Source organism: Schistocerca piceifrons, chromosome 8, assembly GCF_021461385.2.
Source record: "Schistocerca piceifrons isolate TAMUIC-IGC-003096 chromosome 8, iqSchPice1.1, whole genome shotgun sequence".
Lineage (NCBI taxonomy): Eukaryota > Metazoa > Arthropoda > Insecta > Orthoptera > Acrididae > Schistocerca > Schistocerca piceifrons.
The window spans coordinates 81,394,442-81,682,799 of NC_060145.1; the positions used below are offsets into that span (position 1 = coordinate 81,394,442).

Below are 288,358 nucleotides of genomic sequence, written 5' to 3' on the forward strand. Positions count from 1 at the left end.
GTCTGTAGATTGTGCAGTGTGTTATTTTTGACAGTTTACAATTAGCAAGAGTGTGTATTGAGCCTTTTACGTGAGTTATGTAGCAGTAGTTTGCAGGCCTGCATGATGTGGGGGATGTCAGAGCGTGTGTTCTGTGATGGATATAATCGATCCCTTAATAAATTGCTCCCAAGTAAATAAAGTACACTACTTCCTCTCTCCATCAGCCTAGTGTGGGCTGAGTCCCTTTACCGGCAGCCCCTAGGAAGAGGTTGCGTCCTGGAAGATAAAGTTAGTGGTGGTGGTGAGCTTCGTATACAACAATTTTCTTACATTGATAGCGAAAGCACAAGTGAGCTTTCTTTACTGCCAGAATTCAAACTTGGCGCCGGTTCCTAGGAGGAGGTGGCTGTCGGGGGGATGACGCTAGTGGAAGTGTCCTTTGTTTCCCACAATTTTCTTACATAGAGTCAGGTGTCTATTGGTGCAGCATTCTAGGGCTGGGGGTTCATCTACATCTACATTTATACTCCGCAAGGCACCCAACAGTGTGAGGTGGAGGGCACTTTACGTGCCACTGTCATTACCTCCCTGTTCCAGTCGCGTATGGTTCGCGGGAAGAATGACTGCCGGAAAGCCCCCGTGCGCGCTCGAATCTCTCTAATTTTACATTCGTGATCTCCTCGTGAGGTATAAGTAGGGGGAAGCAATATATTCGATACCTCGTCCAGAATCGTACTCTCTCGAAACCTGGACGGCAAGCTACACCGCGATGCAGAGTGCCTCTCTTGCAGAGTCTGCCACTTGAGTTTGCTAAACATCTTCGTAACGCTATCACGCTTACCAAATAACCCTGTGACGAAACGCGCCGCTCTTCTTTGGATCTTCTCTATCTCCTCTGTCAACCCGACCTGGTACCCCACACTGATGAGCAATACTCAAGTATAGGTCAAACGAGTGTTTTGTAAGCCACCTCCTTTGTTGATGGACTACATTTTCTAAGGACTCTCCCAATGAATCTCAACCTGGCACCCGCCATACCAACAATTAATTTTATATGATCATTCCAATTCAAATCATTCCGCACGCATTCTCCCAGATATTTTACAGAAGTAACTGCTACCAGTGTTTGTTCTGCTATCATATAATCATACAATAAAGGATCCTTCTTTCTATGTATTCGCAATACATTACGTTTGTTCATGTTAATGGTCAGTTGCCACTCCCTGCACCAAGTGCCAATCCGCTGCAGATCTGCCTGCATTTCGCTGCAATTTTCTAATGCTGCAACTTCTCTGTATTGTACAGCATCATCCGCGAGAAGCCGCATGGAACGTCCAACACTATCTACTAGGTCATTTATATACATTATGAAAAGCAATGGTCCCATAACACTCCCCTGTGTCACGCCAGAGGTTACTTTAACGTCTGTAGACGTCTCTTCATTGACAGCAACATGCTGTGTTCTGTTTGCTAAAAACTCTTCAATCCAGCCACACAGCTGGTCTGATATTCCATAGGCTCTTACTTTGTTTATCAGGCGACAGTGCGGAACTGTATCGAACGCCTTTCATAAGTCAAGGAAAATGGCATCTACCTGGGAGCCTGTATCTAATATTTTCTGGGTCTCATGAACAAATAAAGCGAGTTCGGTCTCACACGATCGCTGTTTCCGGAATCCATGTTGATTGCTACAGAGTAAATTCTGGGTTTCCAGAAATGACATGATACGCGACCAAAAAACATGTTCTAAAATTCTACAACAGATCAATGTCAGAGATATAGGTCGATAGTTTTGCGCATTTGCGCGACGATCCTTCTTGAAGACTGGGACTACCTGTGATCTTTCCCAATCATTTGGAACCTTCCGTTCCTCTAGAGACTTCCGGTACACGGCTGTTAGAAGGGGGTCTTGACTGAATGCCGTGCTGATAGTGGGAAAATGTGGAACTTCTAATCTGATCATTCAATATTGAAATTGTAAATTGGATTATTGAATATGGCTAAAATTAAAATGTAATTAATTAGTTAGGTGCGTGATGTGAGTGTTAGCATATTTAAAGAAGGCTATGTCCAGCGCGTGTATGGAGGTGGAGGCCGAGGTGTGTGATGTAAGCGGTTGGACACCCGCGGGCTGGTGGCACGGCTCATGTCCGGTTATGATGCATGCGCGAGAAAGAGCAGACGATCTTTCATCATCCGACGTCGCGATGGCTTCCTCTGGTGTTGACGATATGAACTAAACCACTTGAGCTCTGGAGCTCGTGATGGATACATCGGGTGCAGCCATCTTGAATAACTGTACTTGCATCATGATCTGACATCAGGAGAATGCCCTCTGGTGGCACCAATATGAACTAAGCCAGTTGGAGTCCAGACCCAGGGGTGAACACATCTGCTTGGAATTGGTTACATAATAAAGACAAATCCATTTTTCCCGCCATTTTCCTAGGTGTGACACATTATCATGTTGGAATTTGAGCTTCGCGCGATTTTTATTGGGGAGGGGGCTTGGTTAGTGGAGGTAGGCCAAGTGTTCAATCTTACACCACGTGGTGGATACATTGGGTGCAGATATCTTGATTGACATCACACTCGCCATCTTGGATGACATCACAGTGGCGCTCTCTGGTAGCGACAATATGAAATAAGCCAGATGGAGTCCAGACCCAGTGGCGAACACACATGCTTCAATCTGGTTAAATAATGAAGACAAGTCCTTTTTTCCCGCAATTTTTCTTGGTGTGACGCATTATCCTGTTGGAATTTGAACTTCCCGCCAATTTTCTGGGCGATGGGGGCGTGGTACTTTCCTGTCAAAATTCAAACTTCCCGCCAAAATCTGCAGTATGGATGACGTCGTAGTTGCCATCTTGGATGACGTCATCGCCGCCATCTTAGATGACGATACTTTGGGGCAGTACACCCCTTGTCCCAATATTGCCGAGTGAGCGTGTCGTTATGCCGGAGTAGCACGTCAACCATGGGCGCTCGCTGAAAACTCATGGACTTGGTTGAATGAGGAGCGTCACAAAAATCCACCCGTCTGTGTGGCTGCTGAGAGACCGTATCAGCAGTTCCCAGAACTGCAGGTAACGGCCTCAAGGTTGTGTCCCACCTACCACACAAGTGGGGACTGGAGGTCTTCAAGAATCCTCTGGAAATGTCTGTGGACCTTCGCCCGTCGGTAAAATCCACCCGAGTGTGGCCAACCAACAACTGGAGCGACACAAACTGTAGCACGTCGAACATTGTTCTGGCTTCCTCAGACGCTAACAGAGAGAGTGGGGCACCGACAGTGGTGCGCCCAAAGTTTACATTGGACACAGAGTCGCTTCATATTGTCTTTTCAGTCAAGTTCAGGTTCTGCAGACAGCATCACAAGGAATGTATCTATGTGCGGAGACTTCCAAGAGGACTATCGTTTACAGATTGCATTCATCATTGTCATACCTGGCGTTGAGGTTTGAGGTGCCATTGGGTGTACAGCAGGATGACCTCTGGTTCACATCTGGCCAGTGATTTGGACATTATGTGTTACTTTTCGTTTTAAGGCCGTTGGCTATGCCCTATCTTCGAGACATTACCTTTCAATGACATAACACAAGCTCACGTGCTACCTGTGCTGCCTTGACCTACCTCGATTCCGACGGTGCTCGTGTACTGCACTGGCCATTACTTTCTCCAGATCTCTCATCTAGTCATGAGCTCTGGGAGCTTAGCACACCACCAGTCACCAACCACTGCGATTGATGAGCTCTGGCAGTAAGGCAGTACAAAATGGCATACCTGTATTCATTACTCAAGCTTGGTTGGACTCGATGCCCAGTTGTTGTTACTACCAGAGGTGGTAGCTCTGTGTACTAAATTTCACACTGTATACCCACAAATCACCTCCAAATTTCATATGTGTTCTTTCCACTACTCTGTATACACACAATAAGTAAAATTTGTTGCGTTCCCTAGTATTGCGAACTTAATGGCCAGCCGTGTACTTAAGGTTTTCATGCCGGAACACGAAGCTCCATACATTTACATTCTGCCTTTTCCCATTGAAACATAGTGTACTTTATTATCACTGCAGTCGCTTTCACTCAGACTACTAAATGCGAACTTTCGTCACCATACAGGTTTCATTTTATAGATAAGAAGCATTGCCACTGATCTGAAAATTATAGTTCGTTCATTTACTTACGACGTTTCCTTGGCTGTTGCTATTTCCATTTATCTGCATGCACACATTTCTCAAGAATTCTCACTTCTGGCATTGTTTTTCTTGTCCATTTCCTTTTACTAGTTTAAGAAACACTACAAATGTATACTTTTTAAGTTTTGCCTTTACTTTACACTGCGTGTTCATTTCATTGATGCTCATGTCGTTCTCTTTCTCTCTGGTACTTTAGCGTTCGAAGTGCTAATAATTTTTCAGTTCATTTTAGTACTCGTTTTCTTTGTAAAATCTGTCTGCATTGGCGTCTAAGAGAGTAGAGCCTGGGTGTGGTATGAAGCCAGACGGGATGCAGAAAATGTCCTGAGTGCAAGGGGGGAGGTATAGAAAGTATGTGGTACATAATACAGGTAAATGACATAGTGTGCGAGGAGGGGAGCAGCAAGGAGGGAGACATCATTATGACGTTATAAAAATGAGGGAGTTAAGAAAGATAGAGGGGGAGATAGGGTAAAGTGTGTGAGAGAAAGAGAAATCTTATTTTATAGTTGATGGTTCATTTCTTGTCTGCTCTCAGTAGGGGGTAGAGGGACTCAAGACGTATCTGACATCATTAAATCATTCCTTGTCCTTCAATATCTACATTAGCGTTTTCCGTTGTTGACCTCACAGACAGCGCGGTTATATGCCACAAAACTTCCACAACCAGAAAATGGCATTTCGGAAACCATTTTTCGCTGTAGTGTTTAGGACTGAATCAATTTTGCTCGCTCCATGAATTATCGGTTTTCCGAGCGTCATTTGTGACGTAAGAGCTGTGTCTGTAAATCAGCTGTTATGAATTTATCAATGTGGTCAAGTCAAACTGCCAGGCAGAGTAAAACTGAATGCCGGATCGGGACTCGAACCCGAGACCTTTGCCTTTCGCGGACTGTTGCGGTACAGACTGAGCTATCCAAGCGCGACTCACGACCCTCCCCCACAGCTTTTATTCCGGCTATCTCGGTCCGCCACAAAGTTTTAATCTGCTAGGAAGCTTCGAATTGGCACACATTCCGCTGCAGAGTGTAAATTCATTTTGGATGAATGACTTTATTAACTGTTTCCTTGTGGATGTCAGTGAACTCGCAAGATGAAAGAGGAGGAGATTGCACAAGAAAAGACATGTGTAAAAATCTTATTCAGACCAATTAATGCATTCGAAATTTTTTTTATTGTTTATGTTTAGGCCCTACTGGACCACGCGATGTTCAGCTAATTGCATTTCTACGGTTTTGTTTCAGCTTTTCTTAGTATTCATTTTACTTTCATTTTCTCAGAGTGGGATGTATTGTGCCCATTAGACCAAACTTTTCCTTCTTGTTAGGTGTTTCTGCCTGCCCAACTGTCCAGTCGTGAAGTTTCTGCCAAGAAGTATTCTGTCTGGTATACCAAGGTGTGTAATTCCTACTCCCTTCAAGCCTTCTTTCACTGCACTGGTCAATTTCATTGTTTTAGCTTTATTGCTGGTTTCGCAGAGTTCCACAAAGTGCGTAGTTACTTTAGTTGGTTCCATTATTTAAATATGCTGGTAGACTTCTAACTTGCGTTATTTTTTGTGCCCAAAAAAATACTGGTATACTTTTCAATGTTTTTATTTGCTCTTTGTACGTTACTTGTCCACAAGGGGGGACCATGACGTCTGAGCACTGATTTACTTCAAACTTTGTACACTTTTGGTAGTCCATCAGAACAACACAATGTGGAAGTAATAAGGCGTATTACTTAGGCTATTTCGTGAAAATTTCAAGAGAAGTTTCATGCGTTGAATACATAGCGGTGCGTTGCGAGCCTGATCATGAGATGGTGGCAGTAACGTGATCAGCGTTCAAGCTCTGTAATCGCAGGATCGAGTTACCTCATCCTTTTTTATTATTTAGATTTTTCAATACTGGTCGTATTATTTCGTTCGTATTACACTTGAAAGATTGCATTCTGGAGAGATACGTGTATTTTCATAAACATTTATTGAATTTCCAAGTTTTTGCCTGTCTACTAATTTTTATTATTACAGCAAATATTATGCGACTTTTATTTCTAGAGGCAAGTTAAAAACTTTATCAAGTACTTTCAAACTTGTTCGTATTTCATTTACAACGAACAAGGAATTGCTTCCCGTGAAGATACTATAAAGTACACTCGATTGTACATCGCCAATTTTCGACACCGATATTTACGAAATGTTACGTTGCGCGTCGTTTGCAGTCAGATTGTCGGAAGGAAGAGAATTTTTCCAAAATGCGAGCCTTGTTTTTCCTTAGAACCTCTGAAGATTCCTTGTGAGAGAGGGAAAATTGCATTCATTCGATGTAATAGATGCCGTTTCAATTTGTTTTCCATGACTGTATGAAAAATGTAAGTCCGCAACTTATAACGTCGAAAGCACAACCGATGAGTAATCTACATTACCCTCATATTCAGACACATCTTTAACTCATTGTGTTATTGCATAAAGTAATTTACACTTTATTTATCGACGTTTGACTTGGGCTTTCCAAGCGTGTCCCTCGTCCTTGAAAACAGTGATTACAGACCGAAGCGTTTAGGTGTAAAACAGATCTCGATACCTTGCTCGATTTCAGGTATAAGGGATGTCAGAAATCACTACAGGCATACATTTTCAGGAAAACCTTATGCGTTTGGTCAATTACTTGTCGATCGTTATAAATATAATATTTTCTGTGATAATAAAAATTAGCAGTCAACCAAATAACATTGGAAATTCAATAAAAGTTCATGTAAATACACGTGTCTTTTCATTATATTACCTTTCAAATGTAATATGCGTGAAACAACAAGACTATAGCTAACAAAATGTAAATTTAAAAAAAAAATCCAGCGATACACCGATTACGGAGCTTGAACACCAACGACATGACCGCCGGCAGCTCATGCACAGGATCGCAACGCACCGTTTTATTTATTTATTTATGTATTTATTTTACCTGGCAAGATTAGGGCTTTCAGGCCCTCTCTTACACCTAACCAGGCATACTCAGATTGAACGAATTTTCGTTTGTACAGAACATTAAGGACATATGACGTGTTATACAGTATTAATGTTAAAGAAAAAAATAGAGATTATAACAGTAGTACAATGATAATTATAACAATTGAAAAATAATTATAACAATCAAGAATAATAATAATAATAGTAATGACTATGTACATGAAAGTAAACATATTTTTCTTTTATGCATGTCAGTGCTATTGCTAGTTGGGAATTTTCTCGTTATGTTCTTGCAGCTTGTGAGTTATTCTCATCGAACAGAGACATAAGGCGATAGAATTGGGTGACAGAGATACAGAAGAGGTAGCTAGGTTAGGGGAAGAGAAATAGAATAGTAAAATTCGAAGCTATGATGGAGAGGAGAAAGAAAGAGATGAGAGGGGCACAACAATGGTGGCTATACCGTCCCTAATATGTAACGCTTGAGTTCCCTCTTGAATGTTGAGTGGTTCTGGATAAGACGCAGATCACAGGGGAGCGCGTTCCATACTCGTATGGCTGAGATGGAGAATGACACGGAGAAATATTTTGTGTTATGTAAAGGTACAGCCAAGATGCTAGACGTATCCAATCTGGTATTGCGGTTGAGGAATGATGATAGGTGTTTAATGTGAGAAGGTAAGGATTGGGGGCACCAGTGGCTAAGAAATCGATGACGTAAGCACATCGTGTGGAGATCGCGTGACTTTTACATCATTGACGCGTAGAAAATCTCTTGCTGTTTTTTCCAAATCGCCTTACTACTTGACATTGTGTTGTCCTATGACTACTAATAGTGTACAAAGTGTGAAGCAAACGTCGTGAGCCGGCCGGTGTGGTCGAGCGGTTCTCAGTTCCTTTTCAGCTGCGCTCGCGAATGGCCGCTGTTAACTGTTGCGCTGCACTTCAATGTTCACATCGCTGTACTTGTGCTTCGCCGAGTGCCGTCCGTCCGTTAATCTCCGTGTTCGTACCTATTCCTTGTGATCTGATCGCTCTTTCTGGTCTTGCTGCTGCTACTTGGAATTTCGGTTGTTTAACCGAAATTGCTTCGCTGGATTAACCATGGCAACAAACCTCAGGAAAAATACTCTGGTATTTGCTTTTGACAAGGAATCCCGTCATGTTCAGCCGACATACCTGGAAATAGATGACTGGATTACACAGGTAATTGGTCTAAATTCTGAAACCGTCGATACCTGGCAACTGGATCAGGAAAAATACTGTGTTTTTGTCAAGTTAATCAGTGCTTCGACTGTTGATAAAGTGTTACGAAATTGGGGCTATGAAGTAGATTTTGTGCATAGATATGGTTATAAAAGGAAGGTTTCCATCTATAGAGCGGACATTCAATACAAAACCGTTCGTGTCTTGAATCTTCCCATTGAAACTACGGAGACGTTAAATCAATTGCAAATGAAAGATGGTCGCCTCGCTTTAAACTGCATTGTTTTAACGGGGTCCGCTGTGCAGAGATGGACGTTAAGACGAATATTCCGTCTCACATAACTGTTTGTGGGTATAAGGCACAAATTGTTTATACAGGTCAGGAAGCTACATGTCATATATGTAACGAAACCGGACACTTCAGACAGGTTTGTCCGCGGCGAACTGTTGTTCTTAAAAGTAATTTGATACAGCGTCAGAAGCTTACCTTAAATGATATGTTACCAAAGAATAGCCCGGATCATCTGGATGAGGATGTTAACGCAGCGGGCCAAGCTGATGTCTCCCTTCACGATAACAGTCAATTTCCCCCGTTAACAACAAAAGGAAACCCTGTTGCCACTACTCGTGAAACTGAAATGCAACCGATAAAACGACCTCTGGAGATAACTGATAGTTGTTCAGAGGACGAGCTGTCTTGTCCCACTCCCTCACTTCGCAAGCAAAAACAGTGCGATGAGGAGGCAGAGGAACCTGAAGGCAAAATGCGAATGGAAACTAACGAACAGAAAGATAATACACATACGGTGCCAGAAAATGAAAGGAGTGTAAGCAGCATTAATTTGCAAGAAACAGCAGGTGCAGTAGCCGATTGCAAAGATCAGAATCTATCTGTTAGTAAACAAATTCAGGGAGAGGTTGCAAAACTGCAGTCTCCATTTGTTTCCCTCGATCAGGAAGTGAGTGAAATTAATAAAGAACGAGGAAGTGGTGGCCAAACTGAAATCACGGTCAACACCTCAGGGCAGGCGCCGGCAACCGAAATTGCGAAAGCGTCTGCTGCTGCTCCAGATAAGCCGCGAAGTAAAATACCGACGCAACCAAATGAGAATGTAGCTCGTAACCAAGGGAAGGAAAAATCCAGTAGGGGCGACCCAAGCCCAAAGAATGTTCGGTCCGAAACGGTCCTACACGAACCACTGGAGGAAAAATCAGAAAGTTTACCAGGAAATCAGTCTGCTTGCGGTACAAGAGAAAACATCAGCAGTAGAAAGAAACGGGACAGTAACTAATAAACTGACTGAAGTGTTATTCCATGAGCAGCCTTCCGAGAAAACTGTTACAGCTTAACTGGACACTGAACCACAGGAAACTAAATTAGTTCATCAAAACAACTACATAGTGACAGAACAATGACGCAATCTTATTCTGTCACCACTATAAACATAAAAATCACGACAGGTTTGAAATTACGAGCCCTTAAGGAATTTTTGTACGAATCCGCGACTGATATTGCCCTGTTGCAAGAAGTTCTAATTTCGGATTTGGTAATTCCCTGTTTTGTCAGTTACATAAATGTGTCTCCCGAAACAAGTGTTGGAACAGCTATTTTGGTGAGGGCAGGGATTACAGTAAGCGAGGTGGAACGACTGGAATCCGGAAGGGGAATAGGACTAAATATCTATGATGTGACTATCATCAACTTGTACGCCCCTTCAGGAAGTTCTCATCGAGCTGACAGGGCACGTTTCTTCAAAGATGATCTGATATACTTGTTAAGGAAATCGCCAAGACATTACTTGTGTTTTAATTGTGTTTTAAATCAAAAAGATCAGTTACGTAATTTTAATTTCTGAAGTGAACTAAACCAACTACTTACTGGTTTAGAATTAAAGGATATATGGAAATCAAATACCCGTCCACAGTTGAGTTCACTTATGTCACGGCAACATCACGTAGTAGGATTGATAGACTACATATTTCTAAAAATCTTGAAACTTCCGTGACAAAAGTAGAAACCATTCCTACGTACTTTTCAGACCATTCAAGTGCCTTAGCTTGCATAAATCTAACAAGACAGCCGGTTCGCCGATTCAAGAATCAGTGGAATTTGAACACTTCCTTGTTAGTAAATCATGATTTAGAAGATCTGATTAAAGAAACATGGGCAATATGCCTGCGTGCCCGTCGTAGATATGCCACTGCTATTGACTGGTGGGTTCAAATGGCAAAGCCAAAGTTGAGGAAAGTTCTTATTCAATACACTGCCCAGAGCGCACGGGAAATGAAATGCACTATAGAGTATTACTATTCCGTTTTGAGAGATCTATATGATCAAGTCTCAGCAGGTTCCTCACTTCGGATAGCAGACACCAAAAAAGTCAAAGCCAAGTTACTTAATAACAAGAGAAGTCAAATGGAAGGGTTGAAAATAAAATCGAAGGCAGATTCGGTGTCAGAAGATGAAACTACTTCCCTATATCATTTAGTGAAGCATACGAAAAACGGGAGAAGGACTTTTATTGATGAAATTCGAACAAAACACGGTACGATTCTCAGAACCCAGCAGGATACCATGGACGAGATTTATCGCTATTATTGCGAGCTATATTCTGTACATCAAAGTAGTGATGCTTCCTTGGAAGAATTCCTTGACATCCTAGCCCCACAGCTGATAGAAGATGGCAACGAAAATTTTCTCGAGGTTGTCAGTGAAGAAGACGTGTATGAGACTCTGTGCGCCTCACCACCAAAAAAATCCCCAGGACCGGATGGTCTGCCAGCAGAGTTTTACATCCGTTACTGGCCAATACTAGGTGAGAAAATCACGGACATTATAAATCAGGTTATTCAGGGTAAAATGATTCCGGCTGAGTTTAAGGAGAGTAAAATTGTTCTGGTGCCAAAAAATAATGGAAACAAAGATTTAAATAATTTTCGTCCAATTTCACTGCTGAATTCTGATTATAAACTAATAGCTAGAATAATAAACAAGAGAATTTCATGCCATACAGATAAAATTATTAGTCAACATCAGAACTACGTGCAAGGCAGAACCATTTTTTAAAATCTAGCGGAATTCAGGGATATCATTGCAATAACTTCTGTAACAAACATAAAGTGTACTTTATTGTTTTTAGATTTTTATAAAGCGTTCGATGTAGTAAATCATGAATATCTTCTACAGACATTGAAGAAAATAGGTTTCAACGATAGGATCATACAGTTGATTAAGAACATAGCAACTGGAATAAATGCTAAAATAGCGGTGAATTGTCAACAATCCAGGCCGATGCAAATACAACGAGATGTTCCTCAAGGAAGTCCTCTGTCCATGTCGCTCTTCGCCTTTTCGGTGGAACCTTTCCTCCGACATGTCCATGCTAGATTAAAAGGCTTAACATTATCAGGAAATAAAACAGTTATAAGAGCCTATGCTGACTATATAGAGGTCATTATAAGGAATAATGACCAGGTAACCACGCTAGCAACAGTGATTGATTCGTACTGTAGAGCATCTGGAGCCAAAGCAAACGAAAAAAAAGTAAGATCTTAAATCTCAGAGGTTTTGATAATATCAACGTCGAGTGGGCAAAATTAGTCCGACAACATAAAACACTTGGGATCACCCTAACAGCATGACCTATGAAAATGAAGGCTTTAAATTGGAAAGTTGCAGCAGATAAAGTGCAAGGAGCCATTGTAGAGAATTTAAATCGATATATGAACCAAGTTCAAAGAACACAGTATATCAACTCATGTATCCTTGCTAAGGCTTATTATACTGCCCAGCTGTTTCCAATACCGAGAATGATAGCGAGGAGAATAATGTCCAAAATCACCAACTTTTTGTGGAGAGGTGAAGTGTTCAGAGTACCTGCAAAAACAGCCACTTTAGATCCTAAAAATGGTGGACAAGGATTAATTGATATAACGGATAAAGCCTCTGCTCTTTTTATCAAAAGGCAAGTTAATTTAATAAGAGACTCGCGAGAGAGCATAACCAGCCAACTTTTCGAGATCATTAAACCTCCAAGCCTGCTTCCCCCGATTGACGTGCAGAATATCAACAGTCGCTTACAGCATGTGAGGATTTTCTATGCTGAGTTTAGTTATGTCAGTGTCGAACTCAGGCAGTCCCGACATTTAACATCGAGAGCCACAATGCGGGAACGAAAGAAAAGCGAAGGAAGGAACAAAATTGAACAACAGTTTCCAAACATTGAGTGGACTGAGATTTGGAAAAACATTAGTTCTAATGTGCTCACGTCTAATATAAAAACGTCATGGTACAAGACAGTTAACAACATAGTTAGCACCAGTGAAAGACTGCACGCAATCGGACTCTGTGAAACAAATTTATGTCAACAATGCCATCTAGTTGACACAATAATTCATAGATATATAATCATCTTGTGGTGCAGTTCTTCTTGTTGTCTCCGTGCTTGCTAAGAAAATGGCGGAGTTTTCGCTGCCATTACGTGTTGTTACAACACACGTGTTGAGTAATCGAAACACTGCATTGCCACGCGAACACAGGCAAAGAAGTAAGCCTATTTACTTCGCCAACAAAACAGGAAAACGTACCACAACTTCAAATTATGACATGTTGTATATTGTGTAGCATACCAGCTAACAAAACAAGAGGACAAGAACATAATGTAAGTTAAAAATAAAAATAGAACCCACTGATGATAGCTGAAATATGTATGGGTGAAACAAAAGAAAAAAGGTGTCTTCCATAAGGCGGAACTTCTCATCCCATATTCATAGATATACTTGCAGTGATCACATGAATAGTTGGAAGTGGATCCGGGAGCAAATAGCTCTGATTACAAGAACATCACCTGAGTATATACCGCTGTCACTGATACACAAGCCTGAAGCACGCTATTTCCCAGAAGCAAAAAATAACGCTGTGTACTGGTTGCTGGGAAATTTTGTTAACTACGTCCTTAACAAATTAGAATCCGATAGCATCATAGAGTTCAAGGTACACATGCTGTGTGAATTCCACAAAATTAGAAGGTATTCGAATCACAAGAAAAAGTTCGGTAATATGTTAAAAATTGTATTTGAAAGAATGGGCATTGGTTAATATAAAAAAGAAGACTGTGTTGACAGTGATGTATTGTAGTTACCTTAAGGACATTAATTAAGATTTTAAAGTATATTTATGATGCGTGCTTTTTCTATTTCGGAGAGTAGTTTTGAAATTTATAAGTTAATGTACAGAACTTATGTGACATTGAGATTGTGTGTCTAATAGTGTCAAAACACAAAGCATTACAAGTGCATTATTGGCTTATATTATAAATTTGGAAATAGTTTTTATAGAAATGTCCTTATCAATTAGTTAAAACCATAAGATTCTATCTGATAAATGTAATATTTAATGGCTGGCACATTGCCCTGTTCATTTTTGCTCTGTGATGTGTAAGTCAGTTTCGCAGTGAAAGACTGATTATATAGATCTGATCACTTCAGATACTTAACATTCAATTACACTTCAGATACTTAACATTCAATTAATGCCCAGAAATTGTAGTTGGAAGGCTAGTCAACTTTATTATATATCTCCGCCATTCTCAAGTATTTCAGAAATTGTCTAATATGATTATTAAATTGTTTTATATTTTTTAAAAAAGGCGGTTCTAGGCGCTTCGGTCTGGAACCGCGCGACCGCTACGGTCGCAGGTTCGAATTCTGCCTCTGGCATGGATGTCTGTGATGTCCTTAGGTTAGTTAGGTTTAAGTAGTCTAAGTTCTAGGGGACTGATGACCTCAGATGTTAAGTCCCATAGTGCTCAGAGCCATTTGAACCATTTTTGAGCCAAATGTCGTGACTCCCCTTGTCAGCGTAATTTCGACCAAACATTCCTGGTTATTTCCTGTTCTCTCTTTTGGATTTCTGAAGTGTCACTTTTTCTGTTTAAAAAGATTGTTTCGGCACCATGAAGACACTGTAAGTTGTTGACTGTAGTGTATTGCCTCAGTTTGGTGTGTTCTGAGATGCTTTTTCGCTGTTACAGATGTCTTTTGGAAGCCTAAAATATGTTTCTATTTTATGACAACGAACTTCGTAACAAATGTTTTCCACGTCAGTCTCCTGAATGCTTTAATTTAAATATTTGAACTGAGAAAGTCTCTCGACTTTCCTGTATTTAGTTTTCAGAATTTTGGATGCCAGGTAGTTGCTAGATATATCTTGTTTTCTTTTTTTTCGATTTGTAGTTGGTACCCTACTCTTCTTGCTGTTTCATTAGGAATTTCTATTCGTTTTTGCGCTCTTTCAGTATCCAGACGTCGATCGCCAGGTCGTTTGCAAAAGCTTAGCAGTCTATCGTAATCTTGGTTCTTCCTAATTTGCTGGGTTCGCAATTTTAAGCTCTGATTTCAGTTTCTCCGCTCCTGGACTAGCGTTTCTAAGACAAAGGTGAAAAGTGATGGAAAGAATCCATCGCCTTGTCGCACTCCTGGTTTAATTTCATAATGTTCAGAAATTTCTTCTCTGAATTTTACTTTAGATTTTGTACCATTTAGTGTTTCGCTAATAATTGCAATGGCACCGAAAGATCCAGACCTGGTTTTTTCAGAATTTGGAAGATAGATCTGCGGCCCAATGAGCCATAAGCTTCATTAAAATTTACAAAGAAATATACTGCTTTATCATTATAAATTTATCGATGCCTGAGAAGTAGTTTTAGAAATACAGGGTGTTTCAAAAATGACCGGTATATTTGAAACAGCAATAAAAACTAAACGAGCAGCGATAGAAATACACTGTTTGTTGCAATATGCTTGGGACAACAGTACATTTTCAGGCAGACAAACTTTCGAAATTACAGTAGTTACAATTTTCAACAACAGATGGCACTGCAAGTGATGTGAACGATATAGAAGACAACGCAGTCTGTGGGTGCGCCATTCTGTACGTCGTCTTTCTGCTGTAAGCGTGTGCTGTTCACAACGTGCAAGTGTGCTGTAGACAACATGGTTTATTCCTTAGAACAGAGGATTTTTCTGGTGTTGGAATTCCACCGCCTAGAACACAGTGTTGTTGCAACAAGACGAAGTTTTCAACGGAGGTTTAATGTAACCAAAGGACCGAAAAGCGATACAATAAAGGATCTGTTTGAAAAATTTCAACGGACTGGGAACGTGACGGATGAACGTGCTGGAAAGGTAGGGCGACCGCGTACGGCAACCACAGAGGGCAACGCGCAGCTAGTGCAGCAGGTGATCCAACAGCGGCCTCGGGTTTCCGTTCGCCGTGTTGCAGTTGCGGTCCAAATGACGCCAACGTCCACGTATCGTCTCATGCGCCAGAGTTTACACCTCTATCCATACAAAATTCAAACGCGGCAACCCCTCAGCGCCGTTACCATTGCTGCACGAGAGACATTCGCTAACGATATAGTGCACAGGATTGATGACGGTGATATGCATGTGGGCAGCATTTGGTTTACTGACGAAGCTTATTTTTACCTGGACGGCTTCGTCAATAAACAGAACTGGCGCATATGGGGAACCGAAAAGCCCCATGTTGCAGTCCCATCGTCCCTGCATCCTCAAAAAGTACTGGTCTGGGCCGCCATTTCTTCCAAAGGAATCATTGGCCCGTTTTTCAGATCCGAAACGATTACTGCATCACGCTATCTGGACATTCTTCGTGAATTTGTGGCGGTACAAACTGCCTTAGACGACACTGCAAACACCTCGTGGTTTATGCAAGATGGTGCCCGGCCACATCGCACGGCCGACGTCTTTAATTTCCTGAATGAATATTTCGATGATCGTGTGATTGCTTTGGGCTATCCGAAACATACAGGAGGCGGCGTGGATTGGCCTCCCTATTCGCCAGACATGAACCCCTGTGACTTCTTTCTGTGGGGACACTTGAAAGACCAGGTGTACCGCCAGAATCCAGAAACAATTGAACAGCTGAAGCAGTACATCTCATCTGCATGTGAAGCCATTCCGCCAGACACGTTGTCAAAGGTTTCGGGTAATTTCATTCAGAGACTACGCCATATTATTGCTACGCATGGTGGATATGTGGAAAATATCGTACTATAGAGTTTCCCAGACCGCACTGTTGTTGAAAATTGTAACTACTGTAATTTCGAAAGTTTGTCTGCCTGAAAATGTGGAAAATATCGTACTATAGAGTTTCCCAGACCGCAGCGCCATCTGTTGTTGAAAATTGTAACTACTGTAATTTCGAAAGTTTGTCTGCCTGAAAATGTACTGTTGTCCCAAGCATATTGCAACAAACGGTGTATTTCTATCGCTGCTCGTTTAGTTTTTATTGCCGTTTCAAATATACCGGTCATTTTTGAAACACCCTGTATATATTTTTTTTTTGGGCAAGATTTACTTCATCTGACACCAGCTTGATATTCACCAATTTTGGATTCAAGTTGTTGTTATGGTCGGTCCAGGAGACACAGAAATAGAATATTATAAGGGGCGTTCAAAAAGAAACGAGCTGGAGGCATAATTACAGAAAGCAGTACCTGTATGTTAGAAGTATTGACCCTGGCTGTTGAGACACTTATCCCACTGTGACGCAAGGCAGTGAATGGTTGTCTCTCAAAATTCCCGGGACTGCGATGTTAACCAGTTCCTCACATACAGCTAGACGTCATCGACCGTGGTGAATCGTTTGCCCCTCAGAGCCTTTTTAAGGGGACCAAAAATAGCGTAATCACAGGGGGAGAGGTCCGGACTGTATGGAGGGTGGCCGAGAATCTCCCATTTAAATTTCTGGGGGAGTGCCGCGACTGGGTTGGCCGTAAGAAGCTTTGCATTGTCGTGGAACAGAATGTGCCTACGGGTGAGATTGCCTGGTCGTTTTGATTTGATCGCTTGGCGAAGGGTGGTCAAGATCTGCGAGTAACACTGGGCATTCACTGTTGTCCTGTGTTGCAGGAAGTGAATCAGAAGGGGGCCATCTTGGTCAAAGAAGAACGTCAGATTAACACTTCATGCACTTGTGTGGACTGTGACGTCCAGCTGTACGTGAGGAACTGGTTAGCCAGCAGCCAGGGTCAATACTTCTAACATACAGGTACAGGTTTCTGTAATTACGCCTCTGGCTCGTTTCTTTTTGAACGCCCCTTATACATAAGACAGGAATAAGGGAACCCCTCTTTAATCCTTAACATCAGTTCTCTCTATCTTCTTATGTAGTAGAAATATCTGTGCAGTTTCCCAGTCATCCACTATCTATACGTTTTGTATGATCAATATAAATTTCTTTTAAAGTTTTTGCGCCAACTGATTTCAGGAGCTCTTCAACAGTTCAATCCTACCTAGTTGCTTTGTTAATTTTTCTGGCAATTTTCCCTTCATTTGATGGTTGTGAAACTGGATTACTTTTATTTAATATCTGCTAAGTTCTCTCCAGTTTCCTTGGTTGGTACGTGCCAAGTGTCCATTTAGCTTTGTATTAAAAGTTTTATTATATCCATCTAAAAGAAGAATGGCGTGGAAAAATAGAATTAATGTATGTTTCTTCACTATCCATTGATTGTAGACGAGTGTCTTTGCTACTGAAAGATGTGTGGGTGTAGTGGTTTACAAGTTAGCCAGTTGGGTAGAATAAAGAGTTGTTGCCAAAAAGTTCGATTCTTCTAATTCTGCAGATACATCAGCATTTATGTATCACTTCCCGTCTAATCCTGACAATCCAATTGACGACTCGCAATTCTTTTTGGAAGTTGAAATCTGGGAGCCCCCCCCTCCCTCCCCGGCTCTTAGGGAAAGGAAAAAAATATTGTTTAGGATGTTTACTTTCAAGAACACTGAGTTTTTTTATCTAAAAGTCAGTATTACGTAGGTTTTTAACAGGGTCGGGAATGGAACTTTTTTGTGGCTACTTACAAGTCGTCATTCGCCTTCCAAAATATTAAAAACATATCCCCAGATATGCCCCCCACACTCACATACATACACATGCAATCACATGGGCGCCCTTCGTGCGACTATGAATGAAATTGGCAATTCATGTGGTTATGATATGCAACCAGCCGCTTTTTGTATCTGATACGATTTATTGTACTGTTAACTAGTTTTAGAGTCACTGCAGGTTCGTCATCATATAAAGCTGTTCCAGTTATATTATTCTCTGGACCAGTGGTGCTCAGCCTTTTTAAGCTTGAGATCTACTGACCTAAAGCGTAGAGGTTTGCCGCGCGGGATTTGCCGAGCGGTCTGGGCGCTGGAGTCATGGACTGTGCGGCTGTTCAAGGCGGAGGTTCGAGTCCTCCCTCGGGCATGTGTGTGTGTGTGTGTGTGTGTGTGTGTGTGTGTGTGTGTGTGTGTGTCCTTACCATAATTAAGGTTAAGTAGTGTGTAAGCTTGGGGACTTATGACCTTAGCAGTTACGTCCCATTAAGATTTCACACACATTTGAACATTTCTTTGTAAAGGTTTAAGCACAATAATTTGTCAGAGCCAACCTTACAAAGTCTGAAAGATGAGGATCAGTCAGTTTAGTTCTACTCTAACATTGCACGATGTTCCTCGTTGAAATCGCTACCTCACATGAATAAGTAGATCCAAAAACTAATAAAAAACTCAACTGCAAAAGTTTATCTTCGTTGTATAATGTCTTCAAGAGATGTCATTTTGAACCCAAGTCATTTCCTCTTGAGGTTCATGCCAACAACATGAGAAAAGAGTGCTTATTTTACTAGAAATATCTCCCACATTTACTTTTTGGAAAGAGTGAGCTATGAAAGCCAGAAAGGTTCCATTTTCTTGAAACATGAAACTCGGTTTTCGAATTCACTCTTCAGTGCTGTCAGGTTGGCCACATACGTCTTTGCAGCTTCTTGAACCAATGTTGTCTGCTGATCCGACAGTTCTAACTCTCTTTGAGCAAAGAGTTTCAGATTTAATTTCTGTAACTGAGCTGTGCGAAAGTCAAATTTAACACTTTATAGAAGGCACAAAAGTTATGGCAGTTTGGTTTTCTCCTAGAAGATCTTTGCGTAATACGTTTAGTTTAAGTGTCATATCGGTTACAAATGACAGATGCAACAACCAACTCAAATCGTATAGTTGTAATCTTCCTCTCTTGACAATACGAACAGCACTCTCAGTTGCGATAACGAGAAATATTCAACTATCATTATGTCCATCATGCACATTGTTGTTTTCTGGAAGCTCAAAAACAATAGTTTCTTTTGCCTGCTGGAGACGAAGCTTGTTTCGCCGCCACGTTCCAATTTGCGAATAGCGACCTAGGAAAGACTGTTGTTGCTTGGTATGGGCGTTAAAGGCAGTGAAATGCAGATGGAGACGAAAGAGGCGAACACAGTGTTGTCAGATTTATTGTACCGCTCACAAATACCGTGCGAAACACTTCTTGTCAAGAAAACGGTATTTAAACAGATTTAGGACACAGGTTTTGAAATATCGACTCATAAGGCCACGGCGATCGACTAGTCGATTACGATCGATGAGTTGAGCACTCTTACTCTAGAAACCTGTGTAGCTGGACGCTAGGGACCGCACCCTCCCCCTCTCCCCTCCCCATAAACACACACAAAATATTTCGGTTCACTTGGTTTTACAGTGCAAATCGTATCAAATTCAAAAAGCGAGAGGTGTACATAACGTACATGAACCGCCAATCTATACCGGAGTATTTACATGACCAACCAGGAGCGAAACTGGGAAATATGTTACGGAAAGATACTGTGATACCCATGAAAACGCAGAAAGTGCTGATGCGCCGCTGGCAAGGTTCAAGGCAGTCTGCGCAGCGTGAACCGAGCGACCTTGGTCGAGCAGCTGGGCCCATGCCATGCGTGTCTGTGGGGCCGGGGAATGGACAGGGTGGGGGAGGGGGGGACCTCCCTACGCTTTCATTGTGCTAGCCGGCGCCGGCCGTTAAGGCTGGCTCGGAGCGCAACGGAAACCGATAGTGTGAACAGCAGGTCCGCATTCTTAGCTTCGCCGAGTCTTGGATTCTGCAGTCCGGTACAACACAGTTTATTTTTATTGATGATGATGTTTGATTTGTGGGGCGCTCAACTGCGCGGCCATCAGCGCCCGTACAAATTCCCAGGGTGTACACAGTCCAATTGAGCCCTGTTCATGAATGAAGAGGACAACACAAACACCCAGTCCCCGAGCAGAGAAAAATCTCCAACCCAGAATCGAACCCGGAACCCCGTGATCCAGAGGTAGCAGCGCTCGCCACTAGACCACGAGCTACGGACGTCGATTTTTATTCCTTACCTGTTTTCTGAACTGCAACGTCATTCTCCGTGCTGTACTCACTTCTCTGAACTTGTGCCTTTTTCTGGCGTGAAGTAGGTCTGCGAGATCGACTGCCATGTTCTTTACAACTTAAAAATGGTGCACTCATAACTAGTCTGTATATGAAGTACATAAACAATATAGTACATTTCTTCGCAGCTAAGTTGAACGGCAATAAATAATTAACAACAGAAAAATATTACTGAAAGAAACTAAAATGCCAACCTGTACATGTTGGTAAAAAGCTTAGCTTACAACTCTTTCGGCCTCTGACACACCCATTATAAAAGAATCCAACGAAAGAGGCTCAATACACCTCTTTATTCACACAATAATTATTTTTAATTTGCTGCTACATTCTCCACAGTTGAATACAGGCCACATCTGGACTTTTTCATCCATTTCAGCCTTCTGGATTAATTATCCATGCTGCTTCTGTATGTTCTTTACTACAGTGTGCCAACTTTCCAGAACTGTGTCGTCTTTATCTTCCCTTCCCTCTTTGAATTCAGTAACGGTCTTTCAAATGGTTCAAATGGCTCTGAGCACTATGGGACCCAACTGCTGTGGTCATCAGTCCCCTAGAACTTAGAACTAATTAAACCTAACTAACCTAAGGACATCACACACATCCATGCCCGAGGCAGGATTCGAACCTGCGACCGTAGCAGCAGCGCGGCTCCGGACTGGAGCGCCTAGAACCGCACGACACCGCGGCCGGCAACGGTCTTTCTACCATGCATTCGCGGGTTACATGTACCGCCAACCTCATTCATTTGCTTTGCAGTCATAATTAGTCTGCCATTCCACTGTTCCCTGATCGACTTGTTTGTTTTTTCTGGACCTACTACTAATTCCAAACACGTATCTCCCCATTGTTCTATTAGTAAACCTGAGTTTTTCGATGGTTTTCACATTAAAACCATGTGTATCGCTGGTAAATTTGGTGATTCACATTGAGTGTAAACCTCACTTTTCAGATAAGTGGGAATATTAACTTTGAAAACCTGACTTACAACTGTTTAATCACGAATACTCCATGGCATATTTACTCTTTTGCTCTCGTTCTTTTCAGCTGCCTTAAATATAAACACTCAACAGGCTGAATTATTTTCTTACTCATTTGAACTTTTCTTTCCGACAGGCTGATTACACATTATTCTAGTCACATTCGAATTAATTTACTGGCTTACTTACCAACTACGTCTTTTTAACTTCTTCCATGCACTGCACTAGGAACCAACAGCACAATGTCAGCAGCAAAACTACTTCGTATACTTCCGATTAAAAATATCCCTTCTCGGTTCTGAAACCTGTCTTTAAGTCTGCCGAGAGTAATTTCAGTGGTGTGGCATCTCCTTGTCCGAATGCTCTTTTAGTTCTGAATATCCCACTTCACTAACGATGTTGCTTTGATACATATATTGTTCGGTACTAACCAATGTTGAATCATTTTCATGTTTCTCAAGGGCTGTTGGTTTCTGTTTTGCTGAAACAGAGTCAAAAGCGTCCTCAGAATCTGTGTATACCATACAACTTGATTCATGCACAGTCCCTCACTTTGTAATTTAGTTCGTGTCTTGCAAATGGTCAATTGTGCTCTAAACACCTCCGAAAGAAGTTCAATCCTTGGCTTGATACCAATAATTTTATTCTTAGAAGTTGCTGATAATTTCAGTGAATATCTTTTCCATTACGAAGAGCAGCTGTTGGGTCTGCAAAATTCTTTTTTTTGCCAGCTGAAGCGAAAACAATTACACCATAGTTCACTTTTGAGACACTGTCTTCCTCCACAGACTTTTCTACTTTTGCATCTACGCTCTACATTCATACCCTGCAAACCACTGTTGCGTGCTTGGCAGCAAGTGCTTCCCAAGTAGTGTTTCTTGCCGTACCATTAACGAATGGAAAACAGAAAGAATGAGTGCTTAAATATCGCTCAGATCTGTGTAAATGGTCAAATCTTCTCTTCGCAGTCCCTATGGTAGCACTACGTAATAGTCTATAGCATATTCGTCACTTCAGTCTGGTTCTTGAAACTTCACGAAATAGTTGGAGCCTGATAGGTTCAGTGTTTTCAGTTCCTCCGAGACGATCTCCCGCGGGTCAGACAAACCTGTGACCAAGGGTACTGCCCGTCTTCGTATGTGTTCAGTATTCCCTGTTAGTCGTATTTGGTGTCGACACCTGAGCAATGTTTCAGACAAAACAAGAATTTCGTAAGCAATCGCCTTTGAAGATTGGCGGCAGTAAAGTTGTGAGGGCGGGTCGTCAGTCGTGCCTGGTTAGTTCAGTCTGTTGAGCAATTGCCCACCCCTTCGAGTCCCAGTCAGGTACAAAGTTTGAATCTGCCAGGGAGTTTCACCTTTGAAGACTGATGATATTTCTTCAGTATCTTACGCCGAAAAAAAAACCTTTGTGTTTATCGTTATAATTAATGTGGCACAAGGAGAAACACGACACTTCATCATGAGTCTCGTTAAATGATTTAGAATGCAGGATAACATTCGAACGAATAGCGGCAGGCAACACCGCACGATAGGCACACACGTCATCACTACGCTCCTGCGCATGCGCGACTTGCAGGTGCATTCACCTTGCAACAGAAGACAAGACAGCACGCGTCCGATTGCAGACTGCTTCAAGCGCGTAATTTGCATGTACAGGATAACAGCATGGTTGAAATAAAAAGACTGCGACATACAGGTATCTTCACCCGGTTCTCAGTTCTCACATATACGTTGCATACCTTGAATGCACGACACTTGCGTCTTCCACTTTGGTGTTAAGGGTATACGGAACGCCCTATGCTTACAATGTTAAATTGAGCTAAAAGTTAGGAACATTTTCTCATTTGTTATTTGGACGATACTCTTGATTTTTTCACAGAACGCAGAGATATGTTCTGCTTTTATGCTGAATTATTAATTTTGAAAAAATAATGTATAGTTTTTAAGATATTTTATTTTTTGTAAATGTTAAAAAAGTTATACATTTTAACAAGTATTTTAAAATTTACATCCATTAATACAAAATAATTCCACATATCTTTTAATTAAGATATATTAGAAGGTCTTAAGGAACAACTACAGAAAATTTCATCTTTCTACTATAAATAGGCTCTGAGAAAATGTACCTTATACACAAGAAAACTAAAGTTGCGGGAAATTAGCTTCAAAGTTTTTACTTCGGGACAAGCCTGTTCCATAGCTTGTATCATCAGAATCGTCCAACAGCTTCCTCTTGATGGCTCTGCTATGCTGTCTAGCCATATTTGAATATACTTTTATGGCATTATCTGAAGATCTCAGCCGTTCCTTGTCCAAACAAAGCATAGCTGCGGCAGTTCGTAGTCCTACACAGAGCCCCAACTTCTGCAGAATTTGCACTTTGTTATGATGAAACAGCATCATAAACGCCAAAGTGAAGTGTGTTTATACCCACAAACACAGATTTAGGTAGTCTATTTCATATCACATGGTTCACACACTCATTTGGATTTTGAGTCCGGCCATGAAGACATTTCTTTAGTAGACTAATATCTGCGAGGTCTCGGAATATTGGTTTTATTTCATCCATTATGGCAAGTGGCAGGTGATGAGGGTGATTGTATTGTTTCTTAAGTTACATTGCCTCTGTTGTACTTGCACCAACTATCGTCTCATTTTGGACATAGCCCATGTTGGGGATTCTCATTGTTTGAAGCTGTATGAAAAAACAGAGCCCAGACTGCTCTTCTCATTAATTCTGCATCTGCTGTATTCTGTCTTATTGCTAGACCATAGCACTTCTGAGTATGATCTATTGTAGCATCTGTCAGTCTATTTTTCCCATCGCTCAATTTCTTGCCTTTCATGCTAGCCTTGAGCCGTCGAAGTCTTGATCCCATCCTTTTCTGAACATGGCCAACACACCCCAGTTTGGAAATTTTCACATCGTTACCATAGGGTCTCAGTTCCTCAATTTCTCTGAAAGCCTTTGAGTCACCATCTCCAAGATAATTTGTGTGTTTAACGTTGTATCATTTTACTGAGCGTTGATAAATACTTCTTACAGCAGCAACTTCCATACCACCACCTCACCCATAGTAATTTGCCATGCACTCCTCTTCATGTTTATTTTTCATTTTCTCCTTGCATCTGCAATGCTTGGAAAGTATTGCCACATCAACTACCTTACCAGTGTCCACACTTGCAGCTGTTACTACACCATTCAGAGATGTGTGGCCTCTCTTCTGGCAGCTTCCATCAAAAGCTATGGACAAGTCTCTGCTTTTATTATTTTCAACAACTGCTTCCTCAACAGCATCTTTCATGTTTTCCTGTGCCACATCTTCTACAGCAGAGCCTATCGCAATTATGTGTTTGTTAAATTTTGAAGGTGGAGGACGGAGGTCCATCACACCACACAACATGGCACCTGCAGCCCTGACCTTTCCTATACACCGTAATCCATAAACCAGTCTAATGTTTATATCGTATAGTTTACCTGTATCTGCAGTAACATGTGAGGAATTGAAAAAAGTAACACTGTGTTTGCAACAACTGCACATCAACTCTAATTCACAAGCAAGCCCTACATGTACGTTTGTTTTCCATGAAACACCACATTTTCCACATTGTTTGCAGCACACATTGTTCTCCAAAACGTCTGATAATAAAGAGACGTTAATTACCTCATATTTTGTAGTCCCAGCATTTAGTTTCTTGTATTCTTCTTCAATTCCAGCTAGTTTTCTTCTTGAAGCACTTTCCGGTGTAGTGGCAGCAGCATCACTCTATGTATCACTACCAGTGTTGAGGTTAGTCGCTACTGGGACATCAGATACTGATGAAGATGAATCAGACGAATTTTTAGTACACTTTACTTCCTTGCGCCAATGTACACGCTTTCTAAATACCTTCAGACTAGGTCTTGGCATGTTGAAGGAAAGAAAACTCAATGACTTCTCCACATACGACTTTCACAACAATGACAAAGGAAACAATGCAAATGGTGCAGAATCTTTTGTCAACTGCCTAGCAGTGTAGCCAACAGAAAAGCTAACTCTCTTGTGCTCAATTATATCTCTGGCAAGGCTGTCTATATCAGGTAAATTTCGCGTCTCATATACAAGGTGCGGAACATCGTGTGTCGAAATTATTTTAAAAAATTATTTAAAATAGTTCTATTCACGTCATCCAAATATTTTATACATGGTATTAAACGGGAGAGTCTTAATTTTTCGAAACTGCGTTTACCCAAAAATCGATTTTTTCATCGAAAAACTCATTCCGTATACCCTTAACTCGACTACTTGCTTCTCTGTTCTGTGTACCCGACATAAAAGCTGAACTTCCCGTCAACGTCGAGGTCATTAGAAACTGATCACCTGTTTGGAACAGGGTCGAAAGAAAACACCGCCCCAGCATTTTAAAGAGATTCCTAAGCAGTAAGGAGAGTTGGACTCTTGCTCGTCCAGAACAGAAACTCGTGTCTCAACAAATTCAGCAACTGTTTGCCTCTATGATGGTAGTGCAACAGGCGCCAGGAAAACAGGTCTCAGTTTACTGTGTTCAGCAATTCCGTAGCTTGGGACCAAGAAGTAAGTCCACCACATGGCTAAACTTAAATTATGGTAATTGACCTGAAAGAGTGAATAATACACACGCAAAAAAAAAAAAAAAAAGTTTTGCATCGCCTCCGTTCCGAGAGTTCCAGAACCTGTACAGAAAATTGGAATAGCGATCAACATAAACATCATTTCCGTCCGTTTCATTGCTCATGAAAACCACAATTTGCATGTTGTACCACCATACAGCGAGACCTTCAGAGGTGGTGGTGCAGATTGCTGTACACATCGGACCTCTAATACCTTGCATTGATGCATGCCTGTATTCGTCGTGGCATACTATCCACAAGTTCATCAAGGCACTGTTGGTCCAGACAGTCCCACTCCTCAACGGCGACTCGGCGTAGATCCCTCAGAGTGGTTGGTGGGTCACGTCGTCCATAATCAGCACTTTTCAATCTATCCCAGGCATTGTCGATAGGGTTCATGTCTGGAGAACATGCTGGCCACTCGAGCGATGTCGTTATCCTGACGAAAGTAATTCACATGGCGTGCACGATGGGGGTGCGAATTGTCGTCCATGAAGACTAATGCCTCACCAATATGCTGCTGATATGGTTGCACTATCGGTCGGCGGATGGCATTCACTCTTCGTACTGCCGTTACGGCGCCTTCCATGACCACCAGCGGCGTACGTCGGCCACACATAATTGCCACCCCAAAACAGCAGGGAATCTCCACCTTGCTGCACTCGCTGGACAGTGTGTGTAAGGCGTTCAGCCTGACCGGGTTGCCTCCAAACACGTCTCAGACGATTGTCTGGTTGAAGGCATATGCAGCACTCATCAGTAAAGAGAACGTGATGCCAATCCTGAGCGGTCCATTCGGCATGTTGCTGGGACCATCTGTACCGCGCTGCATGATGTCGTGGTTGCAAAGACGGGTGCAAAGACGGACCCCACCGTGGACGTCGGGAGTGAAGTTGCGCATCATACAGCCTATTACGCACAGTTTGAGTCGTAACACGACGTCCTGTGGCAGCACGAAAAGCATTATTGGACATGGTGGCGTTGCTGTCAGGGTTCCTCCGAGCAATAATCCGTAGGTAGCAGTCATCCATTGCAGTAGTAGCCCTTGGGCAGCCTGAGCGAGGCATGTCATCGACAGCTCCTGGTTCAAATGGCTCTGAGCGCTATGGGACTCAACAGCTGAGGTCATCAGTCCCCTAGAACTTAGAACTACTTAAACATAACTAACCTAAGGACATCACACACATCCATGCCCGAGGCAGGATTCGAACCTGCGACCGTAGCAGCACCGCGGTTCCGGACTGAAGCGTCTAGAACCGCTCGGCCACCTCAGCCGGCGACAATTCCTGTCTCTCTGTATCTCCTCCATGTCCGAACAACATCGCTTTGGTTCACTCCGAGACGCCTGGACACTGCCCTTGTTGAGAGCCCTTCCTGGCACAAAGTAACAATGTGGACTCGATCGAACCGCGCTATTGACAGGTCTAGGCATCGTTGAACTAAAGACAACACGAGCCGTGTACCTCATTCCTGGTGGAATGACTGGAACTGATCGCCTGTCGGACCCCCTCCGTCAAATAGGCGCTGCTCATGCATGGTTGTTTACATCTTTGGGCGGGTTTAGTGACATCTCTGAACAGTGAAAGGGACTGTGTCTGTAATACGATATCCACAGTCAACATCTATCTTCAGGAGTTCTGGGAACTGGGGTGATGCAAAACTCTTTTTGAGGTGTGATTATGGGTCAAGGATTTCTTGCTGATTAGACTACCTAGTCCCATGTTTTCCAACTTGTTTCCCTTCCCTAAGCGATCGAAATCTGCTGGGCCGGTCACGGAGCGTCTGAAAAAGTGTCCAGGTATGTTAGAAAACTATCAAAACTGTTTTTAAAACTATCAAAACGAATGCTCCTTATCGGATACCCTTCATTAATTAAAATTGGTTAAAATTTCTATACTTTTAGCCTACAGTCATCAGAACGATGTCATCCATCCTTCTCCTTCTGATTTTGTTGATTTCTCAAGTAGTAGGATGTGCAAATGGTTGTAACCACTCACACCATTCATTGCAAATAAAGTGATCAGATTTTTAAAATAGCAAAAAGTCTGCAGTGTCCATTTATCAGCAGTGAATAGCCAATGCCTAATGACTGGGAATTCCTACTAGAAAATCCTTTCCGTTCTTGTAATAGATTAGATACCTATTTGACTTTAGTATATGATGTAACGTTAATTATCTTTTTCCTCGATTCTTTTTTTCTTCAGTGCCCCATATAATGAAGTAGGCTTTATGTTTTGTAAATGTGATTCATTTACTATGCAGAACGTCCAAAATATCATAAATAAACACCCTTTGCATCATAACTTTTTATTACCGACTCCTGTTTTCAGTCTGCGCTGCAGAATATCTTCCGTTGCAATTTGTCAACTATGGTGTAAAACTCCACCACTATTTTCTTGACGTTCATTCTTTCAAGTATAGTTGTTTATTTTTTAAACATCTTGATTAATGGAGAATGAAGATTATTTGGACGACACGAAGTCATTCAGTGTTAATGATCAGGCATTTAAACGTTGTGCATAGGCAATGATTATGTCATCATCCAACTAATTCGTCTTTCACACAAGGGGATGGTCTGCAGAATGAAACATTCACAATGGAAACAGCCCAACATATGAGACTAGAAGTCATTTCTCCGCGATATCCCTATTGCAAGGTGTGCAGGAGAACGTCTGTGAAGTTTAGACAGCAATAGAGAGGTTCTTGCGGAAGTAAAGATGTGAAGGCGGAGGTCGTGAATCGTACCTTGGTAGCACAGTCACTAAGAGCATTGCCCACGGAAAGCAAGGGTCAGGGTTTGGGTCCCAGGCTGGCAAACAGTTTTAATACACCAGAAAGTTTTCGAAACAGCGCACAGCAAAAGATTCATTCTAGGGTGGAGTTTCTTTGTCACTGTGTTATACTTCCACGAATTATTCTTGCTGGTCTCTCTTTATATCAGGTAAAACCTCTGTCTTCTCATAACAAAACCGGCAAACAACTAACGCAGAATATATTCGCATTCAAATGACTGGAACTGTTCACAGATTTTATCACTGGACTCGCGACCAACGGTGCTTACGGACTGTGCGGGTCGGGAGCCGTACTTGGTGTCAAGTAGTGCCGTTTGTATGAAACTGTGTGAAACTGGTACACTGGCTAAACTCGTAGCGTAAACAGTGAGTGCAATTGCTTCAACTTCTGTCGCTGATGACTATCACCATGCAGGACTGTGGCTTTCTGTTTGGATGCTTGTCAACTCGTCCGGCTGTTACACAGCGGTCCTGATTAATGATTCATTTTACACGACATGCAATTTGTTTCTATAACGGTTTTTATGAACTGGAGCGGTACCTTATGAAATACCTTTCGACTTTACGTCACCTTGGCTATTTGCGTGTTTAGCCGAGTTAGCAAACGCTGACGTGGCGCTCTACAAGTTTTGTGACGTCACTTACAGATATTTCTCGTTGAGAAGCCATTTCGTCACGTGAAACACGAAACAAGTTCTGCGATATTTCGACAACGTGCCACGAGAAGTGGAACCAATAGCAAGCAAGAACGTTCTCTATCTCACAAGCAGAAAGCAAGACGCCGTACTGTATTTGTTGTTAGCTGAATCTTCCATCGGTTCTTGGTAGAACAAAATTATAATATATGAAAAGCAGTAGTTTTATTTTGTTCTACAGTTTTTACTGTTATTGTGTTAACCGGTTTTCACTTACAAGGCCATCTTCAATAAATGTCTGAAGATGTCCTTGCAAGTCGAAAACCGGTTAACACAATAAAAGTAACACTGTAGAATAGAACTCGTGGTCTTGCGGTAGCGTTCTCGCTTCTTGCGGGGTCCCGGGTTCGATTCCCGGCGGGGTCTGGGATTTTTCTCTACCTCTTGATGATTGGGTGTTGTGTGTTCATCATCATTTCATCATCATTAACGCGCAAAATCGCCGAAGTGGCGTCAACTAAAAAGAACTTGCAATACGGCGGCCGGACTTCCACGCATGGGGCCTCCCGGCCAACAATGCCATACGATTATTTCATTTCAGTGGTTTTCATTTATTATTTAGTATATTTGTCGTGTTTAGAAGCCCATATTCGATGAGTTTTATGTTGTACGTTACAGCCTATAAACATTTGCTGTTTCTAAGCACCACCACGATTCTCGAGAACGAGTCGTTACCGGTACATCGATTGTAATAGAACAATGGGAAACGCCATAATGGTGGTTAAAGTATTTTCATATTCAGTTGTTTTCGCATTTATAACTCGCATGTAATGAAATTAAGCTGGTCTGAGTAAACGACTCATTTAAGATTCACGAAAACTTGTTCTCATGAGGATTTGCTGTATAATTATAACACTACCATAACAAGATCAAAGAACACACAACGATGCTGATAAAAGTTGCTTCAAGATAACGGAATTGGTTAAGCCACTGCGTTACAGAACCGAGCATAAATACGATGAGGGATCGTCCAATATTTTTTTTCCATCTTCATGTTTTCCGAACGGTTGTGAAACTTTCATATGAAATTAATTTAAATAATTTCAGATATATTCGAGGTATTGTAAGTGCGCTGACATCAGCTTGTGCCATGTGGCGTCGGTGGTCAAGTGAAGCGCGGCATCCCGTCAGTGCGCATGTCAAAGTCAGCTGTATGGTTGCTGCTCAGTTCTCTCTCACGAGTCCGAGTGGGCTCTGATGGAAACCTTTGTACCAGATATAAACCCTGGCTAGTAACACTATCTCTGCCTTATGACTACTGAAACTGTCATTCGTTAGCGATGTCTTCACAGACCCGTTTCCGACAAAGTGAATCACTAAACTAAGCATAATATACCCACGCAGTGTGTGTCGTGGACTTGGCTGGCGAGATGTGTGTTGGCAATAAGCATCGCGTGCTGAAGTGCAACTCAGCTGCTGACAAAGAGAAACTATCAGCAAATGGCTCCACTTTTAGAGTGCAGTTGGTCACAGCGGGCTATCTTGTTCTGGCCACAATGTGGCCACACAAATCTGTGGCGATGTGTTGGCTGTAAGAAACATAATGAAGCGGCTGCATTGAGTTGGACCGCCGGCCTTTTCATAGCGACAAAAAAACTAGTTTGCCCAACATATTCTGCTGCCGGTGCTGGCCATTCCGACGCACAGGAAAGGAGCCGCAATGGGTTTAACAACACGCTTCCTCATTTGTGTGAGGAAGTGGGCACATTTGATCATGTCTTTTCGTGAGCTTGCAATGACCATCCCAACAGGCCATCTGTTAAGCTTTAAGTATTATTTACGTGATACGTAGCTACATGTCTGGATTCGCAGCTCGTCGGGTGGTAATATTCTGGTGAATGCCTATCTTTGCAGAACACACTCATTAGTACTTTTATTCGTACCTCAAGCATGTACCGAAGCAACTGCGTCTTTCTCAATGGGTGCTCTGTATTTAATGATCCAAATGCATTCCAAGGGGAATAGGGAAACATAAAATAAGGCACAACTAATTATTTGCTTTTTAAATAACTTTTTACCTTTCGTTAACGAATACAGTGTTTCTGGGGCAATCGTCACCTCACTTTTTTGCTGGGGTTGGGGGTGACTGTTACAGCATGTCGTCTTTAATCTGTTTTTTTTTTGTGTGTGAAAAAATGTGGCCTGCCTTTCATTTAATATCCGCAAAGAAATTTATGAATAGTATGAAAACGGAAAAATCTGAGACAGTTACATTTAACGGTCACTAACTCAGAAAGAATCGTCGGTTAAATAACTGCGCGATTCCTTCGACAGAACGAATGAATTACACTCTCATTTAACGATTGAGACGTCAAAGAAAAACTGCCAATAGAAGGTTTCTTTATACAATGTAGAACTTTCTATGACTATAACTATATATGTTTAGTTTTAAGCGATGTCAATCTATGTTTTGAGCTTACCAACCACTCATTTCTGGATTAAAGTCTTAAGTCATTCAATACAGAGGATGTGATTGATACCAGCACAAGGTGCATTAAAAAAATTAGAGAAATTACAAAAAGCTAAGCCATAAAGAACTCGACAGTAAACTTGGCGCTATATTAGCTTCGCTATTAGCTATAATTTATCGAACACTCAGAAAACATTCGACACTTAAGTATGCCCATCGTTCCCTGCGAACTGAGCATGTTTCCATTATCATTTGAGATGTTTAATAAGATAGTTACGGCTCCAAGGTGAGAAATTTTCTTGAGGGTATTTTTTGTTCTGTCGTTGCAACAACAAAAGATTTTTCTCACCAGGCGCGTTTCGCTTTATTGAAGTACAGCATCATCAGGGTGTGTAATTCAGTTATTTACATTTTGATTTGCTTTTAGATCGAAAAACAGTTCGTTAAGAAAAAGTTGGTTTGTACTTACGGTGATTTTCGGTTATGTTAGACACGCAGAAAAACATCGAAGTGCTAGCAGGTGGCATTTCCCGACGTAAGCGAGAAATCAACCGAAAATCACCTTAGCTACAAATCAGCTTATTCTTGACGAACTGATTTTCGATCTAAAAGCAAATCAAAATGTAAATAACTTAATTATAGACCACTGATGATGCTTTACTTCAATAACGCGAAACGAGTCTAGCGAAAAAACATCACGCCTTTTTGTAGTTGCAACGATAGAACAAAAATACACTCAAGAATTATGAAGCTACTACGGAAGCTATGGCCACACAACTGAGAAATTTTACCTAGCTACCTCTTATACTGGCAGACAGTCGTTGAGCTATTTTAATTCTGTCATAAATGTCATACGAGAATAACACATCTAATGCAATTTTCTGTGAAGATTTTAAACTATGAAGATTAAGCAGGTACATCGTACTCCGAGTCCAGTTCTTTCCTAGCGAAGTCAATCTAAATGTGTAGAAAGGAAGGACAGAGGACTTTACTACTAGGAAATTTCCAAATATGTATCCACACCATTCTTTTTTGTGTTAGTAGTTGGAAGTACAAATTTCCCGGTTGAATGAAAGAAATGGGCGTATGGCATCGTTAGCCGGGAGGCCCCATTCGGGGAAGTTCGGCCGCCAAGTGCAAGTCTACTTTCATTCGACGCCACATTGGCCGACTTGCGCGCCGGTCATGAGGATGAAATGACGATGCCCAGGTATTCATTTTGCTAATTTCCTGTTAGAAACGGAAACAAAAAACGAACTATGTAGTGTAAGATCGAAAAAATTCATTTACATGTATTTGTGAGAAAATGAAACAGTCACACGAAGAAATATACATGATGAACAATGTATAACTGCATTAGGGCCTACCCAAATTTTTTGGGAACGTCTTAGTGGCAAAGCCTCTTCATAGCTTTAGAGACGGTTACTGTTTTCGCCTACACCAGTGTGCGCTTTGCAGTTGAAAGCTGTTGAAAACGCTGCCAGGTGTTAGCGATTTCCTGAAGCTGACTCACTGTAGGAGTGTCTCAATAGTAAAGAATAAATATATTCACACTTCGTGCATGATGCGGCATTTTTTCGCGTATCTCATTGTTTTATGATGTTAAATCTCCTGAACTGTGTGTTACACCATGATATAATTTTATAAGAGCATTTAGCGGCATATGTGAATACTGTCGCCGAAATTTTTTAGAAATACAATATTAGAGAAGTAATAGGTACGTGGTTCTTGCCCCAACAGCGGTCGTTGCCTGACAGTAATGGATATGTGTTCCAATTGGTTGAAATCGGTCCGACCGGGGTGGCCGTGCGGTTCTAGGCGCGACAGTCTGGAACCGCGTGACCGCTACGGTCGCAGGTTCGAATCCTGCCTCGGGCATGGATGTGTGTGATTTCCTTAGGTTAGTTAGGTTTAAGTAGTCCTAAGTTCTAGGGGACTGATGACCTCAGAAATTAAGTCCCATAGTGCTCAGAGCCATTTGAACCATTTTTTGAGCAAACACAAACACACAAATTTTTATCACTGTATGGATATAATGAAGTACTGCAAAGGGAAAGAAGATTCAAGTTGGCCATCTCGTCGACGTCTAGGTTAGTGATTTTGTAGAAAGCTTAATTCAAGAAGTCTGGACGAGGATTTGGACCACCTTTCTCCTCCAGCGCCCCTCAACCACTGCATCACCTTACTCAGATGTTCTCAGAATAATATCTCTTTCGGAGAGACGTTATATGCATTTTACTGTCGATTACAGGAAAAAATCTGAGCCAAGAGTGCAAGCAAAAGCAGGCAGCTGAGGAAAAAAATCATTGCAGTTGGAAACTGTCTTGGGAGCTGTGGTCTCCTCTTAGGTGTCTTAACAACACTTCCATATGCTATAACGAGACAGTCAATCTCATACTCGTGGGAACTGAAAAAGCAACCCTGATTAGCACGGAAGCTGCAGTATGGTGGCAGCGGAAGCACGCCCTTACTACGATGTAGGTGATGGTCTTTTTTTTACATCTATGCCCTGAAAAGCACTATGAAGCGCATTGCAGAGGGTACGTCCCATAGTATCAGTTATAAGGGTTACATAGAGAGCGACAAGAATGTTTCAATGCTCTGTGCGTGCTGCGATTAAACTAATCTTGTCCTCACGATTCCTATGGGAGTGATGTGTAGGAGGTTGTAGTATATTCGCAGATTCATCATTTAAGGCTGGTTCTTTGAAAGAGAAGCAATGTTTGGGAAGGGAGTGAGACAGGGTTGTAGAATACCCCCAATGTTATTCAATCCATACATTGAGCAAGCAATAAAGGAAACAAAAGAAAAACTGAGTAGGAATTAAAATCCATGGAGAAGAAATAAAAAATTTGAGGTTTGCCGATGACATTGTAATTCTGTCAGAGACAGCAAAGGACCTGGAAGGGCAATTGAAAGGAATGGACAGTGTCTTCAAAAGAGCCTGTAAGATGAACATCAACAAAAGCAAAACGAGGATAATGGAATGTAGTCTAATTAAATCAGGTGATGCTGAGGGAATTAGATTAGGAAATGACACACTTTAAGTAGTAGATGAATTTTGCTATTTGGGGAGCAAAATAACTGATAAGGGACGGAGTAGGGAGGATATAAAATGTAGACTGGCAATGGCAAGAAAAGCGCTTCTGAAGAAGAGAAACTTGTTAACATTGAGTATAGATTTGTCAGGTCTTTTCTGAAAGTACTTGTAGGGAGTGTAGTCATGTATGGATGTGAAACGTGGACGATAAATCGTCTAGACAAGAAGATAGTAGAAGCTTTCGAAATGTGGTGCTACAGAAGAACGCTGAAGATTAGAGGTGTAGTTCACGTAACTAACGAGGAGGTATCGAGTAGAATTGGGGACAAGAGGCATTTGTGGCACAACTTGTCTAGAAGAGATCGGCTGGTAGGGCATGTTCTGAGGCATCAAGGGATCACCAATTTAATGTTGGAGGGTAGCGTGGAGGGTATAAATCGTAGAGGGAGACCAAGAGGTGAATACACTAAGCAGATTCAGAAGGATTTAGGGCGCAGTAGTTACTTGGAAATGAAGAAGCTTGCACAGGATAGAGTAGCATGGAGAGCTGCATCAAACCAGTCTCTGGACTGAAGACCACAAAAACAACAATAATCAAGACCTGACTGTATGTTCACCCGAAGTTGCGTCTCCATCTAATGATGGTTCCGCACGCAAGATAACTTGCTGCGTCCTCCCTACCAAAAATCCTCAATCCAATCAAAAAATTCGCTTGATACTCCACACGATCATCCTATTGGTAAAGAGTATAGCTGTGCAACTGAGTAAAATGCTTTTCGGAAATCGAGACATACTGCGTCGAGCTAACTTCCTTGATCCATGGTTTTCAGTACGTCATAAGAAAGTGCGAGTTGGTTTTCATATGATCGATGTTTTCGAATTCCGTGCTGGTTGGCATGGAAGAAGCCCATTCTGTTCCAGATACCTCATTATATTTGAGCTCAGAAACATTCTAAGATTCTACAATAAATGGCTGTCAAGCATATTAGAATTAGTTTTGTGGATTACTTTTGCTGCCCTCCTTATAGCTGAGTGTGACCTGCGCTTTTTTTCCGACTACTGGCCATGGTTTCTTGTTCGCGGGATCTACGAAAGATTATGATTAACAGAAGGGCTAACTCATACGCAAATTGGAAATTCCATCAGGCCCTGCAGCTTTGTCCAATTTCAACGATTACAGTCATTTTTCTCATCACTACTTAATATGTATTTCACTCATATTTTCAGTCTTACGGGAATTAAATTTGGGCAATAGTACTGTGTTTTCCTTTACAAAGCAACATTTGAAAACAGAGTTAAGCATTTCTACTTTTGCTTTGCTACTCTCAGTTTAAGCCCTGTCTCATCCATGAGTGACCTAACACTAACTTTGGTGGCGCTAACAGCCTTTAAATACGACCAGAATTTCTTTGGTTTTGTGGAAGAGCTTTTGACAATATTCCTTTTATGGCAGTCATTTAAGGCTTCAAGTGTTGCTCTCTTGAGAGCCTGACGCGTTTCATTCAGCACCTCTCCGTCTGTAGCCCTACACTTTGTTTTATACCTTTAATGCGGTTGTCTGTTTCTTCAGAGGTTTCTTTACAGTGACTGTAAATCACGATGGGTTCCTCCCATCAACAACTGCTCTACTGGGTACATATCTGTTCAGTCTATGCTCAACTACTGCATATAAATGGATAACTATTGATGTGAGTTTGTAAGTTTTGGGGTATGTCATGTCATAAAAACAGAATTTTATAGGTAACACAAAAATCTCATTATATCCCTCAAAATTGATATATAACCCCTCGATATATGAATATGATCTCTGTATACCAGATTCCAGAGGTGAGGGGAAAGTGAACCCTCCTTCCTTCCTTCCTTCCTTCCTCCCCCCCCCCCCCCCCCCCCTCCCCAATGAGCACTCCTCTGCAACTCTAGTTGACAACAGAGACGTGGAAATAGATTTTAAGTAACGCGTTTACAGAGAGAAGGAAGCGCTTCAAACTAGTTCGCTGCCAGTCTACTGGTACTTTTGGTGGTTAAATTACCATTTTGTTAACATAGCAGTTGATTTGCTTAAAATAAAATGAGCTGTATATTAACGACCAACTGCAGCCGCAACTGATCACTGTGACTGACTCATGACTAATTTTTCTCCACATCTCCAGATGATGAGCAAAGGTTTCATTTGTGAAACATTTGTAGTTTGTAGGATGAAGATTCACATGGGAGAAATAATGTACTTACTGGTCAAGGCATCGTATGTGCATCAACAACTCAAAAGACTAGACACTTCAGCTTAGTGAAATAGGAAAAGACATCTTTCGAATGCTTGAAGCATCCTTTGAATGCTTGCAGCAAAGATGTGCCAGTGCTTAACAGTTGCTTGTACATGGAAGAAACAGTACTTTGATTTGGTGCTGAAAATAGAACAAACGCATAAATATATTAAGTAAGCAATGGGTAAAACTTCTGGACGATGTCCCTGGGGCCAAGAAGAGAAGGCAGTCCATATGTCACCCTAAATCCTTCTGCTTCAATTTAACAGCTCAGTTAATGTAACATCGGCATGTTGCTGTTTGTCAAAATATCTATATCCTAATCGCAACCTGAATGAAAAGGTTCTCGTTAGCAGACATGCGCAAGAACGATTGAGGTTTTTACGAGACATTTAGACTTAGAGGGTTTTGTTTACAAAGCACAATTTCGGTTTATACATGAAAGAGGCAACGGCAGTTGCCTCCTCTGCGGACTGCGTTTAACGTTAACTGTCAACTTGTTCTGCGAAATAGTTCTGTTTACGGAGCTTCCTTATAGTAGTCGTGAAGTGCATGTTCGTTAAAATACTGTACTGTCGTAAAATTCGCTAAGGAAAATATATTCCCTATTGGTCAATATTTACAGTCTATCTTCGTTTGCAACAGTAAAACAATAGGTAGTTGAAAAGCTAATTCAGATAATGGATATCTCATAACAGCAACCACTGTCGAATACGCCGAGAAGTTGCAGAAACGGGTTCGGACTGTCAACGATTAAGCGTGTACGAGACAGCCGACAACAGCCATATCCGGGAGAAAGAGGATGATACGTTTTACACATAAGTAAGGAAAAGCTTGATGAAAGTGAAAATGACTAAAAGCGACTGTGAATCAGCCACGTTTATGCTGTTTTAAAAGGAATCCAATCGATTTTGTGCGTCAGTTTGTCATTGCGAATATGATCGTTTAACACCAAACACCAGGAACGAGACGCCAAGCAGACGTGTTGGAAGTTGGTGGGCATGTGCCAATAAAGGTGAAGTTGATCACATATGTTAGACTATTGTTGGAATTTTCTGAAATACAAAGAGGGTTCGTCTTATCGTCTACCTTTCATAGGGTGGAAGAGATAACAGCCCAATACTATGAAGACTTTCTCGACCAATGCCATGGGAAAAAAGTAGCCCGAAACTGCTAAAACAAAACAAAAAAAAATTGTCTTCATCAGAACGATACATCGTCCACAAAGGTACTTTTGGAACGAAGAAACTGAGGGAATTTAATTCGGGAGTGGAATCTTCGAAAAACAGTATTTCTTCGCTAGCTGGGGTAATAATGTCACTACCCTCGAGATCCTTACTCCTAAATAGGAATGGGTGCACAATGCATAATCATGTTAATACTAGTGCTTGTGGAAGTCAAGTTGTCTTCAGTCCGAAGCTTTGTTGGAATACCGTAGTGCTTTCCTAGGTATGGTCCAACTAGAGGTGGTATTTCCTTGTCTTCATCCAATTTGATTTACCAAGCCAGTTATACTGTCCTACCGTTTCAAAGTATGCTCAAAGTTTGAACAGAGGTGCAACTTGGAACTGTCACATTACCAAATCATTGCCAGAGGTGGAAAAACTGATATACGTCAGAATATAAGTCTTACAACCAAATAAGGATTGAATTGCAGAACTTTATAGAGTCATAGTCTGACACTTGACTACTTTTTACAGAAACATGATAATTATGTATAGTGCGTCAAACAACAAAGAAGAACAATGTGACTCATGTGTCATGTACCCGACCGAAGCAATGATTAGCGCGAAGCAATGATTAGCGCACTGTCTTCTTATCGCGTACACCGTTCCGCTAGAGAATAATAATTGCTTGCGAATGTGCGATTTACATACGGTTTCGTTCCCCGCGGTGTTCGCGAATGAACTCAAAATTAGTGTAAATGGTTTCGAGAACTTTTACAAAATACAAACCTTTAAGGGGATATGCAGAGAATCTTGTTTGCTTCATTTGCACGGAATACGTGGTGAAGGATGAAATGGACGTGAAGGGGGGAGGGATCGGCGAGTGGATGATGGGAAACGATGGAGAGGGTGGAGAGAGGGGGGGGGGGTGAAACCTTGAACAATAGTTAACGCTCCGTCTTCGAGCCTGAGCAATCTAAAAGTTCATCTTTAATTACAAGCTAATGCATTGATTCCATATTGTGAAACCCTCTACTCATCCCAAACTTGTTGGTGGTTTAAACACATAAACTGTCATTTAACCACATTGTCCTGGCCGAAACTGGTCTTTGGAATCTATCAACGCAGTTTCAAGACCTTTGCTGTATTATGTGGACATGGACCAAGGGCGCTTATACGACTGTGTGGGGCGCAAGGGCCGGGAGAGGGGGGGGGGGGGGGGGCAGTGACATTGCGCTCTCTCTCGGTAAATACGGAGGCATCATTGCACGAGTCACGTCAGCTCAGAAGTACCATCACGACAGCCGCTGACCTCCTGCAACGGGATTATTTGCCTCTTGCAGAATTTCTCTGTTGCTAGACAACAATGTGCCCCAACTTTTACCTAGTTTCCTCTGTTATGACGATTTGACCTATGAGTTATCTGTAATACTTGAACCATCTTACATTATGCTCGTTTTTTCTTGAGGACTGTCGTATTTCTGGTCACCTACTATCTCTGATAACATGTTACGTCAATGCATTGGATTTAGTTGAAATGGAGAGCAGGATCTGCCATCACATTCCTGATACGAACTGGCCCTTTTTTTCTTTACTAATTAAACAACTTTCAACAAATCCACTTACCGATGGCATCCTTTCTTTGCGACATAAGAAACGAGGTGCCGGTCAAAATTTTTATACTGATGACTGAAGTTTCTCCACGACTCGCCTGACAAATTCATACGACTGATGTACTTATGCGTGTATCATCTAATCAATGATACGGCGTTTCCTATTTTCGCATGTGTGGGTAACATAAGGAGCAAAAACGGCAGTTCCATACTTCCTAACAATTTGACTATTTTACCACCTTCCGTTAAAAGCAATTACTCAGCTGCAAATGTTTTCCAGCTGGATTGTTATAAACGATGAAATTCAAACTTTTTCAGAAGCGTACACAACAAAAACAGAACGAGCGCCAATAGCGAAGATACATATGGAATTTTTGTCTACGCCATTCACGAAAGACTGATTGTCGCCTCCGTCACCGAAATGTGCGCTTAATGTATTGAATAAGAAGTACTGAATAAGATGCCAACAGCTTCAGAAATAACTACACTAATCACATAGGTTTCTTATACAGCTGAGCAGAATTAATGACCTCTTGCGTCATTTATTCGACTTTACACAACGAAAAATTTAAAATACTTTTATGAAGCAAATGCCTACACCGGCAAACTACAAGACGTTAAGTTTATATTGTTTCATACCAATTGATTCTCGCTAAATTAAAACATTGAGTTTCCTTCCGTTTATACAAAACTAAGTTGTCATATCTGGCCCAATATGTTCCATTAGAATCCGTAAAGCATCCAAATTAAGTACCTAAGTTACACATGATCTTCATACTTCTTGGTGGGGAACTATTTGTCACAGATCAACAGGAAAGCAGAAAAATATCCGGTACGTAGCCAAACCCTCAACGAAAGACCCAAGAGCAAACCCAACTGCGCAGCAGCAGAATATGGCGCGTGCTCACTGAAGGCTGTCGCTTGCGCGCATGTTACACGAGTGTGTTTTCCTTTATTTCGAACCATTCACAGCTTTTGCCCGTAAACTATAGTCTGAGGCCAAGTGGTGAGTACGAAAATGACTACTGTTACGTTCCCGTAACTTCCTTCCCCTCAAGTAAAATGGCACCATTTTTTGTCGCATGAAGTCACCTTCCACAATGCTTTGAGATACGAAAACTTACCTGCGATTGATATCCAGATTTAACAGGTTATCAGGCTGTGCAATCATTTGCATGTAGTGCTGTCGAGAAATGCTCCAGCGTCGTGAGTAGATGTATTTCAGCTTTTAAAATTGATGTAGAATAGGTAGTCTCAGCTTTATGTACGATTAATGTTGCTTACGAATTTCAGTAACATCTTTTTTTACAGTTTCATTCAACATAAAATGGCGAGATTCCGATTTAATTCTTTTACCCAGAACATAGTGTACGCATGACTAAACAGTTGACGACAACGAGTTCAAATAAACAAAGAGTTCGAATGCCAAGCTCTAAGCTATATCTTGTCACTTTCGTAACATACCACTATCTGAGTAACGTCAAAAAATTGACACTTCCGCCTACACACTTACCTTCAAAAGAAAACGGAAGACATTAGCATACGCTTAAAAGGAATTTCCACAAGGAGAGTTTAAAGGAGGCTATTTATTTTTGGAATAAGGTGCCGCTGCAGCTTCGTTTTTGTTTCTCAGCACTGATTATACCTGCTCACTTATTTCTTTCTTTTTAAAATCACAACGTGTCAAATACCCTGTAATAAAAATATAACACGTCATACAACTCACAAATTCTATGCAACAGCTGTGACTGTACGTACGAATATACGTACATTCCCGTCACTATATTCCTCTATTGTATATCACAAGGCGGCCAATATCACGCTGTGTTGCATGGAACTCCATCTTATATCGTAGCACACCCAGGAGAACACTACACTGGATATTCCACGAGCTGCTGCAAAGCAGAACTAGATAGCAGCAACCTCGCGACTGTCTTAACTGCGTGCGCGCATGAATACACAGATAACTCGCAACGTAGTACCAGCAGAAATTCACTAAATAGGTGCTAAATAGCAATTTACACGTAGGAATGTTGTCAGCACATATGTGTTTGCGCTGTAATAATTGCACAGCGACTTGTAACAATACGTTGGATGTACGAAAACATCCACGCGATTCCACGCAACCCATTTACATCACCGAATTAAATCCTATCCTTTTTCTCTGTACTATTGAAATTAAATACTTAAACGTTTCAAATACGACGCGTACTAACATGTAGACAATACCGTTCCAAATGAACACGAGTATTGAGATAGCTTAACGTACGTGCCAGTGCGTCCGTCCAACTCCAAGAACTAATGTAGAGAGAATCGATGGCTCTCACTGGCAGATTTCAGGCGCGTACTCACAGACTGCCACCTGGTGGTAATATGAACAACTAGAATTCCCTGGGCCTTAACTCTGGCTTGTGCTGGGCGATTCAGTCTTGTTTTGCAGATGAAGGAGCGGACAAGAAAATGTATCGTCAAGATCGAATGGAATTTGAATTATGTTTTGAGAGACACTGTTAAAAGACAGATACAGTCGTCTTAATTGTATGAAAGGTAAGTTTACAGGGACAGAAGAATACTGAATGGTTTTCGTTGATGTGTGAACGACTTGAAAAGCTCGTCAAATGCCAGAATGCAACGTCGCCATTTCTACCATGGAACATGAAGCAGATGAGTGCAGATGAGCGATCAGTTTTATGTTTGGACAGAATGCAACAGTTAGGGCGTGTGCTTCGGGATTCAAGAACGAAAACTGCACGTGAAGGCTGCATGTTTCTTGAAAGGCGCAAGCGAAATACTCGAATTTCGTGTGAGCCGAAAACAATTAACTAATAGGTCTCCAAGCAGTTAAGTCCGAAAATGGCACACTATAGAACGGAGTGAAAGAAGAGATGTTTCATGGTGCCTTGTGCTGAAGATACAAACTTGGTAGACTTGGATAGTGGCGCTGTTGGACATGAAGCCTGAACTTTCCAGGATTTGGAACCGCGTCAATGTGGGGAAGTGAGGAGCTGACTAAAACACAAAATAAGAGGAAAAATCGACAGTATCAATCACTTGTGTTGTGTGTGCCCAGACTTTTTTGTGAAGGTAAAAGGAATACTCCGCTGATCTGGAAAGAGTTTCAGCACTGTTGGAAAATTGTTGCAGAGCACGACGAACTCTATACGCAGTAGCTGTGTTTCAAAAAATACTGTAATCGCCCATTCCATTAATGCGTATAGACATTAATGAGAATATGTGGAGCAGTGTTGTTGAACATCGTTTTGTGGAAGAGAGCGTATTTCTGGAAAATGCTCCAATTTTACTAGAATAATAAGGTACATGGAGTTGCATTAAAAGTGGTCATGAGTTAGCGTAGGTATTAACCGTTGCAGTGTGAAGCAAACTACACATATAGTACAATGTTGATAGTGTCTGATATTTTGGAACTGCAATAAAATTAATCGTTGCAGATGACTGACAAGATTGTCTTTTGACAAATACACCAATGGACTTCGTGAGAAATAGTGAAAACTTTTTCGCAAACTGTGTATGGCATTATTCTGAAAAAAAAAAAAGGAACTTCGCCCAATCTTGGTTATTGCCGCGTTTTCTAAGAGAAGCCGTTGCATGCGGCGTGTTCCGAAATGTCAGCATTTAGGCCTATTTTTCAAGTGGTGAACGGTATATCAGTGTTTTTTTTTTGTCTTGCCATAACAGATACGACAGTTTTTCTGGAGAGAGGGTGCATTTTAATTCTTTTTTTTACTATTGCTTGCAAACAATGTGTATTACGTGTTCACTCGTGAACGGCATCCACACTGTTGTTGTCATTTATCTAGGCCAACATAGTTCACACGTGAAAAACAGTGGATAGCTCTCATCTGTTATTTTGTTTATTACGTTTTCCATAACTCATCGAAGTTACCACAAACGGCACACATGGTGGTTTTGTTTCCAGTTTGCGAGTGGCATTCACGACATAAATGTGACTATCTCACTAGGGTATAATGAAGGCCTTAATTATGACATTTTGAAGGCTGTTTTGTGCTTGATATGTACTGTTAAAAGTGGATTTTAGTAAGACCTTTATATTAAGATTCAAGGTTTTGTTTCACACTAAATACACTGAAGAACACTTAGTTATTTTCATTTTGTAGTTTACATAAATGTTTCACGAGGTGTAAGTTATTCTACTGACTCAAGAAATGTGTTGCTGTATTTGTACTTCTTTTATGCCATTATTAGATGTTATAGACAAACACTGTTGAAAATCAATCGTGAGAGAATGTTTTCCGTGAAGAATGTATGGAATCTTATGCCTAGAAGTGTGAAAAACATGTTTGTAGTTACTTCATGTACTGATTTCCAGCCTAGTTTCCATTAATGTTGCATGAGATGTAGCACATTCACATGCTGAGTAAGTGATGAAAACTGCTGCCTGCTTCTCACTTAAAAATCACACATACAAAGTACTGGATGAGCTCACAAAACTCAGTGTATTGTGATGCCCATTCATTGTCACCTGTAAACTCTCACAAAGTGAAAATCTTGTTCAGCAAATTTCTTAAACAACACAAAATTGTGATCACACATTTAGCAATGAAATTGTAAATTTTATTTAGTGGTTCTGTTAGGACTCTATATCTCATTAGTTGAAACCTCATTAGGTGTGCTGCTAAGTTATTTAACTGTTGTCAAATGAGGCATTCATTGTTTTTGAGAGTAGAGCTTTACTATTTTATTCATATTTGTGGCAGGAGGGAGAGTTCTTTAACAGCACAAAATGAATTAAATATGAAATCATTCATCAGAAACAAACTTAGCCAGAACATTGTCTTTGATAACATAGTAAAGGCTAAACAGCTACATACCCACCTTGCATTCTGTCTTACATGTTTTGATTTGCATTTTGCACTGCTACTGCATTATAAGTGTTGTATACTGTATTGTTTATATGTATTTGATATAACCTTTGTGATACAAAATTGATGCTTACACTATCCAATTACTGATTTTGTTTTGCTCTTTCAGGCACTGAATAATCATCATAAAAGGGCATGATGGCTGAAAATAAGCAAACTTGGGATGCAGGTAAGCTGGCATTTCATTCTCCATGCAGCAGCAGTATTAATTACTGTAAAGTAAGATGCCAGTATATAAGTTGTTTGCATACTGATATATTTAAGTTACGTTACAGTTGTTGGAAGAAGAGTTGTTTCATGATCTTCAGTACTGTGTGTGGGCACAGAAACTGTAGTGGTGTTTGAAACTTGCAGGAAAAAGTACTTTACAATTTGTTTACCTTGAAAAGACAAGTTAAACTGCTTTGCAGAAGTAGCTCAGTCACATGCAGAAAGGTGAATGTACCCAAGTGGAACTTCCCCTTTTTTTGGGGGGGGGGGGAGTGGTGGGAGATGTTTGATATTCATAAAATAAAGATATCATCACCCTCATATCTTGCTTTGAATAGTACATGCATTACATGATACGGTTCTTACTGGTGTTATGCAAATATCGTTTCCTCTTCTTCGAACTGACTCACTGGTACATTTATAGGGGATTTACAATTTAACGCTGAATCTTGCACCTTGAGACCATTTGATACATGTTTTTATACATATTCTGACAACTATCCAGTGATCCAAAAATTATTTTTAGTGGCAAAATAAGAAGTCGGAACTTGGTAAGACATATGATAAGTTGTGGAATACTTCAGTTGTCTGCTGTAGAAATGGGATTGTAGAAAATATTGATGTAACTGATGTAAATTTGAAGCAAAAATGCAATTTGTCCAGGATGAATGCAAACAATTACCAAATGATTTCTAGGAGCAATGTACTTACATATCCACCAGATCATACTTGATTAGAGCAAGAAGTGTACATTCAGGAATATTTATGTTGCTAGACACGATTCTCAGGAACGTGACATGTTCCAAAGGATGCTTTTGCTTCCGATCTTTTGCCTTAACCCTTAGCCACACTTAATTCTTCCATAATTAATTCGAGGCCAACAGATTTTCATGTGCATCCTATTCCATCCCCCTCTATTTTTAATAACAGATTTTGATCAGTACAGTTCATAAGCCTCTGTGGAAATCCTAATCCCTCAGATTGGACCCGCTGTTGGAAAGAAGTAGGATAATGCCTACCCAATAGTGACTGGTGCACTGTTTTGCCATTATATGAGGATATTTTTTTTTTTTCTGTAGCATCATAGTGTGTAGGAAGACTTTGCTCAAGATACTCTTTCATGCCATGTTCTTTATTTTGCCATAATTTTCATCCTCTTATGTTGCTTTTTTTGTAACTTGCACTCTTGATTATAGAATTTTAACAGAAACATTAACTAAAAATCAAATTTCATGTGATGTCCTCAATAATAAGATGATGGGAGATGGCACATGGACTGACTTGTTTAATAGGCTTTTTGCTGACCATGTTGTTGAGTCCCCCCCTTTCCCCCATTATTATGACCACCATGGTTTTTTGTTGATCCTTTATCTATGCTGCCGCTAGCTAAATTGTACCATAATTTCTTGAACAAAGTCTGCTCCCTCCCCCCCCCCCCCCCTCTCTCTCTCTCTCTCTCTCTCTCTCTCTCTCTCTCTCTCTCTCTCTCTCTCTCTAGTTCATTTAAGCTTACTGTTATTCTGTGCTGACTAAATAGCTTTTCAAATCCTGCATGTTCATACCACTTTGGACATAGTTGCACATGATGCAACTGACTGGCTGCCTGTCTTTGAGATACCTTCACAACATATTTTCATTTTTAAAAAAAATTTACCTTCATTCAAAATTGTAGGGGCTGGATGTTGGCCATTTTCACAGACGGGTAGATAATGCTGCATTTAGCATATCACAGTGTTAACAGTTTATTGAGGGGAGAACACAGAAGAAATTTAAATAATTTTGATGAAGGAAATTGCGATATGGCTGAAGGTGAAGCAACAATAGGCGTAAAAATTAATTCACGTGATAAAAGATGTGGTTTTGCTGAAAATTGTGGCAGTAACTTCCAGTTGAAAATCTGTGGTAAGCATGGCCAGGGTAAAGATAACCAGTCACTGTTAAGTGAAGGCATAGAGTGGTGGAAATAAATGTTAACAAAAACTACAATATTATAATTTATCTTGGAGACTTCCATTCTATTTCTTCTCCAGATAATTGTGTGTGTGTGTGTGTGTGTGTGTGTGTGTGTGTGTGTGTGTGTGTACATAGTCCTAATCAGTTTAGAGGTGTGGTGTTACAGTTGAGCCGAATATGATGTGTACGATACTGAAATATTAATAGGCACAGATGTATTTTTAAGTGAATATTTCCTAGGAAATGAAGTCATTTCATGTGAATATGTGTGTCTTACCTCCCCCCCCCCCCAGCTCAGCTTATATGAGCAACCCATTTAAAAATTTAATGTTTTAGGTGGAGGTAAGGATCTCAGTACTGAAGAATGCAGTCAGCAAGAAGCAAAGTTTAGACAGATGCAGGAGTATATACCGTTTCTTGAAACAATGATATCAAAATTAGAGCGTACACGTGATAAGTCTCGAGAGGCACAGCTTTCAAAAATGAAAAGCTTGCATGCCGTCCTCACAAATTCTAAGAAAATGTAAGTATAGTTATTTTATCACTGTTAATTACTTCAATATACTGCCATGATGGGGTATTTTAGTACTCATTGCCTGTTTTATCTACATAGTTCAAATTGGAATCAATACTTCTAATATCTGCCAGAATGCAGTCAGAATAATATTAATTAAAATTAAACTAAATATTATGGAGAAGAGAGCTGAACTGAATAATGTTAACTTGTTGAGACTTAGCTAAATTGTTGTGAAGGGGACGAAGCAAAGGCCTTTGCTTCGTAAAAGTAAGCAAAAAACACAGTCACATTATTATAATTCCAAACAATTTTGTCCAGTCAGTCTTTACACCAGACTACAAAATATAGTGCAACAAAAGGAAAAAGTACCCTAATAGTTATAATTTCAGTCATTGTTGTGTCTTCAAGCTGTGGAAACCAGAATTTTGATTATCATATCCTGAAATGAGGGACATCTTACCGAGCAACCTTCCCACCCCTCCTAAAATGGTGTTCTGTTGTTGCAACCATTGCAAACTTTTTATATTGGTATCACTACCAACCAGCTGTCCACCAGGATGAATGGCCACTGCTAAACTGGCCAAGGGCAAAGTGTACCACTCTGTGGCACAACATGCAGCTGAACATAACATGCTTGATTTTAATGGCTGCTTCACAACCTGGGCCACGTAGACCCTTCCCTCCACCACCAGCTTTTCTGAACTGTACAGGTGGCAGTTACCCTTACAATGCATTCTCCACTCCCGACCTTATCCTGGCCTCAACCTACAGTAACTTGTTGTTCCACACCCTCCACCCAACAGTTTTCTCCCTCTCTGCCCTACACTACCTCCCAGTTCATGTCCTTCACCCTCATTGTTGCTCTCTCTCTGTCAATACACCCATGTCTTTCACCCATCTCTGTCCTCTCCTTTTCCATCCCCCCCCCCCCCCCCCCCTCCTTCCTCCAAAGCCTCCCGATGCTGCACCTGGCAACTGTGTCCTGCTGCCTTCTAGTCCCTGCATGCTCCACCAGACAGCCCTTTTCCGTCCCCCCTCATACTTTTCTCTACCTCCCCCTTCCCTGCTCCACTACTGTTTGCTTCTTTCGTTCAGTGAAAGAATTGTAGTCCTGCCAGAGCAGTCGGGATAACAATCCTGTGCTTAAGGAGTGCACGCGGGTGCGTGCGTGCTTGTTGCTTTCATTTCTGAAGAAGGCTATGGCTGAAAGCTTTGTGTGTAACAGTCTCTCTCCATTTAATTTTTCAAGAATAGATTACAATAATTGAAAAAATAGTAAATTTAATGAAATCTAGTGAGACTTAAACCAATGTAAAATATGTTGCAGTAACTATAGAGAAGCAGCTGGGCCTGCTCCATGCTCTGAATTAACTTGATTTTAATGGTTATTTGTAGGCTGAAGATTGAGACACTGATGAAGTGTGAGGAAGTTCTGAAGAAGCTGAGGGAGAAGGTTGACAAGGTATTTATATTTAATTTTCTCTCTCTCGGGTGAATTATTAGTGATAGTTTCTTGATAATTCGTTTGTTTTTAAGGTTCCAGGTATACAGGAGAGCCTCAGTGCAGGAACTAAGCAAGAAAATGCTACTGTTGGTGGCGAATTAACCAAAAGTGCAAGTACAAGGGATAAGAGGTAAAGTTTTTAATGCAATTGATTCATATTATAAGTAACTTGGTTAATGATGGAATATGGTTGTTCAGCTTGTCATGAATGAATAAGTATGAGGGTTGAATGAAAAGTAATGCCTCCACCTTCGTTAATTGGGTTTGGATGGGAATATTTTAATAAATCAAAAGCAGAAATAATCCTTAGAATGCGATCTTTAATTACCAATCTTCACTTTTTCACATAATCACCAGCCAATTGGATACATTTCTGCCAATGATGAACAAATTTTCTGAAGCCGTCATGGAAGAAGCCGACACACATCTTTCTGCAACCACAGTCTCACAGTTCTCTCAACGTCTGCATCAGAAGCATAATGATGTCCCCGCAGATCGTCTTTCATTATTGGGAACAGATGGAAGTCAGACGGTGCTAAATCTGTACTGTATGGAAGATGCCTTACAGTGGTGAGATTCAGTCTCTGACGTTCTGCTGTGGTGGCGTGGCACATGAAGTGTGTGGTTTGGCATTGTCATGTTGCATAGAAACATGTGACCCAACATTCTTGTGAAATGACGATTGTGCTTGCAGTTTCTCTCTGAGTGATACGACGATTGTCCTGAATCAATCTGTCAACATTTTGCTTTGGAAACTCGGTGGTTGCTGTCACAGGACGTCCAACTCTGTTTGTCATGCAGGTCAGATGTTCCCACCTCAACGTCTTTAAACTTAACTGGCCCAACGACGCATAGTACTCGTGTCAACACAATCACCATAAACTGCTTTCATTCTCTGATGGATCTTCTTTGGGGTGACACTTTCTGCTGTCAAGAATTCAATGACTGCATGTTGCTTAAATCACATCAACAAACTGTCTGCACAGAGTTGCATACTTGACACTGTAACAGCACAACCGTTCAATGCTAAAGCTTCCTGCCAACTGGAGCTGTAGAGAAGAGGCTATGGAACAAGATGCTACCAACTGTTGAAGAGTTACGAAGGTGGAGGCATTACTTTCCAGTCAACCCTCGTGTTTAGGAACATTGGTCTTCCCCTTTGTTTTATTTATTAATATTGTTTTGATACCTGTGGTCTTGAATGCAATTCATGTTAAAATTAGGGCTTAAATGAAATATGTGTAGCCAACATTTCAGTGCAAAGATCTTCATACTCTCTCTCGGTGAGAAGAGTTTGCCAGTACCCTCACAAGTTAAGCAACCAACTTTCTGCATTACGAACTTGCAGACTGAGATTTTTGAGTTGGCCACCAGTGAAACGATGTGTATAGTGTAGCAGTAAGTGGAAGGATGATGATGATGATTCCTGGCATTTGATACCAAAATACCTTGCTAACCATTAAAATTGCAAATCCATGAAGATGGCAAGCACCAGATGTTAAAATGGCATGAAGTGTTTTGCATATTGGGGTACGAAAATGGTTAGCATTCTAGTGGAACTGTACAACGTAAGCAGGTAGGAGTGAAATTATCTGCATTTTGTATATGAGGAAATATTACACAGAGCCTTTCTCATTCTGAAATTATTGATGTTATTTGTGAGACAGTCACGTTATGCTTTGTGTTAGAAGGGAGCAACATCTGCAGGCCTTGAGTGTCAGAATTAAACAGCAGCAGGATGACAGCCTATGGAGACTGTAGTTTATTGTGCAGCGATAAGATTGCATGCTTTGGTTGCGGTGGAATAACCATCATTCGAGAATGGGATCAGTGGGTTCAAGAGGGCCATCTCAACACCAAGGAGGATTTTGATTGCCGCAATTGAGTAGTACTGTAGAGGACATTTACGCATTGCTTGCTTGTCCGTGAAGAATTGTAACATATGTCACATACCTTGAGTCAGAAAATGGATTTGTTTGCCACTGACAAGTATCCACATGGATAGTGCAATTATGTCCATAGTGCCACAGACTCAAAATGGTGACCAGGATTGCAGCAACAGAGAGGGGTGCACTGACATTGGTGGAGTCGACGAAACTGTTCACAGGAGTGATGGCACATCGTCTCTTTAAGTGAATCCCAATTCTGGGTACAGCATCTTGATGAATATACTGTGACTTTTGCCAGAGAGCCTTTGTCATTGTGAAAAGGTCTGAGCATCTGATGTGATGATATGGGATGCTATAGGGTACACAACATGATCACCTCTATAGTCAGATCGAAATTACTTGATGGTTGATGTCACTTGCCACTACAGTGTTGCCACATCCACTGCCGACTACCACTTGTTTATAGACAACATACAAACACAGCGGATCACTTCACAAATAACATTAATGTGTAACACAGAGTGGTGATGGAAGTGGCAGCTGCGAAGTATGATGGGAGATGATCTGTCAGCAATTGATTTTATGTGACCAACATCTGAACTGCAGCAGATGATGGGTTTGTAACCCTGAATTTAAACACATGTTCTAACCGAACCACAACCTTGTGATGTGCAGTATATCAGAGGAAACAACAATCAACAGTCTGTGCCAGGACTAAAATCATGATCACCTTGTTCAAGGCATTTAATGCTAACCACCATGAGCAAACTTGAAACAGAAAAAAAAAGAAAAAAGAAAAAAAAAATTGATTTCAGCGCTAAAAGCAAACTTTAATTTCTTACTGTCATTGGTTACCGTGAAACTAACCTTACACTCGCTACAAGGGCTGATGCATTACCAACCAGTGAGAAATCCTGGTTGGTACTTGGGTTGGAGGTTATAGTTGACACAAGCATATTCCAAATAGATGATAGAAAGAAAAATAAGAGCAAATAAAAATGTTGGTATGACAAGATAATGATGCAGCGAAGTATTAGAGAAAAACAAATTTAAATGAGTTAACTGAATAAAAATAATAAAGTCCTTGGATTAGATTTAGAAAAATAAAAAATTTCATTGCAGTTGACAAGATTTGAACATGTGATCTTCTACACATCAGATTAGTACGATACCCACTCTGCTACCCCACTACATTGGGAAAAGTTGATGGATTTATGACTCTGATGACCCAGTAGCAATTAATAATTGCAGTGTTCAAAAATCCTGCTTCACACAATTTCATGCAGATTTTATCTAATGAAGCCAATCCCAGTGATTATAACAGCTGTATACATGACACTGAATTGTATCTTGTGCCAAAGGATCCAGTACTGTGTAGTTAGTGTTGTCTGAAACGTGTGTATTTCATTAGCATCCTTGTGATTTTGGCGTGGTTATCACTTGTGATGAAATATGAACTAAATAGGCCAGACCCAGGATTTGGGATCCAAACATATCAAGAAGGCAAACTGTACAATGAACTGGAAATGAATTGACTGTTGTGACAGTTTGGCAGTGGCGTGAAGTGTCAGCTGTCACGTAATTTTAATCAGACTATAGTTTCCATAGTTGGTAATTTGAATAGCAGCTGTTACCTTATTCATTTGTTCGGGCTGGTGGGAATACCCTTTCTTTGAGGTCTCCATTGGGTTATCTTTCTAAAAGACCATTTGAGACTACATGTTGCATGTGCTGTTTTATCTTGATATAGAGGGTGTTCACATTATTGCTCTGGGCAGCACGTTCTCCAGTTCTCTTACCTATTGAAAACATCTGGTTCTGGTCTGCCGAGACACTGGTGCACTACCACTTGCCTACCACTGTGATTGATGATGGAAGCGGCCAACTTGTACAAACACCTGGGATGTGAAATAGAACGATCAGTCGTGGTTAAAGCAGGTGGTAGACTTTGGTTTAGTGGCAGAATACTGGGGAAATGCAGTCAGTTTACCATTGAGGCTGCTTATGAATCTTTCTTGTGACTGGTTCTAGAATATTGCTCAAGTGCCTGAGACCTGTACCAAATAGGATTAACAGGGGATATTGAACACGTACAGAGAAGGTCAGCACAAATGGTCACAAGTTTGTTTGATCCGTGGGAGAGTGTTGCAGAGATACCGAAGGAACTGAACTGGAATTGTCATTAAGGTTGATGTAAGCTATCCCGAGAAAGTCTGTTAACAAAGTATCAAGAACTGTCTTTAAGTGATGACTCTAGGAATATGCTACAACCCCCCTATGTATCGCTCACATAGGGATTGAGAGGACAAGATTAGAATAATTACTGCACACACAGAGGCAATCTTCCCATGCTCCATACATGATCAGAATGGGAAGAGACCCTAATGCACTTCATGATGATTTACAGAGTGTAGATGTAGATGATGAACTCTGGTATAGAATTGAAACAGTGTGGATTTGTGTGTTTGCCATCCCAATTCAGTTTGATTATGCAGTTGCAGCCATTGTTGCTGTCAGAGGCTATAGCTCTGTACTAAATTTCATATACTGTATACCCCCAAATCACTTACATACTTAATCACTGAATGTTGTTGCAGTAAGTAAAATTTTGTTACTTGCTATCCTTTCCCCATTTCTAAATTTTAGTGGACAGCGCTGTAGAAACTACTTTTGAGAAAACTGGGCAAGGAGGAAATATCTCAGCCAGTTATAGACATGACATTTGTATCAGTGAAATTAAATTTTTGTTGTGCTGATACATGTTGCACAATAATGTAAATTAAATTCAAATAGTGTTTGTTTATAAAAAGTTTCCAAGGAAATTGGTGGGTCAACTTAAACATGCCCACACTTCTCTCGATGACCATTGATGTGAAGGACAACGCAAAACTGGAACCACAGTCAAGAGCACTGAGGTAGTGCGTGTGTTGTTGGATGATCTTCAATTAAGGGTGTTTGAATCCTTTCATGGGCATGTTAGGAGAAACGAGTATGGCACATTTCGCAGTGAGAGTTAACAGTGAGAAACTCTGCACAAGATTGATGCAGATTTTATTCCATTTTAATGAAAAGAAAGTATGAGCACTAGTTTTCAGCAGTGTTAATACCTTTTTCCAAAGAATTCAGTGGATTTTGTTCCCAGTTTGCTGCTGGGGATGGAACATGGTAGCACCGTTTCACACTGGAAACAACAAGTAAAATGATAACTGGGTGATACTGTGTAAGTCATCTGCACTTTTTGGAAGAGAAAATGAACTGCAAGAGAAAGAAAATCCCTTTCTCACCAGGTTAAGACATTTATCAACAAAGGTGATTTGACAGTGATAAACCTTTGTGATTTAAAGTAAGAGTTGTTGGAACACTACACTGTTCACTAGATTTGGCACTCTCTTACTTTCAACAATTTGCGAACCTAAACAAATTTGACAAACTGCCTATTGGCTTCTGTCTCGGGTTCTTCGGCCGACGTTCATCTAATGATTTTTCTGACGTTTCGCCAGCACGAGTGGCTGGCATTGTCAAAGCTTCACCCTCCATTGCCGGTGGTGAGCTGGAGGCGAGCTCGCGGCCGCAGACTATATGTACCTGGCGCGCCAACGTCCGAGGGCTTCTCCATGGTCATTTCCGGTGCGGTTCTCCTCTTGCTACCTGCGACGGTCGTTCGCTGCAGTACGGGAAGCCAGGATCCGTTTACCTGAAGGCTTTCCTCTTTCTTGTTGAAACTGTTCGCGTGTTTTTGGATTTCTACAGCTTCTCTGAACAAGCGCGTGTGACAGTGCTTCTCTACAGCCAGAACTTCCATGTCGGCGAATTTTATTACGTGGTAGGTCTCATTCAGTGCGTGCTCTGCCACGGCCGATTTCTCCACCTGCCCCAACCTGCAATGTCGCTTATGCACTTTGATCCTGGTGTTAATTGATCGTCCAGTCATTCTGACATAAACTTTTCCGCATGTGCATGGTATACGGTATATTCCCGACATTGCAAGTGGGTCTCTTTTCTCCTTCACCGATCTAAGACACTCTTTGATCTTCCTTGTCGATTTGAAAATCGTCTTTACGCCGTGTTTGCGCAATATACGGCCGATTCTGTCTGTCACTCTGGGAATGTAAACAAATTTGTTGCTGAGTGAGTTATGGCTGCCATACATTGGTGCTTTGCAATCTTTAACGAGTTGAAAGAAAGAAAAGAAAGTTCTTTCATGCAAGGATGAGTTTTTCTCCTTGTTGTGTTCTTACTTCTGTCTTAGTTTGGCAGGTTGACATTGGGGCTTATTTTTTTTTTTTTTGGGGGGGGGGGGGGGGGGTTGAAATTTTAACTGGTCAGATGCAAGTAATCATTATAGTTTCATTGACTTCATTATGCTGTGCATCTCCAAAATGAGCAGACATTGTTGCTTATGTCCTCATACAGGAATATAAATGTTTCACTGTTACAGTAGTGGAAAATTTTTGCTTTACCTGCATAAACATATAAGCCAAAAGTACTTCCTGATGAATTTGTCGAATACTGAGAACAAATACTGCCACTGTAGATTGTACTACACCAGACTACACTAAACTTTATTCTATTTAAATTTTGGTTATAACATTAATTTTGGAGATAATACACCAAACAAACTAGACATACAGAATTGCATAGGTTTTAAATAACATCTGCTACTAATGAACTTTTTCTTGATAGGATGTTGAACTCTAATATACCTTCTTCGTTCCTTATGGGGAAGCCATAGGACAAAAAGTGACAAAGACACACTGTCAAAACAGAGAGAGACATTAGTCAATTTAGTAACACTGAAATATTGTTATACACTTGTATTTTTTTTTTTAAAAAAAGGGGGGGGGGCAGAAAATCGCAGGTGGTCCAGATGAATGAGACTTAGATTGGTGGTGTGGGTATTATCTTGCGGCCAGTGACAGATGAGTTAGTCAAAAACCTTCGTTTCAAATGATTGGTTGACTCTTTGTTTTCACAGTATGCCATTTCTTGTTTTTGTTAAGCAAAACTGGTGTAAAAATGTGTCCCATTTTCTACTTCTGTTCATGCCTCTGACATTTCATCTTTTGTGTTCTGATTGACGTGTGGATTAGAACTGTATCAGAAGTGTAGACCTGTAAATCAGGATAGTTTGAATATAGGGTACGGAGTTTTAAATTTTTTTCACATTGTGTCCACAGTCGATTGGTACATTATGTTGACTGTTGATACAGGCTTGTTGGATGATTGATTAAGAGATGGAAGTGATCTCAGTTTTTCAGATGCAGCAACATATCTTCAGCGGTTGTCACTTCAGAATAGAAGCTTCTGCTTATATTCAGTAATTTCTTGCATGGAGCGTCTCTCAGATTGCCAGCCTAAAATTTTAGATTTTTACTAAAGTGTGAGCAAGAAGTACAGTGCATGCTATTAATTGTGTGTTGATGGGCACGTGGAATATGCTGCAGGTGACTTCATGTCCACAATCGCAGTTACATCCATCCGCCACTACCCCTGGAAACATTCAGGTAGCTTTTCAGCAAGCTGGAATAGAGGATGTGGTCACACTTTAAAATAAAAAATTCTTTATTAGCTTTCCATTCTACTTTGTCTATTTTTGAATGCTGGGTGCCACAAGTTACAAAGCACTTCATCTGTTTTGTACTTTTTTTAATTTTGTAGTTGTTGGAACACTAATTTCATTAATTAAATTATTCAAAATTAAAAATGGGTCGTATTGTCCAATAGTATAATATTAAACATTTATTTACCTTCACATATTCTTCTTTCAGTGCCTTATAAATCACTTGACTCGTTTCTGGAATTACGTTGTTTAATGTGCAGTGTAATATTAGAGTGCTGTGTTGTGAACTAGACTAGCTCTCTCATGTATCAAGAAATCACAGTGTCACAGTTTGCCTGTCCTCTGCACATATAACAGTTATCAAGAGTGTTCTGTTTTATAATATGAGAAGCCCCTTTACTGAGCAAATGCTGAAATACACTGGCATCCATTTGTAAGTAACTTGTGTATTAAGACTTGACCTCCTCCATTTTCAGCTGTTGTAACAAATTTTACTGAATGCTTCTATCATCTCGACGTAATACCTAGGGCTTCATCCAAGTATGTTTCCTTTTTTTTTCTGCCACATTTCTTCCAATTACATAACAGTGTAACACCCCTGTTTAGCTCCATGTCAAAGATCTTTGATGAATATTTGATCATATTTCTTTGTCAGTGTAATATGATAGTGTAATACTGGCCTTATGGATATTTGTTGTTGTAATATTTGAGAGGATTCAATCTACAGTGCACATTTGTTTTGTTTGTCAACCAGATGTTGCTCACTTGTGCCTTGGTAAAATCTGTCTTTAATTTCAGAATTTGGGGCTTAGAGCTTGTATATTTTCATGGATGTTCAGGACATAGAGACCGTATATCTTCATGGAGATTTTTATCAGGTGTTACGGGATGCAGATTTCTGTCTTCAGTCATTGGATGTAATTGCAGCTGTATAATGCAGTATGAGACAACAAATGCATTTATAGATTTTTTGAGAATTTTTCTGTTGAGTTATGACTATCAGAGAAGGTGAAGTCCTCCTTTGAATTATTTTTGGATTCAGTTTTTCACTAAACCCGAGTGCCTTTACCTTTCACAGGCACTTGAAGACATTGTTTGTATTTGGTGTCTATTTTGAAAGTCTGGCATGCGCAGTTGACAATTTTCAATTGTCCCATGTGTTGTTTGAACAATTTTACTCTTAAAGACAAGCAGTTTCATTTAAATGTTGATGTGTATAATTTATTGAGTTTACCAGTGAGGCCCTATTCCAGCATAGGCTGTTTATCTTTGGAAGTTAGGGCAGTATGTGAATGTATATATTTAGTGGGTACTGATGGAAAAAAGAAAACATAAAATTCTTTATAATGTGTACTGGCTACTGGAACTGCAGCACTTCAAAACATCAACTTATACAATGATGGATGACAACCGCAGTGCAGATTAAGCTGTAGTTCAGGTAACATTTACGTAATAGATACAAGAAATAAGTTGATGTTCTGGTACCTGCAGTTTGTTATAAATTGACAAATAAATGTGCATAGCATTCTGAATTATGATTTTCTGTCTGAAGAAACGTACGTACAAGTACTGTTTAATTCCCTCATTTGATACGGTTACTTTCAGTATAGAACCATCTTCCAAATATGGATTAATTGATTGAATGTGCTGTTTGATTTCAGTGAGGCAGTGGTGAGTTCAACTACACCACAACCGTCAGCATATGTTGCACCATTGAAGAAAGCTGTTGCTCGTGTTAGTGATGATTCACCAAGTCGCATGTCACCTGTGCCTACTGTCACCAGCAGTCAGAGTGATAACTGTGTTTCATCTACAGAAACCAGACTCCCAGAAGACATACTTGCTCAAAGCAGAGAGAAGCTAACAAAAATTATAGATATTTCAAGTGATAATTCATCAGACATAGAATGGATTTATGACAGGCGCAAAGATGTCCTGAGCGGAAAGGAAAAAGCATTGAAGAATGCCTCGGTTTCAAAGTTACTGTCGTATGACATTGCTTCAGCTATGGACTGGGTATGTGAAACTGACAAATCTTCAGTAAATAAAAACACACCTTTATCCCAGTCATTGAGCATTACTTATAATATCTCCAAATACAGTGATAGGGCAAGTAAAAGTACACATGAACTGCAGACCAGTAAGCACTTCTGGGATTCACATAGTGAGAACAAATTAAGTACAGTAGAAGAGTCAAGAGATGCAGCATCATGTACAGAAGAAAGGGAAAATAATTCATCATCAGCATATAATTATGAAGGGCAGTCTCTTCTGAGTGAAGATGAGAACACAGCTTCAAAGAAAGATGAAGGTGTTACTTCAAGATCATTACGTGCAAAACTTGAAGAAGAAATACATAAAGTTCATAGAGTGGGAGTGAGCACAGGTGGTGCGTTGAGGGGATTGATAAATAAAGATGACAGAAAAATTTCACCTGTGAAGACTAAACCTGAAAAATTGAATATTGATACATTGTCTCCTGCTCGATCTTTATTAGAGAAGGTAGATAAGACGAGTTCCTGTTCGAAGGTACCTGATCACAGTGCTGTTGAGGAAAAAACACCTTTATTTTCACGAAGTCCCAGCAGGTTGGACAAATGGAAAGGATCTTCAGATCCCAGGAAGCGACAAAGCATTGAACAACCAAGTGTTGCAAATACACCTGATAGTGATGCTGTAAAACAAGTGGAGCCAAAGTCAAATGAAAATAGTGACCCACGTCTGAAACTAGGGAGTGGATATGCTGTGAAGAATTTTCAGACTACGCCACAGCCAAATCAGAGTGATAACAAAGGTAAATCGCACAGTTTGCTGTCGTCATTGAGTTCAGAGGATTTGCAAAGGATAGTGCATGAAAATCTTCAAAGCCTTCCTTCCCCTCCACCAAATACAAAAGAAATTTTGGAAACTGTTAAAGCAGCAAGTCCAATGACTAACAAGTCTGTGAACATAACACATACTAATGTTTGCTCACCTGCACATACCCCAGAAAGTTCTCAGCTTGCATATCCAGGGGGCTTTCGGCCCCAAGGTACTGCATTCGGTCAGCAGCAAATACAAGGAAGTGGGACTTACGGGTACGAGAACTCTTTAGAGCAGCCTAACTCTACCAACAGGCCAGCACTTCTTCCAACACCAGGTATACTTCCAAAACCAGGTATTCCTCCAACATTTGTTGGCACTCAAAGCCATCCAGATGTGATGTATGGTGCTGCAAGACAGAGAGATGTAGATGGTCTCAAAATCACACAGCATGGACATCAGGGTGGCGTGGTAGACCCAAGACTTAATGTTCACAGATCAGGAGTTGTTGAGCAAAGAGTTAGTAAAGACCCCAGACTGAACACCACAGACTATTCTCAGAGTAGTCCAGTAGAGCAGTGGCCAGGTTCACCATGTTACGGAATCCTGTCTCGTCCTGTGTCTGACGTTTCAGTGGTGGAGTACAACAGAGAGTCTGGACCAGTGCACCATTCAGGCAGGCAAGTGGACCACAGAAGTAGAGACAGATGCACAGCACCTGTTCAGCAGTTTTCTCCACATGTTTCTCCTGCTCACATGTGGCCAAATCAGCAGCAGGCTGTGATGCAGCATCAACCATATGGTGGAAGAAGTGATGCATCATACTTACAACAGCATGCCCATCAGTCACAAATGGGACATCCAACTGCCAGTGCTAACCAAAATATGCCTTCTTCTTTTTATGCCAGTAGAGCTTACAGGGCTCAAGGTGAACCTTCCCCTAGTCTTTTGGGCCCAGGACCAATGTTGGGGAGAAGGGCTCCAATCCTATCAGAGAGAGATCCAAGGAGACGAAGCATAGAGGACACTGATGCAGCCAGAAGTTCTCGACTCATTGAAAGGAGACCAAGGACTCCTGACCCAAGGCACTCTAGAAGCCGTGACAGACGTTCAAGAAGCCGTGACAGGCGGCGTGATGTGAGCAGTGACAGGCGGCGTGATGTGAGCAGTGACAGGCGGCGTGATGTGAGCAGTGACAGGCGGCGTGATGCAAGCAGGGACAGGCGCCGTGATGTTAGCTGTGACAGGTGGCGTGATGGAAGTAATGACAGGAAGCGTGAGAGTAGTGATAGGAGGCATGGTGACAGTAGTGACAGGAGACGGGATGAAAGGCATTCGGAGTCTTTGAGTAAGAGCGAGAGGGACTCACAGAGGGGCAAAACTGGAGCAAAAGAAATCATTTCACCACTCAATAGCTTGTACGATGATTCTTCTGTTCCCAAAACAGGTAAAGGGTATGGTTTTCAGCATTTCAGAATACCAAAAATCAAACGTGATCCACCTCATCTACATAGGTCAAGGTCACCAGTTCCTGTTACAAAGTCTGAGGAGGAAAGGAGTTCTGTTAGAACAAAGGTTGATGAAACATCTGCTGATGAAAAGCCGTTGAGACCCACTGTAGTAGATCCAGTGGAAAGTACGGAAAAAGGAGCTGCTGAAAATTCAGTGAAAGCGGAATCTATTGACATTACTGAGACATGTCCAAAGAAAACTGAAGAATTAACACAGGAACTTATCGAAAGTTTCATTCGTAGATCTTTTGAATGTGGTGAAGGGAAAAAGTTATTGGATAATGCCATTTTCTTGGAAAATTTGAATGAGAAGCTGAAAGCTAAGAAGTTACAGAAAATAAAGCGTATCTTGGAGTCTGATTCTGATGACAGTGATTCTGATAGCAGTGGAAAAAGCAAGAAGAACACAAAAGCTAAACAAAACAAAAAGAAAGATTCTGATGAAGATGATGGTGGTGATGATGTAAAGGAGGATAAAAAAAAGACAAGACGACGACGGGTTATTGTCTCTGACGAATCGGATGAGGATAATGATGATGTGGGTGACAATAAGACCACAGTGAAGCAACATGAGAAAAGTGAAGTAAATGAAGACGACACAGAGGATGAGAAGCCACTTTCTGAGTTATCAAAAGTAAAAAATGCTGAGGAGGAGAAAAGGAAACCAAAGTCAGCAATGATTAGTCCTAAAACAAAGGCTAAAACTAAGAAGAAAGTTACTATAGATGTAAAAGAATCAGATAAAAACAGAGATAAGCAAAATGTTGAAGAACAAAAGAGTTCCGAAAATGAAAGTGGTTGTGATGGAAAGAGTACAGAGAAGAAAGGCAGAGGTGTAAAACAAATGAAAAAACATAGACGTCGTTCTCCATTAGAGCTTCTGCAGGAAGACATAAGAGAAATGTTTATCAGTGAAGGAGTAGTGACAGCAACAGGTTACAGAATGTGCAGACTTTTAAAAGAAGTTAAGCCTGGTATGTCTATAGAGGAGGTATCAAAAACTGAAGCAAAGCGTATGCAAGAAGAAGCAGAAATGGAATGTGAGAATTTCTCAAAAACAAGGAGACAGAGAGGCAGACGCAAAACTATAACAGACTTTTCAGATGATGGTTATGATGAGGATGAAGAAGATGATGATTATGAATATAATTCCAAAGAATTTAAAGCAAAACCTGGACGAAAGAAGAAGTATGACCATCAGAAGCACCAGTATGAACAGTCAAAAAATCAACTGAAAGTAGTACTTCAGAAGACTTGTGCACCAAAAATGGATTTGAAAGATGTTAAATCAGAAGATGAAGAAAATCTCTCACAAACTGTATCTCTCACGGCAGAGGAGTGCAGAAGGCTAGCTAGAAGTGTGTGGAGATGGGCTAGCACACAAATTCCATCCAGAGAAGATGAAGAGATTGATGTTAGTGAAAGAAAGAGTACTGTATCTGCTAAAGCTTCTGATCATCAATCTGCATACGAGTATGTTGAAACACAGGACCCATTCTGTTTCAAGAGGACAAGCTGCAAGAGAAGAACAAAGCCTCGAACTATAAAGATTGAGGATGTCATCAAAAAGCTAACAGAAAACGCTTTTGGTGAAACATGTAAAGAGCAGGATGTTGCTGAACCCTGTGCTAGTAGTGGAGCTGCACAAAGTATTGATGACGTTGAGAATGAAACTACAAATGATACTTCTTTGAAGAACACAAAGTTACTGGAGAGACAAGAGACTGAACAATTTGGTAACAAAAAGCCAGTTACTCCCAGGAAATCAAAAAAAAAGAAAGCGAGTGCTTGGCAGTTGGGTATAATTAAGAAGAAGTCTGTACATAAATGCAAGTTTGACAGATCTGATTTGTCAAAGAGCCCAGCATCTTTTTCAGTTGATGACAGTGATCTAGAGTCAAAATTGGGTGATGACTTAATTGCTGATAAAGAGAAAACTGATACTATTAGGCAGGGATGCTCAGAGGAAAATGGTAAGATTAAGACTCCACGGGAAAATCTTTTGGACATTTCTAATGAGAAGAGCAAGTTTGAGTGTGTTCAGATGAAAAACGAGTGTCTGTCTGATGACATTAAGACAAGCGACCTTGAAGTATCCAAACGAGACGAGGAGAATGTAGGGCCCGAGCTAAAATTAGATTCCCTTAAGAGCAAAGGAAACAAATCTGAAACAAAACAAGTGGACATTTCGCAAGAGGCTTATAATAGTCACAGAGAACATGCAGTGGATAAAATGTACGCATTTGATGGAAGCCCAAAATATCCCTGCAAGCTTTGCTCATATTTTGGGAGAGGCATTACTAATCATTATAAAACACAACACCCAAACAGTGAAGTATATATATCTAGGCTGAATCTTGCTGAAGCAGCTATTGCAGTATCTTCTTCACAAAAGACTGAGTTTGATGATTGTGCTACTCAAACTAGTGGTGACAGAAGCAGAAAACAATCTTTATTTAAGTGTCGAATGTGTGATCTGATAACAAATAAGGTAAACACTTTCTATGATCATCTTACCACTCATACTGGAGAATATCGGTATCAGTGTGATGTATGTCAATTTACTGCAGCCTCAAGACCAAATTTTAAGTCACATTTTCTCACTCACCACCCAGGCTTTGATATAAAGACTAACATCTTGCATACTGTAAATAATACTGAGCGCATTGTATTTGGATATATATGTACAGCCTGTAATTTTGTGCAGATCGAAAAGAAAAATGTAGAGAAACATGTAGAGATGGTACACTCAGATTCTGATTTTAGTGATTCACAGTTACCAAAAGTGCTGCTTATTAATATGTCAAAACATAGTACTGACGTTCCTGACACCGATGGTGATCAAGAGGAGTCAAGTTTAAGTCCTACAAAACAGGAGATTGATGAATACCCAAACAGCAAGTTAGAAAATGTGGATTGTGAAGTATCTGGTGACCTGTGCAAAATTGCACCTAAAGGTGTGAAAACAAATATCAGTGATGATAAATGTGATGAAAACAATAGTAATGCTTTGTCACATGTATCGGAATCAGCAATAGATGATTTTACAAATGCTAATGTCAATTCTGAAGTTGGTGTAAATAATGAACCTGAAGAAACAGCTGCTGCTGTGTCAAACAGTGATGCTGTAATAGCTAAAAATGCTGAAAGCAGTGAAGCAAATAAACTGCCAGGTGTTGATCATAAAGAAACTTGTGATGATGTACCAGAAGAAAACCATAAGGAAGAGACTGTCAGTACTGAAGATAGTAATTCCACCAGATCTCGTGTTACAAATTTGGAGGAACCTAAAGTGGTTCAGTGTGAAGCAGTGGTCGATACTCGTGTACAAATAAAAGACAGTGATCATATTAGAAATGAGACTAATACTACCATTTGTGAAGTTGCAAGTGTAAAGGAGGCCACACCTGTTCAGATTGAAAATACAAATAATGCTTATGAAGAAGAGAGCATTAAAACTGCTACAAGTGAAATGCAGATTATGGATAAAACTACAGCTGCTGATCAGAATACAATGGTGAATAATTCTTCTGCAAAAGAGTGCACTGAAGTTAGCAAAGATGAAGTTCCAAATTTGGAGAGTGTTGCACCAACACATAATGAAACAGAAAGTGGCCCTGTACAAGAAAGCAGTACTAATGAGGGTGGTACTGATGATGACCATGATGATAGTACACCTCCACTTGAGAATGCTGTATCCATACACGAGGAAATGAATGCCATTTTGAAGATTCAAAATAATTTGAATCCACCTAGAACTGCTTCAGGTTCCGAAGAGAATGAGAAGTCTTCATTTATTGGTGTTGTAGACGAGACAGAAGAAAATAGAAAACGAAGAATAAGTGCATTTGTTCCATCGGATACAACTGATCAACATGAAGAAATGCTACATAATGAAAGATACAAGACAATGGAGGCTATAACTCAGAGCTTAAAATTCAAACCGGTGATTAAATCGAGCATTGATGTTTTAATAGAATCCATTGATATTCGTAAAAAGCAGGAAGAGTCCACAAATACCATATCAGAGCCAGAGTGTCTCTCCGAAAATTCCACTGCACAGAACAACCCAGATGTTGTAAAGAGTAATGGTGAGGGTGACGAATCAACTCTGATTGATGAGAGGCGTGCCCTTGAGGCGGCCCAAGCTGTCAAGTGCTCGGATGTTGATTGCACAGAATCTAACAGGGTAGTACCTCAGAAATCGAAGGATGATCCTTATAGTGAGCAAGAAATTCTTGATGATGACGTAATTAAACATTCAGATAGTTCATTATTTGATAAAATTTTCTCACCAGCTCTTAATAAAATCCAGAAGAAAGAATTGAAGAAGCAGTCAACAGTGAAGGTGGGTGTTACAAGTTCTAACTATACAAGTTCACCAGCTGAGGGAGATGCTGTAGAAATTGAGCTGCTTAGTGAGGATAAAATTAGAAATCTCTCTGAAAGCTCTTTCGAAGGTGATCATGAAAGTTCTCTTCCACTGATTGTACAGAGATTGGCCAAACACATCTCTGACCCAAGTGCTCTCGTCATAGGCGATGACGAAAATGATATAGATAGTGAATATGGAGTGAGTGAAATGAGAGAATTTGAAGATGCTGCTATGATGAGTCAAAATGAGAGCACTGCTGATTCATCAGATGCAGATTCGGTAAATTATGATGAACTGTACGATGCAGCAGCTGCATATGAAAAGAGGATAATGGGTCTGAGTGGTTCTCACATTTCAGATTCAGTATTACCCTCAAATGGAAAAAAGTGTAAATATTCATACAGTAGGGCATCACCAGTTAAACCGGAATCTGGACATGTGGCTTCTGGAAAACAGGATTCTTCAAAGTTTGTATGTTCACCACCACCAGCTATTGCAATAAGGAAGGATAAAAAAATATTTTCAGCAAACACTTTTGGAACTCCTGACATAAGAGTAGGGTCATTTAGTGCACGTCTGTATGGATCCTCGAAAGTTCTCTTTTCCTGCTTGATTCAGGGTTGTATTTTTCAGAGTACACACGTGTCAAATTTCTCTGAACATTTGAGAACAAACCATAAAAGTTCTTATTGGGATGGCTTTTGCCAGACATGCAAATTTAACATTAAAGGGGAAGGGGCACGAAATTCACATGTAGCTCACATAGTTGCATTTAATCACCTTCTTGATGAGCACGTGTTAACAGATAGGTGCTTTTTGAATGATTCAGGTGGAAAGAAAACCTTATTATTGGATAATCTACAGCATACAGGCAAGTCTGATGGAGCAGTGGACAGTGAAGTTAGTGAATCGGATGAAGGAAGTTCTGGCCTGGGTGAAAATACTGCCAGTTCAGAAACTGGTGTGTTGAGCAGTGACACAAAGGAAGATGGTGCCAGGCATTCATCATCTGAAGAAAACATCAAAGTTGGAAGCCTTTCTGGTAACATACTGAGAACATCCGACGGAAAGACTCCTGTGGCTGAAGGGAGACAGGTTGCAGAGGCATATTCAGTAGAGAAAGATAACTCATTAAAATCATCAGCGGAAGGGGCTGTGGAATCAGACACATCAGAAAGTACAGATACCACCGACAGTACATCTAGGAAAGACACACAAGTTTGTAATCAGCCAAAGATTTATTTGCGAACTAGAAGGCTCAGTGGAGATAAACTTTCGGGTCATAAAGATGGTCCAGATGTCCAGTCATCTCTTTGTGGTAAGAATCTTTTTTTCTGTTGATTGTTTTATGAACATATATAAGAAGCATTGGAAATAGAATCTGTGACTTTTTGTTTTGTTATTAGATACTGAAAATCTCATGGCTGGAGAGAATGACAGCAGTGGTGCGGATGATGTGTCATTTATAAAAATTACAACTGTTGTGAGTCTCAACCCTAATGCAGAAAATTCCGTGAGTATTATTTTCTTTTAACAGATGATACAATTTTTTAAAGATACATACAAAAATTATTGAATATATTTATCAATATTATTGAACATAATAGAGGGAAACATTCCACGTAGGAAAAATATATCTAAAAACAAAGATGATGAGACTTACCAAACAAAAGCGCTGGCAGGTCGATAGACACACAAACATACACACAAAATTCTAGCTTTCGCAACCATCGCCTGCTTCGTCAGGAAAGAGGGAAGGAGAGGGAAAGACGAAAGAATGTGGGTTTTAAGGGAGAGGGTAAGGAGTCATTCCAATCCCGGGAGCGGAAAGACTTACCTTAGGGGGAAAAAAGGACGGGTATACACTCGCACACACACACATATCCATCCACGTTGAATATATGTAAATGAGCACTCAAGAAATGTATGTAATGGGAAGAGACATCCAAAGCGAAATGTTTGATACTGCTTACAGTCGAGATCACAGTAGTGATAATTGTGCGATTCCCTCCCAAACAGTACATTTAATTTCAGCAAAGGTTCTGAGACCAGTTCATTCTTCCCAGCCCCACTAAATGTTGCAAAAATGTTGCAAGCTTACTAAATGTTATTTTCCAATTCTTTTGTAAATGTCAATGTGCCATATGATATGAGAGATGTTGTCTCTATCAATAACTATGAAATATGTCTATGAAATGAAATGTGTCTATGAAATGAAATATGTCTATGAAATATCAATAACTATGAAATATGTCTGCTTGTGTCTGTATATATATATATATATATATATATATATATGTGTGTGTGTGTGTGTGTGTGTGTGTGTGTGTGTGTGTGTGTGTGTGTGTGTGTGTGTGTGTGGGCGCGCGCGCGCGCGCGCGCGCGCGCGCGAGTGTATACCCGTCCTTTTTTCCCCCTAAGGTAAGTCTTTCCGCTCCCGGGATTGGAATGACTCCTTACCCTCTCCCTTAAAACCCACTTCCTTTCGTCTTTCCCTCTCCTTCCCTCTTTCCTGATGAGGCAACAGTTTGTTGCGAAAGCTTGAATTTTGTGTGTATGTTTGTGTTTGTTTGTCTATCGACGTGCCAGCACTTTCGTTTGGTAAGTCACATCTTTGTTTTTAGATATATTTTTCCCATGTGGAATGTTTCCCTCTATTAATTCAATAACTATGAAAGAATACTTGAGGGAGAAAAAATATTCTTCTAATAAAGTGTTCATATAGAGACAGCCACAATTCTACTGTAACGTAACTGATTCTCTCTGTTTCATGATGTCCCACAGTACACTGTTAATGAAAATAAGTAAAATAGGATGTATGTGTTGGGACAGCAGGAAAATAACATTAAGTTCACGTTAAATTAGTTGTTAACAGGTGAACTTAAAATTTCAAGAAATTTGTATTGCATAATTACATATAGGTATAAAAATACAGCACAGTTACCAATTGATAGCAGACGTAGGCAGTAACAGAATTGTTAAAATGTTCTTGAAAGTTAGTGATTGTTTGGATATGAGATGTCAGCTGACAAGGGCTTTGATAATGGTTAATACTGTATCTAGAACTCCAGAGGAATGAGAGCTGTTTTGAAGTGTTCTAGCAGATCAACATTGTGTGCTGGACTGATATATGATCCTGGAACCTTGTCTTTCGTGGTCAGTCCTCTTACTGAGTTGTAGAGGGATTACTCGTGTTCAGCTCACTGCTTCACCTCTTCCATTACCACTTTCTGAGGCTAGGAATATATTTATTGATAATATTCCATCTTCAGTCACAGTATTTTTGTTTTGTAATTACTGTCCAACACATTTTGGAGTTAAAACTCCATTTTTGACAACTGTGTAGGCTTCATGAATGTTAAAACTGCTTCAGTTTTTCTCCTAACAGTATTGGCAGCTGAGCAACACAGTTTAGTGAAAAACCTGTCTCAAGTGGGATTAATGAGAGAAATGCTGGAAAAGTGAGAGAAATAAAGTATTGTAACATACTACCTGCATTTGACCACATAATATTGTCTTCTGCGTTGGTGAAAAACTTACACATTTAGGCTGACATTTTGAATGATTTAATATACTTGATAGTACTGCAAGGCTCAGATGACACTTATATCGCATTTGTTACAGTGACGTGGCAGATAAGTTTCATATTATTTACATTTGCCTGGATTGACAAAATAAAATAAAAAATTAAAACATCAGAAGAGTGTCAGCTAACAATTTTAGTTTTACATTCTCAACACGAGATTGATATGCTTCTTATCATACATTGACTAAACATAGTTGTTACAATTTACTGTATACTTGTTTAGATTGTAACATAGTAATAACTTCATATTATGCTAGTTACGCGTACAAATGAAATGAAAGTACCTGCAAAATGACAGTGAGTACGATCTGGGGGTCAGTGGGGAAGGGGAGGAAGGGTTGTGTGTGTGTGTGTGTGTGTGTGTGTGTGTGTGTGTGTGTGTGTGTGTGTGGTGCTGGTATTATCACTACCCTGTTAATTACTCCATGTAAATGTAAATTAACACAAAGTTTAATACTAACCAAGTCACTTTAAAAGGAAGGTCAGCGTTGGCCCTTAAAAATATTACGGCCAACGCTGACCTTCCTTTGTTAGCATTATGTACACGATGTATAAAAGGGCAGTGCATTGGCGGAGCTGTCATTTGGACTCGGAAGATTCATGTGAAAAGGTTTCTGATGTGATTATGGCTGCATGAAGGGAATTAATAGACTTTGAATGTGGTATGGTAGTGAGAGCTAGATGCGTGGAACATTCTATTTCAGAAATCTTTAGGGAATGCGATATTTGAGATCCACAGTGTCAAGAGCATGCTGAGAATGTCATATTTCAGGCGTTATCACTCACTGTGGACAGTGCAGTAGCCGAAAGCTTTCACTTAACGAGCAAGAACAGTGGCATGCGTAGAGTTGTCAGTACTAAGAGATAAGTGACACTGCGTGCAATAACCACAGAAATCAACTTGGGATGTATGTTGAATGTATCCGTTAGGACAGTCCTGCGAAATTTTGCCTCTCCTGGGCTTGTGATCATGTTGGTTGGACTGGAAAACTGTGGCGTGGTCTGATGAGTCCCAATTTCAGTTCTGATGCTTGGGTTAGTGTGTGGCACAGGCCTCACGAAGCCACGGACCCAGGTTGTGATCTATGCTCCGTGCAAGCTTGAGGTAGCTCTATAACAGTGTGGACTGTGTTTACATGGAATGGACTGACTCCTCTGGTCCAGTGGAACTGATCATTGACTGGAAATGGTATGTTTGAATATTGGAAATCGTTTGCAGCTGTTCATGGACTTAACATTCCCAAACAACGATGGGATTTTTTTGGGTGACATTACACCATTTCATTGGGCCATAGCTGTTCGTGATTGGTTTGAGGAATATTCTGGACAGTTAGAGAGAATGATTTGGTCACCCATATCGCCTGACATGAATCCCATCGAACATTTATTGGACATAATGAAGAGGTTAGTTCATACACAAAATCCTGCACTGACAACACTTTCTGCAATAATTGTGGCTGTAGAGGCAGTATGGCTCAGTATTTCTGCAGCGACCTTGCAATGACTTGTTGCCTCCATTTTCATGTTGAATTGCTGTTCTACACCAGGCAAAAGGCCTGACATGATGTTAGGAGGTATCCCATGACTTTTTGTCACCTCAGTGTAATGCCCAGTAAGCCTAAATAGCCCCTAAAAATGTAGTTGTATCTCCAAAACATGAAGGCTAGTAATTAGAAAATAAAAATATTCTGACTGAAGACAGAATTTTCCTTATATTCCAGACTTCACAGAACTCTACTGCATACAAAATTCCTGCCATGTCAGCTATATTATTTAGTAATGTAAGTAATGAACAAATAGCAGGCGATTTCTGTGCAGTATAAGGTATGTTTCACCAATGAATGCATCTTCTTGTTTAAAGAGAGAGGTTGTCACTAAGTGAGAAATAAGAGATGAAATGTTTAGGTGCTTGGGGCAAGTGTTGAAACCTCAGTTACGGTACGGGTCATGATGCCGTGACAGTGCGGGTGATATGTGTATAATATACAGGGTGTAATTGCTAACTGTTTACAATGTACCACAGTTGTGTAGGGGAAGTACAAACGAACAGAGCAGTTCGGTATGAAACTGGAAAACAACCTCAGATTGGTCTGCAAAAGGCCACTTAAGATGCAGCATGTGCACATCACACGAGATTTTGAATATCTTTTTCTCTTACACTGCCAGTTTAATCAGTCATATTTTTGAAATTGTTTTATTTAGTTAACATTAACAGTTCAACAAGAAAACAGGCTTTTGTAAACATTACGCAAAAACTAATTACATTTACAATTCAGTCTAAATTTAATTTTAAGCACAGAAGTTTCAGTAAGAAGGCCAGGGAAACCAAATGATTTGTAGTGTTAAGTCACAAAGTTTGAGGTAAAATTTACACAAAAAATAAATGTTATCATTTGTAAGTTTGAGGATGATTTCAGTGAGTAAAAGAAATGGTCTTCAGTGAAGATTGACTAAGCTGGTGCGTAAGAGGTGAGAGGATGTTTAAAATTGTCCATGGTGCTCGTATGCTGTAGCTTAGGTGGCTTTTGCAGACCAATTTGAGGTTGTTCCCTGATTCGACAGTCCATAAATGCCCCGTCTGAAATTTTTCATCTCAGCTTCATGTGTATCGCTGTTATTCATAGCAAACAGTTATCAATTACACTCTGTACAATTTCTCAGCTGTAAGCAATATGTATAGAAATTGCCTTGGGGCAAAACAATTCTGGATCTCTTGGTGAGGAGTGAAATAGAGATACCTAAATGGCTCAAAAATAACTACAGCATTGATTCCATAGAAAAAAACAAATGTGTTGCTGTGGAGTGGATATGTTTGAGTTGCCCTTGTGGATATGTACACTATGTGATCAAAAGTATCAGGACACCTGGCTGAAAATGACTTAAAAGTTCATGGCACCCTCCATCGGTAATGCTGGAATTCGATATGCTGTTGGCCCACCCTTAGCCTTGATGACAACTACCACTCTCGCAGGCATACATTCAGTCAGGTGCTGGAAGGTTTCTTGGGGAATGGCAACCCATTCTTGACAGAGCCCTACACTGAGGAGAGGCTATATCGATGTCTGTCCGTGAGGCCTGGCATGAAGTCGGCGCTCCAAAACATCCCAGAGGTTTTCCATAGGATTCAGGTCAGGACTGTTTGCAGGCCAGTCCATTACAGGGATGTTATTGTCGTGTAACCACTCTGCCAAAGGCCGTACATTATGAACAGGTGCTCGACCATGTTGAAAGATACAATCGCCCTCCCCAAATTGCTCTTCAACAGTGGGAAGCAAGGTGGTGCTTCAAACATCAGTGTAGGCTTGTGCTGTGATAGTCCACACAAAAGAACAAGGGGTGCAAGCCCCCCCCATGAAAAAAATGACCACAGAATAACACCAATGCCTCCGAATTTTACTGTTGGCACTACGCATGCTGGCAGATGACGTTCACCGGGCATTCGCCATACCCACACCCTGCCGTCGGATCACCACATTGTGTACTGTTATTCGTCACTCCACACAACGTTTTTCCACTGTTCAGTCGTCCAATGTTTACACTCCTTACACCGAGCGAGTCATCATTTGGCATTTACCAGCATGATGTGTGGCTTATGGGCAGCCGCTGGATCATGAAATCCAAGTTTTCTCACATCCCGCCTAACTGTCAGAGTACTTGCAGTGGATCCTGATGCAGTTTGGAATTCCTGTGTGATGGTCTGGATGTATGTCTGCCTATTACACATTATGACCCTCTTCAACTGTCGGTCTGTCAGTCAACAGACGAGGTCGGCCTGTATGCTTTTGTGCTGTATGTGTCCCTTCACGTTTCCACTTCACTATCAAATTGGGAACAGTGGATCTAGGGATGTTTAGCAGTGTGGAAATCTCGCATACAAATGTATGACACAAGTGACACCCAATCACCTGACCATGCTCGAAGTCTTTGAGTTCCGCAGAGCACCCCATTCTGCTCTCTCATGATGTCTAATGACTACTGAGGTCGCTGATATGGGGTACTTGTCAGTAGGTAGCAGCACAATGCACCTAACATATGTTTTTGGGGGTGACTGGATACTTTTGATCTCATAGTGTATGTAAGAACATTCATTAAAATAGAACAAAGAGTGGTAGCTCACTAGCTAGTGATGATGTCTTTTATGGTTTGTCATGGCATTTCTATGCATTGCTGTCAGCAGCAGGAGCAGCAGCCTTTTGACATCCACTGCCAGAGAAAGTACTCTTCTACACCCTCCTAGCTACATGGTAATTGTCAGGATGCATCTTTTAGTTGAGCATTGAGTGCCCCTGAGTTTTCAAGACATGTTTACACTATTTTACTTGTAAATCATTTTAGTCATATTGTAAAATTGATTTTAAAGACTGCTTTGAGACTTGCTAGAATTCCTATATATGTTATTTAAATTTGTGTACTACAGGAGCAGAATAGACATCGTTTGTGCCTATCCCATTTACTCTCCCCTGCACCAGTTCCAAAGATCTGAACTGAAGGCTCTCTTTAGGACTGCTGAAGATACGTTTGTGATATGGGATCTACTTACCTGTTTCCTTTCGATTCCGAGTTTCTCATGTTCGTGATTCAGTCAAGTATAAGTTGTAGGATTGATGTTTATGTTCTGCAGCATATTAACATAAGTTGAGTCAATATCTTGTCTTTCATGAATGCCAGATGAAGTGGTAATTCAGGCTCTTTGTTCTCTTCTGTAATTATGTCCTCAACTTTTAAGTGGTCCAGCACTCAATATGTTGTTCTACGTGGTTGGACCTGGATAGATATGCACATAAAAGTGCTCGCTTCCAGGATGAGGAGGCATGCCGGCCTTGGTTCGTATCCATCTGATGTACTGATGACGATGGCCAGTGTGCCACTTGGCTGTTTTCATGCGTGGCATATAGGATGCAGTTTTAGGAGGTTTCCTAGCTCCCACTAGAGGAATACCAGGCAGGTACCCATGTCCTGCTATGCAAACATTTAGAAAACTCTTCTCATAACTTGCTCATAGGATCTATTCAAGATGCCAGCAGATGGGGTACCCTGATTCTGTGTGGGGAGGGGGAGGGTGTGAGTACGAGACTGGTGACCTAAGATGTTTAGCTTCTCTACGCAGTCTATGTGGTTGGTGATAATTTTACAGAATGTCTTGAACACTGTAGAAATGGCTTATAGGTCTACAGTTCTCTGCCCCCCTCCTCCCCTTTTCTACCAGCCTTCCACCCCCATCCCCCCTGAAGTCGTTCTTTATTGTGAAAGATAATTATTACACCATTAGTCCAGTTTTGGGGAAATGTCTCCATTCACAGACACTGTGTAAATGATTTTGGAAGTTTGTGTGGTTTTATGTTGCCTCTAACTTTTCTTATTACTGCTCAAATAGCTTCATTTCAGGCACTTCAGTCCTATCTTGAATACCTTTACACACTTCATCAGGTATTACACCTGGAGAGTCGTTATTTTTTTATTCATCTTTTGAACTAGTCAAACAGTTGTCTTGAAATGCTTCTAAAATTTTCTCCCTGTTATTATCTGTGCCAACTGCCATTCTAACTGGTATCTGCCTAATGAAAATTTCCTGTTTCTTCTTGTCTTTCTTTCATTGTTTTCAATTGTTCCTCTTATCAAATATTCATTGTACCATCTTACATCCTTCCTAATACATTTTTGTGTACTTTAGTGTAATTCAGCAATATTATATTAAGTGTAGTTGCTAATCATCACATAGCGGAGATGCTGTGTTGTAGACGAGCACAACAAAAAGACTGTCGGAAAGAGTGCTTTTGGCCATTGAAGCCTTCTTCGAAATCTCTCTCTCACGCACACGCACACGCACACGCACACGCACACTCGTGCAAACACAACTCATACACATACATGACCACAGTCTCTGGCAGCTGAAGCCAGCAACTCAGCATCTCTGTTATATGGTGGGAACATGACCATCCCAAAATGTATTTTCCTGTGCTTGGCAGGAGCAGTTAATAAATGGCTAAAAATATGCCAAGCTGTCGCAAAATAAATTATTATATAGAAGATGCGTAGAAATATTCAAAATTTCCAGTAAAAACATCATAAAAAGCTGTAGCCCATTATCACTTTATTCACCAAGGACCACAGTTAACATCTATGTTCTCTTCTGTTCTTCTTTCTTTTTTTCAGGGGTGTTTTCATATTTGTAGATCATCGGCTCGATGACGATCGATTTGGCTTTAGGAAAGATAAAGGCAGTTCTGACACTGCGATTGATAATGGAATCAAAACTGAAGAGAAACCAAGACATGTTCATAGGATTTGTTGATCTGGAAAAAGCAATTGACAATGTAAAATTGTACAAGATGGTTGAAATTCAGAGAAAATAGGGGTAAGCTATAGGGAAAGATGGGGTAATATACAATATGTACAAGAACCAAGAGGGAACAAGAAGACTGGAAGACCAAGAACAAAAGTGCTTGGATTAAAAAGGGTGTGAAGACAGGGATGTAGTCTTTTGGCACTGGTGTTAAACTAATATATTGAAGAAGCAGTGATGAAAATAAAAGAAAAGATCAAGAATGGAAGAAAAATTTAGGTTGTAAGGATATCAGTGATAAGATTCACTGATGGCATTGCTATCCTGTGTGAAAGCAAAGAAGAATAACAGGATGTGTTAAATGGAATGAAAATTCTAATGAGGACAGAATTCGATTTGAAAGTAAATCGAAACAAGTCAAAAGTATTGAAATGTAACAGAAATGAGAACAACAAGAAACTTGAACACAAGAATTCCTGATCGTGAAGTAGACGTGATTAAGGAATTCTGCTACCTAGGCAGCAAAATAACTGATGATGGATGGAGCAAAGAGGACATAAAAAGCATATTAGCACTGGCAAAAAGGCACTCCTGTCCAAGAGATGTCTACTAGTATTTAACATAGGTCTTAATTTGAGGAAGAAATTTCTGAGCATGTAAGTTTGGAGTACGGCATTGTATGATAGTGAAACGTGGGAAAACTGGAACAGAAGAGAGTCAAAGTATTTGAGATGTGGTGCTGCAGAAGAATGTTGAAAATTAGGTGGACTGATAAGGTGAGGAAAGAGGAAGTTCTCCGTAGAATTGGCAAGGAAAGGAATATATGGAAAACACTGACAAGAAGAAGAGACAGGATGATAGATCTGTTACAATATCAGGAAATAACCTCCACAGTACTGGAGGGAGCAGTGGAGGGTAAAATCTGTAGAGGAAGACAGTGATGGGAGTACATCCAGAAAATAATTGAGGACATAGATTGTAATTGTTACTCTGAGATGAAAAGGTTGGCACAAGAGAATAATTTGTGGTGGGCCATGTCAAATCAGTCAGAAGACTGATGGTTAAAAAAAATCGTCACAGAAGCCTTTCATTTACATTTTGTTGGAATATCAGCAGGTATTTTCACAGAATTCTGTATGATTTGAAATTCTGGTGTAAAAATAATGAAAATTCCTGGTTGGAGCAGTACCTAAAATAAGGGAAAGGCAACTACCCACTTGTAGCAGATTGATGCATGACACAGTAATGTTTACTCTCTCTCTCATGGCCATGGCAAGAGTATTTAGCAGTGTGTTATTCTCAATGTTCCATTCATATTTACAATTTTAGCATTTGACGAATGTAAGGACTTATGAGTGTGCAAAGCTGGTTTAGGAAGAGACTTGGACATTTTCCTACTCTCGAGGTATGAAGTAAGGAGATTGGCCAGTCAGTTATCTGAGTATGCTTGACCAGTTAATGGAAATAAAAGCTTTACTTACATAGTTTTTGAGTGTCAGAAAAAGAAGACAACTGAACCAAAATTTGGAATTCAGTACTAATGCTTTACAGAAAAGGCAGTTCATGGAATTCAATCAGTTTGAATGTATTTGTGAGTTAAATACTATCAAAAAGAAAGTTTTATTTTTGTAATAACGATTGAAGTGTTTCAGGAATTCCTTTCAGTTAATTTCTCTATTGTGAAATAATGCTGAACGATTGATAGTCACAATTAACATAACTTTTTGTTGTCACTTGAAGGAATTCCTTTATGTAATGCTATCTGTTGTTTTAGTGTGTTGTTCTGCTTATGTATAGTAGCTAAATTTTCAGGTTGGAGGCATTGAAGACTTGGATATTATAGAAAATGATAGCACAGTAGATGAAGACAGTGCAGATACTACCTCCTGTGCAATCACTGATGCATCACCACCAACTCAGGAATCTCTGCATCCTGATTGCGTGGTCCCAAAAGAACCACAGGTGCTTAATGCAGTGCTGCTGACTCCAGGAATAGCTGTATCTTCTGGCCAGTCACCCAGGATGCAACTGGTGCAAAGGATGAAGCTGACAACAGCAAGTGATGTGTCTGTTGCCTCAAATCTGAGACCGAAAGGTGCAGTGCAGTTGCAGCAGCCCATCGTGTGGTCTGGTGCAGCAGGCACAGCGCTGACACCAGCACGAGTGGTTAGAATTGCTCCCAAAGTATCTCCTGCAGTTACCAAAGTCAAGTGAGTCTTCCTTTTTAGTCACTTTGATATATTTTGTGTGTGTGTGTGTGTGTGTGTGTGTGTGTGTGTGTGTGTGTGTAGAAATGTAGCACATGTCAGCAAACACATAGGTGTTACCTTTGCTCCCATGTGCTTGTGTGGAATATGAGAGGCAGATAATTTTAGTTAAATGTTTCCTGAAGTGTTAGCAGAATACTCAGTACTGTATCTTTGTATTAACAGGATCATTGTTCTGAATGTTTTCGTTGCAGTTAGTGTGTTACACGGTACATTAATTCATTAAGTACCATTATTGTTTCCCCCTTTCTTATTCCATGTGGATATGGCATGCAGGGAGAGTGCCTGGCGGTAAGCTTGCATATGGGTTTAAATTTCTCTTTACCTTCATGGTCCTTCTGCAAAATACATTTAGGGGAAGTTTATGTTGCTTAATATTTCTTGAATATGTGCTTCTGGAACTTTATCAGAGAACTTTTCTGCAGTTTGTAACATCTTTCTTGTGGCTTATGCCACTGGAGTTAGATGAGCATCTTCGTGATTTTCTTGTGCTTGCTAAATGTTTTAGGCACAGTCAACCTTCAGGCATCAGTTTTCTGTTGATCTTCCTGCATTTTTTTGTGTTGTCACTTGCTGTGTACAACAGCATCATCTTCGAATAGCTTCACTGGAAAGTAATGGCCCTATACCTCTCCCTTTTTGTATGCATGACTAATTAAATTTTTAACAGTTTCTCCTTATTAAAACTTATCTCATAAGTTTTATCTTGTAGAATGTATATCTTCTAGGACCACTGCCTGCTGCCTTCTGGATCTCATTGACAAACAGTGCAACCAGAGTTTCATAAGTTTGCTGTTTATGGAATGCTTCTTGATTCATACAGAGATATTCTCAATGAACTGTCTTGAAAACTGGAATGACCTGTGACTTCTTCCAGTCTCATGGAATGCTTTGTTGTTCCAGTGACTTAAAGTAAACTGTTGCAGTAAGGAGAGCAAGTTAACTTCATGAAATCATACAGGTATACCTTCACGTATAGTGACATCCCTTTGATTCCATAACTTTCTTTTCGATGCCCACTTATCTCAGTGTCCACCAATTCAGCATTTGGTGACAGGTGAAAGGAAAGGCCATAGTACAATCTTTCTCAGCAAAACAGTCAAGCATTTTGGCATTCTCTCCATTATTCGTAATGATCTCTAAGTGATTGGATAGATAATTTTATCCCTTTCATTTAATTTACATTAATGCCAAAATATCTACCATTCAGCAGGTGTGTGGGATTTTACTTTTGGTTTCATTGAATGCTGCTTTCCTACAGCTTTTGTTTGTGAACAAGGCTTTGGTCTCATGTAAAACTGTATGAAGCTCTCTTTGTTTTTGCCACAACTTGATGGCATGATAATTGAACCATTGTGGTGCACCTCAATCTCAATCAGTTGTACTAAGCATGTGCTGTTGAAAGGAGTATTGGACAATTCTCTTGATTTTATGCTTTGATACTCCACATTTTTGGATCCAGAGATGATTCTTTCATATTGTCCTTGGAGGTAATCTGTTACTTGCTGCACATAGGTAGCAGAAATACTTCTCTACCTTACTAAAAACTCCAATTAAAATTTTGAGGTCCTGCTACTTACAAAAATTTCATGCTCGGAAAACCTGTTATTGATGCTATTATTTAAAATGTTACTTTCACATTTCATTTGACATGTGTTAAAGGGTAATATGCATTAAAAAGAACCAAGTCTCAAGGTTTATTTTTCGTATATAGTCCTGTGATAGATTAAAAATTTAATGGTAATAATGAGAGAGAAAACAATTACCCTAAAAAAGAAAAGTGAGAGTTGAATTCTTGAGCAATTTCATATGCAACAGGCTTTTGTATGGAAAAGTCTGAAGCTTTCTGTCATGCAGAGAGATATGTTGCAATTGATGCAGTATCAGCTTTTTTCTTCTCTCTGTGCTTTGCCAGTAAATTGCCTCAAGTTCTCAGAGCAAATCCCGGAAACCTATGTTGAATGTTGCTTCATCATGAGATTCATCTGTAAGAAAGGTGAGCTTAAGAAGAATAAAACATACCTAAACTTTAATCACAGTTGCAGCATCTGTAGCAACAATATTAGTGACAAAAATTGTAGCAGACCACAGCTTATCTGATTATGAATTCCTTGAGACTGTTCTCACTCAGATATTTTAACCCCCCAACTCAGAATCATTGAATTCTTCCTCTTGTGCTTCCAAAATTTCTTACTCACTTATTAAATATGACATACTTGCAGCAGAACAACAAAAACCTGCAAAACCTGATGAATATATGCATGTAGTTCATGACAAATTTGAGCATTCGATGGCTCAGGCAGTCGTTACAGCAGCCCTTAGGTTTACTATTGCTTCTTTTGAAGTAATTGTAGAAATTGATAACGGAAGGCAGCACATGTCCAGGGATGTGTAGCAAGATGTCTGTACATTTTTCTTGTACAAAACCAGTCCGGTTTTTGAGTTACATACCTGGGTACGGCTTTTGAATACAGTGTTTTGGCCTTGGTCACCAGAGTGTAAACACATATAATACTTAATACCCTAAAAGCCTTGTTGCTATTTCCAGTGCTCTACATTCAAAGAAAAGAAAGTTTGGGTATGTTTTCACTATAAGATGTAAGACGCTGGTGTCAAGAGTAGTTTCTTTAATTACTGATGGTAATTGTGGTTAAAATAATTTGTGCACTATCAAGAGTCCACGTCCCTGGCACCTGTTCTAATTATGTGAGTCATGCACCCTGTATTCAGTACTGTACATTAATTTGACATTCTCAAGAAATTTACACATGGCAATGTCAGAGCTTTCTCAGAAGTGTTTGCCAGTGCAGCTTACCATGTCTGATCCGTACATTAACTTGAATTAGTTCACATTTAGAATATCTTCACTTGAGAGTAATATATATTATCACTGAGTTAATACATCACTGACCACTGGTGCCCTGCCTATCCTAGCAATTTCAGTTTCCTGTTGGGACCTAAGATGCTGCTGCAATTTAATTTTGGATTCAGCCAGATTTCTTTTCCTGCTTCTACAAGATCTTACCATGGACGTTACCGAAGTTAAGTAATAGTACATCCCCCATATCCCATGTTCAGGAATGGCTGAGGTGTGTGCTTTTTTTATTATTATTACACTACTGGCCATTAAAATTGCTACACCACGAAGATGACGTGCTACAGACGCGAAATTTAAACGACAGGAAGAAGATGCTGTGATATGCAAATGATTAGCTTTTCAGAGCATTCACACAAGGTTGTCGCCACCTACAACGTGCTGACATGAGGAAAGTATCCAACCGATTTCTCATACAAAAAACAGCAGTTGACCGGCGTTGCCTGGTGAAACGTTGTGATGCCTCGTGTAAGGAGGAGAAATGCGTACCATCACGTTTCCGACTTTAATAAGGGTCGGATTGTAGCCTATCGCGATTGAGGTTTATCATAGCGCGACATTGCTGCTCACGTTTGGCGAGATCCAATGACTGTTAGCAGAATATGGAATCGGTGGGTTCAGGAGGGTAATACGGAACGCCGTACTGGATCCCAACGGCCTCGTATGACTAGCAGTCGAGATGACAGGCATCTTATCCGCATGGCTGTAACGGATCGTGCAGCCACGTCTCGATCCCTGAGTCAACAGATGGGGACGTCCGCAAGACGATAACCATCTGCATGAACAGTTCAAGGGCGTTTGCAGCAGCATGGATATCAGCTCGGAGACCATGGCTGCGGTAACCTTTGCGCTGCATTACAGACAGGAGCGCCTGCGATGGTGTTCTCAACGACGAACCTGGGTGCGCGAATGGCAAAACGTCATTTTTTCGGATGAATCCAGGTTCTGTTTACAGCATCATGATGTTCGCACCAGGTTTGGCGACACCGTGGTGAACGCACATTGAAAGCGTGTAATCGTCATTGCCATACTGGTGTATCACCCGGCATAATGGTATGGGGTGCCATTGGTTACACGTCTCGGTCACCTCTTGTTTGCATTGACGGCACTTTGAACAGTGAACATTACATTTCAGATGTGTTACGACCCGTGTCTCTACCCTTCATTCGATCCCTGCGAAACCCTACATTTCAGCAGGATAATGCACGACCGCATGTTGCAGGTCCTGTACGGGCCTTTCTGAATACAGAAAATGTTCGACTGCTGCCCTGGCCAGCACATTTTCCAGATCTCTCAGCAGTTGAAAACGTCTGGTCAATGGTGACCGAGCAACTGGCTCGTCACAATACTCCAGTCACTACTCTTGATGAACTGTGGTATCGTGTTGAAGCTGCATGGGCAACTGTACCTGTACACGCCATCCAAGCTCTGTTTGGCTCAATGCCCAGGCGTATCAAGGCCGTTATTACGGCCAGAGGTGGTTGTTCTGGGTACTGATTTCTCAGGATCTATGGACCCAAATTGCGTGAAAATGTAATCACATGTCAGTTATAGTATAATATATTTGTCGAATGAACACCCGTTTATCATCTGCATTTCTTCTTGGTGTAGCAATTTTAATGGCCAGTAGTGTATATATATATTTTTTAATGATATCAATATAATAGAGGGAAACATTCCACGTGGGAAAAATTATATATAAAAAAAGATGAGGTGACTTACCAAACGAAAGTGCTGGCAGGTCGACCTGCCAGCGCTTTCGTTCGGTAAGTCACCTCATCTTTTTTTATATATATATTTTTTTAAGTCGTCAGTCTTCTGTCTCGTTTGATGTGACCCACCATTAATTCCTCTCCTGTGCCAGTCTCTTCATCTCAGAGCAGCACTTGCAACCTACATGCTCAATTATTTGCTGGAAGTATTCTGATCTCTGTCGTTCCTCATATTAAGGCCTATGTTTGATACTAGTAGAATTATCTTGGTCAGGAACGCCCTTTTTGCCAGTGTTAGTCTGCTTTTGATGCCCTCCTTGCTTTGTCCATCATTGGTTATTTTGGTGCCTTGGTAGCAGAATTCCTTAATTTCATGTACTTCATGACGATCAATCTCGCTGTTCTCATTTCTGCTACTTCTCATTACTGTCGTCTTTCTTCGATTTATTCTCACAAGGGAACCTTCCCATCGCACCCCCCTCAGATTTAGTTGTAAGTTGGGACAGTGGATAGACCTTGAAAAACTGAACACAGATCAATCGAGAAAACAGAAGCTGTGTGGAACTACAAAAAAATAAGGAAAATGTACAAACTGAGTAGTCCATGCGCAATATAGGCAACATCAAGGCTGAGGTGAGCTCAGGAGCGCCTTGGTCCTGTGGTTAGCGTGAGCAGGTGCGGAACGAGAGGTCCTTGGTTCAAATCTTCACTCCAGTGAAAAGTTTAATTTTTTATTTTCAGTTTATGTGACAAACTCTTATGTTTTCATCACTTTTTTGGGAGTGATTATCACATCCACAAGAAAACCGAAATCGGGTAAGGTAGAAGAATCTTTTTACCCGTTCACCAAGTGAACAAGTTAGTTGGGTCGACAACATATTCCTGTCATGTGACGCACATGCCGTCACCAGTGTCATATAGAATATATCAGACGCGTTTTCCTGTGGAGAAATCGGTTGACCTATGACCTTGCGATCAAATGTTTTCGGTTCCCATTGGAGAGGCACGTCCTTTCGTCTACTAATCGCACGGTTTACTGGTGTGGTCGAAAAACACAGACACTAAACTTACTACAGTAAACAGAAACGTCAATGAACGAACGGACAGATCATAACTTTGCGAAAATAAAGAAATTAAACTTTTCACTGGAGGGAAGACTTGAACCAAGGACCTGTCGTTCCGCAGCCACTCACGCTAACCACGGGACCACGGAGCTCCTGAGCTCACCTTACCCTTGATGTTGCATATCTTACGCATGGACTACTCCGTTTGTATATTTTGCTTATTTTTTCATAGTTCCACAGAACTTCTTCCTGTTTTCTCGATTGATCTGTGTTCAGTTTTTCAAGGCCTATCCAGTGTGCCAACTTATATCTAAATCTGAGGGGGGTGCGATGGGGAGGTTCCCTTGTCAGTCCATCTTCTGTATTAGTCTTTATTCCATTCAGCAAATCGAGTAATTCTTCTTTACTTTTCACTTAGGGTAGGAATGTCATTAGCAAATTGTATCATCATATCCTTTCACCTTGAGTTTTGATCCTTCTCCTGAACCTTTTATTTTGTTTCCACCCATTTTAATCAGAGCACTTCGTTCTTGGTTGTCCATTCTTATAGTTCCTTCTTGGCTCTTGTACGTATCGTGTATTAACTGTCTCTCCTTACAGCTTACCCATATTTATCTCAGAATTTTTGAACATCTTGCCCCAATTTTACATTGTCAGATGCTTTTCCCATGTCGACAAATCATATGAACATGTCCGTTTAGGCTTGCTTCCGTTATCAACGTCGGAATTGCCTCTCTGGTGCCTTTACTTTTCCTAAAGCCAAACTGATCGTCATCTAACACTTCCTCAGTTTTCTTCCCCATTCTTCTGTACTTATTCTTGACAGCAACTTGGATATGTGAGCTGTTAAGCTGACTGTGCGATAATTCTCACACATGTCATCTCTTACAGTCTTTGAAATTGTGTGGATGATATTTTTCCGAAAGTCAGATGGTATGTTGCCAGACATAAACATTCGATGCACAAACTTGAACAGTTGTTTTGTTACCACTTTCCCCAATGACTTTAGAAATTATGATGGAATGTTATCTGTCCCTTCTGCTTTATTTTATCTTAAGTCCTCCAAAGCTTTCGTAAATTCTGATTCTAATACTCGATACCATATGTCTTCTAAATTGACTCCTGTTTCTTCTTGTATCACATCAGACAAATCTTCACCCTCATAGAGGCCTTCAGTGTACTATTTCCACTTATTTGCTCTCTCCTCTGCATTTAACAGTGGAATTCTCATTGCACTCTTAATGTTACCTCCCTTGCTTTTAGTTTCACCGAAGGGTGTTTTGACTTTCGTGTATGCTTAGTCAGTCCTTCTGACAATCGTTTCTTTTTTGATTTCTTCACATTTTTCTTGCAGCCATTTTGTGTTAGCTTCCCAACACTTACTGTTTGTCATTTTTCAGTGACTTGTATTTCTGTTTTCCCGAGTTTCCTGGAACATTTTTGTGCTTCATTCTATTATCCATCAACTGAAGTATTTCTTCTGCTACCCCAGTCTCTTCACAGTTACCTTCTTTCTACCTATGTTTTTTTTTCCAACTTATGTGATTGCCATTTTTAGAGATGTCCAGTCCTCTTCAACTGTCTACTGAGCGATTACTTATTTCTGTATCTATAGCCTCAGAGAACTTAGTGTATCTCGCCATTCTTAGATAATTCTGTATGCCATTTCTTTGCATATTGATTCTTCCTGACTATTCTCTTAAACATAAGTCTACTCTTCATCACTACTAAATTGTGATTTGAGTATATATCTGCTGCTGGGTACGTCTTAAAATCTAGTATCTGATTTCTGAATCTCTGTCTGACCATGATGTGGTCTACCTGAAATCTTCCTGTATTACCTGGCCTTTTCCAAGTATTCCTCCTCCTCTTGTGATTCTTGAACAGAGTATTTGCTATTACTAGCTGAAATTTATTGCAGAACTGAATTAGTCCTTCTCCTCTCTCATTCCTTGTCCCAAGCCCATATTCTCCTGTAACTATTTCTTCTGGTCCTTCCCCTAAAACTGCATTCCAGTCCTCGATGACTATTGGATTTTCATCTCCCTTTTTGTACTTTATTACCCTTTCAATATCCTGTTACACTTTTTTTTTTCTCTCTTCACCTTCAGCTTGCAACGTCGGCATTTATACCTGAACTATTGTTGTTGGTGTTGGTTTGCTGTAAGTTCTGGTTATAACAACCCTATCTCAGAACTGTTCACACTAACACTCTCTGCCCAACCTCCTATTCACAACTGAATCCTACTCCGATTATACTGTGATATTACTCTATAGTCATCTGACCAGAAATCCTTATTATTAGAGATGGTTAATGTTAATAAAAACTGCCCAGTCAGTTGCCTTGAAATATGATACCATAGGCTACAATAGTTGAACTGAGAAGGACTTTAGCATTTCAGTTTTAATGTCAGTGGATATTATTCTTACAGTGAAGACTGTAGCATTCGGTTTCATCACCTGATCCTGAATGTGATATGCCCAATAAAACTTTTCATTTGTATTATTTGATCAGCCAAGGATAAAAACACTCATCCAGGTGACTGGTTTAAGCCCTCTAATGAATACCAAACATAGGATTTCTATTGGTTCTGATAGCAGTGCTGCAAATTACAAATGGCTTCCACCGCGCAACTGAAGCCAGGTGTCTTCAATTCAGCTAGCTATCTAAAGGAACTGAGGATGACATTTGACCTTACGTGTCAAGTGTCATTCAGTCCGACATGAGCTATGTCTGACAGCAGACTAAACCAAGAGGGCTCATCGGCTACTGACAGAGCTGCTTTCACATCTTGCATGAACCCCATTCCACCCAGCAGACAAACAGACTGCATTCTGGCCTTATATCCAGACATGCCAGATATTCCCTATAGGGCTCCAACACCCACATAACATTAGAGTTCTCTGTGACAAACATACTCACCTCTGTGCTTTTCTGGATCTTTCCTGATTATCAGCTCCAGTCCCAACAGACGAAGTGTCCCATGCTGCCACAGGTGTGCTCTCAGCAGTGAGCTGTATCTTGTACCTGTTATTAAGACACAGAGGGATGGATGAGTGGCCTTTACCCCCATCTACTGGTCTAGAAATTGATGAATCTGCTGTTGTTTGCCATCCGTCCCAAAGTGAGGTTGGACAGGTCAGGTCATGATTGTTGAAAGGTGCAACTTTGGGGCTCCCATGCAATGCCATAGGCACCAGAGATGCCTCAGCTTTCAGCAAAGGGGACTGTATACGATGTGGAAGTAGATGTTAACTCAAAATATTGGAAGCTGACAACTGCAGTAACAAGATAGCAAACTACAAAACTGGAGGGGCTGCAGAAGTTTTAAAGGTCCACTTCAAAAATTATGAACATTAAAGAATGAAAACAAGAAAATGAAAACTAGACCTGGTGTCTTTCAGACAGTAATACAACAGTAATTAAACTTTTCTATGGAAACCAAAATGCAAGCTACTGAATAATGTGTGCTCACTAGAGGAAATTTTCTTTTATATTCATTACTCTGTATTTTCTGTCTCCTTTTATTTTCATGCGGCTTTTCATTTTTGCTTGATTTCACAAATTTAGGAATGTTCTCCCAAAAATCAGCATTATAATCTTTTGGTTCTACAATTTTATGTGATGATAAAATTATCCTATTGGTAACTGATTTGTATTTTGTTTTGTTCCCATTATTTGGCCGTATCAAGCACAGTATAATGTAAACAAGTGTAGTGAACAGTGGATCAGTCTTTATTTGCTTCCTTGTGTTTCCTATTTCTGAATACCTTAACACTCTCTCTCTCTCTCTCTCTCTCTCTCTCTCTCTCTCTCTCTCTCTCCAGTGACGATGTCAGTTTCATGTTTGTTTCTTTGCAGTCAGCCAACAGTACAGCACATTATTCCAAAAAGCAGAACTGAAACTTGTTCTCCAAATTTACAAGCTGGAAAAAGCAGCTCCTCAAAGCCAAACAGCACAAGTGGCGAAGCTAGTCCCAACAATGAATGGTTACCCTCTCACAAAAACTTTAAAGTGCGTCACCAGATGCTGACAGTAGACAGTCTCCGCAATTTGTATAAATGTATGGATAAGAACTGTTACTATACTGAGAATGGTGGTCGCAATTTCCTAAATCATTTAAGGAGTCAGCATTTCAACAAAAAAGGTTCAGACTGGAATCGTTGCTCTTATTGTCCTTTCCGAGGTGATGGCACAGCACATGATCTCATACAACACATCACAAGAAAACATGGCCATTGTCAGTATCAGTGTGCATATTGTTTCTTTCGAGGAATGGCATGCAGCTATGTTGTGTTACACCAGGTAAGTTTGATGTAATGTATGTATTCAGATTTTGCAATTTATGTGTTATGCATGGACTTTCCTTTCCCTGTATGTGGTTATTGTAGTAGCACTGTGACACCAACTGAAACAGCTGCCCTCATCTCCCTTCCTCCTTCTTTAAATAATGTAATCATTATTTCCTCTTTTATCCAGATTTGCTAGTGAAATTCTTCCTCCTTATTTGCAAGCAAAGCTGGCTTTGTGTTCATTAAGATAAACCTTTTTCCGTGTGTTTATCCAAATTAATGTATTTTGTGCGGCAGGCTTTTTTGGATTTTAGGAGAGGTTGAAACCTAAGCAAGTCAGCAGGCTTTCATGGTTGTTGTTATTGAAAGTAGCCTCATAGGTTGCTAGGCCACGTTGTGTTTCTTCTATGCAATTGCCATTCTTATACCTTTACTGGGATCTCTTCAGGGTCATCATGTATTCACTGTTAGCTGAAATTAGATGTTCAGGTAACCTGAACACCACAAGATCCTGAAGAAGACCCCAGCAGTGGGGTTGAAATGTCAATCACGTAGAAGAAACACAATGCAGCCTATCAGCGTAGAAGATTATACCTTCAATGTTGAAACCTGATGCAATTTTAACATCTCCAAAAAAAAATGCCTAATGGAAAGTTCATTTTTTACTGCATCCCTTTGTGAATTAATAATTAGTTTGTGGAACATGTACATAATGTATACCCATCTAATGTGGTGCAGACCAGTTCATATGGAGACATTATGAATGTAAGCAATGAGATTTTATAACATCTCCCAGCGGTGTCCCATATATACTCCGTAGGATTGAGGCGTGGTAAGAATATCTTACGGACTGGTCCTCTTTTGACTTTTTTCTGCCTCGGAGTGCTGTTGAATACAAAACATTTTAATCCAGTTATCCGTATTGTTCATAGCCAAGCACACAGTTATCTAATCTTGTAATCACAAGGTTACTGGTTCGGTTCTCATTAGAGCCAGATTTTCTTTTATCTCTATTTAATTTAAATGTTTGCTATAAAATGTAAATGGTAATTAAAAATACAGAATCTTAATTTTTAATAAAAATAACATGTTTTTTAGTAACTATTTGCATGAAAAAGCAAATAATATTGTGTTGTAAAAAATTTCAATTTTATCATTTGTTTTTCTTGTCGCTTACATTCTACTCTGTGTGTTTAGCCTGTCAGATGGAATTTGAAGAGTCATGTTTTTTTGAGGATCGATTATGGCTCTACAGTGTTATGTTTATTGTGAACGCAATGCAGCCAAAGGAATAGTGAGGGAAATATGGGTTCTGAGAGAACTGATGCTGTTCAGAATTTTCGTTTTATCATTAGCTTTTGCAATGGTGTAGCCTTAATCCAGTGAAAGTATTATTTACAAACATTCCAAAGAAGAATAATTATCATGTCAGATGTGAAATCTGTTGATGAACCTGACACCTTAATTGAGAAGAGGCAGTTGAAGAAAGCTGTGCAAGGACATTTAAAAAGTGTCTTTAAAAAAAGCCATTGTGTGTTATGTGGTGGTTCTTAAAAATACTACAGTCTTATCAGAGAACTAACAATTTCTGGTGGCAGATCTGCAACAATATATCGTACAGAATTTGGTTGAAATATCTTTTATGTTTGATGAAGAATTGATTGAGTCATAAAATTGACAAGACTTTTTAAGAGGATTCTGATTATGAGCCAGAGGACATAAGGTCAAAAGATCTGGATAACATTTCAAAGTTGTTAGTATCATCAGATCTCATCCAAAATGGAATTTGAAAACCTTCACATGCAGAAGGATGATACCATTTATAAGGTATGAAGGAATTGACGGAATGGGAGAAATGTATTAAAAGTGGAGGAACTGCTTGGGCTCATGGATGTAAAATGATTTTTATAGGAACTTGGCAATTGTTTCAATAAGTGATAAGAAACTGCAAGAATGGGCTTTAGCTGCTGTAAGTCAATATGGAAAACTTATTTTCAAACTTGCATTCCATGGGTTGAGAAACTCGAACTCAAACATCAAATATGTCTGTGAAAAGTAACAAAACATGCGTATGAAAAGGAAAGTGCTATAGTAGTGGAATTTTCATTTCAGCAAAAAACTTTTTGCACACAGGGTCATTGTCTGATATTAAATTTTAATCCTATTTCTATTACTAACACAGATTCAACAAGTGTTAAAAAATCCTACATTGTTAAAATTCTTAATTTATATTAGAGAATAAGTAAACATGGTAAATTTTAAAATTATTTGCTAAGATGCCAATACCAGTCTGTTATCAACAGAACTCCCCCAAAGCAAGGGTCAAGAACTATTTACTATTTTTCTTCAGAGGCAAAATATAAACAATACAACTCACATTTATATACAGCACAACATAGTATTGACTTTGTCTTAAAAATTGTTGTGTGTAGTTTCTGTGCTTTCCAGCACCAACCGATTCATTAGGAATTAGAGTTCAGAGATAAAGGGAAAAATCTGTGAAAATATACAAGAATGCCAGTGTCGCGTCATCAACATAGGGAAGGTGGAAACTAATTTTTATATAAATTGTTTAATTACAATCATAAAATCATAGAGAGACAGGCAAAATTTCTTGTGCTTGTTGATTCTTAGTGATGGCAAACCAAATTGAAAATATATGATAACTTGTTTTTTTAATGACTGGGGTTATAAACATGTAAAATTAAATTTAGTCCTCCTAAATGTTGAATAACATTGGGGATAGGCTACAACCCTGTCTCACTTCCTTGTCAACCACTGCTTCCCTTCATGTCCCTTGACTCTTATAAATGCAGTCTGGTTTCTGAACAAATTGCAAATTTAATGTCAGCAAGTCCATTCTGAAAGTATTTGTATGGAGTGTAGTCATGTATGGAAGTGGAACATGGACAATAAACAGTTTAGACAGGAAGAGAATAGAACCTTCTGAAATGTGGTGCTACAGACAAATGCTGAAGATTAGATGGGTAGGTCATGTAACGAATGAGGAGATACTGAATAGAATGGGGGAGGGAGGGGGGTAGAGATTTGTGGTACAACCTGACTACAAGAATAGTCCAGTTGATGGGGCACATTCTGAGCCATCGAGGGGTCACCAGTTTAGTATTGGAGGGAAGTGAGGGTGGAAAAATCGTAGAGGGAAATCAAGAGATTAATACAGTAAGCAGATTCAGAAGGATGTTGGTTGCAGTAGTCAGTCGGAGATGGAAGAGGCTTGCTCAGGATAGACTAGCATGGAGAGCTGCATCAAACCAGTCTTTGGACTGAAGACGATGACAACAACAACAACAACAAATAATGCATAGCTTTAGTCCAGCCCTGTGGAGTATATTTTTATAAAGAGCTCAAGAATGTTATAAAATGGCTTCAAAATGATGTGTATTTAATTGAACATAAAAATGTAAAATTGATTCACAAAGGTTTTTAAAATTTAGTTTGTGTGATTCACGGTGTGGAAACATCAGTATTTTTGAATATGACGAAATACCCATGGTATGCATCAAATCTCTATGTTGACAGAGAAGTATTTATGAATGGTAATAAAGTATGCTTCTTCAGAGACATTTTAAAAGAACCTTATCCTTGTTAAAACAAAACAAAACAGTGCATTTTTGTAGTGTGCTAATCTTCCTTTTACCATGTTTGTCCCCAGCCTGGGGATAATTACTCCCTGAGGGATAAAATGGAACTTTCTGAAGGTTACAACAAGTGTTCAATTGTTTTTTCTGTCTTGAAACTAAATTATTTTTCAAAGATCACTATTTTGCAAGACTGTAATTAAATAAATTACAAATAATTACTTGGTGAGATGGGACAGTTGGATAATGGAGAGTACAAATTGGTTTACTCATGCAGGAAGAAGAGTTCTATATTGCGGTACTTATGATAGGAAAGTGGCTGATGAAAAAGTATTGAAAGTAGAATACATAGATAAAAGACTGAAGACAGATGATGATGATGATGATGATGATGATGATGATGATATTAAGAGGTGAGAAGAAGAACATTGTTTTAATACAATCGTGCCAACAAGTCAGTGCACTGATGAGGAAGTAGAGGAATATTATGAAAAGATAGGATCAATTATGAATAAAGAAAAAGAAACCCCTGCTTCGTTGTAATGGGGGATTTGAAGAGGGGGAAAACGGAGGGAATGGTTGGAAGATTTGGATTGGGAAATACGAATGACAGGAGTGAAACGCTGGTTAATTTTGACATAGAAAATTCTCTCGTGATTCGAAACCCATTGTTAGAAAGCCACCGGAGACAGAGACATGGGTATCTAGGTTGAATGATGACAGATACAAAATTGATTATATCGTAATTCAGAATATACAAAAACTGCCTATACATGGAAAAATCCTGGAGATACTAGTAGGTATCAGATATATTATGTAATGGTAAGACAGAGATTTAGGAACCAAGTTTTAAGTTGTAAGACATTTCCAGGGGCAGATGTGGACTCTGACCACAATCTATTGGTTATGAACTGTAGGTTAAAACTGAAGAAACTGCAAAAAGGTGGCAATTTAAGGAGATGGGACCAGGATAAACTGAAAGAACCAGAGGTTGTACAGAGTTTCAGGGAGAGCTTAAGGGAACAATTGACAGGAATGGGGGAAAGAAATACAGTAGAAGAAGAATGGGTAGCTCTGAGGGACGAAGTAGTGAAGGCAGCAGAGGATCAAGTAGGTAAAAAGACAAGGGCTAGTAGAAACCCTTGGGTAACAGAAGAAATATTGAACTTAATTGATGAAAGGAGAAAATATAAAAATGCAGGAAATGAAACTGGCAAAAAGGAATACAAACGTCTGAAAAATGAGATCGACAGGAAGTGCAGAATGGCTAAGCAGGGATGGCTAGAGGACAAATGTAAGGATGTAGAGGCTTATCTCACGAGGGGTAAGATAGATACTGCCTACAGGAAAATTAAAGAGGCCTTTGGAGAAAAGAGAACCACTTGTATGAATATCAAGAGCTCAGATGGAAACCCAGTTCTAAGCAAAGAAGGGAAAGCAGAAAGGTGGAAGGAGTATATAGAGGGTCTATACAAGGGCGATGTACTTGAGGACAATATTATGGAAATGGAAGAGGATGTAGATGAAGATGAAGTGGGAGATATGATACTGCGTGAAGAGTTTGACAGCACTGAAAGATCTGAGTCGAAACAAGGCCCAGGGAGTAGACAACATTCCATTAGAACTACTGACGGCCTTGGGAGAGCCAGTCCTGACAAAACTCTACCATCTGGTGAGCAAGACGTATGAGACAGGCGAAATACCCTCAGATTTCAAGAATAATATAATAATTCCAATCCCAAAGAAAGCCGGTGTTGACATGTGAAAATTACCGAACTATCAGTTTAATAAGTTGCAGCTGCGAAATACTAACGCGAATTATTTACAGATGAATGGAAAAACTTGTAGAAGCCGACCTCGGGGAAGATCAGTTTGGATTCTGTAGGAATGTTGGAACACGTGAGGCAATACTGACGTTACGACTTTTCTTAGAAGAAAGATTAAGGAAAGGTAAACCTACATTTCTAGCATTTGTAGACTTAGAGAAAGCTTTTGACAATGTTGACTGGAATACTTTCTTTCAAATTCTGAAGGTGGCAGGGGTAAAATACAGGGAGTGAAAGACTATTTGCAATTTGTACGGAAACCAGATGGCAGTTATAAGAGTCAAGGGACGTGAAAGGGAAGCAGTGGTTGGGAAGGGAGTGAGACAAGGTTGTAGCCTCTCCCCGATGTTATTTAATCCGTATATTGAGCAAGCAGTAAAGGAAACAAAAGAAAAATTGGGAGTAGGTATTAAAATCCATGGAGCAGAAATAAAAACTTTGAGGTTCGCCGATGACATTGTAATTCTATCAGAGACAGCAAAGCACTTGGAAGAGCAGTTGAACGGAATGGACAGTGTCTTGAAAGGAGGATATAAGATGAACATCAACAAAAGCAAAACGAGGATAGTGGAATGTAGTCAAATTAAATCGGGTGATGCTGAGGGAATTAGATTAGGAAATGAGACACTTAAAATAGTAAAGGAGTTTTGCTATTTAGGGAGTAAAATAACGGATGATGGTCGAAGTGGGAAGGATATAAAATGTAGACTGGCAATGGCAACGAAAGCGTTTCTGAAGAAGAAAAATTTGTTAACATCGAGTATAGATTTAAGTGTCAGGAAGTCGTTTCTGAAAGTATTTGTATGGAGTGTAGCCATGTATGGAAGTGAAACATGGACAATAAATAGCTTAGACAAGAAGAGAATAGAAGCTTTCAAAATGTGGTGCTACAGAAGAATGCTGAAGATTAGATGGGTAGATCACATAACTAACAGGAGGTATTGAATAGAATTGGGGAGAAGAGGAGTATGTGGCACAACTTGACAAAAAGAAGGGACCGGTTAGTAGGACATGTTCTGAGGCATCAGGGGATCATAAATTTAGCATTGGAGGGCAGCGAGGAGGGTAAAAATTGTAGAGGGAGACCAAGAGATGAATACACTAAGCAGATTCAGAAGGATGTAGGTTGCAGTAAGTACTGGGAGATGAAGAATCTTGCACTGGATAGAGTAGCATGGAGAGCTGCATCAAACCAGTCTCAGGACTGAAGACCACAACAACAACAACAACAACAACAACAACAGCCTAAGAATGCCAGAGGGTACCCTGGGGCATGCCAGAGCATACCCTGGAGATTCGGACCACAACTTGGTGGTGGTGGACTTGCAGATAAGGTTGAAGAAAGCGAGAGGAAGAAAACAGAGAGACATTTTACCTACAGAGACTAAAGGAAGAAGATAAGGATGCTGATTTAGAAAACACGTTTGTGGGATAGATGGCCCAATGAAGAGAGTGCAAATGAGAAATGGAAGAGGAGGAGACAAAACCTTAAGGAATCTACAGAAGTAGAAGGGGGGGGGGGGGGGATGAGGAAGTTCAAAAGAATAAGGAATGAATGGGTAACAGAGGCAATGTTGGGTAAGGTTGAAAAAAGAAGAAATTGGGAGACAGTAGGAAATGAAGAAGGAAAAACAATGTACAGAAAGCTGAATAATGAATTAAGGTGAGAAACAGATCTGGCAATAAAGGCATGGATGTAAGAGAGATGTAAAGAAATAGAGAAATACGAAAAGGAAGAAAAATAGGGAATAATGTATAGATCAGCTGCTGATCTAGTATTTGAAGTAAAGAAAAACAGGACAAGTATGAGAATAGAACGAAGTGATGGTACTATGGTTCATAAACCAGAAGTGTTGGGAAGGTGGCAAGAATATGTAGAGTGGCTGTATGAGGCTGATGAAAAGCCAAATGATAGTGAATTAGAAGAGGTGATGAAAGTTAGTGAAGAGGACAAGGGATGCTGTATCTGGGAAGTAGAAGTAGAAAGGGCATTGAGAGAGATAAAGTATCATAAAAGAAGTGGAATTGATGGATTACCAGCAGAGTTATGTGAAAGCCTTCAGAGTAGTGGTGTGAAAGAGTACACACATCTACGTAATAAGATACTCTATACGAAAAAGGTAGATGGCTGGATGACTTTCTCTTGGCAGTATTGATACTGATTGAGGAGGAATGCCAAGAACGTGAAGATTTTAGAACCGTAAGTTAGATTTTGCATGCAGTAAAAGTTTTGTTAAGGGTGAAAGATAGAAGACTTCACGAGACACTGGAAAAAAATATTGCAGAGGAACAGTATAGATTTAGAAGAGGGAAAGTTACAAGAGATATAATTGGACTGCTGAGAATTATAGGTGAGAGAGAGATTGAAAGAGGAAGAGGAGTTTATATTGTTTTCATAGACTCTGAGAAAGCCTTTGATAGGTTACAGTGGAATAAATTAATCGACATTCTAAGTAAGAATGATGTCGACTATAGGGATAGAAGACTGATTAAAAGTCTACACCTACAACAGAAAATACAAGTACAGATTGCGAATGAGTGACACAAGAATTCGGAATGAGAATTAATAAGAAAAAGACAAAATATGTGGTGATAATTGTAAGAAAACTAAGAACAACTGTAAAGTTAGGACAGGAACTTTATTTTACAGGTCCATCTTGATCACATAAATTTTTACATTTCACTATGACCGGATTCGGTTACTGCCATGTTCAGATCATAAAATCTTCTGATGTATCAATGTCAAACTAAACATGTAGGTACAAAGTAAGTGCTTACTATGTGCTTACTACGTACCTAAATGTTTAGTTTGATATTGATACCACATCAGAATATTTTATGATCTGAAGATGGCAGTAGCTGAAATCGGTCATAGTGAAATATAAAAATTTATGTGATCAAGACATACTTGTAAAATAAAGTGCCAAATATATGATCAGGAGTTGAAAACTCTTATAGCGATTGCCAAGGAGACATTCAATAAGAGGCGGCGGCATCTGTGGCGTGCATGGACAGGGACCTGAGGAAGATACTGGTGAAGTGCTTCACATGGAGCATTGTATTATATGGAGCTGAGACATGGACACTGAGGAAAGAGGAAGAAAGAAGAATAGAAGCATTTGAGATGTGGATTTGGAGGAGGATGGAAGGGATAAAATGGTTAGACGAAGTGAAAAATGAGATGTTGGGAGGAGTGAGGGAAGAGAGAGAGATTTTAAAGGTAACCAGGAAGAGGGAAAACAATTGACGTGGACACTGGATGAGAAAAGATTGTTTACTGATGGATGCTAGCCAGGTGGGCTGATCTCCCTTGGTTCCAGTTTGATGTTTTTAGGAGTTTTCTTGTGCTATTCTCTTGCAAAGAATTCCGGAGTGATGAGTAGTGGTGATAGGCCATCACTCACACTTAGACCTGCTTTAATTTTAACATCTCAGATATTTCTCCTCTGAATGTTATCCTGGATTTGGTGTTTTTCTCAGTTAATTGAACCATGTTTATTAATTTGGGATGAAGTCCGAAAGTCCTTAATATATTCAAATTGAAGACCCATGAGTACTGTTGTAATGCTGTAGTGTGAGTGCATGTAATCAAATGGTGCGTAATACAAGTATGTCCACAGTTGGCCAAAAGGTCACATGGCAACCTGGCCGTGTGCTCAGCAGCCCAATATAAGACCGGAGCGCCAGACCCTCGGCCTCGCTTATTGCATGTTCACCTACGAGACTGTATGCTGATGTGTTCTGTAGTTATGAGACTTCGTAGTGTTCCTTACTTTGCTCATTGTTATTTTGGATATATCCCTGTGGAAGCAGAATAAAACTTGATTGTTGTTACTTATGATGCTGTCTTTGTACAATGTGGTAACAGATACAATCATAGGCTTTTTTAAAAGGTATGAAAAGGTTACGACTTGTTTTTATTTTCTGTTATAGATATCAGTTGATAATTTTAAGGTGATTACTTGTTGTGAGCAGCTGCTCCAAAGTCTAAATCCTCTTTGTTAGTCTCCTAGTTCCTGTTCAAGTTGATCTTTAAAGCAATTGTACAGAATTCTTGACAAGACTTCAAATGTGCAATCCGAAGGAGAAATTCCTCTGTAGTTATCTGGATTTGTTTTTCTCCTTTTCCGTGTGATGGATATATTATCATCATTGTCCATTGTTTGGGTAGTTCTTCTTTGTCCCAGGTTTTCACGATGCTGTGGTATAATGATATCTTTGCTGGTTCTGCTGCATGTTTCCAGAGTCCTGCAAATGTTTAACCTTTTCCATGTGCTTTGTAGTTCTTGAGCTCTCTCAAAGCATTGTTAGACTTCATGGATTGTTGGTGGGCTTGCATTTTCTGCTGGTGTTTTTAATAGGGATTTTGTGTTTATTTCAAATAGCTCTGGGAGATCCTCACAGTTTAGTAGTGTGTGAAATGTTTCTGCTAAAATTTCTGTATTTACTCTGTTGGTATGGACCATCCTACTGTCTTTGTCTTTTAGTGTTGGAGGATCGTATTTTTAAAGTTGTCTGGGAAATATATGTACTAATTTGTTTATTTGTAATGTCTAGTGATGAAAAAAATTATTTAATTTCCATATGAAATTTTGATTTATATGAATGTTTTGTTTTTTTTGTGGGATTTGTAATTAAAATGAAAAGATGTTTATATTAAAATATGATTTAATATTTTTTAATTAACATTTCAATTTGATGATAAATATTGAATTCAAATAAAGGTATAAAAAAGTCCAAATCTATCAAGAATCGAACCAGTGACCTCATGCTACATATAAGGTTAAGAGCGATCAAAATGTTTAGTACTTAACAGGGCCCGGAAAAATTCAAAGTTTCCTCCTCCTCCCCTTACCCCTCTCCCTTCCTCCCCCCCCCCCAGGTGGTTTTAAATCGTATAATAATAATAATAATAATAATAATAATAATAATAATAATAATAATAATAATAATAATAATATTTCTGACATAACTGATACACGGTATTTAAATTGGAAAAATGTTTATGTTGAAGGCACACATTTCTGAGCCTTTAGCTAAATAGTAACATCAACACAAATAAATGCTTCCTAAAAGTCTCTTCCAAAACTGATTAGTTATAGAAATAAAGTTTACTGGCATGAGAAGAGCTATTTTAGAACACTATAATAAACAACACAGTCTGACAAAAGTCAATAATTGGAAAACAAATAATCAAGTCCCTTGTTGGATGATATAACTTGTAGAACAAAAGTTAAAGTTCTGCCAAGCCACTAGGAGCATGCTCTTCATGAACGCTAAGTCTGTGCTGAGTACAAGTAATGGAAAAGTTAATTTTCATAGCTACAGTTGGCAGAATGAGGACAGTGCAGACACACTGAACTGGCAGAGTCTGTTCGCTGGGGAGTGTGACATCTTGGTTGAGGAGTGGCGGTAGATTGCAGACTGGATGGCAACAGCAGTAGCAGCTCTTGTAAAGTTCATGTTTAGGGCTGGCAATGTCACTGACTTGTGCTTCGGCACAAGCTTAAATTGACGTGCGGAATATTACATCTTTTCGATTGAGAGCTTGGCTACGGCTGGGTTGCAGAAGCAGAACATGGTCTTGATTGGTGCACACCAATGATAGCTGGATGTGACAGTTGAGATTTTGGCACAGCCACTGGCATCGCCCTCTGGTGGTCGACTAACTGATTTACTAGCTGACTTCTTGGCCCTGCAGCATTTAAAGTGGAGCAAGTGGAGTCGCAGGCATTTAAATTGTGCGGCTGGCAGACATTTGGCCACTGGCGCTCCGTGGTAGGCAAGTGACATTAGTTATGAAGAAAATCAATGATTACAAGTTTTTAAAGTCTCCATGTGAAACCTTTCAGTGTAGTTTTTCTCAAAACATTCTTTCACACACAGAGCAGTGCTGAAGGAAAACGCCACCACCCCTGGGGAACTGTAGATAGTTACGGGGATGCGTGTGATGGCACAGAAGGCTTAGCATTGTTTGTTAATGTGAGAGAATGGCAGATGCATCATGCTCCATTTCACCTCTTGTTAACATAACCTACATAAGAACACTTCAACCACATGTTTGAACAGTGCCTTGTTATCCATCAGAATGCATCGTTTCATGTTGTTTTTGGTGTATTGGCCTGTACCAACATTTAAACAGTGAATATCTAACTCCACAATCAACTGATTTCAGTGTCTGTGGCCATTACAAAGTAATCAAGTTATACAAATAACATATTTTTATATGTTCAAAATCCAAATAACATAGATGTTGGTGTGACAGTGTCATTCGAATGCTGCCTCGTGAGCATAGATATGGGTAAACTATTGCATACAGAAGTACAGTGTTTGCTGTTGAATGAATTTTCAATTACGTGAAAGTAGGGGGTACATTTCTGTACAGTCGTCATCATCTTGAACAGTACACAGCCCCAGGCTGGGTCTGTTTGGAATATAAGCCTTGCCATCAAGCCCTGTTTTCCCACCATCTTCATGTGTTCAGTCTGGTCCAGTCCTTACCTCTCTTTTCAACACACTCCTCCACACCTGTCAGCCACCTATCCTTTTGTTTTCCTCTCAGTTGTTTCCTTCTCATCTCCAGTTCATGTATCTTTGTGAGAATCCTCGTTTTCCATCCTCTTTAAGTGCCCATACCATCTTTGCCATGAAGTTTCTATCTTCTTTCACTATTTCTCCTACCCTTTCATTCCTCTTCATCTCTCCTTGTTTCTCCTACCCTACTTCTGAGGAACTTCATTTCACATGCCTGTAATCGGCGTGCATCACTTTTCTTCATTAACCATGTTTCTGAAGTTTAGGTCAGTATTGGGATGTAGTAACTTTTGTGTATTACTACTTCGATTTTTTGTTGGATGTCTTTATTCCAAACCAGGCTCCCAACACTTTCAGGAACGCTTCTGCCTGTCCGCCACGTTCCCTGATTCTTTTCTCATTTCTTCCATTTTCCTCTATCACAGTTCCCAAGTACTTATCACTTTTCACCTTCATAAATTGTTCATGTTTAATCCTTATTTCTCTGGTAGGTCTGTCTTTGTGTCTAGTTGTAACCAGGATCTCACATTTACTTGCATTCAGTTTCATTCCATACTGTCTCACAGTTTCTTCCCAAGGATCCAGCCTTTCCTGAATGTCATCGTCCTTGTTTCCCCAGATCATCAAGTTATCAGCTAACACCTCTTGTTTCATTTTGTCTTCTCAAGTTTTTTTTCTGACACCTTAGTCTTAACTCAATTCCACAGTTAAGAGGGGAAGTGACTGTGCACTGCCCTGTTTTGCTCCAGTTGTTCACTGGAATCAGTACGTCCTTTCATTTCCCTCTTTCACCCAACTCAGACTTCCACAGTATCTCTCCTTCACTCTGCTTGTTGTCTCCTTTTCCACTCCTTTCTTTTCTAGTGCTTCCCAGATCTTTCTTCTACTGATGCTATCAAGTGCCTTTTCTATATTGAGAAAGGCTGTCAACAGGTCTTCATCAAATTCATAGTGATGCTCATGGAGCTGCCTCAATGCAAATATGAGGTCAACAGTAGACATTCCAGGTTTGAAGCCGTGCTGTTCATCTCTCAATTTGTTCTTGACACTTGCTTGGATTCAGCTTTCCAGGATCTTTCCATATACCTTGGCACAGTGTGGTATCAGTGTGACTCCCCTGTAGTTTCTACATTCCTTCCTACTCCCTTCTTAAATATAGGAACAATTAGTGTCCTCCTCCAATCTTCTGGAGTCTTCTCATTCCACATCATCATTGCCACTGTTTCTCAACCTCTCCTGCTGCCTTCACCGTTTCAACACTTATTTCATCCATACCAGTCCTCCTTTCATTTGTCCTATGCCTTTTCATTTCTTTCCATGTCAGCTCCTTTTCCTCATACAGTTTACGTATAGCTCCTTCAGTCTATTATCTTCATCTCCAAGTCTGTTCAGATTTAGCAAGTGCTCAGAGTACTCCTTCCACACTAACTTCAGTGTCTCTTTGTTATTAACCTCTTTCCCATTTCTATTCGTCATTGTCGCAGCCTCTGTCAAACCTCTCCTCTAACTTTTGACCATTCTATATAGTAATTTCCTACTTCCTCTGTCATCTTCCTCCATCATCTTTGTCCATTCTTCCATCCACTTTCTTCTCGCCCCCCAAGTCACTGTCTTATGCCTCTTCCTTCTTTTTCTTATACTCTTCACTTGCTAACTCGTTCCTTTTTTCGGAACTACAGTCTGAAGCCCTTGTTCTTCTTTCTGACTACCTCCGTGACTCTTTCATTCCACCATGGTGTCTCCTTCCACCGTTCTGTGTCACTTGCCCTACCACATACAGCTACTGTGGCTTGTACCATAACACTTTATATTGTCCCCATTCCTCTTCTCCTGTTTCTGGTTCACCCTTTGGTAACCTTTCCCTTATAATCTTCTAGTATTATTTCTTGACTTCCTTCTCTTTCAGTTTCCATACTATAATTCTCTATTACTTGTTGTTTGTGTTCTTTCATTTCTTCATGATTCTCGTGCTCATCACCAGTACCTGATGGTCACGATTCAATGCCTCATATGGTAGTACCCTTATAGCCATTACAGTCCTCTTTGTTTCTCAAGAGTAGAGCATGTAATCCACCAAAGATTTCTGTGCCAGATTCCTGCTGTTCCACATTACTTTGTGGCGCTCTCTCTCTTCTGCAACCAGGAGCTACCTATCATTAAATCATTTTTCTTTTGAATTCAAGCAATCTCTTTCCTTCTTCAGTTCTACTGCCCCATCCTTCTGCTCTCAGTACATTTTCATACCCTTGCCTTTCATTCCCTGCTTGTGAATTGCAGTCTCCCATGATTAATATGCACTGCCCACTTGGGGGTGGGGGTGGGGGTGGGGGGGATGCACCTGAACCACCCCCATACTTCCTTTGTCATTATTCTTATCTTCATTATCTTGTCACTTTTCCTCTATACCTCTGGTTTTAGACCATATCTCACAACTACTCCCACTCCCTTTTGTTTTCCCTCTTCATTTCCATGCCTGTACAACATGTAACCTTTCCTCAGTTCCCTACTGCCTTCTTCAGATATCTAGTTTTCTCTTTTCCATCATATCCACTGTCAGTGTTACAAAGTTAAAAGTTCCAAAAATGTAATCCATTTGCCTTGATGGGTCGTTGTCTTATATATTCATCCTTTGTGAGGCTAATTCCATTTAACTGATTGTTGATTCACTGTTGGCTAGCCTAGATCCATCATAGCTTCACAAGAGCCCTGTTAGCTGCCAATTTTAGTAGTTTCTGCACAGTAACTGGGGTAATTTGGATTTTACTTGTATTTTTATTTTACGTGTGAGTAGGTCTTGCATTCTGAGGTTTCTGTACAAACTTAATTATACAGGGTGGAGTAGAGGAAACACATGTTTTTCACTATTGAATGACTGGGACAAGGTTTGATAAAAATAATAAAAACAAGTCTTTAGTGATAGATTTTTTAATGCAGTTTGAAACATACATACTTTAATTAGGTTCGAAAAATAATGTCTTGGAGATGGCGTCCTTCTTGTTGGATACAAATATGGATCCTCTCCCGAAAGTTACGCATGGCTCTCTCCAACATTTCATTCGGCACGGCTTCAATTTCCTGACGAATGGAATTCTTCAGGTCATCGATTGTGTGATGCTTGTTCATGTAGCCTTTTGATTTTAAATATCCCCACAAAAAGAAGTCACAGATCGACAAATCAGGTGAGCGAGGGGGCCAGTAAACATCACCATATCTCAAAATAACGTGTCCTGGGAACATTTGTCAAACCACTTCCATGGATGCTCTGGCGGTGTGAGCTGTGGTACCATCCTGCTGAAACCATATTTCTCTCATGTTCACTTGATGCCTTTCAAGTTCTGGACAAAGAAAGTTGTTTAACATTTTAACATAGCGTGCTGATGTCACAGTAGCTGCAGTTCCTTCCTCTTCAAAAAAATAGGGACCAACAATCCCCATCTTTGAAATGCAACACCACACTGTTACTTTTAAACTGTGGAGAGGTCTTTGGTGTAATTCATGTGGGTTCTCCAGCGCCCAATACCAACAATTTTGAACATTGACATAACTGTCTACATGAAAATGTGCTTCATCACTCACGAAGTCTGTAGCATCTGCAGCTTCCTTAAAAATTTCATCCATTACGCCACAACACTCTCTGCGCTGCACAAAATCCCCTTCACTATAGTTCAATTCTTTTATCTTGGCGGCTCGCGCATGCTCGCCCAGACGCTGGAGATTGCTGCGTTGCCAGTTGCACACGACGCACGCGCCAATAGAAGCAGCGCCATAGTATAGCATAGTTCGCAAGCGTACGTGTAGGGGGGAGCGCGCAGTTCGTGAAGTAAAGCCACCACGGCCGCATTATCCCTTTCGCTGCTACAAAGACGTGCTCCCTGCATTCCGCGCTGTGGGCGATTTTGTCACTGCACTGCTCGCCTGTGCAGACACATTGTGTTCCGACTGCTTTGACACTCTTTATCATTCGATTCCACAAAAACTATTTGGCTCAAAAATGAGATGTTTACCTATCTTCTTGACTGATACCTTCCCCCCATAAATGACTTAATTTTGTTTCGATGTTCAACGCAGTTATTACGCAGCATTAAATATAGTAAACCTTTGGACGAAATTTTGAAGAGTTTGCAGAGGTAAAAGTCCATAGAGTATACTTTCCGTATGGTCGATTTTAGTTGCCACAATGTTGAGAATGAAATTTGGACAAGATACCTATATATTTCATTTAATTTAAGTACCATATAAGAGTCATATGTAATATTGAGAAATATTCCACCTTTCGCGACTGTAACAAAAGTTTTACTTACACTGGGCACGTTTGGCTTTATTTTAAAGCACTTCAATCAATCAAAAGGAAGTAGACAAAATACATTAAACAAAACTGTGGACTCACAAAAACATTAGGACTTGAATATACCGTCTGTCAGTGAAGTGCTCAGAGCTATGTCAAATATAATTTTGTGTGTGGCACACACAGACAGCATTTATTTGCTAAAACACTGATGAGCCAACACAAACGTTGAATATTGTGCTACCGCAGCACAAAACTACGAAAGGTGACTTGGCAATGGAGGACACAAAATACAGTCCTCTTATGATGCTTCAAAAGAGAGAAACGCGTCTGCTCTAAATAAGCCGCTTATTACAGTTGCAGAAGAGGGATATATTTCAATACCATTGATAAAACTGCGACTGTGGAACAAAAACAAGAAATAGAACATGAATACCATTGTGTATGTGCCATACCTTTCACCGATGGAAGTGCTTTAAAATAAAGCCAAACGCGCCGTGTGTATATAAAACTTTTATTACAGTCGCGAAAGACGGAATATTTCTCAATATTACATACGACACCTATGTGGTAGTTAAATTAAATGAGATATTGTTATACAGTAAATATTATATGAAATTTAGGTATCTTGTCCACATTTCATTCTCAACATTATGGCAACTAAAATCGACCATACGGAAAGTATACGCTATGGACTTTTACCTCTGCAAACTCTTCAAAATTTCGTGCAATGGTTTACTACATTTAATGCTGCACATCAAAACAAAATTAAGTCATTTATGGGGGGAAGGTATCAGGCAAGAAGACGTGTAAAAATCAAATTTTTTGCCAAATAGTTTTTGTGAAATCGAATGATAAGTGTGTCAAAGCAGTGGGAACACCATGTGTCTGCACAGGCGAGAAGTGCAGTGATAACAAAATCGCGCACAGCGCGGAATGCGGGGAGCACGTGTGTGCAGCAGCGAAAAAGTTAATGAAGAGGCAAAGCACTAGAAATTTCATTCAAACGAATAAAATTCGTGAAGTAAGGCACTCCAATATTGTTTTTAAACAAATAAAATAATAAACACCGCACAAGGTTTGAACTCATTACCTTTCACTTGGCAGCTCAACACCTTAACCGTTCCGCTACCTCTGTTCATCGAACAGTGTATCTCCATAAGGACTCTAACACCTCACGCAACTACTTATAAACACAGTTGGTATGACTATGAATTACTCACGCTTCGTCGAAGTACAATAGGAAATAAACAATTACCGCTGTTCTTTATTGCGAAAAAGCAGTTCGTGAGATTGAAACAAACACCTTTCCTTGCTATCGCCTGATTAGGAGTCTTATTGCTTGTTTGGTTTAATTAATTCAAAAATTGGCTCTGAGCACTATGGAACTAAACATCGGTGGTCATCAGTCCCCTAGAACTTAGAACTAATTAAACCTAACTAACCTAAGGACATCACACACATCCATGTCTGAGGCAGGATTCGAACCTGCGACCGTAGCAGTCGCGCGGTTCCGGACTGAGCGCTTAGAACCACTAGACCACCGCGGCCGGCGTTTAATTAATTAATAGAATATGAAGCAATTGGTATAAAGAATGCTTTTTCCAAACTTTCTGTAAAAGAAAGTCTGCTATCAAGACATTGCTTTTGTTCTATTACTTTATTTATGACTGAACGTTTCTAAAACTGAAGACACTCGTCCGTGCTCTGCACTGCTGTCGAGATCTGGCAACGTCGTTCTCTGTTCATTGGCTGACTGTGTTTTGTGACGTCAGATGCGCAGAACGAACCTAAACTCGGCCGCCAAGATATATGACGCGCACTTTAAGCTGCTGGACGATCATTATCTTGTACAGGTGAAACTTAAGATCATCATGTAAGATGCTGTGAGGCGAACGACGTGACATACCCAGCACTACAGCCTGTCATCTAGCCAGTTGTGTCGGACTAGCAACAACTGCCGTTCCTACTCTTGTCTACATTTTCCGGAGTAAGAACTGATAGGGGAAGATCAGGTGGTTTCTTTTTCATCACAGATCCAGTACTTCTAAATGCTTCAGCCCATTGGAGTACATTATTTCGATCAGGCACTGCACCTCAACGTCCAACTCTAAAATTTTTCGGAAGAGATGTTGACTATGGAATCATTGTTTCTAAAGTACTGCTAGACAACAAACACACGATGCTCTACTCTCAAACTCTCCATAGCGACTGAAACTGCATTGTATGGGCAGTCTGCCAACATTCATTCATGGTCAATACCCCCCTCTCATCGCTGTGTTCTAGCGGTTCAAAAAACATGCGTTTCCTCTGCTCCACCCTGTATATGTAGATAGTCTGCCTGTTACTGAGAAAAAAGGATCTTAGTAAGTGGACAGTCGGATAGCTAATGACAAATTTTTTGCATGTGATGTAATTACAAATTTAAAAAAAAAATTTAGAATTTTTTCCTTTACTTGTACTGTGAAACCTTGCTTCTTGCAAAATTTCGTGATTCTAGTTCAATGGGAAACACCCAATAGATCTTGGATGAGTGAGTTAGTGAATAGCAAAAATGCTGTATAAATGACCATATTTTTTTGAATGCATAAGTTAGAAGCTTAATTTTTTTGCACCACCAATGGACTGCAGTTCGAAGAAATTATCTTTACATAGGTTCTTACATTGTTTATTATCTTCTCTCTGAAGATGTAACTGATACTTTTTTCCGTTCCTGGCATTCCATCACAACCACCATCATCATCATACCTACTTTTTTGTTACATTATTTTTCATAAATTACATACTTAGTTTATGTGTAGCATTAGTACAGCATTACTGCTCGAATGTGAACTCTATTGCCTTTTTTTTGAGCACTTTTCCTTTGTCAAAATAATTCCTTAATTTTGTCTACTATTATTTTTGCTGTTAACATAACAGTAATCAACTGCTTTTATTTTAACATACAAATACACTATGTAATTAACAGTATCCGGACACCCCAAAAACATGTTTTCCACATTATGGGCATTGTGCTGCCACCTACTGCCAGGTACTCCATATCAGTGACCTCAGTAATCATTAGACATCATGAGAAAGCAGAATGGGGCACTCCGCGGAACACATGGACTTCGAGTGTGGTCAGGTGATTGGGTGTCACTTGTGTCATACGCCCGTACACGAGATTTCCACACTCCTAAACATCCCTAGGTCCACTGTTTTCGATGTGACAGTGAAGTGGAAACGTGAAGTGACACATATAAGCACAAAAGCATCGAGGCCGTCCTCATCTGTTGACTGACAGAGACCGCTGACAGTTGAAGTGGATCGTAATGTGTAATAGGCAGACATCTATCCAGACCATCACACAGGAATTCCAAACTGCATCAAGGTCCACTGCAAGTACTATGACAGTTAGGCTGGAGGTGCGAAAACTTGGATTTCATGGTCAAGCAGCTGGTCATAAGCCACACATCATGCTGTTAAATGCCAAACGATGCCTCACGTGGTGTAAGGAGCGTAAACATTGGACTATTGAACAGTGGAAAAACGTTGTGTGGAGTGACAAATCACGGAACACAATGTGGCGATCTGCTGGCAGGGTGTGGGTATGGCGAATGCCCAGTGAACCTTATCTGGCAAGGTGTATAGTGCCATCAGTAAATTTTGGAGGTGGTGGTGTTATGGTGTGGTCCTGTTTTTCATGGAGGGGGCTTGCACCCCTGGTTGTTTTTGTGTGGCAATATCACAGCACAGGCCTACATTGATGTTTTAAGCACCTTATTGCTTTCCACTGTTGAAGAGCAGTTTGGGAATGGCAATTGCATCTTTCAACACAATCGAGCATCTGTTCATAATGCACAACCTGTGGTGGAGTGGTTAAATGACACTAACATCCCTGTAATGGAATGGCTTGCACAGTCCTGACCTGAATTTAGTAGAACACCTTTTGGGATGTTTTGAAATGCCGACTTTGTGCCAGGCGTCACCAACAGACATCGATACCTCTCCTCAGTGCAGCACTTGGTGAAGAATGGGCTGCCATTCCCCAAGAAACCTTCCAGCACCTGATTGAACATATACCTTGAACTTGTAACTCATTTCCAGCCAGGTGTCCGGATACTTTGGATAACATAGTGTAAGTTATGGAAGAGGAGTTTTGTGATACTTTGAAAAGCTTTCTATCTTAAATAATTAAAGAGTAATTTTCAGCAAATGCTTTTCACATTTATTTATAAAGTGTCTTCTGTGGTCAGTCTGGAAATATGGATATGTAATGTGTTTATAAATGGTGGTATTTATAAATTAAAAACAGCATTTCCTTATAAAATTGGCATCCAATTTACCCAAGGTGGTTTTTTCTCTCTCGTTTACCTATTTTGCAAACCACTGTTGTTAATAGAGGTTAAGGATGAAAGAAAATTGGTTGCACATCCACTTTTAGAAGTTTTTCACTTTTTTAACCCAGTTTTTCTTATATTGCTTTGGCATTTTTTCCAATTTACTTTACTTTTGGAAAACTTCACAAGATAAGTTGTACTGTAGTTACTTGTGTTCACCACTCAGCTTAGTGTTTATGGTTGTTCATTTGTTTTCTGTGTAGGTTGTGAGAGTAACCAGTCAGTTAATGTAATTTTCTCTTTTCAAGCAAATCCCAATGCACTTTCCCTCTGATGCCAACTCATGTTACATAAGAGTTTCTAGTCAGACCTTTTGTGAACAATAGGAATGATGCCATATATTCAGTTGCAAGGGCATATTTTGAAAATATTATCGCAAAAATGCAGATTACGGGAGGATAGAACTAAAACTGTGGAAAGTCCAGGAAAGAATAACAACAATGTTGTTGCTACTCACCATTCAGAGAAGACACTTGAGTTGCAGACAGGCACAACAAAAAGACTGCTATACATTTTGACTTTTGTCCTAAAGCCCTTCTTTTGAAACAGAAAACAGACACAATCAAACTATGGAAACTCCAGGTAGGAATATCATTAATGTAGGAAAAGCTATTAAGACGAGACGGTTAGCTGCCGACAGGCACAATTCAAAGACACTTACACTTAACGCTTTCGGCCGCAGCCTTCATCAGAAAAAGAGAAACACACACCATTGATTCCCACAAGCGAGTACACATGACACACACATGACCGCCAACTCCAACTCTGGCTTGATCTGCCGGAGTTGGCAGTCATCTGTGCATGAGTTGAACTTGCTTGTGTGAATGAATGGTGTGTGTGTTTCTCTTTTTCTGATGAAGTTTGTGGCTGAAAGCTTATGTGTATGTGTCTTTTAATTGTGGTTGTCTGCAACTTAAAATGTGATCTTTATGGTAAGTAGCAATCTTTTCCTATATTGTAGAAAACACCCACACACCCACACAAGCACAACTTCCACACACATGACTACTGTGGCTGCCCACAGTGACCAGATATAGTGGTAATGTGTGTGTGAGCTGTGTTTGTGTAAATGCATGCACTTTTTCTACTTCAGAAGAAGGCTTTCTGGCTGAGAGATAAAATGTATAGCAGTCCTTAGTCAGGCTACGTTGCGACATGTGAGATAAAACTGTAAGACACATTACGCAATTGATGCAATGCTTTAGACATAAAGATTCTAGACATAGCTACCCTCTCCTGATTTGATGCAAAGAACATGTATTCTGATATACCTATAACAGAAACAATAAACATCATAGAAGAAAGTCTCAAAAGACACAGTAAGCATCCAAGAAATTCTCAAGCTGTTGGATATAATAACAGAACAGGACTATTTCCAGTTCATTAATGAAATCTACTTACAAAGTGAAAAATTACCACTTGGTTCCTGGTTCCTCAGTATCTGGAACTGCAGCAAGTGTATATATGAACCATGTAGAATTTGTCATACTTAAAACATTTGTACCAAATACGCATGATATCCTGTTCTGGGTTAGATATTTGAATGAAACCCTGTGCCTTGTAGATGAACCAAGGAGTAAATTAGATCAATTACGTGCAGGTGTAAATTTGTTGAACATAAAATAAATTTTACAATAGGAAAAAAGCTAGCTAGATCAATATGTTTCTTGGGCACTACCATAAAGATTCAGAACAACCAGCACATATTAAACAATTATTGAAAACCCACAACAGCAGATATGTTGTTGTTGTTGTTGTTGTTGTTGTTGTGGTCTTCAGTCCTGAGGCTGGTTTGATGCAGCTCTCCATGCTACCCTATCCTGTGCAAGCTTCTTCATTTCCCAGTACTTAATGCAACCTACATCCTTCTGAATCTGCTTAGTGTATTCATCTCTTGGTCTCCCTATACAATTTTTACCCTCCACGCTGCTCTCCAGTGCTAAATTTGTGATCCCTTGATGCCTCAGAACATGTCCTACTAACCGGTCCCTTCTTTTTGTCAAGTTGTGCCACATACTCCTCTTCTCCCCAATTCTTTTCAATACTTCATCATTAGTTATGTGATCTACCCATCTAATCTTCGGCATTCTTCTGTAGCACCACATTTCGAAAGCTTCTATTCTCTTCTTGTCCAAACTATTTATCGTCCATGTTTCACTTCCATACATGGCTACACTCCATACAAATACTTTCAGAAATGACTTCCTGACACTTACATCTATACTCGATGTTAACAAATTTCTCTTCTTCAGAAACGCTTTCTTTGCCATTGCCAGTCTACGTTTTATATCTTCTCTACTTCGACCATCGTCAGTTATTTTGCTCCCCAAATAGCAAAACTCCTTTACTACTTTAAGTGTCTCATTTCCTAATTTAATTCCCTCAGCATCACCCGACTTAATTCGACTACATTCCATTATCCTCGTTTTGCTTTTGTTGATGTTCATCTTATATCCTTTCAAGACACTGTCCATTCCGTTCAACTGCTCTTCCAAGTGCTTTGCTGTCTCTGATAGAATTACAATGTCATCGGCGAACCTCAAAGTTTTTATTTCTTCTCCATGGATCTTCCCCGAGGTCAGCTTCTACCAGTTTTTCCATTTGTCTGTAAAGAATTCGCGTTACTATTTTGCAGCTGTGACTTATTAAACTGATAGTTCGGTAATTTTTGAATCTGTAAACACCTGCTTTCTTTGGGATTGTAATTATTATATTCTTCTTGAAGTCTGAGGGTATTTTGCCTGTCTCGTACATCTTGCTTACCAGATGGTAGAGTTTTGTCAGGACTGGCTCTCCCAAGGCTGCCAGTAGTTCTAATGGAATGTTGTCTACTTCCGGGGCCTTGTTTCTACTCAGGTCTTTCAGTGCTCTGTCAAACTCTTTACGTAGTATCGTATCTCCCATTTCATCTTCATCTACATCCTCTTCCATTTCCATAATATTGTCCTCAAGAACATCGCCCTTGTATAGACCCTCTACATACTCCTTCCACCTTTCTGCTTTCCCTTCTTTGCTTAGAACTGGGCTTCCATCTGAGCTCTTGATATTCATACAAGTGGTTCTCTTTTCTCCAAAGGTCTCTTTAATTTTCCTGTTGGCAGTATCTGTCTTACACCTAGTGAGATACGCCTCTACATTACATTTGTCCTCTAGCTATCCCTGCTTAGCCATTTTGCACTTCCTGTCGATCTCATTTTTGAGATGTCTGTATTCCTTTTTGCCTGCTTCATTTACTGCATTTTTATATTTTCTCCTTTCATCAATTAAGTTAAATATTTCTTCTGTTACCCAAGGATTTCTACTAGCCCTCATCTTTTTACCTACTTGATCCTCTGCTACCTTCACTACTTCATCTCTTAAAGCTACCCATTCTTCTTCTACTGTATTTCTTTCCCCCATTCTTATCAATTGTTCCCTTATGCTCTCCATGAAACTCTGTACAACCTCTGGTTCTTTCAGTTTATCCAGGTCCCATCTCCTTAAATTGCCACCTTTTTGCAGTTTCTTCAGTTTTAATCTACAGTTCATAACCAATAGATTGTGGTCAGAGTTCACATCTGCCCCTGGAAATTTCTTACAATTTAAACCCTGGTTCCTAAATCTGTCTTGCCATTATATAATCTATCTGATACCTTCTAGTATCTCCAGGATTCTTCCATGTATACAGCCTTCTTTCATGATTCTTGAACCAAGTGTTAGCTATGATTAAGTTATGCTCTGTGCAAAACTCTACCAGGCGGCTTCCTCTTTCATTTCTTAGCCCCATGACTATTAAATTTTCGTCTCCCTTCACTACCTGAATAATTTCTTTTATCTCATCATACATTTCTTCATCACCTGCAGAGCTAGTTGGCATATAAACTTGTACTACTGTTGTAGGCGTGGGCTTCGTATCTATCTTGGCCACAATAATGCGTTCACTATGCTGTTTGTAGTAGCTTACCCGCACTCCTATTTTTTTATTCATTATTAAACCTACTCTTGCATTACCCCTATTTGATTTTGTGTTTATAACCCTGTATTCACCTGACCAAAAGTCTTGTTCCTCCTGCCACCGAACTTCACTAATTCCCACTATATCTAACTTTAACCTATCCATTTCCCTTTTTAAATTTTCTAATCTACCTGCCCGGTTAAGGGATCTGACATTCCACACTCCGATCCGTAGAACGCCAGTTTTCTTTTTCCTGATAACGACGTCCTCCTGAGTAGTCCCTGCCTGGAGATCCAAATGGGGGACTATTTTACCTCTGGAATATTTTACCCAAGAGGACGCCATCATCATTTATCCATACAGTAAAGCTGCATGCCCTCGGGAAAAATTACGGCCGTAGTTTCCCCTTGCTTTCAGCCGTTCGCAGTACCAGCACAGCAAGGCCGTTTTGGTTAATGTTGCAAGGCCAGGTCAGTCAATAATCCAGACTGTTGCCCCTGCAACTACGGAAAAGGCTGCTGCCCCTCTTCAGGAACCACACGTTTGTCTGGCCTCTCAACAGATACCCCTCCGTTGTGGTTGCATCTACAGTACGGCCATCTGTATCGCTGAGGAGCAGATATGAGTACACACAAACTAACATGAACAAGCAGCATTTATATACAGGGTGACACACGGGAGATGGACAGTTTTTAATTAAATAATACTCAGCCAACTTTAAAATTAATGCAAGTATATTTACACAAAATCAAAGCTCATTATTTGCCATTTTAGTTAACAAAGTTATTTGTGAAAAATAATGTCATGAAGGTGATGTCCATCATTTTGAATTCAGGACTCAAGTCTCTTCTCAGAATCCTTCATCACACGGACTAAAATCTCTGCAGGGATGGTAGCAAATTCTTGAATGATTGCATTCTTCAAGTCGTCCAAATTTTGTGGTTTGTGGCTATAGACACAGTTCTTAAGGTCCCCCACAGAAAAAAGTCACATGCTGACAAGTCGGGAGACCTGGGAGGCCATGGAACATTGCCAAAAACGTGAGATATCCAGCCAGGAAACATGCGCCTAAGAACTGTCATTGAAGTGTTTGCGGTGGGTGATGTTGCCCCATCCTGCTGGAACCAAACGCGTTTTAAAGGGATTCGTCGTCTTCTTAGTTCTGGTTTCAAGAATGCTTCAAGCATACGAATGTAACAAACCGAATTAAAAGTAACTGTGGCCCTGTTCTCTTCAAAAAAATAAGGTCCAATAATGCCAACAGAGCCAAGAGCACACCAGACTGTTACTTCTTCTGAGTGTAGAGGACACTGGTGGATAAGGTGTGGATGCTCTGGAGCCCAGTAACGTAGGTTTTGCTTATTCATGGTCCCCTTTAAATGAAAATGAGCTTCATTGCTCATCAATGAAATTTCATTTTCATTCAATCCCAAAATCACTTGCATTCTGTAAGCGAAGTCTTCTCATACAGCAAAATCAGTTTCCTTAAGTTGTTGGACAATGAGCATTTTGTAGGGATGGAATTTTAATTCTTGATGCAGAATTCGTCTAACCGATTCATGATTGATTCGTAACTCACTAGCATGACGTATAGCTGACCGTCCTGGGCTTCTGACTGCCACTTGCCTTACCCTTTCAACATTTTATGGTGTCGTTACTCTGCCTCTCGGGCCAGGATGCTTCTTATCCAGTATGTTTCCAGTTGATCTGAAGTTTTCCACCCATCTGAGGATTGTGTTATGGCTCGGAACAGCTCCATGTCGACCGACATTAAACCGCGCAAGAAACAATTGCTGCGTAGCAACAATAGACTCACCACTTTTCGCGAAACTGTCATAGACACTCACTCTACGTTGCAAGTCCCACTGCTCCATAGTGACTGAATAAATGAAATGGCGTCTTGTGTGCATCAGAACTATCCCCACCACGACCACCTCCCACCACCGCGCCCTCAGTACTACGCAGTTCAAAACCACCCTTCTCCCGTGTGCCACCCTGTACGTACTGCACAAACTCCCCAAAAGCAATAGAAAAAAATGCATCCAGATCAGAAATCAGAAATACACCAACTAATGTAATATGCAATTCCAACGTTGTAATACCCCCCCCTTCTCCCCTCTCCCGCTCTCCCTGCTGCCCAAATCCGGTGACATCTTTCTTGAACATCTAACACTTTTCATTAATTTAAACATGTGGGTGTGATTACAGAAGGTAAGGGCAATCACAGCTTGGCAACAGTCACAACCTACGCAGAAAATAAATGAGTAAACATTAACACTGCACTGAGTGCTGAACAAGTGAGAGTACAGTACTACTTGTCTTGTGAAGTTTTATAACAGTGTGGTGTAGTAGGAAAAACACTGATGATGCGGCATAAGAAAAAATGGGTTAAAAAAAGATGAAAAATTGGCATGTGAATGTGCAGCCAATTTTCCTTTGACCTCAAGCTGTGGTAATAACAAAGAAAAAAAGGGGTTATTTGCAGAATAAGTAAACAAGAAGAGAAAACACCAGAGTAAATTGTACACCAGTTTTGAATCAAAATACCAAAATGTGTAGATATATTGTGTATGCATATTTTTAGAATAACACAGACCAGAGCACATTTAAAGAAAAGCACCTGGTGAAGAACACTCTTCAATTATTTAACAGAAAAACATTAATATATATTGATTATAACAGCTGCTGTGGAAAATGGCCATGCAAACAAACATATATATTATCTTTTCTTTCAGAACACAGGCCACATTAACAAGCCAGTGAAGGTTCTGCTCTGTACTGATATAAAAGTCAATCCTCCAACAGAAAGTGAACTCGAGCCTCTTGTATCTGTTGTACATCCGTATATTTGTGATCAAGGTAGGTAATTGCAGTATGGGTAAAATAAGTTGTTGACATAAACAGAAAGCGAAATTCAGATATACGTATCTTTGTAAAGTGTTTTGCCATTTGTTGTAATAGTAACGATAGGTTATGTACCCAAAGATTTCTATACAAAAGGAAAGTTTCTGTTGGGTTGTAAAGATTGCATAGGGAGATAATGTAATAAGTTTGCTTGTAAGGTAAAGAAATACTTACGTTGAAGTGCACTAAAACATCACCAGAAATGGTGGGGGAAAGTCTCCATGTGAGTAACTAGTGAATTATTGTGATGTATAACCTATAATATACATTGATGAAAAACTCAGCCCAGCGGCCGAACAGTGCCCAGTTGCATGCAGCCGAGTGGAAGGGCTTAAATATTAAGACATCTGCAGTATCTCAGTGCTTTCCAGAGGGTGATGAGTGTGACATTTTTTGCAATTTTAATACTGCTACCCAGCTGGAAACCAGAGAACTTTAGCTTTTCATCAGTAGTATATGCTAGGAAAGTCTACATTCACTTCTGACTCGCAAGAAAAAAATAATTGCAGCCGAAGTGGAAAATTGCTCAGTCCTTTAACAAATTGGTGACTTGGTATTGTGATCATATGTCACAAGTAGTACTTCCATTCTTCAAACAAGACATATTTCAAAATGGTGACTGAGTGTAAGAAACACGATAAATTTCAGTGATGTGGTTGTATGCAGACATTTTCAGTGTTTCCACTTTGAATTGTAATTTTTACCAAACATCCCAATACTTGAATCTTGTGTTGAAGTGTGAAAATTGATTGTATACTGTAAGACAGTGTTACAGTGGACATTGAAGAATGAGAATAGTGCTCTACAATGTTGAAGCAATCTTTTTTTTTTCCTGTATAGTGAACTAACATATTAGGGCTTATTTGTTATTTATCAAGTACCATGAGACATGCAAGATGAAGCTACTTGGTTATGAAATGAGTAATGTACAGAATTGTGATTAGAAAAATTGTTGACAAAAGAACTTGGGGTGTGCGTACTGTAAGACCTTCGGTACACACACCATCAGATTATTTGAGTTGTCGCTCTAGCGAAGTAGGCGAGTGTCAGCAATATGTCTCGTGGTCTTATCGTGGCGTGTTTGTCTTCTGCCGTTAGGTCAGACAATAGAAATGCCAGTTGCATGCTTAGAGTAGCAGATTGATGGTGACAAACTTTAAACAGAACTTGATTAATTTTCACACACATTTATTAAAATAATAACAATCATAAACCTTACTTAACTTGATTCTGGATGCTATTTACAATTGACAGTCTGAAGTTCCTTTGGTCTTGGTATGTTAATCTTATTCTCACATACCTCTAGTGTGCCTATACATTTCTCTTCGTGGCTATGTACAGGAATATGATAATCTTACTAGCACAGATTGAAACTTGACTACAGACTAATGCAGACTAACTAGTCGGAGGTCTGTACACTCGCTATAATACCGCGAGCGTTCAGGTATCACTGCACAAGTGTGATCCGCGAGGAGAAAAGGTTCTACGTTAGCAGCAATCTCATTGGCTGCGTTACGTATTAATAGGCGGATCAGCGGAAGCAGAATTTGGTCCGTCTCTAAGACAGCGCCATCTCGTAGTACAGAGACGGACGAGCGCTGCGCCTGCGCTGTTGTGCTTAGTGGGGCGCGCTCTATTGGGAAAGTTGTGTACGCGCTGACTGCGGAACTATGTATACAACAGAACTAAAGAATTAACGAAACACGAAAAAATTCAGTGTGTGTACACAAATAAATAACATGTTGCAGAAAAAAGTTTTCAATTACTGAAAAATCATCCTGTAAAGAATAGGAGTGTACTGCAAGGAAATCTTTCAACCTGTATTTGAAGACTTTGGTTTAACACTCAATTTTTTTTTTCCAAACAGTGGAAAATCCAAGATGGAATGATAACAGCATTATGAAAAGGGATAGATCGCTACTCACCATATAGTGGAGATGTTGTGCCACAGACAGGCACAGCAATAAGACCACTGAACTTGAGCTTTCAGCCAAAAGTCACAGAGGCCGAATTGCAAGCAGTCTGGTCTCGGTGGCGAGAGACAGTGGTCATGTATGTGCAGGTTGTTCTTGCATGAATATGCATATGTTGTCTATTTTACAAGAAGGCCTTTTGATTGAAAGCTCACATGTTTAGCAGTCTTATTGTTGCACCTGTCTGCGGCATGTCATCTCCACTTTATGGTATCAGTCTGTCTTTTTCATAATATTGTCAATTTTTTTCAGCTTTTCTGGAACCCTATTGAAAATAAAACCTGCTGAATATTGCACACTTTTCTGCACAATGCTTACAGAAGTGTTATCCAAGCATATTTGCAGGGATTGCAGAGTTAAATTTCACACACACCTGACCAACAGCCTGCATGGAATTTGCTAACTGACACATCTGATCTGTCTGACTTCCCATTTCTGGACTAAGAATATTTCTGGTGAATGCAATGAGTTGCCCCAAAATGTGAATTCATAGGAGATAATAGTGTGAAAGTAAAAAAGTAAGTTTTTTGTTAAAATATCAGATTTTCAAACTACATTTATTATGGTACATTACCTTGATGGTTCATTATGTCTCCATGGACCTTGAGCCTAGGCAGCATTGACTTTCTGTTTCACAAAATTTACATATTTCCATTGCTATTGTCTCTCGTTTGCCTTATAAAGAGCATGTTTTGAAAGGGGCTTCTTTCTATCGGCCTTTGTTAATTTACAATCTAATTGACAAAGAACTAAGCAAGAAATGATTTAAGTGATTGACTTAAACAGGCTCACCTATATTGCACTCCGGGACATTAAAATTACCTGTAACAGCCATGTTTGAGGTAAATTGCATGGCTCTTGAGGTTAGCTCCAGAACACCTTAGACTTTGCTCTGGGCAGCTCTCATGTATTCAGGGCCTGTTCTACATCTACATCTACATCTACATCTACATAAGTACTCTGCAAGCCACTGTGTGGTACAAAGCGGATGGTACCTTGTACCACTACTAGTCAGTGCTGCAGGCTCTGGGCCAGCACAGCTCCTCAACGCTGTTTGTAGTGTTCGTCATCACAAGTCACAGCTGTAATCGAGGCTCTGGTTGCCTGCTAGTGTGTGTTAACAGCTGTCATGTCTTCATTGACAAAGGGTTTGTTAGAGATGGAGCACAAGCTCATATTGGGGAAGGGTGGGGAAGTAAATTAGGCTGTGTTCTCCATGAAGGAGCCTTTCTGGCATTTGCCTGAAGTGATTTAGGCAAACCATGGTAAACCTAAGTTTGCATGGCCCACCTTCTTCCCAAATGAGAGCCCACCATCACGTCACTTCATCGCCTCTCTTGGTTTGTGTAAAAAGAACTAAAATTATTATTCTCCTTTGTTTCAGGATCTTGTGGCGAAAGGTTCTATAATCCAAAAGATTTTCTGTTGCACTTACAATGGCAGCACAATCAAGTATCCACCTTGACTTGCCATATATGCAAAGCACCCTGTCTGAAAGCTGCACGCCTTGTATCTGTAAGTATGAAAGGATATAGAATTCTCCACACTTACGTAGCTGACGAAGTTTCTTCCACTTACTGCTTTTCTTTGTGTGTTTTTTGAGTTAATTTGTGCTTAATTTCCTTCATTGTCATCTGTTTTAATAGTATCACAGGATTTCCTCTGTATGGTTAAAGAAGTTACTGAGTCATTAGAGTCGTGATAGTCCTGAGAGTATTTTTCAGAATGGTTGGTTGCACTTTCATCACTATGAACAATGGTACATGAAAAATCAGAAAACATCTAAAATTTATGCATAAAAGAGTGTTATTTTGAGTAGTCTCCAGTGTGACTCTTAAGTGACCAACAGAAATGTGGAAAAACGATGTTAACTGTTCCAAACAATATTGGTGACTGTAAATAAGTATCGCAGAAAAGCAAGATAACAATTAACACTCTTAAGGGGCTAAAGCAAAAAATGATTTATAGAAAAAAAATAAAAATATCAGCATTGGACTGATCTGATCAATCTGAAAATATATTAGTCAGACTATATTACAAGGAAAAAATGAGCAGGATTCATCATACAGTTTAATTGCAGTAAATGTAGTGGCGAGTGAGAGATCTTGACAAGAAGAGGACAGCATGGAATAAACTAAGTATAAAGAAACACAGCAATTTGCAGTTGCAGCTTTGAGCTAGTGTAGTCAGCAAGATTATGGGACACTCATTTTTGGTACTACAGTTTCTAATATTAACTCTTGTCTATTGAAAGCAGTTTGCAGCTGATAATGGGTGATGACCCGATTGTCTTGGAAGATAAAGATAACTTGCTCAGTGAGGGACTGAAAGTGTGTGCCAGGTTGAGGTTGAAAGTGAAATGTTACCTCTTGTGGACTATACACCCACCAACTTCTTCACTACATTTTGAACTTGGCAAAGGCTCTACTGTATTTCTACCTACACTAGTCACCCTTGTGAGTGAGAATATGGTGGAGAGTGACATGGCCATAGTGTAATGTTAGTTTCCTGAATCAATCTTTCACTCTCCAGTGAAGTGTACGCTGATGTGAAAGTTTCTGAGAAATACATAGTTTATAAATGAAGGTACCAACTCGCCAAATAGTAGTGGTATTAGTCATTGACAGGCTAATAAATAAAATTGAAAACTTTGCTAGCTTCCCTTCCCCTCTCACTACTGGGAGGAGAAGGGTTGGGGTAGGATGGTTGGTGGCTTAGAGGCAGGCAGCAGGGTTATGAACTAGAAAGGCAAGAGTGAGAGGCAGTAGGTGCACAGAATAGGAATGTGGTGCAGGGACACAGGTACCAGTGAGTTCATCCAGTGCACGATGATGATGATGATGATGATGATATGGAGGAGTGGATTGGGAGGCCATGACAGGACAGAAGACTGGGGAAGGCGATGTAGGTGCAGACCGAGTGAGTGTAGGTCCTGCGACAGGGTGGAGGTGAATGAGGGGCACAGGGACTAGCGAAAATATCCCAGGATTATGGGAGTGAAGTATGTGTTGCTAGGACAGATTGCTTCTATGTGGTTCAGAAAAACTATTGTTGTGTGGATGGTGGTGGGGGCGGGATCCAGATGGCACCCATTGAAATCAAGCATGTTGTGCTCAGCAGCATGTACCACTGTTCAGTGGTCAAATCTCTTCTTGGTCCCAGTTTGACAGTGGCCATTTGTTTGAATGGTGGTCATTCCCATATAAAAAGTTTTGCAGAAATTGCAGCCGAGCAGGTGTAAGACATGGCTGCTTTCATAGACCCTGCCTATGATGGTATAGGATAATCTTGACTGGACTGGAATAAGGTGCACTGGGTAGATGAATCAGACAAGTCTTGCACCCAGGTCTTCCACAGAGAAATGTCCCATGTGGCAAGGGATTGGAAGTGAATGTGGCACAGGGATGGACCAGGATGTTGTGTAGGTTTGATGGAGGTAGTGGAATATCACTTTATAGGGATGTGAAAGATTGTGGAAAACATGTTCCTCACCTCTGGGCACATTGATAGTCCATGTAGGATATGGTGGCTGACATGCAGTGACCATTTTTTGTCCAAGGTGCTGATTGAGTCCCTTTGTTCGGAAGTGGAGGACAACATTATTTGCCCTCTTTCGGCCGGTCATCGATGACAGCATTGAGGCGCATGACCTGCAATCTTTCTTAAACATTTTTAGAGAAACTGTTCGGTAAAAAAAAAAATAATTTTTACTTTATTTACAGCTTTATATGGCAGTTTCATGATGATGCTGGTGGTGGTGGTGGTGGTGATGAGGGTCAGATGCGCAAAAGTATGCGGAAGTGTACCACATGACTCTCAGCCAATCGTGCGCCAGTGACATTATTATCTTCATTCTGTGCGGGTCGTGCTGTATTCGGAAGTTCTGACTGTTCATTTGAATCATTGTGTTCCGTGCTGAGTGCTGACTGCCTTCATAGTGTTCATTATGAGTGACGGTAAGCAGTCATGCCAAGTGCTACACAAACAAGCAAGAGGAAGTGTTCCATGTGTACCAATACTTCAAGAGACAATCTTCCGCTGAATACACGCTGGCACAAGGCGCGGGTCGCGCCGTTGCCAAATGCCAGGAGCAGACAGCTGAAGCCTTTGGTATTGGTTTGAGGACCGTTCAGAGAATATCCAGCGAAGCTAAGACGTCTATCCAAGCCTGTGGGTCAGCTGTTTTCAAATCATCAGGGAAGCAACACAACCACAAAAAAGAAATGGGTGAGCTAGATGATTTTGCGAAAAACGTTTGCGGCGCATAGTGTTCAGCGTGTATGCTGAAAGCGAGTATCCAACAACAGAGAAACTAGTTTCGCATATGAAAGAAGCTGAAAATTTTAATGGAAGCAAATGGTCCATGTTGAGGACACTGAAAGAAATGGGGTTCAGATATCAGAAAACGAACGATGGTAGGAAATCATTAATGGGACGAATCGATATTGCGGCTGCAAGGACTGTGTTTTTAAGAACAATGCAGGAGATCAGAGAAGCTGGAACATTTCAAATTTATTACTTAGATGAAACTTTTCGTTAATCAGAACCATGCAAGGGCTATGTGCTGGAAAATGAGCGATGAGTACGGTGGATTAAAAGTTGCTGTTGGTAAGGGTAACAGAATTATAGTGCTTCATGTTGGATCAGCAGATACTGGCTTTTTTCCCCAGGGTAAGCTGATTTTTAAGGCGTCTAAAGCTAAGAATTCTGAAGATTACCACTGTGAAATGACGTACAGCGTCTTCAAAAAGTGGTTTACCCAACAATTAGTGCCACACATTCCTGTGTCTTCAGTTATAGCCATGGACAATGCCAGCATCCACTCAATTAAAGTGGCCGTGGGGTTCTAGGCGTTATAGTCTGGAGCCGAGCGACCGCTCCGGTCGCAGGTTCGAATCCTGCCTCGGGCATGGATGTGTGTGATGTCCTTAGGTTAGTTAGGTTTAATTGGTTCTAAGTTCTAGGCGACTGATGACCTCAGAAGTTAAGTCGCATAGTGCTCAGAGCCATTTGAACCATTCAATTCGAGTGAACAAAGCTCCAAATGCGAACTCCAAAAAGGCAGACATTATTGCATGGCTGTCATCTAACAGAATACCTTATAACTTGTTGCATACCAGAGCAGAATTTGCTATTTCTTGTCAATCAACACAAGCCTGCATACAGAGTTTGAGACGCAAAGCAGTATGGACACCGTATCATTAGATTACCCCCGTACCATCGCCATTACAACCCATTTGAGCTGGTATGGTCTCAGATGAAAGCATAAATTGCAGAAAAGAACAATACATTAAAAATTGCAGATATTGAGAGACTTATACATGAGGCCATAGACAGCATCTCAACATCTGAATGGGCAGCTTGTGTAAGACAAGCAGAAAAACTGCAAGATGAAGATTACGGCAGGGAAATTGGTAGGGACACGGTTTGTGGAACCATTTGTCATAAATCTTGCTGAATCTGATTCATCTACATTGGACAGTGAAGATGATTGAGTGGATTTCTTGCTGTGAAGTATGTAAGTAGGAATTACTGCTAATTATGACTTTGCGTGACTCTGCCTGCAGCAGCATAAACAATTATACGTAGCTGAAGTTCCATCTTTGACCTCGTGACGATGCAGTTTTCTTCATAAAACATATTACGTTCAATTAAGTACACATACTATAAATACCGTAGCAGGTTGCACAATGAAAGAAAATTAGCTTTAAGTAACACATTAAACAATCTGTTTCTGATATCCTTATGGTTACAAATTATTAAAACTTGAAAATGCTTTAAGTGTATTCGATCACTTCACTTGCCTAATGTAAGCAATGCAAAAGTTCGTTTAATGAAACAAATCCTTGTCGTTCGAAAGATGGAACATTAAACACTGACAGTATTTAAAATAGAATGAAGCTACATCATTATTACTGACAAAATGGTGTGTGTATTGCCTTGAGACTGAAGCTCTTCTGTCTGTGTTTGCTTTACAAATAAACTGTACTTTTGTAAGGGATCCGCCTTGAGCAAAACACAATTGTTTCTTTTTGTGCCATCACTCAGAGACGTTTCATTGAGGTTTCAGCACCATCACTGGGCTTTAATTTCCTTTCTGTTATACAATAGGAAGAATATACGTTACTACTTACTTGTAGATAAATTGAAGTTTTTACAAATCTGAAAACAGTATAAAGTTTTGCATATATACCTTGTTACCACATGCAGTGGTTTTCTTGGTTTTTTATGTTTTTCTTTACAGCTGTTTTACTTTCATAGTCTTTCGTCTTCAACCATATAGAGTTTAATGTAGAGAAATTATTTATCTCAATATTTTATATGATTGGGAATGTTGTGATTGAGTTCAATATTAATTCATTCTATGTGGAAGGTTGCATATGTGCGCGTGTGTAAGGATTCTCGTTACTAAGGATGCAGTTCTTAAAGTTCACTGTGGAACGATGTTTATGCTAGCGTGCCATCAGCTGACTCAGTGCACGAACAGACGGAAGGAAATCGGTAGTGTCGCAACTTATCTTCCCTCTATCTATGTGTGCAGAACGTGACCCTCACCTGCCTTTGTAGCTGCTCTCCACTCTTAACATATTGAATTTTTATTTAAACTTGGGTGGAGGTCTGTGTCATCAATCTAGAGAAAATTGATCTGATGCAGTACATTCATGTGTGGTCACGCGCACCAGCTGTAAAGCCAGAGTGAGAGTTCTGCAGGATTCCTCATATTTCACAAACAGTTTGAGATACTGAAATGAGATTTTGACAAATGATAGCAAAAAAGAGGAGAGTATTTTGTCATATAGTTATTATGCAAAACTTCATTATCTGCCATGTTATTCCACTAAATGCAAACTTTTTTGATGAAAGAATGTAATTTTTAAGGGCCATTGATAGTTGGTGAAACTAGAAATGCTATGGATTTTGGAACAACATAAGTGAAGACATTACATGTTTGTTTTTGTTCTGAGCATATGCTTTTTCATAAGCTACAGACCTTACTTTTCCACAGTCGCGTGCACATTATGTTAATGAGGTGATACTGTGTAGCCTACACTGTGTTTCGGCAAAAGAAGCAAATTTTAACATGCCAACGAGAGAAATGTGTAGGTGGTACTCAAAAATTGTCACTCATGATGATTCTCTTGAAGTGGTTAACAAGCCAAGTGAAAATAAATTGCTGCCTTTGTTCCATTTTCAGCAGAGTTCCTTTTAGATACTAACCAAAGCGGAGGTGAGAGATCTTTTTGAATGGTCACCATGTAAGTGTGGGCGTGGAGGGGCTCCACTTAATATTTACAAAAAATGTGAGCATAGGCTTCAGTGTAGAACGGCACTTCACATCCAGCACTCGGCATTTCCCCTACAGTACCTGCCCTTAACTCCCACCACTAGTGCTCTCCCCGAGCGTGTCCTGCCGACTGCGCATCTACCAGCCATGTTATTTTGTGCGGACTGTAATAGAAGTCTTGGCGAAGGATATGATTCAGTGTTTACAGTCTTGGATGATATTTGGTGATGAGAAGTGTGTTTCTTTGTGGCTGGTTCTTGGGACAAGTAGGAGGGAGATACCAGCTGCCCAAGTTTTGGAGTTCCATCATGAGGTTTGCCTGTACAGAGGAGCTCATTTGGTGAGGGTATTGCCATTGGGAGATAAGGGTCAGTTTGGGGGTTAAACAGGCAAAGTTTTGATCTGTCGTGGAAAGAGTGAAAGATTGTCAGGATTCGTCCCTTTTTTTTTACATTTATGCTAAGTAGAAATGTTTATACAATAACAATATGTGCTTTTTTATGTCTTGACTATGATATTCAATCCTTCCATATGTCTGTTGGGAGAATGGCATTTGTTGGTGGTGGCGCAAGGATTTAGTGAATGCGTGCAACACTGTATCCAGAAGTAATGTTTGGGAGGCACTGAGAAAGGAAGGGGTAGGGAAGCAGACTGTACTGAGGATAATAGAGTTATGCCAGGGAGGTGTAAATTGTGTGAAAGTGGGCTGGGGGAGATCAGTACAGCTGAAACAGAAAAATAGCCTTACACAAGGAAGTGTACTATCTCTGTTGCTTTCCAGAACGTTGATGGTGATGGATGACATAATGACACAAGTAGCAAGAGACGGTATAGCAGAAATGTTATTTCTGATGAGTTGATAGTGTGGAGGAATGACAATGAGGAAGTACAGAAGCAGTTAGATTTTTGAGAAGTTGTGCAAGAGTGTGCTTAAAATTTAATGAAAAAAGTATGGACTGGTGGTCACAACAAGGAAAAAAGGATAAAGTAAGCATGACACTGAGTCGGGAGCAACTGAAAATAGCAGAAACCTTAAAGTATCTTGAGAGCATAATACAGGAAAATGGAAGGGATGGCTAAGAGATAAATGAACAAACAAGGCAAGCTGATAAATTTATGAGGAATGTGAGAGATATGGAACTCAGAAGTATCCCAGGAAAATGCTGAAATATTAAATGTATTATTTACCAATCCTTTTGCATGCTGCAGAAATCTGGGTCATGAATCAAAGGTAAAAAAGTAAGGTGTCAGCAAGTGAAATGAAATTTTCGAGAAGTCAGGTAGGTGTAAGGTCAAATGGAAAAGATGGGAAATGAGTGTGAGGGAGATAACATGCGAGGAAACCCTGCAATATAAGATTGAGGTGAAAAGATTAAAATGGTGTGGGTATGTAAGGAAAATGGATGATGTGCGGGAGGGGGGGGTTCCTTGTAAGATAGAATAGAAGAAGATGGAAAGCAAGAGCCCAAGGGACTTTTTTATAAAAATGTGTGGAAGAAAGCATTTGGGAGATAGGAGAAGACTATACTGGTCACAGAGGGATAATGGTAAGACTGGAGAAGATGGAGAGGCTTGTGCTCCTATCAGACTTTCCCAGTGGTGGGACTCTGTACAAGATGACGACAATGACGACGACGACGACTACTACTACTACTACTACTACTACTACTACTGCTCTAAATTATAAACATTGCTTTTTTTACCTAACCCAGTTTAGTATGTACACTTGCTTTTTATTTTTGTTAAAAATTAAGTGTTTACTTAAAAATGTGGATTCTTATCATAAAACAAAATATTTATTAATTGCAGAATTAACCATTTATTAATTTCCATTTGTTTCCCAGCACTATAAATTCCATTCGATTTCATTGTATCAATGCCGGCATTGTCCACATGGGGCAGAGACAGAAGAAGAAATTCAGCAGCATCTCTGCAATATGCACCATAATTTACCAGCGCTTGCAGTGCTGCGTCATTATGAACCCACTAAGGTATGTTCAACATGAGTTGTATTATGTGGTAATTAACTGTCAGTTTTTATATTCTTTTTATTTTCATATCATCATAATGAAGACAAAGGATATTCTTTAGCTGATGAAGGACGATTATTATTTAGAATTATTTTTATAATACTATCTTTGGGCAAAGATTTTAGTACCAAAGAGGGAGTGTTGTGTGAGGTATATTGCCAGATAAAAATTAGTACACCTGGAAAGACAATGTTGATTTTGATTCGATGAAAGCATATGCCATCTGAGGATAGTAGATGTACTGATAATGGCTTCAGCATCATCTGCCAACAGATAGCACCATCTGTGTCTACCCTATAATAGGGAACTCTCACAGCCGGAAAGCTCATTGTGATGCAAATGTGTGAAGCAAGCAGGCAACCATGCCACAGACACACTCATGCTTCCTACAGCTTACTGAGCCCAGGCTTTATGGTCTGAGGTGTGAAAAGCTATAACTCTTGTTCACCTTTGGTGTTTCTGGAGGGGGTGCTAACCAGTTTTTGGTATGTTCAAAATGTTGTTAGACCCATTTTTTTGCTGTTCTTGCAATATGAAGGTGACATATTGCTCCAACAGGATAATACTTGCCCACACACTGCCCGTGAAACTCAGCCGGCTCCGAAAGACTTGCAGCAACTTCCCTGGCCAGCACGGTCTCCGGACTTGTCTCTAGTTGAGCGTATGTTGGATATGAGGAGACGAGAAATGACTCGTGTGACTTGTCAACCGACAACACTTTAACCAACAACTCTTACAGAACTATGTGAACAGGTTGAGTAGGCATGGCATAATGTATCCCGGGACAGTATTCACCATCTGTATGATCGACTGGATGCCAGAGTCAGTGGCTGCATTGCTGCCTGTGAAGCCTACACCATGTACTAATAAGGGTGTTTCAGCAGAACAACTTGTGCTATTGATCTGTAAATGTAATCGGTTCGTGTACTCCATACACACTGTTGCAAAAATAAAATGTGAGTGAACTGGAAACCTCTAAAAGGGTGTATCAGTTTTTTTTGGCGACTTATTTGCAGTGGTTTTTTAATAAATTTGAGACAGAGGAATTGAACAATACATGAAAAAAATGTGAAACACAGGTGAATATTGTGTATTATAGCAGTGATACAACATTGGGTATATTTCTATAATTGATGTGAGTGTAAGAGTGTGTTTTTAATGTTGAGTTATGTATCTTATTTTATTAGATCTCTGTCTTGTGGTTGTAGAGTGTTCTACTCTGAAATGTATAAGTGCTCCTACTGACAAGGGAACTTCCCCATTGCACCCCCCTCAGATTTAGTTATAAGTTGGCACAGTGGATAGGCCTTGAAAAACTGAACACAGATCAATCGAGAAAACCGGAAGTAGTTGTGTGGAACTATGAAAAAAATTAGTAAAATATACAAACTGAGTAGTCCAAGCGAAGACGGGCAACATCAAGGACGGTGGGTGTTATGGAGCGCCGTGGTCCCCTGGTTAGCGAGAGCAGCTACCAAACGAGAGGTCCTAGGTTCGAGTCTTCCCTCGAGTGAAAAGTTTAAGTTTTTATTTTCAGTTTATGTGACAAACTCTTATGTTTTCATCATTTTTTTTGGAGTGATTATCACATCCACAAGAAAACCTAAATCGGGCAAGGTAGAAGAATCTTTTTACCCATTCCCCAAGTGTACAAGTTAGGTGGGTCGACAACACATTCCTGTCATGTGACGCACATGCCATAACCAGTGTCGTATAGAATATATCATATGTTTTCCTGTGGAGGAATCGGTTGAACTATGACCTTGCAATCAAATGTTTTCAGTTCCCATTGGAGAGGCACGTCCTTTCGTCTACTAATCGCACGGTTTTGCGGTGCGGTCGCAAAACACAGATACTAAACTTCTTACAGTGAACAGAGACGTCAATGAACGAACGGACAGATCATACCTTTGCGAAAATAAAGAAAGTAAAATTTTCACTCTAGGCAAGACTTGAACCAAGGACCTCTCGCTCCGCAGCTACTCACGCTAACCACGGGACCACGGCGCTCCTTATGCCTCATACTCCTTGATGTTGCATATGTTGCGCATGGACTACTCAGTTTGTATATTTTACTAATTTTTTTTCATAGTTCCACACAACTTCTTCCTGTTTTCTCGATTGATCTGTGTTCAGTTTTTCAAGGCCTATCCACTGTGCCAACTTATAACTAAATCTGAGGGGGGTGCGATGGGGAGGTTCCCTTGTGAGTAGATCCATTACATCCTTCTCACTGTGTGTCTGTTTCTGCGATCCAGCCATTCAGAATAAAGATATTGTAATTTTCAGTATCCTTCAGAGTGTATCAAAAGAAGAACGTATTTAGTTTCGAATTGTAACTTTTCACTAATGACTTACAATTTCCAAAAGCATGAGTGAAATGTGGCGACGGTATATGTGTTTGATGTAATGAAATGGTGGGCCATTTTCAGAGGAATCTGATTTTTGGTTTGAAGTCTTTAAAGTGCTTTGCCTGTGAGATTCTCAGAAATAGACTGCTAATGGCTGTGAAACCTTGGATAATATGGAAGATTTATTAATTGTCATGCTTCCAATATCTGACTTGAAACTTTGATGATTGTGTCAGGGCAAGTGGCAGGCTGAAGGTGCAAAATGTAGAACTGATTTATAACAAGGAATAAAATTAGCTCCAAATTTTGCAAGTTGCCTTTGTCAGTTGAGTAATATGTTGTGCTAAAAAGTCTCATTTATTGAATGAAATTGTTATTGAGTTACTGTGTATTCACGTGTTGATGAACTATGGAGTGTGGTTCCTAATATTAATTTTTACTGTAAGTCCATTGAATTTAACAAAGAAATGTTTTGATGATTTGTCGAGCACAACATCTGATACATTTATTCATTGTACTTTGTTGCAGCAATCCGCACCTGGTGGTGATGTTAACCGGCTAAAGATTGTGAATTTGGAACAGTCTGTATCAGGTGATGTTATAAGCAGACCTTCAGAGTCAGCTCCTGTTGCTGGAGGAGTGGTGACAAGCATTCAGTCTGAAATGTGTGCCCAGGAAGATGATGCTGGTACAAATCAAGCTCCACAGGTTTTATTTAGTCAAATGACTGAAAATGAGATAATTGATGCTGTACAGAATGCTTCATTTGAAATTGTAGAAAATCAAGAAACAGAAGCAGCTCAAGAGAGTGAAGTAGCTGACATTCCAGAAAAAGGTGCATTACCAGGAATTGCCCCTGTGCAATTACCAAAAGACTCATCTGCGCTGCAAGAAACAAATATAAAAGGAGAGGTTTCCGACAGTTCTCCTTGTAAGGAACAAGCTGTGGAGAATAATGATGACGATTATGATCATGATGATGGTGTGGATGAGGATGATGATGTTCAGGTACTTTATTATCAGCTTGCTACGAAGGGTAAACAATGTAGTCATGTGGCTTGCAAAGGTAGCTGTAAACTTAGAAAGTCACACCCAGGAAAAGAATCTCCAGTTAATAAGTTGAAGAACTCTGTGAATGAATTAATAAAAGAAACAGACAGCCAAAATTCATCTGATTCAGTAATCTTATTGACAAAGTCATGCCCAGAAGCTACAGCAAAAGAAAGTGAACTTGCACAGGAACACACAAACTGTGAAGCATTTCTTGGGTCCACACCAAACAAATTTACTACTAAAATTTCCATTCAGAATGCAGAGAGTGGATCTAACATTGATTCTGAGTCTGAAACAAATTCTTGCGCAGAGTCTGTGAACACTACCTATGGTGCAGTTAAACCACAAACAATCCAGGCCTCTGAGGGATCTGCCATGACAGAGGACAGTGTAATACAAGGAGACCAGCGGAAGCAGTTTATGGCCTCGGGTCTTACAGGAGAGGACTTGTATTTGTGTGGCAATGCACGCTGTGAATACCGGGCAGCAACAGCATCTCAGTTACGGGAGCATTTGTGTGTGTGTGATTTGTCACGTGAAGGTGTTCTCAGGTGTCCCCATTGCTCTCGCCCTTTCAAAGCTTTCAACACATTGGTCGACCATCTAAGAATCCATGGTGTACCACGATACTCATGTGCTCTGTGTACATACCGTGCTACGGCTCCAACAGCTGTTGCCAAGCACCTCAAACATCAACATAAAGTGTCCTGTACAGAAACAGTACCAGTTGACCGTTTTCTCAATAACCATGAGACGGATATGTTTGTAGTCTGTCCAAAGGTAATATTCAGTTCTTTTCGGAAAATAACTAATAGTTTTACTTTAATCTACTACCACGATACTTAGGAATGCCTTGTAAAGTTGAGTTTGTTGCTTAGTACTGTAAATAAATTATTTCCTTTGTTTTACTTTTAACAAAAAATTTTCAGGGCAATTACATCTTTCACCTGTGTGTTTGTCTGTAGTACTGAATGGCAGTCAGCTCGTGGTGCTCTGGTGATGTTAGGTGGGTTTCAAAACAGTGGACTGGTCAACACATCATCTCTCTTATTACTGGATACGTCCCAGCAGGCAGTAGTGGTTAGTGCGATAGTGGAACGTTACCGTGGGGTTGGTGGCCAAATCACGTAGATTGTGAGAATGGGTGAGAATGGTAGAAACCTTTAGAAAAAACTGTCACCTATAAATTTTCCTGCACACAAATGAAGCAAATGGCTGCTGAAATGGTACACAAAGTGGAAAAGCTCTGTGGAATGTCCTCCATCCAGTTGAATAAGGCTTTCTCAGAGTTTCTGATCACTGACTGACTTCAGTTTTTTGTAGCTTCAAGTGAGAGTTCCATTGATTCATCTTACTTTTAAAAACATCAACTTGGGGAGCTAAGGTTAGGTGGAATGTGTTGTGCTAATCCCTAACCCATTCAATAATGTATTAGTTATTCTGGCAGCCACGTTATCTGGATTTGGGCTTTCACTATGTATGTGAAGATAAAAATTTTAGAATAATACCAAGGAAGCTGTAGGCCATGTAGAAGCTGCCCACAACTGATAATCACTTTCAATTTGGTAATGGGCTGCTAAGAAAGAAGAAGGGGGGGGGGGGGGGGACAAGAAGTCATTACCATTGCAGACTTCGAGAAAGCTTGTAGTTGTGTACAGGTATCTTCAAAGATGAAGATATTAAGGAATTCAGGCTCCATTCCAAATTAATAAAAATGGTAAAATTAACACTTCACAAACACCAAATCTAAAGTAATGCTCAGAGGAGAAATATCTAATCTGTTTATGATTGAAACAGGGTAAGACATGGAGATTGTTTATTGCCATTACTTTTCAACTGTGGTGTGGAGTACATGATGAGGGAATGGTACGAGGAAAATCCTAAAAATGTAAGAATTGAAACCTAGGAAGATCAAATAAACTTAAATTGTTTGTAATTCACAGATGACTTAGCATTACTAGCAAAATAATGTTCGAGACGCTAGAAAACAGATAACAGACCTACAAAATATAGCACAAAAAATAGGGCTCCAGATGATTATTCAAAAAGACTGAGATAACAGTAGCAGATCATCTAGTAATCAACCACATAGCAGTAAATAACAGGAAATTAAAAGCAGTGGAACAGTTTAAATACCTGGGAGAAATTATAACACACAATTTGGATGTGAAACCTGTATGGCAAGAAAGAACTAATAAAATTAATAAAGCTCAAAAATTAATATGGTCTACATACAATAAAAAAGTCTCTCAATCAAAACGAAATCAAAACAATGTAAGTTGATGGTTCAATGAGAGGTTACATACCAAAATGAAACTTTTCAAATTCACTTAGAGAAACATAATGGACCAAATCCTAAAAGTAGAGAGAAGAATAACTAAAACAAACATAAATAAGAAACATCAAAGAAATGTACAGTGGTGGTTAGTGCCAAATGAAGTGGTACTTAGCAAACTGGAGCCCATTACAGGTACTATAGGACATTCCCCCCACCTACATTATTGAGGACACCAGAAACCAGATTACCAAGAAAAATTATAGAGAAACTTTGGAACCTGATGCAACAGGTAAGATGGGTATAGGAAATCAGGGAAGATATGGAAGAACTAGAATTAACCCTGAACAATTTGCAAAACAGAAAATTTAAAGACACTGAAAAACATAAAAATAATATGTCAACCAAAAAGAGAGACATGACCTACAATAAAAAGGGTATTCCTGTAGCAATAACAGAAAACCCCAGAACAGTGGATGAAAAAGTACTAGGTAATTCGAAAAGAATACTTACTGAAGATGACCAGAAAATGATTGACTAAAGTGCTCCAGTGAGGCTGTAAAAGCAACAGCAGCAGCAGCAGCAGAAGAAGAAGAAGAAGAAGCAGGTATTGTAAATAACAGAAAGAGGAGCAATAACATACCATGGCTGCATACATTATCCATTCATTTTCAGTGACAGTTAAAAAACTTGAACAGAGGGTCAGTTCGCCCCCCCCCCCCCCCCCCCCCACCCCCCCCCCCCCCATGACATGGGAAGGTGACGGCAAGTATACTAGCAAAATTGTATTAGCTAGAAAACCACAAGTCTGCTTCAAAATTTCAACCTTGATCACTAGTAAAAGATACTACACAGGTTACATAATCATTCAGTAGACAGATAAAGAAATTAGACAAAGAATGTCATTTTATTGTGTTGCTTTGATGATAATAGATCAGTAACTATCCTCCTCAAATTCTTAAGGTGATTTGAGTAAAAGTACACTTAGAGGTGTGGTAGGAACTAGGCAGGAACATGAGAGCAACTTGTGACTTATCTTCAGTTTATAATCCATTTAGGTCCTTCAGTTTTTTTTTGGAGATTTCACTCTTTTACCTCACCCCATTTGAAGCATCTATACAACAGGCTTCCTATGTATACAGGATTGGGTAGGAATATTTTTTGTAATGAAAAACATAGGAATCTATCTCAAGGAACTTCAGTCCGAAACAGCTACACAAAGGATACCTTTGTGACCATTTCTTAATTTTTATGTTATTTTTCCTTTCTATGGTTATTTATTTTTGGCTGACATACCACTGATATCCTGCCAGGCTGAAAGTGTTGGCGTTAAAAAAAGTTTTTGCCAGGTGGGTTCCCATGATGTTGACAGTGGCTCACAAAGAAACAAGAAAAACGATATGCAGCACACTTTTGAAACAGTACGCGAATGGTGGAGATGAATTTCTTGGAAAAATTGTGACAAGTGATGAAACATGGCTCTATCATTTTTCACCAGAGACGAAGAGGCAACCAGTGGAGTGGCATCATGCAAATTCACCCAAGGAAAAAAAAAAAAAAAATAAAAACCCCACCTTCCGCTGGAAAAGTTATGGCTACGGTGTTTTTAGCTTCGGAAGGACTCTTGCTTGTGGGCATCATTCCAAGTGGAACCACCATACATTCTGATGCATATGTGATGACACTGAAGAAACTTCAAGCTCGACTGAGTCGTGTTCGACCACATTGGCAAAAGCAGATTGTTTTGCTGTTGCACGACAATGCACGGCCACATGTCAGTCAGAAAACCATGGATGCGATCACAAAACTAGGATGGACAACACTGAAACACCCGCCTTACGGTCCTGACCTGGCTCCATGTGACTATCATCTCTTTGGGAAACTGAAAGACTCTCTTCGTGGTACAAGGTTTGAAGATGATGACTCCCTTGGGCACCCTGCCAAACAGTGGCTCCAACAGGTTGGTCCAGAAGTTTACCGTGCGGCTATATAGGCACTGGTTCCAAGATGGCGTAAGGCAGTTGAGAGGGATAGAAATTATGTGGAGAAATGAAAATATTGTTCCTAAAAGATGTATCTACACACTGTAAAACTTTCAAACGTGTAGAATAAAAGATGTAATAGAATGGCTGTCACTCAAAAGCTCAGTTGTAAGTAACTGTCTTTGCTATTTCAGTCAGTAGCATACTCTCATGGTAAAGTGTTACAGATGACACTTTTTATTTGTGAATGATTTTGCAATCATTTGTTCGTCCTCCAACATCATTAGAACAATGAAAATGATTCGTCACTTACAGCTGGTCATGAGGTATAGAGTTGACAGCAACCACTGACTTTAGATTTATGACACACAGAAGACAGTTCGTCTTAATTTTGACACATGAGGCTTCTATTAAAGTGAACTTTATTTCCACACCTGAAAGATCTGAAGATTAGGGCACTCAAAGCTTTATACTTTAGTTGCCTTCATCACAGGCCCTGGGAAGCGTACAGTGAACATCTGCTGGAAGAACTGTATGTATCCTGCCATGACTAAAATGCATTGTATAAGGGTTTTATTATGTATAAAGATTTTGGAAATGCTCTTAAACATGAGGGGATTAAGCTGGAAACATGAGCTTTAAAGACCAATCCTCGATATTAAATATGGTGAGCCACTGCTCAACATACAATTGCTTGACAAAATCTCTGGCAATCCGTATTGAAGCTTGCCAATCAATAGAACAAAATTTTGTGAATTGTTTGTGTGCAGTGAGTCTATTTGGGAGTCAGTCATGGCAATACCCAGTGACAATGTGGGAGGTTCGAATTGGTTTTTACTGAGGGATAGAGTTTCCTTTCCACCCTGGATACCCCAGAGGGCCGGTACCATGATCTAGACACTACTCAATTCTATATTCTTTGTAACTGAACCAGATTAATACGATGACACACAAATTTCACCCTGTGTGGAATTAAAACTTAATTCTACCATGCTCAGTGTCTTTTGGTCTGTTGGGTAGTCTGTTGGCATTGTTTTACTGGCTGCTTTTCAATATGTCAAGTGCCTTTTTCCAATTCTATAACACAGATTTTCTGTTGTATCTTCAGTGTTTAAGCCATGTAAAAGTCAAGATGATCTAACAATTTTCTTCTCTGTGTAGAAGCACAGTAATGTGATACAAAAATAGTTACACAATAAATTATAAACAGAAAAAAAGCTTTCACTCAGTTACAGAAATACGGACATCTCCATGTCACTTGGTGCTTATGGCATTGTTAACAACACGATTTACTCAGCTGCTCTTCATATTAATCCCATTGTAGAGTGACCTACATTGTTAAGTACCAAAGCACATTCTCATATCAAACTGGAGAAAGAGTTGCATTATATTAGTTTATGTAAAGGGTAAAATTAACAAAGGTAGGCGTGTCTTAACAAAATACAGCATACAAAGGAAGTCCATAAGTTGAAACAAGTTCCAGCTTTATGTTGACACAAGAGAGTTGGGATTTGGGAGAAGTAGGCAAATATAAAAAGGTGGAGGGGGAGAGGGGTCATTTCACCTAAATACCCTCCCCACCCAACCTCTCCCTTTCCAGTCAGTCTTCTGAGTCATCCAATATTGCCTTTCATGATTTCCTCTCCTGTTTGTCTTCACATTTCATAGTAGCATGCACACCCAGTTTTATTCTCAGTTATTGGTTGTATATATTCCAGTCTGTCTACCCTGTAATTGTTGCTCTCTATTGCTCCCTCTAATACCATGGGAGTTACTGTCTGATATTTTTAACACATCCTGTCATCTTACTTATAATTATTATTTTTTTTCTATTCTGTGGACAGAATATTTTTTTCCATGTATTCCTTTCTTTGCCTGTTCTATATAGAACCCTTTCACTTCTTGTCAATACATGTAATTTTCAGCATCCTCCTGTAACATCGCATTTCAAATACTTCAATTCTCTTTCCCACAGCCTAAGATTCACTTCCATACACTACTGTACTTCAGACATGCATTCTCAGAAATATATAATTTTGATTAACACCTACATTTGATGTTAAGCACACACATTTTTGCAAGGAATGCCCTCTTTGCATGTACCAGTCTGCTTCTTATATCTACCTTGCATTGTCTGTTGTGCATTATTTTTCCTCTAGGGTTGCAGATTTCCTTATTGATTTCTGATAATATGATTGCATCTTCAGACCATTGAGTGGCCCCTGTAGCAATCTGTGGAGACGGTGAGTGGAGTCAAACATATGCTAGAAGACATATTCATCGACCATTGAACAGTTGACGAATGTGCCTGCTGGCATGTGTTTGGTTCTGCTTGTCATCTCCACAGATCACCAGAGGAGACACTTTGTGGGATTACTGTGAATAAATATTATGTGATCAAGACCGACTACTTTATTAGAATTTCTTCACTCTGTCTGCTGTACGATCCTTAATTTTGATGTTAATTTTTTTTGCCAATCTCATTTCTGCTGCTGCTCAATATTTTAGTCTTTGTTTAATTTACTATCAATCCATATTCTGTGCTTAGTAGATTGTCCATTCCAGTCAACGGACTGTAAATCTTCCTCACTTTTACAGAGGATAGGTGTGCCATCAGCCGATTTTATTGTTGTGTTCCTTTCTCCCTGAACTTAAATCTTGCTGATTCTTAGGAATACAGATTGAATCCGAACACTTTGTTCTTTTTCTTCCATTCTTGTAGCTGTCTCATGGTTCTTGTACATTTGTATTCGATGGTAGGCAATGAAAACCTTGTAACTCCATCTGTCTATGAAACCCCATAATTCCAGGAACTGGTAACAGCATTATCAAAGAGAGAATTGAAAGTTCATGGATTTCTCTAATCTGTCAATACCTAAACGTTCCACAGGTTGCAGCTGTATGTGTATTACTTTATATTATTTTTTAAGCAAGTGTTTTTGCTTCTCCGGAAAAATGTAATAAAATAGAATTAAGAGACTTTCATTGCCTACCAGCGATACTACTTGTCTTTCTCAATAGCTGGTATCCTCTTCTTCTTCTTTCTTTCTAAGGAACTCTTACATCTTGCACAATTTTGTGTTGTTTAATGTTTTTTATTGGTTGACAAATTCCATGAAAGTGTTGTGAAATTTCTTAAATCTTGCCTCCAGTATCAAGTGCAACAGGACTGCCTCATCTTTTCTAAAACCCAGGCTGTTTGTCATCCGACAGGTCCTCATTCCCTACTACTCCAATTCTTCTTGTACATGTTATTCTGAATAACATCTCAGATGCATGAACTGTAAAGCTGATTGTGTGAGAGTTATCACATTTATCTGCCGTTGTTATCTTTTGGAAGGTGTTCATATTATTCCAAACTTCTGATTGTATGTGTCCATTCTCACAGATCCACACATTAACTTGTATAATTTCTTGATTGCCATTTTCTCCATTAATTTTATAAATTCTGAAGGAATGTTACATCTCACTTTTTGCCTTGTTTGATCACAGGTCTTCTAAAGGCATTGATTAGCTTTCATTGTGATGAAAATGATCAAAAGACTGAATTGTTTGTATTAATTCATTCTTCCCCTACTTTCATATTCATAAGGAATCCTACACCCCCGCCCCCTGAAACCACTTTCTTATGCTGTTGATATTACTCTGTATTCCTCTGGCAAGACATGTTTTATGCTCTTTCCACATCCGTAATGTGGCTGATTTTATCCTATGCAATTTTTTAAGGAGTGTCCAGGTTCCTTACTTCACTCAGACTCCTTATATTCCATGCTCCGACTTGTATAATGTTATGTGTTTGTTCACTTTTCAATAATTTTTCTTGTGTTCACCTTTCCACGTGGTAGTCACCTCTCAAAGATCGAATTAGGAGACCAAAATAGAATATTTTACCACTGGAAAAATTGTCATCAAACTTTTTTAGTTAGAGGCTACATTTCCTTTGTGTAAAGTAATGGTTTCAATTGCCTGCTGCATCCTCAAACTGTTAGTTGTTACTGTTTCTTCAGCCTAGGAGAGCTTTGCCACCCAAAGGGCAAGATAATAACCGACCCTGTACTCTATCCTCAACCCCGTTTTTGACAAAGCCATTAGCAGGAGGAGGGGGGACTTCTTGTACTAGATAGATTCGGCTGCTGTAGCTGATTATTTTTATTAAGAATATTTGCATGGCAAAGATCAAAATGGGAACCCAGGGAATGTGGATTAATAGTAAAACATGCAGTATCCAAACCGAGGGTACTCAGAATGTAACATTCCTGTATTTGATTTTCCTTTATTTGTAAAATTTGCTTTTGTCTTCAATTGTGTGTTCCTCTAAGAGTTGATGTTGTTGTTTCTCACAATTTTAAGAAATATGTAGTAGTTTTCTCTGATATCTAGGTATGCTTACATAACAGTTACTAAACATGTCATACATTTTCCAGACAAATAGTTCGAAAGGACTTCTGGCAAATACTTAGACTAAAATGCAAAATAAATAGTGAAGTCTTGCTTTTCAGGGAAAAGGGAGACCAAAACGTAACCCAACTGGCCGTGTGGTCAAAACCATTTACCGACCGGAGGAGATACATCTACTGCCAATGAGTGCAATTCTGAAAGATCCTATAGAGTGTTCAGTTTGCTCTTTCAAAACGAAAGTGCGTAGCAACATGAAGCGACATTTAGGCCTGCATTTGGATCCAGATGTTGACCCTGCAGACATTCCCACAGTGGAGGTTGTAAATCCTGTTCCATGCCTTGAACGGAATGAAAAAATGTTTGACAAAATGACTAATCTGGCTGCCAGTTCTAATATTGGTGTTCCAAAGCCAACCACCTCAGGGACCAGTAGCAGTTCTGGCACTGCAGTGACTGCTGGTAGGTTTTATTTTCTTCACTTCAGCCATTGTCATTACAATATGGATAATTGTCTGAAGAGCAGTGTGAATATAAAATCTTATTGGTGATACTTTCCTCACTAAAATTTTTTACAAGATACTAGTTATTTAAGATCTGGGTTTGGGTTAAACAATTCTGATAAGAGTTGTGAAACTGTCTTGGAAAGAAGGAAAATAATTATTCTTTGGTTTTCAATAAATATCTATAGTATTCATTAGCTGTGGAGAAATGTATATTGAATCTATGAAGCACATTTAAACAATTTGCGAGGAGTAAGGGACAACTAGGAAATATTTGGAATAAGTTTTACAATCTCCTTGTATCAGTAGAGGTGCAAGATAAACAATAACAATATAATTTAGTTGAACTGCCAGCAGTGTGTGTTGTAATGGATTGACTTGTTTGTAGGTGCAGCTAATGAAGAGGGACAGTTGCAACAGCAACAATACGTTGTACCACAATATGTGGAAGAGCACAGAAGATATGTTTGTAGTGCAGCAGGTTGCAGCTATCTTACCTGTAGCGAGGCAATGTTGAGGCATCACCTCCGTGCATTACACCTGGATGAAGTAGTCTATCGCTGTCCTCATTGTCCGCCTTCTGCGCCTGAAGTTCCTCTTGAAAGGCTGGGTGCTCATTTACGTATGCATGGCGACCGCCTTTATGGTTGTGCTCACTGTCCATACTTTCACTTCCAGCGACATATAGTAGAGAGACACCTTGTTGACCGGCACCCAGAAAAGAGAGCTTTTGTTGTTGTGATAAGAGAGAGTGAGGCCGCCCAAGCCCAGACCTCAACAGAATCAACAACTACGGGTGAGTATTACTTGTTATCCAGTCACTTGTTTCCATGCTTGAAGTTATTTGAAAAATTGCTTTTTCATTTACTTGGGATGGCATAAAACTACAACCAAATAAAAAGACAAAAAATGTAAACCTACCAGAAGAGGGAGGTAGGGGCGGCCTTGGTATGTTGCTAGACACATGCATAAGGTGTAAGATTTGGTAGCCTTTGATATATACCATGTGATCCAGTTCGCCAGATTACTAGGATTAGCTTTTTGTCATTCTCTACAAGGGATATTTTGTAAATGAACCCACACATTTGCAACAGAGAGCATGGATGGCACAACAATAGTGAAAATTAACTATGGGGCAGTTGAAGGCTGGAGGAAGAAGCAGTGGTTTCTTTTCATGTGTAGTGTCCTCTGTTTGTAAGTAATGTGAGCTTATAGTGGAACTTGTACACTTTGCATACGCTAAAGAATTGTTAAGGATTGAAAGTTGTGCATTAAAATTGAAATTTTGTAGTAAAAATCTGGCAGGCACTCACAATGCTTTTAAATTATGTTATCAGTGAGTAAACCATGCACTGTATCTGTTTCTTCTTATTATTTGCACGGTGGTTGTACAGTTACGACGAGGAAGGCTGAAAATGTCAATGTGTTAATAGAGTTTATTAATGTAATGGAAGGAAACATTCCACGTGGGAAAAATTATATATAAAAACAAAGATGAGGTGACTTACCGAACAAAAGCGCTGGCAGGTCGATAGATACACAAACAAACACACACAAATATGTCTGCTTGTGTCTGTATGTGTGGATGGATATGTGCGTGTGTGCTAGTGTGTACCTATCCTTTTTTCCCCCTAAGGTAAGTCTTTCCGCTCCCGCGAATGGAATGACTCCTTACCCTCTCCCTTAAAACCCACTTCCTTTCGTCTTCCCCTCTCCTTCCCTCTTTCCTGATGAGGCAACAGTTTGTTGCGAAAGCTTGAGTTGTGTGTATGTTTGTGTATTTATCGACCTGCCAGCGCTTTTGTTCGGTAAGTCACCTCATCTTTGTTTTTATATATATTAATAGAGTTTAAAACTTTATGACAGACAACCTTGAAGAAGATTGTAGTGTGGAAACCGATGAAATTTGAAAAATCACAGGGATACCACCAATCCAGTATCCAAAATTCTGAAAAATTGTTTAAACTAAGGGAAAAGTTTGTACAGAATGGAAGCTCTCATTTTTTGACTGCTGAAGAGAAACAGAAATATCTGGACTTGCAGCCTTACAGAACTTGTAATTTGAAGCATTCTTACACCATATTCTTTCAGTTGTTGAATTGTATACTAGACTTTAAGCCAGAGTTAAAACCACAGTCCGACTACTTAGAGGCACACTTTCCCTGTGACAAAAATGGGCAAAGATCAAACAAGTGATCATCTTCACTAACGATCACGAATTGATTGTCATGACAGATAGGAGTTCCATAAGGAACATGTGTCACACAAGTTTATTATTGTGAATTCATGCAGTTACTCTGTAGAAAAATGCACAGTTGCTAACCAGTACATTGCAGATTTGAAAATTTTGAAACGAATAAGCTGTGCAAAAGCTATTGGGAAATGTTTTGTGGTCCTCGTGATATGGACAAAGGTCCACCAAAATTTCAATTTATCCTCAGATTTGAAACAACTAAAACTTTGAAAAAAATTCTTTTTATGGTAGGACTTTCTGCTGATCTTACCCTCCATTCCATAGATGAAGAATCATGGTTTCTTGAATGGAATCTTAAAACTTCACAGGTGTTTTAACTCTGTTGTTGATAAACAAAATGATAGTTCAAGGATTGAAAAATAATTAAAGGTGATTGCTAACAAAGTATCAAGAAAAGAATAGGAATATCTTCCTTACCAGCAACCTGTTGAATACTTATAAAAAATTCTGCTGAATACATCTGAAAAAACTCAGTGAACATCCAATTAAATGAATATCAAAATGTTTGCAAGAAAGACAGATCCTGCATAGGATAAATATTAAAATTGAAGTCTAAAATTCACTGCAGTTTACTGAATTAAAAATATGTGTTGGTTTCAAAGAGATAATTGACTCTTTTGATGAGAAGCCATAAATAAAGAAACTCAAGAATTTAGTCATCTAAACTGGTAGAACTAATCTGTGAAATACTTAGACAATTTTTGACAAACAAACCCATCACCTGGGATTCTGGGTGACTTTTCCGAACTTAATCCCTTTTGCTAAACCTCACCAGTCTTCTCCTTCACTCCTCTTTGTTTCCCTTCAACTCTTCTGCCAGAAGAAGGAGCCACTGGCTCAGAAAATTTGCATACGTAATTCCTTTTATATGTGTGTTCTCCTGCTGCCACTTGGTGAGTGGATTTTGTATCGTTCCAATTGCATTATGTTTTCAAAAATTGATTCTTTTGGAAAATAAATAGACTTCGTCATGGAAAGTTACAAGAATATCACTAATGAGACTAAAGCTGGGCAGAAGAAATTAATGTATCAAAGTAAAATGTGTATCAAAAGGAAAAGACAGATTGCGGCTTACGGTACAGAAGACAAGTCGAGCTGCAAACAGGCCCAATTAAGATGCTCACATACAACTTTCGGCCACAGCCTTCGTCAGTAAAACGCGCGCGCGCACCCACACACACACACACACACACACACACACACACACACACACACACACACACACACACACACACACACACACACACACAAAAAGCAAGCATATGTCAAGTGCACACGACTGCAACTCCAGCATCTCATCCGCAATGCAATCATGAGGGATGCAAGCAGCAATCTGGAGGGGGTAGGGAAGGAGAAGATGAAGGGGAATGGGAATGGGAAGGGATAGTAGTGTATGGGTGGGGGAGAGACGAACGCTGTCTGATGGAGTGTGCAGTGACTAGACTGCCAACAGGTGTAGCGTCAGTGGATCTGTTCGCAGAAGGCTGCAAATAAACAGGGTGGTAGATGAGGATAGGGAGGAGATGATAGCACAGACGGGGTGGAAACTATTGGGTGGAGGATGTGGAGGCTGTACATTACTATAGGTTCAGGCTGGCATAACTATGGGAGCAGAGAATGTGTTGTAAGGATAATGCCCATCTCACAGTTAAGAAAAGCTGGTGGTTGAGGGAAGGATCCAGATGGCTCAGATAGTGAAGCAGCCATTGAAATCAAGTATGTTATGTTCAGCTGCACGTTGTATACAGGGTGGTCTACTTTGCTCTTGACCACAGTTTGGCGGTGGCCAATCATTCTGGTGGACAGTTGGTTGGTAGTCATACAAGTGTAAAAAGCTGTGCAATGATTGCAGCAGAGCTGGTAAATGACATGGCTGCTTTCACACTGGCACCTGGGAAGGTAGGGTAAACCTGTGACAGGACTGGAATAGGAACTGCTGGGTGGGTGGATTGGTCAGGTTTTGCACCTGGGTCTTCCACAAAGATCACTGTAGCAAGGGGTTGGGATTGGGAGTGGCGTAGGAATGGACTAAGATGTTGTGGAGGATGGGTAGGTGACAGAACACCACTTTAGGAGGGGTGGGAGTGTCTCGGATTGGATGCCCCACATTTCAGGACCCCTGGCGAAGGATAGGGTTCAGTTGTACCAGTCTGGGGTGGTACTGGGTGGCAAAGGGGACACTCCTTTGTGGCTAGTCTTTGGGGGTGGTGGGTGGATTGGGATGTGATGGGAAATGGCATGGGAGGTATGTTTGCAGACTAGGTTTGGGGGTAGTGCCTGCCTGTGAAGGCCTTTGGAAGACCATCAGCATACTGAGCAAAGGAGTTTTAGTCACTGCAGCACCTGGAGGGGCATTCCAGACACCACCTCTGTGGATGATTTCCCACTGCCACCTCAGGGCACCGCTATCTAACCCCTATCGTACCCACAGTCATCCTTCTTGTCCACCCCTCATAGCAGGTAATCCCTGCCTAATTGATCTTTTCAGCTTGCTGCATCCCCCAAAACTCCCTACCAACCCTCCATGAAATCCAGAACTAAAACATTCCCCTGACATTGTTGTGAACCTTTCCACCAAAACCCTCAGCTCCACAGAAGTTTCAGTCCTATCCAAAGGGCTCACCTTTAGCCCTACATCCAAATTTAACCATGCTGGATTTGTCAAAGACCTATTTCCTCCTCCCAATCGCTGCCATGTGAGCACTTCTTCGCCACCAATCCCTCCCACCAAAATCACCCTACTTCCAACATTGAACCATGCCTCTTACAGTTCATATCACGATCCAACCATAATCCCCCCCCTCCCCCCTATGTAACCACCTGCTGGTCACCTTCCAGGGATTCTTTACCTCCAACTTAGCCTCGCCATCACTCCCCAGGCCCCTTCCTCAGAACACCAACGTTTCAGTAGAAGAAGGAACAGCCACACTCAACCTCAGAACATATCCTGACCTAATTGTCCTACCTTCAGACAAAGGTTTCACCACTGTTACAAATTACTGTGACTCTCTGGCAGAAGGTCTCTGCCAATTATCGGACTCCTCCACCTATAAACTCTGCCATAGTGATCCCATCCCAGAAGTCATACACAAACTCCAATCCCTGCTTAAAACCTTAGGCCCTTCCCGGAACATCTCCACTGAATCTGTTCCTCTCGTCCCCCCTGTGACACCCAGCACCCCACCTTCTACATGCTCCCAAAAATCCACAAACCCAGCAATCCTGGATGTCCCATTGTGGCTGGTTATTGTGTCCCCACTGAAAGAATTTCGGCACTGAGTGACCAATGCCTCTAATCAATTGCCTGTAATCTAGCCTCCCATATCAAACACATCAACCACTTCCTTCACCGACCCTCCACCATCCCCACCCCTGTACCTCCTGAATCCCTACTTATCATATTGATGCCACCCCTCTTTACACCAACATCCCTCATGCCCATGATCTTACTGCTCTTGAACACTACCTTTCCTAGTGTGCTGCAGACTCCAGACACACTACTTCAATCCTCATACACTTTACTAACCTTATCCTAACCCACAAGTACTTCTCATTTGAAGGGAAGGTATATAAACAAATCTGTGGCACAGCCATGGACACCTGTATGGCACCCTCCTATGCCAATCTTTTTATGGCTATCTACAGGAGACCTTCCTAGCCTCTGAAAACACCAAATACCTAGTCTGCTTCAGGTTCATTGATGATATTTTCATGATCTGGTCCCAGGGCCAAGACACCCTATCTTCATTCCATGACAAGTTCAACACCCTCTCTCCAATCTGTTTCACATGGTTCTCCTCATGCCATCTTCTTAGATGCTGACCTCCTCCTCTCGGATGGTTCCATCTGCACTATGTCCACATTAAACCCACCAACCACCAACAGTACCTGAATTTAGACAGCTGTCATCCCTTTCACGCCAAAAGATCAGTCCCATGTACCCTGGATACCCGGGGCAGCATATCTGCAGTGACAAAAACTCCACTGTTCAGTACGCTGAGGGTCTCACCAAGGCCTTCACAGACCGGCACTATCCTCCAAACCTAGTCCGCAAACAGATCTCCCGTGCCAGTTCCCCTCCCACCATCTTCAAAAATCAGTCACAAAGAAGTGTCCCCTTCGTCACCCAGTACCACCGTGGACTGGAACAGCTGAACCACATCTTTTGCCAGTGCGTTGATTACCTACAATCTTGCCCTGAAATGAGACATCCTACCTGAGATACTCCCCACCCCTTCTCAAGTGGTGTTTGGTCGCCCACCCAACCTCCACAACATCCTAGGTGCAAAACCTGCCCAGTCCACCCACCCAGCACTTCTTATTCCAGTCATGCCACAGGTTTGTCCTACCCCATCATGGGACAGGACACCTGTGAAAGCAGCCATGTCATTTACCAGCTCTGTTGCAATCATTGCCTGGTTTTATTTATTGGTATAACTACCAACCAACTGTCCACCAGAATGAATGGCCAAAGCCAAACTGTGGTCAAGGGCAAAGTAGGCCACTCTTTGGCAAAACATGCAGCGGAACATAACACATTTAGTTTCGATAGCTACTTCACTACCCTAGCCATCTGGATCCTTTGCTCAACCACCAGCTTTTCTGAACTGTGAGATGGGAGTTAACCTTTACAACACATTCTCTGCTCCCATAGTTATCCCACCCTGAACCTACAGTAATGTACGCCCCTCACATCCTCCACCCAACAGTTTCCACCTCGACTGTCCTATCATCTCCTCCCTATTCCCATCATTCACCCTGATTATTTGCAGCCAGTCTTTCCCTGCATATCCGTCAGTCTTTCCCTGCTCTTCTCCTTTCTCGTTTCTTTTTGCCCACCTCCCTGCTCCACAATCTCCTGATGCTGCGCCTGCTGGCAGTCGAGTCACTGCACACTCCACCAGACAGCGTCTGTCTCTCTCCCCCCCCATACACTACTATCCTTTCCCCTTCCCCACCTCCTCCAGATTGTTACTTGCATCCCACGTGATATTGCATTCCAGCCCGAGATGCTGGACTGATGACGGTTGTGGCCGAAAGCTATATGTGAGTGTCTTTTAATTGTGCCTGGTTGCAACTTGACGTGTCTATGGAAAGTAAAATGTCTGGTATTTTCTGTTGATACTGTTCTGTATGAAAATGTAACAGACATAGAAATGAAATCTTCTTGGAGCAGGTAGCCAATAGAAATCCTTAAGTCCCCACAAATAAACATAAAATTTTTACTAATTATAAAAAAGAACCTAAATTTTAATAATAGGATAAATTGGTTGGTTGGTTTCATGGAGCACTTGCATGATAAATCTTAACAATGTGGAGTGAGTCATGTTACAGTCAAATAACATTCATTTGTAAATATGGCTGGATGCTCACTTTTTTATTTATTTATTTTTAAGTATACAGATGAGAGTTTTTAATTCCTCACCACCATCTTACAAATTACAATAAATAAAATTCTTCTGTGAAATATAGGGGTTGTCAAGGAGAAACTTTATCCATTTGTTTTTAGAGATCATACCTTGCTGTCTGATAGACATTTTATATTATAGAGTAAGTAATCAAACTTTGGTTGCAGCATTGTGCATTCCTTTTTATGCTAAAGACAACAGTAATGTGGAGTTCTATCATTTTTTGCTTCGCTGTTGTAATTATGTATGTCATTTCCCTTCAAACTGCAGAGGATTATTTACAACAGATGTCATGAGGGAATAAATATGTTGTGAAGCAGTAGTCAAAAAACCTAACTACTTCAGCACTGTGAGGAAAAAATAGATTCCTGCTTACTGTAAACATGACATGCTAATTTGCAGACAGGTACAATTAAAAGACACATTATTTTTAGTATTTTATCCCTCCTCAGCAACCCTAGTTGTACATATGTCGAAAAAATCAGCAATCAGTTGCATAAAAGAAATTTAATTTCATAACCAGTTTTGGGCACTTAGTGCCCTTCTTCAGAAGGGTTATACCTATTGCATTATTTGTGTCAATACTAAGATGCATACAGCAAAATGGAGTTCATAGTGCCTAGAACCACGGGATTGCGGCTGTGGTTCTAGGCACTACGAAACACAGGACCACGGCATTTTGCTGTATGCATCCTATTGTTTACACTCACAGATAATACAGCAGCTATAACCATCTAAAGAAGGGTGCTAAGTACCCTCCAAAAAATTTCTTTCATGCAATTGGTTGCTGATTACTTTGATACATGCTTACACATTAGCTTTTAGCCACAGCCTTCATCACAGAAACACACACACACACACACACACACACACACACACACACACACACTCACACACACACACACACACACACACACTCACCAGAATGACATTCTGATCCGAGCTATCCGAGCTGCCCCAGTGGTGGTCGTGTGCGCTTGAGATGTGCTTGCTTGGGTGAATGAATTACTTTATTTCTCTTCTTAAACAGATGTCTACAAGATGATTTTGGGTAAGTGCAACATATTATTCTTACAGCTCATTTTTGAGCAATGAAGACTGTCGTAAAGATATGTTACCCCAAAATTCTGTACGACATTATTGAATGGAAATATACAAAATACGTCAACTTAACTGATCTGTCTCTCCCATAGATTTGCAGTGATTCTAAGTGTAAATGAGGCTGAAACAAGTTGCTTTAGGAGTTCCAAAACATGTTTTTTCCAGTTTAAATTTCATCAATATGGAAACGTAAAAATTTTGACGTTTCCACCATATTTATTATTTCCTCACCAAGTGTTACATTTATCATTGCTGCAGAACCCCTAAATGGGACTTGCTCTCTCTTTTCTAAATTGAATGTGAGACCATTCGCAGAGAACCAGTCAGTGATACTTTCAACAAGATTGTTTACCACTTCCGTAATGTAGTTGTATGTATGCTTGGACTGATGGCAATACTAATGTCATCTGTGAAAAGAACTAACCTCTTCTTGTTGTGTATTAGACAGAAGATAGTGTACGTATGTGGGGAACAATAGCAGACATAAGATAGTCTTGGGGAATCTCGTGGGATTTTGCCGCAGCCAGAAGAATCTCCCTTGATTGTGTTGATTGCACAACTAAGTACAACTTTTTGCATTCTTTGAGGTAGGTATGATATAATTCATTGATTGGCAATACCGTCAGTTGCAGAAAATCTCAATTTATCTAGGAGAATAATTATAGTTCTCACAGTCAAATACCGTAGATCACAGAAGATACCAGCCTGTGCTATTTTGTTATTTAATGCTTGTAAAATTTCGTGAGTGAAAGTGTAAATGGTATTTTCAATTGGGCAACTCCTCTGAAATTCAAACTGTGACTTGCTAAAGTTGTTATTGTTCCTCAAATAGAATACTATTCTGAAACACACCATTTTCTCAAAAATTTTGGAAAATGTTGCAAGTGAAACAGGCCGGTAGTTACTGGCATTTCTCATACCACTTTTCTTACAGAGGGGTTTAACAATGGCATATTTCAGTCCCTCCGGGAAAATGCCTATAGTTAAACGCGTTACATGTTTCAGGTAATACAGGGCTTATTATGAGGGCATGCTGAAAAATAATGCCTCTAAATTTTTTGTGCAAAAATTCTTAAAGCTTTTTAAATAGAACGAACTTCATCAAGTTTCTAGATCTTTGTTCTTTGTGCCAACGTATTTATTTCTCAACATAGCCTCTCAGGTGATGAACACATTTCTCCTAGTGAGAGACCATTTTGTTGATACCAGTACTTTAGAATGTTTGACTGTGTTGACACAGCCATGGCCACGGCCACAGCCACAGCCACAGCCACAACCTCACCACTGGTTGCAGCACTTTTATCACTATAAAAGTGTATCCTCACAGGTGTTCTTCAAGCTTTGGAAACAGTTGGAAATTGGATGGGGCCAAGTAAGGACTGTATGTCAGATGATCAATGTTGGTGAAGCCAAGATATCTGATTGTTGCATATGTCACAGTGGTTGTGTGTGGTCTGTCTGGTACGCTGAAGGTGAGGGTGTTCTATGTATGGACAAACTTTGTGGCAGTTAGAAATTCAAGTACAGCCTGCCTTTTCTCATGCACCAATATAGTTATGTTAAACTCTGTCAGGTTACATGCTATAGTTCGGAATCCTCTAGTGGCAGAGGGATGCAACTTTCGTCAGTGAAGCGGGAAACTTGACAGAGTAATATGCCTGACATGTAGTACCTCGGGAAATATTGAGAACAGAATAAAAAATTTGCAGGCATTACCTTTCAGCATACCCTCAATTATGGGAACAAATTTCAAGTACCCTGTTGGAAACAACATAAGATGCAGATGAAATTTTATTTTTGTGAGATGACATACTGCAGTTCTCTTAATTTCACAAGGAGAAGTTGGTGATACATTCATATGATTGAATTTTATGAGAACTGCGTTTTCATTGTACTGCTGTGATTTTTCTCATGAAATTTTTGTACCTATATTTTCTACTACATGTACGAATTGATTATTAAACATATCTGCTACCGGCGACCTTTCATTTTCAGCCCTTCCATTTAATTAATAGTGATGTTATCTTGTTCTGTTATCTGATGTCCTGTTTTTTTGTTTCACTCCATTCCATATAGCCTTAAGTCTGTTGCCAGAGTTCCTGATTTCTGTTTAATGTTTCTTGATTTTTTTTTAATAACTTCGTAGCTTAAAGTAGTTCCTGTAATGTGCAACAGCTGTAGGATCTTTACTTGTTCTTGTAAACTGATGCATCTCTAGTGGTCCACGGTATTTCACAATGTTATTTAATGTCCTTTCTATTTTCAAAAAAATTTAATGTCAGTGTTTAGTTTTCTACAAATTTCATGCCAGGTCATCTCTTGTAAACTACCCTTCAAACCATTTGTCCTGGAGTCATTAGTTACTATTCCTGATTTCCACTGAGTAGTATTTACTTTGTATGGCAGTACCTTATTTATCCTAACTGTGCATCATGATCAGAGAAAGCATTTGGTACTGGATGCAGAGTTATTTTCTTGCTTTGAGCTTCATCAAAGAAAACCTTATCTGTTGGGGTCCTACTGTCTTTATCCAACCATGTTGGAAAGTTAATTACTGAGATCAAATTGTAGGATCCAAATAAGGTTTCAGGATTATTTATCCTATCAGAATCCTATAGAAATGCTACATGGAAATCACCATAGACTATTAACTAGTTGCTGCTGCCTGACAAATAGCATAGTTAGAACGCCATATTCCTCATAAACCATTCAAAATTTCCCAGTGGGAATCTATGTACAGTTACAATTAAAAATGATGTATTTTTCAATATTAATTCAGAAACACACACTTGAATGTGCTGGTCACTAAAAAATTACTTGTCTCATTGTTTTCGAACTTGCGTTCTGTCTGAATGTAGGCGACATCTTATCCTTTTTCCATATTAGTTCTGCATGAATAAGATGCTAGAACTTAATCTGTTGTATCTTAACTTTTCTAACTTTGTGGTTATGTGATACTCCGACAGACCCAAGTTTATCAGTCTTTTCAGAGCTCTCTAAATTTTCCAAACAGACAAGAAGCTCTTCTGCATTATTACTCAACTTTCTTGATATTTTGTGGGAAAAAAACATAATCTTACCTTTCTGTGTGTTCTTAACCATTTTGTGGGGTTCTTCTGTTATTTTCTTTCTTAGCTGGGTACCTGAATCCTCATTGTAACCTGAAAAGGTACACCTCTGATGACTTCAGGTCATTTTCCTTTCTTTTTTTTTCTCAACAAGCTCAGCCAAACTATCTTTGCTTCAAGAGTGGTCTGTGTCTAGTATATTCCTGTCTCCCAATTGTAGCAACAGGCACTGCACTCATATGAGATCCATTTCAGCAAGCAGCAGCTTCCTCAACTCACATGGTTCACAGTACTGTTAACTTAGGGCTCGTCAGGATGCTGTAGGACCTCCACAAAACTCATACTTACATTTGTAGTTGCTGTTCGTATTTCATTCAGGTCACCCATAATGCTGTAATTTCCCTGCTCCGCATACTAGGATAACCTGATCATCTTTCATGGTGTATACGACCCGGGACAACCGGGAAAAACCCGGGAATTTTTTCATCCGGGAGAAAACCGGGAAAAACCGGGAATTTTTCGGAATTCCGGGAATTTTTCATTGTTTTAGCTTTCTGTTAAATTTTTGTAATTTTGACTGCAGAATTGATTCTCTAGCAAAGAATGTTATTGTATCCTGGCTACTGGAGAAATGCAGCAATAAAATATAAACAAGAGGGAAAAAAATAAAACTTTAGTGGCAAAGGAAATGTGCAATTTAGGACAATAAACACAGTGCACGCACAAGCGTTTGCAGATAGCAAAAATATGTCAAAGGCCGTAGGGCGCAGACTGTAATTCTTCGTAACAATAAACTGCTTGCTATGAGCATGACGTAACAACTGTTCACATTAGGTTTGTTTGACCAGTTGCCAGCGGTCTGTTGCGCATGCGCATTTGACTCGCGTATAAGCAGTACCTTCTCCCGCTTCCCGCTACTTGAAGTTTGGCTGTTAGCTGTATCGGTAGTAGCAGCAGCAAGCAGCCAGATGCAAACGAGAAAAATTTTTCTCGCACGCCCTAGCTGCCAGATTCGCGCGTGCACAGAGTTGTCAAGAGTTGTAGTGGGGAGGGGGTTAGTCCTATGTGACCCGTGTTTACATTAAGTGATTTAGATGCTTCTCTTCGTGTACAGCTCCCACGTCAAATGAAAACAAAACGGATTTCTGTGGTCGGGAGCTACCAAGTGAATTAAAATACATTCACATAATCACGGAGGGCAAAAATATAATATTAATTTTAGTTTCTGATTTTATTTTCTTTCCAAGTTAGTAGCAGTCAAGCATTAATCGCCTTGCAGAAGAATGAAGTTATTTTTGCAAGTTTGCTAAAGAAATTCCGCTGAGGCAATCATTTTATTTGAAACGAAGTGTTTCATTCTACAGTATTTGCTAGTTCCAACTGTTTGCTGAATTTCAAGTGCACGTTATCATCTTCTGCCATGTATGGCATTACGCCATAATAAAGAACCAAACATGAGATCGTAGAGTACTGGTACTCCAAGAAAATTTACATTCCAAAAACCGCACTGAAAAGCTCAATATCAGATGGGACCTACTTCATTGTGAATCTGGAAAAAGCCAATTTGCACTTCAAGCCGAATTATGCGTTTTAGTATGGTTTACGAAATTTCGATGCTCGTTGGAGTATCCTCTGATGCCCTGTTTCTTTTATGGTGCAATGTAAGCTCTCTTAGTGCTTTATACACACGAACATGCGGGCTTCCTACACCACTGCAGTCGCACACGCACAATAATGCGTTTTCTGGAGCTCTCTGGCAACTGGTAAATCGAACCTATTTCTAACAGTATTGCGAACGGTGGTTAGAAAAGTGTTACTTTCAAAGGAAATTTCTTTTCACGCACGATGAATTATGTTACGTGTGAGAAAGTGGGATGGATATCTAAATTGCAGAGCGTTCGAAACTGAACAGTTTGAGGACCAGCCACTTACAAGATTTTCGAGTCCAGGCATTTATGTCATAATTTTAAATTTACTGGCACATTTGTGTGATGTATCTTAAAGTATAACACACGCAAAAAAAGATCAATATTACATGTGAAAGTTTAACTTCTATTGTAGCGTGTTAATCTTAGAGACCAATATTATATGTGAAAGCTTAGCTTTTCTTGTAGATATACGGTACTGTGTACATTAATGTAAACCGTTAACTTTATCTCTTGTGTGCTCGCACTATGTAACCAGTAATCTTGCTATTGGCTGACTATAACACGTGTCCTATGCTATGAATAGCTGCTGTCATCGGCTGGCGAGATCTCGTGGCTTGAGATATGACTCACTTACAAAAGGACATCGCAACCTCGGTTGCAACGTTCCGGAAACTAACGCGCTTTGTTTGGTGCAATTCGAATTTATACTTTCGTAATACGAAAATATGCAGCGTATATGTTGCTGCAAATCAAAGGTCTTTCCAAAACTTCTCTCCTTTTTTTTTTTCTGGGAAGTTCTACGCGATTATATAAAACGTTAACCATTCAAAGGATTGATAAGTTTTACAGTTCCGAGGGAAAAATCTACGGAAAACCTACTGTCGCTTAGCACAGAAAAAGTGTATTTTCGGTATTTTTTAAACGGGATATCCGGGAATAATCGGGGAATTTTTTTCCTTGTCCCCGTATACACGCTGTCTTTGTCAAAATTTTTACCCAAGTCTTCTCTCACCTGGCTAAGGCCTGCACTTAGCTTTACACTACTTGTGACCTGGTGTTCTGTTCCTAATTTCTCCTGTACCATCTGATCTACACCCCTGTCATGGCTACTACCTAGCACGGAGACTATTTTCTTCCTGAATGAAACTTTCACTCTGCACTGGAGTGTGCCCTGATATGAAACTTGGGATGCAGTTTTAATCTGTCAGTTTCTTTTCTTCCTACTCTCATTTGATAATGACAGATACTTATTTGCTTTGCTAGGAGTCTGCTGCACCTTACTGTGACATACAGCTGGATAAGGCTCTTCCCTACCTACTTTAGGTAATTAGTCAAACTTATTAATTACTGAGTTCAAATGTAGATAAAGACAGTGAAGAGCTCTTCCCCTTTCATCCATTACTTTTTAATTTACCGAGTTCCTTCAACCTTTCTAGTTCAGAGATCATTTCACATAATCTAATACAGCCTGAAAGGTACAAGTCTTTGCCTCCTGCCCATCGATTCTCTTGCCTTTTTTGCAGAGCGTACATTTCCATGGGATAGTATTGCTGAGTTTCCCCATTTGATTCCCCCCTACAGTTGCCCCAGTGGAATTCCAACCGACAGGCTACATATACCCCTCCCTCTCTGATTGTCTTGTAGCAACATTCACACTCATCATGGATTGCGACATGAATTAAATGCTTAAAAATATAATTAAATCACCTAACCCACTTTTCGATTCACGAATTTTCATTATTTACGAGCCACAAAAATTAGGTCCACAGATTAGCACTTAAGGTGTATCAAATAATGTAAAAGTTAGAAAGTTTAGTTAGGAGAGAAAATTCATGAAAATGGGTTAATTGCAATAACAAAAATGGTACTTTGAGAAATGCATTGACACCACATTATAACTCAGTTAATGAAACCAGACTGCCTCTATGCAAGAGTGTTTTTAGAGCTGATTTATAGGTCAGATAAACGAGAAATATTGGCAGGAAAGAATTATGATGAACATTTTACATTCAGTAAGAAGCACACAAGTCTGAAAATTACTAAGCAGTGATGAAATATATCAAAACATAGAACAAAAAGAAGGAAAGGAAAATAAGTTTATTATATTTTGTACATTTGTTCATAGTACCTGACAATATACTAACAAAACAGATCCTCAAGTATCTCAGATAATAAATTAAACACCAGAGCCAAGAAGTTAAAAAATTATGAAAAAATATGGATGTCAAAGAAGGAAAGTGTTAAAATTAGAAGGCAGGAGAGGTAAGAAAATCGGTTTGAAGTGATAGGGGGTGGGTAGAGGGGATCCTCGGTGAAAAGATCAGAAAATATTGTAGGGAAAGCAAACAGCAAATGACAAATAATTGATATTGTAATGAAAAGGAAAAAAACACTGTATTATGTATTTCTCTTTCACCTTGTTGTGGTGCCCCGTGACCCAGAATGCTGACTGAATTTCCTGTTGAATCCTTGTGGTATAACCCCATTTCTCTCTCCCTCTGTCTCTCAACCTTCTTATATATTGTATGAAATCCCATTATTTACACTTGTAAAGGGACTTTGCATTCTTTTTTTAAAAAAAAAAAAATAGGGGAATATAAATTGTGGGAAATTAGTGACATTATAGAAGTCTTCTTCCTAGTGTTTACATTTTGAATCAATGCACACCATCTGTTTCCCATAGATGTAGGCCTCTTGATCTAAGGCTTGCATTTACAGTGTCCTACCACTGTAATTCAGATGTTCCAAGCTGTATATGGCCTTCAATAGTGAGATGATGGGCTGAGCTGATTGAATGTGAGTGGTGTCCATGCAATGTGTTCATACCAATTAGATCTCCATTCTCATTGAGAACCACTCCAGCTAGTTGTCAAATTGTTGTATTGCTGATATGGTCAAGCAGAGAAATGCCTAATTATATTCTCAGTAGCTGCATTTCCATGACATTCAGTGAGCTCTTACTACTTCCAGTTGTGGACCAACACTGTGTACCATATAATGCAACAGGCCTCACTGCTGTGTGGTAAATCTTTTAGGCAGATGGGCATCTTCTTGTCACAAAGAACACCAGTGATGCCCCTGAAGCACATTCTCATTCACATAACCATGACTCTGTAGTCAAGAACCTTTTTGAGAGGGGCTCTGTTAATTTTTATAGTCTGTGTTGACGGGATCGTTTCGAGGTACTCAGTCTTGTGGATGTTTGTATGGAGGCCAAATCTGTGCAAACAATCATACCATGTTTGGACATTAGTTTCAAGATCCTTCCTGCTATCTGTATCAAACATCACTTTATCAGCATACAGCATTGTTCATTGTACACATTTCTGTAGGTTGTGCGTTATGATATCCATTATGCTAGCAAGGAACGGTGGACACAGAACTGAGTCTTGATGTACTCAAACTGTCAACAGGGAGGCTGTCAGTCAATCCTGCAGATTAACACACTGTTGTGCTGGCGTTGTTGTGCAGCAGCTTTACCCGGTTTATGTAAACGTCTGGAACCTGGAGATCACAAAGAGGATACCGATTCATCTGATTCCTTCTCCATGTCAAGAAAGGCGAGATTTAGTTATCTTCTGTTCTCACAAAATTTCTCCTCCGTCAGCTGGTGTGCAGCAAAACCCCTTCACAAACCCACACTGGTTTGTTGAGAATTGGACTGTGTTCCTCAGTCTTTTTTCAAGGAAATGTTCGATTATCTTCATATTGTGGGAGAGGAGCCAGATTGGACAGAAGTTGGTACATTCACCCTTGCCTTCAAAAGTGATATGTGATACTAGATGACCAGTATTGGCGGGTATGTGGCCTCCATAAATGATGGAGTTCCACAATTCTGCCAACCATGTGATCACTTTGTCATTAAATTCCTCAGTCCTGCTTATGTCTGCAGGAAAGTTGTATGATCCTAGGGCTTTTCCATTTTGCGTGTTACAAATGACAGCTTTGACTTCATATGTTGTGATACATAGAACTGGCTCAGTCATGACATTACCCTTTGGTGCTGGTGGACGGAGGAATTTAGTATTTTGTATTTCACTGAAATACTCTCTCTCCAGTGTCCCAGAATCCTCTTTCTTTAAAGCCACCAACCATTGTTATCTTCACACACCTGTAATGTTCTATATCTTGAACAGCTGTACACCATACTCTGGCCAGATGGTAGATTATTTTGTTCCCTTCGTTAGTTGATAGCTGGTTATAGAAATGTTGGTGGTTTTTTTTCCCCCAACTACTTGTTTCACCACCTCATTGATGGATTTGTGCAGGTTATCAAGAAGCTTGTAACTATTTGAAAGCTTTTTTGTGTCTTCATGCACTTTTTGTTTTACTTTCTGTCCACAATAATGTCTGCGTATCAACTCTGCACATCAAGCTACATCAAGCTTAGCTTCAGCTGTAAGAGTTAAGCAGTTGTTAAACAGTGACCCAAGTGTGATCAGTATGAGTATTTGCCCTTCTAGAATGCAGATGCAGTGGGTCTTCCACCACCAATGCTGTCCCAAAGTGCACCTTGTCCACCACAGTTGCCATTGAGGTCTTCACCTCAACCCTGGCAAGGGACCCTATGACGAGGTGCTACCATCCGGAGGCAGATGGGCCCTGCATTTTTTAAATGAAGTTTATACTCCTCCATTTCCTCATTTGTCATCAATTGCGAGATGATGCCGTGGTTTTGCAGCTGGTGTTGTGAAGTTTTGTACAATATAAAAAGATCAATAAGCAATTTTATTAATTGTACTGACATTAAGTTTGAAACCCTTCCATTTCATAAACACAGTGGTAGATCATACTGTTTCACCTAACATTCCAGGATTTTTCTTCTGGTTTTGTGGTTTAAAAAAATTAGCAGAAGTCTGAAAGCAATTAAGACATAGACAGATGCTGTGTGACAAGAAGTAAATCTGACTTCAGATTTGTGAAACTTGCTACATTGTTTGCAAAAAATGAATGTTTAAAGGAAATATGCAAAATATGGGATAGTAGTTGGCAAGAGTGGTTATGACTGATAACATAAGATGGCAGACCCAATGAAAGGGTTGTTCCATAAATGTCATCATGACACTACTTAGTGGGGACGTTCCCAACGTAACCAACACCTTGGAAATCCAGGATGTATTCCAACAGCTCACCAAAGTGTGTGACAGTTAAAAAAAACTGTATTTAAGTACTGTTGCTTCTCATTTCATTCATAGCTAACCCAACTATCTCTGAAATCGGTGCATATTTTGAACTAAATCATATGGCTCACACACCACTTCATTATTTCTACCTACAAATCAAAGCCAACAATTTCCTTGTAGCTCATACATTTTTTGCGACAGGTGCCGCACATATTTGAAACTATTTAATATCTTATCCAGAAGAGACACTACCATAGTTCTTGTTGGTCTTTGCCATCAACTTTCCAACTGTTCTGACAAAAACTGTAGTTTAGTTGTTCAATAACATAACTGTGAATAATACTACACACAATACAGTTTTGTTAAGATTGGCAGTGTTAGAAGTCAAAGCACTAATCGCACAAATTTTCCTGACTTTAACAACTTATTTAACTTCAGAACTAGGGAGTCCAGGGTTCAAGAAAGTTAACTGCATAATGTTCGTGCTATCGACGGCTGAGAAGAATGGACACAACAAGAATGTGGCTTCAAGTTGTGAAGTAATATACAGCAAAATAGTACATGTGACTTTAAAAACATTGTTAATGTAATTGAGTCAACGTTGTGTTACTTACTTTCATCATGACATAAGTTTCTCTGTGTATTCAGTTAGAACATAGGTAATGGTAAGGTTTACTCATCTTTTTTCTCTCTCTCTCAGTTAGAAGTCTGTATGCTTGTTTCATAAAACTTTATCTTTGGCACTGATTCTACAAATAAAAAATGGGCAGGAACATAAATGTCAAAGGAAAAATTTGTGTGATATGTGCTCCATTGCTAAATTTGCTCCTGAAACCACTATGAACAAGCACAAGTCTATTTGATGAGATAGTGTCTGTTTACATGAATCTTGGGTGGACAGTAATCGTACATTTAGTTTATAACAGCAGGATGAACATGTTATGGGTGTCAGTGCAGTGTCCCTGCCTGGCGAATGGAAAGTTCTTATGCTCCTCAAGTATTTGGCTCACCAAGCTTAAATATTTGGGTGCTCAGTCAAAATTTTTCTGTTGGTACCACATCTTTCCCATTTCAGTCTTGTCACCTGCTTAGTGTGTTGAGAGACCATCAGAATTAGATTCTTTCCCCATTTGTTTGGAAGAGCTTTGGTGCTGTAAGCACACTCTTCTCCAGTAAGTAGAAACGTCCTGTAAGGTTGTGTATCACATCCCAGTCGAAATCGTCATAGTGAAATTTGTATGCTTCAGATCTTGTACTATTTTTTACCAGGACCACAAAGAGAAGATATACCAACAAAAAGTTTCTCTTTTCGATTTAAAGAAAGAAAGAAAGAAAGAAAGCTCTTATAGATATGCCAACATGTTGGCAGCATCCAGACTACTTTGCTCACCATATGTTTAAAATTTCCTGTCCTAGCTGTCTAGTCACACGGTTGTATGATCCTTATTACATCCCTACCCTCACTGTGAATTGTCTGTTCCTTCTTGCACTCTGTCACTCAGTGAAGGTCTTTGCTTCACAACTGAGACAACTATGAAACAAAACAACACAGTTATAGGTAACTAGAAAATACAAAGAAAGAAAATTGGAGAGTTTGCATTACAGACAGCGGAACAGGCCATAACAAGGCTGACAGTGAAGTCTACTGGGAAAGCAATATTACTCAGATGGCCAGTTGAACAGAACTGGGGCAGCTGCGGGGTGAAAGAGAGCAAGGGGAAGGAGTGTTTCTACACGCTCCACCTCACCCCTAGTAGCCATTCATCTGAGCTGCTTACAGCAAACACTGCTTGAAAAGCAATGCCTTACCAACATCATTATGCTGTTCTTTCGTTTTCTCTCCACGAACATGCTTCTTACAGTAAATGGCAGGAAATTTTAATTGTGATAATGCAGAAGTTAGTGCAAACTAATATTGTGAACGTAGAAAATTTGAAGCAGCTTTTAAAAACTGAAGTCATAAATAGTGGGAAGACTTGCATTCTGGGAACATAAAAGTGGGATTACAATGTAGTATAATTTTGGATTGTTTTTACTTAGAAAATAATGTGTGTGTGTGTGTGTGTGTGTGTGTGTGTGTGTGTGTGTGTGTGGGCGCGCATGCGTAAAAATCTTAATGCAAGTAGTGATTTCTGTGAAGTATCACAAATGGATGATTGTGACAAATATTACTGTGCACAGATCAAAGCTTTTGACAACAAAGGTTTTCTGTATCTGGTATCTAAAGGGAAGGAAAGACAGAAAAATGGCTGAGGAGATGGTACTGTCAATATAGCGTAGAATGAAATACTCAGTGTTTAAGGAGACACAAGGAACTTAACAGTTGACCATGTCTCCTATTTTGGTAGTGAAAATGTTCGAAAAACCCTTTTTGTGTATCAATTTCAGTACCACTTTTGTGGACTGAGAATGACTTTTTGCTGATTTATTGTGCATGTTAAAGCAGTTACAAAATGCTTTCTACATTTACTGGTAGGTTGTCTGCATTCAGTGGTAGTCCTGAGACTAGATTTTGTGAATGACAAATTTATATTGGTGGCCAAACTTTCAAAACATGTTCCAAGTGAATGCTGTTTAACTACATAACTGAAATATGTTAAGTCGCAGGCAGGCACAATGAAAAGAGTGCTACACATTTAAGCTTTTAATCAAAAGTCCTTTTTCTGAGATGTACACAACTCACACAAATATGACCACTGTGTTTGCCCGCTGTGACTGAACTGCAGACAGCAACTGCACTTGACAGTAGTAGCTATCTGGTGTAAGTGGTGGGGGTAGTGACTAGGTATAGGGTTGGGAAAGGGGGGGGGGGGTGGCGGGGTAGGGAAGGGTGAAGGTGTAATGCTACTTGGGAGCCTGTAGGAATGTGATGGGAATGGGATGGATCTGTTAGCAGAGCGTGTGCACTTGGGAAAGTGACAGACACAACACAGAAAAGAGGAGAAGGGAAAGGATGGACACTGAGTAAAGCAAAGCATTAGAGAATAGTAACAAAGGGAAACAGTACTATGTTGTGGGATGTAAGAAAAACTGTTAGGCAAAATCAAACACTTGACAGAACAGAATAAAAAATTTTTCTGTCATTGTTAAAAAGCACTTTCTCCTCCTCTTTGAAATTTTTTTGGAATGCCATTAAAAAAGTGTCATCATTAGTCTGCCCCCTCATATACTGATTGTTCTTATTTGTTTTTTAATTATAAATTATTTTTTAAATACTAATATGTGTATCGTCTTCATTTTTTCCAGGTACAGCTGATGCACTGTTCTCACCACCACATGCACTATGGGTGTGTGGTCTTTGTGATGCCCAGTGCCAGTCAAGAGTAGATGTCCTGGACCATGTATTGGCAGCACATGGCATCAAGAGTCAGTACAAGTGCAGTCTTTGTGCATTCCGTACTTCTTCCAAAACTAACTTCGAGCCACATTTTGTGTCACGGCATCCTGGTGAAAGACCATACATTATGGATGTCTACCGACGTGTTGAAATGGGGGGAGGTGGTGTCGTGGCTCCTGCTGTTTCCACGGAACCAACTTTTGATACTAGACCGTTGTGGAGTCGCAACTCGGCAGGTGTCCGACATATCCGGGGAATACTCATAGAAGAAGAATCTCAAATTAAAGAAAATATTACAGAAATTACCGACACTGCCAGAAAAGTGACGGTATGTTATTTCAATGTCTGAATTGTATTACTTAAGCTTATATACATAAAAATAAGGAAACTAAGAAATTTGTGTGAATATAACAGGAGGAAAGTAAGTGCAGGGGATATACATATTTATTTCATTGGTGAATGATAAAATTTTGACATTTATCCTTCAACTGTTTTGCATCTTAATATTTACTTAACATATGGCAGCTAATTTAAACATAAAAGAAAGTTGAGACAGTCATTCTCTTATAGAACTATAGATTGGATAACCTTAGATAACAGGTAAGAAGAAACATGAGTGTTAGGAAATACATAGTTCAGAAGACATGGGAGGCCAAGACAGAAGGTAAATGAGCAATGAAACATCAGTGGTTGAGATCGGAAACTCTATAAATTCCAAGTTATGGAGAAGACCGTTAACTTGTATATGGAAGGCACACTAAAAATGGAAGCACAACAAAGCAGGCAATACTAGGAAAACGCAAAGTGAAAGACACAGAAACTAGCGAAAACAAGAAAAAGAAGTTGTGAAATGTTTGAGAGAAATGAAAATGAGAATATCAATAAACTGAGATAAGCAGGGATTAGAACAAATCTCCATCTGCACAACAGTGAGGTGGAGGTGCAAGGAGGAAGAACCCAAATGCGTGTATACATCTACATCTACATGATAACTGTGCAATTAGCAATTAAGTGCCTGACAGAAGAGTAATAGAACCACCTTCAAGCTACTTCTTTACTGTTCCACTCTCAAACAGTGCATAGGAAAAAAGAACACTTAAATCTTTCCGTGTGAGCTCTGATTTCTCTTGTTGTATTATGATGATCATTTCTCCTTAAGTAGATGGGCACCAACAAATATTTTCACATGCTGAGGAGAAAGCTGGCTACTGAAATTTCATGAGAAAGTCCTGCCACAGTGAAAACACCTTTGTTTTATAGGCTGACACATTAATTCATGTATCATAAATGTGGCACACTCTCCACTATTTAGCTATAATACAAAATGAGCTGCCCTTTTTTGAACTTTCTTGGTTACAATCCTATCTGATACAGGTCCCACACCACACAGCAGTACTGCAGCAGAGGATGGTAAAGTGTAGCGTAAGCAGTCTCTTTAGTACACCCGTTATATTTTCTAAACGTTTGCCAATAAATTGCAGTCATGGGTTTGCTTTCCCCACAACATTACCTGTGTGATCGTTCCCATTTAAGTTATTCGTAGTTGTAGACCCTAAGTATTTAGTAGAGTTCACAGACTTTAAATTTGTGTGCTTTAGCGTGTAACCAGAATTTAGTGAATTTGTTCTAGTACTTGTGTGGATGACTTCGCACTAGAGACACTTCCAACTATTTGCACCTTACAGGTATCTTGTCTAAATCATTTTGCAGTTCATTTTGATCATCTGATGACTTTACAAGACAGCAGATGACAGCGTCATCTGCAAACAATCAAAGAGGGCCGCTCAGATTGTCTCCTAAATCATTTGTGTAGATGTACTCAACACACAAATCATAGGTGGATAAAACCAAATATTTGTGTACATCTGCTTAACCTGTTGAATAAGATCTGACCTGAATACCGTAGCTAACCGGCGGCTGTATCATGCTGATAGAGGCCTCTGTATCATTGTTTTGTGCAAATATTACTTGTGGTTGGGGTGATTAGTGGCTAGGATGATCATGATATTGGGCATGATCTCTGAAAATTATTGACCTAGCAGAGAATTTTGTGGCATGTTTCAGCCCAGAATAATATTACGTAACAAGATGTAATCCGTATTGTATTTACAGTAGTAAATAGTTCTGGACAGTGGAAAATCACTGCCAGGATAACCAGCATTTCATACTTGAGGTCCCCGTTGTCATGTCATACTTCAATTTTGTGGGTGATTTTTCTAGTATGGGCTTCAAACAGTGTAGTTTCATCCTACATTTTGAAATCTTTTACTGAAAGCTGCTTTTTTTTTTATCACCTTTAGTTTGTGCCTGTCTACTGCAGCTTTGTATGGAAAAGTTAACTCTGTCTGTTCTCAAACAATTTATGTTCCAGTTTAGAAACTGTAATTTGTACAGAAAGCCTAGTGCTATTTGAATGATTTGCTGTAATTAATGAACTCCCAATATAGAATAAACAAAAATGAAAAATGGCAATCACTTGCTATTTGCTGATTGCTATGTGTTGCACAATACCTAATGTCACATATTCTTAGTTAACTTTAGAGCTACTGCCGTCTTTTTCCACATTATGTATATATGTACATGAGCGTGCATGCACACACACACACACACACACACACACACACACACACACACACACACACACAGCTGGAGTGACCCGTTCATAGTTTTCGACGAATTCTATTATGAATGAGAGAATATCTGGTGATTCAGAACAATTAATGGTATATACTGGCAAGGAAAAGCAGCTGTTAGATACTTCATTAGAAATTGTAATTGATTTGCTATAAACTGTTTGTAGATGACACACTAAATTTTACACAGTCAAATAACCAGAAAAAACCAGTACTTTAAAAACACGCTGCTTGCATATTATTTAAATGACTATACTGATAATTTTCAAGAAAAAGTTATCAGTTTGCTGTAAAGATAGATATTTATTTTTCAATGAGCACTGATACTTTTTATGCAGTTGAGGATGAAATTTTGTGATTTTTTACTAATGAACAGTTGCTTTGATCTTCTCTAATCAGAAGGAGCAGGTAACTATACTGTAATTAGTACTTGCTTCTTCTTGATCTGTTGGTGAAACCTCTCAGAAATAAATAACTGGCTACGGTAGAGATAGTGTAAGATCAAATCAATAAAAATGAGGTCTTCAGTCAGGATGTAATTGGGCATTTAGAGGGGGACATTCGGTAATAGACAGAGCACTGATATGTGAACATCAGCTATACGGAGTACAGATTTTTATAATGGGAATACAAGCATTCAGTAGATGTGACGTTCACATAGTTCATGACTCTGAGCTGCAATATTTTAAGACATATACATAATCACATCCCACCTCTAATTTTTTTGTCATAACATGAACTTCACATTTTCACCAGCTAAATAAATCTAATCTGTTGAGAAGCAATTGATTTACCATTTATTATGACTTTGCTGTTGCTCTCATACCCCATTATCAGATTTCTCCGTGTGTTCCCTGCAGGGTGTGATTAGTGATTGTGATAATGGAGTATGTCTGATACAATTCACTCACTGTTTGTAAAGCCTTTCTGGTAAACTGAAATTCTCCTGCATTTTATTTAACAGGTGTAATTGGAAATATACTTTGGCATAAATGGTTTGAAAATGCTCATTATAGTGAAATTATTTTCAGTTGCAAGTAAAGAAGGAAAATGCAGACAGTGCCCTCCAACGTACACCCACATCTGGAAGCAGTCAAATTAAGAAGGAAATAAAATCTGAAATAAAACAGGATATGCAGGAGGAATCCACAAATAAGCAATCTGAAGATAATGATAGAGAGCTAGTGGGAGCATTTGGCCCCTATGGCAAACCAGCTGCAGGCAACTTATATGTTTGTACATTGTGTGAAAGATACAAAACGAAGTTCCGGGGTGATATGAGAGATCACTTATACAGAGAGCTGAATTATTCCAAGTGAGTACTTATGTATTGTTCTTTTCCAGTTGTGGAAATGTCATTGTTTTTGCAAATGAAAATCATAAATACTGTAAAATTAATGCTTGATGTAGGTTCTAATATTGTATGTTTTCTATTTTTTAAACAAAGAGGACACTGTTAATATTACCTATTTCACAGCTACTGTAGTAAGATTTAAGTAGTGTAGTACAGCTACATGCTCGGTTAAGAGAAATGTTAAGCGCTAAACACCAGGGTTATCAACTGTGTTAGGGTTGATAACAGGATAGAAACAAGTAGAAAAGGTTTTCAAGCTTACCTGTCAAAAAAGGAGATGAGAGAGAAAATTCAGGTGGGGTAAGCAACAGAAATGCCACATCTGAAGTTAACAAAGTGGTAAATGGAGAGAGATGCATGAAGTGATTGAAGATTTGGATTAACGAACAGGAAAGAAATGTGGTTCAGAAATTAGGAAAGAAAGACATGGCAGATATTAAAATAGGATATAAAAGAGATGAGAATGATGTTTAGGAAAAAGTTAAAAATATTGTATATTGCACAGTGTAACAATAATGGATTTACGTATAGCTTTCAAATGAGATATTATGGTCTTCAACTCTCTCTCTCTCTCTCTCTCTCTCTCTCTCTCTCTCCCCCCCCCGCCCCCCGCCTCTCTCTCTCTCTCTCTCTCTCTCTCTCTCTCTCTCTCTCTCATTCAACAACATGAAAATTGACATGAAGACCATCAGCCTTCATTGTTCTCCTATTTATGGAAAATACAGTGACTGCGGCTGGTAGATAATTACTTGGTGTACTACTGTAAGTACATAATTACAAAACTGTTGGCAAAATACAGAAATTATATTTGAATTAGGGCCAAAACCATGTTGGACAGAGTGAAGCAGTCGTCTGAGAAAACCAAACTTTCAATAGTTCCACAAAGCAGTTCAGTGATAAGAATACAAGATTCTCATGTAACAAGTCAAACTGAAGCCAGTTACTTGGATGTGCGATTATACCATAAATTGAGCTTCGCATCTCGTCAAACTACTCTAAACAGATATTTACCAAGTATACAGGGTGTTACAAAAAGGTACGGCCAAACTTTCAGGAAACATTCCTCACACACAAATAAAGAAAAGATGTTATGTGGACATGTGTCCAGAAACGCTTAATTTCCATGTTAGAGTCCATTTTAGTTTTGTCTGTATGTACTGTACTTCCTCGATTCACCACCAGTTGGCCCAATTGAAGGAAGGTAATGATGACTTCGGTGCTTGCGTTGACATGCGACTCATTGCTCTACAGTACTAGCATCAAGCACATCAGTACGTAGCACCAACAGGTTAGTATTCATCACGAACATGGTTTTGCAGTCAGTGCAATGTTTACAAATGTGGAGTTGGCAGATGCCCATTTGGTATTTGGATTAGCATGGGGCGATAGCCATGGCGCGGTACGTTTGTGTCGAGACAGATTTCGAGAACAAAGGTGTCCCGACAGGAAGACGTTCAAAGCAATTGATCGGCATCTTAGGGAGCACGGAACATTCCGGCCTATGACTCGCGACTGGGGAAGACCTAGAACGACGAGGACACTTGCAATGGACGAGGCAATTCTTCGTACAGTTGACGATAACCCTAACGTCAGCGTCAGAGAAGTTTCTGCTGCACAAGATAACGTTGACCATGTCACTGTATGGAGAGTGCTACGGGAGAACCAGTTGTTTCCGTACCATGTACAGCATGTGCAGGCACTATCAGCAGCTGATTGGCCACCACAGGTACACTTCTGCAAATGGTTCATCCAACAATGTGTCAATCCTCATTTCAGTGCATATGTGCTCTTTACGGATAAGGCTTCATTCCAACGTGATCAAATTGTAAATTTTCACAATCAACATGTGTGGGCTGACGAGAATCCGCACGCAATTGTGCAATCACGTCATCAACACAGATTTTCTGTGAACGTTTGGGCAGGCATTGTTGGTGATTTCTTGATTGGGCCCCATGTTCTTCCACCTACGCTCAATGGAGCACGTTATCATGATTTCATGCGGGATACTCTACCTGTGCTGCTAGAACATGTGCCTTCACAAGTACGACACAACATGTGGTTCGTGCACGATGGAGCTTCTGCACATTTCAGTCTAAGTGTTCGTACGCTTCTCAACAACAGATTCGGTGACCGATGGATTGGTAGAGGCGGACCAATTCCATGGCCTCCACGCTCTCCTGACCTCAACCCTCTTGACTTTCATTTATGGGGGCATTTGAAAGCTCTTGTCTACACAACCCCGTTACCAAATGCAGAGACTCTTCGTGCTCATATTATGGACGGCTGTGATGCAATACGCCATTCTACAGGGCTGCATCAGAGCATCAGGGATTCCGTGCGACGGAGGGTGGATGCATGTATCCTCGCTAACTGAGGACATTTTGAACATTTCCTGTAACAAAGCGTTTGAAGTCACGCTGGTACGTTCTGTTGCTGTGTGTCTCCATTCCATGATTGATGTGATTTGAAGAGAAGTAATAAAATGAGCTCTAACATGGAAAGTAAGCGTTTCCGGACACGTGTCCACATAACATATTTTCTTTCTGTGTGAGGAATGTTTCCTGAAAGTTTGGCCATGCCTTTTTGTAATACCCTGTATATGAGGGAGGATTGGAAAGCAATGCAGAGTAATTTTTTTCTTTCCTGGTATTGCAGCTGGAATTTTGTAATTTCACGACGATCAAATTTGTGCAACAGTGGGTGTTTTGTTTTCATGTGCAGCTCTAGCAAGAGAAGCCTGAACTACAAAACAAACTTGACGCACATGTTAGTGCTGTCAACTTATGAAGAGCAGTGAAGTGTAGTTTGATATTTATGGGCCAAAAGGACATAAACAGTGTGAAATTCACAGGCGCATGTGTGGTGTGTATGGGGACAACTGTAGTGGATTGTAGCAATGTTTCCAGTTGGTGTGCATTCTTACAAGAGGGCTATGTGAATGTTAGTGATCGGCCACACTGCGGGCACCTGGTAACAACTCCAACACCACAGGAAGTCGGGTGACTTTGTAGAAAAGTGATTCTTTTTGTTTTGTTACCTGTTAAACTTTCTATTAAACAAAATTATTGTAAATTACTTTCCGATCTTCCCTCGTATATCAGGCCTGTAAATATCTGGCAAAGACTCTTCAACTGTCCCCAGGTGTTAAAAAGGAATCATAGAACTTTGTTATTGATAATTACTCTTAATTTTTTTTGTTAACTCCAGTTAATTCTGAAAGTACATTATAAGACCTTTGTCATATCTGTGTAGATGTGGGAGCATGTGAAAACATTTGGTTGAGTTTCCTGTAATTGCGTTCACAGGTGGGTATGCACACATTGTCGACTGATGTCTTGCAGTCGCAGTCATCTTCAGAAGCATTCGGCAAAAGTTCATGATAAGAACCACAAACCTGAAGCCATAGCTGCACTTCCACCAGACAAAGAAATCGAAGAATGGGTGAGTTGTTCTATATACGATCATCACTAGATATTATTTTAAAATCTTGCATTATCCGTACTGAAGAGCAAATATTGATGATGCACAAATATCAGAAGTTTTAGGTACCATTTAGCATAATAAGAAAATGTCACACTTTGGTTTGTTGCTTAAACCATGTAAGGTCTCCCTTTGGAATTTTAGATATATTGGTGTTTATTTAGTTGTTTGGCGATCAGACTTTTAAGGTGATGACGTAGTACATATTATGTCAGACACAGAAATAAACGGTCGATGTACTGTTTGTGATGTGTGTGTAATGAATGGCCACCCATTGGTGATTAGGCATGATCAGGATCTGTTATAAAAGATGACATGATGTATATGAACTTGTATAGTTTGCCAACAACGAATCTTACTAACCCTACCTTCCATGCCCACACTCTTGTAACACACACTTGTAATTTATCATTCCAGAGAAGTCACCACTTAACCCATCTTTATTCTTTTATCGGTACTAGTTTTAGCTTTTTAGTACAGATTCCTAAAGTTCCTTAAGTCTCGTAAATAGTAACCAGTAACTTCAGTTACATTTGCACTAGAAAGGCTGACACTTATTCATTCTGCTGAACTTTTATAGGCCTACATATAATTGTTCATCAATAGCTGCTCAGCTTCTTAGTACAATTCTTCCTCTCAACACCATCTTTAACTTTTAGTGCCACTGATCCCCCATCTTTATGATCCAACCAACACCTTTAGCTCCATACACCTACTTACTCGCATGCCCACTTGTTACGTACTGGAAAAATGCTGGTGCGATTCGACAGTGCTCCTGCCACAGAAAAAAGGTGTGTAGCATAACAAAGGTTGCAGAGTGTACGAGGTGCATTTAAATTCTAAGGCCTCCAGTTTTTTTTTCTAATTAACTACTCACCTGAAATCGATGGAACTGGCGTTACTTCTCGATGTAATCGCCCTGCAGACGTACACATTTTTCACAACGCTGACGCCATGATTCCATGGCAGCGGCGAAGGCTTCTTTAGGAGTCTGTTTTGACCACTGGAAAATCACTGAGGCAATAGCAGCACGGCTGGTGAATGTGCGGCCACGGAGAGTGTCTTTCATTGTTGGAAAAAGCCAAAAGTCAGTAGGAGCCAGGTCAGGTGAGTAGGGAGCATGAGGAATCACTTCAAAGTTGTTATCACGAAGAAACTGTTGCGTAACGTTAGCTCGATGTGCGGGTGCGTTGTCTTGGTGAAACAACACATGCGCAGCCCTTCCCGGACGTTTTTGTTGCAGTGCAGGAAGGAATTTGTTCTTCAAAACATTTTCGTAGGATGCACCTGTTACCGTAGTCCCCTTTGGAACGCAATGGGTAAGGATTACGCCCTCGCTGTCCCAGAACATGGACACCATCATTTTTTCAGCACTGGCGGTTACCCGAAATTTTTTGGTGGCGGTGAATCTGTGTACTTCCATTGAGCTGACTGGCGCTTTTTGTTTCTGGATTGAAAAATGGCATCCACGTCTCATCCATTGTCTCAACCGCCGAAAAGAAAGTCCCATTCATGCTGTCGTTGTGCGTCAACATTGCTTGGCAACATGCCACATGGGCAGCCATGTGGTCATCCGTCAGCATTCGTGGCACCCACCTGGATGACACTTTTCGCATTTTCAGGTCGTCATGCAGGATTGTGTGCACAGAACCCACAGAAATGCCAACTCTGGAGGCGATCTGTTCAACAGTCATTCGGCGATCCCCCAAAACAATTCTCTCCACTTACTCGATCATGTCGTCAGACCGGCTTGTGCGAGCCCGAGGTTGTTTCGGTTTGTTGTCACACGATGTTCTGCCTTCATTAAACTGTCGCACCCACGAACGCACTTTCGACACATCCATAACTGCGTCCTTCAACTGTCGATGAATTTCAATTGGTTTCACACCACGCAAATTCAGAAAATGAATGACTGCACGCTGTTCAAGTGAGGAAAATGTCGCCATTTTAAGTATTTAAAACAGTTCTCATTCTCGCCGCTGGCGGTAAAATTCCATCTGCCGTACGGTGCTGCCACCTCTGGGACGTATTGACAATGAACGCGGCCTCATGCGCATGTTTCTATCTCTTTCCAGTCCGGAGAAAAAAAAAAATCGGAGGCCTTAGAACTTGAATGCACCTCGTAAGACTTGCCACCAAGTGCATGCTAACCAAAGAGTGTGAGTGTAGTAGACATTATTTGCACATGGATGAGGAACTGAGAATGACTGTGCTCGCTAGTAGTATGAGATAAATACATCCTTTGTGCTCAGAGATATGTGTTTACAGAAAACAGTTGCGAAATACATGGCTAGACTTCACAGCTACACAGAAACTAAAAAAAATGACTTCAAGTTTCAGAATATTGTAGTAAAAGTCTAGTGCATGAGTATACTTGGGATTTTATTATTGGTGATTTTCAAAATTTTGTAAATCATTATTTTAAGCTTTAAAAGCAGTCTTCATATGTCTGTGTATAATGTCATTCATTATAGGATGTATTTCAGTGAGACAAAAATTTTATTTTTTGGAAGAGAACTAGATAAAAAAAAGATTGCTATGTTTGTATTTGGTATCCATACATGTATGAGAACTTGCATTGCAAACTTGTTCAGGTACAACAAGAGTTTGTAAGATGACAGAATTTAATGCTGTTTCCTCCTGTGTTTCACAAAATTGTCACATTTCAAGCAGAGCAAGAGCCTTTTGTAGTGGCTAGTTCATAGTTGCTCGTATATCCCTTGCACTAGCACTGTGTGTGTCGGATGTCACTTGATTGTTTGAGCAATGTTGATACCATAGCGTGTGCACCAGAGTATCAGGAAATCTTGAGCATATTCGAACACTAGTATTGTTTGCTCAGCCATGCCCTTGCCTTCTAAGTTCTTCAAAATAAATGTGCACGTGACCTAATAGTCAAAGCTTCATTTGTAAATGTAATACGACCCTTATATACTCTATTAAATGACATAAATATGTTGGCGTCCACTGCAATAGTTTAATCTGTGAATGTAAGCCAACCTTTTATTTTTTAAATGACAAATTTGGGAAAAAACCTTTGCATCTTTGCTAATTGGTTCAGTTCAAATTGGTATTGTATATATCATTTTAGCCTTTCTCTTTACTCACAAATTCTCTGTACCTGCCACACTGGCCATCACTGTCATCATTACTCTCATTCTCGTCAACCACAAAATGTCCAACTATCTTGCATAATTGTAATATCTACTTGAAGCAGAAGAATACTAGAGTTGTAGCAAATACTGACACACAAAGCAGAATGGAGGAGGCTTTACTTCCTGGTGTCATTATTGTTGATAAATAGGTAAATCATACTCACTGGTCTAGTGACACACTAATCTGCATTCTATTCAGTTTTGTCTATTCTCCGGCGAGTTGAATTTACTCTTGTGTGAAGGTTTAAATATTTGAGACATTGGGCAATTGTAGTTTTCCGCATGTTATATAGTTTAGTCATTTCATATTGTTGCCCAGCTATTGCAGTATCAGGAAGGTCACCAGGTCTTTTAAAATGGATTTCTCAGGATGACATGAACAAACAAGTTACAAGCTGTTTCTGTTACTTCTAAAGTCTTGTTTATACCAGAGGGAACAAAAATAAACATGATTGACCTGGCATTAACAGTTATTTGTACTTATTCTAAATCTATTTACATAGCTATGTGGGAACACTGTGGACATTGCATTTTTCCTCCCGACTCCAATCAAATCATCATCTTATAGATTTCAGCTGGTGTGATACTAGTTACTTGTAAAACATTGAAAACTTGTAGGACTACTGGTTTTGGGTGAGCATACTGTTAGAGATGAAGCAAGTTCTGTGTTACTGGCTTACGGAAATAAAGAGCTATTTTTTTCTTTTTTTCCCACCCTTATAGGTTAACTGCCTTAGTTGATGTAAGGAAAGACTGAAAAGTGTGGAGCTCAAGTGAGCACCTGTGAAGCCAAAGAGAATGTGACTGAATGCTGTTCATTCACCCTCATCGTCTGTTTATACCTGAGAGAAAGTTCTATTTGCTGATGCTTGTTCACTTGTTTGATTTTGTTCTTCCTGTGCAAACGATACTTAACGAGATTGTGTTCACCCATTAGTGCAATTCAGAATGTTAATTTTATTGAAAGAATGTTACAAAAGTAGAATTAATAATTGACTGTACATCTGAATAAATTGTGTGTGTGTGTGTGTGTGTGTGTGTGTGTGTGTGTGTGTGTGTGTGTGTGTGTGTGGAGAGAGAGAGAGAGAGAGAGAGAGAGAGAGAGAGAGAGAGAGAGAATTATACTGTATTATACTTTCTACTTCTGCTATTAAATGGATAAAATTCTTAATTTTCTCAAATAACAGTATATGTTAATCATTACATTAATAATAAACTCTATTGACTGTGTACGCGCAGGTGGAAAAGGTACTGACAACACAGTATTCACTAATGAAGCAGCAGATAATAGAATCCCAAACTAGTCAGCCATTGAGGAAGCCTCTTCCAGTGGGAATAAAGAGGAGCCATTCAGAAACTCAGTTGCAAGAAGTACATGTAGGTGGAACTGGCAGTCCAGGTAGCAGTGGAAAGGAAGAACAAGATGCTGCTTCTGCTACTACATCTCAGCCGACAAAGCGGGCAGCTGCCTTGCTGGCTAGGGCATTGTCGCAGACGTCGATGCTTGATTTGTCAGAGCCCTTGCCTCCTGGTTCACCAGTATCATCTTCTAAGGGGTCAGATATTGAAGATCCTGGTCTAGAAAAGAAGCAGGACTTTACTTCATCACCAGAACATAAGAAGAGTAAGTATGCGTATATGCGTACAAACCTTGAACCTTACGCTTGCGGTTCTGTGGAGAACACACAGTGAAATTAAGTTACCATTCGTGTAATGACAACAAGCAAGTCTGTTCCATAAATGTAGAGATCAGCTGTTGAAGAAATCTTCACGGGCTTCCATCTGTGTGGCTGCATTGAAATTCCACAATGTTTTAATGAGTGTCACTCGTCTTCTTTTCAAGATGATGAGAGTGGCACTCATTGAAATGTCGCAGAATTATGATGCAGCCACTGGAGTGGAATCCTAAGAAGATTTTATCAGCGGTATATGACAGAAAGCCCACAGCCATACAGTGTCTGATCATAATGAAGTCAAGTCAGATCTATATTGGTTTTACTGTATTTGTAGTTGAGTCAACATTTCTGAGAAGCAGTCAATATTTTGAATAAATGGCAGCGGTTGCATGACAAAATGTCAGTTGAATCAAATCTGAATAAATTTTAGTAGAAACCCAGGAGACAGAAGACAGTATCATTGAGGAATGATCATCAAATTTAATTTACTTATTCAGCTGATTACCAACCTAGCCAGATGTTGACCATCAGCGTCCCTATCCTACATCTAAGGGGCACCTTATATTTTGTGGGGTCTGTGTATACATACTGTAAGACAAATTTGACAGAACATTGAAAGATCCAAGCCATAACAAGGCAATTGGAATAGACAACATTCCCTCAGAATTACTGATACAACAAAGGACTTCTAGATTTTAAAATTAAATAATATGAAAGAAATATTGACAGATAAACAAATCTTTATTTTGTGAAAGCTGCGAGAATTTTATGTAGAAGTATTAGTTAACCCTTTTAGTGCCAAATACGATCTGATCGTGATCCAGATTTTCGGCGAAAAATGCCAGTAACGATCTGATCATGATGCCTTTCTCATTCGCTAGGAAATACTAACAACTTTGCCTTCAAGCGCGGAAAAAATGAATGAGAAAGGCATCACGATCAGATCGTTACAGGTTTTTTTCGCCGAAAATCTGGATCACGATCAGATCGTATTTGGCACTAAAAGGGTTAAGGAAGCTGCTAATGCATGCTGCTGTATGATGTACAGCTCAGCTCACATCAGCATGCATAAACAAACTTGTCCTCTGCAAGCAGTCTTTGCAGTCACATCAGTCAGTTCAAATGTCCACCATTCACAGCAGAGAGATTTTCCAAGCGAACAATCAAATTTACATACACGTTGTGCAGTGCCTCAGTGAAAATGGATTCAATTACCACATGGATCGACAATTCGAGCTCGTCCAGTGTGGTGGGGTAGTTCAAGTAGACAATGTTTTTCAATGTGCTTCACAAAAAATAGTCACAAGAAGGCAGATCAAGTGAATTTGGAGGCCAATCAATGCCTTCATCCGTAAATTTAAAATAATCCAGTGCAACGTTTCTATTCCGGAAGTATTCAGCAACAAAGTGGAAAACCTCATTGTGATTGGGCCACATTGTGCATGAACCACATGGTGCCTGGTTGAATTTCCAAAACTTCTTGTGTGGTGACAGATGTTCCAACATAGCAGTTTAATGTTAGCTAATTATTGATCATAAAATGAAAAAAGGCTGATAATGTCACTGCTGCATACTGCAGCGCAAACAGTAACTTTTGGGGATTGCAGTGGTTTCCCTTCACACACACACATGCGGATTTTCGGAACCTGAAAATTACAAATCCATTCAGTTGGAAATGTGCTTGACCTGTGAACCTGAAGCAGCCAATATTAAATCATTCATTATCAGCCATTGTGAGACTCTGGTTCGCAAAATTAGGCCTTTGTCATGTATTGGGTGCAAGTACAACCCAGTGACTTTAGATTTTGAATGGGAACAAGTAGACTGTTTCTCAGCATTGTAAGCATGCTGGAACACTTTAAACCAGTCTCTGCTGACATTTGTTAGGCAGATTTTGCTGAATAAGTCCAGAAACTGTGGCAACATAATCAGGAGTAACTACCGCTTGCCTGGGGCCAACATTACTCACTATATTATCAGCCATGCTACATGGCTCTTCGAATTCAGTGAAGAGCTTGTGGATAGTTTTCACATTGGGTCTTTCTGGAATATTAAATCATGTTTGAATACTGTACCTTGTTGCCATAATACTGTGTTATAACCTGTAATATTCTAATACCACAAGCATACATTGTTCGGTGGAATACACGATTTCAACCTCTTCCATCGACCAAGCATTGTAACTACTACTTTGAAACTTCCATGTGTAATTCTAACAACTTTCACAAAACACGTACTGTTTGTTGTATTCTTCTATCAACCTTCGTTTTCTTGTTAGTTAACTTTAAATTCAGTGTCCTATGTTGGACACCCTGTACTATGACAAAATTACTGCACGTATGGCGGAGGCAAAAAATTCAGACTTCATGAAGAATGTAATACTTAAAATTACAAAGAATTCAGGTGTCAAGTGTGAATATTACTGAATGATTGGTTCAATGGCACACAGTACTAACACAGATTATTTACAAAAGAATGGAAATACTGCTAGAAGTCGACGTTGGGTAGAGCAGGTTGGGTTTCAGAGAAATGTAGGAAAATGTAAGGCAATACTGATCCTGTGATGTAGCTTACAGCATTAGTAGATTTAAGGAAAGCTTATAAGAATGTTGACTGTACTCCACTCCTTGAAATCCGTAAGGTATCAGGGGATAAAATTTAAGGAGCAAAAGCTTATCTACAACCTATACAAAAACCATACTGCAATTATAGCTGTTGAAGAACGTGAAAGGGAAGCAGTATTTTGGATGGACTGAGGCACATTTGTGGCCTCTCCCCCAATATTATTCAGTTTGTAGACTGAGCATGCGCTGAAGAAAACCAAAGAGAAATTTGGATAGGGAAGTGAAGTTCAGGAGCAAGAACTAATAACTTTGTTTGCCTATGGCATTACAATTCTGTCAGAGACTGCAGGACCTCGGGTGGATAATTTCTTGAAGAACATGCAAGATGAATATCAGCAAAAGTAAAACAAGGGTAATTGAATGTAGTCACATCAGATCAGGAGATACTGAGGGACTTATATTGGGAAATGAGACACTAATAGTAGTAGATTAGTATTACTATTTTGGCAGCAAAACAACTGACAGTGGCTGAAATAGGGAGGATATAACATGTAGACCTGCACTTGGAAGAAAAGCAGTTCTGAAAAAGAGAAATTTTTTGACACTGAACATAAACTTAAGTATTACGAAACCTTTCCTGAAAGTATTTGACAGGAGTGTAGACTTGTAAGTAAGTGAAATGTGGATGGTCAACAATTCAGGCAAGAAGAGAATAAAAGCTTATGAAAAATGGTGCTACAGAAAAATTATGGAAATTGGGTTGATAGATTGGATAACTATTAAGTAGATACTGATTTGAATTGGGAGGAAAGTGTGTAGAATGCTGCACCAATCCAGTGTGTGCATTAAAGGCCATAACATATACATACTTTTAGATGATAAAGTTAATATGTAAAAGTACATAAACAATTTATTCCTGAATAACTACAATTCAAAATAGATTTCTAAGACAAGTAGGAAAGACAGAAAAAAAGAGGAGGACTGGGGGTGGGGGATGAAACACTGTGTTGAGATTTTGGGTAACAATATTGAGGCACTGCTTATGGAGTATAGGATTCAGTCAGAAGGAAAGGCACACTTACAGCTATGTAGGTGTTTAATGCTGCCTTTGAAATTAATCAGTAGTACAGTGCTTGAAATATTAAAGGACGTGCCATAAGTAATTTGGGTGGATTCCAGAAGTGTCATTATGCCAAACAGAACATGGTCATCACATGTACAGACTGTCATCTGCAGAAAGTGGTAATGTGATCATAGTGGTACATTTGTAATGAACCTGTCACTGGAATTTAGGGCTGGGAATTGTTGTTGGGCTTGGATGCTTCTGTAATACATCCCAATTACCAAAACTGAATAAAACTGGGCCCTGTGCCATATTCATCTAGAGGTCTCTGAAGGGAAAAAAAAAGATTTCTGTGAGTTTGTAACATATGAAGAAATGCATGTTTCTTCTAGCATGCAAATACATTACCTTCTCTCCAGTTCATTCAACATTCTACCAAGTTCTCTGAGTAACTGAAAGGAATTCCTTTATCGTTTTGTATGATGTGCAGAAGAAATATGTGCAGGTGTGAAGTGATGAATTGTTGAACTATGTTTTCATGCAATTTATTTAAGGTTCATTGTAAATACTGGTCTGTTAGCTGTCATAAACTGCTTGAGTATCAACTTTATAGCTGCTCTTAAACATTTTGGTCTGCCACTCATATACATCTAAAATGTATTAATGTACAGATGGTAGTTAAAATGAGGTGGTATGGAAGATAGCCACTTATATATGACAAAATAACAATGACCCTAATACATACCCTGGTACTGTGTTCTCCTATTGCATCTTTTGCATTTCTTCCAATACGTACTGTTCAGAATATATAATGCTATTGTATAGGTAAGAAATCTACTCACCAGGCAGTGGCAGGAGAACATGCATGTAAAATGGTATTGAAATTTGCAAGCTTTCAGAGCCAGTGACTCTTTGTGGCAGAAGGGTTGAAGAGGAAGGAGAGGGGTGAAGGAAAAGAATTAAAGGACTGTTATGTTTCGGATATTGGGAGAGTGTGGAAAAGTTGTCCAGAATCATGGGTCAGGGGAGACTTACCAGCCATTCTGATTGTCATTACACAAGGTAATACTGAAACAATTTGTGATCTGTCACAGAGAATCCAGGTCCACTCCATACTTGAGTGGTCAGTATGGCTGACTGCCATATTAAGCCCCAGTTTTGACTGCTGGTTCGTCGAGGGATTTTTCCGTGGTGGAAGGGCATGGACCTGGATGCACTCAGCTTCATGAGGTCAATTGAGGAACTAATTGAATAAGAAGTAGAAGGTCTAGGTCCTGAAAAGTGACAGTGGCTGGGACAGCGGTGTGTTGGCCCCACATCCCTCCGCATCAGATTCAGTGATGCCATTGACGGAGGATGTCACAGCAGTCGGTCCATACTGAAGGGCCCAGTAAGGCCTGTGACTGAGTTTATATTACAGAGAATTTGAAGATTTTTCTGTATGCAAGTTGTTGAAATAGACCTTGTTTTAAGCTTTGCAGGCATCAAGAAAGATCACCCGAGTTTCCTCTTGTCAGTTCATGGTGTCTGTCACTTTGATATCTTCACCCAAAGCCGCAAACTGCGTTCCCTGGTGACCAGCATGTTTATGCTCCCATTCGTGTGTCTGGAATTGTTAAAGACCGTTTTAATGAACACAGGATGTTTTCCTTCTGATGTGGCCCTTCAGACCTCAAATCTTCGTACGATGTAGCTGTTGTGGAATATTTTGCATAAACTGTGGCACATTTGATTTCCTCCAATGACACTTTCTTCGTCTGTGAACTTTTTCCAGGAACACTGGTTGCATTCCCCCTGGCTGTACCGTATGATTTGTATATGTTTGTCACACATTTGACAAAGCTGTATTTCATGTGAAAGAGGAGCCATCAGCCTACTAATCAAGATTTTGTCTGTATTTCACAGGTACTTGTATTGTGTAGGCCAACATTGCTCATCTACAAAGTGCTGTGTGTAAATTTAATGAGATTTATCTACTTTCATTTTGATATTCCAAATTCTGCATAATTTAGGTGCCAGTGAAGTTAAGTGATTAGTATAATAATTTTTTTCTTTCTTTTATTAAAAAAATAAGCTAATATTATTTAAATTCTTCTTAATCAACATTTAATTATCATTTGAGCTGTAGATCTTTTGCCGTTATACTTTGTAATATATTCAGAAAAGTGGTTTAGCTTAGTTTCCAAGTTAGGCGCCCAGAGCATTCTAAAAGAACATGTATTTGTCCATTAAACCAAGTATGTTGGTAAACCTTTTACTTTTTTCTCCTTTTAACCACTCAGCAAATATGATAATATCTGTCATTAGATGCAGGCATGGTTACTTTGTTGCAAATGCTATTTTACTGATACTGCAGTATATGTACCAGAATTTTGCCTAGAGTTGTATGAATCTTGTAGCAGGCCTCATACATGTAACTTCCATGTTAAGTCAATTGTTTTTTCCAATGGATAAAAATATTCCCCTGGATAAAAATATTCCATGTTTGTAAAGTTTCCAGTTCAGAGTTAAAAATAACTTACATAAAAGATATTACATTAATTCTGCGTGTATGTAGCATGGGTCCAAAATATTGTTTGCAAAAGGATCAGAGAAATGAATACTTTTGGTTGGCATACAGTATAGATGTTAGTTATTAATTCTCAGCTGGCTCTTAGTTTCTTTCCATACTGAAAATGTTTGTTCTCATTCAAAGTAGTTGTCACTTTACATTGTTAAATGAGTTCGTACTGTTTCCTCTGTTCGTATGTAAGGCTATGTTCTCTATACATAAATTATGAAACTTATTTGAAATAAGTCTAAATTTTCCTTTTTGATTTTACAGAAACCACATCAAAGGAACCAAAAATAACATGCATGGATTGCGGTACAAAGTGTGTTAATGTGCGCGGACTGAAATTGCACATTAGAATGAACCACATGTGTACAGCAAAGTAAGTGTAATTCCCACAAACTATTTTTTAGAAAAAGGTGAATAAATTTGATAGGCAGATGGTGTTGTATGAGGGTGTTTGAAAAGTTCTCAGAATGGAATAGAAAAAAAGTACTTACATAGCAGAAACTTTTTTAATTTTTCACTGTAGTCTCCTTGTAGATTAATGCACTTGGTCCAACGATGTTCCAGTGCCTTGATCCTATCTCGAAAATGAGTTTCCTCCTAGTTGCCAACTCCGGCTATCAGTTCTTTGTTCGAAGTGAATCTTAATCCACCAAGAAAAATTTTCAGTTTTGGGAAGAGATGGAAGTCTGATGGAGTCATATCAGGTGAATAAGGCGGGTGTGGCAAGAGTCGCGGCACCCGTCTTGCAGATAATGTTTTCATTTCTAATTCTTCAGTTTTAAAATGTGATATATCCATTCAGATGACATCTGGCAAGCGTGAGCAATTTTACGCACTTTCAATTGGTGATCCTCCATGACCATTTTGTGCATTTTTGCAATGATTTCTGGAGTAATGACACATCTTGGCCAACCAATCATCATCCAAGTTCTCCAGACGAAATTTAAATTCATTTGTCCACTTGGGACCAGTTGAAGGAGCAGAGTCCCTAGTGTATTCTGGAAACGAAGTGTTCGTTCTTCGTTACTCTCTTGAGTAAAAGAGTACCTTCAAGATAGTGATAATGTACTTAGGAAACAACAAGTTATTTAAAAATAAGGATGATGTCATAGTGTTGTGTTCGAATGTTCATTTTAGAGAGCAAAATAGTAATATGGAAGATGATTCTACTGACTGTTTTGTAATAGGGGAGAAGACTGAGGTGGGTAATTTGATTAACTGAACAATATAGACACTGTTCTGACAAGCTTGATAATAGTAAAAAGGAGGAGGTTGCCAAGAGATTAAGAGTGCCACAGAGTGAGGTGGCTTTGTGGGTAAGAGAAGTCTCCGTTGCAGGAGTGGGGAGTGCAAAGTTTCTTTCTCTGGATGAGAACTAGACACACACACACACACACACACACACACACACACACACACACACACACACACACACACAGAGAGAGAGAGAGAGAGAGAGAGAGAGAGAGAGAGAGAGAGAGCTGTGTTATTATTGGCTCTATGAGAAAGAACCTGGAATGCCTGATCATCTTGACTGACTTAAGGCAGAATTCACAGAACTGTTCAGTAACTGCCAGATAACCTCTTTTCACCCTTTCCAACTTGATCCATGTGGAGGTAGTAATACAAACAGATTTTCAGTGAATTTAAAAACAATATGTTTGTATACTTTGATTTTGAGAAAGCCTGGCAGAGAAACATTCCGAATCATGTGAGACTCCTTTGTCAGCCTAAAAAGACAAGGAAAGGAACTTTCTTAAGATTGATGAAAGGAGAACGTAAACAGTGTAAATAATTTTCCCAGCAAAACTTTTCATTATTATGTGTACTTAAAGGTCATCAGATGAATACTGTCAAAGATGATGGCATACTGGTGAAGCCCTTTAGAAAATATTACAGCGAAAAGCAATATGGAAAACACAATAAGTAACAATCATTATTCAGAGTACAAATCCACTAGAATATAAGTTACCATTCTCAGGGCAGCCACAATAATCATTAACAAATGTCAAAATTATCTACTGAATTAAATGTCTGGAGATGCACAGTTGATGCAAAAAAACTGCTAAATAAAAATTTAAAGTTACATCAAAGGAAATTGCAACAATATTATGAACAAGATAGAGTGCTACTTACCTTTAGGATTACCCACTGAGTTGCAGTTAGGCACAATGAAGAGGCTGTTACACACTGAGGTTACATCCACACAAGCAGGCACACCTCACACACACATGTGACCACTATCTGTAGCTGCCGACCCTGCAACAGTCATGCTGAATGAAAGCAGCAGTCCATAGTGGGACAGGGAAGGGAGAGTGATAGCAGGGTACGGGCGGGAGGAGAGAAGACTGCTGTATGGCGGAGCATGGTAGGACTAGAAGGTGGCAGGACAAGGCTGCCAGCCCAGCATCTTTTTCCACCTTCGCTGCTCATCTCCTTTTCTGATCTTTCTGGCCCCTTCCTGACACTGCTCCTGGCAGCCTTGTCCTGCCACCTTGTAGTAACTGTAGACTATGATCCTCTCCCCCCACTCCCTGTAATTGGATATCCCTCCCCCTCCCCTTTCCCTTCCCCACTGAGCATTCCTGCTTTCATTCAGCATGACAGCTGCAGTCTGGCAGGTAATGGTAATGTGTGCATGAGGGGGCCTGCTTGTGTCAATCTTGTTTTTTCCTTTCTTTTCTGAAGAAGGGTTTGGCCAAAAGCTGTGTGTGCAAAAGGCTTTTTGTTGTGCCTGTCTGCAACTCGGTGTATGTCCTTTACAGTGAGTAGCAGGCCATGTCCACTTCTTCCTTCTTATGAAGCCATACGTCATCAAGGGTACATCTTGTGGGGGAGTTGGAACATTGCAGATGTTCCGTGTCCAGGACTTCACCACAGTGGCACTTGTTGCCTGCTTCGTCTTGGAGACCCATTTAGTCATATTTGTTTTGACCTACCTCAAAATGTGTTTCCCCTGATTATACAAAAGTGATACCACTGATTCAAACAATACTACTAGAATTAGAAATTGTACAGATCTATTCCGTAAATCCAATTTTCATTGTTTATATTCACAGGTGGCTGTGTGGACATTGTCGCCAAGGAGGGTCTACTGAAATGGCTATAAAGCAGCACTGTCGTGTAAGACACCGTGGTCTGCCAGAGTTGGTGAAATATAATGAAGAAGCTGCATCACTGAAACTGGACGACGAATTCTGGGAAACTAATTATGGTCTTCCACCAAAAACGACGACGACTGCTTCTGCTTCTTCTCCTTCTCCATTGGCACATCAGCCAGAATCTCTTGTAAGAACAATTTATTTTGTTTTTGGCTGTATGTTAATCCCCTCTCACCATTTTCCTCTCCTTGTCATTTCCCCCTCATCCTCCCTTCGCCCTCCCCACCCACTTCCCTACCCCATCCCACTCTGCCTTACTCTCACCCCCTCTGCCTGACACTCTCCACTGATCCCTGTCAAGCTCTCCGTCAGACCCGTATCACACTATTCACCCGAAGCCACCCCCCCCCCCCCTCCAATCCTTGGCCAGTTGTACCTCACTCCACACGCCCTTGGCTAGATGCCCCCCACCCCACATGCATTCTTTGGAAGTGCCCCCCCCCCCCCCCACATGACTTTCACCAGACTTGGCCCCACTCACCATGCCACACTCTAAATTTAAAGCCCCCCCCCCCCCCCCCTCAACAACATTGACAAGGGGTCCCTGATGCCCATGTGCCCTTGACCTGATGCCCTCCCCACATATCCTCAACCAGATGCCCCCTCCCATACTTTTGACCCCCTACACTCCCTAATCCGACACCACCTGCCCTGCCCTGTCGCCCAGCACCCAATAAGTCCCCTCACCAAACATATCCCTCACACCCAATACATGAAGCCCTCTTCCCCCCCCCCCCCCCCCACTCCTGACACTCCCCTCTGCTCCCCACTCTCCACTCCTGACACTCCCTTCTGCTCCCCACTCTCCACTCCTGACACTCCCCTCTGCTCCCCACTCTCCACTCCTGACACTCCCCTCTGCTCCCCACTCTCCACTCCTGACATCACTTCCACCCCCCCACCCCCCATGCCTCCCACTTGACCCCCTCAAGCCTGACCCCCTGCCCCCCTCCCATTGCCCCCACGCCCCACTCCCACATTCTCTTCCAATTGCCTGTACCTACTTTCACACTCCTCCAGCCCTTTCACTCTGCTCCGGCCCCCTTCCACACCCCTCCACCATCTCTCCCACAATATCCTGGGCCTCTCCTCACACCTTTAACTCTACCCCTCATCCGTCAGTCCTCCCAGATCTTCCTACTCTCCCTCTTCATCACTCTACCTCTCCTTCCTCTCACCATCTCCCCTCACTCTCTATCCCATGCAGCCGTCTCACTCCAAGCACCCGCCTCCCCCTAACCCACGCAGTTGCCTCATCCCAGCCCCCGCAGCACTTTCCCGTTTCCTGTTCCCGATCAATCCCCCGTCTCACTGCCCCTCTTTGGTAGTTACAGCTTACTATGTTGACCAATTCAGTATTACTACTTGCACATGTTTTCCTCCCCCACCTCCCCCACTCCCACCTCCTACAAGTTTTCCCTTACATGTGTTAACACCGTTGACTAATTCTGTGTTGATTTTTTTGCAGTCGGAGGAAGGCGATAGTCAGACAGAACTCCCAGAATTGCTGACTGCAGAGGAGGCACGCCGCTGCTCACATTGCTCCTATAGCTGCCGTAGCCCCAGTGACCTTCGGAAACATGAGATGCGGCACTGGGTGCAAAAGCCTTTCAAATGTGGCTACTGTAGTTTTGAAGCTATAAGAGAATATGAAGTGAAAAAGCACTCTGAGAAAGTACACCCACAGCAGCCTGTAAGTATCAAACAGAAGGAAGTGCCTCTCCAGCCTGACATCAAACCTTTGCGGATTAAACGTCATCACGCTGGTAATGCTGTGTCTAGTTCAAATACAGAGTTAGAGGTAGAAGATAGTGAAGAGCAAACTCCACAGGTAGCCTCAAGTGCCGAAAGTGATTCTGAAAAATCACCAGCTCAGGAAAGTGTAAGTGACGTATCTTCAGTGCAGAAAAAGACAAAAATATTCCGCTGTTTCTATTGTCCTCGCCGTGCGACTTCACTTGCAGTTATACATGAGCATTGGCAGAAGACTCATAAAACCAAGGCGGTGTGTGCTAATGGTGTAACAAGACTGGGATTACCTTTCAGCTATAAAGAAATGGCAGTTGATGATGTACTGAAAGGGAGCAAAAAATTGCACATGAATCGTACAGCATTTGTGTGTGTTTACTGTAAACGAAAAGGTTCTCGATCCATTCTGTTAAAACATCATGAAGAAAGCCATCCAAATAAAGAATTCAGTATTGTTGAAGCAACAGCACACCATTACGAATGTTCAAAGTGCAGTTTCGTGGCACTTGCGCTACATGTGTTGAGAAGACACTTTGAAACGGAACATCGTGACAGTGAATTTAGATATATTGTGAAGCCATCGAAACAAGCTGGTGATGAAAGCGATAATGTAATTGTAAGAACAGAGACTGCTGCTGTGAAACGTCCTAGTACCAGTAGTACATTGTTTGATGCTGGTAATTATGTATGTCTGTTGTGTTGTGCAAGGACTGATTCAGAGGAGCAATTTCATAGTGACCATCATAGTATGCACCATCCAAATGTAGAACCAAAATACTGTTTCGAAACAGCGGGTCACGAAGCTAAGCGCACAAAGTTTGAATGTCCAAGATGCTGTTTCATTTCTGACAATTATGAGGTTCTGAAAGAACACCTTGAGCGACATATAAAGCCTTTCAAATGTGGTTATTGTGCACAGCAATATGACTTGGAGAGTAAGGTTGTTAGACATTGCCAGTTTTCTCATGTTGATTGTGATGTTAGGGTTATTCACATAAGGGAATCAGAAGTGGAAAATTTGAAGAAATTAGTTATACAAAGGAATGTGGCGGATGATGAAAGTTTGTGTACTTCTGTGCCAGTGTCAGAAAAGAAAGGTATGCAGAATGTTCCACATAGAATTCGAAATGTTGCTCGTAAATCGACAGCATTATCTTCAGTTTCTGCTAGACTATTAATAAAATCATTGTCAGCCAACAGGTCTGAAGAGGACTCTGCAGAACCTTCTGAAAGTGATGACTCTAGTACAGAAAGCCCGTACTCATTTTATGGACGATCACCATCACCCATTGATGAAAATAGGTTGCTGGCATTTGCAAATTATGGTGGTTCAGTGATAAGAATGAGTCTGAGTACATTTAGCAAACTTTACAATATTTACCCCAAAGTGAAGGTACGAGATTTGAAGCATCAGAAATTGGCACCCATTTGACAAAATGTTAAGGGTGTAAAAGGTGTCGTACCTTGCACTAGCAGTTCCTCTGTTTTTGCTGTTGATCATGATTATTGGTATTAAATAATATGTTCAGCAGAACACTTTCTTCAAATAAGATTGAACTTCATTGCTTCAGTACTGATTGTGGGCATTTAAAAAATGTACAGTGCAGTGTAAAATATGGAAACAAAGCAAAATGTAAAGTAAAGCTGTAGCCCATCAAACTGCAGCATGGTTACTGTGTTCTGTATGTCTTGTAATTAGGAGTAATTATTGTAAAACTAAGAAATGGAATTCCTTTTAACTGTGATCATTTAAAAATAGGAAATATTTTTTTATTAGTTGATAATACTTCAAAAATGTTTTGTAATACCAATATTTCGCATAAATACTGTGTTTTTGATAGATATTACTTGTTAATATAATAAATACATCTACCGTGCCTGCAGATAAAATGCTTGTTCATTGTCAGTTATATTATAGTCCTTCGGTTTCCATGTTGTAAATATGTAGCCAGTGTATTATAGTTCAAGCTACATTGATAGTGCTATGTAGATACGAAAATAAGTTAGCGGTTCACAGTTTGCAAATTATTGCAAAGCAATTCCTTATACAGTATTTACTGTAAACTGTATCACTGTTACTACAGGATCTAAATTTTTTTGTATGTTGAAGTTCATTAAATGCGTTTACAGTGTAGCTTGTGCTCATTTGACACAAGTGATAGTAGTTCTGTGTAAAGCTTGAAAAAATAATACCCATAATGAATTATTAGATTACTGCTTACATTTCTGTGACTGAAAAATAAAAATTTGCAAGTTTTGGAGAACTGCCTCATCATGTAGACAACTAATTTATTAGTGTTATCTTTAACATTTCCCACTTTTGAGTCTCTTCAGATGTGTTACATGTAAAGAAATGATGTGGGCTGATTATGCTACAAATGCCTGTATTCATCATCCCTAGCTCTGAAGATATTACTTAAGCATGTTCTTGTTTTTGTTATGGGCAACACAACCCATGGAATGGCAGTTGGTTTTTGTTCAGAGCAACTATCTATTTAAACCTGGCTTGCACAGCTAGTAAACACAAATATTTCAAAATTAAATCTTGAAATACTCAAACACAACACAATGAAGTGACAGAACACAATAATGGCACCAAAGCTGCTGAAGTTATGTCTTTGTTGTAAAAACCCAAAGCACATACCCTGTTTTCCTGAAGACTCATGACATGTGCAGGTACTGATCTGTGGAGCCCAGATTTAAAGATAAAATGAGGTATGAAGTTCGCAAAGGGAAGAAGACTCTTGAAACACAAACCTCATCATGGCAACAAGAGAAAATCATGACAATAAATAATAGTGGAAACATTAGAAGAAATCTGAGAATATATGAAAAAGGATAATAGGAAAGTTCATTCGAGGAGAGGACTATCCAGAGCTGGCAGTGGGCAAAGAACATCAGAAAATATAATGCAGTAATCAGCATAGGAAATGGAATGTCCTACAAAGTCACTTGAGGGGAAGCTTTTGTTTAAGGCAACTGAGAAATTGGGGGATGAAGCAAAGATAAGGCTAAACACAGAAGGAAAGGTAAAAATGATCGGAAACAGAAACCTAAGATAACAGGTAGCAGCAAAGCTTGTTAGAGAGGATAGCTACCTTATATTCCCTTACTGAAGCCAAGAAATCAGTTGTTGTTGTTGTTGTTGTTGTCCAAAATTGGTTTAGTCTATCCTGTGCAAGCCTCATCATCTGCAATCTGAATTGCAATTTGAATCTCTTTCTGTAGTCAAACTTTGGTATCCCTCCACAGTTTTAACAGCCCTCTCCCCTTCCTTGCGTTGCAACTCTCACTTTGGGCCACTCCATTTATCACACACAAACTTCTTTAACAACCAAATAACAAATTAACCCATGAAGCAAGGGAAAGTACAGGTTGGAATACAAGCAATATTATAAAAAGGACAGATTATGACTCACCATAAAGACGACATGGTGAGTTGCATACAGACACAACTGAAAGACTTACACATTGAGCTTCCAGCCAAAGCCATACATTCACACAAGTAGGCACACGTCATGCATAAATGACTGCTATCTCGTCAGTTGAGCTCATGATTCACACACAAACAGTTTTGAAGGAATGTTCATCAGTCTCAATGAAACCTATTTTGAGATCTTTGCACTGGAACGAGCTGATTACCATATATTTCATGGAAATAAAGTTCCACACAGGCACGAAATGGTGGAAACCACAAGTTCAGGATCCTTTGCACTAACACACAGTAAATAAATGGTGCTGCAGAGTTCACTTCTAGAGGCAGCTGAATAGGAGCAAAATGAGGTTGAGAAATCTGCTGGGCAGCCTTTTATTTAGGCCTGCTATGATACTTGGGACTGACTTGACTAGTGGCCATGTTTGTGCTATAGGTGCCCCATTGGGTGTGTGACGTTTCACATATTGATGTGTTCGCATCATTTGTTTGCATGTCTAATGGGGTTAATAAATGCTTCACCCCTTGAACTAACACATCGGGCTGCTACCTACCTACCTGCCTGGCTGTTGTGCGTAGTACATTTCAGAAGCGGCCAGGAATTAGGCGATGTCATAACAGGAGAATCCTGGGAAACATCTGAGCCCTGTTGGAGATTAACAGTTCTCTGTATATGCCCGGAAACATTTGAGTGGAGGTATCCCTGTGGGATGTGGAGGTTCTGCTGATGCAGCTGTCAGTGTGTCTAGATTGACATCAATGGTTGTCACACAGCTCGCTTGAAGGTGTTTGCAGTGATGGAACACTCGTTCGACCTATACTTGATTATTGCTCATCAGTGTGGGATCCGTACCAGATCGGGTTGACGGAGGAGATAGAGAAGATCCAAAGAAGAGCGGTGCGTTTCGTCACAGGGTTATTTGGTAACCGTGATAGTGTTACGGAGATGTTTAACAAACTCAAGTGGCAGACTCCGCAAGAGAGGCGCTCTGCATCACGGTGTAGCTTGCTCGCCAGGTTTCGAGAGGGTCCGTTTCTGGATGAGGTATCGAGTATATTGCTTCCCCCTACTTGTACCTCCCGAGGAGATCACGAATGTAAAATTAGAGAGATTAGAACGCGCACGGAGGCTTTGAGACAGTTGTTCTTCCCGCGAACCATACGCGACTGGAACAGGAAAGGGAGGTAATGACAGTGGTGTAAAGTGCTCTCTGCCACACACCGTTGGGTGGCTTGCGGAATATAAATGTAGATGTAAATGTAGACTCTCAGAACAAGAAGGCTGCTGTCCAGTGTGCCAGGGTTGGTTGCAGTTTCGGTATAGCATTCCAGATAATGTAGTTGTTAACATGACATGATGCCCCTGTTCTGCCACGTGGAACAGCATGGCTGCATTTTCTTCATGTTCTGGGGGACAGACACAACATCCAGAGCATTCTGTGGAGGCAAGCATGTAGAGGCTCCGGCGAGCCTTAACCATTGGTGGGGATAAACCTGCAAAAAACAAGAAAGATGTTCAGTGCTATAGCAGATCTAGCAGAACTTGAAGCTTCTTACATTTTACGTTAAAGGCAAATAGACTGCCCTGCCAGCACATTTGAGATTGGATGGAAAGAGGGTGTAGTTAGATCGTGAGCACTATTTTAGGTGCAAAACCTTTTGGAATCGGTCACTGGGAGCTGGGGACTATTGTCAGTCACCAGTGCGTGGGATGCACACTGTTGTGAAGATCCATTCCATAGTTCCGACTGTGGCAACCATTGTTGTCAGCTGGAGGCAGATGATGTACGAGAAAGCTACTGGACCCCATGTTAGTGCCCTGTCCCATAGCTATGTTGGTGCTGGCCTTGATGAGAATGTCTGGAGAGGGATAGTTATTATGCCTAGCAAATGGCACACTGTCGCACCTTCCACACAACACTGTCATCCACATAAGACAAGTAGACGTAGCAGTGTGCCAGCTGATACATCCCAGAAATCCCACTGTTTGATTGATGCAAGAACTCAAGCACCCAGTTTTGCAGAGAAGATGATGCTACCACCCGGCACTGTTCCTCATTGTCTATGAGTAACACCACACCTTGCTGGAACTGAAGTTGATGCTGCTGATGGCAGAAAAGGGTGAGGAGTTGAAGACTTGGTGGATCTGTACCAGATGGTATATGCGGCCAACCTGAATGGACATTACAGGACCTGTTCAAGAAGCGGGTTGCTCCTAGACACTGTAACAATGTCCTGAAAATTTATAGAAGAGTCTGAGTGAGTGCTACAGTTGGTTGTCTAACTGAAAGCAAACTGTTCCGTGTTAGTTGAACTAGTGTATTACATTGCCGAGCCAAAGTGCAGTAACATACGGAATATTGGAAATTCACCGAATGAGAGCCCTTTGATGAAGGGGATTCATTGCACCACACTCTGGCAATTTAAGCTTGTGTCCAAAGAGTGACATGAGCAGTTTGTGGCTGGTGATAAGATGAAATTTGTAACAATTAAAAAAAAATGAAATTTATGGACACCAAAAACAATGGCCAACGGTGCTTCCTTGTTGATCTGAGAGTAATGCTCTTGGCTCTAGAAAGTGTCTGTATAGTAAATGTAGTTAGCCTCTCTGTTCCATCCTCTAGCTTGAGGAAGAACAGCCCCAACATCGAGCGGGGACTGATCTGTGGCTAACATTGACAGCAGACGGGGCTAACAACTAACAAGACAGGACAAGGAGGTGATTGATTTGGTGATTTAACTTCTGAAAGCCCTGAATATTCTCATCAGACAATTGAGAAGGTTTAGTGGTCAGGCAATAGAGACTGAGGCCTAGACCATGCATAGTAGTTTGCTTTTTCTAGAAATACTAGAAGGTTGTTAATGGATTTAGGCACAGATGTATTCCAAATAGCCTCTATATATTTTATGATGGTCTGAAGGCCCTTTGCACTTAGGATGTAACTTAAATAAGTGACCGAAGGCCAAAAGAAGGCATGAGGACTGCAAAAACTAACCAGTGTGTGTGCAAATGTTCGTCCATTGTATGACAAGTGACTTGAAAATCATAAAGGTAATTGACCAATGCAAGTTAATGACAGTAGACAATTGGTTGGTTGGTATGGGGGAGGGGACCAAACAGTGAGGTCATGGGTCACATTGGTTTATGGAAGGAAGTCGGCCATGCCCTTTCAAAGGAATCATCCCAGCATTTGCCTGAAGCAATTTAGGGAAGTTACAAAAACTTAAATTGGGTTGGCCTGACGTGGGTTTGAACCATTATCCTTCCAAACACGAGTCCAGTAGACTGTTGCAGAAATCTCTGTAAAATGGCAAGGGCTCTAACTGCACGAAAAAGCAACCTGTTATATTGATACCGTCTGAAGGCATGTTTAAGACTAATGGCTTCCCACAGGTCTTCATCAAGAGGCAACTGAAAATATGCCACTGCAAGGTTGATTTTGGAGACTATTTTACCTCATGAGAGCTTAGATGAGAATTCAGCTGAACACGGCAAGGGATAAGAATCGACATTGGCCTTAGGTTTAATAATTTGCTTAAAGTCTACACACATTCAGAGACAGCCCTTAGGCTTCCTAATGACCACAAATCGTGAAGCCCACTGACTGTATAAGACTAAGGACAAAATTGTTGTTCCAGTCAGTCCAGTTTGATCTTAACTTCATCCATAATGGTCAATAGATACAAGCGAACTTTGCAAAATCTTGGACTAGCTGTCAGTTTTAAGACTGTGTGGGCCTGAAAGTTCAGCTTTCCCCAAAACAGGTTCAAACAGTGGTACAAATGGCATTTGAAGCAAGTCAATGGCAACACGGGTTACCAATGAGCTGAGGGTTTGAACTGTATGATGTAATGAAAATCCAAAAACGGAGTGTCCATTGAGGCCAAATATACTCTTTACTGACAAATCTGCCTTAGCAAAAAGTTATTATGTTTTCGAGACATGGCTATATGCGACTTGTATGTGACCTACAAGAAGCACCTCATGATAACTGTGCCCATAAAGACTGGTACACAGCTATCAAAAAAGGAGTGATTTTGACTAACTTTTGAATCAAGGAATATGAGCAAGGATTCGTAGACAGAAAAAATGCCTATTGGTGATCTGGGCATTTAATGTCATTTGCCTGAATATTTATCACAAGGTGGTTTTTTTTTTTTTTTTTTTTATATATAATTTCCAGTCATCTTGACCTTCATCAATGGCTGAAATGCTCCATTGGGTGGTAGTGCTCATTGCTGCTGCTGCTGTTGCAGTTTTAGCTGTGGTTATTTTGTACTAGAGAAGTGTTTGAGTAATTCCCAATGCTAACATTGTTGCTGGATTGATTGTTGTAGTTTTTCACAGTTGTTGCTGTTCCCATGACTGAGACAAGTGCCTGATCGAGTTGTGACAGCTGTTGTTGCCACAACTCGAAAAATCTGTCACATTGGTAGTTTGAGGTATAGCAAAATTACAAACTCATCACCAGTGCTGTAATTCTCACTTTGGGCAAAACATTTATTAACATAACAACTTCTGCAATAAGCAAATAACAAATTAGCCCATGAATCAAGGGGGAATAAAAGTTCTTGAAGGAATATTCATCAGTCATAATAGAAGTTATTCTGAGATTGCTCCAGAGTAGGATGATTAGATTCTAATGCAAATAGGCAGTTAACACACATTTCGTAAGTAAAGTTCTAAATGTGCCAGAGGTGGTGGAAACCACAAGTTCAGGATCCATTGCACTAACACATGGTAAACTATGGGTAGTGCGGAGTCGACTTGTAGAGGTGATTGAGCAACAGGCTGAGACAGCCACTAGGCAGCCTTTTATTTGGCCTACTATGGATACCTGTGCAAAGGACATGTATGATGACACACATATTCATATATTTGCATCACTCATTTGCAACTCTGGTGGGTGTACTATCCCCTCTCCACATCGATCCAGTATCAAATGAACTATTCCCACATCCCTTGGCATGTGTTGTATGAACCCTTACCTTACATGTGTGGTCACACACACACACACACACACACACACACACACACACACACACACACACACACACACACACACACACATTGGGATGCAAGCAGCAATCTGGAACGGGTGGGGAAGGGATAGTAGTGTACAGGTGGGTGCTCAAATCTTTTCCTACTTGTTAATACTCCTACCTGGAGTTTCCATTGTTTAGTTTAAATTTGTATTTGTTCTAATCTTGTACAGACACAATATAAGAAACAACACCAACCAAGATTTATTCTGCTTCCACATGGAGAGATTCACTATAACACCGAATGAACTAGACAATAGTGCAAAGTCTCATAACTATAGCACACATCAATAGACAGTCTCGTAGGTGAGCATTTAGTAAGCAAGTAAATAGAATTGAGGCTGCGGACTTAGATGCTGGACTTGTAATGTACTGTTGTAATAGCACAGTGATTTCTGCATCGTCTGTCCAGGTTGCGAAGCTACCTCTCTAGGCCAGCCCTGGGGGCACTTAACATCATGCGGTTTAATTTTGCACTCTCATACTATGGGGTTACAACACTCCTTCCCCATTGGGGAAAAGTGTTCACTGTGGAGATGTCCATGTCTTCATTAGTAGGTGATGACTGCTGGAGCAGGTGTTATGCTGACACTGGAGAATGTGGTCCAAAATGACGCAGGTAGACAGGCATCCACTTCCCTATGAGAGGTTATTAGGGAACACTGGTGGTGATGATGTCATATCCATATCCAGTTAGGCACTAGGCAATGGAGGCAGCAGAGAAGATGGTGGTGTCCCAGCACTGACTACTTAAACCAGTGCTGGTGACACCCAGAGCAAAGATGGTGCCAGAGCCAGAGGAGGCTTGGACCATGCCACATGGGCCGATGCAGCTGATACAGGTCGCCATGGTGGTGGAGAGACTTCTGGTGCAAGGTCAGTCACATGGGGATGAAGTTGGTGTAGTGTTGTGACACCAAGTCATCAGAGATGCGCACGACACAGAGGCAGAAACCTCAGCAGCGGTGGGTGACTGTTGTTATCCACAAAAGGTGCCCAGATGGCGGAACCTGGATGGAATCACTGCAAGGCGGCTGCTGGTAGGTAGCCGGACGTTGGCCAGAGCAGATGGAGCAGAGTACGGGCCTGGCGACTGTGGAGCAGCTCTGCCAGGCTAAGGTCACTGACTGGAGTGTACCTATATTAATTGAGGAGTCTATCGAGGGAGTTACTTGGGAGAAGATTGAGAGATATATTTTTTAACTTGGGTTTTGACTGTCTGGATCAGCTGCTTTGCCTCTTCATTGGACTGGGGTTAGACAGTAACATGCTGGATGCCATTGTTAGTACAAAAATCTTCAAAATCTTGAGACACAAACTGTGGGCCATTGTCCATCATGAACATATACAGTAATTGTTCTACGGAAAGAGAGGGCTGTCACCATAGGGGCCGTGGACATGGATGGGCAGTGAAACACATAAGGAAATTTTGAGAAAGCCTTGACTGTCACAAGCCAAAAGGAGTTAAAGGAATTGACCTGCAAAATCACCATGAATATGCTCCCAGAGGTGCTGGGGGCGGGCCATAGGGAAAGAGAGGCCCATGGTGCTACTTGATGGGTGGCACACTGCAGCAGGCTGTCACAACGTGCATGATCTCATTGTCAACACAGCCAAAACACGTGGTGGAGGGTCAGCACCTTTGTATGAGAAACACCCCAGTGGTTGAGGTGGAGAAGGTGCATGATGTCCTGCCGCAATGTGGGTGGGATCAAAGTCGTGAATGCTGACTCTTCAGTAGCCAGTAGTAATGTACCATCTAAAATAATTTACTAAATTACACATCACACTAGACACTGTAGCTTTTTACTTATATATTTACTGAGTGCTTGGAACTGGGTAAATTTAGGTTGTACCAGAAGAAAATCAGGTGATGAGAAGAAGTAAAAACAAACAGTGTTAATTCAGCAATGCAGATTTATTCTCAAATATCAAGATATTTGTATCAATCTGGAGTTGTTCAATTGAAACCAATGTCTCCAGAAGTTCTCTTCATGGCCAACACAATTAAAGAATAATCACAAGCCTAAGAGTTAGTGATAAGTTTCAAAGACAGCTGAAATCCTAACTACAAATCACAGAAGTAATAAAACTGTGGCACCGATGGGGTCGACACCAGCATCGATATGCATTCGTCTTTGGACTCTGAGCATTATCTTTGGGCTGTTCCGCCATGTTCAGTTCCTTGTGAGCCTTGCATGTGTTTAGGTGAATAAATGAACTACTGCTAAATGGGTGTTGTCGACCTCCGCATTGGTTATTTTCGGGTGTATTACATCGACACAGCATTTGAACAATGACTTCGGCCAGTGCCTAATGTCGGATTTCGTGATCGACATGCATCATGTTGTAGGCGATGTACACCCGCCAGGACTACAACACGATGCCTCTCACTTGATGGTTCCGTCGATTTTGCCAGACGTTTTCGAGCCTGCAACAATAAGTGAGGTTAGGAATGTGCATGACTCCGGCTATCAAACATCTTTGTTCCCCCACATGTGCCCTCCCTCATCAACTGTGCAGTTACCTCTTACGGATCTCTGTGCAGTGCAGGACCAATGCCAATTTCTGCAAATGCTTCGTCGGACAACCTACTACCGCCAGGACAACGATTTGCCGTGCTGAAATCTGTGCAGTACCATGCGGATACCTGCCACGTGGCCGAACTGCTTCGTTCACAGGTCAACCTCCTCAGCATCCAACCACGCCCGCGCCTGCCCCAGTTCAGCATCAGCACACACCTTCCTAATTCGATACCTCGGCCTGCAACAGGAACATTAACTTGTTATCTGTTCCTGACCTCCACCTCCGGCCCGCTGCTACGCCTCAGTGTTTTGTGCCATGACTTTCACCTTATCCGCACACCGTTTTGAGTGGAGTGATTATGAACAGTGAACATTCACACATTCTGTCCCACGTTCGACATCATTTCCCACACTGTGCTTCTGGACAGCCCGCACCTTCGCAGCCTCCCTGCAACACAGGTGGCCCCGGCTCTGATCATACGTCGAGCTTTCCATGGACTAACACGCATTCTCAAACTTTGAACTTTTTATCACCTGTTGCCCCCGTGCCGGCTCCAGTCGAGCTTCCACTACCGTTCTCGGCACATCTCGGTGCCTCATCTGCGTCGGTCTTCCGCGACGCATCAATCCGAACACACCCGCAATTTGTTGAGCTTCCACAACCGCAATCAACACATTACGGTGTCTCACCCGCGTTGCGACGGATCGCGCTCAATCACAAGGTGTCACCTTCACGCTGCCACCCGAAAAGCCATCGTTGCCACATCCCCTGGAGCAACAACAGCTCAATTCAGGCAGTACCCCGACGAACTTAACTCAACCTGTTCTTCCGAACATTCTACAACGCTTACCAACACTGCCGCCGTTTAATCCCGAGAGAGCTACAACCTGGTTCAAAACTGTGGATAAAGTGTTCGGCCATTACAAACTCGATGAGTCAACCAGGTTTCTGTGCCTAACCACCCACCTGCACCACCAGGAGGACTTGGTTGCTGACATGGTCGATGCCCCGGACTCATCTACCCGGTACACGCTAGCCAAAAAGACAGTTCTATGTCAGTTTGCACGCTCAACTGAGGCAGCAATACGGCAAGTGCTCCACATCGAGCAACTAGGCAACAACAAACCTTCCCAGCTCTGGAGATGGCTATGTGCCCTGGTCAGCGCCGATCTATTCTCTGACACAGCTCTCCTCACCATCTGGTCAGATAAACTATCTCCTCACATCTGCTTTGCTCTGGCTCAATGGTCTCCTGAACCTGTCGAGTAAAGAATGACAATTGCTGACAAGCTACACGATGCATCACTGCTCTGTTTCGCCAGCCATTGCCTACCTGACAAGCCTCAGGTTTAGGCTCATTGCCCTGTGGCCAGACGCGGTCGGGGCTGTACTGTGCTGACCATTCTGCTCGCTCTGGGAAGCAGTAAAGAAGCAACTGGGATGTCACCGGCTCCGCCCACGGTCATGCCCCCTCCTGCAACCGAACCTGTGGCGGTTACTGAACCTCGGCCACTGCCACTGACAACGAACTTTCCGCAGGAAATGCAACCACACTACCCATACTGTTACTTCCACAAATGGTTTGGTGAGGCGGCATGGAACTGCAGACTACCATGCTACTTCCCAAACGCCAATCCCATGTAGGTCCGGGTGCCGCCTCCTGCGCACAACATGACAGGCACCCCCCAGTGCTCCGTTCTGTCCGGAAACGACCGGATAATCACAGACGACTTTACATTAAAGACATTTCATCAGGATACCTTTTCCTAATGGACACAGGTGCCAATGTTCCGCTGCTGCCTACGTCCTTAGTGTAGACGAACATCCGCCCTCATCATACTTTGCTGCAAGCCATGAATTCAACTAAACTACAATGCTCGGGTTCAACTTCCCATGTCGTCTCACTCTCTGCAAACTGCAAAGTCGAGTGGACTTTTTTAGTGTGCGAAATTGAAGAACCTATACTAGGCATTGACTTCTTGCAACACCACAAACTTTCACCGGACCTAGTGCGAAACAGTGTGTTTCATCGTCTGTCCAAGACTCACTTCCCCACTTCCCCTGTGCTCCGTCAAGCAAACACCCCCCCCCCCCCCCGCCCGTGGCACATCTGTCTGGGCTCATCTCATCCGTACATGCTTGTCTCTGTCGACGATGTTACAAGAAACCACACACAAGTGCCTTGTCGAGCTTGAACACGTCGCTCACCTACGCAAGGAAAGCTAAGAGCTCTCCCTCCGGCTCCACGAAACACAGCTCCAGCTCTCCGATGCAGAAAAGGAATTACGGACACTACAGCAAGGACAAAGCAAGGTCAGTTAGTGCCCCGAATCTGCTTGCAGTCCCAGCAATCGAGCCTCCGTGTGTTTACCTCCCGCTACCCCTCACAACTGTGCTATCAAGACTGCCATAACATGGGCCATAACAGTTCTGCAAGGCCACACCCTCCTAACACGGCAGCATTTGACACTCAGCCAGACACAAGTGCGCATGCGCGACGAACATCACGTGTTCCCGAACTGACGGCTCCGACCCCGCCCCTCGCAGACAGCACCTCAAACTATGCAACTTCGGCTCCTACATGCCACTGTGCAACCGCCACTGACAACACAAACAGTGCACTTGTGCCAAGCGTTTCACCCGCGACCGCACTGCCACAGGCTGCGCCCTCGGACGATGGACTCACTAACGGCTCACGAGCTCTACCGAGCTCACCCAACCACGGTGCCACTGCTTCGGGCCGGCGGCCATCTTCTCACGTTGACTCCTGGGACACTTTGCCGCCTCGGCTCCTGTCGGATCCGCTGAGTGGCTCCGAACACCACGACCACGCCGCGCCTGCCCCGCCCGCCACACTTTGTAAATAAACCTCCTCCCGTTCCGCCAGCAACATTTCCGTCGTCACCAATGGCGTGGTTCACAAGCTTTGCCTCACACCAGGTCCCCCGATCTCCTGTAAACCACATCGACTTCGTCCCGAGCCCCTCTCCGACCTTAAAAATCAGATTTTTGAACTACTAAGCTCTGGCGTCATTGAACTCTCTGCCAGTAGCTGGTCTATGCCCATACATATGACACCCAAGAAAGACGGGTCCTGGCACATGTGCGGAGACTACTCTGTCATTGATTACAAATGGGCCTACCACCAGATCCCCATGGCACCTGAAGACATCGAGAAGACAGCAATCACCACCCCAATCGGGTTATTTCAGTTCAATTCATGCCCTTCGGTCTGAAAAACGCCACCCAGACCTGGCAGTGCTTCATCAACGAAGTGCTATTCGACCTAAAATTCTGCTTTGCATATCTTGTTGACATTCTTGTGTTCAGCTCCTCCGTCGAGGACAACATTCGACATGTGCAAACGGTTATGAACATTCTCGCAGCAGCAGGCATCGAGACCAACCAGGACAAATTGCAGCTACATCAACCCGCTGTGCAAATGGTTATGAACACTCTCGTGGCAGCAGGCATTGAGACCAACCAGGACAAATTGCAGCTACACCAACCCGCTGTGCAAATGGTTATGAACACTCTCGTGGCAGCAGGCATTGAGACCAACCAGGACAAATTGCAGCTACACCAACCCGCTGTCACTTTTCTTGGTTTTCGGGTCTCTGCTGACGGCACTTTACCGCCCCCTGAGAAAGTACAACAATACTAAACCTACCCAGATCTTTGTCATTCAAAGAGCTCCGGCACTTTCTGGGGACGGTTAATTATTGTCGTCGACACCTACCTCTGGCTGCGGAGATTCAGACTCCTCTGATGGATGCCTTGGCAGGCACAAACACTTCTGGATCTTGGCCCGTTCCATGGACCCCTGCTATGGCTGACTCTTTCACTGCCCTCAAAAATCTTCTTGCCGAGGCCTGCACCATCACGCATCCTCATCCCAATGCGCAGCTTTTCATCACCACAGACGCAAGCGATACTGCCGTCGGCACTGTCCTCAGCCAGACAATTGACGGCCAAACTTCGCCCCTGCAGTTCTTCTCGCGCAAGCTCACCAATGCGCAACGGGAATATTCCGTGTTTGACAAGGAGTTGCTCGTGGTCTACGAAGCGATCAAGCACTTTAAGACTGACGTTGAGGGACGTCCTTTTTATGTATTAACGGACCACAAGCCCCTGGCTGCGGCCATTACAAACCCGCCAGCTGACCTGCCTCCTTGCCGCTTCAGATACATGGACTTCATATCTCAGTTCACCACTGATGTCAGACACATAAAGGGTGCTGACAATATAGTTGCTGATTTCCTTCCATGAGTCGATGCTGTCCATTCCTGTTAGACCTCTCTGAACTGCCTAACCTCCAACCCACCGACGGGGAAACACAAAACCTGATTTCAGACTCTACTTCTTCACTACACTTCATCCGCACCACCTTCCCTGGCATGTCTGGTGAGATCTGATGCGATGACAGTACGGGCACATTACGCCCCCTCAACCCAATCATGCTCCATCAAGCTATCTTCAACGCATTGCATAATTTAGCCCATCCCGGTGTTTGTGCATCCACCCACCTCGTAGTGGAGTGCTTTGTGTGGAGAAATGTCAACAAGGACTGCCAGCAATGGGTACGCTCCTGCGTCGCGTGCCAATGCTGCAAAGTACACAAGCACACTTCACCCCCCCTCGGCTCCCATTCGATCCCTCCTGGGCATTTCCAGCATATTCATATTGACATTGTTGGCCCTCTCTCCCCCTCTAACGGCTTTCGTTATGTTCTCTCGTCTATCGACCGAACAACTCGCTGGGTCGAGGCTATCCCCCTTCCCAATATTAGGGCAGAAACTATTGCTGGAGCTTTCGTCTAGTCATGGGTATCACATTTCGGATGTCCAGCTATCATCACGACTGACCAGGGCAGACAATTTGAGGAGGCCCTGTTCAACGGGATTTGTAACATTTGCGGCATCCGGCACATCCATACCACAGTATATCATCTGCAATGTAATGGGCTAGTTGAGTGCTGGCACCGCACTCTCAAGGCGGCTCTTTGATGCCACGACTCTCTTTGGACGGAGGCCCTTCCCCTTGTGCTACTCGGCATTCGTACGATCCATAAGGAAGACCTTAAAGGCATGATAGCCGAGTTTGTATATGGCCAGAACATTGTTCTCCCTGGTGAACTTGTGAACCCTTCCCCTTTTCTCCCTCGGTCTGACTTACCTTCCTTCATGGACCGCCTCAGATGCCACTTCATCAACCTCCATATCCCTCCGCCCACCAGCCATCCCCGTCCTAAGGTCCACGTCCCAAAATCTCTGGACAATTGCGAGTACGTCATGCTCAGAGATGACACTGCCTGTGCTCTCCTCCAACCTCCATATACCGGCCCGTACCGAGTTCTCTGGTGCTCAGCCAACACCTATGACATCCAGATGAAAGAATCAGTTGTTACAGTCTCTCTCAACAGACTTAAGCCTGCTCATGTCGAGCCTTCTTCTACCCCCCTTCAGGCCACGACCACGCCACTCACGGTTGTGGCTCACGACACTCCAACCACTACCTCCGGACTTACACACTCGATCAAGTGACTTCTAGCTCCAATCGTCGAGCTCTCCTGCGACCTCGCCCTCTACTCCAGTCTCACGCACTCCATTGAGTGACCACATGTTCCCCACGCCGAGCTTACCTACGATCACACCCTCGCCGCCAGGTCCTTCGCCGGTCCCTTCAACCTCTCCACCGTCGCCTGCCTCGCCCTGTCGAGGTTTCACAACCCCCCCCCCCCCCCCCAATCTTGAACATGCCCTCGCTCGAGGTGTTTGTGCCTGTTCGTCCAGACATAATCCATGACATCTCAATAATTCTGCGCGATGATACACTGTTCGTCGTGTGTTCCTTTTCATCCAATGGTCATGACGTAACCTCCACCATTCCCTGCCACCTGGTGAAATGTGTTCCCCTCCCACCCGACGTCGACCTGAATATGCTTCGTGTATTTGCCACGCCCACCGGAGACATCGCCATCACCGTTTCGTTCCACACGCAAACTGCCGGCCTACCTGTCGTCACACGACCAGCATGCCCGGGGTACGACGCCCAGCTCTCTTCAACGACTTCCAGGTTCGGTGGTCAAACATTCCTTCATGACATCTACCCACACAGCTCCCTGATGACGCTGTCGAGTGGACCGTGGTCCGGCTTCCGCAGACCACTCCTGCTGACGCCTTTGTCACCCCCCCCCCCCCCCCCCCCCGCGCCTCTCAAGAGTACTCCGTACTGTGGGGAGGGGGGGGGCTATGTGACGCCGATGATGTCGACACCAGCATTGATATGCATTCGTCTTTGGACTCTGGCCATCGTCTTTGGACTATGAGCAATGTCTTTGGGCTGTTCTGCCATGTTCAGTTCTTTGTGAGCCTTGCATGTGTTTAGGTGAATAAATGAACTACTGCTAAATGGGTGTTGTTTGGTGTAACCAACCCGAACTGTCCCCTCAAAACTATTACTTTCAGTCCAAAATAAATCAAGTAGGGGAGGCAGCAGCCATTTGAATCAAAAAGTGATGAATGGTATGAAGTTCAGCTGACTGTCAAAGATACACTGATTGACAGTAGACCACATTTTGAACATACATTTCTAGGGCAAAATAATTGAAGTAGTCAGCAGCACATGTTGTGAACCTTACAAATGTGGAGGTAGTTCTACAATGTGATGGTGTTTGTATCTTCCATACTTAATTCTTTTAGTGTGCTCAACAATAGTCTACCATACTTTGCAATATCATTCTTTCAAACTGCCAGTACTGTTCTCTCAAATTACATTAATTTGATAAGTGACAGCTGCAGGAATAAAAATTTGGGAAAAATATCACTCTCATGTTGTGTACAAAGTTTTTGATCTAATGCAATATTAAAATTTAAAAAATGTATGTAGCCTTTAAAGCATTTTATTATTTCAATATGAAACCCCTTCAAGTGTTGTTTTGTGTGACCACTGCTATAGTTTATTGACCTATATGTATACTACTTTTTCCCTGCAGTACGCTGTCTGGTTTTTATTTTTTTGTAATGCAACTTCCCATTTGCTAGCCTAATAAAATGATTCAGCAGCCCTCTGTAATGAATGAGGTGTTGAGCTCAGAAAGAGTATAAGGTGTTAATGCCATAGTTAGTTAGTTAGTTGGTTGCATGTTCCATTAATCAATCGCACAGTACGGTAGCCTTTATGATGTGGAATGTGTCAAGTGCACAAGAAATGCACATATGAAACAAAATTTTTTAATGTATACAGGGTGGTCCATTGATAGTGACCAGGCCAAATATCTCACGAAATAAGCATCAAACAAAAAAACTACAAAGAACAAAACTCGTCTACCTTGAAGGGCGAAACCAGATGGCGCTACGGTTGGCCCGCTAAATGGCACTGCCATAGGTCAAACGGATATCAACTGCGTTTTTTAAAAAAAATAGGAACCCCCATTTTTTATTACATAGTCATGTAGTACGTAAAGAAATATGAATGTTTTAGCTGGACCACTTTTTCGCTTTGTGATAGATGGAGCTGTAATAGTCACAAACATATAAGTACGTGGTATCATGTAACATTCCGCCAGTGCAGACGGTATTTGCGTCGTGATACATTACCCGTGTCTACCAATTGTGGAAATGGTCGATATCGTGTTGATGTATGGCTATTGTGATCAAAATGCCCAACGGGCATCTGCTATGTATGCTGCTCGGTATCGTGGACGACATCATCCAAGTGTCTGGACTGTTCACCGGATAGTTACGTTATTTAAGGAGACAGGAAATGTTCAGCCACATGTGAAGCATCAACCATGACCTGCAACAAATGATGATGCCCAAGTAGGTGTTTTAGCTGCTGTCATGGCTAATCCGCACATCAGTAGCAGATGAATTGATCGAGAATCGAGAATGTCAAAAACGTCGGTGTTGAGAATGCTACATCAACATCGATTTCACCCGTACCATATTTCCATGCACCAGGAATTGCATGGCAACAACTTTGAACATCGTGTACAGTTCTGCCACTGGGCACAAGTAAATTACGGAACGATGACAAATTTTTTGCACTCATTCTAATTAGCGACGAAGCATCATTCACCAACAGCGGTTACGTAAACCAGCATAATATGCACTATTGGGCAATGGAAAATCCATGATGGCTGCAACAAGTGGAACATCAGCGACCTTGGTGGGCTAATGTATGGTGCAGCATTATGGGAGGAAGGATAATTGGCCCCCATTTAATTGATGCCAATCTAAATGGTGCAATGTATGCTGATTTCCTACGTAATGTTTTACCGATGTTACTACAAGGTGTTTCACTGCATGACAGAATGACGATGTACATCCAACATGATGGACGTCCGGCACATAGCTCGCGTGCAGCTGAAGCGGTATTGAATAGCATATTTCATGACAGGTGGATAGGTCGTCGAAGCACCATACCATGGCCCACATGGTCACCAGATCTGACGTCCCCGGATTTCTTTATGTGGGGAAAGTTGAAGGATATTTGCTATTGTGATCCATCAACAAAGCCTGACAACATGCATCAGCGCATCGTCAATGCATGTGCGAACATTACGGAAGGCGAACTACTCTCTGTTGAGAGGAATGTCATTACACGTATTGCCAAATGCAATGAGGTTGATGGACATCATTTTGAGCATTTATTACATTAATGTGGTATTTACAGGTAATCATGCTGTAACAGTATGTGTTCTCAGAAATGATAAATTCACAGAGGTACGTGTATCACATTGGAACAACTGAAATAAAATGTTCAAACGGACCTACGTTCTGTTTTTTAATTTAAAAAATCTACCTGTTACCAACTGTTCATCTATAATTGTGAGCCATATGTTTGTGACTATTACAGCGCCATCTATCACAAAGCGAAAAAAGTGGTCCAACTAAAACATTCGTATTTCTTTACATACTACACGAATATGTAATAAAAAATGGGGGTTCCTACTTTAAAAAAATGCAGTTGATATCTGTTTGCCCTATGGCAGCGCCATCTAGCGGGCCAACCATAGTGCCATGTGGTTTCCCCTTCACGCTAGACAAGTTTCATTTTTTGTAGTTTTTTCGTTTGACGCTTATTTTCTTAGATATTTGGCCCGGTCGTGATCAATGGACCACCCTGTATATATATTACAATACAGAGTTAAAGATTAATATTTCTATTATTTACCCCATTCCCGTAAATGGCACAAAATGCATATACTATATTGGTAGATTTATTTATTCCTATTCAAGAATTCATCTGTGGTATAGAAGGAGTTGTCAAGGAGATATGATTTCAGTTTATTTATTAAGCTATTACTGCTGTCAGTCAGACACCATATTTCATCTGGTAATTTGTCAAAAATTTTTGTATCAGCATATTTTACCCCTTTCTGTGCCAAACATAGGTTGAACAAAGGATAGTGTAAGTCTCTCTTTTTTCTGGTATTATAATCATGAATGTCACTGTTGTTTTTAAACTGGTCCATGTTGTTGAGAACAAATTTCATTAGTGAATAGATGTATTGTGAGGCTGTTGTAAGAATTCCCAATCTTTTAAAAAGATGCCTACAAGATGTGCGACTATAAACCACACATATTATTCTAACCACTTTCTTTTGAGCAATGAATACTTTTTGTCTAAATGTTGAGTTACCCCAAAATATTATTCCGTATGACATCAGAGAGTGAAGGTATGCAAAGTATGTTAGCTTACTGATTTCTATATCCTCAAAATTGGCAATTATTCTGATCGCAAAAGTTGCTGAACCTAGTTGCTTTAGGAGATCCAAAATATGAATTTTCCAATTAAGATTCTCACCATATGTACACCCAAAAACTTAGTATGCTCTACTCTGTCTACTGACTTCTGTTGATGTGTTATATTTATTGAAGGAACTGTACTTTTTGCAGCAGAAAAGTGGATGTACTGTGTTTTTTCAAAGCTTAGAGCAAGCCCATTTGCAGAAAACAAATTAATGACTTTTCCAAAGACCTTATTTATATCATTTTCAATTGGACTTTCTTTTACTGGATTAATAATGATGCTTGTATCATCAGCAAACATGTTTCAGATAGGAAGGGAGGTCATTCGCATATATCAAGAACTGAAGGGACCTATGATTGAACCCTGTGGAACACCTAACGTAATTTCACCCCAGTTAGATGAAGTGGCAAACTTATTTAAATCACTTGACCCATATAAGGAAACTTTTTGATTCCTTTTCTGTAGGTATGACTTAAACCACTCATACGCTATTCCATTTATACCATAGACTTGTAATTTCTGTAACATAGTGTCATGGTTCACACAGTCAAAAGCTTTGGACAAGTCACAGAAAATTCCTGTTGGTGACATTTTACTATTTAAAGACTCTATTATGTGGACAGTGAAGTTGTATATTGCTGTCTCAGTGGAACAGCATTTTTGAAATCTGAACTGTGATGTACTAAGTATCCCATTACTGTTGAAATGGCTAACCACTCTTGAGTACATTGCTTTCTCAAAGATTTTTGAGAATGCTGTAAGCAAGGATACTGGCCAATAATTATTGACATCTGTGGTGTCCCCCTTTTTGTAGAGAGGCCTGACAATGGCATATTTTTACCTGTCTGGGAAAATACCTTGAGTTAGTGATGCATTACATATGTGACTCAGAACATCAGCTGTAATTGCTCCACATTGTTTTAATACCTTATTAGAGATGACATCTACTCCAACAGAAGATTTATTTTTCAGAGATTTAATAATGTTACTTATTTCACAAGAGGTTATTAGGTAAAACTTAATCTGACTAAATTTTTTCAAAACAGACTCTTCCATGTACTGCCTAGCTTTTTGTTTTGAACTGTTATCACAAATTTTTTCTCCTACACGTAAGAAATGATTGTTAAATACATTAGCTACTTGTGTACTGTTGGTTAGGATGGTCTCGTTCCCTTTAACAGTAATACTACCTACCCCAGTGGTTAATTTTCCTGTCTCCCTTCTAACAACATTCCATATTGATTTGATTTTATTGCCAGAGTTGTTAATTTCTTCTCTAACATACAAATTCTTGATTTCATAACAACTTTTCTCAGTATGTTACAATAATTTTTATAGTGTAAAACTACTTCTGGGTCTTTACTAGTTCTTGCTGTCTCATACAGTTTTCTTTTTCTTTCTGAAGACACTTTAATACCTGTAGTAATCCAAGGTTTCTTTGGAAAGTGTGGTGTTACACTAAGTAATTTTCTTTCGGAAACAATGTTCAAAGAGGGATATAAATTTATCAGTAAATAATTTGCACTTATCATTAGCATTTTGCTCATTATATACATCTCCCCAATTAACATTTCTTAAGCTTTCTCTGAAGTGCTGTATAGATACCAGGTTGAGCGACCTCACACTTTTACTTAATAGTTTCTGAACTGTACACCCTGTTAGGTTTTGTAAGTTAATCAGTTGTGCATCATGGTCTGACAATCCATTTACCACAGGGAAAGCACATGTTTGTTTTACATCCTCTTTCTGTACAAATACATTATCTATTAGCGTGCTACAGTCCTGAGCTATATGTATAGGGAAACTGATCACTGATTCTAAGTTATATGTTGTTAATAACACTTATAGTTCACTTCTACTATCAGAATTACTTAGAAAGTTTACATTGAAATCACTACAGATTAATAACTTCTTCTTTTTGTCTGACAGACAGCATAAAAGGGAGTCAAACTTTTTTATGAACAGCTCCCAGTCTCCTAATGGGGACCTGTAGACTGTTGCTAATATCAATACTACATTATCTAGGTGAAGTTCACATGCACAAACCTCAAAGTGCTGATCAACACAAAATTTGCTCGCTTCTACAGTTTTGCATTTATACCCTCGTTTTATGAAAATGGCAACTCCTCCTTTATCCATCCTAGATCTACAAGTGTAAGATGCTAAATTATACCCACTTATACTGGCACTATCCACGCCCACAGTTACTTGGTGTACAGACAGACAGAGTATATCAATCTCATTCTTATTTTTGAGATCATCTAAACATACTGATAGCTCATCTACTTGATATTTTATTTCGCTGATATTTTGATGAAGTATGTTGATATTGCCCTTAGCTTTACCCCAATTAACTGTACATGAAGTTTCTTTAATTCTATTTATCTTGATTGTCATCTGTCTGGACTTTGGCTGTAACCTAAAAAACCTGTCTGGCTGGACCCATTAACCATAGGGATCACCCCTTGTGTGACTGTAGACCCCCTTACAGTTTCTGCTAATAGAGAAGCTAACTTACTTTTCCCCATCCTATTAAGGTGCAGGCCGTGTGTAATATATCCCCACTTACCAATAGCATTTACTGGGACAACACTTATGTGAGACTTTGCTGGTGTCTGGAGCATCCTGTTCAGCTCAGTGTTAACATGCCTTACAGCAGTGTTTACCCAGGGCTGATGATGGTGCTGAAAGACCTCCACATACCACACACTTGTGTGCTCAATTTCTGCTCCTTTTATCCAGGTCACTCCTAATACTGTATCTTGGATTCATAGCCACGCTGTTTCCTGCTCCCCCAACTATAATTACCTGATTTTCCTTCTCAAAGTCCTTGCATAGCTGACCTAAGTTTTCTGTCACCTGGCTAAGGCTAGCACTTGGTTTCACTAAACTTGTGACCTGGTACCCTGCATCTAATTTCTCCTGAAGCTGCTGGCCCACACGCTTCCCATGACTGCTGCCTATAAGCAGAATTCTTCTTTTCCTATTCTGGTTTGATGCCGACCTGTCTTTTTTCTTTAGGCTAATATTCTGCTTCAACCTACTTTCAACTACATCTGGAGTAAGTTTTTCCAGAACGGAAAGAAAGATGGAAAAGTATAGTGTGAAAGAGTTACGTGAAATGATATATATTTTATCATCTTCATAATTTATATGTTGATTTTTTTAATGGAACTACCACTCTGTGTTATCTGAATGACCTTTCAGTGTATAGAATGTACTGCTTAACAGGTATCTTTTGAAATGAGATTGTTTTAGTAGTCTCTTTAGTTCTCTTAAGGAATTTAATGTGCAGTTTTATATCTTGGTAGAAAATGTTGGTTTGAGTTTTATGTTTATTCTGCCTTGGCAGATGTAAGTTCAGTCTAGCTCTTGTTCTATGGTCATGGACAGAGCTGTTTGTGCAGCACCTAATTACCAATGTTATTTTTGATGTGTACAACTGATGGGTAAATGAAGTCATATAGTGTAGTTAAAATCCCCAATATTTTTAACGATTCTTTACCATGAACTTGACTGCTATTTTTGGTTATTATTCTTATAGTCCATTTTTGTAGTGTGAAAACTACATACATATTTTGAGCATTTGTTCTCCAGGAAAGCATGCCATAGCTAAATATTGAGCTTATATATGTAACTAAAAGACACTGGTGGTTACCCACTCATGACAGGACTCTTAAGGGTTCAGAATGGGGCTAATTTCAGTGCCTGTAAGGTTTTTAGTGCTGGGTGAAGGGGACACTTCAGTCATTTCACACTGTAGAAGAGTACTTGAAGATATAACACCCATGTACCTGTAACATTCAGATACCAGTATGTTCTTAGATTCTTATTTGTGTCCATGTCTGTTTATTGCTTTAAACATATTTATTTTTTATAAAAGATTAATTTTCTAAAATATTTATTTTTCTGCTTTAGAACTATTTACAAAATACCATAAAATTTACGTAATACTCTAGAATGTAACCACAAAAAACTTGTGAAGCTGTGATGTTGCATATCCTCTGATGTATTTGCAACATGGATCTTTGAAAAAATCTGCCGTGTGGGCAGAACAAGCCATGTCTATCCGCTGTGGTACAGACAACTTCACCTGTGCTTCACATTTCTGTGAAAGGAGAAGTCACGCATGGAGATAGTAATTGCTCAACTGTTGTTCATAATCCAAACTGAACCTGTGTTATGTATTGGCATGTTTATGAAAGTTGATATCAGTAACAATTATGTACATCACAGGGAAAGGAAACAGTAGGAACCTGACAGAAATATAAAGAAGTAACACAGCAAACAACAATAACTACCTCACGCAGTACTGTTCTACAACAACAATAAATGAGGATCTCAAGTCTTGTGCAAAAAGGTGGAAATACAGAGTGATAGCAGTGCCCCAAGTGATTTCAAGATGAACTAAAGAAAAAGAAAACATTGTAGGGTGCATCCCATGTAGTGTACATAGCTTTTTTGTGCTTTTAATTTTACCAACACAAATCTTCTGAACCTCCAAAGTTATGTGTTTGGCTATCATCAAATAAAAAATTGAAATGTAGCTATAACATACTGCAATACAGCAGCGACTTTAACTCCCCTTTATCACAGTATGAGGTATTTTTTTGAGCATATATCATATTGATTATGCAAATAGATGGAAAAAATTCACAAGACTGAATGAAAAGATATTTCATCGTAAGAAGAGGCAAGTTAACTTTGAATGATTCATTAATTTACTAAAAGTAAATTTTGATTTATTTATATTTTTCTTGTCTCGCGCAAGTTCAGTTGACAGGATGTAAAACACCAATCTATCTTCCTTCTTGCCTGTTCAAACTACAGATAATACATTATTGCATTTTTGTTTAATCATGAGTGACAGGCCTACCTTCAGACAAACATTAAGTTCCCTTGCTTGAAACATTATCTCTCCCACGTGCCTACTGTTAACAGTTTGTGAAATTATTGAGTATCTGTCACCAAGTGTAAAAACGTCATCTACCATAGTTTTACAACAATAACTTTCATATAAATGGCTGATTTTTATTCCCATTGACCTTCATTACACTAGTAATTAAGAAAAATTTCAGGATACACCTACAGCAATATTACCCTTCAAATAACTTTCATTTCAGTGATTAGAATTACTGCACTACCACACACAAAAATGGGGTACTATCTATTCCATAGTTAGTAGTACATCATCAGTACATGTGGACAAAGCATGTAGGCATACTTGTTATCTAAAGTTTGTCATAACTGCAGGATATTTTAAGACACTTGCATTGTTAACCACTGACTTAATGTGTTCCTACATATTAAAAGACATGTATATGATTCAGCAGAAAAGTAGACACAACATCAAGATTAAGAGGAAAGTGTCTCAGACAGGAAATGGGGATAAAAGCAATTAACTGAAAACAAAAATTAACTAATTTTTTGTTTGTTTTTGAAGCACGCAGTAAAATTTATCTCTGAGCTGTCAAACAAGTTTACTTTTTATTCCATTTCTCCTTAACCACATTTTTCTTTTATTACAGATGGTGTGTTTCCAGTCTCTGACATACTTGTAAATAAAAAATGGTACAAATTTTCTCAGTATTTCTGTTCAGAGAAGTGGGCTTTACAAAATTACAGTGAAGAGAATATATTTTTCAATTTCTCCTGTTGTCCTCATTTAACTAAAGATACATGCAACTGACAGTGAACATTTTTTAAAAAGGACACTAGGCTGTCACTTGCATACAATAATTGTTTGTTTATGATATAAAATACCCTGGAACTTGTAAATATATGATACTTCATGCGGATATTGGTGAAAACAGTCATTTTACAGTCATCACAGTTGGTTTCATGCATCCCATTTTTCACAGAATATAGCCATCTGTGTATGCTGAAGCTTGTCTGTCATTCCCTATATAAGCCTCTTCACCATCAATACCACCGCCACCAGCTGATTGTCAGCAAGAATACTGTATAAAACGTTTTCATCAATGTTGCAATCGTCTTTTGTGGAGTCAAGAAAGCTGTCATAATGAGATCCAGGTAATTGCCTTAAATTGCTTTATGGCATGTATCTATCATGCTCACAATAATTCCCATTGAATGTTACTGATTATAACTGTTTTCACTGCTGATATGAACTGAAAGCAGGTTGTATTGGTGTTTGAAACACCTAGTTGCCTCACACAACAACAAAAAAATGTCCAGTGGGTCTGCATTGAAGGCCCTCATTCTTAAAAAAACCTTTTTTCCCTTTTTCTTTTAATTTGTTCCAAATCAACATCAGTGATCTTACTGTAGTTTGCCACCCACTTTTGAAACAGCATTTTTGTCTTACTTGTCCTTGTTCCTAGCTAGAACAATTACCAATTTTCTATTTCTTAATAGATTGTACCACATTTCAGTATGTGGTGACTCTGCAGAGGGGGCACACTTATAAGATTCGCCATATTGTGGATAACAATGGGAGCTCTTTAGTTGAATATGCAGTCTATCTTTTCAACAAATTCTGCAGTATGTATTTCCTCTGCAGGTAAAATAAATGCTACACAGGTCTCAATAATTGAGTAATTGTATGACTAAGCTGGGCTGCAGCTACCTTGATTTTAGTAAAAGAATCCTTGAGTCAAAATTACTTCACTGCACTTTTGGCAAAGTCTTAAAATCTTCTATTGATCTGAAAGAAAAGCCCTCTGAATAAATTCAAAATTTGCCTCTTTTTTTTTTTAACCCAGATTGTATTTTATTTCCTAATAGAGCATTTTTAGTATTCTCTAATAAATCACTGCAATAGGTTTATTACTAACTAAAATTGAAATGGACTGGATTCAGTTGATTTCTCACTGCGCAGTTCTGTCACTGCTATCTGGTTGGTTGCACCGTGACCACAAAGTGTACAAACTATCTTTAGCCCCATTTCTTGCAGTTGTATTGTAACGTAGGTAATGAGCTTTTCAAGTAGTACTTGAAACCGAGTTGTGAATGAAGTAATATGCAACCACAAGCTTCCAGTTTTTGTGTGTGCCTCAGACCATGAATACTAGTGCATTGCCTGCATATGCAGTTGACGTTCCTAAATAACCTAACTCCCGAAACCCTGTGATTTATTGATTACTTGGATCATAATACAAACCTCTCACCAAAGACGGTTTGTCAGACAACAAAGCATAATATTTATTATTGTTGCACATTGCTGTGACTTCTGCTTTTATTACATCCATCATTGCAGGATTCAATCCTGGATCAAAAGGTACAGCAGATAACAGAGATTTCTGATGTCTTACAGAAGGTAGGGTAAAAGAGAGTGACAAGTATCTCTATGGGAGAGGGGTTTGATTGTATAAGGACAGCTCAATGCTCTCGTCCTCAGATGTCCATTGCCTAGCATTTGCTGGTGACTAAGTGTTACTTAACTGGCCGTTTATGAAATCTCTGGCTGCAGAATTTAAATTGTTTTCTATGAAGAGAAAGTATTGCAATCACACAAATATTTGAGTGTTTTAGTTCATTTCTTGCCGTGATGTAGGTTTGTTTTAAGTTTTGCTAGCCTTGTTAAAGTATTCTTGTTAATCTTATACATTTCCTGGGACTTAGGTCTGCTTTTGAAACTCCAATACCCAAAACTCCAATTCCCTCATTAAAAGACGTTTCAGGTAAGCATGCACAATCACCATCTGCAGATTCATTTTGAGAGGGAACAAAAAATTTATGATATGTATCAGTCAAAGAATTACACTGTTCAGCACAATTAGTGCTTGGTAATTCAATATACCATTTTCACTTCTGGTATGAACACTTGCTGTAGTACAGCTAGTGCTTGGTAAGTCATTAACACCAGTTTTGCCTGATTTGCTTCTGATGTTACCAGCTACATAACGAACAGTTGTCAGTTGTTTTGGAAACACACCCCTGTTTAGCCTATGCCTAATTTTATTCATAAAGTCTTCTTCAGAAAAATGGCCTACACAAACAAAAGCACTAGCACAGCTCACATCAGGTAACCATTCACAACACTTTTCCACTTCAGAAACAACTCTTTAGGTTGTTTAGGAAACTTGTAGAAATGCCCATTGTTAATTTTCTCCATTGCACCTACATAATATCAAGACAAACAAATGGGGAATTCACAGGAGTATTTCAGCTTCAATTTATTGTGTGGAATATTCCAAAAAACACAAAATTCTGCATTACATCCCCTCCCCCATTTATGACACATCAGTCATATTTGAATAAAGAAAATGAAACCACACGGCTTAATTCATGATAGAAGATAATAAACTTCATATATATGTAATTAAAATACTGTAAATCAGATACCTTACCTTTTTTTCAGCAGTAATTCTCTCCAGTTCCACTGTAAAGCTTATGAAATTTAAGTGTACAATCCTTTTATAATGGGAAGATGTAACAAAATATTATTCACAGTATGCAGATGTAAAATGTGAAAGACTATAAAAATGAACAAAACTGCAGATTTCAGTACAGAACAATACAGGTGAATCAGCTGCCATTGGATCCCATTGGATAGGTCTCACTGGGCCTTGAATCAGCCAATTAGGTGGCTTCTAGTGCCATTGTGAGTACTGTTATGGAACTGAAGTTGCCTGCAACCCAATTCAAATGACTACCAGCCAGAAGCTTCAGACTTGTGCTGACTATTACTGTTCCAGGACTATGGAGTTGACTGACCAGCTTACAGTTAACATGCTGCACTGATGATCATTGTAAGCAAGGTCTGTAGAACAAAATATTAAGCAGCATTGTACGGCTTAAGTTCAATGAGATTAATTCGAATGAATACTGAGATGTGAGCTTTACTTTCAGCCCATTATACATATGCAATAAGTGGCCAAACATGTGGGATTGGAGAGAATACTTTTTAGGAAGAGGCAGGCATGGGTTATATAAAAACTGGTTGCTCATATTTCTCATTCCTATACCACTTTGTGGCTAACATGTATTAAACTCCATTTATGCATAATGGATGTTGAGTGTGTGTTGAGATCGACAATGATGTGAAAATTTTTTAATTACGGCACAGGGTACTGAAATTCAATAACATATTTGGCTGAGGGGATTTTTAAATAAGTTGCGACAAATACTGTGAAACTATAATTCTGTTATTCAGATAATGCAGACACCACACAACATCACTTCACTACACAACAACAACAACAACCAGTCAATGAGATGCAGAGACTATAATAGTGAATGCAGCATAGCCAAACCGAACATTCCTGATGGTTAGTTAAAGTAGGAAAGACCCACCATGAATTGACAAAGCTGCTCCAAAACCAAAGAGAACTTCTCTGCAGATTTAAATGCAGCAATTAAACATAGCCAATCACAGCCTAATCAGCAAACAAAAATTGAATAGGGCAAAATTAGTGTAAGGAAAGTCATGCCCATAGCATTCAACAAATCAAGAAGTAAAATTCAATCTACCGATCTGACGCAAATTCCTAAGAAATTTTGGTCTTATGTTAAATGAGTAAATGGATTAAAGCCATTTATTTCACACACTCTGTGATCATAATGCCATTGAAACAGAAGATGATAGAGAGAAGGACAAACATGTTTAATACTTTTTACCAAACAAAATAAAATAAAAAATATTTCACTGAGGATGAGTGTACTGCAGTTCCACCTTTAAATCATAGCACGACTGTCACAATGATATACTGAAATAAGAAATCATGGATAGAAAACCACAAAATAGAGGAAAGTTGACTGGACTTATGGATTACATAATACACCTTGTGATGAAGCAAGCTGTGATATCTATACGTTCCCTCTCGTTTTGTCATCTGCTTCCTTAAATTCATTTTTTCACTTTTAACTAATTTTCATGTAGCACCTCTGGTGTGAAGTGCCATGTCTTTGAACTGATGTTCTTTGACTTTACATTTAGTTCACTTTGTCTGTGTCTCACTGCGTGCCATGTGTGACAGCTTCTCTTGTATTCATTTTGTTCAGTGTTAAAATAAATATTTATTAGACTGCAAAAGTGAGTTATTACGGTTCTGCACCATGTAATAACCCAAAATCATTAACATACGTGAGTATAATCTGCATCTTCATAAAAGAAAAAGGCTGGCCCTCAGTTTTAAAGAATATAACACCAGATCTAATTTTGTGCTTAGTTTTATGTGTGTAACTGCTTTTCTAATTTATTTCGACTATTCCTAGTATATACTTTTGTTATAGGGTGAAATCAGTAATTTTTTTTTGTAATTTAAATTCGATTGTTGATGCATAGACAAATATAAATCCTGTAACAATTGTAAACATTTGGAGAAACAACTAATAGTATTCTTAAGGGCTCTATTTGGCTCAATTTGAAAACATGTTAGCAAAGCCAGCTCTTAATTAAATCCAAAGTAATTTACAGTTTCATCAAAAGTATTGTTTGTGTAACTATATTTGTTAATTTCATGATTTAAATGAATAATATAGCTTAACCCTTGTAGTAGAAGAAACTGTTAAAAAGATGCAATTTTTTGATATATTCAGTTAATTTAATGAGTTAAGTTTTAATTGTGATTTCTGTAAATTAAACATCAAACACTGTGTAGTTTCAGTGCCTGTTATTGTGATAATATATAAGGGCACGATTTTTGATCCCGATACAGTCAGTCCATGGCCAAGTTTCAGACAAGAAACCTGTGTTGGTTAGTGAACTGTGGCGGGACTGGCGCCGGTAGTATCTCTGACATGAGTACGATCGATTTCCTAGTGCAGAGGTTTGTCTTTGGACTGGAGCCGGCTCAAGATATAAGGGAGCGCCGACTGCAAGTAGGAGGAGGACACAATGCTTTGAGAACGTCATGCCACAGTGCGCGAGTCGGCGATTGGCTATCGGACAGAAGCGAAGACAGCTTGCCTGAGGCCGGGCGGCAGTTGTCATGTGATTGTACTAGAGTCAGTGGGAGTTGAACAGCGCTGTGCATTCTTCAGCAGCCTTGTGAGCTGTGGTTGTGCCCGCTTCCTTGGAGTGACATGCTGTTCTGGTCTTGCGAAGCGATGGTTTGACATCTTCGCAAAATCGCCCTCGCATCGAGACACGAAGTTAAGTACACTATTTACTAACAGCACTTAGTTAACTGTCATTGTGATTGCTCTTGGTACAGTAAGACATTGCAAGATGTGTGATGTTATGTTTGTTTGATTTCATTTGAGGCCTCTTACTAAGCGTGTGCTCTGCTTCCGCATAATATTGGTGTATTTGTAGGTGTGTGTCCTTAAGTTCTAGTCAGTGTCAGTTCTTGTGAGCCAGTTCATTTCCTACTCTTAGTGTTTATCAAGTACTGTTTCACTTGAAGTACTTGCGAGTGAAATTAGTTGTTGTTTATCCCTGATTTTATAGAGTTAATTTACTGGTCTATCTTAGATGTTAAAGTTTAGAAAATTTCCTGCCTCCTGTTTTCAGGTGTGGTCTGTGTTTCAGTGAGCTGAGACAGCGGGCAACTGAAGCACAGAGCTCCCCTTTAGATTACAAGTTTGGCTTATGTGCAGTGGACTCTGCCTGAGTTCGTGTGTTCCTCTTTGGTAGCATTTGCTTGTTTCACATTTTGGTGGCCTATTAAAAATGGGGTTGTAAACAGAGCCACTTCTTGGTGTGACGTTAAGTACTACTTCTCTCAGTCGGTTTCATCATTCGTGGTTGAACTTCGGCCTTACAAGCTTGGGCCTTGCTTCGGTTGGTACATATTTCCTGTTGTGTCTTAACTAGAGTTGCTTTCTTAAAGTTATGGTCATATTTTGCCTGAGTGGTGGTTCTAGTGTTTGGCTAATGATTTATTAACTTATGATTTTATATAATGAAAATTTTGTAAATATTTTGCGTGAGTGGTGGTTCTCAATGTTTGCCTAATGATTTATTAACTTGCTTATGATTTTATGTAATGAGAGTTTCTTAAATGATTGATTGACAGTTCTCAATGTTTGGCAAAATTTATTTAAATATTTTGCCTGAGTGGTGGTTCTTAATGTTTGGCTAATGATTTATTAACTTCCTTATGATTTTATGTAATGAAAATTTCTTAAATACACTCCTGGAAATTGAAATAAGAACACCGTGAATTCATTGTCCCAGGAAGGGGAAACTTTATTGACACATTACTGGGGTCAGTTACATCACATGATCACACTGACAGAACCACAGGCACATAGACACAGGCAACAGAGCATGCACAATGTCGGCACTAGTACAGTGTATATCCACCTTTTGCAGCAATGCAGGCTGCTATTCTCCCATGGAGACGATCGTAGAGATGCTGGATGTAGTCCTGTGGAACGGCTTGCCATGCCATTTCCACCTGGCGCCTCAGTTGGACCAGCGTTCGTGCTGGACGTGCAGACAGCGTGAGACGACGCTTCATCCAGTCCCAAACATGCTCAATGGGGGACAGATCCGGAGATCTTGCTGGCCAGGGTAGTTGACTTACACCTTCTAGAGCACGTTGGGTGGCACGGGATACGTGCGGACGTGCATTGTCCTGTTGGAACAGCAAGTTCCCTTGCCGGTCTAGGAATGGTAGAACGATGGGTTCGATGACGGTTTGGATGTACCGTGCACTATTCAGTGTCCCCTCGACGATCACCAGTGGTGTACGGCCAGTGTAGGAGATCGCTCCCCATACCATAATGCCGGGTGTTGGCCCTGTGTGCCTCGATCGTATGCAGTCCTGATTGTGGCGCTCACCTGCACGGCGCCAAACACGCATACGACCATCATTGGCACCAAGGCAGAAGCGACTCTCATCGCTGAAGACGACACGTCTCCATTCGTCCCTCCATTCACGCCTGTCGTGACACCACTGGAGGCGGGCTGCACGATGTTGGGGCGTGAGCGGAAGACGGCCTAACGGTGTGCGGGACCATAGCCCAGCTTCATGGAGACGGTTGCGAATGGTCCTCGCCGATACCCCAGGAGCAACAGTGTCCCTAATTTGCTGGGAAGTGGCGGTGCAGTCCCCTACGGCACTGCGTAGGATCCTACGGTCTTGGCGTGCATCCATGCGTCGCTGCGGTCCGGTCCCAGGTCGATGGGCATGTGCACCTTCCGCCGACCACTGGCGACAACATCGATGTACTGTGGAGACCTCATGCCCCACGTGTTGAGCAATTCGGCGGTACGTCCACCCGGCCTCCCGCATGCCCACTATACGCCCTCCCTCAAAGTCCGTCAACTGCACATACGGTTCACGTCCACGCTGTCACGGCATGCTACCAGTGTTAAAGACTGCGATGGAGCTCTGTATGCCACGGCAAACTGGCTGACACTGACGGCGGCGGTGCACAAATGCTGCGCAGCTAGCGCCATTCGACGGCCAACACCGCGGTTCCTGGTGTGTCCGCTATGCCGTGCGTGTGATCATTGCTTGTACAGCCCTCTCGCAGTGTCCGGAGCAAGTATGGTGGGTCTGACACACCGGTGTCAATGTGTTCTTTTTTCCATTTCCAGGAGTGTATTTTTCCTGAGTGGCAGTTCTCAACCTTTGGCTAATGATTTATTAAATTGCTTGTCATTTTATGTAATGTAAGTCTCTTAAATAATCTTGCCCGAGTGGCACCTGTCAAATTTTATGTTATTGTTTTGGTTAGCTAATAAACCCATTGCAATTTAAATGTTCACTTTATTGGGTCAGCCCTTCCACCCCCTTTAGATTTAAAGCTTAAACAAACAGGTAACGCTACAGTTAGAACAAAAACCATGCATCAACTTAACTGTGAAATAAGTGTAACACAATTAGGCCATGTATTAAAACAATGACAGTGTCTATTCAATTTATTTGAAAGACTGTGAAATGTGTGGTTAGGCTTTTCCTGCTCGTAGATGTTCAACAGTAAACTATTGTAGCAGTATCTGGATGTTTGCCTGCAACCTATTAATGAGGCTTATCAAAAGTTAAACAATAGTGCACTGGCCATATAGCTGTGTATTATTGGGATGTTGTGAACAGTGAAAGTAAATAACTGTGAAATGCAAATGTGCACCTGTTGGCTACATCATTTAAAGTAGTCAGTGTTGAACTACAACCCCATTTTTCAGCCAGTATAGCAACACAGTACGTCGACACCGAGGACAGTCAATGATGGAATAAAGCAGGCAAACATCACAAACTCTGTATGGAATGTGTGAAAGCACTTGCTTCTCTTCTGGCAGCAGAGTACCATAAGTTGTCGGAGAAGCTAAGCATTCCTATGGTCTGATTAAAATTACTTGATAGTTGATGTCTGGTACTTGTTGCTACAGTGTTGTCACATCAGTTGCTACTCCATTATAGGTGTCACAAGTATGTTGGGTCACTTCAGAACTGCTGTTAATGGGTAATGTGGAGCAATGTTAGAAGCAACCACCATGAAGTATGACGAAACTGCAAGATGCTCTGTTGACAGCTGATTTTAAGTGACCAGTGACTGAAATGTGGTAGACATGTGTTTTGTATCCCTGAATTTAAACTTGTGCCCTAACCTAACCACAACCGTGTGACGTGCAGTGTATCTGAGAAAACAGCAATCAGCAGTCACCAGCAGAATAAAATCACGATCCCTTTGTTCACAGCAATTAAAGCTAACTTCTCAAAGCAAACTGAAGAGACAAAAATTTCAGTTGCTGCACTAAGAAACAAACAGCAATTTCTTGCTATCGTTACCTGAAATTATTCTCACAGTGGCTACATGAACTGCCACTTAACGAACCAATGCGCAGTCCTGGGAGGCACTTGGTTGTAGGTTATAGATGATACTGGCAGATTCCAAATAAAAAAAGTAAAAAAGTCAATGTGATAATAAAAATAATAATGAAAGTCTTCTGGTTAGGTTTAGGAAAAAAATTTCACTACATTTCGTGAGTTTCAAGCCTACGACCTTAGACACGGCATATTAATGCACCAATCACTGCACTACAACAGTACGATGCAAAAATGTATTGTATTCATGGGGATGACAGTTCAAAACTACATCTGCCATCCTGATTTAGGTTTTCCACAGTTTCCCTAAATCGCTTCAGGCAAATGACAGGATGGTTCCTTTGAAAGGCCACATGTAATTTCCTTCCTTCTCCTTCCCTAATCTGAGATGGTGCTCTGTCTCTAATGACCTTGTTGTCGAGGGGACATTAAACACTAATTTCTTTGTTCCTCCTTCAATAAAGGGCCAGATCTAGGATTCAGAATCCAAACACAATGAGAAGGAAAGCCATGCAAGTTGAACTGACCAGTTGTTGTGGCAGTTTGGCAACAGTGAATGGTTCAGGTGTGACGTTGAATGCTCTGATTGGAGGAATGTGGGTACAGCCCATGAAGAGTCAACTATCATACAATTTTAATCAGACTGTACTGATTGGAAAAATGCAGACATCATTCCCACATTCAAGATGTGCTATCAAATAGTTGCATGAAACTATAGGCCTGTATTGTGGATGTTAGCTTGTTGTACGGTTTCGGAATACGGTTTATGGTCACCAAGGACATCCATGCTCAGGGGCAAAGGTGGCCATGGGCACGTCCCCCTCACCTAGCCCTCAGCAAAAGGAAAAAATGTAGTGTAGTCAGGTGTTTTTATTTCAAGAAAATGATTTAACAGTGGTTATTAAGCAGGTTTGTTACAGAATCGGAACTGGAGCTTTTTTTATGGCTACTTACAAGTTATTATTCATCTGCCACAGTATTAGTAATATTCCTTACCCCCAGGTCTAGCCTCATCCCCCCCCCCCCCCCCCCCAGCCCCTTCTCTACAACAAACTATCATACAGGCACTCTTTATGTTCACATATTAGGACATTTCTGGAGATTGAAAATCTATTTTCCAGGAATCAACATGGATTCCACAAACAATGATGGTAAGAAATCCAGCTCTTTCCGTTCGTACACAATATACAGAAGGCAGAAAATACTGACTGTCAGATTGATGCTGTGTTTGTTGACTTCCAGAAGCATGCAGTACAGGTGTGCACTGTTGTCTAATGAACAAAATATGAGCATATGGAATACACATCAGCTTTGTGATTGGTTTAAAGAGTTCCTAGCAAATAGATCACAGCATGACATTCTTAATGGAAAGAAATCTTTAAACGTGAAAGCAGCATTAGGTATGACTGACTGATTTGTTGTAGGACCTTTGCTGTTCACTAGTTTTTTAAATGACCTTTAGAGACTGTCAGTAGTTCTATGAGGCTGTTCGCAGATGACGCTACTGTGTGTAAAGAATTTTGCAGATGATGCCTCTGTGTTTAGAGAAATCACAATGCCAGGAAATTTTAGTGAAATGCAGGAAGGCCTGCAGAATATCGAAACTTTGTGCGGGGACTGGTGCTCGAACAAACAAAAGTAATGTATTTTGTGTGAATAGACAAAAAGACCTATTCTCGGCAAGCAGTCAGTAAAGGGGAACATATCTACTAAAAATCTGGGAGAATGCATACGGAGTGTTATAGAGTGGGATGACCACATTATACTAACCACAGGAGATGCAGATGCCAGACAGATTCAGTGTATGGATCCTAAGGAAGAGCAGGCCGTCCAAACAAGAAGTGTTTTACAAAACCCTCGTTTGGTTGAAGCTTGAGTATTGCTCATCAGGGATCCATACAAGATATGACTCATAGAGGAAATAGAGAAGATACAAAGAAGAGCAACACGCTTCATAAGAGGTTGGTTTTGTGAGTGCAAAAGCATTACGATGGATGTGCTCATCTAGCTGACAGACATTGTGCATCATGATGTGGCTCAGTGCTAAAATTCTGAGAGCTTATGTCCCCGGAAATATCAACCAATGTATTGATCCCTCCTACATATATTTCACAAAAAGACCATGAGAGCAAGATTAGAGTGATTCGAGCTGGCATGGAGGCTTACCACACATAATTATAAGGTGCTTTGTGTAGTGTAAATCTAGATGTAGATTATTCTTCCCGCACACTATTTGTGGCTGGTAGTATGTGAAACAGTGAGCTGATAGCACTGCACAACTCTGCTCTCCGCCACATATCAGAAGAAGGCTTTCGGAGTGCAGTTGTAGGTGTAGAAGCCCACAGGTGAAAGAATCTTCTGCTCGAATGTTTATGAGACTTGGGATATTGAATGAATGAGGACACATTCATACTGCTGCACATATTAGTAACGAATGTTTTGTCACAAGATAGTGATTCCAGAATGAGATTTTCACTCTGCAGCGGAGTGTGCGCTGATATGAAACTTCCTGGCAGATTAAAACTGTGTGCCCGACCGAGACTCGAACTCGGGACCTTTGCCTTTCACGGGCAAATGCTCTACCAACTGAGCTACCAAAGCACGACTCGCGCCCGGTACTCACAGCTTTAGTTCTGCCAGTACCTCGTCTCCTCCCTTCCAAACTTTACAGAAGCTCTCCTGCGAACCTTGCAGAACTAGCACTCCTGAAAGAAAGGATATGGCAGAGACATGGCTTAGCCACAGCCTGGGGGATGTTTCCAGAATGAGATTTTCACTCTGCAGCGGAGTGTGCGCTGATATGAAACTTTCTTTCAGGAGTGCTAGTTCTGCAAGGTTCACAGGAGAGCTTCTGTAAAGTTTGGAAGGTAGGAGACGAGGTACTGGCAGAAGTAAAGCTGTGAGTACCGGGCGTGAGTCGTGCTTCGGTAGCTCAGTTGGTAGAGCACTTGCCCGCGAAAGGCAAAGGTCCCGAGTTCGAGTCTCAGTCGGGCACACAGTTTTAATCTGCCAGGAAGTTTCAAGATAGTGATTGTTTAGGAGAGTCTTCACCATAAAAAGAGAGAGTGGCCATAGCACTTCACAAATCAGCTACCTGTGCAGCATATAGGATTATCCACAGACAATTCGACTTTTCGAATGAAGCAAGTGCATCATCATTTAAGCAATTCTTTCTATCTAATAGAGATAAAATGTGCATCATTTAAATTAAATAGATGAAATGAATAGAGACTTGGTACTCAAGGAAGGCAAGGTTCTGTTACGACTGTGGACAGGGCCCTAATCAGTTACTATTGGTTTGCTTTTGCAGTTTCTCACCTTTATTTTGAGACAATAATTCCAGACTCAGCAATAAATAAAAATATCACACGTTAATAATAGGGAAGAAACAACTGTCTAATTAATAGTACTTTCAGTATATTACAATTTACCAAATGAGCATAAAATACAGGCACAGCAAATAATATTTTGAAAACAAGGCAATGTGGTCACAATAAGAATTTTAAGGCAAGTAACCACAGTCACAGCTGAAGGCCTTTAACGCCAAGAATGGCAATTATTAAAAAAGTTAAACAGCATACATAAAATACAGACACAGCAAATAATGGTTTGAAAACAAGGCAGTGTGGTCGCAATCAGAATTTTGAGGCAAGTAACCACAGTCACGGCTGAAGGCCTCTAATGCCAAGAATGGCAATTATTAAAAACATTTAACACAGGTGACGCAAATGATGGTAACTTGGTAATACAGTAATAAAACAATAACACAATAATAAAACACAAGGGCCAGTCACAGACGGTGCTCCAGGAATTGACCTCTGAGTAGGTCAGGCCAAAAACACTTTCACGAGAGATGAGAAGGGCAGCCAAGAGTTGCATTCACGTCCAAGATGGCAACTCAGACTAGTGACAGTCTAACGATTGACTAATGATAACCTTGGTGAGGCTACCTGATGTCCACTAAACCAAATACAAAGATGTAAAAACACGCGAAAGCCACAATGGTGGAGGTTTCTCTACTCAAATTGAAATGCACTCAAAACTTGCAGGACCTGGTTTCGAAGAGGTCATGCACCGTTGTGACTGCAGCCCTTCGATCCAGCAGTCCATGCGTGCTGCCAGCGGTCCCGGCGTGTTTTTGCTCTGCGCAGACCTGGCTCCTCCAGCGTCCCCAGCCGAACTGCTCACTCCCACGACCAGGAAGAAGAATGACGTCACCCCAAAGATAGGGCCACAGTTGCTAGATATCGATAACGCCGCTGCTGCCACTAGCAGACAGGCAATCCTTGCGAAACCATGTGGCGCCAATCGGCACATGAAGAAGACAAACAACCGCAACCATGTCAACTAAACGATACAGTCCGGCCTCGAACAGAGGACAGAAACCTACAACAGTACGCGACCTGGAGCACGGCTCATGAATAATATTTTGCTCAGTTGAATACTCCTCCTTTTCCTTCATTCGCTTCCACATTAACCACCATTTTTAAAAGGCATTAGGAATATGACAACCGAAGTTTGTTTAAAAGACCGTAGAGCCTTTGAGTACGAGCGTACATAGATTGTGGAAGACAAAATTTGGAGCCAGAACTGCGTTTTCAGAATAGGGACTGGAGTGTTTATGTGACCAACCAGAAGTGGAATTTGGGAAATAGGTTTATTATGACTGTTTTACTGAGCCCCTGGTAAATGTAGTGAATTTCGTGATAAACATGGTTGAGGTGGAACTAAGCAGTAGTGGGAAGTGTCACTGACCATTCTGAATTGAAAAAAGTGTAAAAAAAAACAAGCGACAAAAACTCAGAATTAATGAATCTGAAAACCTTGTCAAATGCGAACAACGATCATTAGGGTTGCCAGCCATCCCATTATATCGGGACCATCACCATTATGGACCTTCTTGTCCCAAAATCCTGACAAGACCTAGATTTGTCCTGATTTTGCAAAATGCTGTTATGAATTTGGCTCAAGAACTGAAGTAACGCCGTGTGTTAGTGCAACATGTAAATGCAGCCTCAGTTAGTTTTATTTATGTCAACAAGATTATGTTGGCAAGGTCGTCTCACAGATGGCGTTACATGTTGCTTATCCTGTATGAACAATGCAAACACCTTCTAGATCTAGCGCCATCATTCGAGAAAATACCAAACTTCTGCAGTAGTATGGGGCTGGAACTATTTAAGCAGCGTCACGTGGAAGAATCGAGCAGTTCCCATTTGAATAGCGATCTGAGAAGATGGTTCTTTTTAAATGTAATACGAACAACAAGTGCAAGTTAGTAAAGTGTTTACTGTTTACTGCAGATATATAGGGTGTGAAGTGTGGAGCGATGTGTACTATGATGACTAAAGTGTTGCCGGCCGGAGTGGACGTGCGGTTCTAGGCGCTACAGTCTGGAACCGAGCGACCGCTACGGTCGCAGGTTTGAATCCTGCCTCGGGCATGGATGTGTATGATGTCCTTAGGTTAGTTAGGTTTAATTAGTTCTAAGTTCTAGGCGACTGATGACCTCAGAAATTAAGTCGCATAGTGCTCAGAGCCATTTGAACCATTTTTTGAACTAAAGTGTTGTTGTCAACTGTTTACCGTCTAAGACTGAGTGAAGCTATTGGGTGATGACTGAAAACACTATTATGTACCTGATTAAAAGTGGTGTGAAGATTTCAGGCGACAATTGTTTTCAGGAATATCTTTAACTAAAGAGCTTTTTAGAAACTGAGCTTGACTCAGAAGATTGGAAGTCTAAACGCTCTGCGGAAGAAAGGAGGATTTACTTTCTTAAGGAAACTGAAAATCCTGAATGCATATGCTAACTGCTAAAATTATGTGAGTAGTTGTTCTCTATTCTCCCACAAAACGCCACTATGGAAAGAGTAGTTTCGTTGATGTCGGCCCGGTGGACCGATGAAAGAAATCAACTGCTGCCAGAGACTGTGGAAGCAGTCTTACAGTGCCAGTTTAACTACAGGCTGACTTGCAAGGGAAAAAAGACTTGCTGGAAAAGGTGAAATATTCCGAAAAATGTGGTGTATCAACTACGTCTGCCGTAACGTGCTCCATGTAACTGTGTTCTAAATGCAAAGTTACTACATTAAATAAATTTTTTCTTCATTTCTACACCCCCATCTCAGAGTGTCCCGACAAGCTCTCGGCTAGATATTGCACCCCTAGAGGACCATGAAAGCCTCTATCAGCACTGAGCACAGTAACCCGACTGTGTTTAAAAATCTAATCGGATATGGGTTTTAAAAGTGGGCGATGCCCGTTTCTATATCGCCATGGTAATACTGTTAGCTGGAAGAAGCCTGTAGCAACGATAACAACAAAAACATCAGAAGTTAAAGATAATCGAGCCAGTCACGATCGATAGAGGAAGAAACAAGCTCTCCCATGCAAAGGACTGAGAAGTGTGGGTGCTTTAGAGAGAAAAGAGGCAGTGTCTTATTGTAATGCTTTGCGTTTGTACATGTCCTACGTTACGTGAAGCAATATTCAATAAAGTAGTTATTGTTCATTTAACAGTGTGTTAGACCACCATTAGTTCTGATCCACTAAGACGACGGTAGCTACAGTGGTGTCTCCAAATCAGTAGTACTTCACAACAACCTATGCGCAACACCAAACATTGGGCGACGGCGGATGACTTTCAACATCAGTAAATAGTGGAAGTTGCCACCCAGCACTCAGACTAAAATGGCGAACTGTACTCCATTATCATTCCATCAGCACTGGATGAAGAGAAGTGGAGGAGGCAGGATGATGCACCTGAAAACTGCACAGGCTATGAAGGTTTAAGAGGACCAAGCCAACAGCTGAGCGAGATGGGCACCAGATGTACTACCACACCACGTGTGGCCCAAAAACTTTTGCAATCTCAATCTGGCAAAATTATACGCTTTCAAGAAGTGTCTTATGACGAGCCACTGAGGCCAGGAAAAATTCCCAAATTACCAGCTCTCCAGCCCAACCAGCCTCAAACTTGGTTTAAAATGGTTGAATTAATTCTACAAAGTTACGAAATAACAAGCGATTCTCTTAAAGTTGGTAGAACATTCTCACCTCATTAATGACATTACTGCCTCTCCATCTATATCAAACAAGTGGATATGACAAAAAAGGCTTTGTTGTTACGTTTGTCAAAGACATCTGAACATCAGATACAACAGGTCCTGTACGAAGACAAGACTGGAAACAGAACGCCTTCTGAAATATGATACCTTCGGCGAGCTATATCATCTGGCATCCTTTCTGGTGACACCTTATGGAGAGTGTGGATGCTAAAACTTTCACTACAAGCGACGCTTATTTCAAGGGAGCTGGGACCTGTAGAAGTCAAATTGAACTCTGCCGACAGAATCAACGCAATATCTCAGCTAGATAATGAAACTGCTTTGAGCATCAAATATTTTCCCTATGTTACATAGTCAACCGTGTTCGTACGGTAAGAAGGGCGGGGACCAGAGGAAACATGAGCTCTTACGAACTCCCCCGAAGCTGGGAAGGCGTGGTGCAACCGATCGTGTGATCTACAGAGACAGTACTTAATGGCAGTTGAGCGAGCTGTCACAGAAACAGCCGACCTCTCGCAAATACAGGACATCGCCCCGAGGTCATCGGCACTGGAATCGCAACAACACAGTGCATACAGGTGACTCTGCGACAAATGTGTTGGCATCACGAGAAGTTTGGTGCAATGGCACGAAAATGTAATTTGCCTTGTAAATTCACATACACTCAACAACAGCCTACTATAGGGGCAATGAGAAGCAAAAACCACGATGCCAGCAGGCTGTAAGATGAGTCTGACCAGAATAACCTTACGCTCTTATCAGACAACTGACACTAGAATTTTCGTCTGGGATCGAGTGCCAGGCCGCAGGTCCTGGTTCACTCCAGTTCCGCAGTTAGCACAGTCCGGTGGGAGAAAGCTGGTTCTGACTGAAATTCAAAGAAGACTTTTCTATGTGCTGTTTATGACTCACCTGTTGTCCATCACTGTGGGATAAGACACTTGACAGTGGATATGGGTCTCCAATGCGAATACAACTGTAACTTTGTGGAAGCGGAAGTATCAGTGCCAGTTATAGTGGCAGATTTTCTCCACCATCACAAACTGTCACCAGACTTAGCTAGGAGAGTGATTAATTGTATGATGGCAGCACAATCACTGCGGACCTCCAAGGTCATGGACACCTTAGGTACCCCAGCACGTGAAGAGAGTAGGGACAAATCTTGAACCTTGTAGATATGACGAACTCCACTAACAACAAGATGAAGGAAGTGGTGCAACAGAAAGCATTATTAGGTCTAGTGAATACACAACAATAAACGCAATTAAAACATCATCAAGAGCAGTTGGATCTTACTTGCAAAAGGACAGGCAACTTGCTGCAGCAGGAACAGCAGCCAGCACCAACAGTGACTCTGGGTAACAACACACCAAGTCAATTGTTATGTAACTCACAGGTTAATGTAGTGAAGGTTGAAAGTGATTCACTCAGGCAGAGTGAGAGGAGGTGTGGTTTCAATGTCTCGGGTTCAGACATGGGACAGTGCATTACATTCCCATGTTTCATGCGCCCCCCCCCCCCCCCCCCAATAAGGCATTGGGCATCACCTATTGACTAAGTACCTAAGAAGGACAATTCTTTTACATTATGTGGAGATTACTGCTCACTAACGCGAATTCTTTACAGACGAATGGAAAAACTGGCAGAAGCCGACCTCGGGGAAGATCGGTTTGGATTCCGTAGAAATGTTGGAACACGTGAGGCAATACTGACCCTACGACTTATCTTAGAAAATAGATTAAGGAAAGGCAAATCTACGTTTCTAGCATTTGTAGACTTAGAGAAAGCTTTTGACAATGTTGACTGGAATACTCTCTTTCAAATTCTAAAGGTGGCAGGGGTAAAATACAGCGAGCGAAAGACTATTTACAATTTGTACAGAAACCAGATGGCAGTTATAAGAGTCGAGGGGCATGAAAGGGAAGCAGTGGTTGGGAAGGGAGTAAGACAGGGTTGTAGCCTCTCCCCGATGTTATTCAATCTGTATATTGAGCAAGCAGTAAAGGAAACAAAAGAAACATTCGGAGTAGGTATTAAAATTCATGGAGAAGAAATAAAGACTTTGAGGTTCGCCGATGACATTGTAATTCTGTCAGAGACAGCAAAGGACTTGGAAGAGCAGTTGAACGGAATGGACAGTGTCTTGAAAGGAGGATATAAGATGAACATCAACAAAAGCAAAACGAGGATAATGGAATGTAGTTGAATTAAGTCAGGTGATGCCGAGGGAATTAGCTTAGGAAATGAGACACTTAAAGTAGTAAAGGAGTTTTGCTATTTGGGGAGCAAAATAACTGATGATGGTCGAAGTACAGAGTATATAAAATGTAGACTGGCAATGGCAAGGAAAGCGCATCTGAAGAAGAGAAATTTGTTAACATCGAGTATAGATTTAAGTGTCAGGAAGTCGTTTCTGAAAGTATTTGTATGGAGTGTAGCCATATATGGAAGTGAAACATGGACGATAAGTAGTTTGGACAAGAAGAGAATAGAAGCTTTCGAAATGTGGTGCTACAGAAGAATGCTGAACATTAGATGGGTAGATCACATAACTAATGAGGAAGTATTGAATAGAATTGGGAAGCAAAGGAGTTTGTGGCACAACTTGACAAGAAGCAGGGACCGGTTGGTAGGACATGTTCTGAGGCATCAAGGGATCATAGATTTAGCATTGGAGGGCAGCGTGGAGGGTAAAAATCGTAGATGGAGACCAAGAGATAAATACACAAAGCAGATTCAGAAGGATGGAGGTTGCAGTAAGTACTGGGAGATGAAGAAGCTTGCACAGGAAGGAGTAGCATGGAGAGCTGCATCAAACCAGTCTCAGGACTGAAGGCCACAACAACAACAACTGTTCACTTAACTCCTGTGCAATACTGGATAGATATCCTGTTCCAAACTTGCAAGAGTTTTCACATGTACTGGCAGGAGTGAACGTATTTAGCGTGATACACTTTAGGAAGGCCTCCCACTGACTTTTAAAGACATACCCAAAACAATTATCGTCACCCCTTTGGGCTGTTTTAATTCGCACATGTGCCTTATAAGCTTAAAAATGCTACCCAAACTTGGCAGCGTTTTATTGACTCACTGGTAAGAGGATATTCATTTTGTTTCTGCTATTAGGATGATATCCTATTTTTCCACAGAAACTGCTGAAGACTACGAAAGACACAGGCGTTAATATTCGATACTCCTCGGAACCATGGTATCATAAATAACAAGAAGCGCTGACTTAGAAAAACATGAAATAACATTCCTGGGTCATTCCGTAAGCAGCACTGGGATTAAACTTGAAACAATTCGTTCTATGCCTAGACCTACAACCTTTCAGGAGCTGCTCCGATACTTAGTGACTGTAAACATTTTAAGAGATATTTGTCACTAGCAGCACAGTTACACAGTAGAGAGGGTGTGCCATTAACCCTAACAGCTGATGCAAGCAGCATGGTAACTGGCTCTACATTGCAGCAGATTATTGATGGAAAGCACTACCCACTGAGATTCTTTCCAAAAAAGTTGACTACAGACCAATGCAAATGGCCCGCATTTGATTGGAAATTGTTGGCAATTTGTGAGGCAATTAGATATTTCAAGACAGACAGTGATGGACAAAAATTTACAATATTTACTGACCACCACCAGCCGGTGGAGGCAAACAAAAGCAACAGTAAGCATTATTCACCACCACAGTTTAGCAGATATGCTCAATAATGTTCTTGTCTCGGAGGTTTGGTAGCCAGTGGAAGTGTTTTAACTCAGAAGAATGTTCTGGAGCTACTCTTTGGCAATTATGGATGTGTGGGGTGTCGCATTGTCCCGCTGGAATTGCCCAAGTCTTCAGGATGCACAATGGTCATGAGTGGATGGAGGTGATAAGGCAGGATGCTTACGTCCTTGTCACCTGCCAGACTCGTATCTAGATTATCAGCTGCACACGCTCCACACCATTACAGAGCCTCCACCAACTGGAACAGTCCCCTGCTGACATGCAGGGTCCATGGGTTCAAGAGGTTGTCTCCATACCCACACGCCCATTCGCTCGATACAATCCGAAACGAGAGTCGTCCGACCAGACAACACGTTTCCAGTCATCAATAGTCCAATGTCGGTGTTGACGGGTCCAGGCGAGGTGTAAAGCTTTGTGTCGTGCAGTCATCAACGGTACATGAGTGGGCCTTCAGCACCGAAAGTCCACGTCAATGATGTGTCGTTGAAGGGTGTGTACGCTGACACTTGTTGATGGCCCAGCATTGAAATCTGCAGCAATTTGCGGAAGGGTTGCACTTCTGTTGCGTTGAACGATTCTCTTCAGTCGTCGTTGTCCCTGTTCTTGCAGGATCTTTGTCCAGCCGCATCGGAGATTTGATGTTTTACCATATTCCTGATATTCACAGTACATTCGTAAAATGGTCGTACGGGAAAATAACCACTTCATCGCTAACTCGGAGATGCTGTGTCCCATCACTTGTGCGGCTACTGTAACACCACATTCAAACTCACTTAAATTTTGATAACCTACCATTGTAGTAGCAGTAATCGATGTAACAACTGCGGCAGACACTTTTTGTCTTATATAGGCGTTGCCGACCTCAGCACCATATTCTGACTGTTTACACATCTCTGCATTTGAATTTGCATGCCTATACCAGTTTCTTTGGCGCCTTAGCGTAGAAAAACTATCTTAGGGGTTTCCACAGAGCTGGCGCATCCAAGCATACTCCCATCAGTCAAGTTGGCGATGGAACTTTTCATATGGACAGATATGAAAAAGCACTGCCGACTTTGGACACAGGCATGTGTGGAGTATCAAAGGAGTAATATAGGACAACACTCGGCCCCTACTTTAGGCACACTCAAAATTGAGGCCGGATGATTACATGCTGTATGATTATAGCATGTATACCTGGATTTGGTTGGCCCCCTTACAGTATCAGGGGGATTTAAATGTATCTTATAAGTTGCTGATAGAGTGTCAGGATGGGTTGAGCCCACTCCACTGCTGGACATCATGGCGGAGTCAACAGCAAGAGGCTTTACAGAACTGTGGATTGCACTATTTGCAAGACTCATTCTCGAATCGTTGTCAAGTGTGTGGAGTGGAACTGCCTACTACCCTGAAAGCAACGGTTTCATAGAGCGGTGGCATGACACTTTCAAAGTAGCATGGAATACCATGGAAGTCTTCCTTGGGTGTTATTAAGTGTGGGATCAGCTTTCAGGCAGGACTAACCAGCCTCGTTGGCGGAAATTCTGTGTGGACAAACCCAAAACTCACTGACAGGACTCGTCGAACTAGTACTCCAAAGATTTGCCTGAATTAGTCCAACGAGTAAACATGCATACTGCCAAGATTCACACTTCTCCCCTGCAGTGTCATGATTCTCCGTGAGTATTTGAATACACAGAACTGAAACACTGTGAGTTTGTAGTATTGCATGATGATACAATCACTTCAAACAGCCTTAAACGGGGCCAGACAAAGTGCTATACCGAAGCGATAACACATTTGACATCAGCCTACATGGAAGACGATCAACAGTTTCGGTATATAGGCTGAAACCAATGTGGATACTACAAGACAGGGACACTTTCTCACTTTGCAGGGTGAGTTAGAGGAGTCTCACAATGCTCAGTAGCAAGGGACTGCCCCAACCACGCCCCTACTGCCACACCAGCTAATGCGACACAGTCATGCTATGGATGCTGGTGCAGACCACCACCGCACCTGGATGACAATATTATCAAACAGATCAAAAATAAATTCTTGGTTGACAGCGCAAATACTGTGCAGCAATAGGAGCCAGGAACAGGTTTTGATTTTTTTCTTCTCTCACAGATAAAATTATTTGCAGCTGTGGTGTTAAGAGACAGTTGTAACTACTTAACATTTGACATTCAAATTTATTGTACCTTTACTTTTCTCACAGGTACATCCTTCTTCTACTAAATATATGATGGTTCTCTTGTCACTATTGTCTGCAGCTCGTGGTCTAGTAGCTAGCGTTGCTGCCTCTGGATCAAAAGGTCCCGGTTTGGATTCCCTGCCAGGTTGCGGATTTTCTCTGCCTGGGGGCTGGGTGTTTGTATTGTCCTCAACATTTCGTCGTCATCATCATCATCATTCGTAACACTGGCAAGACTGGACTGTGAAAAAATTGGGTGTTTGTACGGGCAGTGATGACCGCTCAGTTGAGCGCTCCACAAACCAAGCATCATCATCTTGTCACTATTATACACTCATGCTCATACATTAAGGATAATTGCAGAATGTGGTGCCACACAACGTACCACTACACAAAACTGACGCTAATATCATAGGCACATTGGGAACACACACGACACAGATCTGTAAGTCCACGGTATTGGTGATAAGTTGAGAAAACCGTCCCGAAACACATGTGCTACAAAACGCCACTGTTTCCTGCTCATGTACCCCAACATCAATATGGAATATGATCACCATGCACACATACACGGGCCACACAATGGGTTGGCATACTTTGGATCAGGTGGTCGAGCAGCTGCTTGGGTATTCTACTGACCCCAAACCACCGCCGTTTGCGACTTCAGCGATTTCAAGCGAGGGGTCACTGCTGATGGGAGTGGAGCTCTGTTGCGGTTCTGCCTCGGTGCCAGTGATGGCCTTGTGTTGGTTAGCAGAAGGCCAATGGAGGGCCTGAAACCAACCTGTCTGCGAGCTAGGCACACTGAACGTATACCTGAAGTTATGGTTTGGTGTGCAATTTCGTGGGACAGCAGGAGCTCTCCTGTAACCCTACGCATCCTGACTTCTTGCACCAGTACCTGTCGGAGCTCCTGAAGTGTCCTAGGGGTTTGAAAGCGTGCAGAGATACGTCGACCGAGAACATCCCAGACGTGCTCGATGGGGTTTAGGTCTGGAGAACAGGCAGATCACTCCATTCGCCTGATATCTTCTGTTTCAAGGTACTCCTCCACGATGGCAGCTCGGTGGAGCCGTGCGCTATCGTCCATCAGGAGGAAGGTGGGACCCACTGCATCCCTGAAAAGGCGGGCATACTGGTGCAAAATGACGTCCCGATACACCTGACTTGTTACAGTTCCTCTGTCAAAGACATGCAGGGGTGTACGTGCACCAATCATAATCCCACCCCACACCATCAAACCACGACCTCCATACGGGTCCCTTTCAAGGACATTAAAGGGTTAGTATCTGGTTCCTGGTTCACGTCAGATGAAAACCCGGAGAGAATCACTGTTCAGACTATACCTGGACTCGTCCGTGAACATAACCTGGGACCACTGTTCCAATGGCCATGTACTGTTTCTTGACACCAGACTTTACGGGCTCCCCTGCGACCAGGGGTCAGTGGAATACACCTTGCAGGTCTCTGGGCGAATAAACCATCTGTTCAGTCGTCTGTGGACTGTGTGTCTGGAGACAACTGTTCCAGTGGCTGCGGTAAGGTCCCGAGCAAGGCTACCTACAGTACTCCGTGGTCGTCTGCGGGCACTGATGGTGATATATCGGTCTTATTATGGTGTTGTACACTGTGGACGTCCTGCACTGTAGCGCATGGACACGTTTCCTGTCTTCTGGAATAGTTGCCAAAATCTTGAGACTACATTTTGTGGTACACGGAGGGCCTGTGCTACGACCTGCTGTGTTTGACCAGCCTCCAGTCGCCCTAGTATTCTACCCCTCATAACGTCATCAATATGTGTTCTTTGAGCCATTTTCAACACACAGTCACGATTAGCACGTCTGAAAAAGTCTGTACACTTACTCGCTGCATCGTACTCTGATATGCACCAAAAAACCTGTGCGTATGTGTACTGCTGCCAGCGCCACCGTGCGACGACCGCAGGTCAAATGCATCGCATGGTCATACCCCGAGGTGATTCAAACCCACAAACCGCACACCAGAGCATTGTTTCACCATGTATCAGCATTATCCTTAATTTATGAGCATGAGTGTATTTCTAATATCAGCAACGTCCTTATATGTGTTTGAATTATATATTGTATGGTGTTTATTTTTTCTCTTTCTCCTAACGTATAATTATATGTAACATGTTTTATTGTGTATCTTTGTACATTTCATGTAGTTGTTCCACTAACGGGTATTACAGCGTACAGTGGAAACGCCTTATGTACATATTGCGTACACAATTCCCCTTGTACTCCACACTGCAAGGCGGGGGTTGGGGGAAGGTCTATGCAGCAACGACAAGAACAATAACATCAAAATTTAAAGATGATCGAACCAGTGTGGATTGACGGAGGAAGAAACGAACTTTACCACGCAGAACACTGTCAAGTGTTGGTTCTTCAGAGAGAAAAGAGGCAGTGTGCTCTTGTAATACTTTGTGTTCGTATGTGTCTTATATTGTGTAAAACACTATTCAATAAAGTAGTTATTATTCACTAAACAGTGTGTTCGATCGTCATTAGTTCTGTTCAACTAAGGCGTCGGTAACTACGAGTGTCAGTGGCTGAAGCATCACACATTCCAAGCTTGCCACGAATACTGGTACTTCCTTGACAAGGCGAATCCCAATCACATCGTTGCACATGCACAACGGATAAATATGAAGGTCATTTCGAAATGCTTCCTTTTTGTGTTGAATTGGTCTGTCCGAGCAAGGCGACAGAATGCAGCGGCCAGGGAGCATTCCAAAATGGCGCCTGCATGGAGGTGAGTATGAAACAGAGGTGCGCCATTGAATTTATCATTCCTGAACAAATTCTGCCAACTGAAATCCATCGACGCTTGCTGAAGGTGGCTGGAGGCGGTGCAGTAAATTTGAGTACTGTGAGGCGGTGGGCCCGGAATTTGAGTAGTGGTGAAACGTATGTGCACATCAACAACGCTCTGGTCGATCCTGCTTAGTTAGTATCCCTCATGGCCAACAGTGTCTTGATCAACTCATCCGTGATGACTGGTAGTTTACAACAAGGAATTGCATATGCAGTCAAATGTCGTCTATAGCTCTTTGTCAAGATGCTACCCAAACTCTGTTATCACAAAGTGCGAAAAAAGAAGAAGAAGAAGATGATGAAGAAATCAAATGGAAATCTTTCGGGAATTGCTGGACCAATGGGAGGGGGAGGGGTGGGGGGTGTGAAGGTGACAATTTTCTGAACTCCAGCATTATTGGAGATGAGATGTATTGTCACCACCACCAGACGGAATACAAAAGGCGGTCCATCGAGTGGTGACATGCGAATTCTCCAAACCAAGGACAAGTTCAAGACGCATCCGTCTATAAGGGAAGCGATGTGCGAAGTCCGGTTCTTTTTGTTGCTCAGGGCATAAAGCAGCCTTCAATTCAGAATGCTACAAGACGGCGCTGACTAGGTTGAAAGCCCGAATTTTCAGGGTCGGGCTAAAGAAGAAGTTAAATTTACGCTTGAAACACGATTCCACCAGGCGCAAAACACTTTTGCGATCGTTGAACTTATGGGCAAATTTGACTGTGCTGTCCTATCGTATCCATCGCAAAGTCGTGATGAAGCATCTTTGACCTTGAGCCTATGAAAGATGGGCTATGTGTTCAAGATTTTCCAGGCTTAAATGTCGTTGTAAAAGATGAAAGACAGTGCCTGACGTGGTCCAGGTTTCTGTGAGTGCTACGTAGAGGAACTTGTTTATAATTGGCAAAAATGCATACGGAATGGAGGTGATTTTTATGAAAATGAGAGAGTGAAATCTCGGGTTGTGTTACTGTGCTTTCTGTGTCTGTGCAAGTTTCCATGAAACTAAGTGGGGGCATTAATTTCGGATTAATGCTCGTGAAATCCCTATAGACACAATTGTGCCTTTTAGATGCAACAGTGGCCCGAAACGAGATGTGTTTCAAAGAATTTAAGAATTTAGACTCACAATTTAGCTGCAAAAAAATCTCTACCTTGTTATTTTTGGGCTTCGCTAACAAAATAATAAGACCTCCTCTGACGTCTGTGTCGATAGGAAGCTTTTATAGTACATTTCTCTGAATGCAGGCGCTGTATTTGTAGCGTTCGGCCAGATTCCTTTAAAGCCGCTCGCTGCACGTTCTGCAGAGATGTAATTAATAACGGCCAGAGAGGAAAGCAGGATGTACCAGATTAATTACTCTGCAAAGCAGCAGAGATTAATGAATTATGAGCGAAATAATTACGGCTTCCCTGTTGGCGTTCTTCCCTCTTCGCAGCGCAGAGGCCGGATCATAAAGAAACATCAAACGGACAGAAAGGCTTCTGCTAGAGAGATTCACCACTTAGGCAAAAAAAAAACAAAAAAAAAAAAAAACCTCGAACCGTCCTTTGCACCTACCCTGCGAAAGATTGGCGAGGGGATAACTGCTAAGTGTTTTACGTGAGGAAAAATCGAGAGGAGAAAAGAAGTTTATGAAAACATGGATAAATTACAAGATTGAGTTCTGCCTGTTTTGAAACTCGTAAATTATTTTCATGTTACTTTCGTTGCCCAGGCATGTTACAGCACAAATACGCCATCGTCAGTGAGTTGTTAGTTTACTAATATAACGAAAATACGATGTTTATTCTCGTACTGTACACATAAACAATGCGCTTTTTGTTTTAAAAGTGTCTTAAGAGCTTGGATGACTACTGTCGTTTCGACGCACCTGTGTGTACGTTCAAATTGTACATACTTTATTCTCATTTACACTTATGTACTATTTTTGCTGGATGTAAGAGGATAAATTTCATACACCAGCACGGCTCTGTCTGGTTTGATGTTTTATAACCTGGCTCGTATGATCAGGTTAATTTTTCTGTATGCAATTTTTTAAAAACCTATAGTCATCAGTTTTCTGCAGATCAGAAAGCCTCTTTGCCCTTCTCCAACCTGCGAAATTCTTGTTTTGTTTCGGAATTTCCTTGGAATCATGAAAAAGACTTTTTCGCAATGGAATGTATGCATGATAGCGTTCCTAAGTAGACTTACTACGTGCTCACACTGCTGAGTGCAGCTGGGATTGTGGCAGCCTTCTAAGCTGCGCGAGCAGTCTGGATCAAAGAGAGTCCACGACTCCGCGCATGTTTCGTGGAATGGGCTGCAGCAGCATACAACAGTTAAGTGAAAATGTGAAGTTAATATGATTTTAATTATACAAAAATTGTGACTTACTTTACAAAAGTGTACTCGGGGATTACCTAGTGAAATGAAATGATCGTATGGCGTTGTTGACAGGGAGGCCCCATTCGGGGGAGTTCGGCCGCCGTATTGCAAACCCTTTTTAGTTGACGCCACATCGGCGACTTGCGCGCCAATGATGATGGACATACAACACCCAGTACCCTGCCGGGAATCGAACCTGGGCCCCCTGCGTGGTAGGCGGTAACGCTACCGCTACGCTACGGAGGCGGACGTACCTAATGAATAGAAAGTAACTGACCATAGGAGAAATACAGGGTGTTTATAAATGAATATCGGGGTTTTAACGCTTTTTAATATTTATTATATTAAACTTACAGTTATAATGATATGTCAAATGAAAGAGCAACTCAAACAGTTTTACCAAAAACCTTATAAATGTTCAATGTGAGCACCATTTGTCACACGGCACACATCAAGTCTATAGCCGAGTTATTCCCACACGTTGATAAGTGTGTCTTCAGTGATTGTAGCAACAGCTCCTTCAATCCGGTTTCTTAATTAAAGAAGGCAGGCTGGTAGCGGAGGCACTTACACACGATCCTTGATGAAGCCCCAAAGGAAAAAATCGCATGGTGTTAGGTCGGGTGAACGTGGAGGCCACGCAAAGTAAGTCCTGTCATTGGGCCCCTTGCGGCCTATCCAGCGTTTGGGTACAGTGAAGTTAAACCAATCTAGCGGATTGCGGCGGAAACATTGCGCGCTGTGCATGCGCACTGGTGCCACACACAACTATTTGAGTCGCTCTTTCATTTGACATAACATTTATAACTGTAAGTTTAATGTAATAAATATTATAAAGCGTTATTATTATTTATTTAGCGTATGTGGTTTTCAGGTACAAATGGTTTCATGTTTAAATACATACAGACAGATAAAGATAAAATCAACATACATTATAACACATAAATAATGTCTCGTCTTATGGACATGGAAGCTGCATAGAGTTATCGAATGGATCCTTTAAATACACGTTTAGGGCATTCCTGAATGATGTGCTGGATCGTTTGCTCTGGATGTCCACAATCGCACTGTGGTGAATCTCGTATGCCCATCTACAGAGCATCTCGCCACTCCTGCCATGACCAGTTCTGAGTCTATTGAGTATAACCCAAGTTCTTCTTGGCAGGTCTGTACCAGGTAGGTTTCCACCAGGTGATATTTCATTGCAGTTCTTGGATAGACCGGTCTGGGACCATTCATTTTTCCATGAATCCATAGCATCGTAAGACGTAGCCATAAGGTATTGAACTGTTCTCCATGGTGGTCTTCTAGATCTTAGTCGGGAAAGATATGGGGCAATGTCCAGATGGATTGGAAGGTTGGTATTGGAGGAGATTTTACGCCATTCATTAACTAAGGCGGTTTGCCGCCTAAGATGTGGTGGAGCTATACTGCAGAGAACAGGAAACCAAGGTAGTGGGGTGGATTTAATGGTCCCAGTTATGGTTCTCATGGTATTGTTTAGTTGAGTATTCACTTTAGACGTGTGGCTGCTGTTAAGCCAAACAGGGCTGCAATATTCCGCAACAGAGTATACCAGCGCTACAGAAGAAATCTTCAGAGTATGTACATCAGCTCCCCAGCTAGTATTGGCGAGCTTTTGAATAATATTATTTCTTGTACGTATCTTAGCAGCAGTATCTATTAGGTGTGGTTTGAATTAGGTGTGGTTTGAATGTTAGCGATCTATCCAATTTAATACCAAGATACACTCCTGGAAATTGAAATAAGAACACCGTGAATTCATTGTCCCAGGAAGGGGAAACTTTATTGACACATTCCTGGGGTCAGATACATCACATGATCACACTGACAGAACCACAGGCACATAGACACAGGCAACAGAGCATGCACAATGTCGGCACTAGTACAGTGTATATCCACCTTTCGCAGCAATGCAGGCTGCTATTCTCCCATGGAGACGATCGTAGAGATGCTGGATGTAGTCCTGTGGAACGGCTTGCCATGCCATTTCCACCTGGCGCCTCAGTTGGACCAGCGTTCGTGCTGAACGTGCAGACCGCGTGAGACGACGCTTCATCCAGTCCCAAACATGCTCAATGGGGGACAGATCCGGAGATCTTGCTGGCCAGGGTAGTTGACTTACACCTTCTAGAGCACGTTGGGTGGCACGGGATACATGCGGACGTGCATTGTCCTGTTGGAACGGCAAGTTCCCTTGCCGGTCTAGGAATGTAGAACGATGGGTTCGATGACGGTTTGGATGTACCGTGCACTATTCAGTGTCCCCTCGACGATCACCAGTGGTGTACGGCCAGTGTAGGAGATCGCTCCCCACACCATGATGCCGGGTGTTGGCCCTGTGTGCCTCGGTCGTATGCAGTCCTGATTGTGGCGCTCACCTGCACGGCGCCAAACACGCATACGACCATCATTGGCACTAAGGCAGAAGCGACTCTCATCGCTGAAGACGACACGTCTCCATTCGTCCCTCCATTCACGCCTGTCACGACACCACTGGAGGCGGGCTGCACGATGTTGGGGCGTGAGCGGAAGACGGCCTAACGGTGCGCGGGACCGTAGTCCAGCTTCATGGAGACGGTTGCGAATGGTCCTCGCCGATACCCCAGGAGCAACAGTGTCCCTAATTTGCTGGGAAGTGGCGGTGCGGTCCCCTACGGCACTGCGTAGGATCCTACGGTCTTGGCGTGCATCCGTGCGTCGCTGCGGTCCGGTCCCAGGTCGACGGGCACGTGCACCTTCCGCCGACCACTGGCGACAACATCGATGTACTGTGGAGACCTCACGCCCCACGTGTTGAGCAATTCGGCGGTACGTCCACCCGGCCTCCCGCATGCCCACTATACGCCCTCGCTCAAAGTCCGTCAACTGCACATACGGTTCACGTCCACGCTGTCGCGGCATGCTACCAGTGTTAAAGACTGCGATGGAGCTCCGTATGGCACGGCAAACTGGCTGACACTGACGGCGGCGGTGCACAAATGCTGCGCAGCTAGCGCCATTCGACGGCCAACACCGCGGTTCCTGGTGTGTCCGCTGTGCCGTGCGTGTGATCATTGCTTGTACAGCCCTCTCGCAGTGTCCGGAGCAAGTATGGTGGGTCTGACACACAGGTGTCAATGTGTTCTTTTTTCCATTTCCAGGAGTGTATTTTTCCTGAGTGGCAGTTCTCAACCTTTGGCTAATGATTTATTAAATTGCTTGTCATTTTATGTAATGTAAGTCTCTTAAATAATCTTGCCCGAGTGGCACCTGTCAAATTTTATGTTATTGTTTTGGTTAGCTAATAAACCCATTGCAATTTAAATGTTCACTTTATTGGGTCAGCCCTTCCACCCCCTTTAGATTTAAAGCTTAAACAAACAGGTAACGCTACAGTTAGAACAAAAACCATGCATCAACTTAACTGTGAAATAAGTGTAACACAATTAGGCCATGTATTAAAACAATGACAGTGTCTATTCAATTTATTTGAAAGACTGTGAAATGTGTGGTTAGGCTTTTCCTGCTCGTAGATGTTCAACAGTAAACTATTGTAGCAGTATCTGGATGTTTGCCTGCAACCTATTAATGAGGCTTATCAAAAGTTAAACAATAGTGCACTGGCCATATAGCTGTGTATTATTGGGATGTTGTGAACAGTGAAAGTAAATAACTGTGAAATGCAAATGTGCACCTGTTGGCTACATCATTTAAAGTAGTCAGTGTTGAACTACAACCCCCATTTTTCAGCCAGTATAGCAACACAGTACGTCGACACCGAGGACAGTCAATGATGGAATAAAGCAGGCAAACATCACAAACTCTGTATGGAATGTGTGAAAGCACTTGCTTCTCTTCTGGCAGCAGAGTACCATAAGTTGTCGGAGAAGCTAAGCATTCCTATGGTCTGATTAAAATTACTTGATAGTTGATGTCTGGTACTTGTTGCTACAGTGTTGTCACATCAGTTGCTACTCCATTATAGGTGTCACAAGTATGTTGGGTCACTTCAGAACTGCTGTTAACGGGTAATGTGGAGCAATGTTAGAAGCAACCACCATGAAGTATGACGAAACTGCAAGATGCTCTGTTGACAGCTGATTTTAAGTGACCAGTGACTGAAATGTGGTAGACATGTGTTTTGTATCCCTGAATTTAAACTTGTGCCCTAACCTAACCACAACCGTGTGACGTGCAGTGTATCTGAGCCCTCTCGCAGTGTCCGGAGCAAGTATGGTGGGTCTGACACACCGGTGTCAATGTGTTCTTTTTTCCATTTCCAGGAGTGTATTTTGGGTTTGGGTTATGCTTTAACTTTCTACCAGCAAAGGTAACGTCAAGGGATCGGTTTGCCTGTTGGTTGTGTAAATGAAACACTGTAACTTCTGACTTCATTGGGTTAGGAATTAATCTCCAAGATCTGAAATATTTACCCATTACTCCAAGGTCTTGGTTAAGGGAGTTTTCACACTGTTCGAAACTTTCATGTTGCACAGCCAGGGCCATGTCATCTGCATAACAGAACTTCCGCGCATTTGTTGTTGGTATGTCGCTTATGTACACATTGAAAAGTAATGGTGCCAATACAGAACCTTGTGGTAAGCCGTTGTTTAAAACAATGGTTCGACTCTTCTTTCCTTCTAGATGAACTTCAAGGGTTCTATTGCTGAGCATATCACTTAGTAATTTGTACAAGGTCTGGCAAGGGATAATCTCAAGTATCTTGCTAACAAGACCATGCCTCCACACAGTATCGTATGCAGCGGTTAAATCTATAAATACAACAGCTGTTTTAAGTTTCCGTTCATAACTGTTCTCTATATGTGTTGTTAAAGCCAGTACTTGGTCACAACAGTTACGTTGTGGTCGCAAACCAGCCTGCTCGATGGGGATTCTATCATTCAAAGTCGTCCCAATACGATTATACAAGAGTCTCTCCAGGAGTTTGAAGCGGGTGCTCAGGAGAGAGATTGGTCTAAAATGTTCAGGCTTGTCTGGTGTTTTCCCAGGTTTTAACATTGGCAATACTTTAGATCTTTTGAATATCTTAGGCACTCGGCCTTCTTCAAGGATGTTATTGTAGAAGTTCACGAGCCAGTTGATAACATTTTTCCCACTATGCTTAATGAATTCTGGGTATAAGTCATCTGGCCCTGCTGCCTTCCTAGTTTTGATGTTCGAGATAACCGTTTTCAGTTCTTCCACTGTGAAAGGTGCTGCAGGATGTGATCTTTCAGTAGCTTGTCTCCACCGGGTTTTAATTAGTTTGTTAATGTTTCTGTCGGTTTCTTTGTCAAGAGGTGCCCAGGACATATTGGCTATTCGGCCTGCAATTGCATTGGGAGTGGTTTTTGCTCTTTCACAGGGATTGTGTGCACCAGATCCTAGTTTCCTGAGTAGGGCCCACGCTTTTCCTCTGGACTTTCTAAAGTCTATACCTTCCACGGTTTTTTTTCCCACTTTTCTCTTCGGGCGCTGTCAAGTGACTCGATAAATTCCTCTGCCACTTCCCTGTCTCCCGATTCTTTGAACTCATTATAGAGGCGTTCAGTTGTTTCATTCCAGGCAGGTGTATTTTCTTTCCTGAAACCGCGTGGTATAGTTTTCTTAGCTGATGCAATAAGAGCTTTACTAAATCGTTCATAGTTGTTAATGATTGGCTTTATCCACCGTATAGTGGCATCGGCACGTTTTGCGTATGACTCCCAATCGGCCTTTTCAAAATTCCATCTTGGATTTGGAGCTGTTTTTATAAGAGGGACTTGTATTACAACGTGGACAATGACAGGTCTATGCTGGCTGTGTGGGAAGTTAGTTAATACTTTCCTGCTTGATGAGTAACCTTTACCCTTGTGGTCTCTACTAACAAAGCACAGATCTGGGTTGAAACCGCGTTGCCATCTAGCTGACCAGAAGGTGTGTCTCTCTTTAGCATCATATATTAGTTGCAGGTCTTCAATATCTGCCCACTCAAGTAGGGCTTGACCATTATCATCGTTTTCACTATAGCCCCATAAACTGTGGTGGCTATTGAAATCGCCCATTAAGAGGGTAGGGTATTTTGTTTCAGGGAGTGCTTCTTATGGCCATTGGATGTTAGGAGGCTTATATACATTGACTATTGTGAGGTTACTTACTAGTGTTTCTATTAAAAATATGTTTTCCGAAGAACTTATTTTTATTGGAGCCCAGTTATCAATGTCAATGCGCACGTATGTAGCAGATCCATAGTTTTCATGGTGAATAGCTCCAGCAACGGTGTATCCAGTTATGAGAACTCTTTTCATGAGATCTGCCTCGTGGTTTACATGAGTTTCTTGGACCAGTATGACATGTAAATTGTTATCCCGTGCTAGTCTTGAGAGGATATCACATTTAGTCTTACTTATACCTTCTATGTTAATTTGCAGTACTCGGACTGATGGGCCGAGGTCTCTTGTCATTGGGTTTTGAGAAGACCCATTCATTTTATTGTTTGCTTCCATTTGCACTTTTAAGCCGCGAGATGAGTTCACACTCATAGTGCAGCGCCACGATAGTAGTAGACTTTTAGCTACCTTTCGGCATTGCCCGGGGTGTACCGCTTGGAGGCAGTCTACTTTTACACCCCCGATATTCATTTATAAACACCCTGTATTCACTGTGATTCAGCTCTCCTACCTATCGCTTTTATGCAACCCACAACGCCTCCAAGAACAACGCACGAGATTTTCACGTTCTCTCGCTTGCTATGCACAGGCTATTAATCCAACAGAAAAAAAATGAACAGGACTTTTTTGTAGGAAATTTAACGTAGCAAAATTTTGTACTGGGATACGTTTTTGCTGGAGGCCACGGTTTTCGAGTTATTCAAGAAAAACTCATTTGGAGGTTACTTTTGGACGTTTTTCTTCAATAATTCGAAACCTACAGCCTCTAGCGAAAACGTATCCTGGTACAAAATTTAGCAACATTAAATTCCCTACAAAAAGGCACTGTTCACTTTTCTGTAGGACTAACAGTTTGGATGTTGTGAGAGAGAATATGAAAATCCTGCCCTTGGTATTTAAAGGTATTGCAGGTTGCATAAAATCCATGCCGAATAACCCTGTATAATATGCACTGTATATGCACTGATGCCAACAATAGCACTAACTTAAATATGTTCGTAATATGCTCAGATAAGCATAAACAATGTGTATTCAATCACGTCGGGATCAAATAGTGTACTATTTTGGTAATGAAAAATGGAAACTCGTGTAAAAAGCGCGTAATGTATGAGGCTTGTAACCAGACCCATACCAAGATCATCTTGCGACTTTGGGAGAACTGCCGAAGCTGCACCCCTTCCCTCTAAAATCACCTTTCTGCATTTTTTTCTATACAGATTTAGAAAATGTTATAATTTTATAAGGAAGTTTGACAAACATGAAGCATTATCGAGAAATATTATTTAAATGAACTATAGCTATGAAAAATTTGCACACAATAAAAATAAATGGATCATTATAATAAATGAATAACAAATACAGTCGATACCGTTTATAGTGACATCACTTTTAACGACGTATTGGCTGTAACAACGAAATCTAATGGTCCCATCTAAATGCTACGTCAACGCTATATTTTTTAAAAAAAGTCGCTTAGTGTGACATCGCCTATTGTGGCTTATCGTATAAAGCGACGTATTTTTATATTATATTTTCTGAGAAATATATCGACTGTAGCGCCCAATGTCCATTTTTGTTTGTTACGTATTTGTGGATTACTACCAATAATATAACGTTTATGTGAAACTCTTGTTTCCTGCAGATTATTGGTATCAAATTCGGCGTTAAAACGAATGCATCGTCAAAATCAAAACGCATACGCACATCTTAAGCGCCAAAAGCAAAGATAAATAGTTACCTTAACTAGGACAATGCACTGTGATATGCGTTACTGTATTGCATTTAGAGATAAAGTATTTGGTTAAAAAACTAAACAACACTGTCTTCATAGTGATTGTAGAAAACTAGAAAATTAAATGCCAAAACGTTTTTCCAAAGTACAGTAGTGGAACAACAGTGTATTCGTTATTGATGTTTTGTGGTTATGTGTGTCAGATATACTCAATGTGTTACGTAGAGTACATCTCATTCGTCCGACATTTTAAAGGGAAACATAGAAGAAAGTGTAAGCCTTCGTGTCATTTATGTGTAGAGTATCGTCTTTTCTTCTTGCTACTGTTGATTAATTTTTGTAATACAGGAACTGGAACGACATGTGCCATTAATGACTATTATACTATACAGCACTTGCAGTTTTAAACATGCTCAACATTTTATCTCATTCATTATCCAAGACCGTGTTCGACATCATTGAACAAACAGCTTTCTCTACGTCTACATCTACATCCATACTCCGCAAGCCACCTGACGGTGTGTGGCGGAGGGTACCTTGAGTACCTCTATCGGTTCTCCCTCATATTCCAGTCTCGTATTGTTCGTGGAAAGAAAGATTGTCGGTAGGCCTCTGTGTGGGCTCTAATCTCTCTGATTTTATCCTCATGGTCTATTCGTGAGATATACTTAAGAGGGAGCAATATACTGCTTGACTCCTTGGTGAAGGTATGTTCTCGAAACTTAAACAAAAGCCCGTACCCAGCTACTGAGCACCTCTCTTGCAGAGTCTTCCACTGGAGTTTATCATCTCCGTAACGCTTTCGCGATTACTAAATGATCTTGTAACGAAGCGTACTGCTCTCCGTTGGATCTTCTCTATCTCTTCTATCAACCTTATCTGGTACAGATCCCACACCGGTGAGCAATATTCAAGCAGTGGGCGAACAAGTGTACTGCAACTTACTTCCTTTGTTTTCGGACCACGTTTCCTTAGGATTCTTCCAATGAATATCAGTTTGGCATCTGATTTACCGACGATTAATTTTATATGGTCATTCCATTTTAAATCACCCCTAATGCCTTCTCCCAGATATTTTATGGAATTAACTGCTTCCAGTTGCTGACCTGCTATATTGTAGCTAAATGATAAAGGATCTTTCTTTCTATGTATTCGCAGCACATTACACTTGTCTACATTGAGATTCAAATGCCGTTCCCTGCACCATGTGTCAATTCGATGCAGTCCTCCTGCATTCCAGTACAATTTTCCATTGTTGCAATCTCCCGATGTACTACAGCATCATCCGCAAAAAGGCTCAGTGAACTTCCGATGTCATCCACAAGGTCATTTATGTATATTGTGAATAGCAACGGTCCTACGACACTCCCCTGCGGCACACCTGAAATCACTCTTACTTCGGAAGACTTCTCTCCATTGAGAATGACATGCTGCGTTCTGTTATCTAGGAACTCTTCAATCTAATCACACAATTGGTCTGATAGCCCATATGCTCTTACTTTGTTCATTAAACGACCGTGGGGAACTGTATGGAACGCCTTGCGGAAGTCAAGAAACACGGCATCTACCTGGGAACCCGTGTCTATGGCCCTCTGAGTCTTGTGGACGAATGGCGCAAGCTGGGTTTCACACGATTGTCTTTTTCGAAACCCATGCTGATTCCTATAGAGTAGATTTCTAGTCTCTAGAAAAGTCATTATACTGAAACATAATATGTGTTGCAAAATTCTGCAACTGATCGACGTTGGAGATATAGGTCTATAGTTCTGCACATCTGTTCGACGTCCCTTCTTGAAAACGGGGATGACCTGTGCCCTTTTCCATTCTTTTGGAACGCTACGCTCTTCTAGAGACCTACGGTACACCGCTGCAAGAAGGGGGGCAAGTTCTTTCGCGTACTCTGTGTAAAATCGAACTGGTATCCCATCAGGTCCAGCGGCCTTTCCTCTTTTGAGCGATTTTAATTGTTGCTACTTCTTTCTTCACTTATTAAATGATTTCACATTTTGCTGGCATTTTATTTCTGTGCGTACCACATAAACATAACAAAAATTTCTCTAAAGTCCCTTTCCGTAAATACTGTATTGTAAATACTGTAGGTGCTCTGTGTTTCTGATACCTTTCGAAGTGTTAACTCCATGGCACCCTAAAATTTACGGATACGAAATTTTCATACAAAAACTAAGAAAATCCTTATTTATGCGGTTATCGGGTATAACGACTGTTAACCATCGGTCCCTTCGAAGTCATTATAACCGGTTTCGACTGTAGTATAAAGTTTCTAAAAAACTGAAAGTAAAATAAAATCCTTAGCTAATTGATTCTACAACTAGTGTAAATTGGTCTGAGCGGAAGTACAATAAGATCCGATTTTAATTGCTTCTCATAAATCATTAATTAGAAATAAAAGAAAATAGGGTAAATTAAAAGTTGAGAAAGTGTCCCTTTCCAGGGAGTGTATTTTTATTACAATTGTGCTTTTAATTTACTTGCTCTGAGCCGACCAAAGTCGGGTATGTCACTGAAGTGAAGTTTAGCACCTGTGTCGTAATGTATCGACTGGACAGTTAAATGTGACACTCTGTTTTCACCCATACTCAACCTCAATTTTTTTTTTTACTGAAACGTCATTCACAAAATGTTGTGAACAGTCACTTGCACTGCAATAAATAACCTAGAAGCTACTTCGGTATTTGAGTATGCACATCTTAAACCATTCTTTGGAAAAAAAGCCTGCTTACTTGATACAGCACCTTCTCATCGACCTTTGAGATCTTGTGTGAACCAAATGCACTGCTGCCATATAATCCACTTTAGCGACAGTTGTCTGTACGGCAGTGGTATTCTCTTTATAATGCTACTTGTACGAAATGACATTGTAGAAATGATTCGGTGACAACAGAGTTGGTTTACAAATGCGGCCTGAGGCTAGACCGCCTAATCATACACGTAATATAGGAAGAGGTGGGGTAGGAGAACTTCTTTCCAATTAATTCTTATATGTCTTAAGTTTTTGTCCCGTTTTAGCGCCCTCTATGTGCGTGCACCCTTAATAGGAGCCCATCACGCCACCCCTTCGGTACAACCCTGCTTATAACTACAAGAATGGTCTGCCAATCTCCACTAGCAAATAAATACGTATAGAACTGCGTAAATATGACTGACTGCCTTGGATGACGCACCCTCAGAAGATATGCAAGTGTGTTTATAACTTATGGAATGTTGTCTAGTGTGCCGTATATTTCTGCAGCATAGTGAAACTGCAAGTTCTACAATGAGATTGTCACTCTGCAGCAGAGTGTGCGCTGATATGAAACTTCCTGGCAGATTAAAAATGTGTGCCGGACTGAGACTCGAACCCAGGACCTTCGCCTTTTGTAGGCAAATGCTCTACCAACTGAGCTACCCAAGCACGACTCAAGACCCGCCCACACAGCTTCAATTCTGCCAGTACCTAGCCTCCTACCTTCCAAACTTCACAGGAGCTCTTCTGCGAACCTTGTAGAACTAACACTCCTGGAAGAAAGGATATTGCAAAGAAATGGCTTAGCCACAACCTGGGGGATGTTTCCAGAATGAGACTGTCACTCTGTAGCGGAGTGTGAGCTGATATGAAACTTCTTGGCAGATTAAAACAGTATACCGGACCGAGACTCGAACTCGGGACCGTTGCTTTTCGCGGGCAAGTGCTCTGCCAACTGAGTTACCCAAGCACGACTCAAGACCCGCCCACACAGCTTCAACTCTGCCAGTACCTAGCCTCCTACCTTCCAACTTAACAGAAGCTCTTCTGCGAACCTTGCAGAACTAGCACTCCTGGAAGAAAGGATATTGCGGAGACCTGGCTTAGCCACAGTCTGGGGGGATGTTTCCAGAAGTTTTGCAGAAGAGTTTCTGTGAAGTTTGGAAGGTAGGAGACTAGGTAGTGGCAGTATTGAAGCTGTAAGGGGGGGGGGGGGAGGGGGGTTGTCAGTCGTGCTTGGGTAGCCCAGTTGGTAGAGCTCTTGCCCTCAAAAGGCAAAGGTCCTGAGTTCGAGTCTCGGCCCAGCACACAGTTTTAATCTGCCAGGAAGTTTATTGGAAGTTCTGTGTGGTGTAACGCGGCATGTGGCTGAACTGTGATTCGACGTTGGAGCGAAAGATTTCAACCAACTGTGCTCGAGTGACGCTCCCGTCATCTTGACTCTGTATAGGCCCACGCACTTCATTTGCAATACGCCCTGTTCGAGATGCAGGCACATGATTCTCCAGACAAACGGTCTGCTGTCATACCAGTAAGGACAGAAAGCAGCTAACCATGCGTGTGTTCCACATTTCCAGGAATAGCATGTGCAAGATGACATCTGCTATGCTTTTAGGTGCCTCCATGTTCCCAGGAAGAACATGTGCATGATGATGTCTGCTGTGTCTTTACACATCCATCTTACCAGGAAGAACATTTGCATGATGACACTTACTGTGTCTTTCTGGGATGAACATGCACATGATGACATTGGTTGGTTTGTTTGTGGGGCGCTCAGCTGCGTGGTTACCAGTGCTGTGATGACGTCTGCTTTGTTGTCAAGCCTGCGTCTTCCTGGGAAGAACATGTGAATGATGGCATCTGCTGTGTTTTTACACCTCCGTCTTAAAGGAGGGAACAAGCACGTGGTGACATTTGCTGTGTCCTTAGGCCTCCATATTCCCGGGTAGAAGATTTGTGTGATGGCATCTGCTGTGTTTTTACTACTCCGTCTTGCTGGAGAGAACAAACACATGGTGACATCCGCATCTTCCCAGGAGGAACACGTGCATAATGACAACAGCTGTGTTTTTACGCCTCCGTCTTCCAGGAGAGAGATAGCACATGATGACAACTGCTGTGTTTTTATGCCTCTGTCTTCCCAGGAAGAACATGTGAATGAAGCATCGGCTGTTTCTGCACCTCCATCTTCTCGGGTAAAATATGTGCATGATAACATCTGCTGTATTTCTACCCGTCCATCTTCTCTGGCAAAACCTGTACGAGGTGACAGGAACGTTGAAACAAATTGTAAATGCTCATGAAATATTTTCGTGAAACAAAATTGAAAATAGTGATTTTCAGTAACTGTACAGGAAGAATGGGCGTTATTGCGTCAACATGAAGTTGATGATATCATTCACAGCATGCCCCGTCGTTGCCAGGCCTGTATTCCTGCCAGAGGCGGTCACACCCCATACATTAACTGGTTGTCGGAATGTGTGTGCAAATCCTTTAAGTTGGAAAAAATGAAGAACATTTGTGTCTACCATTATGCATGTTGCAGCTGTTTACGTTATGTATTCTTTACATTGTTTCTACTTTACTATCACCTGTTTATGTTGTTTTGTTGCAGTGTAAAAGCAACCTTGCATGATTTCCGTTTTTTGCCTTTATTTTGGGAACTAGTGTACCCCCGACGACATCTGTTACCACCTGCTCGCAGACAGTAATTCCTGCAGAGATGTTCGCAAGCCTTGGAGAGTGGTTGGTGAATACTGACGAGATGCAACCCGTCTCCGTAGTGCATCCCATACATGCTCTATGTGATTCAAATCGGGACAGCGAGGAGGTTCAAAAATCGCTCTGAGCACTATGGAACATCTATGGTTATCAGTCCCCTAGAACTTAGAACTACTTAAACCTCACTAACCTAAGGACATCACACAACACACAGTCATCACGAGGCAGAGAAAATCGCTGACCCCGCCGGGAATCGAACCCGGGAACCCGGGCGTGGGAAGCGAGAACGCTACCGCACGACCACGAGCTGCAGACACAGCGAGGAGGTCACGTCATGTGTGAAACCTCTTCCGTTTCCAAGAAAACATCAATCACCCATGCTCTGTGAGGTCGAGCATTACCGTCCATCAATAAGAAGTCTGGGCGCACATCCCCTCGCAACAACCGCACATCAGGTCCGAAGATCTTGTCACGATATCTGACAGTAGTTATACCTTGCCGATTCACCCGTACAATTTCATGAAGAGATGTTCTACATCTACATCTACATATATGCTCCGCTAGCCACCAAGCAGTGTGTGGCGGAGGGCACAATTCGCACCAAAGTCATATTCCCCCCCCCCCCCCCCCCCGTCTGTTCCACTCGCGGATCGCGCGAGGGAAAAACGACTGTCTGAACGTTCCAGTACGAGCTCTAATTTCTCTTATCTCTGAATGGTGATCACTGAGCGATTTGAAAGTTGGTAGTAATAGTATATGCTCCACATCCTCGGCGAAAATCGGATTTCGGAATTTAGTGAGCAGCCCCTTCAGTTTAGCACGTCGTCTACCTGCAAGTGTGTCCCACTTCAAACTTTGGTGTGAGATCTGTAACGCTCTCGCGATGGATACATGTATCAGTCACGAATCTTGCTGCTCTTCTTTGGACCTTTCCAATCTCTTGAATGAAACCCAACTGGTAAGGGTCCCATACAGACGAACAATACTACACTTAGTAATAATGAGAGATAACTGCCAGTCATTACACCACGCATTTATTTTCTGCAAATCCTCATTGATTTGTTTACAACTTTCGTGTGATACTACTTTTCCTTAGACTACAGCATCATCGGCAAACAGTCTAATGCCGCTGTCAATACCATCAACCAGATCGTCTATGTAAATCGTAAAAAGCAGCGGACCCATTACGCTGTCCTAGGGCACAACTGAAGTTACGCTTGTGTCTGTTGAAGTCTCCCCATTCAGGACGACATAGTGCTCACTGTCTGTTAGAAGACTTTCTATCCAAACGCATAAGTGATCGGATAGACCGTAAGCGCGCAATTTTTGGAGCAAGCGACTGAGTCGAACGCCTTTCGAAAATTAAGGACTATAGCATCATCCTGGGAGCCGGTATCTAGAGCCTGTTGCATATCGTGTGCAAAGATGGCCAGCTGTGTCTCGCATGACCGTTGTTCCTAAAACCGTGCTGGTTTCTGCAGATGAGCTTCTCAGAGTCTAGAAAGGTCATTATGTCTGAATACAAAATATGTTCCATGATTCTAGTACAAATCGATGTCAGTGAAATTGGCCAGTAATTATGTGCATCCGATTTTCTATCCTTTTTATAGATTGCTATGACCTGGGCCTTCTTCCAGTCCCGTGGAACTTTCCGCTGTTCCAATGATCTCTGATAGATGATGGATAAGAATGGTGCTATATTTGTAGCATAGTCAACATGTAATCTTACGGGGATACCGTCTGGGCCAGATGCCTTCCTGGCGTCAAGGATCTTAATTGTTTTACAGATCCCTGACACACTAAACACTAACCACAAGAGTGGTTCACTTAATCACTGCCCATTCCATTAGAATCTTCCTTGCTATCGGTATTTTTCCACTATGTTTGGCTCAGGAAATAGTGTTCCCCGTTTCCTTCAGATGTGAATCTGTTGAGAAACACTCTCCAGGCCAAATCGGGACTCCTCTGTGAGAAGTACATCGGTCCACTGTTCAAAAGTCCAGGTGGGACGTTGACGATTTCATTCTAAATGTTCCTTCTGTGAAGATGCATCAGAGGTACGCATACAGCAGGTCTCCGACAATAAAGACCACTTTGTCGACGCCTTCTGTACACCGTTTGCCTCGATATAACACGTCCAGTGGTTGCTGTGAGGTCATACGGCAGCTGCTGTGTGGTACTGAACCGTCGTTCCTCTCAGCCAAATAACGATCCTCTCTTTCTGATGTCACACGTGGTCAGTCCTGCCCTGGTCTTTGGGGTACAGTTTTGTTCTCTATAAACTGTAGCCACATCCGACAAGCGACAGAATGAGTCACATTAAGCTATCGGGCCACATTAGTTTGCTACTGTCCAGTTTCCATTCTTCCTATGGATCTCCATTGCAGAGAGTCTGGTAGGCATGTTCTCTGTGTCACACTGATCCGTCTGTAACTGTGTACACAGCGACTGTGGATGTCGGACTACCCAGTGATCAGAATGCCATCTTCCGTGCAGAACACGATCTTACGGACATCTGTTCACAGTTTGTACGAATATATCGTGAATTAGACACAGGATGGGGAAATAGCGGTTTGTTGCATTAATTTTGGAAACCAGAGTATTTAAAGCGTGATTTTTCACTTGGAACTGTTACCAAAACATTATGTTTTTTTAGATCTCAGTAAAATAAGAATCTGCTGATAACGGCACATGTAGTTTGTAACTAAATTCTCTTTAGAGACTTTGAGGATATGTTCCTTATAACAAAACAATAAAAAAATTGTGTAGTAGACATAAGCTCTAAAATGCATTGCTTAAGAATTATGTGCACTTGATCATCTTCGATACTGTGAAACACATATCTACTGCAAACTCTTTGCTTTTCATATTTTGGGAGGAGACAGTATGGACCAAACAAGAAAAAATGTCTAGTAATCACGGGCTCTAAAATGCATACCTTAGGGGCTATCAGCACGTGATCGATAGAAGAGATGTGTCTCACAGTAGCAAAGATGAGCAAGTACTCATAGCCCTTAACATATACATTTTAGAGCCTGTAACCTCCCCACCGTAATTTTAAAGGGAAATAAACATGACAATACTTAATAGAAATGGGAGCCGAACGTAACCTCCCTAGCAATTAAATTTAATGACAATAAAACTGTGAAATACGCAATCTGACTCAAATATAAATTCTTCACAAAATTTAAAGTCCGTTCAGTGACAAGAAAATACAATTAAACCGAAATATCGGTCTCTGGCCCTGTGTAAAACAATCAGAATTAAAGTCTTACCTCAGAATAACTGGATGTCAAATTTCTGCTCTTTTTTTGTGCGCACGGCTTGGAGGAACTGCATTGCAAATAATAATATTTCTTTTTTTTGGTGATTTTACTGAAATTTTTCTTCAAAAGAAGTGGAATGAAATGGGAAGTGCAACGAAATCTTTAGTTCAATAAAAATTAAATTTTTGAAAAAATGCTTTTGAAATAAAAATTATTATTGGGGAACTTGTTGGAGAATAATTACAATAAATAAAATTTTTCATTATCTAATGATTATATTAATTAACAGTATACCTTATTCACCATCTTGACCAGTGTTGCCGACCGCCTACATCACCCGCACTGGACTGCTATCACTGACCGACCGCTCTGCATGACGACTATTAGCGTACAGCACGCGACGACTACAGACAGAGTACTGCTCTCAACTAGACAGAGCTACACACTCGCAACGACGACTCGACAGACTCGCAACGACTGACTGACTGACTGAGAACCGCTCGCAACACTCGCGCGGTCAAGCGCAAACTCTCTGGTCACAGATGCTACAATGCCTCGCCATCGCTGCTGCGTTACATACGTGTTTCATAACCCTCCACTGGGGGGGCAAAAATTTGGCAGCGATGGTGAGTCATTTGGACTTGCCAAGCGCGGCAAAATTTTTCTTTAATTAACAAAATTCTACAACTTACAGATTATTTAAATGTTGTGCACACGCACTAAGTACAAAATATATCAGACAAAGACAAAATGTGAGTACAAAACATAGTAACAAATCAGAAAAATGTATATACAAATTATTTGATAGATAACAAAGTGCACAGGCACTGAAAAATTCTTTAGCATATTCAGAACAAATAAACAAACTGGCAAAAAGTATTATGTTGACAAGTGACATGAGTGCACATGCACTGCAGTTGAGAACATATCAGTAAATGATGAAATGTATATACAATTAGTAACAAATGACATAAGTGCATACGCAATTAAGTATTGAATATACAGAATAGTACAAATCATATTGAAAAATGAGAAAAGTGCACAGGCACTGAAGTTCAGTAGAAAACATATTAACACCTAACATAAGTGCACATGCACTGTAGTTCAGAACATATCATTACAATTAAAATGTATATACAATATAAAAGACAAGAGTGTACATATACTGTACTTCAGAACAAACCAAAAAAAAAGTCTTTAGTATTTTTGCAATAAATAAACATAATGGCAAAAAAAAAAAATCATGTCCAAAGTGCACACGCACTGAAAAATGTCTTTAGCATTTTCACAACAAATAAACATAATGGCAAAACATCATGTCGACCAGTGCCATAAGTGTACTCGCACTGGAGTTCAACAAATCGAAAAAATGTATAACCTATGAACATAAATGATGTTACCAAAAAAAATTTTTTTTTTTCTTTATGTGACAAGAATCAGGATAGGAAAGGGAAGGATTGCATCATGGTTGTAGCACTTTAGATTGCACACAGCTGTTCTGAAAGTCCATATCTTTCCACAGAAGTACAACACCAAGTGACACAACTTGAAGTTCTTTTCCCATCAGAATTTATCAGCGTAGCCAAGACACTGAACTGTCGTAGTAATGTTCCATGTTTTCATTTTGGCAGTACATTACGTACACCAAACAGTGGGACCATAATAATGTCTTCATCGCTCACGGTGGTGGACAGCATGTCGTGTCAACACCACGCTCTTACAAGGCGCACCAACGTAGAATTAGTGCAAAACCAAAGATAGTGCTCCATGATCACTAGGATAAACAGGACAAATGGACATTGCAATAATTCAGGGTAGTCAGCTTATGAGGTGAAGGACATCAAGTCACATAATATTGACAATTAGAGACTTAATTAGTTTGTGGCATTCATAGCCCAGTTATTGAACATTTCTGTACCAAGTATGTAGTATTACAGAAGAATGTTCATTAATTGTTTTACATGGAATCAGTAGCCTTCTTTTCCTGGTTACAAAGCATTATTAAATAATCGCATTCTTTTCAGTTACAGAGTGTAATTAAGAATCATTAACCTTCTCCTAATTACAGTTAATTAATCATTTGTCATTCCAATAATAATCATTAGCCTTTTCCTAATTACAGTTAATTAATAATTTGTCGTTAATTAATCATTTGTCTAATTACACTTAATTAATCATTTGTCGTTAATTAATCATTTGTCATTCCAATAGTAAGAATTATTAGTCTTCTCCTAATTACAAAGCATTATTAAACAGTACCATAGTTAATTAATTATGTGTCATTCCAATCTATTAAGAATCACCAGCTGGCATCATGGGTAATCGTATTACAATAAACAGTGGCGGTCCTTGGCCAGTTACAAAGTATATTTAGTATGACAGAATAATGTTAATCATAAGTCTTACTTGAAAAGGAGAGTCAATTATTGGCCTAGCATTAACATAATACATTGAGTGATACAAATTATTGGCACTCATTGGCCATTAACCAAAACATGAAAACTCAACATGGGAAAAAAAGGGCTAATTAATGGCATAATTAATAACAATTCTTCAAGTGACATTAATTATTGGCACTCAGTGGCCAGCAAGTATTGAATAGAATCATCATTCAGTATTATTCAGATTATTACGAAGTCATTATTAAAAATCAGTTAATTACAGTCATAGCATTAATAATCACAGGCATTATAAGCAGTCTCATTACAATAAACAGTGTTTCTCCTTCAGTAGTATTCAGATCATTACAAAGTCATTATTAAAATCAGTTAATTAGTCATAGCATTAGTAATCATAGGCATTATAAGTAGTCTCATTACAATAAACAGTGGCAGTTATTAACTAGTGACAAAGCATTATTTTAAATATATACTCTTTTTTTTTGTCTCATTAAGAAGTCATTACTCAAGTGACATACTATTCAGAGCTAATCAGTATTATTCAGAATTTTCTCAAACTGGTATCACTATTTGGGACTGGTAATACATTTTTTTTTTTTTTATTAGCAATGCATTGCGTTGAGATCGATAATTAATTGCTGAGGCATAACACTATTTGCTTTTGACCTATTGCTGCAAATGAGGATAGGTAACGTCATTCGTCATGAGTCAGCTGTAGCAAGGTTATGCAACAAGGCAGTATATGTGATCACGTTTATAAATGATAAACACAAATGGGTAAAAAATAAAAATGCAAGTACTAGAACAGGTATAATAAGTAACAGGTTTAGTAAGTATCATGAAAAGCTTCTCCTGGAAAAATACAAAATGGATTATTGACCTGAAAGAAGAAACGCACACTATGCTGAAAAGTAGTGAACTTCGAATTAACAGGTAGTGAAATGTGTATAAAATGTGTTCCATAGCTGTCCTTTCCAAAACTTTCCGTCATCCTACTATGCAATGTAACACCTGCTGTCAAAGCAAACTGCAACAAATACTTAAATAACTACATAGCATAAATACATAACTTCAACATTATCCTCATCTGTAAAGAAAACTTCATTATCCATATCATCATAACTTCACTATTATCATCACCTGTAAAGAAAAACTTCATTATTCATAACAGCATATTCTTCATCATTATTTATCAGCATTCATTATCATCTGCAAAAAAATCACTTCATTACTCATTATATAACTATTCCTTATCTCTAGCATATTTCATCACTAAAACTAAGATGTGTAGTTCTCTCTGACAGCCTGCATCAATCACCTTGTATTCTGAAAGAAAAAATTAGTTAAGACTGCTATTCTGTGATGAGTATTGTATATTCTTGTTAATGCCTGCCAATCCTGATCCATTTACTCTTCCTCATAAAGTTATTGCATCTCATTTCGTTTATTCCGTAGGTGAAATTCCCATTTCTGTTGAATTTATCTCTTACACGCATCATTTCTTTCTGAAATTGATGAACAAAGATTAATGTCTTGCATTTAAATCCTATACCCACTAAATAATGACTGGTTTATGGTAACATACTTAAGCATACAGCATAACATGACAGAAAACGTAATATGTCAAAGACATTGACAGTGTTCAGATGCAAAATTGTACACAGAATATCACAATGCAGCAGCAAAAAAATGTAAAACAGTCACGATCTTGAGATGTCATAGGGCAAAAAAAAATGTCAAAGTCGACTAGTGTGTGTTATATCTTAACTATTTCACAGTGCATATGAACAAAACTGGAATATAATCGTACATAAAAAGACAAAATGTGACGTTCGTTGTGTTCAGCTTGTATGTAGTGTAGTTAATAGAGGCGAGAATTAAAGACTTTAATGAAAAAAAATGTAATGAAATTAACATGTCATTAGCTAACATTGCATAATTAGTCATAAAATACGTAAGTTCGTCTGAAAAAATATGCACGGTCTGTTGTGTAACGACAAGAAGAGCGACCTGCTAACCTTACCTTGCCGGGCACTTGCCAAGAAAAAATACGATAATCATCAGTAATTAGTCAGGTGAAGTAATTGCATTAGTAAATGACATCATAGTGTGTTGAATCATACAGTGGTTTCACTCAATAAACGGTTTAATGTTTGAGATATGGTGATTGCCTTTCGATTTTCTGGTTCTCAAAGTTTCGACGTGTACAACATTGGGATGAGGAATGCTGCGAATCCGATATGGACCTGCGTATAGAAGTTCAAATTTACTGCACTTACCTTTTAATTTGCTGGATAAATAGTGTGTACGTACTAGTATCTTCTGTCCAACGTGAAAGTCGCGGCGTGTACAAACCTGTTTTTGCTGTCTTCTCCGGCGCTCTGCGGCATGTTTGATGTTGTTCAGCGTAATGTCAATTATTTCGTGGTGTTGTAATCGACGAGATGTAGGAAATGTTATTAATTCTTTAATTTTGTTAGGTGGTTCAGCATTTTTCAGTATAACAGACGGAGATAGCATAGTGGATTCATTTGGAATGGAATTAATTACATCTTGGAATGAGAGTATGTGTGTATCCCAATCAATATGTCTTTTGTGGCAGTACATTCGGCACAGCTTACCAATTTCTTTCATTAACCGTTCACAAGGGTTCGAAGAAGCATGGTACTTGGATATATAGATCGGAGAAATGTTTCTGGCTCGTAACATGCGTGTCCATATGGTACTACGAAATTGAGATCCATTGTCAGAAATTACTTTCATCACATGCCCTACACGAGATAGAAAATGTTTTACAAATGCTTTCGAAACAGTTTTAGCAGTAGCTTTGCGTAACGGAGTGAAAGTAACAAATTTTGAAGTGAGCTCAACAGCGAGAAAGATGTAGCAAAAACCTCTGTTAGTTCTGGGAATCGGACCAAAAATATCTACTGCGGCCATGTGTCTTAATTTAACAGGTACAATGGGATATAATGGAGGAATATGTGAAGTGGTGTCTGATTTAGCTTTCTGGCAAATTTTACAAGACGCTATAACTCGTCGTATACGTTTCTCCATGTTGGTGAAATAACAGTTCTGTCTCAGTATAAGAAAACATTTTCGTGCTCCGTAATGTGCGTAACTTAAATGAGTGTACCAGATTAATTTGTTAACCAGTTCGTCAGGAATGCATAATAACCAATTGTTGCTGTCAGGATGAGAGCGGCGAAACAGAATGTCATTGCGTACAGTGTAATGGTTTCTAATCGTAACATTATTCCTATCTTGCCAAAGGTGTTTAATTTCTTTCCACACGTTGTCTTTATTTTGTTCTTGTGCTATGTCCTGTAATGACGATGAAATAAAATTTTCAAATGCAACTTGCTGAATGTACATGACACTGAAATTTGTTTTGCAGAAGTTGGTTGCTACGTCTTGCTGATTGTTGCCGAGAGAACGCGATAGTGCGTCTGCTATAACATTTTGCGTGCCGGGAATGTGAACTATTGTAAAATTAAATTCCTGTAAATATAGTTTCCATCTGCTTAATCTGTCGTGAGTAAATTTAGCTGAAAGTAAAAATTGTATAGCTCTATGGTCTGTGTAAACGGTGGTATGTCTGCCATAAAGAAAGTGCCGATATCTCGTAAAAGCCCATACAACACATAATGTTTCCAATTCTGTCACGGAGTAATTTCGTTCAGCAGGTGACAAAATGCGGCTTGCAAATGCGATGTTTTTGATTACTGTAGAGCCATCTTCTTCAATTTCCTGGAAAATATGCACGCCTAAAGCGGTGTTGGAACTGTCGGTGGCAATGGAAAAATTTCTAGTAAGATCTGGGTGCGATGAAAGTGGAGCATTCAACAAAGCATGTTTCAGGTTCACAAATTCAGAATGTGCTTGCTTATCTCAAGACCAAATAGTGTTTTTACCTGTTAATTGACATAATCTGGGTGTGTCTAAAGCAGAGTGATGAATAAATTTACGAAAAAAGTTAATTAAGCCCAAAAAACTGCGTAATTGCTTCTTTGTCGTAGGAACAGTAATGTCACTCAGAGCTTGAAGTTTTTCCGGATCAGGTGCAATGCCTTCTGCTGAAATTACGTGTCCAAGAAATTTTATAGAAGTTTTGCCAAAGTGCGATTTACCAAGATTAACTGTAAGTCCTTGTGCATGAAAAGTTTGTAACAGTTGTTCAAGAATCAGATTGTGTTCAGACCAGTTAGCTTCTGCAATAAGAATATCGTCTACATACGTCGTAATTCTGTATTTAATGCAAACGTGTGTCGGATGACGTCAAAATTAATAACATTTTCGTGAAGAAGATTCTGCGTGTCAAAATTATTGCTTACGTTATTGGAATATGAAACCTGTACTGTGTCTGGTCAAATTCTGTCGTACGTGCTATTATTTAAGGGAGGATGCTGTGGCATATCCACTATATGAACTGTTCTGTTATTTCTTACTGACGTGTTACGCTATAGATGACACCTATTGTCTGTTTCATTCATCATAATATGTTGTTGCTGATGTTGTTGCTGCTCATAAGATCGACTGTTATTAAATGTACGCTGAAAATTGTGCTCGTTATTTTTACGTCTGTCATGATAGTAATTTCTATACGGCGCATTGCGATACGAGTTGAAATAGTGTGTTGTCTGTACGTAGTTATTTCTTTGCTGCCATGCGTTACTATTTGTTGGAGCTGGGACTATACGTGCACGCGGCGAAACATTAAAGTTTGGTTGACCTTGTAGACTGCATTGTTGGTTACGTATGCTAAGCGGTTGACTTTCATGTTGTTGCGGTGAAAAGGTCTATTGTTACCAAAAAATGCGTTTGCTGTTAATTTTACACATACTGATGATTACGATTTTTATCTGTTATTTAAGTTCTCGTGATTCTGGAGTGCCTAATGAAAATTGTCACATTCGGTAAAAATTTGTCTTATCGGGTTTTCATTACATATTCTTAATACTAGGTAGAGCAATAGTTAAAGAGCAGTTTGGATAGATATAAAGGATAGTAGAAGAAAAGGCAGCAGTGCAGAAAACTAAAGATGAAACAGCACTACTACAGCTCGGGGCCCTATGCTCGCTACGGCACATATTCATTAAAGCGTAATGAATCCCCTGAGGTCTTTTACGCACTGCAAATAAATTTTAGCTTTTGCGTTACAGGCAATAGCGGTAAAATTCCAAAAGTAAATCGCTGTATTCTTGCTAATTCCAGTTTCTGCATAATACGTAATGCTGATGAAAATACAATAGCAAATTGTCGCATCAGGTTCAAAGCTAGTTTCTGCATTACAGGTAATAGCGGTGAATGTACAAAGATAAATTGTCGTATACAGCTCAAATCGTGTATCTGTGTTCTGTCATTATTAAATTCCTTAGATTTTCTTACAAATGCAAATTGCTTATAATCAACGTTCTCGTCACTGAATTTGATAACACGTTCAGGTTTGTGTGTGAATCTGTTCGTCTGTGTCATTTCGGATTTCAAGTTGCGTAGCTTTTCATATTTTAAATCGCGTGGCTTTTCGGATTTTACGTCTCGTAGTCTCTGTAAATTGCTCACATTATACACGCTGCGTGACTCTGATAAATGCTCGCAACGTGGCGGATTCTGTGACGTATTGGTGACTGAAATAATTGTTAATTCTGTTACTTTAATACTTTCGTCAATCTGGTTGTTGTGTCGTGCAAATTTCTCGTCATCTTCCGTATTCGGAGTGTGTGAAACTTCCACTGACTCTAAATTAATCTCGTCGCGAATCTGTACTGCGTTTTTAAGGCATTGTTCAGTGACTGCATTAATTTCGTGTATCTGTGTTTCGTTTGCTGAACATTGTTCGGTGACTGCATTAATCTTGTCTTTATGTGATTCTGTTGTGCCTACACGTGTGCTATTTGATTCTTGTGCAACAGTGCCAACTTCTTTATTACTGTTTTTAGCACAAGCCTCAGTATCCTCACGTAATTGTTCTTTAATGTCCAGGCATTGCACGGTAATAGCTGTATTCTGTTCACTAACTTGTCTGCTTCGTTCGTCAAGGTTGTCTTGCTTTTCGTTCGTCAGCTTGAAACTTACATTAACTGTTTCGCCAAGTTGTTTGTAATGGCTGTCGACACCCTCATCTACCTGCCTGCAATGGTTGTCAAAACCTCCATTAAGTTGTTTGAAAAAATTATTCATCATTTCCCTCCGCTGTTTGTACATTTCAATAAGTTCGTTCCTAAACTGTAGCATTATTGCCATAAATTGATCCAAACTAACATTACCTACTCCATTATCTGTGCTGTTTGATTGTGTACCTGGAATTGTCGCGCTTTGTGTGACCATTTGGTCATTCTGCAATTTACAAAAAGGATTATCAGTCGGATGTACACTGTCAGACACTGTTCCGGAATTAAATAAATCCGTCGTACTTTCACTACACTGACCATTTTCATTCGAAAAATTTGTCTGAACGTTACTTGAATTTTCCAAATCGGGTGTGTTAAGCTGGGGAGCGCTCATTACAATAGCGTGTCCCGCGTCATCAATTGTCGTCAAATTAACAGAAGAGACAATTGAGTTTGTTTGTTCATCATTAAGATAAAATTCATCATTAGTGGTTGGAATACATGGATTGTTAGTGAACGCAGGATTGACATCATTACACTGCGTGTCACATGTCCTATCGGTAACGTTGTTTGAGTCGGTAATTTCGTTCGTAATACCTCGCGATACACTATTCACAGTCTTTCGCGGCATTTTTACAATAGTCACAAATATTCACAAAACAATAAGCACACTGCAAAAACAACACACAAATACAACAGAGCAAAGAATTGCCGTTGACCTGTAGAAAGAAAGTCACAAAATTAGTAAAAGCGTAGCGCCAAATCCTAATTATATTTAAGCAAATAAGAGCAGATATCTGACTGTTGTTCAAAAGACTCTCAACGAAATACGATCCTGGACTGGGTGTCGCCAAGTGTAACCTCCCCACCGTAATTTTAAAGGGAAATAAACATGACAATACTTAATAGAAATGGGAGCCGAACGTAACCTCCCTAGCAATTAAATTTAATGACAATAAAACTGTGAAATACGCAATCTGACTCAAATATAAATTCTTCACAAAATTTAAAGTCCGTTCAGTGACAAGAAAATACAATTAAACCGAAATATCGGTCTCTGGCCCTGTGTAAAACAATCAGAATTAAAGTCTTACCTCAGAATAACTGGATGTCAAATTTCTGCTCTTTTTTTGTGCGCACGGCTTGGAGGAACTGCATTGCAAATAATAATATTTCTTTTTTTTGGTGATTTTACTGAAATTTTTCTTCAAAAGAAGTGGAATGAAATGGGAAGTGCAACGAAATCTTTAGTTCAATAAAAATTAAATTTTTGAAAAAATGCTTTTGAAATAAAAATTATTATTGGGGAACTTGTTGGAGAATAATTACAATAAATAAAATTTTTCATTATCTAATGATTATATTAATTAACAGTATACCTTATTCACCATCTTGACCAGTGTTGCCGACCGCCTACATCACCCGCACTGGACTGCTATCACTGACCGACCGCTCTGCATGACGACTATTAGCGTACAGCACGCGACGACTACAGACAGAGTACTGCTCTCAACTAGACAGAGCTACACACTCGCAACGACGACTCGACAGACTCGCAACGACTGACTGACTGACTGAGAACCGCTCGCAACACTCGCGCGGTCAAGCGCAAACTCTCTGGTCACAGATGCTACAATGCCTCGCCATCGCTGCTGCGTTACATACGTGTTTCAAGCCCATGTTTAGTGGACATCAGTTTCTTGTTTTGGACCATAATACCTCCTCCCCAAATATGGAAAGCAAAGAGCTTGCAGTATAAGAGATGAGTTTCACAGTAGGAAAAATGAACAAGTACTCATAGCTCTGAAGATGTACATGTTAGAGCTCCTGTTTACTACCCTTTTTTCCTATTGGCGTAAGGAACCTGTCCTTGAAGTCTGTAAATGGAATTTAATTAAACCCTGTAAATGCTGAAACACATTTGGGCACCAGAACTAACGTAAAAGAGTTTGTTTCTTGGCGAAAAAAGGTCGAAACCAGTGGCACAATTTGTTCTGCAAACACGGCTGATGCTAGAACGCAAAAAACCAGATAACGATTAAAACATGGGTAATTGATCACTACGTCGAACGTTATCTCTATTTATTAAACACACTCCACCAGCCAGCGTTCGTCTCTCTGCCCACCCGTACACTACTGTATCTTCCCCTTTGCCACCCCATCCAGATTGTTGCTTGCGTCCCAAAGTGATACACTATGAGATAAAAAGTACCCGGACACTCCCAGAAACATACGTTTTTCATATTAGGTGCATTGTGCTGCCACCTGCTGCCAGGTACTCCATATCAGCGACTTCAGTAGTCATTAGACATCGTGAGAGAGCAGAATGGGGCGCTCCGCGGAACTCACGAACTTTGAACGTGGTCAGGTGATTGCATGTCACTTGTGTCATACGTTTGTACGCGTGATTTCCACACTCCTAAGCATCCCTAGGTCCACTGTTGCCAATGTGATAGTGAAGTGGAAACGTGAAGGGACACGTGCAGCACAAAAGCGAACAGGCCGACCTCGTCTGTTGACTGACACAGGCCGCCGACAGTTGAAGAGGGTCGTAATGTGTAACAGGCAGACATCTTTCCAGACCATCAAACAGGAATTCCAAACTGCATCAGGATCCACTGCAAGTGCTACATGACGGTTAGGCCCGAGGTGCGAAAACTTGGATTTAATGGTCGAGTGGCTGCTCATAAGCCACACATCACGCCGGTAAATGCCAAACGACGCCTCACTTGGTATAAGGAGCGTAAACATTGAAACAATTGAACAATGGAAAAACGTTGTGTGGAGTGAAAAATCACAGTACACAATGTGGCTATCCGATGGCAGTGTGTGGGTATGGCGAATGCCCGGTGAACGTCATCTGCAGCTTGTGTAGTGCCAACAGTAAAATTCGGACGCGGTGGTGTTATGATGTGGCCGTATTTTTCATGGAGGGGGCTTGCAACCCTTGTTGTTTTGCATGGCACTATCACAGCACAGGCCTACATTGATGTTTTAAGTACCTTCGTGTTTCCCACTGTTGAAGAGCAATTCTGGAATGGCGATTGCATCTTTCAACACGATCGAGCACTTGTTCATAACGCACGGCCTGTGGCGGAGTGGTTACACGACAATAACATCCATGTAACGGACTGGCCTACACAGAGCCCTGACCTGAGTCCTATAGAACGCCTTTGGGATGTTCTGGAACTACGACTTCGTGCCAGGCCTCACCGACCGACGTCGAGACCTATCCTCAGTGCTGCACTCCGTGAAGAATGGGCTGCCTGTGAGAGTAGAAGCTGTCATCAAGGCCAACGGTCGGCCAACACTATATTTAATTCCAGCATTAACGATGGAGGGCGCCACGAACTTGTAAGTCATTTTCAGCCAGGTGTCCGGATACTTTTGATCTCATAGTGTAGTTGCAGTCCGGTCCGAGATGCTGGAGTTGATGGTCGTGTGTGTGTGTGTGTGAATGGTGTGTGTGTGTGTGTGTGTGTGTGTGTGTGAATGGTGTATGTGCCTCTTACTGATAAAGGCTGTCGCCGAAAGCTTTTTGCGAGTGTCTTGTAATTGTGCATCTCTGCAATTTGTTGTGTCTTTTCCTACATTGTTGTTACCTCTAATCTGATGTGTGTACTATCTCACAGATACAAACAATAATACAGCAAGATACTTCAGAGGGAAAATAAAGAGTGTTGGCACAAAAAGAGCTGCATAAGCTGTCACCGCGTAATTTCAAAAGATCTGACCGTGTTCCTAACGGTTAACAATCGGGCTATGGGGAGAGGGACTTACTGCAGCCACGATCGCAAAAAAAACTAAACTGCAGCCCAGCTGTACCTGGCTTACACCTAATTATTTACTTGCAAACTCATCATCAAAGTGGGTGACGTTCTTCTGAAATAAAAGATGACGTCCTTCAACTCAATTTATTCATTTTCAGACTGGGGACAACACGCCGAACTACCGGGTGATCAAAAAGTCAGTATAAATTTGAAAACTTAATAAACCACGGAATAATGTAGATAGAGAGGTAAAAATTGACACACATGCTTGGAACGACATGGGGTTTTGTTAGAACAAAAAAAGCACCCATTATTGCTAGACGCGTGAAAAATCTCTTGCGCGCGTCGTTTGGTGATGATCGTGTGCTCAGCCGCCACTTTCGTCATACGGCCTGCCAGGTCCCCAGACCTCAGTCCGTGCGATTGTTGGCTTCGGGGTTACCTGATGTCGCAAGTGTATCGTGATCGACTGACATCTTTAGGGATGCTGAAAGACAACATCCGACGCGAATGCCTCACCACTAACTCCGGACATGCTTTGCAGTGCTGTTCACAATATTATTCCTCGACTACAGCTATTGTTGAGGAATGATGGTGGACATATTCAGCATTTCCTGTAAACATCATCTTTGCTTTGTCTTACTTTGTTATGCTAATTATTGCTATTCTGATCAGATGAAGAGCCACGTGTCGGACATTTTTTGAACGTTTGTATTTTTTTGGTCATTCCAAGCATGTGTGTCAATTTGAACCTCTCTATCTACATTATTCCGTGATTTATTCAGTTTTCAAATTTATACTGACTTTTTGATCACCCGGTATATCGCACTCACCCACTTTGATGATGCTAAGTTATTTTAAAAGGTCATTCAATCCAGAAAAGCTACGAACGATTCCGAATTCCTAGTCCAACGAAATATTTCCCCTAACGCACTATTATACAGTTTATAATCCAAGTCTGCGTATTTCTTCTGATGCACAGCTCTTTTATTGCATGTTCACTCGACCGAGTCTGCCCAACTACCGCTCTCGCATGCTCGTCCCTAACTTAAGCTATGTTTTCCTAGGTGCGAAAATTTAACGCAGCGTGCTGCAGAATTCGCTTGCATCTCTCTCTGTCCGAAGAGGGGCGCAGGACGTGGTGTGAAACGATTTTCCTGGCGCGCGGCGGTGAGCGTCAGAACGAAAAAAATTAATGTAGTGTTTTTTGTAATTTCGCAGCTGTACGTGATAGAATGATACGAGAACTACCCTCTGACATTGTTTTTTTAGTTCAATGAAAATTTTGTGTTACCGAACTAGAGAAATATTTAAGCCTTGAAGCAGATTTGGTTCATTGAACCCTCTGCCAGTCACTTTATTGTGAATAGCAGAGCAATCATGTAGATGTAGATGGTTTTTCGCACTACTTGATGTTTATCACGCCACGTCCCCTAAACTATGTATCGCACTGGATATGCTGAGCTGAGCAATCCGCCATTTTGAATCCCTTCCGAGGACAGTGTCATATGCTTCACGTGGCGTAGAAAAAAGAATCGGCGAATTTTGCTTAATTTTATTGTTCCACAGCGTGAAATTGGGTGTGCAGCTCCAAACTACTCAAATAATGGCAGACATGGAAGCTATAAGTTTTATCGGTTTCCTTCAGATGTAGATCGGCGTTAAAGGTGGCTTGTAAATTCAAGGCGCAACGATTGGGCACCAAAATTGAGCAACTACCTGTGTAATGTAAGTAAAAAGGTTTTTTCTTTGTTTTAGAAATAGATGTGCTCACAGGGCGGTGGTAATGAAATTATATATCTAAGAAGTGTGTTTATATTAATTTTGCTGAAGATAACACGACGTTACACAGTAACTTTAAAATAAGCTTTCAGTAATATATTTTGCGTAGGCATGCAGTTCTATCTTGTACTAACATGAAATTTTTACGCCTGTTGTGTTCCATATTAACATTATTCTGTAATTTTTTACGAATGCAACTCTTACTTACTGTATACTTAAGTGGACGTACCATATACAAACCAGAAAATATGATACTGGTAACGCATTTTAACTGTGTTCGGTAAGTATTTAGAACAGCAACGTATGACTTGCATGGAATGTATCGTATCTCGAAATGCTCTTCTAATTACGTACTGTAATCTGCTTGCATCTGAAAGTCAAATTTAAGCCAACACATTTACTCCGCTGTAATATTACCAGCGCAAGGAACGTACGTTTGATGGCCTTAAGAGCATATTAAAATTATAAATGTTCCGTACAGTTTAAACGAGCGCCTTCAACATGTGATTCAAAATGGCGGAATGTTCAGTTTGAACTGTACAACAACGTAATTTTATAGTTGGCTTCAGTAGTATATGTCGATAACGTGCGCACACTTTCCCTTTACTCTTTTTTTTGGGGGTGGGGGTGGGGATGGGGGTGGGCGGGGGGGTCAAAGCGAGAAAATTTTTCGGTAAGATTTGAATTTATTTTTACAGTTTGTTGGAAGTCGGTAGGTGCTCAAGTTTCCGCTAGACGAGAGCAATATTGTGTGGTTCACTAGCGCGACTCGAATTCTTACGCGCTGCGCGGCATATTTTGCTGTTACAGGCGGGGTGCAGTGCGCCGCACAAAAAGTAATAGCGGAGACAGCAAAGGCGAAATATGCAGCCCAGTGATCGATTTAAAAAGCTGTTATTTTTGGCTCTCCGAAAGTACATGGAAGCTAGGGAAGTGGAGGAAGACCGTATGTTGTTGGGAAGAGTACTCAGGAAGCGCAAAGCAGTCACACAAATATTCTTACATCAAATGGCTCTGAGCACTATGGAACTTAACTGCTATGGTCATCAGTCCCCTAGAACTTAGAACTAATAAAAACCTAACTAACCTAAGGACATCACACACATCCATGCCCGAGGCAGGATTCGAACCTGCGACCGTAGCGGTCGCTCGGTTCCAGACTGTAGCGCCTAGAACCGCTCGGCCACCCTGGCCGGCTATTCTTACATCGCGAAGAAGAACGAGAGTACAGCATTTCAGTAAAATAACAGTTGCTCGACTAAGCGGAGGAAAGCCAGTTCCCAGAGGAAAGCCAGTTCCCACTGCCTTATAACGAAGACATGTCAGGAATTAATGAACTGACAAGGACAACGTGATATCCTTGGCTGGTGTCGGCGATTACGCCAAAGTTGAGGGATTCATTGTGAGGAGCGGATTCACTGATTACTTAAACTGGCCGAATTTTAATCGTCGTTCACAGTACTGATCACAATAACAACAATATCCAACTCATTACTACTGTGGTTGAAGGCTCAGTACAAATATACTTACAAACATACTACACTGGACATAATCGAAGACATTTATTTTTACATTTTTCATTCATTTTTCTTCCCATTTCTGTTCAGATTAACTCCTTTTGCATTTGATTTTTCAACTCGGCGTCAACGATGTTACACAAAATGTGCTGCTGGGATTCCAACTTGATAAGCTGCTCATCCTCTGAGACAGAGAAACGGCAGCCGATATTTTTGGTGAATGTTTCAATAATTTGATCGGAAGAGTTAGCTTCTATGTTGCTCCCGTGCTACTGCTCATCACACCCAAACGTCCAGATGTCAGACACTCAGACCGGTACCAAACGTTGTATATCGATAGAGTGAGAATCAAAATACCGATTTAGTTCATGCTGTGTGCTGTCGTCCTGTAGAATATGTGTAAACGGTAATAAGAAGTATCACCAAAGCCACGGAGCACAGGAAAAGCGTATCTGTGAGTGACTGTGTTGTAGATCTCGCGTGGCTGAGAAGGTAGTGCGTCCAAACTCCACTGATGACAATTTAACTATTTACGAGTGAAACTGTTATATGGGAGAACGGTTCAAATGGCTCTAAGCACTATGGGACTTAACATCTAAGGTCATCAGTCCCCTTGACTTAGAACTACTTTAAACCTAACTAACCTAAGGACATCACACACATCCATGACCGAGGCAGGATTCGAACCTGCGATCGTAGCAGCAGCGCGGTTCCGGACTGAAGCGCCTAAAACTGCTCGGCTGGTATGGGAGAACATTTTGCTGACACGTAATAGGACTTTTCGTAATTTGTAACAACGTTCTTTTGGCAGTCTGCTTTCGCTTCGTTAGTTGAATGTTATATATTTAATACTGATCTTACTGTTCATTATTAATTACAATTATTACTATTACCTCCGCACGTGTGATGCAATTGTTTCTTCATTTCTGTTCTGATTGTGTATTTTGTGAAACTACAAATGTGTTCTGTAAGTTTACTACTTTCAAAGAAACGAAAGGAAAGCAAACTGCCAAGAGAACATCACTGTAAACTTCAAACAGGCCTTTTACATGTCATAAAGACATTGTCCTATATAATACTTTCACGAATAATATAGAAAAAAAAAGTCGTCATTGCGTTTGAACTTTTTTTACTTTTTTAACGTGTATGAACTTTTATTTACAGAATGACAATGTAAGTTTCACAAATCACATAACTTGCTCCGCTTGTCAATAAGACAAATTGATCTTTTTCGTTATTAGGTCTTTGTTTTCCTGGGTGTTACGGCGTGAAGCAAGCGCCGGCAAGCCAGTCGGGAACGACAAAGCAGAGAAGGCTTTGAGAAGAAGTCAGCCAATCGCACGCTGACCGGACCTCCCTCCAGGACGACAACGCGGCAGCAGTGGCGGCTATAAGAAGAAGAAGACATAAGCACCGCGACCGACTGGCGACGCCCCAGTTCAACAGCAGCTTCAAGATTAGCAACTTGGACAGTATCGTCAGCTCTAGTCACTTCGCTTGTACTCTCTACGTAGCACAGACTTGTAATTGTTTAGACTGCAGAGGATTGAATGTTTTGTATGTCGCACTTCGCTTGTGACACATTTGTGTAATTGACAAAGTTAAGTATTGTATCTTTTCTAATTGTAATAAAACTCATTAATACGAGTGGTTAGAATTTTTGTCCAGCGATCCGCGTATGCAAGCTTCCTAGACACCACAATGGGTGCCTGTATTTTACGAGTGTTCCTCGAATTGAGTTCGTCAGTGCTTGCTTATGCAGTTTAATAGATTAATTTAGATTTTTGTGAAAAGGGAAACACTACATTTATCTACATCTACATATACATCCATACTTCGCAAGCCGCCTGACGGTGTGTGGCGGAGGGTACTTTGAGTACCCCTATCGGTTCTCCCTTCTATCCCAGGCTCGTATCGCTCGTTGAAAGAAAGATTGTCGGTATTCCTCTGTGTGGGCTCTAATCTCTCTGATTTTATCCTCATGGTCTTCGCGAGATATACGTAGGAGGGAGCAATATAGGCTTAGGCTTCTGAGTACTAGGGGACTTAACTGCTGTGGTCATCAGCCCCCTAGACTTAGGACTGCTTAAACCTAACTAACCTAAGGACATCACACACATCCATGCCCGAGGCAGGATTCGAACCTGCGACCGTAGCGGTCGCGCGGTTCCAGAGTGTAGCGCCTAGAACCGAGAGCAATATACCGCTTGACACCTCGGTGAAGGCATGTTCTCGAAACTTCAAAAAAAGCCTGTACCGAGCTACCGAGCGTCTCTCTTGCAGAGTCTTCCACTGGAGTTTATCTATCATCTCCCTAACACTTTTGCGATTACCAAATGATCCTGTAACGAAGCGCGCTGCTCTCCGTTGGATCTTCTCTATCTGTTTTATCAACACTATCTGGTACGGATCCCACACAGGTGAGCAGTATTCAAGCAGTGAGCGAACAAGTGTACTGTAACATACTTCCGATGTTTTCGGACTGCATTTCCTTAGGATTCTTCCAGTGAATCTCAGTCTGGCGTCTGTTTTACCGACGATTAATTTTATATCGTCACTCCATTTTAAATCACTCGTAATGCCTACTCCCAGATAATTTATGGAATTAACTGCTTCCAGATGCTGACCTGCTATATTGTCGCAAAATGATAAAGGATCTTTCTTTGTATGTATTCGCAGCACATTACACTTGTCTACATTGAGATTCAATTGCCATTCCCTGCACCATGCGTCAATTCGCTGCAGATCCTCCTGATTTTCGTTACAATTTTCCATTGTTACAACCTCTCGATATACCACAGCATCATCCGCAAAAAGCCTCGGTGAACTTCCGATGTTATGTACAAGGTCATTTATGTATATTTATACATTTAAATAGAACGAAATCTGAAAACATTGAACGCAATAAGGACCTAAATTACATAGGAGAAAGGAAAAGAAACCTGGGGCCCTTGATACACTCTACCAACGCTCTACCAACTTCCCTATCAAAGCAACATGTGTTAATTGCTCATAGTTATGCTTTTGGTTTGCTCCGCAGTTCTGGTGTTACTTTTAGTTAACGTTTACACCCGTTCTGCTGGAAGACAGCACATAGTACGACCTAAATCGGAGTTTTGGTTGATACTCCATCGACATACAACACTTGGTACCGATCTGAGCGTCTGACATCGAGGTTTGGGTTTAAGTTCGGTTTCCCCCGCTTCTCCAACCAAGCAAATCGCTGCGACGTGCGGGACAGACTGCTCCCGTAGTTCGCAAGCGTTTTTCGCAGGCAGAGCCCACAGCGGAAACAACGGTGCCCGCAAAGTAGGAAAACCGTCTGGCATGTCTGCATTGTGCGAACATGGGGTAACGTCCCTCACGCGTTTTACGCAGAACGTTGCGGGAAATTCCCGCAGCTAGGAAAACGTAGCTTATTACACTGTCGTCGCGACATGACGGTGCACCGTCCGCAGGGAAAGGCGGGATACTGCAGTAAATTCTAGAAGCTATGCCTCGGCACGTAGCTCTTAAGAAAAACGAACCATAGATTGCTGTTGCTCCCACAAATAATGTTTTCCTCAGGCCATAAAAGAAAGAAGCAATGTATCAAATAAACATTATTGTGGCTACGAAGTCTTTCGCGACGTATTTCTTGAATAAAAGTCTCTCGGTATACATGCCGCGTCAGTTCAGGATGAAACTCCAAGCTTTCGACCACTACCTCCATGGTCGTCGTCAGGGCTAAAACTGACTGTCGTGAACTGGCGAGGCTCCCACTTTTATATGCAAAGGACGGCTTCTGATTGGCTGGAATACGTCATAGCACCAGCGATATGGCCCGTAGTGAAGTGGTGCAATAAAGTTGTCTTTTGTCGGTATTGTGTTACTTTTTGTGGTGACCCGGCGCATTACCACCTTCAACTCGGTGCACCGTCCGCAGGAAAAGGCGGGGAATACTGCAGAAAATTCTAGAAGCTATGCCTCGCCAGCTAGCGCCTGTTGTTCTGAAGTTCACTGGCAAGGATATGGATCACGGTATCTGAAACAGTCAGAGAACAGCACTATGTATAGATGTCAAATGGAGTAAGGTTTTGTCAGATGCGACGCAGTGAATTATGGAAAACGGGTGTTTCGAGTTTGTGAGGGCAGGAGGGTATATTTTGTAAGGTACTGAATGCGTTTCGCTACAAATAAGTGGCACAATGCGATACAGTGCTCTCTCCATATTGTACGCTGAAGTTTGCGGCATTACCAGGACGAATAGACAGAAAGGGAAGGGAGATACTGAGGTACTGAGGAATGATGATGTGCGTTCGAAATTCTCTGATGCTGCACGTAGTGCGGTAATGAATATGACCATTATGTACTTCATTTGTGTAGTATGTAAGTAGGATGTTTATGTTTTCTTTATGTAAGTAGGCTGTTTAGGTTCTTATATTGGTAACGCCGCCGCCACGTAGCGCTCTCTGTATGAAAATGAAATCACTGGCTGTGCTGTGTGCAGTCTGTGGCTAGTTTGCATTGTTGTCTGCCATTGTAGAGAGGCATCTGGATGTTAACAGCGCGTAGCATTGCGCAGTTGGAGGTGAGCCGCCAGCAGTGGTGGATGTGGGGAGAGAGATGGCGGAGTTTTGTAATTTGTCATGAACTGCTATATTTATATATGATGATATCAAGGTAAATACATTGTTTGTTCTCTACTAATATCTTTCATTTGCTAACTATCCCTATCAGTAGTTAGTGCCATCCATAGTTTGAATCTTTTATTTAGCTGGCAGTAGTGGCACTCGCTGTATTGCAGTAGCTTGAGCAGCGAAGATTTTTGTGAGGTAAGTGATTTGTGAAAGGTATAGTTTAATGTTAGTCAGGGCCATTCTTTTGTAGGGAATTTTGAGAGTCAGATTGCGTTGCGCTAACAAAATATTGTGTGTCAGTTTAAGCACAGTCATGTATAATTGTTCAAAAGGGGACGTTTCATATGTCGACCCTTAGCCGAGGATACCTCACTGGAATCTTCTGATTTTGTCTTGTAGTTTGTGTAATTAGTGTAGATTTTGTTTATTGCTAGCGCGTAATTATAGAGAGAATTTCCTTTGTAGTTGTAGTTTTTCATTGTTGTACAGTAAAACAGTTGTGGCATGCATGTAGATTTGCAGCAAGTTTTTCGCAGCTGCGCTTGCAATTAACTAAATATTATTTTCAGTGCTATGTTAATGTGTTCTCTTATTTTTGCTCTTCAAATTGTGCTTTTCTGTGTTGTCGTGTGAAATATTGTGACAATAATGGCGTGTGAAAAACGTAATACTAGGCTCGAAAGTAAACTGAGCAATGACAGTGAAGACGAAAGCAGTGTGATAGCGCCGCAGAGTAATGAATTAACAGACATTCAAAGTAGTAATTTGGTAACTGTTCATAGGGAAATGGAGCAGGCGGCAAACAATGGCGTGGACAGTGAAACAATTAGTGAAGAGGGACGCATTATCGATCGATCGGTCGGCAACAGCTTGCCTCAGGAATCGGGAATGACAGGACACAATTTTGCAAATACTGTAGACTCAGGTTTTGGGTTCTCACCGTTTTCTCAAATGAGTCAAGACACATTTTCTGCTTGTCAAAATGTGAATGTTGCCGGTGCAACTTCACTGCCGAAAAGCACTGAGGAACATGTTTCAGACACCAGTGCATTGTTATTACAATTAATGCAACAAATGGGACAAAAGCTTGAAAAGTTAGACACAATGGAACAACACCAGAGACAAACACAGCAACAGTTAGACACAGTGGAACAAAATCTCAAAAAGTTAGACACAGTGGAACAAAATCTCAAAAAGTTAGACACTACACTTGAACAAACACGTGAAGATTTAACCACTGAGTTACGTAACATCGAATCGAAATGTCAAAAGGTCTGTAATGACGTAAAAACACAAATTTGTGAGCATTTCCAACCTATTTTTTCGCGTCATGAAAATGTATTACAGAATCACGAAGCAGCCATAAAAGAACTGCAAACTATTGTTCATGAAAATCATGAGACCTTGCAAGCTAAAATTGACTCAGTTGCATCTACCGATTCGGTTACGCAACTTGCAAGAACTCAGGAAAACTTAAAGGACACAGTAGATACCCTGAAAATTGGTTCAGAAAGACACATGGAGGAAATAAGTACACTATCGGAGAAAGTAGCCGAACTTTCGGATCAGGTCACTAACTTATCTACAAAGGTAGATGATGATCTGAATGACACAAGACCCGTAGCCTTCACTGACACAGAAGAGTATGAACAAATAAGAAAATTCAAACAAAATCAAAATCAAATCAATACACAGTACAAAAGAGAAATCCGGGAAGTACAAGATCAGTTGACGCAGGTAATACAAGAATTACGTATTTCAGAGGACACTCGCGCTCCAATACAGGAAGAGGGACATAGAAATACGGAACAAACACAAAATAATAACATAGGACACTTCGGAAATTATGAAAGAAATTGGCAAGGCGCATTGGATTTTGAGATGGAACCGCCGAAATGAAGTAACAATGACCGACATGCGACTCGCCGACATGACGATTTTGACTATAAGCTGTTCATTACTACACGTAAATTCAAAACATTTAAGAATTCTGGCAACGACATTCATCCACAAGCATGGCTCCATCAATTCTCTCATTGTTTTCCTCCCAACTGGTCGTTAGAACACAGATTAGAATTTATGTGTGGCTACTTAGAGAATGAACCAGCTGTAAGAATGCGATCGGTCATTCACGATTGCCACAGTGAAGGAGAATTTTACCATGCCTTCCTCTCAGCAAATTGGTCTCAAGCCACACAAGACCGAGTAAAACATGGCATCATAATGATGAAACATTTCGAACAATCTGAATTTTCCAGTCTTGTGAAATATTTTGAAGACATGTTGCATAAGAATCAGTATCTTTCAAACCGACACAGCCCCTCAGAACTCATCCGCATTTGCTTACTCAAATTGCCTGAACATTTACGACATATTATTTTAGCAGGACGTTGCAAAGAAGACATTGAGGCTTTTCAGGGACTGTTACAAGAGCTGGAAATTGACACAGACAGTCGCGGAACGCGACAACAGGAGCACAACACTTACAGGTCACATCCGTCGCAATTCCGCGATGAAAGAAATAATAACTGGACACGACAAGGCTATTCTCACAACGCAAATCGAGACCAAAACAGACACCACCCATATGACAACCACTGGCAGAGTAATAATAGTTACAGAGAAAGATCGCATTTCCGTAGTAATGACTATCACAGAGACAATCAGAGAAACAGACAATATGGGAACCAAAACAATTATTATCAAGGGAGGCAGAATAACTTCAGACGCAACAGTTCGGCGCACAGTTACGATTCAGGGAGAAATTCTCCACCACGTGACGGACAAGGAAGAAACTACGGAATCTACCGACATGACGACAGACGATATATTCGTAACGACAGACCTGAATTGCATCAGAACTGGCGGGATTCAAACAGGGCAGGGCCTTCTCGTCAGAGTGAATTTGTAGAAGTTAGGTCTCCAAATCCCAATAACGACGCGCGTCAACAAAGGAACAGACAATGACTCGCTCCACAGGCAGCCGCGTGCGCCGGCTGGCTCAGAGAAAAATAACATTGACGCTAACCTTGAGAAAAATTTTAGCACTCCTTACCGATGTATACAACATGATAATTGCGTTGAAGTTGAAACTCTGCGTACTAGGAAGAGTAAAGGTTTACACCACATTTCACATGTAAAACCGTTTATTGAAAGATAATCTGCTTTTTAACTTTGTCTTTGCCATATAACTTTTCACTTTACATTACTAGTATGCTTTGTCAGACTTAGAATCTGTTAATATGCAACAATGTTTGAAGTTAAATATCCAGTCAAGAACGAAGAGAACTTATTTAAACAGAAATTAAGAATGCATTGTTATAGTGAACTGATGACACATCATTATTGTGTGTGTACATTCTTGTTTGTTAGTGGCACGATTACGTAATGACCATAAGGCTCACATACTTAGCACATTTACCAGTACTGCTAATGAGATTTTAATGCAACATTTTGGTTTACTTGAAATTTGGTTTATCATGAGGTAAGTACATTGTCTTCTGCAGAACTTAGCTTTCGGAGGACGATAACTACGACACTTCCACAGAGATTATCTTACAGCAAGACGCATATTTAGCGCTACAGGACACGTATTTGAGTGATTAATTTTGTACTTAAAACATTTATTTTTAAAGATTTTTGAATTACAAAGAAAGTTTTCCGTGATACATTTCATTCCATTGCTGTAATCTGTAACACCTGAGGGTATAATTACAATAATCCTCAGGGGGGTATACGCCTACTTTGTGTACCATGTGTGTGGCAACCACAAGGAACCCTAGCTAATATGGTATTTGCTTATACAACTTTACACATCGGTACCATATTTCTCTAACACACAAATTACACAGCTATCTGATCATGTAACTGAGAGATAAACTTTTTTTATTACATCAGTGACATATGTTTACGCAATTACATAGTTGGATAACTTCACACTTATGAAACTGTATTTTGTCTGTACTTTGTCAACTGTTCATATTTTTTCGGAACCATTGTGATACTATAACAGCCTTGAATGAGGTATTTGGTATGGGATCATGATTTTTAAAGTTTGTTTGAGGCAGATGACACTTTTGACATGAGCAGAGAATTTTTTTAGGTTTTGAAATTATTGCAGAAAGCTACGACGTTTTTGAGATTTGACTGAGGTGTTATGATGTTATTATTACGACGACGATGTGTACTATGCTGTTGAGATATGTTTATGATCAATAAGATGATGCTACCGTATATGAGGAATAAGAAGTATGTTGGAAACCAAGAATCGTACTTTAAGAGTTATGAAATGTGCGTAAATGCGTGACTGTATGACAATGCTGACGAATATTTTATTTGGACACTTATATTTATAGAATTTTCTTTCTACAGATTTGCAATGCTAATTCTTGACCTGTGAAATATTTTTATGTGAGACTGTCACTGTAGCGGAAACTGGTGTCGTAAATATTTTCGTAAGAAAGTTAAGTGACCACCTGCACGTAATGCGTCGTGGGCACGCAGCTGTGTCAAACACCTGGAGAACAAGCCATTAGGGTGTGCCTTTCCGGAAGCACAGGTAGAAAAAAAAAGAAAAAAAGGCAGGCCTTTATCCTCGCCATTGACATTCCTTTAGAGAAAATATTGCAAATGCAACACCCTCATTACTTCCATTAACCTTGCTATTGACATTCCTTTGTAGAAAGCATTGCAAATATTACACGATCATTACCTGAAAACATATGATTACTCGTACTTTGTGCTAATTACTGCAATGCTTATGAATTGATGGGAAATATTCGTACATCTGCACACCTGATTATGACAAGTGTCTTTCTATGAGAGTTGAGAGCTACTGACTTACGATATGCCACATGACTATTGAATGATATTTTTATGCTTTGCTTTTCGTAGTTGCTTATTTCACTTGATATCTGGTTTCCAGCTGTGTTGCAGCATTGCTTTTATAAAATAAAATGCATTTGCCAATGTGAACACTTTCTGTCAACAGATCTATTAAATAATAATTTTGTAATCCACATTCTTTAAAAAAGGAGCACTTGGAAAGGAAAGAACAATAAGAAGGGACTAGTTACAGTAACTGCATACATAATATTCTTTTCAAGTACATGGTAATATTTCTTTTACAATAAGTTGTTGTGGTGCACCACTTTAATTACTTAGACATTAAGATGTGATTATACATTTCCCTTATCTGCATTGTTATCTTTAGTGTACTATTTTTTTGCTTGAGCTACGTCATGTTTAGATACAAGCTGTTGTTTGCCAGGCATAGTGCTACTAAACTTTAATTTGTGTTACTCTGCTAAGCCAGATTTATTTTTTTGTTTGCTGCGCATTGCCTCATATTAGTTGTAATGTTGAATTGCTTGGTAATTTAGATTTACTGTAGCTTGCTTTGCGATTTTCCATTTCTTTTCATTGCTGTTTATATTAATTGTTTTATGTGCTGCTGCATTGCCTCGTCCCTTAGTTTAGCATCTGAGCTCAGTAGATTTAAGTTAGCTTAAGAGGGGGTAGACTATGTAAGAAACTGACTATGGAGAATAGGTAAAGAATGCATTGAGAAGTTATACGAAAAAAAGTACAGAAAACAGGTTTAGGTAGGATTTTCTTGGAAATAAATGTTGAGGTGAGAATTGTGTGAACATATAAATACAGAAAGCATGCTTAGATAGACTTTTTTTGGTGGAAACAAAGGATGAAATAAGAGGAAAGATATATGAAGTTTTGGGTTGGACTGCAGTACCAAATGTTACACTGAAAACGAACCCTATCCTTTCCTATTGGTGTTATCCCACTATGTGTTTGTGTACCCTTGTGTAGTTGTTTTCTTCCTGTCTCTGTGTAGTTTCATAGAATTTTTTCCTCTTTTAATATTAAGCTACATTCACTATGATGAGGAATACTGTTATCCTCAAATATAATTGGCATTAATAATATGTTATTTACTTTGTAAAGATGTTAGACATTATTCATTCTGTTTTGTTTTAATGCTCATGTGTAAAGTTGATGTTCCAAAAGTTATTCTGATATTTTATGTATTTACTTATCTTATAATTCCTGTAACATTGATGTATATGTCTATTTCTATTCTTTTGTAAAGCCTGTTTTACTACAAATGTTATCTGTATTGTTATGTTTTTAATGATGTATTTTGTACCTTTGTAATCGTATTCTTATGTTATAAAATTGTAATTGACACCAGTTCATCAAATTAAGTAACTTGTAAGCATTCATTTCACTGCACATATTTCTGTTGGTCATAGTATATGGACAATATGTGAGAAGTAGGGACTGTTAGTGTTTGCACATGTGTTGATAATTCAGCAAGGGACTGGATAACAGCATTGCTGGTTCTAAGGACACTTCCAAAAAACTTTGTGAGTGCACAAGTGGTGGTTATGGACTTGCTATATTATCCGCAAGACTCTTCAATGGTGATTGTGCACCCGCACAGTCTGGCCATCTCTACAAGGACTACAGTGGGTCTGCACCTCTGGTGGCCCACCAATACCATACTCTCTACCAGGACTACAGTGGGCCTGTCCACAATTTCTACAAGGACTGCAGTGGGTCTGCACCTCTGGTGGCCCACCAATACTCTCTACCAGGACTGCAGTGGGTCTGCTCTGTGATGACCTACCTACCTATATTCATCATCTTCGAATGACTCTGCTGTGGGTTTGCTCTGTTGTGGCCCATTACCTGTATGCATGTCAAGAGTCAGCACTGTCGTTCCGTCGGAAGGACAACATTACTTCTTCAAGATTGCATGGAAATCCACTACTTCTGTGTGCATTTTCTTTTACTGCTCAGACTTTGAGAAAAACACTGCGATTTTACTGTGATGAATCAAGACTATCTTTATAGATTGTGAGAAAATTTTAGCTTTTGACCAACATTGTATCAATAAGTGTGTGCATTTTGTATCTTTGTTACTGTAATTGTGAAAAATTTTTGTCAAATCTGTATTGGCCAGTGCCCAACACCATTTGTAAAAATTTTTTGTGGGGAGCATGGGGGCTATGTAAGTAGGCTGTTTATGTTTTCTTTATGTAAGTAGGCTGTTTAGGTTCTTATATTGGTAACGCCGCCGCCACGTAGCGCTCTCTGTATGAAAATGAAATCACTGGCTGTGCTGTGTGCAGTCTGTGGCTAGTTTGCATTGTTGTCTGCCATTGTAGAGGGGCATCTGGATGTTAACAGCGCGTAGCATTGCGCAGTTTGAGGTGAGCCGCCAGCAGTGGTGGATGTGGGGAGAGAGATGGCGGAGTTTTGTAATTTGTCATGAACTGCTATATTTATATATGATGATATCAAGGTAAATACATTGTTTGTTCTCTACTAATATCTTTCATTTGCTAACTATCCCTATCAGTAGTTAGTGCCTTCCATAGTTTGAATCTTTTATTTAACTGGCAGTAGTGGCACTCGCTGTATTGCAGTAGCTTGAGCAGCGAAGATTTTTGTGAGGTAAGTGATTTGTGAAAGGTATAGTTTAATGTTAGTCAGGGCCATTCTTTTGTAGGGAATTTTGAAAGTCAGATTGCGTTGCGCTAACAAAATATTGTGTGTCAGTTTAAGCACAGTCATGTATAATTGTTCAAAAGGGGACGTTTCAAGTAACGGGTACCTCTGAAAAGGAAAGTGACAGAAGCTGGACGGAAAGTAACAGTGAAGAAAGTGTGATTGACAGATTAAATACTTCAGTTGGCTAACGCATGAGGAAGATACAAAAAAAGTTCAGGAAAGGAATCAGTACGTACCGTGGTGACAAATGTCACGGCATACATCCCAGTACCGTGTCGGATCCCCTTTTGCCTGGCACGGTGCAGCAACTGGACGTGGCATGGACGCAACAACTCGTTGGAAATCCTTTGCAGAAATACTGAGCAATGCTGCCATTACAGTCGTCCATCATTACGAATGTCTTGCTGGTGCGGGATTTTGTGCAGGAACTGACCTGTCGATTATGTCCCATAAATATTCCATGGGATTAATGTCGGGTGATCTGGGTGGCCAAATAATTCGCTCAGATTGTCCAGAATGTCCTTCAAACCAATACCGGATAGTTGTGTCACTGTGACATGATGCATTGTCGCCCTCATAAGCTGCGTCGTTGTTTGGCAGAAATTGGTCCCAGACTAACCGAACGTAACCATTTACAGCAAATGATCGGTTCAGTTGGACCGGAGGACACATCCATTACATCAAAACACAGTCCACGCCATTATGGAGCCACCGCCAGCGTGCACAGTGCCTTGTTGAGGGTCCATGACTTTGTGGGGACTCATCCGACCAGGCCACTGTCGTCTAAGGTCCAATGCTGAAAATTAGGTTTACTGATAAGTTAAGGAATGAAGAGGTTCTCCTCAGAATCGAGGAGGAAAGGAATACATGGAAAACACTGACAAGAAATAGGGACAGGATGGCAGGACATCTGTTAAGACATCAGGGAATGACTTCCACGGTACCAAAGGAGCTACAGAAGGATAAACACTAAGCAGCGGAAGGAGAAGGAACAGGATGGTGGTCTACCGTATCTTCCTTCGTCGCCGGCGCTGTCGTTGTTGCCTGAGGCACCGTTATACCAAGTGGAAAGGCGCGTCGATCGTAGAGCATGAGATATGGTAACCTTAAGTCATTGACAACAGACAACGGTCACGGTAGCACCTGATTCCAGAATAGCTGCTGTAGTTAGGATCTACGAGCTACCCCCTCTTGACCAGGTCCCCAAAACTTAACTCGTAACGAGATCCCTTCGAAGCAAATCGTCATCAAGATAATCTATAAAGGCTTCGTACAACGATAAGGAATGTTACAGTTTAGGGAATAATAACAGATACGACCAAACTGTCTTGTTTATTCTGTTTGATGTCACGTAACTTTGTTCACAGTTTTATTTCGCGTATACCACTCATTCACACCCTGATGTCGAGTATATGCGAGTACCTCAACCCTAACTCCCAAGTTCCATCGAAACCCTTTGATGAACGGTTTTGGTTGCTCGACACCAACAGTCAATGATAATGATATAGCATTTTGTTATTAACTCTTCTAGTTTAGCCACCGCCCTCCACGAATGTTTGTTAGGCGTAAGACAATTACACACCCTTCTCTCCGATCCGCTATTATTAAGAGTTCGCGTAAACGTTTTTCTCCTTGGAGCCCGCTCTCCGTGATATATATATATATATATATATATATATATATATATATATATATATATATATATATATTGAAACACGTATGTAACGTAGCAGCGATGGTGAGGCATGATAAAATCTTTGACCAGAGAGCCTTTTATCGTGGTTAGTCTGCGCTTGACCGCGCGAGTGTTACGTCTAGTACTCTAGTAGTCTTGTAATATTGCTACATGAATTTGCTATGCTGAAATCGGGTGCTAATAGTAGAATAAAAGCGGGTTAAAAGCTGTGAGCTGTCTGGGGAGAAGTTAACCGTGCATTACTGCGCAACTGTTTCACCAGGTAACTAGTCTAGGTTTACCACATTACCAATCAGACTAACATTGATTATAATCTTTTACAGTCATACAACAGAACCATACTTAGGATAGAAACCTCTTTGCTTTTAGGAAGCGTAGCTACCTGTTCCGACGTTGGTCCTACTGTTCTCTAGCAGACAGGCTTGTCTGCTACCCTCAAGCATGCAACTACAAATACATTTGCTCATTCATACTCTCACACAGAAGGGAAGGGGGATGACAGTATCTTATCATATACAGTATATAAAAGAAAGCGGATGTAGGTTCCGTATGAGACTGTGTGACATGAATTACATATAAACTGTGTTTTAAAGTGTAGTAGTGTGACAGATCGTTCTTGTTTATGTGTAAAAGTAACACGTTCCACTACTCAGTCTCCTCCCAGATAGTCAGAAACGCCACAGTACATTTAGAAGAGGAATTTATTCCATAAATGGCAACAGATTTAAGAAATTAAACATGAAAGGAATCCAACAGAGACCTTTCATAACCCCAACGCTCCGGGAAAAGACTGTGCAGGGAATTTTCTGGCCATGCTAGGACATTCCCAAGCAGGCTTCTCACACCCTACTTAAACCAAAAGTGTAAAAGAAAAGGCAAAAGGACACCAGCTACTTGCTAAAACACAATAATTTCAACACATCTTTAGAATCTACCTATTTCAAACAGAAAAAAAAGAACACAATCTGTGACACCTATTTAAAAGGTAGTGTATATCTAATTCGGTCAGCAAGTAAAAACAATGGTTCCTGTGTCATTAATATGAAAACAATTTCTGGTTGTTACCCTTATGGAGTTCACCAGTATTTGCTCATTGCAAGAGCCAACTGATCACAGTAAAATTTATGACTGTTTATTAACAAGCAAAATTTATGAAAATAGCAAAGGTGCCACAGCAATTAAAAAAAAAGAACATCAAATAACATCGGTATTAAAAAGCAGAACATAACAATGCACAATCTGCAAAAGCAACAAAATGATAAGAGAAAAAACATGTTTTACAAAGTGGTTATCGCAAAAAAAATTCTATATCGTATAAAACTAATAATTTGTAGAATTAAAATAACTATGTGGCACTCATTTAATCACTTTACTATATTCCAATTAGCTAGCAAACAATGAGCACTGTGTCATTATACTGAAACTACAATAATTATGTGATTATTACCCTTAAGGGGTTCCTCACAGTAAATATGCCCCATGCAAAGGCTAATCGATCACAGTTCAATGAGAATAAAAAGCTATCTGACTGATAAACGAAGCAATGCCACAGCAATGAATTTACGAAACAAAATATCACAAATCTAATACATCACACAGAAACAAACATTGATAAATAAAACAGTACAATAGTCAACATCTAAAACAAAAAAAACACCTATAAATAAAAAACCTGCAAAATACAAGAGTCAAAGTCTAAAAACGATAAATAGAACACCTGCAAAATACAAAAGTCAGTCTAATTAACACCAATAAATCGAACTCCTGCAAAACACACGAGTCAGAGTTTCTCCGACAGAAACACACGTATATGCACTGGACTAAGAACCGTATAATCACTATTCACTGACACACTCAGACCTTCCACTGTTCCGAGGCACAATATAGGGGAAAGAGGGGGGGTTCGTCGCCGCAGCTGTCAGTAGGGATTTTTTTTTGTCCATCTGTTGCGTGCGATCCCGCCGTCTCTGCTCTCTCATGAAGTTTCTCCCGTGTCACGTCATCTCGATTTGGTTCCATGTTTGTGTTGTCAAATTCGTGCGGTATCCTCGTTTGACACGCCAGGTTGATATTCCTGGGCAAGGATGACACTTAATGGCTCTTCTTTTGTGCCACCCTTAGCGACCAGAGAACATTGAACCATGATTTACTGTCGCTTGACAGTGGGCATCCTTCAGGAGATGTTGATAGGCGTCATTGAAGTCTGCCAGTTACTCTGGACAGTATGTGTCAAAAGGCTCCACGCCCTTTGTGTTGTTACCTTCTTGGGTTATCCTCAATTGGCTCGCCGGTTTGATATTCCTGGGCAAGGATGACACTTAATGGCTCTTCTTTTGTGCCACCCTTAGCGACCAGAGAACATCGAACCATGATTTACTGTCGCTTGACAGTAGACATCCGTCAGGAAATGTCGATAGGCGTCGTTGACGTCTGCAAGTTTCTCTGGACAGTATGTGTCAAAAGGCTCCACGCCCCTTGTGTTGTTTCTCCGCGGCCGTCTCGTCACGGTCGCGTGCGTGTGGTGCGTTGCCAGCAGATGGATTTCCGCGCGGTGGACCGCTCGCCCATCTCAGGTCATCGCCTCGAGGAAGGGTCGCCCGGGGCGGCCGCCCATTAGCTCCAGGTGCAAGGGAAAGTGTTTGCCGCGTACCTTCCTTTGTTGTCGGCCGCGCTCCCGAACTGGCCTGGCTGACAGCGTGTCCTGCTGGGAAACCCGCCAGTTTACAACTAGTCCGGCTGCTCCCACTGTCTCTTAAGAGTTTTGCCGGTTCGCTTTCACGTTCTCAACTGCATTCACAGAAATTTTTCATCATCCTTATGTGATTACACAATATCATACATATTACCACTTAGTATTGTCTTTCACAATTTTTAAGAACAAAGTGAGACTTAATTTTTTTTTTATAAAAATAATTAGATGAATCGACAATATAAAATAAAATTTAAATGACTTGACAATGTAAAAAAATAAAAGTGAAATGACTTTACAATGTAAAAAAACTAAAAAATTAAATGAACTGACAATATAATATTTAAATCCACATCACTAATGTGGTTCACTTACGTTTTAATAAATCCAATGCTAATTATTAATTCACTAAAATGAATAGGATTATGCCTTGTGCAAGTATAGCTCAGGACAGCACAGGGTTCACATGTTATTTACACACACATACATGCACACCTGTTGTCTATTCTACAAACTAACTACCCATAAACATGCATTACTCAATATTCTACTTCTATCCACTACTAGTTAAGCCAATAAGCTACTTCAATGCTATTTCAACACCGTGTATATACCACTACAACATTGTTCTAATTCGTCCTCTTCTTGACGCTCGCGGCATACGTCTTGTCACATGATAAATATGGAGAAACTTTCCTTAAACATACACAGTAAAAAGAACAATGGTTATTTACACACCAAAACATTTATACCAGTTCGCATACCTGAAAAGAGACTCGCAGTTATACATTTATCATACTCATATATTCACACATAAAACAGTAAGAAAATTTTACCTAAAATTACGTTATCACAACAATTAATCACGCAGATGACTCTGAGAAGGTTAAAAATATTTGCGTTATACAGGTTATATTACATTTTCTTACCCATTTTGCTGCGATTTCGTTCCTTCTTTACGTTACCTTTCGCTTCCAAATCAGTTATTTCGCCTGTGGTGGTTATTCTGGATTCATTTCTCATGAATGGCAAAATTGTGGTCACCTCTATTCTGTAAAACAGTATCATCTTAACATATTGAACTTACAACAGACACAAAAGATCCGAATCCTCCTGTAGTTTAAATGACAAATGTTTTGCTTTATCCTTATTACCTTAAACCAAGCTTTCCTTCGTTCCCATAATCAAAATTATTTAATCATCCTCTACCTTCAAGAGGGAAATTTCCTCAGTACAAATCATATAGGCTGCAGTGCATCCCGCACCAGCGAAAACAGTAAGCTGTAATGCTCACAGCATCAGCAAAACACATAAACGTCGCTTTTCTAGGACAAGTATTAACGCAGAATAATTTTTTAGGCTTTGGCTCAACATCAATCAAGACTACAAAAAGGATCCATATTTCCGTTCCATTCTCCATTTGCTGAAAAGCTGCTCGTATTTGACTACCACAATAATATTTCAGAGCCACGTAAATTACACAAACCACAATTCTTCTTTCACCTTGAAGGGAATCAATATACTTACGAAATCCACAGACAGCACTTTACGTACTCAGCTATAAAGAACAACAAAGACATATATCATCAATATTAACATATCATCGCATATTGGAAGCCAATGGTTCAACAATCGTATTATCGCATCCTGTTTTCAAGATTCCAGACTTACTCATTCCTTTCTCAGAGTTCTCCTATCTTAAAATATTCATACAGCACGCATACTATAGTAAGAGATCCTCATTTATACTGACAGATATAGAATAGTAATAGATAGATAGTAGCACTGAAAGCAGAAAATCGGAAACAAGGCTACTAACAGCTGG

At 40.6% G+C, this 288,358-nt stretch overlaps 1 protein-coding gene and 1 non-coding gene across 2 annotated transcripts; both read left to right on the top strand.

The window, feature by feature from the left end:
• The first annotated feature begins 42,714 nt into the window (after positions 1–42,714).
• LOC124712086 lies at positions 42,715–186,436 on the top strand. Its single transcript, XM_047242383.1, has 22 exons — positions 42,715–42,782; positions 45,246–45,305; positions 47,636–47,822; positions 49,212–49,278; positions 49,353–49,450; positions 58,431–66,775; positions 66,864–66,970; positions 77,139–77,536; positions 87,107–87,551; positions 114,831–114,954; positions 118,357–118,487; positions 126,102–126,248; positions 129,167–130,471; positions 138,448–138,805; positions 139,235–139,642; positions 160,696–161,114; positions 164,451–164,734; positions 168,079–168,214; positions 172,648–173,032; positions 179,536–179,644; positions 182,331–182,559; positions 183,901–186,436. Exons 2-22 carry the CDS (start codon positions 45,275–45,277, stop codon positions 185,611–185,613), a joined length of 15,426 nt encoding a protein of 5,141 aa, XP_047098339.1. The 5' UTR covers positions 42,715–42,782; positions 45,246–45,274; the 3' UTR covers positions 185,614–186,436.
• A 63,228-nt stretch (positions 186,437–249,664) lies between these two features.
• On the top strand, positions 249,665–249,739 carry Trnal-caa. The gene has a single exon. It is a non-coding gene; the product is annotated as a tRNA-Leu (tRNA).
• The last annotated feature ends 38,619 nt before the right edge of the window (positions 249,740–288,358 follow it).

Excerpts from the sequence above, each read along its gene's own strand:
- LOC124712086 (XM_047242383.1), top strand. The coding sequence starts at position 45,275 with ATGGCTGAAAATAAGCAAACTTGGGATGCAG. Across the intron at positions 49,279-49,352 it reads TGAGGGAGAAGGTTGACAAG|GTTCCAGGTATACAGGAGAG; the intron begins GTATTTATATTT and ends TTTGTTTTTAAG. Across the intron at positions 164,735-168,078 it reads AGAGAGCTGAATTATTCCAA|GTGGGTATGCACACATTGTC; the intron begins GTGAGTACTTAT and ends TTGCGTTCACAG.